This window comes from Neofelis nebulosa, chromosome 3, assembly GCF_028018385.1.
Source record: "Neofelis nebulosa isolate mNeoNeb1 chromosome 3, mNeoNeb1.pri, whole genome shotgun sequence".
Lineage (NCBI taxonomy): Eukaryota > Metazoa > Chordata > Mammalia > Carnivora > Felidae > Neofelis > Neofelis nebulosa.
Genome location: NC_080784.1, coordinates 63,963,343 through 64,211,496, shown reverse-complemented (window position 1 = coordinate 64,211,496; position 248,154 = coordinate 63,963,343). Strand labels below are relative to the sequence as shown.

Sequence of the window (248,154 nt, the reverse complement as noted above, 5' to 3'; positions counted from 1 at the left end):
GAGAATGTCGTCAGTGCTAGCAAGGAATGTCAGACTTCGGTGTTTGGGGTTCAGAAGGGAGGAGGAAGGATGCGGGAGCAAGAATACCTGGATGGGGTGCTGCAGTGGCCAGTGAGAGGGTGCCATGATGGCGGTTCGTCCCAGCAAGGAGTGAAGGGGCACGGAAGGCTTCCGTTTATAGAGCGCTTCTCTTGTGCCCAGCCCCTTGCTGGCTTTATTTCATGGAATGCTCATAGTATCCCTCGTTTTCAGATGAAGGCATTGAGCGGTTTCCAAAACAAGAAGGCCTGGGACTAGAACGCTGTCCTGTCAGATGTCAAAGCCAGTCTCTTGACTGAGTGTTCCTCCAATTTGTACTGCATCAGAATCACTGTGAGAGGGTGGGGTGGTGGGGTGGGGAGAGCTTATTCAAATGCAGATTTCCAAGCCCTGTCCCCAGAAAATTAGATTCAATTGGTTTGGAACAGGGCCATGCTTACTAGGTGATTCTGATACAGAAGTTTCATGAAAACTGAATAACGATACAATATCGCCTCTGTGGGGAACTGCGGAGGAGGGCCAGCCATAAACGGAGGGCATACTGCTAAGTGAAGAATGGAGACTAGAAGTAAGTATAGTAGTTTGTTGGAGGCAGCTTGACCCACTTGCAAGAGCCAATTGTTAAAACTTAAGACATCTTATGAGGCACTTATTAAACACAACCAGTCTTCACAAAAAATAAATTATATAAACTTGCCATTAAATAAATTATATGTAGAACAAAGGCAATAAATACTCAAAATTCATCATTTCACTTCTTAATTTAAAAACGTTTATTTATTTATTTTTGAGAAAGAGAGAGAGAGAGAAGTAGAGAGGGAGATGGAGACAGAATCCCAAGCAGGCCCCACGTTGTCAGCGCAGAGCCCGACTCAGGATGCGAACTCACAAACCCTGAGATCATGACCTGAGCTGAAATCGAGGTCAGATGCTTAACCGACTGAGTCACCTGAGTTACGCAGGTGCCCCCATCACTTCTTAATTATGTTGCTGCATTGTTACCCTCTTCTGTTCTTGAGGTTATTTGTGTCTATTGCATCTGTGTGGAGGAAATAACTATGTGTATTCGTTATTGGGTGCTGTGTAACAAATTACTCCACCAGCAGCTTAAAACAACATCTATTCTCTAACGGTTTCTGTAGGTTAGCAATTTGGTTGCTGCTGAGCTGGGTCATTTTGGTTCAGGGTGTCTTCTGAGGTTGTAGTCAGCTGTCAGAGATGCCACCATCTCAAGGTTTGGCTGGGACTGAAGGATGTACTTCCAAGCCTGTTCACATGGTTGTTGACAGGCCTCAGTAATTCACAGGCTGATGCACTTAAGGATGTCAGTCCCTCTCAGCTGTTTGACAGAGGCCTCCGTTCAGGTCCTTGCTATGTGAGCTTCTCCACAAGGTGGTCCAGGGCAAATTGTAAGAGGAAGAGTGGAGGGAGAGAGAGAAAGATTGAAACTGCGGTCTTTTTATAACTAGATTTTGGTAGATACGTCCCATCATTTCTGCTGTATTATGTTCACTAGGGGTGAGTCACTAAGTCTTGCCTACACTCACGTGTAAGGGAATTAAGCTCCACCTCTTGAAAAGGAAGAGTATAAGGAATGTGTATACACACCACGCCATCTAAAGGTGTGCTAATGCCTATCTCTGCTCAACACCTGTGCTCGGTAAGGTCACATCCTTAATTTGACATCAGCCACGGTGGGAATATCTACACCGCGGAAGTCAGCAAACATTCTAAATCAGGTCTCCTCACCCCACCCCTGGAGAGCTGAGTGGAAAACGTTTACCAGCACACCACTGGATGGATATAGAGCTATGTGCTCATGGAACTTATGTGAGGTAGATGAATTTTAGACAGGGCTTTGGAAGAGAGAATAAAAGGCTTGGAATAGAGGAAGAGATAGTTTCCAGATTTGAAAGGAGTAGAAATGATGCAGGAAATGGAGGCTTGGGGAGCTTAAATATGCCCATACCGATGTCCGAAAGTGATGTGAAAAAAGATCTCTCTTTTTTACACATGCACAATTTTAAAGTTTATTTATTTTGAGACAGAGAGTGAGAGTGAGAGAGAAAGAGAGAGCGAGAGAGAGAGCAGAGAGAGCATGAGTGGGAGAGAGGCAGAGAGAAAGGGAGAGAAAGAATCTCAAGCAGGCTCCACACTGTCAGTGCAGAGCCCAATGGGGGGCTTGAAATCACAAACTGTGAGATCATGACCTGACCTGAAATCAAGAGTTGGAAGCTTAACCTACTGAGCCAGCCAGGTACCCCACAAATGCCCAATTTGAAATGTAGGTTGCATACTAGATTTAACTGTAGGTATACAAAGTCAAACACATTAGAGACTTAGCATGCAGGATTTTCTATCTGGCAATAAGGATGTATGTGTATATATATGTGTGTGTGTGTGTGTGTGTGTGTGTGTGTGTGTGTATGTGTATACACACATATATATATGGCTTTTATATAATTGGCTATGAAACCACAAACAAGTAGTATGTGCTCCAATGAAGATGACCTATACCTAAAATAGTCCAGAAATTCAAGGACCAAGTTTTAATTCCTTTAGACTGGTTCCTTGGTGTATGTAGTATGCCCCCAAATAACGAAGGAGCTCTATCATCTATCATCTATTTTTTTTTTCTAAAAAAACTCTTCCAGAATCATAACATTTTAGATCTGAAAAAGACCTTAGGAAACATGTAGGACAGGGGCACCTGGATGGCTCAGTTGGTTAAGTGTCTGGCTCTTGATTCCAGCTCAGGTCGTGATCTCACTGTTGGTGAGTTCAAGTCCCGCATTGGGCTCTGTGCTGAGAGTGTGGAGCCTGCTTGAGATTCTTGCTCTCCCTCTCTCTCCCTGCCCCGCTCCCACTCATGCTCCCTCTCTCTCTCAAAATAAATAAACACTAGAAAAGAAAAGAAAAGAAAAGAAAAGAAAGAAAAAAAGAAAGAAAGAAAGAAAGAAAAGAAAGAAAAGAAAACATTTAGGACAGTATTTCTCAAGTGAGATGGTCAATCAAATATCAAAATCGAAAATACTTGGTGTTCTTGTCAATACTTGGAACACATGTCAGACCTGCACTGATGGGGTTCATGAAGCTGCATATTTTACAGACTCTCTAGATGATTCGCTTGTCCTCAAATGAATAATCCAATCAGAGCCTTTTGTTTTCCATACAAGGGAAATAAACTTCTAAGGTGCAAAATTTCCTCCTTAAGTGAGACCACGTAACCATTAACATTCCACTCACTTAAAAACAAGTAAAAGCAACCCATAAAAATGAGATTTGGGAAAAAATAGAAAACACGCCCTTTGTTTATGGAGACAGCTAAAGGGCAACACAGGACTTCAATGAATATTATGTTGTGCATGTGTATAGTTACTAGTTGATATGCCCCACCTAGCCACAAATTAGTGTGGTTACCTTAAATTGCTAACATGAAAATCTTAACTTCCCACTTCTGAAGGTATTGGTTTTAGCCTCTCCGTTTTCTTTTTCTAGGTTTCCAAGGTTGCTCTTTTGGGCATGATTTTAGAAATGTAATTATAACTCTGTTTTTAAACTTCTGGACTATGTAATCAAGCACAGACTGGTCCTGGTGGAAAATATACAGTTCTTAGCTCTGTGTACATTGACAAGGAACATGACTGGATTCAAATCTAATGAGTGGCATATGTCCTCACAGTGGCCGCTTCCCCCCGCCCCTAAAAAGAAATCCAAAAAAGAAGACCCATGCTGCTGTAGGAAATGTAGACAGAGGGGTGTGGAACCAGTTTCTCCAGAAACATTTTTCTGTTTTTCTTTTTTAAGTATATTTATTTATTTTGGGTGGGGGGGGGGCAGGGGCAGAAAGAGAATCCTAAGCAGCGTCTGCCCTGTTAGCATGGAACCTGAGGTGGGGCTCTATCCCACGAACTGTGAGATCCCGAGTTGAGCTGAAATGAAAGGTCCAATGCTTAAGTGACTGAGCCATCCAAGCACCCCAAAGCAATTTTTTTTAATCCAATAAAATCATTTAAATGTCTGGGTCCTTTTCCAGGAGAAAGTTTTTATTCAGTGTGATACATTGTTGGGCAGGTGGAAAAAGAGTAAGTTAAGGGAAAAAAAAAGTGTCTAACATGAAAAATGACCCACACGGTGTCCAGTTTTTCTGCTTGTTTAGAGTACTCGATGGATTATTTAATTAGATGTATACAGTTCTTACATCCAAATGGCAACCTCTTCAGAATCACATCTATGTCAGAGTTGCTCCAGGAACATAAATCTTGTCCAAAGGGTGGGCATTTAAAGCTCTAAATGATTACAGATTTTTTACAATAACTTTAGGAGGGTTCCGGAGACATTATTTCTCAGGATCAGAGTTTTCTTTCTATAACAGAATTTCATCTTTTCATTTTTAAATGTTTTCTTGGAAAAGATTCTCCAGCCCCAGTCAAGCATTCAGATGACAGCAGTCCCACCCAACATCCTGGTTACAATCTAGTAAGAAACTCTGAGCCAGAACTACCCAAATAAACTGCTCCTGAAAGATTTAATCTTAATGCCAAACTACATCCATTGTCCCCAGCGTTACACTTTGTTTTCCAGAGGGGCGTTACAGATGGATGTTGGCACAGGAACTGCCAAATGACAGCCTCTGTTTTTTCCTGAAAGAATCCAGAAATGTGTGTTTAACGCAAGTGAAGACAGTATTTGCAAGATGATAGAATGCATTTTTATTCTCTTAAGCCTCTAAATCAAAGTGCACAATGTTCTGTTCTCCAGCAAGACCTTGCAATAAATGAAAATCCAACTCTTGGGTTTGCGTTTGGACTATCAATGCAGTCATTAGAGATCCATGAGAGGGACAAGGTAACTGGCTGCCAATACTTCCTTTTCCTTTCTTTCTTTCTTTCTTTCTTTCTTTCTTTCTTTCTTTCTTTCTTTCTTTCTTTCTTTCTTTCTTTTTCTGGAATATTCTCTAATTATCGGTGCATCAAGATGGAAACCCTGGTCTTAGAACAGATGTTACTTTAAAAGCCTCCACCAGCAACCCAAGGGTACTTTTCCGGTGCCGTGGGTCTCTCAATGACATCAACGTTCCCAAACCCAGCCCTGAGCTGTCACTTCACCTGCGTCGTCCCCTGCGCCATTCCGCGTTTGACGTGGTTCCGAGCCAAGCCCGCCAGCAGCCCTCCCCGACCACTACCGAATCCTGCTCGCGGGCGCCGGCCCCCTCCTCGCAGTGGTTTCTCCTGCTGCTCCCCTGGGCGCGGCGGCCGGTAGTGCGGCCCGGAGCCGCCGCTTCGCCCTTCCCCTGTGGGTGGCCCCAGCGCGCAGCGCGCACTCGGTGGCCCCGGGAAGGTGAGGCGGGAGGAGGCTGCTGCGGAACTTGGCGCCCCCAGCAGCGCCGGCCGGCAGAGTCGCCGAGCGCAGACAAAAGAGTCCGCGGGCGCAGCGAGGCACGGGAGGCGGCGGCGGCGGCGGCGCGGGGCTATGGCCGCGAGAGGAGGCCGGGCGCTGCTGGCGCTGTGCGGGGCACTGGCCGCCTGCGGGTGGCTGCTGGGCGCCCAAGCCCAGGAGCCCGGGGCGCCCGCCGCGGGCATGAGGCGGCGCCGGCGGCTGCAGCAGGAGGACGGCATCTCCTTCGAGTACCACCGTTACCCCGAGCTGCGCGAGGCGCTGGTGTCGGTGTGGCTGCAGTGCACCGCCATCAGCAGGATCTACACGGTGGGGCGCAGCTTCGAGGGCCGGGAGCTCCTGGTCATCGAGCTGTCCGACAACCCCGGTGTCCATGAGCCTGGTAAGGGCGCTGCACCCTGCCGTCTCGGGGGGGCGTCTCGGAGGGCCGCAGAGGGGTGGACTGGTGGCGGTGGGGCAAGGTGGGGCCCGGGTGCCCTTTGGGAAAGGGCGGCTGGGGTGGAAGGTGAGGAGTGCAGGGAGGGATGGCGATGGAGATGAACCTGACCTAGAGAGTTGCGGGTCGCCGGGTCCCCCGTCTCTGCGGTCCTTCCTGCCCCCCCCCACCCCCCCCCCCCCCCGGCCCCAGCCTCGAGCCCACCCCAGCCCTTAGCTCGCCCTTTGGTGAACATGGGCCAGAGAGGCTGGCGGGGTGGAGGTGGGATCGCGGAGCAGGCGAATCTGCGCGCGAGCAAAACGCGGTGTTCACTTGGCCGAATCAACGACCCGGGAGAATAATTGAGAGTCCCCAGCGAGGACATCAGTCCTCCTTGCAGACGAGAGTAGAGAGACGAGGTGCAAAAGTCAGGGACTTAGAGGAAACGAGGAAGAGCCGTTTATCATTCGTTTCCTCATTTGCAGAGGACCAGCTTACTGGGTACTGCGGGCTCTGCATACCCATCCCTACCTGTGTGTGTGTGTGTGTGTGTGTGTGTGTGTGTGTGTGTGTGTGTTAGGTATGCGCGCCGCTGGCGTGCTCCCGGGGTGTTAAAGATAGCGGCAACACGGGGGGGGGGGGGGGTTGGGAGTGGTGGGCAGACACGCAGGTCTTCCTTCCCAGGGTGCGAAAGTGGCCTCTTGACAGACGTTTCCATTTTGAAACCGCAGAAGGCCTAAGGAAAAAAAGGAATACCCCATTTCCCCTGCTTTAGCCAGTTGACACGAATAGTTTGTGACCAGGTTTTTATTTCAGCTGATGTTCCCATAAGGAACATTCCCATAAGGCGTTCTTAAGCACCTTCTTTCTAAATATGTTAGGCACGTTTTATTTACATTAAATATGATTCATTTAGTATCAATAAAGGGATTTAAAAAATGTTCTTGGGGCCCTTTTCAATATGCTTCTGCTCTTTGGAAATGATGTAACTCTTAGAGTGATATAAGGCCTGTCTTCTGATAGTAAAGATACTGTTAAAATAATCTGGCCTACTAATATCATCATGGGATGCTTGTTTGTTTGTTTTTTTATGACAAAGAAACCTAGAAAATAGGCTAAAAATTCTCAGTGTAGGGCCAGGATAGTTTTATAATGATATTTAAGAATCAAATTGAAAAAAGATGAAAGTAAGTGACTAATAGGGACACTTGGATCTTCAAATGCAGAGTGTATGGGTTGATCCATAGTAAATCTTCAAACAGGAAACATTCTTACCTTCAGCTAATATAAGAGGAAAGGTTTGAATAAATTTGCTGTCAAAACCCTAAAATGAAATCCTAGAAAACATTTTATGTAGTAAGGTCTAGTAGGACTCAGCGTGTAGACTTAGAAAGTTTGAAGATTAGTTTCTTACTTACTATTATCTGAAAATAAAGGAAAATTTAAAATGCGATGACTCCTTTTCGGTTATTTCCAATAACCAAAGTCCAGGTACCTCAAATAGCCAAAATCTCCAATAACCAAAGCCATGATATCCCAGGCACAGATAAAGCTAATCTAAATATTTGTGTCTCCTGTTGCCTGCTTAATAAGAACCTTTTGTTATTCTGCTTTTAGAGACTGTTCCTCAGAATTTGTTACATTGTTTCTTCAAGATTATATGAAAGCTAATGTTAATGTTTTTGTTGTCTTGTTTCAAGTTTAGAAATAAAATTCTTAAAAAAAATTTTTTTTAATGTTTATTTATTTTTGAGAATAAGAGAGAGAGCACAAGTTGGGGAGGGGCAGAGAGAGGGAGACACAGAATCTGAAGCAGGCTCCAGGCTCTGAGCTGTCAGCACAGAACCCGATGCGGGGCTGGAGCCCACGGACTGTGAGACTTGAGCCGAAGTCAGATGCTTAACCGACTGAGCCACATAGGCGCCCCTAGAAATAATATTCTAAAGTGATATTACTCTTAGAATGCAATGTGCTTTTGAAGATGAAAACAGTAATTTTTTTACTTTAATACCTGGAACGTATAGACTTTCAAGATTTGCAAATTTTTCTTTTAGATTGCAAACTCTATAAGCGGAAGGGAGGGGGTTGGTGGATGAGGGGGACTATGCCTCCAACACCTAGCCTGAATCTGGCACACAACAGGCACTCAATATGTATTACGGAAAAAATGAACTCAGTCATTAGTTGAATAACACAGTGTTTTAAAATAAAATGTTTTATTCCTCATAAAGACAACAACAAAAAAACAAGCAAACCCATTTTATAAAAGTGAACTCAAATGTTTTACATTATGTGCTTTATAGTTCCTTGTTAAATGAAGGGAACTTTAAGTTCATGGTATTACTTAATAACAAAATACAAATGTCTATCCATTGTATTTTTATTTGTTTTTATTTTATTATGATTTTTAGTTAGGCTCCACACCTGATGTGGGGCTCGAACTCACCACCCCAAGATCAAGAGTCTAATGCTCCACCGATTGAGCCAGCTAGGTGCCCCATCCATTGTATTTTTAAAGGTAGAAATGACCTATTATGACCCAACACTAAAAATACCACAGGGGTAATTTCTCCCTCTACCACTTATAAGAGGAAATAAGTAGGTTAGAAATTTTCAGTGAACTAGTAAAAAACAAAATTTAACAGTAAATTTTAAAGATCTTATCGGCTTTATTCACCGATTCATGAATGGGGTAGCATCCAATCTAGCAGATAGAAAGGAGCTCCAAGGAGTTGTGCAAAATGAGCCCATTTTATGCAAAATAAGCAGTAGGGAGTGGGAAGAAAGAAGTTAGGCAAAAAAGCAGATTGATTATTGTAAGGTTACTTTCCTTTAGGGGATGGTAGGGATCTATCAGGCAGAATCCTTAACTAGTGCTGATCACTAGTTTTGATTGACTAGTGGTTCCTGATTGGCTGGTTTAAGATTTTATTTCTGGAACAGATAAAACTGTAATTAAGTTAAGTCTCGGTTTGGTGATGTGGGGCTTAGCATAAATGACTCCACTTTGGGCCTGTTGTCTTATTTTTAAAACTAGTAAACAGAGAGGTCTGATTAATACATAAGTTTGATACGGGGCACCTGGGTGGCTCAGTTGGTTAAGCGTCCGACTCTTGGTTTCAGCTCAGGTCATGATCTCACGGTTCGTGATATCGAGACCCACGTCAGGCTCTGTGCTGTCAAGCTTGGGGCCTTCTTGGGGTTCTCTCTCTCCCTCTCTCTGCCCCTCCCCTGCTCCTGCTCTCGTGCTTGCAGTCTCTCTCTCTCTCTCAAAATAAATAAATAAACTGAAGTTTGACAGTACTTGTATGAATAACTTCTTAGGAAGTTGGAGAATATCCACCTTTCTCAAATGGTTTTCAAATTCTTTTTAGAGTGAAATATTTTAAGAAATGAAAAAGAAATATGCACACTTATTCTGAGGTAGAAATGGATGCATTCAATGCTTTTTTGTTGTTGGTTTTTGTTTTTGTTTTTGTTTTTTTGAGCACCCCACACTCTAAGTGGGCCAAGTTCTTTTTTTTTTTTTAATTTAATTAATTTTTTTTTTTTACATTTTCATCCAAGTTAGTGTATAGTGCAACAGTGATTTTGGGAGTAGATTCCTTAATGCCCCTTACCGATTTAGCCCATCCCCCCTCCCGCAACCCCTCCAGTAGCCCTGTTTGTTCTCCATATTTAAGAGTCTCTTATGTTTTGTCTGCCTCCCTGTTTTTAAATTGTTTTTGCTTCCCTTCCCTTATGTTCATCTGTTTTGTATCTTAAAGTCCTCGTATGAGTGAAATCATATGATATTTGTCTTTCTCTGACTGACTAATTTTGCTTAGCATAATATCTTTTAGTTCCATCCACGTAGTTGCAAATGGCAAGATTTCATTCTTTTTGATTGCTAAGTGGGCCAAGTTCTATGGGCTCTGAAGTGATACCCAAGCTACTCGCTGTGCTCTGGAGAATTGAGAATTAGGAACTGGAAGAACAGTGTGGGAGGACTGGGTAAAGGAGATTGGGAACATTAAATTACTGAAGACTGGATGACAAGAGGGCAAGAAATGTGCAGTTGATGTATGTTTTAACAGAGTCCTGTGCATCTAAGGTCAATGTCTTAACTATTTTCATCTTGTAAGTATCCTTTTTGTTTGTTTGAAATAATATTTCTTTCCTCTTTTTTTTTTTAACTTTTTAATGTTTATTTATTTTTGAGAGAGAGAGAGAGGGAGAGAGACAGAGCATGAGTGGGGGAGGGGCAGAGTGAGAGGGAGACACAGAATCCAAAGAAAGCTCCAGGCTCTGAGCTGTCAGCACGGAGCCTGCTGCAGGCTCTAACTCACAAACTGCAAGATCATGACCTGAGCTGAGTCGGATGCTTAACTGACTGAGCCGCCCAGGCACCCCTGAAATAATATTTCTGATTAAGCTAGTAGGAGATAATATTGGGGTTAACAAATTCATTTACTTGATTAGGACTTTGATCAACTTGCCAATATTCATTTTACCTTCCAGTAAGAGAGAAGTGTCACGTTTGTTAGTTTCCTAATCAAAATTGTAGCGAATGAACTTTAAACTTAAAAAAAATGAACTTTAGAAAAATGTAGCAAATGACTAAGGATTTAGTTATTATAATAGAAGAGCTCTCCCAAAACAAAACAACATCTACAGTACACATAAAACTTTCCCTGTGGTAGAACTGGCAAGTAAGAGGTTTACTTGGTTAGATTAGCAGGTTATGGATGGAAGGTGTTGGTTGACATCATCAACTGTCTTTCTGAGCAGAAAGAAGTGACCATCATACTTGCTTGGTACTAGGCTGTGGGCTGAGCTCTAACTTCTCTACTGAAAATGATTCATTCTCTCAGATATTCTGCATTTGAATTCATCAGAAGGGATAGAAAGTTCCATTCTGAATTGATCAGCAAGGAATATCCATATTTATTCTGTCGCGGCACCGGAGGAATCAACTTGATTCTTGACTGGTTGAATGTTGGGTCTTAGTTATTATTTTGTATCACTTGGAGACCCACAAAACTGTATTGGAGGAGGGTTGTGGGTATCAGCCATCCTCAGTTAGAAGAACCACAAGTAGTCCTGGAACCAGTTTCATCTCCTCACACTTTGTGAGTCTGGACCCCAGATGCAGGACTAGAATGAGGGCTGGGTTAACAGTGAGTGCGTCCTCCAACTGGGCTCTTGGCTGATCCTAGATTCTTAGATGTGTTCCCTTCCATACGATACCTTCCAGGACTTGTCATGTTCCTTATTTTTCTTCCTGTTTGCTTATATCTTATACTTTTAAAATATTTCTACACCTAGGGACTCATGTGCTCAAACCCAAACATATTCTCTCCTAAGCATGCATATCCATCATCACAATACTCATAAAAGAAACCTATAGTATTAATTTATGTCTGTGCAATGAATCTTTATTCCCAGACCACTCCTCCCAGAGTTGAACTGGAGTTTAGATTGGTGCATTTGAAGAAATAAACTAATTTGAAGAAGAAGACGTGAATTCTTTTACATGTAGTTTAAGATGGCTCTTGGGAAGTAAATCTGATTTATAGCTAAAATGCTATCTTAGAAACATTCTTTGGAGCATAGATTTTTCTCTCTCAAAGGCTGGAATGATTATTTTGGACCTATTCCTTCCAAAATCTGTTAAAATTGAAAGTGTACGAATGCCAGTATTCATTTGCCAAATATTGTGATGGAACATTTAATGTTGGCAAAATTTCTGTCCAAATTAAAAACAAAGTGGGGATTTTGATTATTTTGTATGGCCTTTTTCATACCAAGTTAGTATGTTATATATTCATGGGAAGTGATTACAACTGAATAACACCTTATAGTTAGTGAACATAGAGGTTAGATTCTGGAGAAGGATCTAGATGTGTACCACATATGGTCAAGAGTTATTTTTAGGGCGCCTGGGTGGCGCAGTCGGTTAAGCGTCCGACTTCAGCCAGGTCACGATCTCGCGGTCCGTGAGTTCGAGCCCCGCGTCAGGCTCTGGGCTGATAGCTCGGAGCCTGGAGCCTGTTTCGGATTCTGTGTCTCCCTCTCTCTCTGCCCCTCCCCCGTTCATGCTCTGTCTCTCTCTGTCCCAAAAATAAATAAAATTTAAAAAAAATTAAAAAAAAAAAAAGAGTTATTTTTAGACCTAAGTCATTGCAGCTCTTGCCAGAAATTGTGTATTTGATTGACGTGTGATTGGCTTATGGAAGCAAGGAAATGGGACTGGCCCCTAACATTATATCCTGTGCTCAGTACCAGTTTTTTATGGAAACTGATTTGAGAGATGGCAAAGGAATCACCTCCCAGCATCCCTTATTGGCATACCCTAGGGGTGAAATCCCCACATTTGCAGTTACTTCCTTTGGGAATGATATTTGTGACAAATACAAAAATAGGCCCCATAAAGGGTTACACATAACCTAGCTTTCCCCCAAGTATATTCAATGGAACATTTGGTCAGCTTGGCTTGAGAAATATTAGGTAAACAAAAATAAATAGGCTTGTATATTGCAAGCCTTATCAGAGCCCTTAAATAAGCTAGCCTATATTTCAAATCTCCAAGCTAGATGTATACTATACAGTATTTTCCAATATTTTTTCCCCAAGGGCTCTCCTCCCCCAACCCTCCCTTTTTTTTTTTTTTTTCCAAGGAACTCATCTTGGAACTAGTATTGCACAGAAGCATTAGTACATTATCATTCATTAACATATTATGCAGGATTAGTTTGGCAATTCTGTAGCTGAGAGACTCATACAAGGAGTTCCTCAGGGATGGAGAGCATATGTTTTCCTTTTTTATTTTTGCCCATAAACATCTAGCATAGTGATTTGTGTAAAGTCTTTAGATATGCTTATTGAATTGAGAAATACGGTTCTGAGGCAATCATAGGACAGATAATTTTGATAGGAAAGGTTAAACTAACAAATGCGTTCCAATTCCTTTACTGGGAAGTAGCGTTATGCCTTTTTAAAAAAATTTTTTAGTGTTTATTTATTTTTGAGAGAGAGAGAGACAGAGTGTGAGTGGGCGAGGTGTAGAGCGAGAGGGAAACACAGAATATGAAGGAGGTTCCAGGCTCGGAGCTGTCAGCACAGAGCCTGATGAGAGGCTCGAACTCATGAGCTGTGAGATCTGAGCTGAAGTTGGACGCCCAACCGACTGAGCCACCCGGGAGCCTCAGTAGCTTTGTGCTTTCAATTTCTGTTTACCTGTTTTTCTTATCTCTAAAACAGGAATACTTAAAAACTCAGACCTTGTAGGGTTGCTGTGAGGCCGAAGCAGTAGAATACATAGCAAATAATTTAGTGAGGTCACTTGCCTCTAGTTATTGAGAAGACGGGCTAATTTGTTAAAAATCTTCTCTTTCAGTCAGTCTGGAAAATGTGCTCCATTGGCTCTGCTCATTTGGAGAAGGCCTTCTTGGCCGTGTTTCCACGTGACACCTGACGGATGCTTACCTGTTCTGATGGTACCGCACAAGGCCAGCTGACAGACCAGGGGGACTTTTCCCTGCTTGTCACTGTTTCTTGTTCACAAACGTTTGCCTTTTATCGATTTTTCAAATATGAGGCTTTTCTGCTTTTCTTCAGTTTAACATCTTCTTTTGCTTCATTCAGTAAGCACAGTGAAAGTGTTCATCGTTATTTGCGAATGTCTTTATGCTTGTTCCTTCAGGTAGCTAAATAAATCCAGGGCAATCCCAGGATTTACTTTGGCAGACTAACTTGTTTTTCCAAAAAGTTTATAATGAAACTGTTCAGGTCCTGAATACTTTATTCTTTTACAGACTCAGTGTGAGTGAAAGCTCTTTGAAACCTCCTTTCTCACCCCTCCCTCATTTTGTTACTCTCAGTGGGGTCCATTCTTTGTTTTCCATAGTTCTTTGAATAGCTGTACCATAAAGGTTTATAGTACACACATTGATGTCAGGAGGGTGTTGTTCAAATTTTGTCTCTTCCTATTTTTTTTTTTTTCTTTTCCATCTCTTCTTAGTTTTAATTAGTTGCTCTTGGGTGAATTACTTAACTTCTCTTTAAGTCTGAAATTCATCACCTATGAGATGACAATAATCTGATGTTTAAATGAAATAGTAAGTATAAATTCCTCAGTCTATTATTACCTCTATTATGGTATTTTCCAATGTTGGTCTGTGTTCTCCTAGTGGACTGTGAGCTTTTTGTGGGCAGGGATTGTATTTATCCTGAATGTTTACTACTGTGTGTAAGACATAGTGGCCACTCAGAGAATGGTTGTGGAATAAATAAAATTTCTCAAACAGACAAAAAATGGTGCATCACAAAACAAAGCTGTATTGAAGGTCAGTGTTGATTTCATGCATGCTAGCATACCAGAAGTGTGACAACAAGAAGGGGTAGAACTGGGATTTTTCTTATATATACACTGATGCTTTATTGTGATGCATCCAGTTTTGCTTAATGGAGAATCCACCACCTGTACGTTTCAGTAATGGCTTGCTGTGTTTGTTGTCTGCTATAACTAGACTCCTCCCCTTGAGACATTGTAGAAAAATTAGGTGGCTTCTTAAGCATTAAATAAAAGTTCTAGAGATAATCAGTAAAAATTTACTTAGTAAAATTTTTGACCTTTAAAAAATCTGCATGAGCCTTTGGTGTTGTGTACTCTTTAAAAAAAAAAAAGTAAGTTTATTTATTTTGAGAGAGAGAGAGAGAGAGTGTACAAGCGGGGTAGGGACAGAGAGAGAGAGGAGAGAGAGAGAATCCCAAGCAGTCTCTGCACTGTCAGTGGGGCTTGAACTCAGAACTGTGAAATCATGACCTGAGCTGAAACCAAGAGTTGGATGTTTAACTGAGGCACTCAGGCTTCCCTAAAACAGTATGCTCTTTTGAACATAGAAAGCACACTACCCAGGTTTTAATCATCCCTTCCTTCATGAGATGGCATTCAAATCATGCCTTTGAAAATGCCATAGAAAAGGAGGTTTATCTGAAAGCCAGCTGTTGGGTCGAATGAGCTCAAATTTGAAATACGTTTAAATTTGCTCTTTCCTTCCCTTGTTAATTACTGTAATTGCTGCCAGTCCATTCCTCTGTGAATGTTTCTCTTTCTTTCAAAGTTCAGGCTATGGTGTTTTGTAGGCAATCCAGCAGCCAGCTCTTTCTAATAAAATGTGGCTTCAGAAGAGATCCTGTCTGTATTACCAGAGCCTTTTATTATTTTCAAATGATTGCCTACATCTTTAACTGTCCTCAAATAGTGATCCTTAATGGATAAGGTGGCTCATGTAGAGAATTACAGAGTTGATTCTTAAAGAAGAAATGAATGAATTATAATAAAACTCAGAAATAATTTTCTACTGCCAATAAATACCTTGTGTTCTTTTTATATAGAAATCTGTTTACTCTAAAGTCACTGCTGAGCATCATAGTTCTATAATAATAATAATAATAATAATAATAATAATAAAACAATAATAATACCTCTCATTTTTAAGACATTTGCTTTCAAAGACAGATTATTTAAAAAATGGATACAGATCGCTCATTTCAAAAATGAGACTAAGTATCTTTAACTTAAATCCTGGTTCCTAAAAAAATCCCTTGTTGTGGTTTTGTGTGTTGGGTAATTGGGAAAAACAACAATGATCTCACATATTTGCATTTGCAGGCAACGACTCACATGTTCACATCCCAGAGTGATGCTGTCTGATTGGACCTACCCCATTTCTCTTATTACATGGCTTAAATTATTCAACACCAGAAAATTTTCTCTTTACCACATAGCTGCTATTCACTGCCATTGTGTAATTATTTTCTCCCAAGGAATATTTTGTTTCTAGAGCTCATTTCAACAACTTGCACAAATCATGAGCTTCACCATGAGTTCAGAGTAGGAAAACCTCGATATAAATATTGGGCTGTCACCTTCCTGACCAATATTCTGAAACTCCCCCCCCCTCCTTTTTTTTCTTTTTCTAGTCGAGGGATAGTTTTAAAAATGGCCTGTTCTCATAACCATTATAAAAAATTGCTATGTAACATCTCAAGGTAAAGGCATCTTTCCAAGATGAAAAGAAAATGTAGGCTTTTGTCAGTGTAGCTAATACCATTCATTTAATTTAGAGAACTTTTACTGAATCCCCATTGAATCCCCACAATAAAATGCTATTTTATTTTCTCTGCTAGTCACCCCTTCAGGCAATGCCTTTGCATATCATGAAATGAGTTATTTAGTTTCTTGACTTGCATTTACTCTTTAACACACATTGAGCTTAATTTACATGCTGTGTCACTAGTGGTCACATTACTTTATTCTGTAAAATGTGTGCTGCATATAAATATAAGGGTCAAAGGGTTCCCTATTCTATTCTTGCTGGATCACTCGTAAAAACAGTATCTGGAGGGGAAACTACCGGAAATGTTAGACGTTTGCAAAACAAAATGTCTTCTGTCCTTTTGGTGTTTTGAAGGTGCAGTGTTGGACATCTGTTTTAAAGCACAAACAGTCTTATTGAAATAGTTTAATTTGTCTCAAATTGTGACATTGTTCAGCACAGATCTTTATTTTATTTTATTTTTTTTTTTTTTGAAGTTTACTAGAGCAAACCAGTCTCATTCATTGTGGAAACTCAGTCAATCTTAAGCCAGATTCTTCCCATAATCAGCTTTATGGGAATTAAGTTAAGGGACTTTTGGGAACCTGTATTAACTCTACACAGTCAACAGGACCTCTAGAGTGCTCGCACAAAGAGAAACCCAATTGTTAAATGTATTTTCTCAAGAGTCAGATTCAGTCTTTGGAAGATGCTAAAGCAATACAAAATATAGATAGATAATTCTCATGTGAATATTTTATGGATGTGAATGATACTACATAGACAAATAGACTAAAATACTATATAGACATACAGGCTTTGTGTAGATGATGGCAAGATAATCATGAATGGAGAAATAATTTTAAATTATTTGAAATTTCAAATTGGTTTAAGTATTTATATTCAGAGATTCCACTTGCATCTCTAAAATAGCCTTCATTTTCCTTGTTTTCACTCCTACTCATAGCTACCATCAGGAATGAAAGACGTTTATCTTTTATCTAAGTGGCTTATTAAGAAAAAAGTCTTGGGGCGCCTGGGTGGCTCAGTCGGTTGGGCGGCCGACTTCGGCTCAGGTCATGATCTCGCGGTCCGTGAGTTCGAGCCCCGCGTCGGGCTCTGTGCTGACAGCTCAGAGCCTGGAGCCTGTTTCAGATTCTGTGTCTCCCTCTCTCTGACCCTCCCCCGTTCGTGCTCTGTCTCTCTCTGTCTCAAAAATAAATAAACGTTAAAAAAAAAAAAATTAAAAAAAAAGAAAAAAGTCTTGGGGCACCTGGCTGGCTCAGTCGGTAGAGCTTGCAACTCTTGATCTCGGGGTTGTGGGTTTGAGCCCCACGTTGGGTGTAGAGATTACTTAAAATTGAAATCATAGGGGTGCCTGGGTGGCTCAGTCGGTTGAGTGTCCAGCTTCGGCTCAGGTCGTGATCTCACAGTTCCTGAGATTGAGTCCCACATCAGGTTCTGTGCTAACAGTGCGGAGCCTGCTTGGGAATCTCTGCCTCTCCCACTCTCCCTCTGCCTCTTCCCAATTGTGTGCTGTCTCTCAAAATAAATAAATAAACTGGAAAAAAAATTTTAAAAAGTCTTCTCAGAAGCTTTTTTCTTTCAGGAAGGTTTTTTGAGTTATTGTTGCTTTCTCTAAATCTGGTCAGATATTCCACCAGGGTTTTAGATATTTGGTCAGAGTTGCCTTTATTTTCACGAGGATTCTAGCTAGATACCCTCTGAGGTAGGTTTGGAGAACCTAATGGGTTAATGTGGGCCCACATTGTGTTCCCATGCCACCTTTGGCTATTCCTTTCTTCTGTGGCTATTAGAATAGAGTCGTCATCGGAATAACGATTGGGAGGCTTTTGTCTGTTTCCTTGGGGTTGTAAACACTCAGGGATGTGTACCAGCTCTTTTACTGCCCAGCCTTTATTCAGCAGCTCTCCCTCTCTTTGTAAACAGCCTCCAGTTTGGTCCTACATGAACTGATTTTCCATACCCGTCACAGGTGAGGAATTGGAGAGTATTTATCTTTATGGGAACTTAAAGATGCAGAAAGAGTCTGCCTATTGTTGAAAAAAAAAAACCAAAACATTTGAAAGATTTCCTTGTGTGTTTTTTTTTAGGATCTTGTCACAAGTAATCTTAATTAATCCCCTGTAAAAATGCACATAACTTGCTGTTCTTTATGCATTAGAAAAGACTTCATAACCATATTAAGAATAGTTACACTATAAAAAAGACAGGTGGGGCGCCTGGGTGGCGCAGTCGGTTAAGCGTCCGACTTCAGCCAGGTCACGATCTCGCGGTCAGTGAGTTCGAGCCCCGCGTCAGGCTCTGGGCTGATGGCTCGGAGCCTGGAGCCTGTTTCCGATTCTGTGTCTCCCTCTCTCTCTGCCCCTGCCCCGTTCATGCTTTGTCTCTCTCTGTCCCAAAAATAAATTAAAAAAAACGTTGAAAAAAAAAAAAATAAAAAAGACAGGTAACTTGAGGAGGTTATTCTTTAAGACCCTGAAATCAAGAGTCAGATGCTCCACCGATGGAGCCTGCCAGGCACCCTTCAAGGCGGTTATTTCTAAGATGTGGCATGGGGCCGGGCGCCATGAGTGGCTCAGTCGGTTAAGTGTCTGACTTCACCTCAGGTCGATCTCACAGTTTGTGGGTTCGAGCCCCCCATCGGGCTCTGTACTGACAGCTCGGAACCAGGAGCCTGCTTCGGATTCTGTCTTCCTCTCTCTCTGCCCCTCCCCTGCTCACACTCTGTCTCTCTCTCTCTTTCAAAAATAAACATTAAAAAAAAAATTAAAAAAAAAAAAAAAAGAAGTGTTATAGGGCTGTAGAAAGAACAGTCTGAGTCCTCAGGCACATTTGGGTTAAGTCTATACTGCCTTTGTTTATCAAACAGGGACAGCCTATTATCAGCTACACAAAAAAGCCGAATTTCTTGGCTTCCATGTCCTGAGCATCGTCATTTCATTTATCGCAAAAATCAGAGTTGCAAAATGAAGTTTCAAAAATATGGTTGTATATTCAGGTACAAGTTAATAATGTAAATCATTGCTTGTGCTGGAGTTTTCCTTTTCTCTAGAGGACTAGGCCTTCTTGCTAATTTCTTAATTGATTTGACAAATATACTATATACTATATTTAGCATGCAATTGAATACTCTTTCAATATTTGTAAGAGTAGTGTGGCATTGTCAAACAGAGCGATAATGGAAAGAAAGAAAATAGCTTTGAAACAAGATGGAAATTTCTTGGGGCATCTGGGTGGCTCAGTCAGTTAAGTGTCCGACTCCAGCTCAGGTCATCATCTCACTGTTGGTGGGTTTGAGCCCCTCGTCCGGCTCTGTGCTGACAGCTCGGAGCCTGAAGCCTGCTTTGGATTCTGTGAGTCCCTCTCTCTGCCCCTCCCCTGCTCGTGCTCTCTCTTTCTCTCTCTCAAAAATAAACATTTAAAAAAATAAAAAAAATATTGAAAAGAAAGAAGCAAGATGGAAATTACTAAATTATTTTAAGAGCCAAGGAAGTATGAAGTCAAATTAGTGGTATAATCCCCTGGGAGGGAATTGCCAACTCCAATTTGTCTTGAAAATCAGATGAAGAGAGGACATAAACCTAGGGGGGTGGGAAGGTCACCATTGCTCTTTTAAGTTTTGCAGTTCATGAAGTAGAAATTGAGCTCAACATGGCAGTCAAGGTGGTGACAAAAATTGCCCCCAATAGCTGTCAGCTTCATTTGACCAGAACTTCAGCCAACTGAGGTGGTAACCCCGACACTGTCCACATTCCTTTGGGAAGGTAACCCCAAAACTGTGTGGCTCGACGTAGCTGTTTGCTTTTTGAGTAAGACTCTTAAACCCTAAAGAGATTTAGGAATAATTTATATATTATTGGGATTTCAAGGACTTTTAAAACTTAAAATGTTTAATACAATTTGGTAGATTCCGTTGTCGAAAGATTAATCTTGTAATTCCAATAGGAAAATGTGTTAATTATGATTTTTAAGATGAAACTTTAACAAGTTTGTAAACTGTATTAGAACATTAAGAGAACTTAAGAATCACCATGTATGGAGTAGGGTGTGGGAGAAATGGGTGAGCTGTTTTTGTTTTGTTTTGTTTTGTTTAAATAAAAGAAAGAATGCTCATGTAAATTTAATATTAAATTTACCATATTATTTAAGAAGGAATGTTTGTCAATCAGTCAAACAAAGTACTTAAAAAGGAAATTGAACGTGTTAAATTTAGCTTTACAGTTTGAAATATTTAAGATAATTTAATTCAGTGAGCAGATTTCCCTTGAAGGTAAGATTATAGAATCTGCTAGATTTGTAAATACATCCGTATGATTTATCAACTGAACTTAAATGCTTATGGAATAACTAGGATTTTGAGTTTATAATTTGTAACTCTAATAGGTTCAATCTTGAATTTTAAAAAACAAATTAATTTCTAAATTGTTTCTGTTTGCATAAATCACTCTTTCGGGTGTCAAAAAGCTTGCATTTAGCATTACTTTCTGTATGCAGTGGCTCAGAGCTCAGTAGGGAGATTAAAGTAGGGAGACATACCCCTCTGAAAGAATTTTTGCTTCCCAATTCAGGAGCTATAGGAGATTTTGGAAGCGTTGTACATTTGCAAAATATCTGATAAGATGTTTCCTTCTGTCTGCTAATGCATGGGAAGGATCCTATAAGCTTTCCTTACATCACCTTTCTCCAGGTTAGAACAACATCTGGGCCTGTGTGTTGCTTAGAAGGTCTCCCCAATATACTTACCTGGTGTTTGGTTGATTCCAGTGTTTCACTGTCCACTGTAGTGTCTGGGATTAAGAGTTTCATGTTTTCTTACAAGTGAGTGATGCACAATTTTACTGTACCTCTCAAATCCATTCCAGTAACTGATTTTTCTCTCCTCTGGTCACTGTGGACTGAACTGGAGAACCTTCATTAAAAAAGTGCAATAATTTTACTCAGGTGTCTAAATTGGTGGTGTATGTTGGGAATGACTCTAAGCCTTGCACTTGCAGTGAAAACCATGAACTATGTGTCAGTTGTTTTTAATATTTCTGAGACCTTTGTTCCATTATTTTTAGACTTCTGGGTATGCTCATTATAGTTGATTCAGATTGCTGGATAGATGGGAGTTGGGGTACTTGATACTGTTCTAAGAAACATTTCTCCTTCTCTTTTGACTGTATTTCAGTTTGCAAGACAGTATCTTAAAAAATTACATGTAGGGGCGCCTGGGTTGCTCAGTCGGTTAAGCGTCCGACTTCAGCTCGGGTCATGATCTCACGGTTTGTGGATTCGAGCCCTGCGTCGGGCTCTGGACTGACAGCTCGGAGCCTGGAGCCCGCTTTGGATCCTGTGTCTCCCTCTCTCTCTGCCCCTCCCCTGCTCATGCTCTGTCTCTCTCTGTGTCAAAAATAAGTAAACATTAAAAATAATTAAAAAAAAATTACATGTAACTTTCAGGAACATTAAGTATTTCTTCCTGAATAGTTTTATCATTGCTGCCATTGTTATTTTAATATCGAAGGTGAACCATTGATCGCTATAATTCAGTGAACTCTGTGTACAGGGAGAGGGAATGAATGAGAATGTGTTTCTTAAATGAATGTACAGAAGGGTGAGACGGGCTGGTATTTCCCCCAAAATTCATAGAATAAAGTTAATGTATTTATGGAGTCTGTAAAGACAGTAGTATAAGCAAAGCATTTATACCTCTGCCAACATTTCCAAGAGGACAAGAAGGCTCTCATTTGTAGACCATACCACATTTTCCATGATGTTCTTAGTTCCCAGACCAAGGTAATAAGAACACTGTATTATCAAAAAAGGCCCTACTTACAACTTGCAGGTATAAATCACCCTAAATGCAGAACTAAAAACATTCATTCACTAGGCATTTAGAAATGCCGGAGAGAAGTGCTTTTAACCCAGTTCACATTTGGAAATCCAACTCTGGGTAGTAGAAGTCAGTAAATGATGTGCATCTTTTATTACTGTATATTATTATATTTGTATCTCTAATGAACCTATTTAACAATAATAACAAGGTACTTATGACCGACATTCTGCAAATTGAAGAGATACTTACAAAAGGGAGCAACAAACAACAGTTTACCAAGTACTTATTATGAAAGTATTGACTCAGATTCTGTAAGGGGTTGATAGAGGAATCATGAAGGGAGGGCTTTCAGAAGGAAGGGGGACTTGAACAGGTCTTTAAGTGAATCAAATCTGGAAAGTGGAGGAGAGGAATTCATTCTATGCCAGTATAAGGTTATTGTTGTATCTTTTTCTTCACTGTCCCTGTTAGTGGTGATATGTAAGTATTCAATAAATGTTGTGATAGATAATTACTTTTCACTAACATGTGAAATTTTTACCTCGTTAAAGAGAATACAGTGTTTAGAATGTTGTCCTTTGGGACAAATTTCCCTCCTCTGGAGGGTAAAACTATTCGGGATGGAGATTATGCTAACATTATATATTATAATGTTATATATATATGTAATATGTAACATATTGTGTACATTATATATAACATTTGATAAATTAAGCATATAAATGATATGGTTATATCAGATATCATAATTATATTAAGCACATAATATATATTATATTGTAATAAGTAACAATTAATTACCAATATTTTTCCACCTCTACGTAGCTATTACTGGAAATTCGCTAAAAGTCTTGGAGTAAAAAGATGTCAAGTAATTTTGATTTTGTTGGACCAAGTTCCTGCAGTTAAATATAGCTCAATTATACTTGACTATACATTTCAAAAACTGTCCTTAACAACAAAATAAGAGCAACACCAAAGAATGATGTAGTTTGAGTTATTGAAGGAGAATTCAGCCCATAGCTCTTCTCCATGTGTTGGCAGCCATTCCAGAATGTTCATCCAGATGTATTTGTGTAACATTTGAATAATGATCATGTAGTTTGTCAGACGATTTTGGGAGAGAAATTCACTATGCAGAAATATTTAGTATTTAACTAATTTTTCAAATTATAGCTTTTTGATTAGGGTAAAATTATTTTAAATTGTTCCTAATGTTAAGCCCAGTCTTTATTAGTGCTACATAGAATTGTGAAATGGAATCATAGAATTTTTTTTTTTTTCCTATCTGGAAGGAACACTCTCATTTTATAGATGAATAAATTGAACCCCAGAGACAGATTAAACAACCTGCCAAAGCTTATGTAGCCTAGGAGGCCTAGAACCCGTTTCCTGATAGACAGTTGGGCATTCTTTTTAGAGCATTTCCCATAGTGATGTGGATACAGAGAGGGGAATAAACATGACTGTTTCTTATGTGGCCGTTGAGGGTCATAAGCTATTTGCATGGACTGAAGTCTGTGCGGGAGTTTACAGGAATGTGACTTGTCCGTGTTTTCAATTCCTTGGATTAGATTTTCCTGCCTCTTGTGCTGTAATTGGGTATGGGTGTGCTGGAGGTGGATGGACAAGGCCAGGCGCAGGGAGGTCAGACAGTGTGTTAAGTGGCCGGATCAGGAAAGGATTGAAATGAATCACTTCAGCATACTCTAAGTGTATATAGAAAATGTTATTTATTTATTTATTTCTTTTGGCTGTAGTAGCTACTCTCTAGGAAGAAATAAGCTTTTGTTGGAAGATTGCTCTGATGAACTCTTTTGAGGGCTGGACATTCAACCCTGAAGAATCCGCTAACTTGAATAATAAGGAGAGGAACATGTTCAGAGACGGTGTGGATGGTCAGAGAGGGAGAGAAAGACTTAACGGCTGATGGCTTACGAAACTTTGGGGAGGACAGAAATGCCGAATGCAGAAGTCAGCAGAATCTACTATCCTCTGTGATGCTTTGTGGAGTACATTACTTTGGGAGACAAGATGAGGTACTTTATCTTGCTTCAGGATAAACACTGACAAAACCAGAGGTTGTCCAAAGGACAGTTACACATACGCTACAATACATTTATGGGAATTTATTAACAAAGGTCAGATATGCACTATATCACAGCACTTCCTAGAAAACATACAGGCAATTTGGGGGGAATGTAATCCAGACATCTCCCATCTCACTGACCCTTTATAGTGATGTCTTAGATTCCTAAATTATGTATTCCAAATTGGAATCCTAGTCCCAGGAGAATGTAAACAGCGGGAGAAGACCTTTGTGAGGGTGTTGTGGTTTGTAAGGCCAGCTCAAGGTTTGTGTGCCCCATGCAGAATGAATCATACATTGTGTTGTTGGAAGTCAGGGGTACAGAATAGAAATAAGTAATATTGGGTGAGGTTTCTTTTTCAAAAATAATACTTGTGTTGTCCTGTTCCTATGTCTACATTAAATTTTAATGTAAATAAACTTACTTGTGCTAAAGAAGAGTACATATTTACTGAGAATTTTTTCAAACCAACAATCAGGACACAGTTTCTTAAAGAACTTTATTTCTAAGGGCACCTGGGTGGCTCAATTGGTTAAGCATCCAACTTCAGCTCAGGTCATGATCTCACAGTCCGTGAGTTTGAGCCCCGCATCGGGCTCTGTGCTCACAGCTCAGAGCCTGGAGCCTGCTTCGGATTCTGTGTCTCCCTCTCTCTCTGCCCCTCCCCTGCTTGCACTCTGTCTCTCTCTCTCAAAGATAAATAAACATTAAAAAAAAGAACTTTATTTCTATATTTGTGTATGTTTTATAAAACATAATGGTAGAAGAATTATTAATATTATACTGCATATCTAATATATAAGCTATATCTAAAGGATACGGTTTTGTAGGTACTATACCTCGGAAAAATGCCCCTTAAATTATTGTACAGAAAATAGTGGTATGCATTATTGGAAGACATTAAGAATGTATATGAAATATATATGGGTGAATCATTTTTGTTTTGTGTTTTGCCATTTGCGAGACCCTATCACGATGATTCGATGATAGATTCTGTTGGTAATTTACAGGCAGCATTGGGCAAGCAGTAAAAATGCTAGAATCTTCAGGCTGATGTTTGAGTGAGAGGGAGGGTGTGTTCTCATGAGCAGGAAATGGGTTCATACTACAATGAAAAGAGTTAGATAAGTTTAAGTTAATTCAGGATAAAATAACTTGCCTTCTGGTTATCATACTGTTTCAGGTGAAAGCATTGTGTCTGAATTATTCAGACTCTGGCTCTAATTCCCCATTTGCTCTGTGGTCATTTGGGCATCCATGAGGGTGGGAGTCCAGAGGCCAATTGGCGCGAGGTCAGGAAGAAGGGGTGGGGAGACAGTCTTCTGTGTGTTAAGGGTCAGGGAATAATACTGGTAATGATTTGCTTGGGCAGTTTCGTCAGCAGCTACTTCTTTGCCAACTTAATAAAAAAGTGACTTTTTAGGGTCGTTTTCCAAGTTCTCTTATAGCAATGGATTAGCAAGAAAAAGAGTGTGGATTACATTTCAGCTTGTTTCTTACTTTCCGTTAAGGATATACTCTGCTTAAAAGCTGAATAGACAATGCAGGATTAAACCTGAAATCACAGATGCTGCATTTTTATGTAGTTCAAAGGTTTTATGTGATATTTCACATAGAAAATTTTACAGGACTCTTGTGAAATTTCTTTTTGTTTTAAGTTTACTTATTTATTTTGAGAGAGAGAGAGGCTTGTGAGAGAGTGCACGTGAGTGGGGTGGGGACAGAGAGAGGACCCATCAGCACAGAGCCCGTCATGGGGCTTGATCTCAGGACCTACGAGATCATGACCTGAGCCGAAATCAAGAGTCAGACACTTAATAGGCTGAGCCACCCAGTCGTCCCTGGAAATTTTTTTTCAGAGAATGCTGGCTGGGCACATACAAGGCCTGTCGATGACTGAAGGACTTCAGAAGTAGAATGACCAAAAATATTTATAGTGTTTGTGACAACCCAGTCTTGCGTGTATGGGCCAAAGAGTGGTCTAATTCTAGTATGAAGAAGAGCCATCCCTTGTCGTAAGTAAATAAAAACTAGTAGACTTTTTATCCAGTCAGTTATTCTAAGACCACTGCAACTTTTTTCTCCTCAAAAAAGGACTTCTTTTTTTCCTCATAAAAAGGAGTTACCACTCAAATGTTGCATTCACCCTTTCTTTTTTCTTCCCTTAAAAGGAAAAAAGAAAGTGTGTTTGTATTGTGTGTGTTTACATATGTTGAAATTTTAAAGTTAGTTGCGTTTTCATGGAAAAAAAATAAGTTTTAGTTAATCAAATGTGTTCTTTGTGCAATGAGGTTTTTTGTTCTTGGGAGATATATTACATCCCATTTCTGAATTCGTTTCCTGAGTTATCTTTAACTGGACTCAGGAATCTATTAGGTTGTGTGCTTGTGTCAGACTCATCACGGTTTACGGCCTGGGGTCTTTCTGCTATAGCTTCTACAACCTGTCTTTGAGGTAGCTCAAAATGGTATAAATAAGATAGAGTGAAAGAGAAAACATAAGCAAAATTATTGAAACGTTGTAAAAGGAATAGGAATTGATTTTATGTCTTTGCTCATACTTATATAATGCACGGTATGTGCCAAACACTGTTCAGAGGCTTAACTCCTCTAATCCTGAACCCCTGTGGGATTGGTACTATTATTATCCCCATTCTACAGATTTGAAAACAGACGCACAGAGAGGCGACATTTAACATCACAGGCTTGTAAGTGGCAAAATCCAGATTAGAATATACATGGGTATACAGCTACATTGTTAAATCAATACACGAAATCAGTACATTAAGACACCTGTTTGCTTCATCCATCCCTTTCTTTTCTGCTCAGACCAGTTCCTCTCTTCTTGCCTCTCTCTTTTCTCTTTCGAGAAATTCTCCTTCTTATATGTGATTTGAGCAGGGGTTGCTGCTATGTTCCTAGACACCCTCTCTCCTTGCTTCCAAGGTCTCCTTGCTACCCCACCATCATATCTTGAGTTTACAGTGTATTTCCAAACACTAGGTTCTCTGCATTTTCATCAGGTAAAACGAGGTTATCTGCCCTTGGGCAAATTATCATTTCAACTTAAAAATGGAGTTGAATTAAAAATAAGATTTAACTTATGTAATGTAAGTTATGCAATTTTATTCATATTAGATAGCTTAGAGGCTGGTAATAATACCATTCTGGTCGTTTGTACATTATTTATTTCCTTGATTAATCTCTTTAATCAGATATAATATTAGCAACAGACTCCTAAGAGTATGTACCAGTGAAAATTTTCTAAGACATTAGTCATTATATTTAGGACTTAGCCTACCAGTGTATGCACACACACATACACACACCTTTAAATGGAGCGTGTTTATCTAGGAAATCAAGAGAGTTAGAAACAGTATAGATAAACATTTCAAAATGGAAGGGCCAATGACTCTTCATAGGTGGACCTGATGTGAGACGAGTGAAAAGATCTAGTCAATTACTTTAGCTAAAGTAACTTGACCATCATAGCTTGGAGCATACTGGAGTTTTAAGATGGGTGCTCATTTTCACTGGAAGATCCAATATTTTTTCTGAAGTAGGTGTTGCCATGGTGACAGAATGGCTTAGCCACTGAAGACTAATTTCATTGGTTGAGTGTCTGAAGACTTGCTTGTTGAGTAACATTAATATGTTGCCTCCTGCTGTTTTTTTTTATTGAGGAGACCATCTGGCATTAAGCCGTATTTAAAGGTACAGTTCTGTTAGACAAAGAATATCGGGTGACGTACGCTGAGGTATTAAAAATAGGTTTTGCAGGAATTAGTTGTTTTAACTAATCCGTGACTAAGAAGTTCTACTTCAGATTACTGCATATTGTAGCCAATTTTATTAATTCATCTAGGCTTTGACACTAGGAATTAAAAGCTTTATTTTTGAGCTTGCTTATGTTATACAAATTTATTTGCCTAAATATACACCTTTACATGATCATATTAATCTTGATGTGTCTAAAAATGAATCCACTTGATAAACTGTTCTCTCCCATTGTATCTCCACAAACCATATGGTTAGAGATATATTGTAAAAATAATGATTATTGAAGATGTTCAACATATTGGAACAGGAATAGTTGTCAGTTTTTCTTTTGTGTTTGAGGGTGATAAAAAGAATGGATTTTCAAGTAAGAAGTGAAAAGATGTGAAATGCATGTATTATCTAAATAAGTATCCATTCTAAATAATAAGTGTCTGTTGTGTATAAAGAGACATACCCAATTTTTAAGAAGCTTCCAATATGGTAGGAGGGGATAAGGTGCATATATATGATAATCAAAACAGAATATGGCAAGGACTTTAATAGAAATGCAAAGTGAAGTTTGAGATTAAAGAATGGAGGAAGATATATCCAATAAGGATTCCAAGAAGTCTCTGAGGAAGAAGTGGTGCCTGATTGGCCTGGATCTTAGCAAGCTTAGATGAAGAGAGGATTCTAGAAGAAGCAATAACACTCATGCAAATTATAACCCTTTCCCCCGAATTGTAACCCCAAGCTCTCTAAGAATGGGTTCCAAGGTAATTCATGTTTGGAGAATAACAACAGCATACTTTGTGTCCAGTGCTTACCGCACATGCAAAGGCAGCAGACAGGCTGCTTAACAGACAGGCTTTAGTCATATTATGATGTCCTTAAGTAGAAAACGTATGGGCTGCTAGTTTAAGAAAAAAAGGAATGTGTGCTTTTGACAGGTTTAGTGAGGTGTTGTGGACCAGCCACCAGGAGAGAGATGTATGGTCATTAGTTTGAAATGAAAACTCTCAGGAGAGAGTTTGAGGACAGAGGAAGAGTTTGGGGAATCATTGGCATGGCTGGTGCAGGTGAAAGTGGTGGTTGTGGATGAGACCGCTGAGGGAGAGAGAATAGACCAAGGAAAGGAGGTGTCTCAGGGGAGAGCCTTAGGATTATATTGACATTTTAAAGATTAGAGGTGGTAGATGGAGCAGAGAAGTAGTCAGAGAAGTGGAGACAATTGGTAAAATTCAGTGCCATAGAAATCATGGGAGGAGAAAGTTTCAAGGGCCGGGGGGCTAGGGCAATGCCAGGTGCTGTTGTGGAAGTTGATGAAACAGAGGTCTCAGTGAAGGTCACTGGCTTCCTGGACCAGCTGGAAGTCACTGTGACATGTCGGGGAGCAGGTTCAGTAGAACCGAGAGGAAAGAGCCAGACCAAGGAATAAGGAGTGAGTGGAGGGTCGTTTCCCCTCAAACACGAACCTTTTCTTATTCATCCATCAGACCAAGCTTCTTGAAAGATTAATCTCTCTCTGCCTCTTCATTGCACTCATTCCAAACTCACAGCAGTGTGATTTCCATGGCATCACGCTATTGAAACTGTTCTCATGAAGGGCACTCATGATCTCTTCCTAGGGTGACCTTGGGTCCTGGCTTTCACTGGAGCCATAATCTGTGGTCCTCGATCTGTGGTCCTTGAGTATTTGTTAACAGGGCCTCGCTTTGCTCTCGAAACTTCCTGGTTTGGGTGATAAGTTCTGAGTCACCTTGGCTCTCAACTACAACTTCCACTGCACAGTTTTCAGTCTTTGTTATACTTAACCTTATTTATTTATTTTTGCTTTATACAGTTGATCACATTCCTTTATTGTGACTTGTAGCTCCTCTTCTTTGAGTTGGGCTGGGTAAGTCCCCTGGTTCTCCTTTTATCTTCTCAATCTTTTATTTATTTTATTTTTTGAAGTTTATTTATTTATTTTGAGAGAAAGAGAGAGAGAGAGAGAGAGGCAGAGAGAGGGAGAGACAGAATCCCAAGCAGGCTCTGCACTGTCAGTGCAGAGCCTAATGCACGGCTCGATCCCATGGACCGTGAGATCGTGACCTGAGCCGAGATGAAGAGTCAGACACTTAACTGACTGAGCCACCCAGGTTCCCTTCTTCTCAGTCTTTCTGAGGTATCCTCCTCTGTCTACTCTTTCAGTAGTGGCATTGCCCAGAGTTCTGTTCTTGGTTTCTTCTCTTCTCGTTACACAGCTTCTCTTTGGACAAGCTCCTTCATAGAGATAGAGGTACAGTTAAGTACAAACCAATGCCTGCAACACATAGCTCTAGTTTCTCCCCTTTAACTTCAGGTTTGCATATTCATCTACTTCGTCGACACCTTTACTATGAGGGAAACTCAACATACAGGCAAGAATTTGAGCATTGGAATAAGACACACATAGGTTGCCAGCTCTGCCATTTAGTAGTTTAGAGACCTTGAAGAAGATACTGAATCTCTCTATGGCTCAATTTTCATTCTGTAAGGTCAGAAAACCTATCACATACGAATGGATAAAGAAGATGTGGTGTATACACACACATACACACACACACACACACACACACACACACACACAATGGAGTATTACTCAGCCATCAAAAAGAATGAAATCTTGCCATTCGCAACTCTGTGCACAGAACTAAGGGTATTATGAGGACCTTAAGACACAGAACAGATGAACACAAGGGAAGGGAAGCAAAAATAATATAAAAACAGGGAGGGGGACAAAACATAAGAGACTTAAATATGGAGAACAAAGGGTGACTGGGGGGGTTGTGGGAGGGGGGATGGGCTAAATGGTAAATCACTGTTGCACTGTATGCTAACTAACTTGGATGTAAATTAAAAACAAATAAAATAGAATAAAAAGAAAACCTATCACATAAGGTTTATGTGGGGATAAAATGAGATAGTGCCATGTGAAGTGCTTTACATAGTTCATGGCACACAATGTACATTTAATGAATAATAGGGATTGTTTTTATTCCCCAAACCTTGTTCTCCTCCCATATTTCCTGTTTTGATGAGATATGAATACCTATTTGAGTGGAGGAGGGCCCATGTTTGGGGGAACATGAAATATTTTTGAAGATTGGTGTGAGATGCTGAAAGCTGGACAGAGGAGTTTAGATATGATGGTGGGTAACAAGGGCTCTTGTGAGCTTTTAAGCATAAGGGTAAATCTATGAAAAGTGGTATGTTTGTAAAATTTGTTATTTTAATGTTAAGCTAGATGTATTAAAAGTAGGGGTGGGGTAGGGGAGGCTGGCCAGGCAACTGTTGAAGTAAGAGTCAGATAATTTGAGGAGGAAAAGATAGGTAAAGAAAGGTGATAAATCTACAGGTTATTTTTTCCATATTAGTTCTTCTTCAGCAGACTACGACTTTATTTTTATCTGCAAGATATATTTAATAAAGATTTAGTAATTTTTTATAGACCAGGATGTCATTACGTTTTGTTCCAATCTATTAGTGATAGAAAACGAGAATGTGCCAGTGATAATGATGGCAAACATTTTCAGCCTGATTTACTCACTATTTAACTTAGATGTTAACTTACCTCTTCAGGTTCAATCTTTGAATGAATTTTGTAAAAGACTGGTCCCATTTGTGGTACATTTACTATTGTCATAGTTACAGTCTGTTCGTGATATGTAATTCACTCTCGGAGGAGGTTTGTACTTCAAATGATTCTGGCCTATTGCATGGCACCATGTGAATTAAAATACAAACTTTCAAGTATATCACAGGAAGATATACTCTCCACTGAACAGGAAAGAGTCAATATTAAAAGCTCAGAAATTTGGCAAATTGAAAAATGGAAAGGAGAAAACTACCCATGTCTTTAAAAATATTTGTAAATTTCCTTCTTCCCTCCCTCCCTCCCTTCTTTCCTTCCTTCCTTCCTTCCTTCCTTCCTTCCTTCCTTCCTTCCTTCCTCTCTCTTCCTTTCTTTTTCTTTCTTTCTTTCTTTCTTTCTTTCTTTCTTTCTTTCTTTCTTTCTTTCTTTCTTTCTTTCTTTCTTTTTCTTTCTTTCTTTCTTTCTTTCTTTCTTAATAATTACTGTTTTGAAATCTGTAATGTAAAATGCAAGACTTTTCCTCCCTTTTTCAGGTTTTGAAATAACCAAACATTAGGAAATATTCGGTCCTGAAGTGAAGAGCAGACAGACCAAATTTGAGCTCAGATTTAAAAAGTCAGCTCTGGGAAACACCTAACAATAATGGTGATCATGAAGATTATTTAGGGGCTCCTGGGTGGCTCCATTGGTTAAGCATCTGACTTTGGCTCAGGTTGTGATCTCATAGTTCCCGAGTTTGAGCCCTGCGTTGGGCTCTGTGCTGACAGCACAGAGCCTGGATCTGGCTTCCAGTTCTGTGTCTCCCTCTCTTTGTCCCTTCCTGCTCGCACTCTGTCTCTCTCTCTCAAAAATAAATTAACATTAAAAAAATAAAAAAATGTATTTAGATGGCTACTTGATTCTTTCATAGCTCTGTATAAGTATCTAGACAAATTATTAAAAGGAAAAGTTTGGGGGCGCCTGGGTGGCTCAGTCGGTTAAGCATCCGACTTCGGCTCAGGTCATGATCTCACAGTCTGTGGGTTCAAGCCCCGCGTCGGGCTCTGTGCTGACAGCTCAGAGCCTGGAGCCTGCTTCCGATTCTGTGTCTCCCTCTCTCTCTGTCCCTTCCCTGCTCATGCTCTGTCTCTCTCTGTCGCAAAAATAAATAAAAACATTAAAAAAAAAAAATTTAAAAGGAAAAGTTTGAATGGTGGATGATTTATGATTTGTTTACATTACAAAGGAAACCATCACAGCAAAGGTTCAAGTCAATTAAGTGTGAAAAGAAGACAGTGTAAGAAATTTAAGATAAAAAAAATCCTCATTCTTCAGGCCATGAAACATATGTTCCAGAAGACAGTTTATTAGAATTTCATTACATAAAAACTAATGTTTGCATACTGATGGGGAAGCAGTGTGAAATGAAATGAAAAATGTTAAAGAAGTCTATTTTTTGTAAAATTAGGGGGTTGGGAATAGACCCTCACTGGAGCCCCTGCTCTCAAATCCTGCCATTACCATTAAATGTGACAGTTGATTTCATTGTTAAACAGAATTTAAGTTATGACATATGCTACTGATATTTGTTTTCTGGCTTGCTAATAACATAAAAAGAGGAAGTCAGAAACACTTTATAATTCATTTTTTTGGTCTCATTTTCTTCTTTGTATTTCTTTTGATACATTATAACAAGGAGTATATAATTGAACTGACTTCATAGTTTTTTCTTGAGATTTCAGAGTTATACCGTTCTCAATCTTTATCCTAAAACTTTCCTCTTTTATTTTAATGGCTAAAAATCCTTGCTGTTATCATTTTTATTACAGATTTATTGAGATAGACTTCACACACCAAACAAGTCACATAGTGAAGGGATAAAATTCAGTGGTTTTTAGTATATTCATGGACCTGTGCAGCCTCCATCATAACCAATTTTAGAAAATTTTCATCCCCCTGAAAAGAAACCCTATGCTGATCAGCACTCTCCATTTCCCCATTTCCTCTCCACAGTCCCCCACCAACCCTAGGCAATCTACTTCTTTTTTGTCTTTGTAGATTTGTCTATTCCGGATACTTCCTATAAATGGCACCTTATTATATGTGTTCCTTTGTGACTGGCTTCTTTCATTTAGCATAATGTTTTCAGGATTCATCCATATTATAGCATGTATTAGTACTTACTTTTTATTACCGAGTAATATTCCATTATATGGATTTTTCCACTGTTTACTTATCCATTCACCAGTTGATAGACATTTGGGTTGTTTCCATTTCTTGACTATTATGAGTAAGGCTGCTATGAACATTTGGGTACAAGTGTTTGTATGGACATATGTTTTCATTTGGGCATATACCTTGCAGTGAAATTTTTGGGTCATATTGTAACTCTTAAACATTTGAAGGAACTGCCAGACTATTTTCCAAAGTGGCTGCACCATTTTATATTTCTACCACCAGTGTACCAAGGTTCTAATTTTCCCACATCCTCTTGAACTTGTTATTTTCTGTCATTTTAATTATGGCCACCATCTAACTGAGTGTAAAGTAGTATTTAATTGTTGTTTTGATATATATGTCTCTAATGGCTAATGAAATTGAGTATCTTTTTATGTGCTTATTGGCTATATGTATATCTTCTTTGGAGAAATATCCTTTCAAATCTTTTGCCCATTTTTGGTTGGGCTATTGTCTTTATTGTTGAATTGTAAGAGTTCTTTATATATTCTGGCATCAAGTCTCTTATCAGACATATGATTTGAAAAGTTTTCTCCTATTCTGTGGATTGTCTTTGCACTTTCCTCGTGGCATTCTCTGAAGCACAAATGCCTTTAATTTTGATGTAATTCAACTTATCTATTTTTTCTTTTGTTTCTTGTGTTCTTGGTGTTATATCTAAGAAGCCATTGCCTAATTCAAGGTCACAAAGATTTACATATATGTTTTCTTCTAAGAGTTTTACAGTTTTAATGCTTATACTTAGCTCTTTGATCCATTTTGAGGTAATTTTTGTATATGGTGTGAGGTAGGGGTCCAACTTCCTACTTTTGCATCTGGATATCCAAAGTCCCAGCACCATTTATTGAAAAGAATATTCCTTTTATTTTTTTTTTAATTTTTTATTCTTTATTTTTGAGAGAGAGAGAGAGAGACAGAGTTCAAGCAGGGGAGGAACAGAGAGAGAGGGGGGGACACAGAATCCGAAGCAGGCTCCAACCTGATGCGGGGCTTGAACTCATGAACCACGAGTTCATAACCTGAGCCAAAATCAGATGCTTAACTGACTGAGCCATCCAGGTGCCCCTGAAAAGACTATTCCTTTAAAAAGTAACTCTCCCTCACAATATTTTCACCTGTCATGAATAAGCTTTATTGGTTTCCCCAGATATAAAGGATTGAGATAACTTCCTAAGACCTTCTCTAAATCCCAGAATACAATATGGGTGGATAGTTATCTATTTCTGACTGAAAGGAGTTATTTAACAAACAACTTCTATAGTATAAAGTTTATGTGGATACTGTAAGTATTTGCAGTGACTGTTTAGGGATTTGGGATATTGATGTCAAAACTTTAGTCCTTTGTGTCTAACAAAGAATGGAATTCTTATTGTGGCAAAGATATGTCAGGAGTTTGAGATAACAGGAGAGTCACTATGAGATAAAGCAGTAAGGATTATTGACCTAGAATATTCCCCATTGGCATTTCACGTGACTTTCCTCTTCACCCATTACCTGTATCTATCAGTGGTGTTGCTTGCAGACACATGATTTGGTTCCCAATGGTCGTGCCTATTTTTTTTAATTTCATTCAGTTCATTTGGTTTAGTTAGGTAAATAAATGTGAGAACAAAGTATTTTCAGTGTTGACTAGATACCTGGGTTGATGATACAAAATACAAAGACAGCAGTATAAAAATAAAGACAGACATTATTTGTCATGCATCGTTTAATGTTCTTTCCATTTCATAGATGAGGAGGGGCAACTCAGAGATGTCAAATCACTTACTTAATATCATCATGGTACAGTAGGAATTCAAACAAACAAACAAACAAAACCTTAGATTATCTGCTTCCCAAACCCATAGTTGTTTAAATATAGCGGAGGTTCTCAAACTTGAGCCTGCATCAGAATCACATCAAGGACTTGTTAAAAACGTAGGTTACTGGGACCCATCCCTAGAGTTTCTGACTCAATAGATCTGATGTGGAGCCTGAAAATTTGCATTTCTAACAAGTTTCCAGGGATGCTGATGCTGGTGGTCCAGGGACCACATTTTGAGAGTCACTGTAATATAATCTGATGATTCCCCTAGATATATGTATATGGTTTCTGATACTCAAGGAGCTATTAGTTGGAGTGGAAGGAGACTCAAGAGAAAATAATATAAAGTCAATAATAGTTACAAAGTGCAAGGAGTACATAGAGGGAAAAAAAACACATTAACTCTGATTATAGGATTAGGACAAGTTTCTGCAGGAGACATTGTGGGAATGGATTCATTTATGTATCACAAGAATTTACCTCCAACTGGTGAAATCACAGAGCAGCAACTGACATTTCTGATACTCGTTTTGTCACAAATATGTCTAGAGCAGCTAAGTGCATGACTGTATGAGCAAGCTCATCATGGAGGGCGTGGTGGTTCTGGGGAAGTACGGAAAGCAGCCAGATTATGAGACTGAATACTAGAAAGTAAGGTGAGTGAAGCTGGTTGGAATCTATTAGGCACTCTTATATCCATGGTCAGGTTCAGTGACTTGATGCCATCTGTATGAAAGACTAAAAATAAACTTAATTTGATGATTCTTTTTGCTTCTGAGTCTTTCAGCGTACAAATGAAATCTTGATAAAGAAAACATCAAAAATAGCAGTGTCGCAATGCTTTTCGAAGAAGCTGCGAAATACTGTGGTGGTCTGGTCTACTATGGTAGGCTGGTCTTTATTGAATTGTTTTATGCCATAGTTTATTTAGGGCATATGCTCACCTGGTACCCTTCATATTGCTGAGTTCTGTAAATACAGACTCAGTATTAATGGGCTATCCATAATCTCAGGACTGTGAACCTGTTGTCCCTCTTCCTGAAGTAGTTTTGTCTGTCAACTATACAAAGCTTTTAAATGAATTAATTTAAAAAAATTAGAGATCGTAATGGGTCAGTTTTGAAATGTATGAACATTTCACTCAGAAGAACAACTTCAATTTATAAAGGGTCAAAAAAATAATCATTGAAACCCAGAGCTATGAACTGATCCCTTTTTAATGCAGCCTCATTATTAAAAGCCCTATTCACAGCTGTGCCTAAAGTAGAAATCACACTGAGCTGAGTGAGTAAACGAAAGGGACCAGTGACTCTCTCAGCTGCTAAAGGTCCAGCTATTAATGGAGATTTATTTTTATTACACATTTGGAAACTTGTCATCCCAGAGGGTGCCGAAATAGAATCTCAGTACTACTTGATTTAGGAGGCAGAGGTTTTATACGTGCAGTTACTAAAAAAAACAAACCAAAAAAAAAAAAAAAAAAAGAGGGAAGGGACCATATTTGTCTTTGTATTTGTTCCTTTCCCATAATGGAAGATGGAGTAATTTATCAGAAGATATTTTAAAGGCCTCACAGAAAACCTGGGATTAGTTTAGAGAGTGGGGAAATCTTGTTCAAAATTAATTTTCTTTTCATTTATGGTGCTGTCATCTCTTGTGTGTGTGTGAGTGTGTGCACGCCCATGCAGGTGTATGTGTTGGAGTTTTTGAGGATGCCATAGGATCTGAGGCTTAAAGGACAACAATTCTGTAGAAAGCCTGGTTTCAGGGGATGTCAAAGGTAATTTCCTGGTGGCACTGGTAGATGAATCCAGGACCAGAGAGAATGGTGAATGTAGGACATTCTACAGTCTTTCCAATGTTCAAGGAAATAAGGAAATGACTATTTCAATATTATCTCATGGGATCTTGATCCCAGTATTACTTAAGATCAAAACCTAGCTCATTGTATCTAAGAGATGGTCTCTTTCTCTTCTCTAGAGGGAATATTACCCCCCCCCCTTTATTTCCTCTGAGGAGAGAAATTATTAAAATAAAAGACATTATTGGAAAGGAAGTTTTTGTTTGTTTGTTTTTCAGTAGCATAAGAGAAGTGCAATCAGTTCTCGTTTACTTAAAAATGGATTTTTTTGGTCAAGTTTTTTTCTTTCATCCTTTCCTCTTCCCTTCCTTTGTTCTTTTTCCCCCTCTCTCCCTTCCTTCCCCTTTCTCTCCTCCTCTTTTTACTCCTTGCATTCCAACTTCCCTTGATTCCTTGTTTTACTTGGTTTATCTCATTCTGTGGAACTCACAGTCCATCAGTAGACTACACTTGACGTTCTACACAGCTGATAAATCAGTGCCATATATATGGCTAAATCATTGGCCAAGAACAGCCTTGATAAATGAATGCACTTCCCCTCCTCATTCTCTGTTGAGTGAAGATGGAGACCAGTTTTCTCCTCTTTGGGCGTGGGGGTATGGCCACTTGAATTCTAATTCTTTATAATACACAATGGAAACCTTGTGATGGGCTTAGAGCGGTTTTCTCATGGGTATCTAGATTCCTGTAAGGGTGTAGGCTCCATGGCAAACACATTCTGTTTATCTGATCAAATGATTAATGAAATAGTTTTATTCAAAATGAAGAGTGTGCTCTCATAGTATGTGGTAAATTGTTCAGTGGATTCTAGTCCTGCTAGTTGAAACTCTACACCTGTTGCTGACAATTTGAGAAGCAGACCTTCCTTTACCAGAAATGGGGAGAAGAGCAGTGTGGGGAAGAGAGTGGGACCCGAGTGTCCCTTAGGTCCATGAGGATGAAACCATCTCTTTCAATATAAAAATGTGTTCTGAACACAAGGGAACCGTCTTTTTTTGTAATTACTTGTAACTTTTAGCAGGGCTCATTGGCGGAGCTAATATGGCTTTTAAAGGTGTTGAAGCTGCATCCAAGGTCTTCCAGTGGAACAGCACCTCTGCACATGCGGAGCGGGTTTAGATGATTTTAGAGGGCACTTGGGTGCTAGCCAGCCTGAAGTTAAGGTGTACCAACTCATTCAACAGAAGAAGTCTTCTCTGAAGGAGTAAAGCACATTCTGAAAAACATAAGAAAGAAGCAAAAGAGAAGAATGTAAATGAACTTTTATGTTTAAAAGAACATAATTGTGTGGTTTATGTAGAGGCTGTGGATTTTTTTTTAACGTTTATTTATTTTTGAGAGAGAGAAAGAGACAGAGCGCGAGCAGGGGAGGGGCAGAGAGAGAGGGAGACACAGAATCCGAAGCAGGTTCTAGGCTCTGAGCTGTGAGCACAGAGCCCAACATGGCGCTTGAACTCACGAACTGTGAGTTCATGACCTGAGCTGAAGTCGGATGCTTCACTGACTGAGCCACTCAGGTGCCCCGAGGCTGTGGATTTTTAAAAATATAGTTTGGTGGCAGGAAAATTTTGGGCAAGTATATTCTACAGTTACAGTGACACCTTACAATGATGTAGTCCTTTATAGTTTTCAAATAATTACTAGTATCAGTAAGCATTTTCTACTTACCAGGCAGAGTTCTAGATGCTGGAGAAGGCAATAAATAAAACAGGCATTGTTCCATTAAGTCCTCTCAAGAAACACGATGAGTCACCTTCTATTATTATCTCTATTTTGTCTATTTTATGTGTTAAGAAACTGAGTCACAGAGAGGTTTCAGAGGAAGAAACTGAGTCACAGAGAGGAAGTAGAGGAGCCAGGAAAACACCCAGACTGTCTCACTCCAGAGTCTGTGCCCTTCACCAGCACACTGTCCTATCTCATGCGATCAGCTCTGTCCCCACGCATTGAATCTTAAAAACAACCCTGTGAAGGAGGCAGTGTTTTATTCACACTTAAAAAATGTGCAACTACGAAAAAAATTTAAAAGTGACCTATTTAAAATTCTATGCCAGGAAGAAGTTATACAGTCTTCCTCATCTCTTGCCTTGATTAATGCCTGTCTCCTTGGCTTCCCAGCCTCTCAGCAGTCACATCCCTCCATTGCCCTTTCTTCCAATTGTGGCAGAGTGGTTTTTCTCAAACACAAAATCTTTGTTGCTCCTCTGCTTAAAACCGTTTGCTTGTACTCTTAGGATCGTACCCAAACTTCTCAGCATGCTTTCTTGCTCTCTCTCATTTAAAAAATTGAGATAGAGTTGACATATCACACTGAATGAGTTCAGGGAATACGATATGTTGATTTGACACATTTATCTGTTGCAGGAGAGCCGCCGCAGCATCATGAGCTGTCACATCTGGTAATTGTCATTTCCTTTTTTTGTGGTGAGAACAATTAGGATCTAGTTTCTTAGCAGCCTTGAAGTTTCTGGTGCAGTACCGTGGAGACTTCTTGACGGACTCTTGCTCCCCTCTGCTGCCTCATCACTTGCTACTCCCCTCTCCCCCTCGAGCTCTGGCCCTACTCAGTTTTGTTTATTTTAAACTTTTTTTAAAAGTTTAATTATTTTGAGAATGAGAGAGAGTGGGGGAGGGGAAGAAAGCGAGGGAGGGAGAGAGAATCCCCAGCAGGCTCCGCACCAGAGGCATGAAGCCCCACATGGGGCTCGAACTCACAAATCGCGAGATCATGACCTGAGCAGAAGTCCACTCTTAACGGGCAGAGCCACCGAGGCGCCCCTCAACTTTGCTTATTTTAACAAGACGTTCCATTTCTTGCCTCTTCCATGTTACATATGCCGTTTCCTCTGCCTCAAGCATCTTATCTTCCCTTCCTTCCTCTTACTCTGCCTTTCTTTTTAAAGTTGTTAAATCCTATTTCTTTTTCAATCTTCACCTAGATACCACTTCTCCACAACGTGTTGTATGTTCATTACTTCCTACCCTGGCCTGGAAACCCCATGACGATGGAGCTGAAGTGGAGGCTGGGGGGACAGGGGATGGCGATCTTATTCACTCTTGTTCTCTCTAACACAGAATGCGATGCAATCATACGTTTACTCAATACACGGACATCTTTTGAACAACAGCATTGGCAGGTACGATGCTAGGTATTGAGCAGAAGTGAAGTATAATGGGGAGTGAGGGACTGTGGCATCAGATAGCTCTAAATTGAATTCTAGCTTTTTCACTTACTACTTTCGAGACTTTAAACCAGTTATTTAACCTTTCTATGCTGTTTTCCCAAATAAAAAAAAACAAGGATCACTCAAATGGCTTGGAAACGTATGTGTGGGAAACTGACTTGTGCATAGGTGATTACGGCACATGCTATGTGTTGGGCATGGGCAGAGTGCTGTGGGAACATAGACTGAGGGGCAGCCAGCACAGCCCAAGAGATCAGGGAAGATACCATTGAAGCCTTTCCATCGTCTTCCTCAGAGCTTCTGGCATAGAGGTGCCTCGAGATACCTGAAAATTGGCAAGCTGCTCATCTTTATGGAAAAGGGTAGTCCAAAGTCTTTCTGAGCAAGTGATCTTCCATTCATGCATATTTATGATTCTACTCTAAGTTAAATTATTAATAACATTTGGAGAAATATTCTATTTTTAATACGGACAAGAAGAATGTTCAGTTTGAAACATTTCCTGAGCTTTCTTATGGCATACTGAGAAAAATTGTCTTAGCTTTGTTATTTTCTCAAGATAGTTATATGTTTTTCCTGCAATAAAATAACAAAATAAAATCCATGAAGGATTTAAATTACAGAAAGCTTATGTAATTCACATTTTAAGCTTTTATTGTTTTATTAGTTTTCCTAAAATAACTTAAAGGATTACTATTTGAAGAGAGTCTTAATCTATCAAATTGACCAGATGAATGTATCTTGAAAATAATTCTACATGTTTGGATAAAATTGGTTTTATTCCAAAAAAAGCTTTTTTATGATAAACAAAAGCAAAGCTGTATAATTTTAAGAATCTTATGATAAATAGGATGATCTGCTTTAAAGAAGGGTGAGTTTAAATAATCTTAGTGTATTTGTATAGAACTTAAAGCCAGATGTTCTTACTTGAAAAGCAAAATTTGTTATGCTTCTAAGAATAGTTTTTACGTAAGAAAAATGAAAACAGCGATGCAATCAGGAAGCTAAGAACATTTTCTTACATAAATTGTGTTGTGTGTGCTAATAGCTTGAATTGTGTTCCCTCATAGACTACCTGGCTCCATCAGTACAATATTTGGTGAAAATCAACTGGTTTACACAGTTTGTCCAAAGAAATGTTGAACAGAAATCACACACACACACACACACACACACACACACACACACGCAAAGTAAAGTAATCCAGAAGAAGGCATCCAGAAATAAAATGGAGCTTGAAAAGTACCACCTCGCATGAGGAAGGGATAGCTGGTTATTTGCTTAGGATAATATTTGCATTTAGAAGTGACCTGTAGTGACTGCAAAGTGCCACGTTTGGAGAGCAGGAAGCCATTTTTTTAAAAATAAAGTATAATTTCCAGTAGAAGAATGAGTTTTCCTATAACTACCTAATTATAAGTGCATTCCAAATGAATATGTTGAATGAGACATTGGTCTGGAGTCTGTATTTCACCCTTAGCCTTGAGGCTCCCAAATTGTAAGCAAGTACAATGGTGAAGATGTCCGTAGTGCCAAACCTGAAACTGTGTGTGGGTCATTGACCTGATTTGAGGAAGAGTCTTCAGAGAAAGGTTTTTACAGGTTTCCACGGCAGGGAGCTAATCTACTTCCAACATGGGGGCAGCAGACAAGTGTGTTTCTTCCTATGTTACTTTGTAGGATCCGTTGCTGTTCTCTGGGGAGCTATTGTGTAAGAACTGACTTGAATTATCTTTTAAAGCTACTGCTACCTGGAGGGTAATGTTAATAAATTCTTTTATCGTGTGGATTAAATGCAGCAAAGTGAAAGCAGCACAATCCTTACTATTTTCTCAGCATTATTTGCCCTGAAAGTATGCTTTGGGATAATTAGCAATAAACTAATACTTAAGTTTTCACCATGAGTACAAGCTCATTGGTGAACGTTTGTATTCCGTATCTCTCTCTTGTCTCTCTCCCACTCATCACTTAATTATTTTGTAACTTGAAAGTGTGTAATTTCAATGTTCATTTTATTTATATTTTGAGAGAGAGAGCAGGGGAGTGGCAGAGAGGGAGACAGAGAATCCCAAGCCCTAACACTGCAGAGCCCGATGCGAAGCTTCAGCTCATGAAACATGAGATGATGACCTGGGCCAAAGTCAAGAGTCGGACACTTAACTGACTGAGCCACCTGGGCGCGCCGAAAGTGTGTAATTTCAATTGAGTACAATGTGTAGATAAAAATTAGTACAAATACATTTAGTTAGTGACATATTACATGCTATCTTTGCCACATACAGGCCTTCATCTACTTTGTAAGTAAGAACTGGAGAGAGTAAGAACAGGAGAATGAACTAAGCATCATTATGCCATTATATACACTCTTCAAAGGAGACAGATGTTTTTGTTTGTTTAGTGTTGTTTAGGATGGAGACCCACCAGAGGTAAACACTAAATGCAAAGAAGAATTCAACCTTGGCTTTAGTTTTCCAGTTCTAGGCATGGCATTAATGTTTTTATGGAAATGTAGGTGCCAGACAAGGTCAGGGATGTTCTCATCTGTCCTCCCTTGGCAGTTCAGCCACCGTCTACACTCCTGTACCAGCTCACTCATAACTTTTGATGAGGCCAAATCAGTGCCGTCAGGTGAGGGAGGTGTAAGGAAACTCTCTGGCCTCCTCAAGAAGGCTAAGCCACATCTTCCACATCCAGCGCTGGAGGAGAACGTAAACGGGGAGGGTTTAGCCGAGCCTCTGACCCTGAATCTGCCCACCTCCATTCACCTGCCTCTCTGAGTGTCTCCTCAGCTACGCTGCCACTGTGGGGCCAGCTTTGTGGTGCTGCTCTCCTTAGCTCTGTCCCAAGTAGGGACACATAAAATACTGTTTCAAATTTCCAGTAGCATAGCTCCTGGTAGGGTGAGATACTTAAACAAAAGGGAGCTGGAGGCTTTGAGTTAACAGAAGGAACCAGCAAGGGGAGAAAACGCAGTGGACAATTTAGATCCCTCCATGTAACTTGCTTGATCTCCAGAGTCCCAAAGCTTTTTCCACGCTAAGCTTTGCACTTGCCTTTCCTCTGCTGACACTGTTCTTCTCCATCAATGTCTGGCTATCTATCCCATTCACTAGATTTCAGTGTCGCTGTGATGTCCCCCTGATTCTCCAAGCCTGGCTTGGGTTTGTTTGTTCCGTATGCTCTAGTAACCCTACACATGCCTCCTCATTGCCCCGGATATCCTATTTTGCAGTTGGATATCTTATTAGGGCCACAACTCAGTGAGGTGGGAACTTAGTTTTTTCCCTGCTGTATCCTCCTCAGCACGGTGCTTGGCACAATGTGGCACTCAACAGATATTTTTGAATGAGTCAGTGAGTAAATGTCCAGGATTCCAGAGAAAAAGAGTCCATCTAGCTTCCCTTCACTAAATGGGATGCTTCTTTTACTGTAACCTTGCAGGATCGGGGTTGGATTTTATTTAGAGAATTGGTGGGTTTCCTTACAAAAAGTGCACATCAACCAATGAATTTAAGAGGCAGAGAGAAAAGCCCATTTTTGTTATCTTTTTTTTTTAATTGAGATGCAATTGCCATATAACTTTATATTAGTTTCAGATATACAATATAATGATTTGATATCTGAGTTTATGGTAGAATGATCACTATGATAAGTCTAGTTAACATCCATCATCACACAGAGTTACCAATTTTCTTTTCTTCTGATGAGAACTTTTAAGATCTACTCTCAGCCCTTTTCAAACATTCAGTGCAGTATTATTAACCGTAGTCACCATGCTGTATGGCACATCCTGTGATTTATTTATTTTATAACTGCAAGTTTGTACCTTTGACCCCCTTCACCTGTTTTGCCCACTCCCCACCCTGCCTCTGGCAACCACCGATCTGTTCTCTGTATCTATGAGTTTGATTTGTTTGTTTCTTTTGGAGTCTATGTATGAGTGAGATTATACAGTATTTGTCTTTCTCTGACTTATCTCACTTAGCATAATAGGGCCATTTTCTCAAACTAGAAAATAATATGGAATGGAGTCGGGGGTGAGAGATCACTGCCAGGTGTGGTGTTGATGGTTATGGAAATTGGGAAACCGTCCAGTTCCTTAGTTGGGATTTTTTTTTTTTTTAAATGAATGAACTTCCTAACAGTCAGATGTAGCCTTATAAAAATATTTGGACTAAGTTAAATATGATTCCTTTGATATTATCGGATGATATCAGATGTAGAGACAGATCATTATTGAACAATATCTACGGGCCAGGACTTCATATGGACCATCTCCTTTAATACAAAAATCTGATGAAGTGGGAATTGTACTTTCATTTTACAGATATGGAAACAAGCTCAAGGAGATTCATTAACTTTAGAGTTGTAAAACAAACAGTAAAGCTGGAGCTTTCATTTATTCATTCACTCATAAACAAATATTTATTGGCAGTAAGTGTTTTTCATCACTGGTTTCGTCTTTTTTGATGGCATTTCACTTAGAACCATGATTTAATTTAAAAAATTGTAATGTTTATTTATTTTTGAGAGAGAGAGAGAGACAGAGACAGAGTGTGAGTGGGGAAGGGGCAGAGAGAATGGGAGACACAGAATCCAAAGCAGGCTCCAGGCTCTGAGCTGCCAGCACAGAGCCCGACGCGGGGCTTGGATTCACGAACCGTGAGATCATGACCTGAGCTGAAGTCGGACGCTTAACCGACTGAGCCACGCAGGTGCCCGGATAACCATGATTTTAATCCAGAGAAAGCTATATAAACAAGAGCATGAAATTATAGTACATCACACATCAGTATAACTGTGAAGCTGTGCCTGGACGTTGGTGGGAACTTAGCAAATGATGGATAGTGGAAGAGAGAAGTCAGAACTGTAAATCATTTTCTGTTCAGTATTAACAAAGTCTGACATATTTTGGTTTGGTATCTGGGTTTTGGTTTAGTTCTGTGTAAGGAGTATTTTGTCAAATGTACATTATGAAACACTTTAAGGATCAAATTCATGTGCCACTGTTACACACACGTTTGAATTGAATTCTGAGGGGAAATGAGAATTTCTCATCTTCTAAGCATTTACCTTAAGACAGATGACATCAATGTAGGAAGTCGTGAAGAATAACAGATTTAAGAACTTAATAAATGTGTTGATTTAAAACACAAATGTCATCAGCTAGCAGTGAGGCAAACAGATTCTGTGTGAATGAGAACTTAGCCCACTGGTTGACATTCAAGACCCATTGGAAAAATCAGGAAACACAAGAGTGGAAAGAGCCCAGAGTCAGATTGGAGCAGCTATCCAAAAACACAGAAGGCCAGAAGGTGGTGAGAAAAATGCCAGACAACAGACTGTGGAGAAAAATAAACAAGCCAAGAAATGTCCTATTTGGCCTTAAAAGAGGCAGATGGTGACAGGAAGTATTCAGTGAGCAGTGATTGTGCTAAAAATCACAAAGACTGTAAAATTATCCATCTGTAGTTTGCAGTTTTGGGGAAAAATGAAAACTCTTTGCTAGTATTACAGGAAAGGATGATTGGTACAGAAGCAGAATATTAAGTAAGTATGCATTTAGTCAGGATAATAGAAATGTGAGATGCATTATTCTATTAGAAGTTTTGTTTATCTAGAGATTGTGACCAGAATTATCAAAAGTATTTTGTTTTGCCTAAAAAGAGTTGGATTAGTATTGAGTCTGTTTCTTTCACATTTTTGACGTAAGAAAGAATTACCCTGAGAATATTAATAGGTTGCTAAGGTAACAATCATAATTTTCTAACTAAAGAGTGCACAAAACACTCTTTCTCAGTCTTTCTCTCTCTCTCTTGCTCTCTCCTTCCCTAGAAAGGTCTTTGGGATGGGAAATAGAAAATGAGAAATAACAGTGTTGAGGTTTGAAGTAAAGAATGTTAATTTGAAAGTTGAGACTGTAGCAGAGAAAATCGATGGTTTAAAGTAGTATTGGGAGAATTTGAAAAAAAAAATCATTGTCAGTGTTTCAGGATAGACACAGTCGAACATTTAGAATTGGGAATAGTTTTTACCTAACGGACCTAAGTTTAAATTTTGATTGAGAACTGCCTATTTCATTTTCTTACAGCAGTGTCCAACTTATGAAGTCAGATAAAGCGTGGGTTTTTACAACCCTATTCTGGACCGCTGAAGCATTTCTGCTATGTGCTGGAATATGTCTCTGATTTCACGCAGTGGAGATGTTAGGTGCTTCACTTCCTTCTTTAGAAGAAGCAGTTAATAATGTAATATATTTTATTCTTATCTATTTTCATTGTTTTGCTCTTGGTTTTTTAACTACTTAAGAGTAAGTATTGTATTTTAAGTTGGAATGAGTCAAGTAAAAGACTGGGAAGTGGATTATGTGATGATGTTTCAGCCCCTTTCCTTGAGAACCAAAGGCAAAGAATTAGATATACTTAAGAAAATTTGTTTTACTCAAAAAAACACAGTTTTCAGAGAAACAAGCTTATATATCAGTATACTTTTAAATGAGCCAGAATCATGAGATCTGGACACTTTACATAAACTATTTTATTTGATCTTAAAATAACATTTTGAAGTAGGTATTATCATCCTCATTTTATAATAGGGGAAGCAGAGGATCATCTAAACCAAGTCAGCGCCCTCAAGTCACATACCTAATAAGTAACAGAGTCAGGATTTGAACTCAGTTCTATACGTCCTCCAGCTCTTGCCATTATGTCAGTGCTTCTTAATAGGGGAAGGGGAGCTGCACATTACAGTACTTAATTCCATTGTCCATTGGACTACTTGTCTTTTACACTTATCCAAGGGTGGTACCTTGGCAGATGAAGGGTGAAAAAATTTCAGAGGATGTTCTGATTCCAGCCTTTAGTTGGCAACTGCTGAATGCAAAGTTTCAAAAACCAGCCAACCAACCAACCAACCAACCAACTAACCAGCCAGCCAACCACCCAGTTAACCAACCAACCAACCAACCGCCCCACTCATCCACCCACCCACTCAATTATATGGTGGTAGGTGAAGTGCTAAACATTATTTTCTGCAAGTTGCTAGCCAATTGATCTTGTGTTTTTTAACCTCAGATTTAGAATGCTTTTTTTTTTTTTTTTAAATCAGTGATTAGGAAATATAATAGGTTATTTCTGGGAGCCATATACAGCTAATTATTTTTCTCTTCTTGTTCTCATATGTAGATTTTTCACTTCTATGGCTTTATATGTGTGGGTATCTCTTAATATCTCAAACGATTAGTGCTATCCTCATGCTAATTCTCAGGTCTCATCTCTTTACTGATTTTCTTTGTTTTGTTATTCCCACCATTTTTATTTTCTAAGAGGTCTTAAGAATCATTTTGTCGTGTGAAACAAAAATATCTTCTTTTATTTTGACCGAAGATACATCAAAATACGAATCTGGGAAAAATGGAAATATTTTACGTCTTTTTTCCAGAAAATTTTAGCAGTTTTGTTAGTATTGGTAATCTACTTCTCATTGAAGTCATGGCCATATGAACAGTATTTTTTTGCTACTGTGGATTAATTCTCTTTCATCGTATTTGTAACTCGTTATTTCTGCAGTAAAAGAACTACTAACTTGTCATATCTATCTATCTATCTATCTATCTATCTATCTCCTGTTTTGGCCATTGCTGAGCTTTCTTTTTAAAAAAATTTTTTTTAACGTTTTTATTTATTTTTGAGACCGAGAAAGACAGAGCATGAACGGGGGAGGGGCAGAGAGAGAGGGAGACACAGAAACAGAAGCAGGCTCCAGGCTCTGAGTCATCAGCCCAGAGCCGGACGCGGGGCTCGAACTCACGGACCGCGAGATCGTGACCTGAGCTGAAGTCGGACGCTTAACCGACTGAGCCACCCAGGCGCCCCTGAGCTTTCAATTCTAATGGTTGTCTGGTTGATTCCTTTCAGTTCTTCTGAGTATACTGTGTAATCTGTATACAATGTTTGCATGATTTGTCAAAGTTTATATATCCCAGTTTATTCGCACACACTTATTAAAAGTGCAGAATTTCTAGTACGTTGTTACATGGTAACATCAATAAGCATCTTTGCCTTATGCCTTCTTGGGAATGGATGGCCCTTCTGCTCACCGTGTATAAGCGCCAGTGTGCGAACCTGAGCACGTCAATGACTGTATGTAGTTGCAGATGAGATAGGTTACACCTTTGCAATACTTAATTAGTTTTATCAAATGTCATTTTGATTTGAAATGAATTTTTATTTAAGGGATACTAGGAATAAACTGGGGCAGATTATTCTTTTAATGTATTTCTACTCTGATCTTTTATTTAGATATTAATATCTACATTCATGAAGGAGGTTGGCCTGTACTTTATGTAAACGTCCTCAGATTTGGAGTTGTAACTTATTTTGAGAAAATTATTTCATTGAGGTCTACCTATTTGTTAATGTAATAAGAAATGGCTCTATTTAGGTCTGCATCATACAGGAAAATTATAGTTCTTAGCACTCTGCCAGATGACTAGTTATTTCCCTTTGACTGCCTCAGACTGGTCAAATTAAGCATTCTCTTAAGGCAGAAACTTACTGGGAGTGCAGTAATAAAGTAGAAAATATTTTACAGTCCACCTAGGATTTGGAGACTTTTCATTACTGTGCTCTGCAGGCTAATGGTTTCTTTAGGGCAGAAAACAACAAATCTATTGAAAGGTGTACTTTTAGGGCAGGGAAGGTACTGAATCTTAATTTTGATGTACCTTGTATGGTTGGTCAGCAAATGACCTCTGCCCCCATTCCACCTCCTGGACTTGGCAGTTGATTGTGCGGGTCCTCTGCATCCTCCTGTCAGAGATAGGGTTCATTCCCAGATTGGTGGATTTCTTGTTGTTCTTTAGGTTTGCCCAAAGAACTCACATTGCCTAGAAAACCACGTTTCTTTCCTGCTTTTACAATAGGGACCCTGGACGTTTGTCTCTCCTCACATAATATAGCTTTCCACCCAGGAGAGGACAATGTGCGTTGTAGTTATAAAATGCTAACTTAAAGTTTGATATAAGCTAATATTTTCTGCTCACGTTTTCATCCATTTCATAATTTGAGTTAAAATCACATCCTAATTTAAATCCCAAGTTTTATATAACCTGGAAGGCATATCTTGACAACGAGCACTTTCTTAAATCATGTTCTCCCATTTAAATTAACGTGTAATTGTGCACAGACTTCCTTTTAACACATACTTCCATTTCATTGTTTCTAATCTAACTGTTTCTACTTTTTCTCCTTGATAGTTTTGCTAAGGGTTTTTCTGTTTCAGTATTTTGCAAAGCTCTTCTCCTCTGAATACTAAAAAATGGCAAGTGAACTTGGGAAATTCTACTAAATACCCCTCTTGAGGATTCAAAGTACATATTAACATAAGAAAAGATCAGAGAAGTTTTAAAGTAAAAAAGAAAACTTGTGAAGTCTATTTAATGTTTTAAAGAACTTAAAAATAAAGAACTTATTTGTGTAGAGGAAGACTTTTTTTTGGCATGGTTATTGGTTTTTTTTTCTTAACACCAGTTTGAGAAGTGCTAGCCCATTCCATCATTATTATCACTTCAAATGAGGAACTTTGGAATTGGTTTATTCAATTCATTGTTTTTCTTTCTTATTATTTTGTGCTTATATTTTAATTATTTTTTACTTTTTTTTTTTTTTTTTTTTAAGAGAGGTAGAGATAGCTCCCATGTGAGAGGGGGCAGAGAAAGAGGGAGGGAGAGCATCCTAAGCAGGCTGCATGCTCAGCACAAAACAAGGTCTCAGTCCCACGATCCCGAGATCATGACTTGAGCTGAAATCAAGAGTCATATGCTCAACCAGCTGAGCCACCCAGGAGCCCCTAATTTTTTTTTTTTTTTACTTCTTAAAGAAGTTTTTCCATCTTTTCACAATTTAAAACTAGTCTTGCTCATTTATTTTCATATGTAAACTTGAAAAAAAATTAAAGCTATGACAATGTCTCTGAGAACCAATCCTAAAGGTTTAAATATTTAGCAACCTCATTATTGTTCTTTTATAAATACTTTTTTATATTTAATTTTTCCTTTGCTCTCTAAGAAAAATTTCCAATTCTATGTTTCTTTTCAAACTTTTATTAATTTCTAGTTTCATTGTATGATTATTGGAGAATATGATCTAGTCTTATTGTAAAATTTTGCTTTCTAAAATATATTAAATGTTTCTCTATGACCGGTTATGTAATTAGCCATCATGTTTCATATGTACGTTAGAAAGTGAATTCCCAGGGCACCTGGGTGGCTCAGTCAGTTAAGCATCTGACTTTAGCTCAGGTCATGATCTCCCAGTTCATGAGTTCAAGCCCCGCATCGGGCTCTGTGCTGTGACGGCTCAGAACTGGAGCCTGCCTCTGATTCCGTGTCTCCCACTCTCTCTGCCCCTCTCCTGCTCATGTTTTGTCTCTCTCTCACAAATAAAAAATGAACATGAAAAAAAAATTAAAATAAAAAGAAAGTGAATTCCCCATTTCTAGATTATCCAGTTGGATATGTTTTGGTTAATTTTATCTTTCTTTTAAAAACCTCCACTATCCCTTCTTTTTGTCTACTTGACTGATTGTAAACTGGTGAAGGCGTGTTGGTCTCTTATGTAACTGAGCTTTGACTGTTTTCTGCTTGGATTTCCAAGGGTGTTTGTTGCATATGCTTTTCTTTTTTTTTTTTTTTTTAATTTTTTTTTTTTAACGTTTATTTATTTTTGAGACAGAGAGAGACAGAGCATGAACGGGGGAGGGTCAGAGAGAGGGAGACACAGAATCCAAAACAAGCTCCAGGCTCTGAGCTGTCAGCACAGAGCCCGACGCGGGGCTCGAACCCACGGACCGTGAGATCATGACCTGAGCCGAAGTCGGCCGCTCAACCGACTGAGCCACCCAGGCGCCCCTCATATGCTTTTCTTAATGCATTATCCAGAGTTACATACTCAGTAGATACTGTGACTTCAAAATACTGCTTACTTCTCTTTTAAAAAAGTTAAAGTCAACTTGGCATAACTACTTCACTTGTTTTTTAGTTTTGGGTTTGCTTAATATGATGTGCAAATTCTGGTTTTCTGTTTTTGTTTTTTTAGTCTCTCCATATAACTTTTTTAAGGTATATTTATCAGAAGTTGTAGAATCAGTTATTTTCTCATGATGTTATAAACTTCTTTTCCTCTTTTATATTTAATGTTTGTTTATTTTTGAGAGAGAGAGAGAGACAGAGACAGAGACAGAGCACAAGCAGGGCAGGGGTGGAGGAGGGCAGAGAGAGAGGGAGACAGAATCTGAAGCAGGCTCCAGGCTTTGAGCTGTCAGCACGGAGCCCGACATGGGGCTCGAACCCATGAACTCCAAGATCATGACCTGAGCTGAAGTCGAATGCTTAACCGACTGAGCCACCCAGGCGCCCCTCATTGATGTAATTATTATTATTGATCCTATCATTATTTTTATGCTTTTATTTTTTATTACTATTTGCTTTCTATTCTGCATTGTCCAATGAATGACATCTTCTTTACTTTTAGTTTCTGTAATGATTTAAAAAAGTCAAAACCTCTTTTTAAAAAAAAATTTTTTTTAATGCTTATTTATTTTTGAGGGAGGGAGAGAGAGAGCAAGCAGGAGAGGGGCAGAGAGAGAGGGAGACACAGAATCTGAAGCAGGCTCCTGGCCCCGAGCTATCAGCACAGAGCCCGATGCAGGGCTCGAACCCATGAACCGTGAGATCGTGACCTGATCTGAAGTCATACGGTTAACCAGCTGAGCCACTCAGGTGTCCATAAACCTCTTTTTTTTTTTTAAATGTTTATTTATTTTTGAGGGAGTGCATGAGCCGGGATGTGCAGAGAGAGGGGGACAGAGGATGTGAAGTGGGATCCTCACTGATAGCAGAGAGCCTGAAATGGGGCTTGAACTCACGAACAGTGAAATCACAACCTGAGCTGAAGTATGAGGCTCAACTGACTAAGCCACCCAGGTGCCTCAGAAACCTCTTTTAAATTACATTGTTTCTTACCATAAATATAGATCTGTATTTTCATAGTAATAAGGAAATTATAAATCTATATTATCTTTCAGCTTTTGTTGGTTCTTTGTATTTAACTCAGGAGTTTTTACTCTGATTTTTAAGTCTTTTTATCTTGTGAAAGAAAACACTATAGGGCCTTTTTTTACTACTTCTTCTAGTTCTTAAATTAATTTCTTGAGCCTGAGGAATTTACAGAACTCTGCTCAAGCAATATTTTGGGTAAGTATTCCCTTTATGTACCTACAGATAGAAGAGAGAGTGAAAGGTTTGCCTGCTTTTTATTTAGGAAAGTAGAAAATTCCACCTGCCTATTTCTTAGTTGGATAAAGATGAGCAAGAAGTAAAAAAAAATCTGCCAGAGTTACTAAGATGTTGATAATACAGTGAGCCCCTGCAAATATTGTTTAAGGTCAGATCCATTTGAAAACCAAATATTTCTTCTAAAAGTCACTTAATACCAATAAAGTCCAAGTGGACATTTTATTTTTTTATTTTTTATTTAAAAAAAATTTAACGTTTATTTATTTTTGAGACAGAGACAGAGCATGAATGGGGGAGGGTCAGAGAGAGGGAGACACAGAATCTGAAACAGGCTCCAGGCTCTGAGCTGTCAGCACAGAGCCCGAAACGGGGCTCGAACTCACGGACCGCGAGATCATGGTCTGAGCTGAAGACGGCCGCTTAACTGACTGAGCCACACAGGCGCCCCCCAAGTAGACATTTTAGACTAGTGGTTCTCAACCGGGGGAGATTTTGCTCCTCAGGGAACATGTGGCAATGTCTGGAGACATTTTTGGTTGTCACAAGTCATGGAGAGGTGTTACTGGCATCTGTTGGGTAGAGGCTATAGATGCTGTTAAACATCCTGTAATGCATGGAACCACCTCTCACAACAACGGGTGATCTGGTCCCAAAGGTCAATAGTGACAGTTACACCTGCTTTGGCTTAGGTGACTCCTTAAACTAAATGAATATGTACAACAGTAAAAATAGATTTTTATAATGTAGATGTGCATTGCGAGACAGAATGTCTTTTCTAAGACAGAAGCACACATCTAAATACCTATCTAAATACTTGAAAGAATTACTTGAAGACTTGAGTAATAAGCTTTTCTGTATTATTCTCTGTATTTTGGATTTCAGGGCTCTCACCAGCAACACTGTAGGGTCTTCAGCCAAATCAAAATAGCTGATAATTTTCCACACTCAAAAAAATTCTCTTGGGGAATGTCTTTCAACATTAGAATTTTAAGTCTCTGTCAGCTCTATCTTTAGTGGTTCAACCAAAACTTTATGTAAATCTGTAAATGCTGTTCCTTCAAGAGGGATGTGAAACAAGCTTCTGTTCTGTATTTTTAAAAACGTGAAATTGAAGGCCAGGTTATTGGAGCAATCCTTTTCACTGAATTATAGTTTAAAGTTAGCCTTTGGTATGTGTAGTGATTTATTCTGTTTAAACAGCTGCGGAAGACGATAAACCAGTCCAGCTATAGTGATTAAGTCATCTCAGGTGCCCCACGCCATCTGCTCCCTGTGTCTTTCCTTGTTGCTTAGTGTGGTGCCCACCCCTGTCCCTTCTATCGGTGGCATCACCAACATGTAGATCTTGCTCAAAATGCAGGCTCTTGAGTCCCAGACCTGACGCCTCGAATCAGAATCTCCATGTAAATAATCCCCAGGTGATGGATATGAACAGGAAAGTTTGAGATACAGCTCTTTTGTTGGCTTCGGTTTTATTTTCCATTTCAGTGGTCTAGTGTATGTAATATTAAATCGTGTAAAATGCCGCCAATTCATTTAGAAGTAGGAAGAAGTAAAACTTTTCATTTCTATCTGAGGGGGGCCATTTCTGTTTTATAAAAGAAACATACACACACGCGTGTTTGTGAAAATTCAAAAAAGTAGAAATAGTTTAGCTGTAGTAATCCTTCGGCATTGTTCCCTTTTTGTCCTCTGTTTATGTGTATGTATGTACATGTTATAATTTTGTTCTGCCTTTTAAAAATGTTGTGTCATAAACACTTTCTCAACCGTTTTCTACAGTTATTTGGAGGACATATTAATTGTTGTGTTAAATCTTGTTTAATGGATATGGCATAATTTAGTTACTTATTTTGTGGAGGATTATTTCTAAATTAAAGTGGAAAAAAAATAATGTGGGCATTGGTTAAGACTCTACAAGAATTTTCAATTATTTCTTTCTGAATATTAGATTCTCTAAAGGAGACCCTGTCTTCTACAGTTTGTATGGATCTCTTTGTCTTTGATGCTTTATTCCTCTAAGAACGTATCAGAAGTATCCCGTTGTACTAGTCGGATGAAATAGAAGTGGATATAATACTTCCCAATGTTTTCTATGACATGTTTCCTAGCAATAAGGTATAGTGTAGTGATTTAGAACCTACACCAGTTTTAGGGTGTAGTCCAAAGCAACTATATCTTGCACATTTGATATTTATTTTAGATGTCATTTTCTTCTTGAAAATATTCATATGAATTCATATTTCATTCTACAAATGTGAAAATTAATGTTCTTTATTACTTACTAGTTAAATGGGCACTTTCCTTACATTTTCCTTAAGATTATACAGTTTATGTTGTATTTTCTTAAACTCCTGGGCAAGATTTAAATATTCCGATGTGAAAATACCCAAACATGACCTGGTGCTCAACAAAAAAAGACTTGTCTATAATGGTGTTGCAGGATTTTTTTTTACCTCAATATCCAGGATTTGTTGTCTCGCCACTTTGAAAAATGAAGAGGTGGACCCAAAATGAGCTGCAAGCAAAAGTTTATTAGATTATAAGGTCAGAAAGGAAGACTAGTATGAAAGTTCTCTTTACAGAGAGGGGACATCTGAAAGTGAAAGCCCGCGACTATGAAACCTTGTTTTATAAGGTTCTGGTCAGCTCCCCCTTCCCTTCCCCCTTCTTTTTTCCCAGGTTCTATCTTTATTGGCTTGATAGCTCTAGGTGCTGGGTTGTCCATTCCCGATTGGCTCGTTTCCATTGTGTGAGGGGTAGTCTATGGCCGTACCTTTACTTGTGGGTCATGTGTTTTATGGTCTACCACTTATTTTTTGTCAAATTCCTGAGGGGAACCAGAGGTGGAGTAAGTGGTGTCTGTTACTTTCTTTCTTTTCTTTTTTTAAACATTTATTTATTGTTGAGAGACAGAGACAGACAGAGCATGAGCAGGGGAGGGGCAAAGAGAGAGGGAGACACAGAATTCGAAGCAGGTTCCAGGCTCTGAGCTGTCAGCACAGAGCCCGACGTGGGGCTTGAACCCACAAACCGTGAGATCATGACCTGAGCCGAAGTCAGACGCTCAACCGACTGAGCTACCCAGGTGCCCCTGTCTGTTACATTCTTTTTTTTTTTTAAATTTTTTTTTTTCAACGTTTTTTATTTATTTTTGGGACAGAGAGAGAGACAGAGCATGAACGGGGGAGGGGCAGAGAGAGAGGGAGACACAGAATCGGAAACAGGCTCCAGGCTCCGAGCCATCAGCCCAGAGCCTGACGCGGGGCTCGAACTCACGGACCGCGAGATCGTGACCTGGCTGAAGTCGGACGCTTAACCGACTGCGCCACCCAGGCGCCCCTGTCTGTTACATTCTTAAGAGGAACTTTATGCCTGAGGGTGTTTGCTGTGGTCAGACACTCCCAGAATTGTTCCAAAATATGTGTTTTTCCCCACCCAGGACCTCAGGTATGAGGTCCTAATCTTTCCCTCTCTGCCTATTTTATCCTATCTTTTCCCTATCAAAATGGGAGATAATTTTTCCCTTGGCATCACAACATAAAGACCTCCTGGTCTCCCATATACATGCATTACCCAATATATTAGTTTCCTGTGGGTTCTGTAACAAATTACCACAAACCTGGTGGTTTAGAACAACAGACGTTTGTTTATTCTTTATGATTTTGGAGGCCAGGATTTCAAAGTTAGTATTTGCTGGGGTGAAATCAAGGTGTTGGCAGGGCCACTGCTCCCTCGAGAGGCTCTAGGGGAGAATCTCTTCCTTTCCTCCTCCAGCTTCCCATTCCTTGTCTTCTCCTCTTCTGTATGGAAAACCTCCATATTATAAGGACATGTGTGATTGTGTTTAGGACCCACCCAGATAATCCAGCATAATCGCTCCATCTCGAGATTCTGAACATAATCACATGTGCAAAGAAAGACTCTTTCATTTTTGCCACATGAGACAATACTCACAGGCTCTAGGATTAGGGCATGGATATCTGTTAAAGGGCCATTTTTCAGCCTACTACCCTGTTAAAAACAAAACAGGCCCAAAATGGAGTTGCTTATGCTTAGCCCCACATCACTAAACTGAGATTTAATTAGTTTCATCTCTTCCAGAAATGGAATTTTAAGCCAGTTAGTCGGGAATCATCAGATCAGCACTAGTTAGGTAATCTTGATAGACCGCTGCCATCACCTAAAGGAAGTAACCTTGCAGTAACCAGTCCGCTTTTTTTTTTCTTTTTTGCCTAGTATAACTTCTTTGTTCCTGCTCCCTTCTGCCTTTACAAGTCATTTTGTACAGCTCCTTGGAACTCCTTTCTATCCACTAGATTGGATGCAGCCTGATTCGAATTAATTCGTGCTCAAATGAACTCCTAATTTTTACTGTGCCTGAGTTTATCTTTTAACAGCACCAATCTTTACTATTTTTCTTAACCAATCTTGTCACTCTTCTCTCCTATATTAGTTATCTATTGTTACATAACACACCACCCCCAAAATTCAGTGGCTTAAAAACAGTCATTTGGTTTTTTCGTAAATCTGTGGGTCAGCAATTTGGGCTATGCTCAGCCGGGCAATTCTTCTGCTAGCTTGCTGTAGTTCACTTAGAAACTGGCTGGTTCAGGGGTGCCTGGGTAGCTCAGTGGGTTAAGCAGCTGACTTCGGCTCAGGTCATGATCTCGCGGTCTGTGAGTTCGAGCCCCGCATTGTGCTCTGTGCTGACAGCTCAGAGCCTGGAGCTTGTTTCAGATTCTGTGTCTCCCTCTCTCTGACCCTCCCCCATTCATGCTCTGTCTCTCCCTGTCTCAAAAATAAATAAAACATTAAAAAAAAATTTAGAAACTGGCTGGTTCAATGGTTTCAATTATTCCTGTCTATGCTGGTTATATAACCAGCTGTGGATAACCAGCAGGCCAGGGGGCACTATACATGGATGCAGGCTCAGGGAGTTGTGACTCTGAAGACCATTAATTTAACAATTTCTAATTCTCTTCATCTCCTGTTTTCAATGCTTTTAAAAATTGAAGTTTGTACAATAACATTTCCAGACTAAATGTATTGGCAAGATTCTTTGTTCTTTTACACACACTTTATTTTTTTTTTAATTTTTTTAATGTTTATTTATTTTTTTGAGACAGAGCATGAACGGGGGAGGGTCAGAGAAAGAGGGAGACAAAGAATCCGAAACAGGCTCCAGGCTCCAAGCTGTCGGCACAGAGCCTGACGCCGGGCTCGAACTCACAGACCGTGAGATCTTGACCCGAGCCGAAGTCGGATGCTCAACCGACTGAGCCACCCAGGCGCCCCTACACACACTTTATTTTTATTTTTTTAAAGTTCTTATTTAAATTCCAGTTGGTTAACACATGTAATACTAGTTTCAGGTGTACAATATGGTGATTCAACGCTTCTGTACAAACACCCAGTGCTCAGCACAACAAGTGCCCCTCTAAGTCCCCATCACCTGTTTTGCCCATCCTCCCAGCACCCCCACCCCTGAGCCATCAGTTTGTTCTCTATAGTTAAGAGTCCTTTTACACATAGAAGCTCCTGCCAGGTTAACAGCACTTCAAATTTATAAGAAAAATTAAATACACATAAAAAATAAAATATAAAGGCGATGATAAACAACCAAGACAAAATAAGGAATTATTATAAGTCCTTGTTTTTACTGTGCTTGTGCTTTTGGGTTGTTTTTTTATGCTGTATATATGACTCATAGGTAAGAAAAAATTTTATGCCTGACATCTAATCCCCAGGAAAATCGTAACCTCAGCTGGCAAGAGGCCTGCCATGACTGTGTGGGAATCATTCCACAGGTAATTGTTGTGCACCTGGAGAATCTGATTGTTTGAAAGCTGAGTGGAAATATCAAAGAAAAATAGAATAATGTTATCATTATTGCTACTCTTCTTTTTAAAACGGATTGAGTCTAGTCTTTATTTTTCTACCAGTTTTTACTAGCTACAGAAATTACATAGCCTAGAGGTAGTTTTCATTAAAAAAAATTACTGCTTGCAAGTAACCATATGTGGCCAAATTGATTGCATGTGTTAACTCAATTTTTGGAAGAGGTACTCTTAGCCACACTTACTACAAGACTTTCTTGTTCTCTGAGGAAAATGTCACTTTGGGAAGTTTGCATAAAATTTTTTGAAAGCAGTGCAAAACAACATGTGACAAAAATAACATAAAAAATATTGTTTTGGGCCTGATTCCAAACTTAAGTGCTTGTGTGGGATTTCAGAATGATGTTTATAGATGTATTCTGCAGGATCCCATTTCAGTGACATTTTGAAGGTAACAGACTAAGAGTGTTGTCAATTAATATTTAAGCTTCATCATTTCTAGCACAAATATCCAAAAGAAGATAAGGACTATGATTGATAGTTGAAATTGGGTGGTAGTAAAATATATAATTGTCACTCCATGTTGAAGTTTGCAAAAAAACATAGATCTACATGAAAGTGATTTTTATTTGTATCTAATATATGGTTCACAGAAGAAATATAAAAAGCAAGTTACTTAAAAAAAAAACAAAGAAAGCTATTTTAGGGTATATACTTTCCAGGCCTACTAAGAGACAATGAAATTAAAAATTTTTTTAATGCTTATTTATTTATTTATTTATTTTAATTTTTTTTTAACGTTTATTTATTTTTGAGACAGAGAGAGACAGAGCATGAACAGGGGAGGAGCAGAGAGAGAGGGAGACACAGATTCTGAAACAGGCTCCAGGCCCTGAGCTGCCAGCACAGAGCCCGACGCGGGGCCCGAACTCATGGACCGTGAGATCATGACCTGAGCCAAAGTCGGACGCTTAACCGACCAAGCCACCCAGGCGCCCCAATGCTTATTTATTTTTGAGAGAGAGAGAGAGGGGGGAGGGAAGGGCCGGGAGAGAGGGAGACACAGAATCGGAAGCAGGCTCCAGGCTCTGAGCTCAAAGCCGTCAGCACAGAGCCCCACGTGGGGCTCAAATTCACAAACTGAGATCATGACCCGAGCTGAAGTCGGATGCTTAACCGACTGAGCCACCCAGGCGCCCTGAGAATGAAATTTAGAGTGAAGAAGTTGTAACTTAAAAGCAAAAAAAAACAATCAGAAAATGAGTTGAGTTAAATATTTGGACACCAAGGTTGAAGAATGCTGGCACGGTCCTAAGGAAACCAGGGACTGAATGGAACTATGGGTAAGGCCTGAGCCACCATCTTGTTATTACGAATGCAGCCCCCCTGCCTGACTGGAAGAAATTCTGGCTTTCACGGTTGCTCATGACTGGCTCTATCTTTTCACTTTTTCCAATAAACTTGTCTTACCTGAGTGGAGACTTTGTGATCATTCCAAAGACAGCTCTTCAGCACCTGGCACCAGCTCCCTGCTGAGAGTGCTCAGTCTGGAATGGAGCCTGAGCCCCATTTCTGGTGTTTCCAATGTGTGCCCTGCCTTTTCCCAGCCTCCTGGCTTTCTTACCTTAGATGTCCTTATGTTGAGCTATGAGTCATATTTCTACTAAGCTTCAGGAGTTATAGTGTTGAGTTTTCTCCATATCTCTCATTTTCTACTCTGGTAGGGCTTCCCTGTCCTAAGGTGGTACCTCTGTTTTCCACTGTCTTACATTATGCCACCTGGGTTAGCCTCAGCATTTGTTTTTGTATCTAAATACTAGCCTGGCTATGGTTCAGACATGTCAGTGCTACAAAATCACCCTTTCAAGAAAGGGGAAAGGACTAGCAAAGGTATCTTTCTGTATTAGAGAGGGAAAGAGAAAGGGAGAGATAGACGAAAATATGTTGAGGGCATTCGGCCAGGTGCTTTCCATATATAATCTCTGTATTTAATTCCCATAGCTTTCTGTGAAGAGGTGTTAATATCCTCATCAAGTAAGAACACGCAGTTGATAATGGGGGTAGTTTTTCTGACAAAGACCCAGCTTTTTTTCACCAAAAGATGCTGCTTTCTCACAAGTTTGAAACATCTGAAATAGAAAGATTCTGCTCTTTCCGTACAACATATATGGCAGTAGCTGAAATGAAGTAGCTAAGAATTTGGTGTTTGGAGCAGATATATGTGAAAGTTGATTAGATTTCTGTTTGAACACAAAGACATTAAAATATGGTAATGGGTGATAAAGGCCCCAGAGAATAATGAGAGTATTTTAAATATATGAGAAGAGAGCTGAAGGAAGGGAAGTACATTGAAGGCTTTATGGAATAAAGTAGTCATTCCTATCCAGTGCAGTGGCTAATAGAGAACCTCGGTAACAAAGGCACGGGAGATAAATATAATAGACAAACAAAACAAAAAGCATCCCCTTTCCTGTTTACACACCACCCCACTGAAGAAAAAAGAAACAGTCAATGTAAGACAGACAGTGTAAGACTAACAATGTAAGACTATCAGGATGATGCCAGAGAAAATGGTCCAGGAAGACATAAACACTTCTAAAACATTTCAGCTCCTTAAAAAATGAGAAGCTCATTGGTGTAGGTAGATTTATTTGTGCCTGTCTTCCATCATTCCATATTCTAGTCAGTGTGCTGGGCACAGATAATAGATTTGCCAAAGATGGATTATTCTTGTTTGTGGCTATAGTTCAAGACCATTTTGACCTGCTCCCTTAAACTCAGTTTATTCTTTGTTTCCTAATTGCATAAGTGGTACCTCCTTACCGCTTGCTGCTCCTACCAGAAACCTGGGAGTCACAGTGGATCCCTCCTTTGCCTCACCCCAGCCATCACCAAAATCTGCCAGTTCTAGTTTTTAATCTTTCTCAAATCTGTCCATGTTCTCCAAGACCCCCACCACTATCCTAATCCAATAGCATCTCCTGCTTGGACCATCACAGTGTCTCCTGACTTCTTTCCTTATTACCTTCTTGGTCTTTGCAAGTCATTATCCACACCAGAGGTCGGCAAACTCTTTCTGTAAAGGGCCAGATCATAAATACTTCTAGCTTTGTTGGCCATACAGTTTCTGTCTCAACTACTCAGTCTGCCACTGAAGGGGAAGAGGCCAGAGACTGTATACAAACCAACCCATCTGCCAAACGGATAGCAGCAGGGCTGGTGTTCTGGCCACCGCTTACTGAGGATCCTTGCTCTACAGCGTGGCTAGTAATCCTTCTGAAATGCAAATCTAACCGCTTCTGACCCTTTCGGGAAGCTATTTAATTGCTTCACTGCTCTGCAATAAATAGGCAAAGCGTGGTTTCTTTATTCTGCGTATCTTGAGCCCCTTCCTTCTTGATCATTTTGAGCCAGTCCTAGTGGCCCTATTTCATTCAGATCCATGAAAGCTTCAAGTTCCTTCCTGACTTGGGGCCTTTACACAAGCTGTTTTCCTCTCCCTGGAAAACTTCACTTTCCTGACTCCCACTCAGCCTTCTGTTCTCAGCTTAAATGGTTTCAGGGAAACCTTCCCTATCCTTCCAGACTTAGATTTTTTCTGTTATATCCATACTTATTTCATAACTTCTATCTCACTTTTAATTAAGTAAGTACTTGTGTGATTGTTTGTCTGACATTTAGTTCCTTGTTAGACTATGAAATCTGAGGGTCAGGGAACATGTCTGGTGTTTTGACTATCAGTTCTCATCATCAAATCCTGTGCTTTGTATAGTAGTCAGTTAGCAAATATTTGCTAAGTGAATACATTTCTTTTTTCTTTTTGTTTATTTTGAGAGAGTGTGTGAGAGTGGAAGCTGGGGAGGGGGAAGAGAAAGAAGGAGAGAATCCCAAGCAGGCTCCATGCTGTCAGTGCAGAACCCTACTTGGGTCTCAATCCCAACAACCGTGAGATCATGACCTGAGCCGAAATCAAGAGTCAGATGTTTAACTGTCTGAGCCACCCAGGTGCCCCAAATGAATACATTTCCATCTATAATTTGTATCTATAATGTGAAAATTGGTATTAGAGATACTTGCCAGCTGGAGAATCAAAGTGAAATGGAGATGTGGTATTGTTTGATTAGTGACCATGAAGGACACACAGGTTTTGCAAGAAAAACTTTTAGGCCGAACCTTATGAAACTGCCTATATTTGGCTATTCTTGGCCTACAGAGAGGGCAATTTCATGTGCCTCAACCTAATACTAAATATTTTGTGTGCCCTCTTTCTTCTAGCTATTTACTTCCAGCACCCGAAGAACTCGGTGGAACTGATGAACATCAACCGTGGGTCACAGTGCCCACCTGGCTTATGTTGCACTGAAATTTGTATTTCATAAGCTCTTGGTGGATGTGAGGTCCTGGAAGTACGAACAAGGGAAGCTGCCAATAGGGTATAAACAAGAAGACAGGTAGCAACAACTGGTAATTGAGTTCATGATAACGAACGATCTTCAGAGCTAGTTGGTCAAAACTATCGGAAAAAATATGAAAAAACCATAGTCTCACATAATTTACATGGACCCAGTTAAATGAAAAGGAACCATGGTTTTGCCTATATGACTTTCTGAGAGAATTCAGATGCCAGTGTGTTTCAGGCTGCAGTAGAAAAGATCCCTGGAAAATAATTCAGAGAAGCAAAAGAAGAAAGGACGAAAGCTTGAGTGTGTGCTTATAAAGGACAGATATATAGTGAATTAATTAGTGGAACATGTTATGGGTTGGTTAATAATAGGAAGGAATTATAAACATGATGTAAAATATTAACAACCCCTGAAAGTTCTGGGAGTACGAAGACTGTAACCACTCACGTGCCCTTTTAGCTTTATGATTCATGAAAGGTGTAGAGGGAAGCAAAAAAAGAATAAGTTTGAACATATTTGATATACCATATGTGATATTATGTGTGCTGACATTTGTTCAGTTTGATATCGTGTTCCTTAAAAATTTTAAGTAGCAATCTGTGCCATTTTACTGCAAAACTTTTTTCTGTCAGCCTTCACTCTCCTTGTTGTTTTGAATAAATTTCAATTAAGCTTTTGAGCCTACAGCTCCATTGAAGGTTACCATCTCTGTCACTGTCAGGATCATCGGTACCCACACTGCTAAGTACGATAGTAATTGTTTGGCAGTTGACTTTGTTGACCATGCCTTCTTTCTTAAAAAGCAAATACTTTCATGCTTGATTTCCAGGACTTGGTGGTTTCTTAATGCTCCTCTTCCCCTATTGGGTGATTCTCCTCTACCCTTTTCACAGTTTGCTCTCCACTTCCCAAACTTAAATATTTAGAATACTCTCGGACTTTGTCCTCGATCTCTTCTTTCCCTGCACACATTTCCCAGGTCAGTGACTTTCAAACTTGTTTCGATCCCTATGCAGTAAAAAACACATTTTCCAACATTGCTGAGTACACACACACACACACACACACACACACACACTGAATCAAAGTCCTCACAAAACAATGCATTTTGATATATTCTTTACTCTTTTCTATTTCATTAAAAAAGCCTCTTCACACCCACAAGCTTGATTTCACTACCCACTCAATGAGTCACAACTTACAGTTGAAAAAACATTTTTCTAAGTAGGTCTCGTATAGTCTCATGGCTTTAGATGCCACTTTTATGCAGATGATGTCAAAGTATATAAGCAGTTTTCACTTTGCATGGGAGTGTAGGATCATAGAAATGACTGTACAAACTTGAAGCATGCAAAACAATCTTCCTAATCAAGGGAACAAGTCAGTCTTTGAAACTTTTTGTTAAAACGTTAAAAACTCTTTTAGGTTCTGGTCATAAATATAGAGGGAAATGGAAAATAGTAAGCCTCATATTGTTTAGTGCACTGTAACTGAAAATTATAGAAATACTGAGAATCAGTGTTTTATTGCTTGGTAAAGAATGAATCAAGAGTAGTTTGAACAGTTCTTGCTTGCTTCTTGTATAACTTACCTTGTAGAATGAACTAAATGCCTTGGTAAGTTGTAGTGCTGCTTTCTAATTTGGATCAGCTACCAACATTTTATTCTTTGCACTTTCAGTGTTGTAAAACGTCTCCAAAAGTTCCTTTAAAGCTAAATGTTTTGCCACCGTTGCTTCCTCTAGGACCCCTTTATCTTTTTCCTCACCACCGCTTTCCTCATTTATGTAGATACGTTACCCTTCACTAAGTTCCTGTGGCTTCAGAGCTAGAGTCTCTCACATGGAAGCTGTGTCCTTGTAGCTAATATTCCCACGGTTAGCTGTCTCTTCCAGGACTCCATTGGAGTTCAGTTTGAATTTTACTTCCCGTGGTATTACCCTCCATTGCTTTGGTGCAATCTCATCTTTGTTGACCATTTTTCTCTTTTAATGATCCCATTTGTGAAAAGTCATACGTGTTTATTACTGTGAGGTAAGAAGGCAACACAACTACGTGCTTTGCTGTCTGGGCATAAACAGAATGACAGATGTCCTGTAGCCAGTCACCAAGAAACTTTAAAAGAAGGGACATGATTGGTCACTCATCATGATTCACATCCGTTATTTTAAGGAGTTTTTGTGGACAGAAGGGTTAGCAGTGACATTTGGACTTTATGCAAACACTCACACCTAATACACCATGAAATTTGAGCCATGTTGTTGGGGACTGGTGTTTTTTAGCTAAACCATGGTAGCCAATATTCATGCATATTGGATCGATGCAGAGTGAAGACTGCATGTGTAACCCCAGAGAAGTTCAGACTTCTCTCTGAACTCCAGCATAATATATCTTAACTTTAATTTCTTATAGGTAGTTTGAACTCAGTTTGTCTAAAACAGAATCTCTGAGGAGCAGAGACTGACGAGTCAGTCCTAAAGAGAGGTAGCCAATCTTTGGTTTGGGTCACTTTCATTCCTCTAATGGTCTCATTTGCCTTTTCTTCTGAAGGACCAGATAATAATTATTTTTGACTTTGTGGTCGTGCAAAAACAGCCATAGACAATACATAAGTGAATAGGTGTGGCTTTGCCCTAATAAAACTTTATTTACCAAAAACAGGTGGCCAGATCATGGACTATAGATTGCTAAGCCCTGATCTAGCCTAGTCCAAAGACTTTTTGGCAGAATCATTATTGAATCACTTTAGACATAGAAAATATGTTTTCGAATAAATCTTCGAACCAAGGAAATAGCTTTCATAATTCCTTTCAGAATATCTACCCTAATTTTACCAGCCCTACGATCATCTACATTTCTAACACATAGCCTGAAGATACACCAGAGACCCACTTCTTTTTACCCGCTTTTGGTGGACCTAGGAAAGACCCAGTTATTAACTTTTGTTTAATGTTTCCTCACATTGCAATGAGTATTATTAAGTCAGACTCCTGGCTTTCCTCCTGAAGGAAAACAACTGTGTTCTTTTATTATAGCATTCTTTTTTTCCAAACTAAACTATGCTTTGTGACTTTTTCCAATTTTAGGTTCTTGCAGTGTTCTGTAATTTTGTAATCTTGGTTATGTAACAATCGAAATGGTAATAATAACTGCATATCACGGGTGAAAGGGATGCTTTTGTATAGAGTCAGAATAAATGCTTTTTAGCTGTGTGGATAGTCGATATTTTTCAGAGCAACAGCCTGGGATGGTGAGGGTATCTACTTTTGGGATAGGAGGGTCCGAATCTGGATTCTAGTATTGCAACTTGCTGGTAAAGTGACCTTGTACAAGTCACTTTACTTGGTTTCTGTTTTCTCACCTATCAAGTGAGATTATTAATATCAGGTCTGCATCATCTCAGAGGCTTGTGGTAAGGTAAAGTGATAATCAAATATAACAATAATGTATAAAAAATACCCCATAAATTGAAGAACACTATGTGAATATAATAAGGTTTTTTTCTGCTTACTTCCTTTTATCTGTGTAGGCTTGGTGTACAATATTTGCTATCTCTTTCTACAGTTTACCAGTATTCTAACAACTGCCAACTTGCATTGTGAGTAAAACCAATTCAACTGTTTTGTTCAATGTGAACCACGTTTGGGAGGGGTGTGCCCTATGCCATTGTCTGTGTTCAGCCCTGAGCTGGATGGCATGGTCACCATATAAAGCTCTTTCTGTGTCTGAACTTTCACATGTCCCAAGGGCTCGCCTTCCACTGGGGACCTCTCTCATGCCTGCTGCCTCAATACCAGACTTGCTCCCCTTCATGTCTGTTCTCCAATCAGGGATGGCTGCCCTGGCTGCGGATGAGAACCTTAGGGTAGTTCATTTTCCTAAGCTGAAGGTGAGAAGCCCCCTCTACTTCCGGCCCAGACCCCTGCCCATCTGTGGATGGAGGTCAGAGGTGAAGGACCTTAAACCAGTGGCCTCTACAGACCCTGTGACCAAAGGTGGCGCTAGTTCTTGGCATCCTGAAAGACTTCCTTGTGTTTGGGAGTTTTGTATCATTATGTAACTTCACCTTTAAAGCTCTTCCATCAAACAGTTTTTCTTCAAGTTAGTGTATGATGCTTTTACTCTAGTTAAAATGCCCCTAGACATTTAGTCTGTTTCCTATCAAAACACATTTAAAGAATAACATTACGTTATTATTGGGCCAGAGTTTTCCAAAGCCCAGCCAATTTCTTATTTGGTCTATTTTAGAGACAGTCCAATGTAAAACAGATTTTAATAATTTATTTAATGTGTTTTAATTTTTATTTTATTTTTTTGCACCTCAACTCAAGTGTATTATAGAGGAATTCGGGGAGTAAAAAAACCCCTCAATTTTGACATACAGAAGAATTTTAACCTTCACTAGTTACTATTCTTTATTACTTTATGTATTCAAAATTGGTCTGGTTTGGGAGTTTTGATATCTCAAGTGGTTATTTAAGTTGGACACTGTATAGAAATGTTCACGGTGAGTGACAGACAGCCTAACTCCAGGGAAAAAGAGGATATATTGGTTTGCAGAAATGGCAGATCCTAGGATAGATCTTGCCAGCTTCAGGCATGGTTGGATCAGAGTGAAAGTGAGATCTCAAGGACTTGGTCAGGGAGAATGCTCTTCTCCTTGTTGTCTGCTATTTCAGACAGGCACTTCTCTTGGGAAGGGTAAGTTCCCACAGAAGTCTTTCATTGAGTCTTCTTGGTCTGACTTGTATCACATGTTCATATCTGAAACAGTTGTTGTAGTCAGAGAGATGGAGTATGCTGATTGGGTGTGGTTCATATGAATTGAGAGTGGAGGAAATCATGGTGCTATTATTACTCAACAAAGGGAATATGAATTCTGGACCAGCAAAAGCATCAGATGTCCACTTTAGATCTCGTTTAAGTTAGGGATCTTTATTGAGGGTATAGATCCTGAATGAACCAGCTCTATTCTGTCAACCTCCCTGCACCTGAGTTTATTGTTTTCTCAGGGACTGGAAGTGGGGGGGGGAGGGGAAGATTAAACTGAATACTTGTTAAATAATAAATTCAGGCAGTCTGCTAGATCTTAGATATATAAATAGAGAAGGCACTGTTGTGGCTCTTGAAGTCATTATGTCTAATAGGAGCCATATAAACATATGAATTTAAGACAATGGAAGATTTACTATGATGTCATCGTGTGCTGGGTATCATGGGAGGAAAGGTATACAGCCAGTCTGGGGGCAGCGAGTGGGGTATGGAAAGAATTCAGGCAAGGTTTTCTGGAGGAGCTAACATCTGAGCTGAATCTTGAAGTCTGAGTAAGTTCTCTTGGATGAAAAAGTGGGGAATGAAGAATCTGGGCGGACAGAACATAATGTGCACACATATGGAGATGTGATAGAACGAAGTGTAAATGGTGAGCTACGAATGATTTAATGTTGTTGAGGATGAAGTATGAGTCAGAGAGAGGCTAGAAGGGGTGGATGAGGGCCAGATATTGGACATCAACATAAGCTACCTAGAGTTTAGATTAAGTTCAAATACAAAATAATTTGAACTTTATCCTGTGAGGGCTAAGGAGATCTCAAAGGAGCTTAGTTAGGGGAAAGGTAGTCTGATGTGCATTTCAGAAGCATCACTCTGGCCATCGTGGGGAGGATGAATGAGGGGAGGGTCAGTTCTGGTAGGAAGTTACCTTAGGAGACTATTTTAATAGACTTAGTGAGAGATGATGAGGAGAGTGAAAGGAAGAATATTCAGAAAGGATATAAGAATGGATATAAGAAATATTGGCAAATTGTGGTAATTGGATCAATGTAGGGGGTTTGTTTTGCGGTACAGATCTCTTCTAGGTGCCAACGCTCAGGTTAGGGAGACCATTTTGGTCTAGCCAAAGCAACAGGTGTATTTAGAAGTACAAAAAAGCCACTGAGGAAAGAGTAGGGGAAATAATTGGGCATCTCTTCTTCTTTATTTGAGGCACAGATATGCTGCACCACGTTTCCCCCTCTATTGATCATTCCATCAACATGTATCTATTGAGCATCTCCTTTTATGATGGTCGCTGTGCTAGGGTCCTCATAATGGACCAAACAGTCACAGTCCCTGCTCCCATGTACCCTACAGCCTAGTGGAGAAGACAAATGGATAATTTGAACAGGAAATTTCAAACATTAGTGTTACAAATCCACGCAAAAAATATGGTTTTAAAAAGATAAGACAGTTTTAAAGCAGTGAAAGGGCCCATTCTGGCTTTAAGGCTAATGTGTATTAAGAACTGGATGGCTTTAAGGCTAATTAAGAACTGGAAAGATTCATGCCAGGGGCTGCTACTGGGGCAATATATGGAACTGATTTTGGATTTCTTGTAACTCATGGATGGCAGAGTTCCTAATAGAGTTTCAAGGAGTGTTTGCTCAACGGATGAGCACCAACAGCCAAAAGCAGAGGTGGAGATCCTTAGACTGACCTGTAGTGCAAAGACTTGTCCCTTTAACCTAGGGCAGACTTGGTGCAAGGCACTCCTGACTGAGATGTGTCCTGGTATTTTAAAAGAGCGTGTGTAACTTTCCAAGATGTCTGACCAGTAGTCAGGAAGAGGGCATAAGCTTTCAGAGAATCTGGCTCTTATAATTCTGACCTAGAAAAAAGGGAATAATGAGGAAAACTTCATTTGTCTGGTTCATGAAAGGTGTTTTTGGATAAAAAGCCTAGCTTTATGTTTGAAAAAACCAACCAATCAACCAACCACCCCAATATGAACAACTATAATAAAAAAAACCCCAAAAGCCCAAACCCGAAATAACAACATAAATGTGATTTGTCTCGTAATTGCCAGAAGGTAGCCTTGGGTTGAAGCAACTTTAAACTTGGGTAAGGCAACAGAATATATGAAAAGGGAAATGGGTAAGGTAAAAGAAGAGGAGATAAAGACCAAAGACTTAACTGGGGATAGTAGACCATGTCTTTGTGGTTCATCATTCTGATTTGTAAGTCAAGAGGAATTCATTTCCTAGTTAAATTGTTAGAAATAAATTATTCATGGAGGAGCCATCTGTGTTCTCTATTGCCGATTTATTCACATAGAAGGAACAATATGTTGTAGCAGAAGTCTGCTGAAACAATTTTTTATGTGACTCATAACACTTTGAAGATATACTTCAGTTTCAAACTTTTATCTTCTATCTCAATGTGACAGGAAGTTCATGCTATACTTCTCATTGTATATCAGAGAGACTACCAACAAAGGATACTGTTACTAGTGAGAATATATGTTTATTGTGGGTGTTAGAACTTTCTATATACCGTGAGATTGGGGCAGCCATCTGATTAGAAAAGGGGAGCAGCTTTCTTAAGTTGTACGCGTCAGTGTTCTAGATAAAAGAACGTTGAGGTGATGGGGAGCTGGAGGAATAATGAGAGCTAAACCATTCCCCAGATCAGCTCTAGACTGATGAATGAACACAATGTAATTTGTTTGTTTGTCGAGTTAGCTTCTCTGCTTTCTAGAATTTTTTAGATTTTAATACCTTAGCTCAAAGCTTATCATTTGCATAATACAATTATGCTGTTATATAGCTTCATGTAACACTTCCACATCAGCCTTTCTTGCTTTCTTTAGTTTTTCCTGCTAAAAACACTGTGCTGTGTGTGTTTTTCTCTTTTCACTCTCCGTGTATCCTCTCCAAATTTTCAACATGCATCTCATGCCGTGACGTATTTAACCAGAAAGGCTGTGTTTTTGTCAGTGCTGAATCACCGGGAGGGAGGAAGAAAGGTGGTTTTAAAGTTAATCTTTGTCATTATGGAACATAACCTTGTCTCTTCATGTATCCAGAAGTCAGATCAGTTTGAGCCATGTCCCTCTTATAATCCAGATGTTGGCCATTGGAAGTGTTACCAAGATAATCATTCATAGCAGAAATGAACCAAACGTTAGTTTCAGAATTCCCCCAGCTACCTGCCATACCGCTCCCAATATGGTTTCTGGAGCAGTGGTATGATTGCCAGGGCTTGAGAAAATGTCACTGGTGTCACGGTTCATAGGAACATGACGGAATAAACAAGAGTGCATTTCCATAATAATGTATGCACTTAAAGCCCTATGCACTTTATAAGATATCCTCCTCATACCCTCCCAATTGCATTCCCATATGGTGTCATGACAACCCGCAGCCCTTAGTAAACATGAGAATCAGTGCTGGGAGAATTCCAGGGAGTGCGCGAGAAACTACCACCTTTGCCCCTATTTCTCAAATTGGGAAGTATTTGCCTTGAGGGATTTTGCTCAGGGTCATTTGAGTCCTTAATAAACACTGGTGGTTATTAGTGCTTGAAAATTCCCTCTGAGATTGGGACTTCTCAGTTCCCAGAGAGGCTCTGGTGCTCCTTTATCTCATGGACAGCATCAGCAAATGGCAGCAAAAAATTTATGACAAAAATCTTAAAAATTCAGTCTTGACTATTTAATCTCAACAATAAAAGAAGGATATAAAATACTGTTATGTTAAAGGAACTGCAGGATGTCTCTGGATGGAAAATTCATGGAAGAGGAGTGAAACCTAACAGTGGCACATCTGTCCCAGAACTCAGAATCCAAGACCTAGGATACTTTCAGGTTCAGGTCTAAGTCTGTTTTGTTTTCCATTGTAACCCCAGAGTCTGGCACATAGTAGACATTCAATAAATACTTCTGTGATTGAATAAATGAAGGAGCTCAGCCAAGTTCATTTAAAGGGGCCGACTACAAAAATGTGGGCACTCGTTGGGGTTTGGATCATTCTGAAGGTTCTCAAGGAATTAGGAGGAAGAGTAAGTAAGAGTCATTGGAAAAGTCTATATAGAAGTCAACAAAGAATAGAGCATTTTCTTAGTGGTTCTTCCTTTTCCTTCTCTTCCTTTTCTTTCATCTTCCCTCACCTTCACTGCCATCATTATCAAGTAGCTAAACTTTTTGGACATTTATTACATGTAAGCCACTAATCTGTTTTTAATAGATTTTAAAAATTGAATCCTCTCAATAATCCTGTATGTAGGTATTCTTGTCATTGCTACATCTGAGTTGAGGAAACCGAGGTACAGAGAATAAATAACTTGCCCAAAGTCTCACAGCTGGTAAATGTTGGAACACAGACAGACATGTAGCCTAATTCAGGACTTCCACGTTTAACCACTGGGGAGCGGTACTGCATCTTCTTAAGTTGGCAGCCCATCTGGGTTTGAAACTAATTAGAAAAAGAAATAACTGCTGATTGAGGTGGGGTATGGAGGGTAATGACAGCCAAGTGGGGGAGACAGGGCACAGCCATTGTTGTTACTGGCTTCTGCTATTCTTTGTTATGCTTGCCAATTCTAGTTCCCGCAGACTTCCTGCTGCCCCAGCCATATCCTCTCTTCCTAGCGTCACTGTATTCCCCCCAGTTTTATTTGGTGAGTGGAGGGATTCATCTTGGGCTGTAGCAATGCTCAGTTGCACTAGCCCTGTGAACAGGATGGCTGTAGCAACTGAAGAACAAAATGCTCGTTATTGAAAACTGGATGACATTCTCCAGTTGCTTTGCTTTTTTCCTTCTATTATTATGGTAAGAACACAACGTGAGATCTATCCTTTTAACAGATTTTTAGAAGTACAGTATTGTTGGGGTGCTTGGGTGGCTCAGTGGGTTGAGAGACTGACTCTTGATTTTGGCTCAGGTCATGATCCCAGGGGCTTGGGATAGAGGCCTGCATTGGGCTCCAAGCTGGGTGTGGAAGCCTGCTTGGGATTCTTTTTCTCTCTCTCTCTCTCTGCCCTTCTGCCCCACTTGTACACACACACACACACACACACACACACACTCTCAAAATAAATAAATAAACGGTTTTTAAAAAAGTACAGAATTGTTAACTCTAGGTACAGTAGATCTCTAGAACTTACTCACTTTGCGTAACTGAAGTTTTATACACGTTGACATGGATTTCCCCTACCCCAGCCCTGGCAACCATCATTCTCTTTTTTGCTTCTATTGAGTTAGACTATTTTGGATACTTCATATAATTAGAATCATACAATATTTGTCTTTCTGAGACTGGCTTATTCCACTTAGCATAATGTCCTCAAGATTTATCCATGCTGTCACATATTGCAGGATTTCCTTCCTTTTTAAATTTTTTTTTTAATGTTTATTTAATTTTGAGAGAGAAAGAGAGAGACAGAGCACAAGCAAGGGAGGGCAGAGAGAGAGGGAGAACAGAATCCGAAGCAGGCTTCAGGCTCTGAGCTGTCAGCACAGAGTCCGATGTGGGGCTTGAACCCATGAACTGTGAGATCGTGACCTGTGCTGAAGTCAGACGCTTAACCAACTGAGCCTCTCAGGTGCCCCAGATTTCCTTGCTTTTTAAGGCCGAATAATGTGCCATTGTATTTACCCGCTTTCTTTATCCATTCATCTGTCAACGTTCATTTAGGTTGCTTCCACATCTTGGCTATTGTGAATAGTGCCACAGTGAACATGGGATTGTGATACCTCTTTCTTACAGTCCATACCATAGCTGCATCTTGTGATGTGTGGCACCTAACTGGGACAGGAAATGCCTTACTTCTGTCTGGTGAAGGGAACCATAAGAAGGAGACGCTGCTGGCTCTGACCCTGCTGGGAACTAATAAAGACTAAAGCAAAAGGCGACCTCATTTATTACTGGGTGTACTCTTATCCTTCCTACCTGACCCCTTCGTTCTACCACACCTGTAGCAGTGGGCTGCCACGCTAAGACACTTTTGATCTTTCATCCAGTGTCCAATGGATTATTGGATATCAGTACCCTAGAATTTGGATATTCAGGACAAAGCAGAATGGAATATTAAAATTTGATTAAGTGAGGCAGATAGCAAGGTAGTTAAATAATTTGCTATGGTGCTCAGTCATGGGTGTTGAATCCCAGCACTGCTCTTAGTAAGGTGTGTGATATTGAGGACACTATTTAGATTCCCAAGCCCTTGGTTTCTTCATCTGTGAAATGCAGATGAAAGTAGTGCCTACCTCATAGGATGTGTGTGCATGTGTGATTAATTAATAAATAGAAAGTCCTTGGAACAACCCCTGCCACAGGGTAAGACCTTAGCACGTGCAGGCCGTTGTTAATATCACCAAACCTAGGTCTCATACACGGTATAGTTGTGACATGATTAGTCTGTGTTTACGATGTCGTAATGATAATGCCTACATGTATACCATGAGTTGAAGAAGGATAAGATGAGATGGAGGTTAATAAACATTTGAACATTGCCGTGTGTGTTAATGGGTTCACGTGTGACACCAGAAACGTTGAGCTGCTAATTTTGCTTTCCAGAATACCAGTTTATCTAAGGAGGGATCTAATTCTTTTTGTGACTTCTGTTTGTTAATTTTCATGACTGCCCTTGTTGCTCTGTTAGGTGTGTCTTTTCATATTTACACGCTGTGGGGATAAGACATATATAGATCGGAGAAGTGAGTATGAAGACAGGAGAGTCATTGGTAAATAATGAAAGGAGAGTACCAGATATATGAAGGAAATAACTGTACTTCCTACCTTAAAGTTGAGATATGCGATGAAACTACGTAGATAAAGCTGTAAAAGTTTTTGTGCGTTTGCTTTGGTGTCGTGCAATTTCATGAAGGATTTTCTGGGTTGTTTTTTGTTATTTAATTATCTTACCAGAAAAGAAATTCTTTTCTTGCTGGGCTTGGGATACAGTTATTTATCCTTTTTTTTTTTTTTTTTTGAGCGGTTAAGCACTTAGAAATTATTTTTAAATGGCAACTTTTGATGTAGATGATTATTTTTACCATTACGCTTGAAAACCAATAGCCATTTATTTTGTGTACAAAGAAATGTTTCAATAAGAATATTTTGGACATCATATCTCACACCATCCAAATACAGAATCTTAAATAACTTTAAAAGAATCATGAACAAGAAAAATGACAAGGTTTCAATATAAAATATTATATTGATGTTTTGGGATTGTAGGTATTGTTTACTTGGGGACACATGAAATTAAAGACGATTAATTAATACTTAGTAACTGTCCTTATTTGTTTTTTTTTAAATTTTATTTAGCAGAGTATTTCCATATTATTTTTTTATATAAAAAAATAAAACGTATTATAAGATCAGAAATCTCTGGTCTTTGTTGGGGAGTGCGTGTATCTGTTTAGTTGCCAACTTGTCCTTGGATGAGATTTTGTTCCCCTCATTGTACTACCCTCTCCTTTTCATTGCAAAAAAAAAAAAAAGAAAGAAAAGAAAAGAAAAGAAAGAAAACAATAATCTCAAGTGCTTATCTTAGTCCCCAAAGAAATAAATACAAGAGTAGCAGAAGATGGGTGAGATGGAGTGGGAGATAAAATTAGGATAGGTGCAATATGTAAAAATCTTGAAAGTACTTTACTGGGAGAATTATACACAAAATATGATACTGCGCAGCCTATAAGAATCCATGACTATTCATAATTTATTCATAACTACATTAAAAATGTGGAGCCATGCATAATTATTTAATGTATTTTTAAGATTTAAATGTTGGATATAAAATTGAGAAAAGCCATATACTTTCCTATAATCTGACTAGTTCTAGAGCAGTATAGGGATGTTTCAAGAAGTCCTGTAATACTCTCCCATCCTCTTGTATCTAACATCGGGTTCAGTATACATCAGCAGATATTTTGTTGTTCATGCAGTTTAGCATTTACAGTGAATCTTAGGCCTGAGGCCGTGTAGAGGCCTCCAAAATTATACTGTGCGCCTTTGGGTGGGCGGGCACACAAGTTGGTTGCAGCAAGCCAACACTAAGAAAAAAAAACACTCAAGTTTCCAAAGAGTCTTTTTGTTATTTGAAAGGCAGTCTCTTGGGGCACCTGGGTGGCTCAGTCAGTTAAGCGGCTGACTTCGGCTCAGGTCGTGATCTCACAGCTTGTGAGTTCAAGCCCCGCATCGGGCTCTGTGCTGACAGCTCAGAGCCTGGAGCCTGCTTTGGCTTCTGTGCCTCCCTCTCTCTGCCCCTCCTCGACTCACACTCTGTCTCTCTCTCTCTCTCTCTCCGAAAATAAATAAACATTAAAAAAAATTTAAAGGAAGTCAGTCACTTGCTTTTTCTTTTTCTCTCTATCCCCCACTCTTGATTCTGGAGGTTCCGAAAGGCCCTCCTATACTCAGAGTGCTCCACAGACCAGCAGCAAGTGCCCCCCCCCCCCCACCCCAGCACACACACACAAGGGGGCTCATTAGAATTTCAGGCGGGCCCTCCTCCAGATCTGCTGAATTGGAATCTGCATGTTAACAGGATCTTCAGCTGATTGACAGCCAAGTTTGAGGAGCCTGCCCTATGGAATAGGTCAACACTAGGCTGATATTTTTATCTATACTCCTAGAAGGATTGGTTAATTTTCCAAACTCACTTAGGCTCCACAGCTCTTTGAAAGATCCCAGGACCACCTCGTATTACTGTTGGAAGCTTCTAGCTTCTATATGTTTCCAGTATGGAAGATTGTTTATATTATGTTAATAGCGTCAGTCATGAGCAACCATTTATTGGTTACCTACTGGTTGTGGGCATGGCACAAAATGTCTCAAGCTGTATATTTTCTCACTTCTCAACAACTCAGCAAAATAAGTTTTAGTAAGCCAATTTACAGAAAAGAATCCTGAGGCTTGGGGAAGAGGTTATTTGCAAAAGCTTAGATATACCATGTTAGAGCTGAAATTCAAACCCAAGTCTGTCTTCTTTAAGTCCATGCTCCCCAATCCCCTAACTTTCTTTTAAACGGTGCTTTGTTGCTGCCATATTGCTGTGTTCCATTTGCAGTAAGGAAGGGCATGAAACAGTCTATTTATCTGGATCAGGAAACAAGCTTATGTAAGAAATGTATGTTGATATTTATCTGGGCTGCGATTTCTCTCTTTCCAGATTCTGACTTCTAAATGTCTAGTACAAATTCCTTAAGTCTGTAAGATCTTTGTATAGTTTTGCGAACTTTTTTTTGCAAATGTGAGGGAAGAGAACTCATACTTTTGTTTAAATCAAATTTTAACAAAAGCTCCAATGACTCATAAATTAAGAGCTATCATCCTACTCAGTCTGTATCCCACTGACCCTCACCATTGGAATCCCCAATTTTCGGCTGGCATCATTGAACTCCTCTCCATTACTAGACTTTCCCTGAACCTACTCCCAAATCATTCTTTCTTAATCCCAGAAGGGCATCAGGATCTTCTCAAGATCTTTAAAAAAAATACAGTTGCTCAGACCTCTTCTCAGACCTCTTGAAGTATGATCTTTGGGACTGGCACTCATAAATCTGTATTTGTAAGAAGCCCACAACTGATTCTTACCTAGAGAGCAGTTAGTCAGCAGTGTTTTCTTTAACAACTTTGAATAAAAGGGGATACTTCACGCATGCCCTGGTATGGAATAATCTCCTGGTGGGAGACCTAGAGGAGACCCAGCCCTCCCACAAGGGAATCATCACCACCTAGTACAGGCTTTCTAAGGTGCTGAGGCATGCAGAGAGATCTGGAGGGCCCTGTTTTGCTCCTTACTCTCTAAAGTATACTCTCTTATATTGCCCACTGCTTCTGATACTAGTGTGTGTTTAGCGTTGCCAGCCTTTAGTTATGATTGAGAAAATAACAACCTGAAGATGTTTTGATAAGTCCGTTTGACCTTTGAGTTATCTTCTTCCTGAGAAGAAGGAAAAGAAAGTTCCAAGGAGTTTCTGGGAGGAGACTGTTCAATGAAGTTTTTGTGCTGCTGATACTGTTTTAGGTAGTTGGTATTGCTACCACTCACCTGCTTATTAGCAAACTGAAGTTCTTCTCCATTCATCCGTGTCTGCTAGAAATGCTTGACATTTTCCACCCACATAGGTTCTGATGACATCACTTTCACTATCACCTTTGGAGTAAGATGGGCTGCTTTTTCATACACAGCAGAGTGGTGATTGCTGGATACGGACTTGTGTTTTTCCATTACTTTTTTGTAATCTTGTTTTAGTTCACGATGATGATCTACCATTTTCTCTTTGTTCCAGAGAACTGTACAAGCTGTCAGGTAACATTTATTGAGAACTACAATTTGTGTAGGGCAAGTTTAGAAGCTCAAACACCAATAGTTTGTCAAAGAAAAGCTATTAGGCTCTGTTTCTGTGGAATCCTAGGATCTGAGGTCATCCAGTCCAGCTTCTGCAGCATGGCTTCGAGATGGCTCTGTGCCTTCTAGGGGAGTTGATGACTTCACAACAGCCGTTCTGGCTTTCAACAGCTTGAGCTGAAAGAAAGTCTGTTCTTTAGCTGTGCTAAATACTCTCTCTTTAGACTTTCTAGTCACGATTCCAGTTTTGTCTTCTGGAGCTTTGCAGAATTGTCCAAACCTTTCCCCTCACAACAGCCTTTGGGAACCCGATGCTGCACCTAAACTTCTCTTCCCAAGCTACAACATGACTCCTCATGGACATTATTTTCTAAAACAGACACATTAATCACAACCACATATGTTAGTGAGAGAGCCAGCAAAGACTGAATTGTCATCATTTGCTAGAAACCAGGTCCATTTATGTTTTCTTTCCCTGTCTTCTGGTGCCAGTTCATTGAACTCTTCTGTTCTTGGCCCCTTAAATATGTTAATCTTCACATTTTATTTTATATAATAAAAATACTGGTGAAAGACAAGAGAGCCTTTAAGAGTTATGTAAAATACAAAAAAATTGTAAAATACAAAAAAATGTAAAAAAATTATTTTTATTTTTTATTTTTTTGATTAACAATTTTTTAATGTCTACTTATTTTTGAGAGAGAGAGGAGAGAGGAGAGAGAGAGAGAGAGAGAGAGAGAGAGAGAGAGAGAGAGAATGGGGGAGAGGAAGACACAGAATCCAAAACAGGCTCCAGGCTCTGAGCTGTCAGCACAGAACCCGATGTGGGGCTTGAACCCACGAACCATGAGATCATGACCTGAGCCAAAGTCAGATGCTTAACTGACTGAGCCACCCAGGTGCCCCAAAATAAAATTACTAAAAGATGCTTTAAGGTCCAGAATCCATTTTCTGTAAATACTTGCACAAAGGCATTCTGATAAACATTTGATGTTATAGATATAACTATTATAGTACCTTGAAAATAATTCTGTCTTTCCTGGTGATTAATATCTGCAGAAAGATTTCATGATACTACATCATTAAAATAATCTCTGCCTTATCTGATTTCTACATTAAAATTTGTTCTATGTTCATGTCACGATGCTCTTAGACAAATCAAAGATTGTTTTGAATCTAAGACTTTTCTAGTTAGCCTTTCTTTAGATAGTAACTCTAAAAAGTTTCATATTACTAATTTTAAATAATCAATTTCTGTGATTTTTAAACTATGGATTTCTGTGAGTGGGCACGGGAATTATACTGCCTTTTTCATTGTGAAGATAGACTTGAAGATCAAGACAATAGGAAGAACAGAAGAAATTTTGAATACCTGGAATGATAAATTTTTAGAAAAACTACTTCATAGATTAAAGTAAATTTTTTTCATTGATTTATTATAATTAGCGTTACACCAAAGAGTGATATAATCCAGTCAATCAGTAACTGCTAGAATAAATCACTCAGCCCCCCCCCCCCCAAAAAAAAATTTCTCTACTCTTCTCTTCCTTTCCTTCTCCCTAGAATGAATGGATAATGGTGCAGTGCTTTAGTAAAAAGCTCTATCTCAATAGAAAAAAAACTCAAACCTCTTTTAATTCTTACTGCATAAAATGAAACATAATGAAAGTATGGTAGATGCTAGCCTAAAAAAATATATATAAATATAAATAAGCAAAAACACACATATTTAAACAAATCTCTGTGTGTGTTTGTTTTTGTTTTTGTTTTTTTTTTTTGAGAGAGAGAGAGAGTGTGTGCACGTGCCTGCATGCGAGCTGGGGAGGGAGACAATCTTAGGCAGGTTCCTCTTCCAACTCGGGGCTCCATCTCATAACCCCAGGATCACAATCCCGCAAAAATCAAGAGTCGGAAGCTTAACCGACTGAGCCAATCAGGTGCCCCATGGTTTTATTTCTTATAATGTGTTTGAAAATCCTTCAGATTTCTTAGACCTCAGATTCTGCTCCTGGAGAACTGGTGAAGAAACTGTAAACCATATATTCCAAATGATTGCTCTCCATATGCAGTGGTGTGTGTAGGCTTCAACTGGTTTATGAGACCTATTTTTAATTTTCAGGAAATTTGTGAGCTGACTGACCTCACATTGATAGCTTCAGATTGGCCATGATGGGTGTATTTATACCATGGAAATTGGCAAAGAGCTCAGAGCTGGTTATTAAACATTTACTTGCTCATCATTGAATATGGGTATTTGTAAAAAGTTTCTAGGATACTTGTATAAAAACAAATGTTTTAATTTAAAAAATTAAAGGTATATGTTAATATTGGGAACTCTGACATTGTTTTTATAGACTTGTAAGGCTAGGAGTATCTTCTGCTCTTTTGTTTATCCGTCTTTCCTCAGGATCTTACTAGACACACGCTAGATGTCATTTGTAAGAGAACTTTAAAATTACATGTTATGGCTAATGCATAACTAATATTTTCAAAAATAATTCTGGAATGCATCTCTGCAGAAAAATTCTGTAATGCATTCTCTTTTGGCTGCCCATTAAAAATCAGATGAAGTAAGATTTTACTTTCAAGATGTCATGTAAATTTAGTTATTTTAAAATAGGACTATGAAGGAGGAGGCAAGGGGAGGTAATATAATCTTCCATACTCTGTGTTGTCTTCTGCAACTGATTTGTTCTTCTTTTGCCCTTCTTTGGTTTATTTTCTCGCCTTCCTTCTTTATTCTCTCTTCATCTTTTCCGTGGAAGAAGAATCTATTTTTATGTCTATACCCACCCTCTTCCGTTACTTATTTGACCCTTGGAGATTTTTTTAGGAATATGCTCAGCATTTTTGGCTGCTAAAATGTGCTAAAACGTGAGCCAATTAATGACATATTTATTGACAAGTTTTAGGAAACTTGCAGGGTTCATTCTGTGAGAATGATTTGCAAGCTATAATATGTTAGAATGTCAAGCAAGTGGAAACAATTAGTAGCACTAATGTCTTAACCCCAGGTTTACCACTGAGAGAGGGAGATCATTGATGAAAAGGCCCATCTGTTCCATAGATGGTTCCAACTTGCTTGCATAGCCATTTGTAAAGCAAATCAGTTCAGAGATTATACTGCCTGTATAGCTATTTATAGATCTATTTCTCAAAATCGTTGGTTTTGTGCACATTTTACCATGTTTTTGAGATATAAGACTTTATTTTTGGATACTATAGTTATTCAGCAATGTGTTTAGTATATTACACACACCAGGAACATGCATTTTGAAATTGTTGCCAGCTCTAAGAATTGTGAAATCAGTGAGTTAAGTATACCTTTCAGATGAGTTAGTGGACCTAACATTTTGGCAATAATTTGATGTTGGAGGAATAGATTCATCTCAGGATGAGTTTCATTTCTATTTACAGAATGAAAGATGGTAGAGTTCTGTTACTAGAATCAAGTTCTTTCTTAAAATACCCTTAACCTACTTATCTTTTTCTAAATAATGATGCTACACTTCTTACATAGAGTTTCACGGTTTACCACCTGTTTTCACATTTATCTCATTTTCCCATTAGGTATCTGTCCTCTGCTCTTTTCTTCCCATGTGGAAGTCATTGAATTATTGACTCTAAGATTTGAAAGGGCCTTACAAGTCATCTGATCAAGTCCTCTACCCAAGTGATCAGCCTGTCAGCTGTTTCCAAGAGGAGAAAATATTAGAGACAGACAGGGTGACCCTTGGGTCAAATAAGGTAGTGAAAGTAGAATTTCTTTTTTTGTGAGAAAGGCAGACAGTATGATTTCTTTACTTTTACCCCTTTATTTGATGATGATGATGATGATTAATTATTTTGGCTCAGCCTACTGAGCCTGTGAACTTCTGCTTTAGAGGCTCTCCGGTCACTTTAAGGCCATCAATTCCTACCATCCGGGGCCTTTGTCAGTCTGTCAGCTTCAACCTTTACCCATGGGCCAAGCCTAAGGCGTGTGACTTTCTGGGATTGTAAAATACTTGTGTTTTATTCCTGCAGCGATTGATATTTCTTCAAGTTCTTTTCTTTCTTTCTTTCTTTCTTTCTTTCTTTCTTTCTTTCTTTTTTTTTTGTGATTTAGTTATTTCAAATCACATTAATAAACAATTGGAACAAATGAAGAGTTAAAAGTACGGAACGTAAAAATCGTTTGCCTGCTCCAGTTTGAAATTTATTTATTTCTGACTTCAGTAAATCTTTGGCTCTTATTTTAAAATACTTGTCAGTTATTCTTCTCTTGTTGTGATGAGGATACAAATCCAGGCAGGTACATTGATTGTTCTGTGATGCAGATGGAAAAGACGGAAACCCAGGCAGGCTGGGGCTTGGTTTGTCAGGTGATTATCTTTTAATCGTGGCTTGATCGATGACTGTATGCCATGTGCAGTCACTGGAAAACTGATGGTTACGTGAAATTGTGGAAAGATTGATGCAACAGGGGGAACTGTGCTTCCTGAGTCAATGCAATTGGCAATTTGGCAAATTGCGCAAATATGATTCCTCAGCTGCAGGATCAGGAACTCAGGGTAATCACTGTGTAAAAAGGAAAATGAATTTGCTAGTGAGTGCAGAAGGTAAGACGAATGTAAAATCAACCATCTCCAAGTGCACTAAGAGTAGTTCCTGCCGCCTTGGCTTCCCGTTGCCAGGAGAGGGATGAGCTAACACCTGGGTGTGTGTGCGTTACCAACTGTGTCCACAGGAGATGATACACCTGCTAAACCCGGGATTCGTTCTGTATGGACACCGTAAACAGGCATGCACACGTCCTCCATTTCACAGCCCATTGTTAACTACGGCTTTAGAGCCACAGAAAAGAAAATGAAGTGTTGATGAAAAGCCGTCAGTCCTCCTGTAAACAAATGTAAGGTAAACGGACTTAGAGGGGCTTATTGTAAGTTCAGAGTCTTCAATTTTATCTCTGTTTCCAAATGAAGGATTCTGAAGGCAAAGCCTCTCCAGGACTCTTTGTTTAGACTTTACAACAAAAATAGTCTTAGGGAGTTCTTGCCTAGAGGTTTTGTGGTTCTCTTGTGACCATGGAGATTAATCTTCTTCCTGGGAAATCAGCTGTTCACAACACTGCTGCTTTCATTCCCAGAGAATTTCCATTCCTGCCTGGGAATGTCGGATACAGCAACAGGCATTGAGGTCTCTAAATATTGCCCCCAGGTCACGAACTCCCTGACCCTGTCTCAAGTCCCCTTCAGTTATTCATTTTCCTCCTCACTGTGCCAGAAAGTTTTCAGGTGGCCACAGCCCAGCTGCATCTCAAGGGCACTTTCTGCTGTCGGTGATACTGCTGGGAGGTTGGGAGTGAAAAGCAAGACCATTCATTTATTCATTTACTCATGGATTTATTTAGTCAGTATTTATTGTGCTCTTCTTGTGTTTCAGGCTCTCCGTTGGGTAGGAGTAGTGCACTAGTGAGCTAAAAGAGACACCATCCCAAGACTGACATACCGTGTAGTCTGGGGGTGCAAGATCGAACAATCACACTGATTAATGTATATTTTCACACTGAGGTATTAAACATAACAGAAGAACTGGAGTTAGACTAGAGATACTCTGAGGAGACCATAGTTTTCCATGACTGGAAGAATGTGAAGGCAGAATGGGTGGGAGAGAAGTAAAGAGGCCAGAGCCCCAGTGAAGGCGGTGCCTATGGAGACTAGGGAGGTGCAGTAGGCCGAACTGCAAGGAGATTAAAGCCCTTGTAGAGAATTTTGGTCTTTATGGTGAAAGCAAATGGGAAGCTAGTTTGCTGACGGGTTTTAGATGGAGGAAACCCAATGGGGGTTGTGTCATGAAAAGATAATTTTGGCAGTGGGAGGGAGGAGGGCCATATAGGTGGCAGGGATATTCCTTCCACTTTAGAACCTTGAAGCTGGTTGGTTATGTATCCAACATTTCTTCATCGTTGCCTCACTGACGAATACTGTGTGTGTGCACTTCTGTGTCCTCCTCCAGACCCTACATTCTTTGAAGTTTGGGACGCTCTTCTGTTGGCTTTCGGGTCTCCTGTAGTGTCAGACACCAGTTTTGCATGTGCATCCAACAGATGCTTTATTTAAATATTTATTTATTTTTGAAAGAGAGAGACAGTGTGAGTGGGGGAGGGGCAGAGAGAGAGGGAGACACAGAATCCGAAGCAGGCTCCAGGCTCCGAGCCGTCAGCACAGAGCCCGACGCGGGGCTCGAGCCCGCAAACCGTGAGATCATGACCTGAGCCAAAGTCAGCACTTAACCGACTGAGCCACCCAGGCGCCCCCAACAGATGCTATATTTAAAAAGTGTGGCTCTTCTTCATCTCACAAGACACGTCAGTAGGCTTAACACAGCTCTTCTGTATTCTGGGGATGGCATTATCTAGCAATCTAATTTGTTCCAGAAGACAGTGGAAGATAAAAATACACTTGCCTTTTTCTTTTGCTAAGTCACATGTGCCTTGAATTCCATTTCCATACATTAATGTCTTCTAGAAAATGACCTTTACAGTTCTCTCTTCACGTCAAACTAAAGCATTGCTATTGTCATTATTATTACTATCTCCTCATAAATATAAGAGACATTTTAGGGGAGATTTGCTTCTCAGAGAAATTTCCTACAGAGTTGAAGAAACAAAATCACATCGGAAATTTTCTGACTTTGAAAACCAGGCGTTTTTGAGGCCATAAGGGTAGTAATGCCTGTGTCAGAGCCTAGAGAGCAAGTTCTTTGCAGAAGCATTCAGATTCAAATATAAAATATACTGTGATGACCAAACACACACTGGGGGGCTAAGCGAGTATGAGTTTGCTATTTCTCTTTTAAATGAGTAAATGTGTATATATATATGTGTATGTGTGTGTGTATGTACATATATATATATATATATATACACATTTTTTTTAACCAGAGAAGTAATACAAAATTTCAGTGAGTTAATCTATCTTATCTATATCTTATCTATATCTTATATATCTTATATATATCATATATATATATACACATTTTTTTTTAAACCAGAGAAGTAATACAAAATTTCAGTGAGTTAATCTACTATTTTGGGTTGTGGGCCAAGCTCCTCTGAGTGACTGAAGCCTCCAGCAAAGCTGTGCTTAGGTGAGGGGCAGGACCAGACTGCCTCCCACAGTGCAGTCTTCTCAATAACTTTGTCAAAGAGGCTTGTAATCTTCCCCTGGCTGTTTGATCTCTATTTTCTTTTGTAGCGGACTGCTACAGTTTCTTTTGTGCCTCAATCAGATTAATATCCAGTAGGGGAAGGTATAAAGCACATGAGTTTGACAGAAAGGAAGAAGGTTATTATGACATTTGAAATCAGAAGCAAAGAAAAGATCTCTTCTCATATACCTTGTGGGCAAGTCCCTGGGGGTAGTTTTATTAGCGACTTTCACTGAAAGTAAAAAAATGAGGGGCATATAAATAGCACTGATCCTGCTCCTGCCTAGATTAAGATTAGCTTAAGTGCGGGCTGAAAGGTCACACAAGGGCATGGTTCTCTGTAATAGGTAATCATTTAAATCACACACTCAGGAATCTCATGCAAAGGATGTTCAGATAACATATTTCCAGAAGAAAAATATTTCCAGCTTTTCTTTTACCAGTGGTGAGAAGTTCTAGTTGATTTTGTAAGTGGGAAAATTCTTTCCACTGCAGAAATTGGGCCTGGGGGAAGGATAAAGCAGAAGGGAACAGAACAACAGGATTAATTAAGATCATTTGCTGCTCTGCTCCACAATTTTATTACTCCTCCTAAAATGCAATGGAGAGCAGCAGAAACGGGCCAGAGTGATTTGTGTTTGAATTCTGAGCCCTTCAGCAAAATGTATCCTCTATGGGCTGCATTTGTGCAAGAGGAATGGCAATAAAAATATCTGTCTTTCCCATTTTAGTGGGCTTTTGTAAAGAAAAAATTAGATTATGTAAGGAAAACACCACACTTGTTATTTGCCGGGCACCGTTCTAAGCATTTATACTCATTCTTTCACTTGGTTCTTAAAATAATCTTGTAGGTAGACTCTATTCTCTCCTTTTATAGGGAAAACAGAGCCACGGAGAGCCAAAGTAACTTGCTCGAGGCTGGCCAGTAAGTCTTGGTGCTAGGATTTGAACCCATGCGCTTGGGTTCCAGAAGTTCATGCTTTTAATCACTCGGATTAAAAAGAGGAAAAACAACAACAACAACAACAACGACTCTAAACTAAATGAGAAGACCAGTTTTTGAATCCTGGCTTCATGGGCTGTGTTACTGTGGTCAGGCCTCTTAAGCACTCTGAACTTCAGTTTGCTCATCATAAAATAACACCTACTTTTAGATGTTTGGTGAGGACTAAGTAAGAAAAAAATGCAAAGTTCAGTTTTCAACCAATAGGAGGCATGCAGTATATTATTATTTATTGAGGGTGGGATGGTATATTTGTCTGCTCGGGTTGCCCTAATAAAATACCGGTGACTGGGTGAACAGTCAGAACAACAGAAATCGATTTTCTTACAGTCCTGAAAGCTGGAAGTTCAAGGTTAAGGGACAAGCAGGGTTGATTTCTGAGACCTCTCCCTGGTTTTCAGGTAGTCTTCTCGCTGTGTCCTCAAATGGCCTTTCTCCATGCACCTGGGGAGAGAGAAGAGGGATTGCTGGTGTCTCTTCTTGTTGAAAGGATTAGGGTCTGACCCTTATGATCTCATTTAACCTTAATTATTTCCTTAAAGGTCCTGTCTCCAAATATAGTCACATTGGAGATTAGGGCTTCAACAAATGAATTTGGAGGAGACACAGTTCAGTCCTTATCAAGCTGGTAAGCTGGGGAGAGAGAATTGGAAGGAAAGAAGCATTTAGAGTATTTTTGATATTTAAAGTAGATTTCTTAGGTAGCAATTCGGGAGGCAGAAGAAACTGTCAGCTATGTGTAGTAAATTAGGAGATATACAATATACTCATAACTGTATGCCATTTGTATTCCATTTGGAGCTATAGAAAGTGTCTCCATACTATCGATTTTTGCTCTTTTAGGTGAGCCTGAATTTAAATACATTGGGAATATGCATGGTAATGAGGCCGTTGGACGGGAACTGCTCATTTTCCTGGCCCAATACCTGTGCAACGAATACCAAAAGGGGAACGAGACCATCGTCAAGCTGATCCACAACACTCGTATCCACATCATGCCTTCCCTCAACCCCGATGGCTTTGAGAAGGCTGCATCTCAGGTGAGTTCTGGCCAGCTCAGAGCAGGGCACGCTTTCTTCATTTCATATGTTTGTACCTATGTGCTTATGTGTAAGTAATATACTCATATGAAGTTTACATAGAGGGCAGAGGAGGATATAAGGGACATGCCATTCAACTTGCTGGCAAGAAAAAAATTTAGAAGGAAAGAGATGGGGGGTGAGTTTCTTCAGCAGAGATTGACAATGAGAAATTTTGTTAATAAGTCAATATTCAATTAATGTTTTGTTGTTAAATAAATCATATTTATTCACCCACGTTTGTGACTAGATAAATTTCCTTTCTTCTAAAAATCTAAAAATAGGACTATTGTCAAGTGTTGAAGAGTAATGCCATGGCTGTCTCTGAATGAGGTGATGTCATAGCGCCCTCTACTGACAACGAGGAAGGAATATTTTGGCCAGATGAATGTTTAATTCTTGTCTATGTATGATGAGTAAAGTAAAAAACAACAACAACAAGAACTCTTCCTACATCAAACATGAAATTAATTTAATACATTGTAACTGTTAGAGAACCTGGGAAGTAATGACAAAATTGTAAGAGAAAATATATGGTATGCGTTCATTTTTTGTTTGCACAGGTATGGAGAGCCTTAGCTGCAGTTTTCTTATTTTATAGGAAGGTACTAAAGTATATAATAGGATGCTTATCTCCAGGTAGAAAGTTGATTTGTACTCTAAAAATGAAAGATCCAGTGATCTGTCGGTTTGACATTGTAAGAAACCCAGACAGTGAATTTCTGTAAATAACATCGATACAATTTCTAAAGTGATAAAAGGAAAATTCTAATAATAGAGAATTAAATTATTTACTATCTTAAGAACTGTAATATTATTTATTATAATTAATAATTATAAATATAATTATTTATATTCAGAATTGTAAGACAGAAGGACAAAAAGATTATCATTTTTATTTTCTGTTTTAGATTTTTATTCCTTAGAGTCTAAGTCATCTGGGCTTATATAATCTCAAGAATATGGGAATTAGCTCTATATCATAGATTATGTATAATTTAATAGTAAAACAAGAAATATGCATTATGGAATATAGCTAAATGTCTTGGAAATTCATTAAATTTCCAGATTATGCCATTACTGGAATAAAGGGCTTAAAATTGAACAGAAATTTTTGAACTTAGAAGAGCTCTATGAAATTGTTCATGAAGACTGTAAGAGGGAGGTATATTACTAATATGTAAATAATTTATGTTAAACTCATTTAAAACCTCCGATCTTTAGTAATTTCTTTTGAATACTAAAAAGATTGATTGCTGTGATTTACAAAGCCAATGAATATTTTACTTAAACCAAAATCTAGACTGGCATGATTCGTTTAATAAAATTTTTTTTAAGTGTTTTTTACTTTTGAGAGAGAGACAGAGACAGAGAGAGAGAGACAGAGCATGAGCGGGGGAGGAGCAAAGAGAGAGGGAGACACAGAATCCAAAGCAGGCTCCAGGCCCTGAGCTGTCAGCCCGATGTGGGGCTTGAACCCTGGAATCTTTTTTTTAAAATTTTTTTTTTCAACGTTTTTTATTTATTTTTGGGACAGAGAGAGACAGAGCATGAACGGGGGAGGGGCAGAGAGAGAGAGGGAGACACAGAATCGGAAACAGGCTACAGGCTCCGAGCCGTCAGCCCAGAGCCTGACGCGGGGCTCGAACTCACGGACCGCAAGATCGTGACCTGGCTGAAGTCGGACGCTTAACCGACTGCGCCACCCAGGCGCCCCAAACCCTGGAATCTTGAGATCATGACCTGAGCTGAAGTCAGATGCTTAACCGACTGAGCCACCCAGGTGCCCCTAGATTGGCATGCTGTGAAAGGTATCATCTATTACTAATATACACAGATATTTTTTGCAGTTTGATGATACATATCTTTTAAATGTAATTATTATTACATTTAAAATACTATTATTTAAAATATTATTCATTGAAAATATTTTTGAAATGAGCATAACAAATACTTTAAACCTGATACCTTCATGTGTTTGTCAGTAAGAGAGTGAAAATGCAGCTTTGAGAGGATATTGCTGAAATAATTAATCTTAATAAATTATTTTAAAAATCATTAATGAAAACCTTAATTAGATAGTAACAGTGGTACTAAATAACTTACTATTTTCCCCCTTGATCTTTTTCAGCCTGGTGAGCTCAAGGACTGGTTTGTGGGTCGAAGCAATGCCCAGGGAATAGATCTGAACCGGAACTTTCCAGACCTGGATAGGATAGTTTATGTGAATGAGAAAGAAGGTGGTCCAAATAATCATCTGTTGAAAAATCTGAAGAAGATTGTGGATCAAAACACGAAGGTAGAGAATATGTGTAGTTTTCCTGGGTTCTGTCCTCTAGCCTAAGGAAACGTGTTCTAATATCTTCAACATAATGGAGGACTTAAGAGTAATACTAAAGCTTGTATGGGATAATTAGCCAGTGCCTGGAAAGTCAAGGCTGGAGACCATGGAATTGGGCAGGGGGTCAGGGGAATAAGAAGTGGGGTGGGGACATGAAGGAAGAACCCAGTTGGGGGTGTCTTAAAAAGTCTTCACGGCCTTTCAGAGGTGCTTTATCAGCACATCAGAGCATTTCACACTGTTGATCTTTTTCTTTTTTTCCAGAACTTTCTCCTTCTTTGCTTTGCACAACTCCACTCTCTCATGCCCCTTCTACTGCCTTTCCAATTACTGCTCAGCTTCTTTCCCTGCTTCCTCTACCTTGGCTAAGTGCTGGCCTTCAGGGTGCAATCTGCTACCCTTATCTCTTTCCCTGCAGACCCATCTCTGCAACTCCCGATCTCCTGGGGAGTTCTCTTTCTCTATTTTACTTACTCACTGAGTCCCTTTATCTGGCGACACCCAGGGCCTCAAAAAGAAACATTTTCCATAAGAAAACAGTGTTTTCTCATTTACCCTATCATCAAAGCCTTGATTTTCTCATCACTGTTACCACCCACCAGCAATCAGTTGGATCCCAGTGATTTGAGGGCCATAACACTTCTTCAGTTTCCTCTACTCTGCAAATTCATTCCACTTTTTGGTTCAGGCCCCCACTGTCTCCTGCTCTGATGAATACAGTAGTCCCCTATTCTTGCTTTGGGTTTCAGCCTCTCCCAATTCTGTTCAATCTTCTCAAATTCCTCCAGAGTGATCTTCATACACAGATTACTGCCCCATTGCTTATAAAGCCTTGCCAGCTGTCCACTGTCCAGAGGATAAAGTAAAAACTCAGTATGTCAGAATTGTGTGATGGCTTGGCATGGAGACTCTGGAAGCAGCCACCTTGGCCGCCCTGGCTCCATATTTGCTGCATGAGTTTTGGAAAGTTATTTAACCACTATATGCTTCTGCTTCTTCATCTGACATGGAGATGATAATGTCTACCCCATAGGATGGTTATAAGCATTGAACGAGTTAATAGAGATAAAGTACTTGAAGTCAGGACCCAGAACTACTGTTACTATTTCAGCATACTTTCTCAGTGCTCTGTGTCATGTACGTCAGAGTGAGATGGATGCATTGACATCTCCACTAAACTTCGATGCTCCTTCAAACCAATATTGTTTGAACGTTGTTTTCAGTTACCTGGAGAGAGATAGAGCCCATAGTGGAGGAAAGGTGGAGAACCGCTGTTGGCAGCTTTCAGTTCCTCTTCGATTTTTCTAGGCCATTCTGCTTTGGCTCACCAACTACTTCTTGTACCTTTCCTAAGTGAGAATGTGGAAAGTATGATTTCTCCATTTTATTATCATGCCAAGGCTGCTCAAGTGTCCCTTGGGGTCCGGCAGCTGCTGGCCGACCGTTCCTTAATTGGGCTCTCATAGTCCATATACCTAGTCCACCGACTCCTTTTTTGCTCCCTAAGCACACCATTTTCTAATGATTTTTTTAACGTTTATATATTTGTGAGAGAGCGAGTGAGTGGAGGAGGGGCAGAGAGAGAGAGAGGGGGACAGAGGATCTGGCTGCTCTGCACTGACAGCAGCCAGCCCAACGCAGGGCTCAAACACACAAACTGTGAGATCATGACCTGAGCCGAAGTCAGACACTCAACTGACTGAGCCACCCAGGCATCCCCCTTTTCTTATTATTTTATGCCTATTTATGTGTTGTTCCAACTGTCTGGCATGCTCTTTCCTTTGTTTTCCATGTCATCTCCTCTGTGAAGCCTTCTTCAGCTCTTCCAGACAGATCCTGTTAAGCTTCCTCGATGTTCTTTATAAATACTTCAGTGTGGTGCTTACAATTATATAGAGCTTTGTGTTTGTTATAATTACTTCTATAACTATTTTGCCTTTTAATTCTAGATTTCAGTCTTTTGGTTGCAAGAATTATAGTTTATATTTGAGTCTGACATAGCAGGCTGGAAATCTGTTATGAATGAATGCAATCGAGCTTGGCAAGCAAATCACAATATCTGAAAATCCACAGCTGGGGTTTCAGACAAGCATTCATCATGTGGTTGGGGCACCAGAGAGAGGATCCAGGAGATAAGGAGGGTCCTGGATTCTTGGTGTAAAGTTCTTAAAACTCTCCTGCCTATATTTAGGATTCATTCCAGAAACTTGGGCTATGCCTACAAGTGGAAACTGGTCTCAGAAAAGGACTGGCAGGGGCTGAGGATTCTAGTAGAACCTGGTGAGTGGGTGACTTAAACATTCCTGCTTCTGATTCACAGATACAGTTGCATTTTCTCAGTCCCCATGCATCTTTCCTGGAAGAAGGGAGAGCTGGAAAGGCAGGGGAGTGGGTGGGGTCAGCAGAGGTGAAAAGAGGGCAGTCCTGTGTGATAAGCTGTGAGGGAGCAGGAAATGAAAAATTGTTGTGGGAGCCCAATGCTGATATTAGCCTACAGACTTTACCCACTGCTTGCATTAACCTGCCTGTGCTGTCTTCACCAAATCTGAGAAATGAGAAAAGCAATTCCTGTCACCTCGCAAAGAAGAATCTATGAAATAAGTTCATGTTGACAGGACATTTGATTGGCAGCCTTTGTGCAATGCCATTATTTTCTGTCAGCACTACCTTCCTCTTCCCCAATAGAGCTTGTGTAATATTTGCATAATCTCTGTATTGGATATTTTCTTATTTCTAGCTTAAGCAATACTTACTTAAAAGGTGTATCTTCATGATACTTAAAAAAAATTAGAGCTTTCATTGAAACAATCTCAATGCCAATACTTTTTCTGGGTAAAGGTAAATTAAAGAGAAATACGTAAAAATTAAAAAATTGGTCTCTTTTCTGGAACAGAAGCAAGGTGTGTTTACATTAGACTAAATCTTCAGTAAACCTGCCTAATAATCCTGGGATGATATTGCTCATGTCTGGCTCATCCTGTCTTGTTTCCATCTCTGTCATTAAGACTGAGACAGTGTTTAGACTGTGCCTGGTAGGAGACATATAGTAGGCATTTACTTAATATTATTACACATTTCCCCTTTTCTGACTTCTCCTTCTCGGCTTCTATATCCCTATAGCAGTTTCTATGTTTATTTATTTATTTTTATGGAGATACAGTTGACATATAACAGAACATTAGTTTCAAATGTGCTGCATAATGATTTGGTGTTTGCATATATTGTGAAATAACCACAATAAATCAGTTAACCATTAGTCACCATACATACAGTTTTTTCTTGTGCTAGAACATTTAAGATCTACTCTCTTAGAAACCTCAAATATAGAGTACAGTGTTATTAATATAGTCACCCTGTTGTACATTATATCTCCATGACTTATTTTATAATTGGAAGTTTATACCTTTTGACCACCTTCACCCATTTCCCTCCCCATCCCCCAACACCGCCTCTGGCAACCGCCCATCTGTCCTTATAATGGTTTTTAAATGTCCAGATTTGTAGGAATTAGGGGTTAAAAATGCAGATTAAAAAAAAAGTTTTTATTTGTTTATTTTGAGAGAGAAAGAGACAGAGAGCAGGGGAAGGGCAGAGAGAGAGAGAGAGAGAGAGAGAGAGAGAGAATTCCAAGCAGGCTCTCAGTGTGGAGCCCAACACCGCTGGAAACCACGAACCGTGAGATCTTGACCAGAGAGCTGAAATCAAAAGTCGATGCTTAGCCTATTGAGCCACCCAAGTGCCCCCCCCCTCACAACATGCAGATTAAAAAAAAAAAAAATTTTTTTAATGTTTATTTTATTTTTGAGACAGGGAGAGACAGCATGAACAGGGGAGGGTCAGAGAGAGAGGGAGACACAGAATCCGAAACAGGCTCCAGGCTCTGAGCTGTCAGCACAGAGCCCGACGCGGGGCTCGACCTCGCAGACCACGAGATCATGACCTGAGCCGAAGTCAGATGCTTAACCGACTGAGCCACCCAGGTGCCCCAACAACATGCAGATTTTTATGAATGCTGATTCAGGAAGTCTGGTGTGTGTGTCCTGGGGAAATGGGTGATGAAGAGGAATCTACATTTTTACCAAGTGCTCCAGCTGTTTCCTTGTTCTTCTGAGCCTCTGAATAAAAGTTCTCTCTTGCTCCTGTCTTTTCTCATCTGTTCTTGAGCTCTTTGGCCTGGTCACCACCACTGTTATCTGGGTTTAGTACATGAGCCTTGGCCTGGATTGTTTGAAAGCAGAGTGGATTAAATCAAACAATTTTATTAAATTTATACTTGTCTTTAGTGGCTAGAGTTGTGAAGAAAAGGAAATAAATACAGCTTTAATATATTTTAAAAGCCAAAGCCATCTAATTATAGAACATAACATTTGAGCTCTATTTACAGTTCTTAAATGGAAATTTTAAAGATGGGTCATAATTGATTCTAGCTTCTGTTGGGGCTTAATCTTGAAGGTGTTCCAGAAGTTTCTCTATGGATTACTTAAAGACATAATTACAGTTCAAAGAGGATCTCATCATTTAGACAGCCTAAAGCATTCTATTAATAGCCAAAGACAAACTGAGTTTAATTTGTCAAATTGTGGAATTTACTCACTTAATTTACTCAATTTACTCACGTGTTACTGGTAACACGTCTATTAGCAACAGTGTATATATAAGAATTAGCAGTAGGTCAAACCTAATGGCCGAATATGACTTTGTGTATTCAGGACTGTAAAATTTATTCCAAAAGTGATTCTTAAAAATGTTTTTTATTACAAAATTAATATGTTATTATGAACAAAAAGATAAAGTAAATATAAATGAGGAGAAAAATAACCCTTTACCCTATAGTCTTACATGACCGCCATTCACATTTTGGCATGTATCCTTCAGGATTATTATTATCTTTTAATTTTTTTAATGTTTATTTTTGAGAGAGGGAGAGAGAGAGAGAGAGAGAGAGAGAGAGAGAGAGAGAGAGAATGAACACAAGGGGGGTAAGGGCAGAGAGAGAGGGAGGCACAGAATCCAAGGCAGGCTCCAGGCTCTGAGCTGTCAGCACAGAGCCCAACGCAGGGCTAGAACTCACCAACCACGAGATCTCATGACCTGTCTGAGCCGAAGTCCGACGCTTAACCGACTGAGCCACCCAAGCACCCCAGAATTATTTTGTATGCATGTATCAATCTGTGAATGTATGGAAGCATACATGCACACTGTTTTGAACCCTCTCAGGTGAATAATAAATACAACAGTAGAGTCTGTCACTGTATGGCTTTGCCTCCTGACCTCCCACTCAAACCAGTCCTTTGCCCCAGGGGGTGCTTGCCTACTTCCTCCAAGTGTGCTCTCCTCCTTTCTTATTTTTACCACTCCCCTTTCCCCCCGTCCAAACCCTGCCTTATTTTCCCCCCGAGGCATAGTGGAGTTACACCCTCTTCCTAAAGTCTTCAGAGATTTCTGTCTCTTCTCAACTCATTGAAACAATTGTCAGTACCAATCACTGGGTTTGAGTGAATAGGAGGAATGAAAAAGTTGAACACGGAAGGGGATTGACAAGAAATTCAATAGTACAATGAAACTTTAAGCAGAACATCCTAAAAGAATGTGTTACACTCATATCATATGACACTATTGCCATTTTTTGAACAGTCGAGACTAATAAACCATAAATTCATCGCAAAGAAAAGCATATGCATTTTTTGGATTAAAGATTTTTTTGATTAAGTGATCCATATATGTTCTTTTAAGGTTGATTTAAATCAAAATTTAAACTGGATTTAACAAATTAATTTGAATTCCAGAAACAAATTTAAGTATGTGTAAGAATTTAGTATATGGTAAGGGAATGTTTCAGATCATTGTGGAAAGAAAGGATAAATTCTATATATGAAATTGAGACAAATCCATCTCACAAATATCAGCATAAATCAACATAAAATGTATCTATCTATCATCTATCTATCTATCTATCTAAACATGAACCTCATAAAGGAAAACTTTGGTAAATATATAATTTTTAGACGGGGATAGAGCTTCTAAATGCCTTATATAGAAAAACTGGCACATGATGACCACTTAATAGCTTTTGAGTGAATGAATAAAATAAAAAAACAAAGGAAGAGACCATAAAGAAAAGATCAGTAGATTTGACAACATAAATACCTTAATATTTTGTATTTTAATTATTATCATTATTAAATTTGAAAGAAATAAACTTGAAAGACAAATGACAAACTTAGAAAATGTCTATAATATAGATGGTCATGTTTTTACTGAGTAAAAAACTCTTACAAATTAATAAAAAAAGATCAACATTTCAATAGAAAAATCAGTTAAACCATGTATAAAAGTGTCACCAAAGAATAAACATGAATGGTGACTAACATATAAAAATGGTTCTAGTGTTGTTAATTAAAGAGGCATATTTAAAAAAAATTCTAATTTGTCGTGTATCAAAGTGACAGATTAAAACACACACACATATCCTATGTTGGTAAGAGTGATGAGAAATAGCAGGTTTAATATACTATTGCTGTATTTTACAGACAAGCAATTTAGAATGCGTGTTTAAAATTTAAAAAATGTGCTTAGCTTTCGGTTTGATCATTCAATTTTTAGGGAAATTTCCTTAAGCAAAGTATAGATCTGCACAAAGAGTAACTACAAGCATGTTCATAGAATTTTCTTTTATAGTGAACAACTCAATACCCAATAATTAGAGATCCTATCCCTTAGCTTTGTTGAAATGTAATTGACAAAAATTGTATAGATGTAAGGTGTACAACGTGATGATTTGATATATGTATACATTGTGAAATGATTATCACAATCAAGGTAATTAACATATCCATCCCCTCACATAGATGCCTTAGTTTTCTTTTGTGGTGAGAACAGCTTATAATCTACTCTTTCAGCAAATTTCAAGTATACGATACAGTATTATTAAGTCACCATGCTATGCATTAGATCCCCAGAACTTATCTTATAACTGAAAGTTTGTACCCTCAGACCAAAATGCTCCCTTTCTCCCCAAAACCTCCCACCAATTGGAGATTGTCAGTGCTGGTGCATTGGTCTGGAGCCAGACTGACTGGGCTTGAGTCCAGGCCCTGCCACTTACAACTGACTGGCCTCATGCTATATTGCCTAACTTCTCTGTGTCTCTGTAAAATGGGAGTACATATAGTCCCTATTTCATAGGATGGATGCGAGACTTCAATGTGTCACACAGAAAGTATTTAGTAAGTATTAGCCATTATTTTATTCATGTTTAAGAACGATACATCTAGGGGCGCCTGGGTGGCTCAGTCGGTTGAGCGTCCGACTTCGGCTCAGGTCATGATCTCACGGTCCGTGAGTTTGAGCCCCGCTTCGGGCTCTGTGCTGACAGCTCAGAGCCTGGAGCCTGCTTCCGATTCTGTGTCTCCCTCTCTCTCTGACCCTCCCCCGTTCATGCTCTGTCTCTCTCTGTCTCAAAAATAAATAAACATTAAAAAAAAATTAAAAAAAAAAGAATGATACATCTATACATTATATACTACTCAGACATTACCACAATAATTTAGAAGGCTATTCAATGACATGAAAAAGTATTTGTTACCTGTTGTCAAACAAAAAAGGTCACATATGAAATGATACATAAATTATCACGTTTAGAAAATATATAAGTGTTTGGAAAAAGACTGAGAAAGATATATGTAAATGTTAGCAATGGTTATCCTTAGAAGGTAAAATTATGAGTAAAATAATCTTCTTTCTTTGTGTTTGTCTCCTTTACATTTTCTATAATAAACATTTTTTAAAGGTTATTTTATTTTGAGAGAGAGAGAGAGAGAGAGAGAGAGAGAGAGAAAGGGAGAGAAAGGATCCCACACAGGCTCCGCACTGAGTGCAGAGCTCGACATGGGGCTCCATGTCAAGAACTGTGAGGTCATGACCTGAGCCGAAAGGCCGAGTCAGACGTTTAATCTACTAAGCCACCCAGGTGCCACTACAATAAACAGTTTTTATAGGGAGAATGAGATAAGCCATTAAACAAATAATAAAAACATCACCCTATTCTAAATCACACTTTTTCACAAATTGTAAGTTGCCTACATGGAAAATAAGATATTTTTGATACATTAAAAAAGTTGACATACTGACAATAACATGGGCTTTATAGTTTCATAGACTGAATCCCCAGCTGTGTGAACTTGGATGTATTATTGACACACTCAACCCCTAGATTCTTCCCTGTGAAAGGGGGATGAATATCTGTGTATCCAATGGGGATGTGTGATGCTCATTCATAAATTGAACAGAGCTATAGAAATACAAGATCTTACTGTAACCATCAAACCCTAATGATGCTGTTAGATTTTCTGTCCCAAGGAACAGTACAGATCACATCTCCAGGAAAATATTTCTCTTTTTTTAAATCAATGAGGTACTTGGGAGTTTGAGAGTCTTCCTAGTTAGTATTGAAAACTCATCACATGAAAGATCAAGCTTCTGGCTCCAGATTAATTCTTTGCTATAAATTTCTTCCGTCTTTTATTACCAAGATATGAAGGGCTGTGAGTCGTTAAAAGACAACATGAATTTCTGAAACTTTTGCCTTTGGTTAAGATGGTTTTCTTAAAGTAAAGTGGTGTTTTACAGTGAGTTTTGAAAGAGACCCAGGTTAATATTTTTTACAGGGACAGTGTTAGAAGTAGAGGGAATTGGAAAAATAGTAAGCAATAAAAGAAAACAATAAATAATAATTATTAATAAAAGAAATAAAATCTCCCATATATTTCTAGAGTTTAATCACCATAGGGAAAGAACCTAGTTCTTCAGTCCAACTATTTTCTTTTTTCATTTTCTTACTCTTAGCTATTATTAACAAAGATCAGATGGAGACGCCCCAGAATTTGAAAGTGATTTGCACAATGGTTTTCAAGTTTCAAAGAGAAAAAAGCTGGCAGCTCACAAAAGTAAAACTTCTAATGAAACTTAAACACTATTGCAATATATTTTTTTATTATAAGTGAGAATATAGAGATGGAAATACTGTTCTTACTGGAATCTTTTTTATTTTTATGAAAACAGCCGCAAAGTGCTTGAAATATGGCCTATGCCCAGCTTTCAGTGATTGTTGTTCTTGTTGTTTTTCTTTTCTGTGCCTTTCCTGTCAAGCGATCCCCCCAATGATAATCAAATTTATAATCCTTTTAATCTCTAATCTTGAATACAGCTTGCTCCTGAGACCAAGGCAGTCATTCATTGGATTATGGATATTCCTTTCGTGCTCTCTGCCAATCTCCACGGAGGAGACCTCGTGGCCAATTACCCATATGATGAGACTCGGAGTGGTAAGTGTTTTTCTTGTTTCTTTAATGGTTCAAGGTTTACACTTACCTTATGAGGATTTATAGAATGATTTCTATAATATCCTTTTAAGGAACTGGTCCGTAAGTGATTTTACCTATAGAAATACATACGTTTAATAGGAACATCCCTTATTTCATGTGGCACGGGTATGTATGTATATTTCATGTGGCACGGGTATGCAGCAAAGGACTGTAAGTTTTTCATAAGCTTAGTTGAAGAGGAATGTGATCTTGACAGAATGCAGGAGAAAGAGAGAAAACAGACATTATGAACTTGGGTCATTCTTGAACCCTGGAAGAATGGAGAGATAATGGGAGGTATATAGGTGTGTGGACAAGATGGCTTAAAAGTGGAAGCAGTCTTTTCAGAAGTTGATGAGGGCCCATGTGGATCTCTACGTGTTTTAACATACACTCACACTTTCACATTTGGAATGATGGTGTCAGGCGCGGGGGTGGGGAGTGGTACTTTGACTTTCTCTAACTAGTTTTAGTTAAATTTCAGGCACAGCAAGCTTTAGCCAGAGAGTTATTTTCAACTTATTTTTTTTTTTTTTTTTTGCTCCAAGAAATTTCCTGCTTTGGATGGATTCTGAGGGTGTTTGGAGAATTGCTTTTTGTAAGCACAGGATAATAATTTTATTTTTTTATTTTTTATTTTTTATTTTTTAAATTTTTTTAACGTTTATTTATTTTTGAGACAGAGAGAGACAGAGCATGAACGGGAGAGGGTCAGAGAGAGAGGGAGACACAGAATCTGAAACAGGCTCCAGGCTCTGAGCAGTCAGCACAGAGCCCGACGCGGGGCTCGAACTCACGGACCGTGAGATCATGACCTGAGCCGAAGTCGGACGCTTAACCGACTGAGCCACCCAGGCGCCCCACGGATAATAATTTTAGATATTGGAAACTCTGAGCTTTGAGGAAAAGTCTCTGCTGAAACATCATTAAAATTTAGAGATTTCTTAGTTTGTCAATAGCTGGGAAATTTAAAAGCTTAGCATATTTTATAACATATGAAGAAGAATATAGTGTATCAAAATATATATTATTTATTTACATATTACACATAGGAGATTTTTTAAAACATTTAAACTCAAATACTAAAAATATGTGTGAGAGTGGCTCACGGTGGCTGTGAGGTTGGTACAGGTACATTTTTAAAATTAAAAATTTTAGCAATGGAAATCTTACTGTTTTCTCAGGTCTAGTTCACCACAAGTTTATCGCCTTTTCTCCTGAAGCTTTCAATTCATAAATAGAATGTGCATTCTACCCAATTTCTACATTGTTGCATGGAACGGAATGTTATAGAATTTAAAAGCTAAGTGTAGCTTTTGAGCACTTAAACCTTCACTCCTTTCCCATAGTGATGTAGCTAAAGAAATACATCAGCAAGAAACAACACTGAATCACTCTTCAGAAAACAAGGAGTGCTCCTTGGTCTGTGTTAATTTCTTTAATCTGTGGGTTTATTTACTAGGTAGTGCTCACGAATATAGCTCCTGCCCAGATGATGCCATTTTCCAAAGCTTGGCTCGAGCGTATTCTGCTTTTAACCCACCCATGTCTGACCCCAATCGGCCACCATGTCGCAAGAATGATGATGACAGCAGCTTCATAGATGGAACAACCAATGGTGCTGCTTGGTATAGTGTACCTGGTGGTGAGTTTCCGTTTTGCTTTTTGATCATGTGATAGTGAATTCTTTATAATTACCATTTCACTTTAGAGATTTTTCAGTCCTCCTCAAACATTAAGAAATAGGCTAACCCTATAGTTCATTAAAATTAGCTTTCTGCATGAATGGTTGTTGTGTACAGGTTTGTTTTTGTTGATTTTTAAAGATCAAGATGCTAATTGAAGACATAGAAGAAATGAACTAAAGACACATATTGGGAAAATATAAACTGAATATTATTAACTACCCTACTTTTGAAATTCTGGCCCTAGGGAATAAGATAGCTTCCTTATTACATGTTAGTTAAGCTTTTACTGTAGGCAAATGTATTTTTTGGAGGGCAGGCTTTGGCTTTTAGCATATCTTGGTCTAGATACCTTTTTTTTTTCTTTTAGATGATGGGATAATGGGGACTGTTTGATGTGTAATATTAGTTTTATCTTCACTGCTATAATAAGCACTATTATGTCATGAAACTCTTCACCTTTTATGGGGTCTGTAAAGGGAAAAGCCCACATGCAGCTCGGATGCTGGAGAAAGCATCTTCTAGACAACCAGGGGAGCACTCCTGAGTCCCTTTGCCCCACATGGACTTTAGAGCTGTGGTTTTCCTTCCTTCCTTCCTTCCTTCCTTCCTTCCTTCCTTCCTTCCTTCCTTCCTTCCTTCCTTCCTTTTTAAAGTTTATTTATTTTCAGAGAGAGAGAGAGAGAGAGAGAGAGAGAGACAGACAGACAGAGAGAGAACAAGGAGGGGAGGGGCAGAGAGAGGGGGATCCCAAGCAGGCTCTGTGCTGTCAGCACAGAGCCCAATGCAGGTTTTGAACTCATGAACCATGAGATCATGACCTAATCCAAAACCAAGAGTCTGTCACTTAACCGAGCCCCTACAGAGCTCTTATTTTCATGGCTACCCAGACCACCACAGTTGTGTAAGAGTCACTCTACTGAAGATGAAGAATGAAATGTAAAGCTACTGATGTGGTCTTTTCCCCCTCTTTGCCCAAGAAGGATTGTCTATGACCCACCTGAAAATGCAGGAGAATTAGGGCAGTAGCAGCACTAGCTAATTATAGGGTTTTGTTTGTTTATTTCTTTTATTGAATTATGCCCTGAGGAAAATATTATTCCTGATTTTGTTTCTGATATATGTCTATTCTGTTTCAACTTATATTTTGCATCATGCCAGATCAGATTTAGCACTTTTCTCCTCTATACCTTGAGGAATAAAGTCAGATTTAGAATTTAGACTATGTTGAATACATCATATGGGAAGAAATTTTATAATTCAGTTTTTATAAAAGCTTTAATGATGCTTTTGGTCTTCCCTTTATGGACAAACAGTGTATTGTCTACAGAATACCAAGAAATCCCTATCTGTAAAATAATGACTATGATATTAATAGTATTAATCTTAGAGATTATAAACCACAGTAATCAGTCAAAGAAAGCCTTGACTTTCTTTAACTCTCTAGTGAATGAAATCAGTGCCCCTTATGTCCATGTTTTCTAGAAGCAGAGCCTGAGATAGGGATTTGGATGCTTGTAATTTATTGAGGAAGTGCTTTTTAGGAAAAACCCTGTATGGAAGTGAGGGAAGCAGAGTAAGGAAGGGGATAGAGCTGAACAAGGAAGTGATCCCAGGGACAGTGTAGCCTTGGCTTGGGCTTTTGGGAGAAAGTATAAATCACAGGCAAGGTTGTCCTGCCTTGATGATTGCTGTGGAGGGTTTTGGAATGGGACATAGGAGATAGAACCCTGAAGCCAAGTGGGGTTTCCAAGTCTCCTGGAAAACAGGGGCAGCTCTGAGCTCTTAATAGCCAACACTTCAACAGCAGTTTGGGGTGGACACTCCAGCTCAGGAAAAGCAAGGTCACTTTGGTGGCTCAGTCGGTTAAGCATCCAGCTTCGGCTCAGATCATGATCTTGCGGTTTTTAAGTTTGAACCCCACATGGGGCTCACTGCTGTCAGCACAGAGCCTGCTTTGATTCTCTGTCCCCCTATCTGTGCCTCCCCTGCTCACACTCTCTCTCTCAAAAATAAATAAAAAACAACAAAATAAATAAACAAAAAGCAATCTGGTGGCACCAACAGCATTCACTATTAACTTGAATCAGGTTCAGAGTAAAATTGTTCTGGTTATAGAATCTTCTCTCTTGGTGCAGTTTGAATTGTTATTATTGTGCCTCAAATGTAGGAGATATTCAGTGATTGTTAAATTAATATGTACTATATATTTTTTTAAATTTTTAATGTTTACTTTTCCTTGAGAGAGAGACAGAGTGTGAGTGGGGTAGGGTAGAGAGAGAGGGAGACACAGAATCTGAAGTCGGCTTCAGGCTCCGAGCTGTCTGCACAGAGCCTGATGTGATGCAGGGCTCGAACCCACAAACCGTGAGATCATAACCTGAGTCAAAGTTGGACACTTAACTGACTGAGCCACCCAGGTGCCCCAATATGTAGTATATTATTAAGACTCTCAATCCCTCAGGATAATACTGGGATATTGGTTAGACTTAAAGAATAAAATAGTATGTTAGATCATCTTACATGACTGTTCAAGCTCTTCCCTGATAGAAAAGTAGGTTTAGAGGGATGCATGTTTCTTCTGCAGGCCAGTAAGGGTTGAGTATTTGTCTTTTTTTTTTTTTAAAATATTATTATTTAAGAAATTAATTTTTTCCCCAGCTTCATTAACATATAATTGTATATAACATCATGTAAGTTTAAGGTGTATGATGTGATTTATTTCATGTATGCATTGTATAAATGATTACCTAATAAGGTTAGTTAACACATCCATCACTTGACATAATTACCATTTTTCTTTTTTTTGTGTGTGATCAGAACATTTAATATCTACTCTCTCAACAGCTTTCAAGTATATAACATAGTATCATTAACTGTAGTCACCTTGCTGTATATTACATGCCCAGGACTTACTCATAATTGACAGTGAGTACCCTTTGACCAACATCTCCTTATTTCCCTGTCCCCCTCTAGGCAACCACTGCTCTACTCTGTTTCTATGAGTTTGGCTTTTTAAAATTTCACTTATAAGTGAGATCATTTAGTATTTGTCTTTCTTTGTCTGACTTCTTTCACTTAGCATAATGCCTTCAGGGTCCATCCATGTTGTCACAAATGGGAGAATTTTCTTATTTTTATGGCCAAATAATATTCCATTGTTTATATATCCCACATTTTCTTTATCCATTCATCTGTTCATGGACACACAAGTTGTTTCCATGTCTTGGCTACTGTGAATAATGCCTCAGTGAACATGGGAGTGCAGATATCTTCCCTGGATAATTATTTCTTTTTCTTTGGATGTATATTCAGAATTGAGATTGCTAGATCATATGGTAGTTCTATTTTTAATTTTTTGGGGAAGCCTCTGAACCTACCATTTTCCATAGTGAATGTAGCAATTTACATTCTTGCCAACAGTGCACAAGGGTTCTCTTTTCTTTGCATTTTTGCCAGCAATTATCTCTTATCTTTTTGATAATCACCATTCTAACAATGAGTGGCATCTCATTGTGGTTTTGATTTGCATTTCCCTGATGATGAGTGATGTTGAGCATCTTTTCATGTCTGTTGGCCATCTCTAGGTCTTCTTTGGAAAAAATGTTTAGTCAGGTTGTCTGTCCATTTTTAATTGGACTATTTGTTTTTTTGTTTTTTGAGTTGTATGAGTTCCTTATATACTTTTTATATTAACCCCTTATCAGATAGTTTGCAAATATTTTTTCCCATTCTGTGTATTGATTGCCTTTTCATTTTTTGGCTGTTTCCTTTTCTGTGCAGAAGTTTTCAGTTTGATGTAGTCCTGCTTGTTTATTTTTGCCCTTTTTGCTTGTGTTTTGTGTTATAGCCAAAAAAACTATGGCCAAGACCAATTTCAAAGGGCTTTTTCCCTATGCTTTCTTCTAGGAGCTTTATGATTTCAGTTCTTACATTTACTTTTTCAATCCATTTTGAGTTAGTTTTTGTGTATGGTGTAAGATAAAATTCCAATGTCTTTCATTTGCATGTGGATATCCAGTTTTCCCAACACCTTTGATTAAAGAGACTATCTTTCCCCATTGAGTATTCTTGGTTTCCTTGTCAAAAATTAGTTGATTGTATGTGCAGGATTTATTTCTGGGCTCTTGATTCTGTACCTTTGATTTGTGTGTCTGTTTTTATGCCAGTATCACACCATTTTGATTACTATAGCTTTGTAGTATAGATCGAAATAGGAAAATGTAATGTCTCCAGGTTTATTCTTATTTCTCAAAATCGCTTCTGTTATTTGGTATCTTTTATGGTTCCACATAAATTTTGGGATTTTTTTTCTGTCTGTAAAAAAATGCCATTGGAATTTTGATAGGGATTGCATTGAATCTGTAGATGTTTTTGAGTCATATGGATGTTTTAATCATATTAATTCTGATCTATGAACACAAGATATCTTTCCATTTATTTGTGTCTTCTTCAGTTTCTTTCATCAGTGTCTTACAGTGTTTAGTTTATAGATCTTTCACCTCCTTGGTTAAATGTATTTCTGAGTATTTTATTGTTTTTGATACTATTGTAACTGAGATTGTTTACTTTCTTTGTTTTTTAGATAGCTCATTGTTGGTGTATAGAAGTGTAATTAATTTTTATAGGTTTATTTTGTAGCTTGCAACTTTAATGAATTTGGTTATTAGTTCCAACAGTTTTTGGTGGGATTTTTAGGACTTTCTATGCATAAGACCATATCATATGCAAACAATAACAGTTCTACTTCATTTTTTTTTTTTTTTTCCAATTTGGATGTCTTTTTTCTTTTTCTTGCCTGATTACTTTGGCTAGGATTTCTAATACTATGTTGCAAGGAGTGTTGAGAGTGGGCACCTTTTTCTTGTTCCTGATTTTAGAGGAAGCTTTCAGCCTTTCACCACTGAGTATGATGTTAGCTGTGGGCTTGTCAGATTGCCCATTATTATATTGAGGTACATTCCTTTTATATCTAATTTGCTGAGAGTTTTTATCATGAAAAGATGTTGAATTTTGTCAAAATCTTTTTATGTAGTTTTTGAGATGATTATGATTTTTATCTTTTATTCTATCAGTGTGGTACCACATTTGTTGATTTGCCTATGTTGAACCAACTTTGCATCCCAAGTATGAATTCTATGTGATAATTCTTTATGATCCTTTTAATGAACTGTGGAAATCAGTTTGCTAGTATTTTATTGAGAATTTTTGCAACTGTATTCATCGGGGATATTGACCTGTAGTTTTCTTTTCTTGTAATGTCCTTATCTGGCTTTGGTATCAGGGTAATGCTGACCTGTAAAATGAGCTTGGGAGTGTTTCCTCCTCTTCAATTTTTTTGGGAAGAGTTTTAGAAAGATTGGTGTTAATTCTTCTTTAAATGTTTGGTAGAATTCACCAGTAAATCATCTTGTCCTGGGATTTTCTTTGTTGGGAAATTTTTGATTACTGGCTCAATCTCCTTACTAGTAATAGGTCTATTTCACATTTTCTGTTTCTTCATAATTCAGTCTTGGTAGGTAGGCTATATTCCTCTAGGAATTTATCTGTTTTTTCAGGTTATCCAATTGTTGGCCTCATTCACAGTAGTCTCTCTCCCTCTCTCTCTCTCTCTCTCTCTGTCTCTTGAAAGGTAAAGTTTTGTTGGTGCCTGTCTCTAAAAGGGTTGGGATCATTTTAATAAAAAAGTAAATAAATAAAATAGTTCCACTATCTCTGTTCTGTAACAGCAAGTTATTATAGCAAAAAAGAGAGAGTGTAGGTTTCAGATTCATCATGGGGGCTGATGCCCAGATACACCACTTTCTAGTTGTATTCACCCCAACTGTGACACATCAAACATACGATATAAGGATGACTTTTAGCATCTATATAAACAACACTGCCCTGAAAATTTTTAGCCAGTGCAATAGAATAGACAAGAAAAAACAAAGATGGAGAAAAAACATGGAAACGTGAAGCATCATGTTGCATTGAAACAGTCATTGTGCAGAAGACAGAATTGCCTACTTTCTTGATTAGAAGTCCCAATAGATTTTACTGGCTAAATATGGTATATACTTACAATAGAATATCATTCAATCTTCAAAAGGAAGAAGATCCTGGCATTACGACAACATGGTTGAACCTGAAGGACATTATGCCAAAGGAAATAAATCAATCTCACAAAAACAAATACTGCATGATTGACTTATATGAGGTGTCTAAAATAGTCAAGCTCATAGAAACCCAGAATATAGTAGGCTGAGAGTAGAGGGGAATGGGGAGTTCAATGGGTATCAAGTTTCAGCTATGCCAGATAAGTAAGTTCTAGAGGTCTGCTGTATGACAAACTGCCTATAGAGAATGATACAGTATTAGGCACATGACAACTTGTTAAGAGGGTAGATCTTATGTTAAATATTCTTAGCACAAAAGAAAAAAGAAGCATGTATTTCTGTCATATCAGTTGTACTGTCTTCTCTTCAATTTCTGATTTTTTTTTGAGTCATCGCTCTCTTAATTCTTTTTTTTTTTAATTTTTTTTTCAACGTTTTTTATTTATTTTTGGGACAGAGAGAGACAGAGCATGAACGGGGGAGGGGCAGAGAGAGAGGGAGACACAGAATCGGAAACAGGCTCCAGGCTCCGAGCCATCAGCCCAGAGCCTGACGCCGGGCTCGAACTCACGCACCGCGAGATCGTGACCTGGCTGAAGTCGGACGCTTAACCAACTGCGCCACCCAGACGCCCCTCTTAATTCTTAAGTCTAGTTAAATGTTTGTCAGTTTTGTTTATCTTTAAAGAAAACCCAGCTGTTAGGCTTGTTGATCTTTCCTTTTGTTTTACTTGTCTCTATTTCATTTGTTTCTGCTCTGATCTTTGTTATTTCCTTCCTTCTGCTAACTTTGGGCTTAGTTTGTTCTTCTTTTTCTAGTTTCTTGATGTATCAAGTTAGACTGTTATTTGAGATTTTTCTTTTTAATTAATGCAGGCATTTATTGCAATCAACTTTCCCCTTAGAACTGCTTTTGCTGCATCCCATAAATTTTGGTGTGCTGTGTTTCTATTTTTGTTTTACGATATTTTGGTTTCCCTTTTTATTGCTTTTTTGACTCATTAGTTTTTCAGAAATGTGTAGTTTTAATTTTCTACATAATTGCGACTCTATACTGGACAATATTCCATGTGGGCTTGAGAAGGCATGTGTAATTCCATGTGTAATTCTGCTGTTGGATGGAATGTTCCATATATGTGTGTTAGGTACATTTGGTCTAACATATGGTTCAAGGGCAGCTGTTTCCTTACTGATTTCTGACTAGATGATCTATCCATTATTAAAAGTGGGATGTTGAAATCTCCCCTATTATTGTATTGCTGTCTATTTTTCCCTTCGGGTCTTAAGTATTTGCTTAATATATTTATTTATTTATTAAAAACTTTTTTTAGTGTTTATTTATTTTTGAGAGAGAGAGAGAGCCTGAACAAGAGAGGAGCAGAGAGAGAGAGAGAGACACAGAGAGAGAGAGACAGAGAGAGAGAGACAGAATCTGAAGCAGGTTCCAGGCTCTAGCTGTCAGCACAGAGCCCGATGCGGGGCATGAACCCACAAACTGTGAGCTCATGACCTGAGCTGAAGTCAGACACTTAACTTACTGAGCCACCCAGGCACCCCTTGCTTAATATATTTAGATGCTTTAGTGTTGAGTGCATATATAATTTTCAAGAGTTATGTCCTTTGATGAACTTACCCTTTCATCATTTTTTAATGACCTTCTTTGTCTTTTGTTATAGTTTTTTGGCTCAAAGTGTATTTTGTCTGATAAAAGTATAGCTACCCCTGATTTTTTTAGGTTTCTGTTTGCATGGAATATCTTTTTCCATTCCTTCATTCTGAGCTTTCATTGTCCTTAAAGATGACGTGAGGCTCTGGTAGGCACCATATAGCTGAGTCTTGTTTTATTTTGTTTTGTTTTCTTTTTTAATCCACTCTGATGCTCTATGTCTTTATGGAGAATTCAAACTATTAATATTTAAAGTAATTATTAATAGGTAAGAACACAATACCATCTTATTGGTTCCTGGCTGTTTTGTAGTTCCCTAGTTCTTTTCTTCCCCTCTTTCTGCCCTTCTTTGTGAATTGATGATTTTCCTTAGTGATATACTTTGATTCTTATACCTTTATCTTTTGTGAATTTACTATGTTTTTGCTTTGTTGTTAGCATGAGGTTTACATATAATAGACATAACAGTCCATTTTAAGGTGATAACAACTTAATTTTGATCACTTACAAAAACTCTTTGTACTCCTTTTCCCACCAAACATTTTATGTTTTTGATGTCACAGTTCACATTTGTTCCTGTTGTGTATCCATTAACAAATTACTGTTGCTATAGTGGTTTTTAATACTTTTGTCCTTTAATCTTCATACTAGAGTTCAGTGATTAACACACTACTATATTATAGTGTTAGAGTATTTTGAATTTGACTATATATTTATCTTTACCAGTCAGTATGTTGCATATTTTTATGTTTCCATGTTACAGATTAGTATCCCTTCATTTCAGCTTGAAGAACTCCTTTCAGCATTTCTTGTAAGACATTTCTAATGGTGATGAACTCCCTCAGCTTTTGTTTGGGAATGCCTTTATCTCTTCTTCATTTCTGAAGGATAGCTTTGCTGAGTAAAGTATTCTTGGTTGGCAGTTTTTTCTTTTAGCACTTTGAACATATCATTCCACTCTCTCCTGGCCTATAAGGTTTTTGCTGAGAAATCTGTTGATAGCCTTACTTGGGGGTGGGGAGGTATTCTTTTGTAAGTTACAGGCTGTCCCCCCCCCCCTCCCAGCTGCTTTTAAGATTATCTCTTTGTCTTTGATTTTTTGGCTGTTTTATTATAATATGTCTTGGAGAAGATCTTTTTGAACTGAAATTTTGGGGGGACCTATGAGCTTCCTGAACTTGGATGTCCAAATTTCTCCCTGGATTTGGGAAGTTCTAAACCATTATTTCTTGATATTACCTTTCTGCCTTTTCTGTCTCTCTTCTCCTTCTGGGACTCTAGTGATGTGTAGATTGTTTTCTTCATGGTATTCTGTACTCTTGTAGGCTTTCTTCACTCTTTTTCATTCTTTTTTCTTTGTTTTCCTATGACTGGATAATTTCAAATGACCTGTTTCTGCCCACTGATTCTTCTGTTTGATCCAGTCTTCTGTTAATGCTCTCTATTGCATTATACCCACTCCTCCCCTGCCATTTAATTCTTTATACTTTTTAGCTCTCAGACTTCTGTTTGGTTCTTATGATTTCTGTCTTCTGTTAAAATTCTTATTTTGTCCACATATTATTTTCCTGATTTCATTGAATTGTGTTTCTATTATTGAATTGTGTTTTCTTATAGCTCACTGAGCTTCCTTAAAGCAACTATTTTAAATTTTTTATTGGGAAAATCACAAATCTCCATTTCTTTGCAGTTGGCTACCAGAAAATTATTGTGTTCCTTTGATAGTATCATGTTTCCTTTGTTTTTTTAATGTTCCTTGAAGTCTTGTGTTGCTGCCTTCACATTTGAAGTAGTTACCTCCTTCTGTCTTTACTGACTGGCTTTGGTAGAGTAATAACTTGTTAGCCCTGCTAGAGATTCTGAGGCTTTCCCAGACCTTTTCTGTGACATACCTGCTCCCAACTTCTTAGGGGGAGAATACTTAAAATTGCATGCCTTCTTTTGATCCTACAAGGTCCAGATCAATTGCTGATAGACTCTTGTTTGTTTTCCCCAGGGCAGTGCTAAATGCTCAAATTTGTGTCCTTTCTCTCAGGCCTGCAGATCTGGGCCAGCTTCATGCATGCTGTATGACTCATGAGGCATCTTCAAATGCTTGCTGTTGCTATTGTCAGTGGCATACACAGAGAGCTGGCTATAGGGTGAGAGGTGTGTGGATGGTGTATACAGAATGTTAGGAGTGCCTGTGGGCCATTGGGGGGGGGATATTCAGGAAAGGTGACCCCAGCAGCTAATGGGCAGGCTTCCTGATGGGATCTGTGACATGGTTAGTAAGATTCACATCCCTTTGATGCACTCTGAAAGTCTTGGCTACTGTTTGCTCAGACAAGCCATGTAGAATACTTTAGTTTTCTGGATGGGATGAGAAAGAAGCTGTGACCAGCACAGCTCATTCACAGGATCCTACTTTTCCTTGTGGGAGGAATCGTGGATGAAAAAGTTTTCTCTTGGCACTGAGCTATGCCACTGTGGGGAAGGGGTGATACAAGTAAAGCAAAACCATTACTGTCACTTTCTTCAATGCATCCAATCTTCGACTTTTTCCACCAATGGTGTACTGGAACTTCTACACTGGACTCTCAGCCTTCCACAAAGGCACTCTGTTCCATGGGTGATTGCCCAAATCGGTGTTCTTTTTTGAGGAAGATGGTAAGAAAACCCCTATTTTGTCATTTGGATGTCATTGTTCCCACTTTTCTTCTTTGAAGTCAATGCCAACAATACGGAACACGGTTGATGCCTGCTTTGGCACCCTACAACAGCAATGCACTAAGTAAATGCTTAAGAACCTGAGAGATTTTGTGCTCTAAGGCAGTAACAGTCTCCCAATTATGTTGTTCTGTCCCTTACAGGAGGTGATTTTCCTTGTGGTTTCCCATAGGCTACTCAAAATGTACTGGTTGGTGTATCTTTTACTTGGCTCTCCATTCAGCAGAACGGCTTGTGTAGAGTTTTAGTCTCCACATGTGTATTTTGACTTTCCATTTGGTGCTTTGGCAGGAATGCAAGACTTCAATTACCTCAGCAGCAACTGTTTCGAGATCACCGTGGAGCTTAGCTGTGAAAAGTTTCCACCTGAAGAGACTCTGAAGAGCTACTGGGAGGATAACAAAAACTCCCTTATTAGCTACCTCGAGCAGGTAAACACCACCTCCAGCATAAAATGGGAGATCTAAGAGCATTTAAATCTGGCATACAATGATTTCCTCAGAGGAGTCTGGTCCAGAGGAGTCCATCTGACTCATAATGAGGACTCTACATTTGGAAAACATGTCAGTAGTGGTCCAAACAGGCTTTCATTTGTCAGAGATTTTGTGGTTCATAAATATTCCCTGAGAACTGATTAAACTGAGATTTGTGGGAAGTGAGGTGATACCCTGTTTTCATTCATATTGCTCTAAGCCTGGCAGTCCTAGAACCCTCCTCCATCCTGCTCATCTTGGGCCAGTCAGCCATCCCTGGCAGGACTAGGACAAGAGTGAGGTAAGTGAGGCACTGAGGGCCCAAAATTTAAGGAGGCACTTTTTCTTGGAGGCGTGTGGGTATAGGATTAGCACCTGAGTGTGAGTGCTTCCTTAAATTCTGTGCCTCACATGCTCCACTTGTCTCAGCCTCGACTTAGATCTCAGGTAATCATAATAATTACCTTTATGGGGTGTTTACTGTTTCCCATGCATTGTTCTGAATGCCTTACATGTAATCGTTAATGCATTTAATTTTCACAACAAACCTGTGGGGGAAGTGGTATCATCATCATCATCATCATCATCGTCATCTTCATCATCTTCATCGTCATCCCTGAATTAAAAGTGAGGAATCAGAGACCAGACAAGTTAAACAGCCTGCCTGAAGTCAATCAGGCAGAATTTTATTTTATTTTATTTTATTTTATTTTATTTTATTTTTTTAAATATTTTATTTATTTTTGAGACAGAGACAGAGCATGAACAGGGGAGGGGCAGAGAGAGAGGGAGACACAGAATCTGAAACGGGCTCCAAGCTCCGAGCTGTCAGCACAGAACCCGACGCGGGGCTCGAACTCACAAACCGCGAGATGATGACCTGAGCTGAAGTCGGACGCTTAACTGACTGAACCACCCAGGGGCCCCAATCAGGCAGAATTTTAAACCAGGCTGTCTAGTTCCAGAATCACCATGCCATATTGCCTCTGATGACAGAAACTTAGATCTTCACTAGACAGACACTTATATAACCATTCCTGTGGAGTCTGTACAGAATTTGGCGGGGGGAGGGGAAATCATCATCTACCAGAGTTAGATACCTTACCTACTGAGACTCAATAGAGGCCACACCCTGCCAACCCCACATCTCTATACTATGTAGACATTGGCACCAGCGGCCATGGGGGCGAAACAGACCTAAAGACTCTGTTCCTTGCCTGCAGTGCCGTGACAGTCTTCAAATTGCATTCTGTATATGTCTGTTTACACTCAAAGCCAGATAGGGTGATATCAGTTTCACATGCCAGCAGATAGTCCAGATTAATTTAAAAACTAATTTGATACAAACAAATGCTATGAAATAAACGTGAATCTATTTGCATATATGTTGACATACAAACATGCATATGAGACTGATGCATTTAAAAAGCTGTAAAATCAGCTCAAGTATTCTTTTACATGTGTCAGATATCCATTTAGTACCTTACCAAAAGAGATTCTCATGGAATAAATCCACTGTTACTCACAATGATTAAAAATTACTTATTACACAGGATTTTTTCAATCAGTGGAATCCCGCTTCATGTTAATATAAAAAGGCATTTTCAGCAACAAAGGCTAAGGATAATTAGCCATGTCGACCCTAGATAGGAACCCCTCTAATAGTGTCTCCTTCAAGGAGAGCTCTAAATGTATTTTCTGAGTAGAGGAAGTAAGACTGGGCTATTTGGTGTGTGTTCTCCATTTAGATATCAGATAATGTCTCTTTAATACAGTGCTTTTTGTTTTATTTACATATTTTTTCAACACAAATGTATTCAGCTACTCTAGTGTCCTAGGCACACTGTGAGGCACTGGGGATAGTGACTGACTTCATATTAGTGGAGTTCAGAGACATCAATACCTAATCACAAGAGAGGATGATAAATGCTAAAATAAAAGCCCATTACAAAATCGGTGGCAGTACACTGGGTCCCTAATCCAGTCCTGGTGGTTCAGCAAAGGCTTCTTGGGACTACTGTAAGATTTACTACAGTTGAAACACCAGTAAGATGATTACTCTGATCATCAATTGAAAAAACAGATTCAGCTGCTACTTAAGTCTTGTTCTTAAGAAAAAAACTCAATATAAAACAAAACCCACAAAGGTATACCATCAGGAAAGAGGAGAATATTTGTTATATTTATGGTGGCAGTTAGGCATGTATTAATTCATCTAAGAGCTATATCAATTTATATAGAAATAAACTGAAAAGAAGAGGGTTGTACAGACCTGTTTTATGCCACTTGGAATAAGAATGTGATCTGTCCACAGATCAAGTGGTCCACCCTATAGGACATCAGTATTACGGTGCAAGTTGTGTAGAAGCAAGAAGAGTGATATTTACAATGAGCTCATCCAACTTGCTTCATAGAACACTCTAATTTAGGGACTCAAAGGCTGATGACATATGAGTGAAGACTGCCAGAAGTTCTGTGTTGAAATTATTTCATTGACAATGAGACACAGTATGGTGGCAATTAGTAATTGAACACCTGGACCTAAAGCCTAACCATGGATTAGTTTACGACTCATGGAAAATAGGTGATTAGGGGGTCTAATTCTATAATTGGTTGAGAGGAAATCTCTTGCAGAGTTTTAAAGGGATGTTTGTAGGAATTGGAATTGTAAAGTTAATTAGTACAGTTTGCTGTGGTGGAATGCCTCTCTCTCAATAGCTTTGGAACAGTCTAATTCTCAAAATTCCTCACAAAATTCACAAAGAATGGTTCATGGGTGCCTGCACCAGAATCACCTAGATTCTTGTTAAAAATGAGTTTCCTGTTCCATCACTGAATCCCACTCCCTGCATGGTAGGACCCCCAAGTCTCCATTTCAGCAAGCTCTCTGGGTAACACTTAAGTATAGGAGGGCTTAAGGGTTACTGCTATGCACAGTTTTAGTAACAATGGAGAATCTTCTGGATGTTCTTTGTTTCTCCAGCTTTAGTTGATTGATGTCCTGGAATCTGAGGAGAGAACATTACAGGAGGGACAAGTGTAGCAAATAGTTTCTTCAGGCATGAGTGAAATTTGAATTTCTCTGTGATTTCCTTTGCAAAAGCCATAAAGTGACAGCTGCATTCATGTAGAGTTGTGAGAGCCCATAACATTTCCATTGAGATTTATTACTACAGTGGAAGTTTTCCAACAGAGAAGTTTGCTCCAAAAACTGGCTTATCAGGGACAGATACTTATTTCACTATTTGTTAAGCTACAGACCATAAGTCTTGGGTTGCAGAGGCTGAAAAAAGTAATGAATATTAACTGGGTGTATTTGTGCCTAATGCAGGTGAACTATATGTTTTTGGAGTGATTGTTTGGCTTATTTTCCAATGATAAGGAAATTTAAAAATTTATTTCTCTAAGGTTTATAATATTGATAATACCGGGATTTTGGTGCCTCAAGATGAATAAAGTACATGTAGGTAAATAATTGCTTGTTTGCAAGCTTTCTGAATTTCTTTGATGAGCCCTCATCTTAAGAAATGTAAAGTTTGTATTTTTTTCCCTGATTTTCTTCTCTATGTATATCTCTCTTCCTTTTCTGTAAAATTTTTCAGATCCCCAAATTGCCTTTAGAGGAAAGAAGTACATGTGATTTTTGTAGAGTTTCAGAGGTTTTGCTTTAAAAAAAAAAAAAGCAAATGCAAAAAGGATTTGCTGATAATCAGGGGCATCCCCTTGCTAAAACATTGTACCACTGCCAGATTTATTCTCTGATGACAAAAGCATACTAGACACTTATTGTGCCTTCTGTAGGAAGGATTCCAGTATCATCGGTAGCAAAAGAATATTCACTCTCTAGGGTTAAATTGAGTGAGGAGGAACCTGAGCCAACCTGAGCCTTTGAGAGTTCGGGAATCTTCTGTTAAGTAATTAAGCTTAATGAATTACCATTTGGTTTTCCAGAAGCACTTTCCAAGAGACCTGAAGTGACTCTCTGTCACTTCAAACACATATTGATTTGGCTGAACCATTGTTTCAAAATGAGGGGAAAAAAATCTGCTTTTATAGTTTGTATTGCTTTAGTTGTTGACTGCAACTTAATCTGGGGGGCATTATTCTCGACAGCATCTCCTTCATTTTCTTTCTGAATCGAATCTTCAGTTTTGAAGTTCACAGATCTTTCATGTCACTTATTTTCAAGCAAATAATATTGTTCGATTGCAAGAGCAGTCACAGTATGTGTTTTCATTCAACATGAACAAATATTAAAGGGCTGTAATGTAATATTATTCTTAACTGGCAGTGGCCATACAACCTATATATAGGTGACCCAATAAAAGAGGGACAAAGTCATGAAATATGCTAAGACCAGAACTACTTTACAGATGTGATAGACAATTTTGTTTTTGTTTTTGTTTTTCATTCTGGTGGTTCGGAAGGTACTTTAATGCCTTTCTTTCACTCAGAACGAGATTTCAGTTTTCAGGGTTTTTTTTTTTCTCATTTGTCTACTTGAGGAAAAGCAGTGTAAAGAGTGTTCAACAAAATTCAGCAGCCTCTTGAGCATATTTTGATCCTTAAACAATGAGCATCTACAGTATTTTGCTAGCAAATAAGGAGATTCTTGACAGAGATGTGTCGTCAGATCATTTCTAGTATGATTTTTGTGGTTGTTCTTGACCTTTACAGATACACCGAGGAGTTAAAGGCTTCGTCCGGGACCTTCAAGGTAACCCAATTGCCAATGCAACCATCTCCGTGGAAGGAATAGACCATGACGTTACATCTGGTGGGTGTTCTCTGCCGTGATCTGGAGGCTCTAGTGTTATACACAGAGCACGATTACTTATTATAGTTAACAATTTTTATGCTATTCTAAGCAAAACAATTGAATGCCTCCTGTCTCTTTACCTCCCTCTCCCCCAGCTTTGACCTAGTTAAATTTCCTTTGTGGGAGCGAGTCAGGCACTCTGGATGGCTGCTGGCTTAGAAATTGGGGTGCAGCAGGTGGCGCCCTTTCCTCAGCTGTCTCAGCCTGGAGCTGCCGGGTGGTGCCACCCACTGGAGATTCTGTGGAATTCCTGAGGCAAAGGCACATGAACTAGCTGGAGTTGAGTTATCAGTGTCTTTCCCTTCTGTCTTAAGCGCTAATAAGTTGTTAATGGGACGACCTCAGGAGGGAGTGAAAAGAGGAGGAAAGAAAAATGCCAGTGTCTAGGATTCCTCACACATTTCTTATTTCATCTGTATGAAAAATCCAGACTCATTCAGGGTTAAACAGGATGTTAACAGAATTGAGGTGGATGTTAGCTATTTCTGAGTTCCAAATGCCGTTTCCATTTTCCCTATTTGGAGACAAGGATGTATTTTCCTGGAAAGCCTACATAGTCCCATTCCATTTATCCAGCAACAATATGTTTTTATGTATAATCTACTCATTTATTTCTAGACCTTGTAATTAATGAACCTTTACCATATTTTCCAAACCACTCTATACCATTACTTCTTTCTTAACCTCCTCATTTATAACTTGTATATTTTAAAAATCCTTAACGTTTCCCCTTTAAAGCTCCATTTATTTATCTATTTAACAAATATTTATTAAAACCCCAGAAGATGTGGCCAGCACATCTTGCCAACCAATATACCAGAATCTGTGCCAAGACATTGCTCCCTTAGCCCTCGGGGAGCCCAGACCTTGATCCCCTCTGCCACATGAAGTCTCTTCTGTCTGTGAACCCTGGTGCCATAGAGATATGATTTCCTCTGCATTCCATGGTATGAGAATTTTAGGAGAATGCAACGGGGGAAAAAACATAGATAAGAGTGAAATCTGAGGAGTAAGAGTGAAACATAGGTAAGAGTGAAACTGTGGAACACTCCACCCCTTTGAGGGCAAAGTAGTAAGGAGGAATGGAGTCTGAGGTAGAGAGAGAACCAAGTACATTTTCCTGGGAGCCCGGAAGTATTTCAAGATGGAGGGACTGATCCGGAGTGCCAGGTAAGCTAAACTTTTCGCATGAACCAGTGTGAAGAATCCCGACAGAATCTGTTTCCACGGACCAGTGGGAGCCTGATCGGAGGGTCTAAGAGAGACTAGGAGAGACATTAGAAAAAAGAGAGTATTGACAAATCTCTTCAGACATTTTGCTGTAAAGTGAAAGAGATAAATGATGGCGCCTGTTGAAAGGAGATGTGGGGGTCAGAGGAAGACCAGAAGAGGTGGCCATGAGGGTTTTCTTTATTCTGATTTCATTTTCATAGTGAAATAAGATGTAAAGCATCTACTGGGAGTGAGGATGAAGAAGATGTGTCGGCGGTGTTAGGAAAAAGGAAAAAGTGTGAAATGTCCACTAGGACCTTGCTACTCAAAGCTCAGCCCCCACCAGCAGGTGAATTCAGCACTGCCCTGGAGCTGGTTAGGAATGCAGAATTTCAGGCCTCGCCCCAGGGCTAGTGAATTAGAATTCGCACAGTACCAAGTTTCCCAGGTGATTGATATGCACTGGTCTAGGAAGATGGGAGTGTGAAAGCACCAGGAAGGAAGAGACCAGAAGGAAAGCAGGGCGGTTCCATGCCCTCGGTTAGGTTGGTGTTTATGTGTCGGAGACTGATGAGCGTGACGGTGTGTTTCTTCTGGCTGCATGCAGCTGGTGACAGGCGGAGGGCCGAAAATTATCCAGGATTGGTGGCTTGCCAGGCATGTATAACCAAGAGGGAAAAGCAAATGAGTTGAAGGCACGTGCTTTCAGTGATTATAGGGTGGCCAGGGAACCTAACCTAGGTTAGGAGGGAGCTGTGGACATGTGGGGTGAGAAAGAGTGTGAAACTTACTTCTGCTTAAGAATTCTCCGGAGAACTTACTGAAAATGCAGTCCCTCCAAGACCAGCACTCCAGAACAACGTATTCTGAATCTTCAGAAAGAGATTTCTCACAAGTTTCTCAGGGTTCTTTATCCCTGATGGATAAAGAAGATGTGGTATATACATACAATGGAATGTTACTCGGTGATCCAAAAGAATGAAATCTTGCAATTTGCAACAACGTGGATAGAACTAGAGGGTATTATGCTAAGTGAAATAAGTCAAAGAAAGATCAATATCATGATTTCACTCATATGTGGAATTTAAGAAACAAAACAGATGGGGAAAGGAAGGAAAATAAGATAAAAAGAGAGAGGGAGACAAACCATAAGAAACTCCAATACAGAGAACAAACTGAGGGCTGTTGGAAGGGTGTTGGTAGGGGATGGGCTAAATGGATGATGGGTATTAAGGAGGGCAATGTTGGGCTGAGCTCTGGGTGATGAGTCACTAAATTCTACTCCTGAAATCATTATTACACTATATATTAACTAACTTGGATTTAAATAAAACTCGAAAATTATAAAATAAATAAATAAAATCTAAAAAACAAAACAAAAAACAAGAACAAGTACCTCAGGTTTCTGATGAGGCTTTCTTGGACCACACTTTGTGAAGCACTGATCTAGACTTACACCATTGGGTCTTCATGTCAAGATACTTGGCCAGAATCAAAACACAGCATCAGATGCCCTGACTCCATGTTTGGGGGCTTTCTATATCTTTTTACCTGTGGCACACCTGACATGATTATGAAGATCCATTATCTTATAAGATTTATTGACAATTTGACATTAGTATTTGTAAAATTGCTATTAGAAATTACTTCTTCTAAGAGAATGTAACACTGATTTCAATGGAATGTTATCAAATTCCATAAACATTTACTTTCAAAATAGGGAATCAAAGAAATTAAACGGAGGTATACTGGGTATTCCTAAAATGGCATAATTATGTGATTTGATATTTTGTTTCCTTATAGCAAAGGATGGCGATTACTGGAGATTGCTTGTACCTGGAAACTATAAACTCACAGCTTCAGCTCCAGGGTATCTGGCAATAACAAAGAAAGTAGCAGTCCCTTATAGCCCTGCTGTTGGGGTAAGAAATCATAATTGCTAAGATTTATTAAGCAATTAATATGTGTCAGGCATATTTAAGTGATTTATATTTAGTCTTCGTAATAACCCTATGAGGTAGGTACCACTAATACCCCCATTTAACAGATGAGAAAACTGAAGCTGGCAAAGTTAAGTGACTTGACCCAAGGGCTCCTTGGTTGATTTTATACCATTCAATGTGAAGCTCCCTTATTGCTTCTCAGTTTTTTGAAGACATACCCAAGAACATCAAAGACAACTTAAAAAAATTAAACTTTTATTTGCCACAGTGATTTCAGTTTAAATGAGATTTCTGTTCCATTTATCTTTTTATTTCCAGCATCCAATATAATACTTTACTGAATGAGTATTTGGAAAAATTGATCATGCCTGCAAGGTGATTTTAGGCATTAACCAAACTTTTATTAAGCACATATTATGAGAAAGACCCTCTGCTAAGCAGTATCAAAAAGTGCATCTCATTTAAGGAGGTACCACCTATTTTGCTAGGAAGGTGAGGATTCTACTGCTATCTTTGCATTACATTTTTGGAACCAGGAAATGGCCTGCAGACTTTCCAGTCGAAAGACTTACTTGTAAAGAATTTATTGCATTTTTGTTCATGCCCCTGAGTTGGAGTATAAGGGCTTGGTTTTGCAAACAGAATACCTTGAGTTTTTTAACTGATGCTTTGGTTTTCTTTGTGTGTATGTGTACATTAGGCTGTATATGTATTAAAATCAGGAGATAAATTTGGGCAAATGAAACCTGGAAAAGAGTAGCCCCAGAAATAGGTTGTAAAACATTTAATTATTTGGATCTTAGCCTTTCTGGCCTGCGTTACTTCAAGGAGGTAGTGAGTATAGTCATATTCCTAAATATCTAGGGGCTTAAGTGGCCAGATGAAGGAACTCTTGGCTCCTTTTTTTTTAAATATCATTTTTATTTCTGATTCATTTTTCTGTTTATTTATTTGCTTAGTTTTTTGAGACAGAGATAGAGTGACAGAGAGAGGAAGCACGCTCGTGCATGCGAGCAGGGGAGGTGCAGAGGGAGAGGGAGAGAGAATCTTAAGCGGGCTCCACGCCCAGCAGGGAGCCCCACAGGCAGAGCTTGATCTCATGACCATGAGATCCCGATCAGAGCTGAAATCTGAAGTCAGAAGCTTAACCAACTGAGTCACCCAGGTGCCCCAAGGAACTCTTAGTTCTGTTTGCAATGGGGACAGAAGTATCTAGAGGTCCTGAGAAGGGTTGGGGTTGGGGAGTACAGATTTTGAATAGCCTTTTGTGTAGATGTAGGGATTGTCCACAGACCTGATGAAAACTCCCAGTTCACACTGAGAGTTGAGTTCCTGGGCCCCTGGCCTTTGTGGTTGTTTGGAGATGTATGTGCCTCCATCAGTTTCTTTAACAGATTCAAGATTCTAGAAAGCAGAACTTATGGTTTGGGACACCAGGACACTGAACTACATTCTTCCATATTTTCCCAGCTATTAGGAGAAAACTCAAGGTTTATAGGAGAAGCTCAGTGAAGAGTCAAAGTTAGAAAATTCATTCTAAATTACATCTTCTTTTTTTTTTTTTTAATTTTTTTCAACGTTTTAAATTTATTTTTGGACAGAGAGAGACAGAGCATGAACGGGGGAGGGGCAGAGAGAGAGGGAGACACAGAATCGGAAACAGGCTCCAGGCTCCGAGCCATCAGCCCAGAGCCTGACGCGGGGCTCGAACTCACGGACCGCGAGATCGTGACCTGGCTGAAGTCGGACGCTTAACCGACTGCGCCACCCAGGCGCCCCCTAAATTACATCTTCTTATTGGAGGGAAAATTGACTTAAAAAAATCTGCTTTTAAATAATCCTACAAGGCTATTAGATCAAAGCATATTTCAAACATAATGGCTTTTGATTTTTTTTTTTTCCTCTGAAAGTGTCTTTTGTTTATCACAAGAGATTTTTAGGATATACTATATATAGCTCAGGTGGCTATACTGAGCTTATCCTATAAGATCTAAAACTGCACTAATTTTTTTACTTAATTTCAGCTTTTAAAAGTACACATGCAGTTAGTAACAAAATATTCTTGTTTTTCTCCTTTAGGTTGATTTTGAACTGGAGTCATTTTCTGAAAGGAAAGAAGTGGAAAAGGAAGAATTGATGGAATGGTGGAAAATGATGTCAGAAACTTTAAATTTTTAAAAAGCTTCTAATTAGCCGCTTTTAATCAATCTATCTATACAATGTAGTATGATGTAATGTGGCCATTTTCTTTTAGATCTTGTGCAATATTTAACATTGATTTATTTTTAATCATTTAAATATTAATAGATATCACTTAAAATAAACAACTAGACTTTTAGGTAAAAGTATAAGAACTTGGTCTGTTTCTTCTCATATAACATTCATTTTCCTACATATATTACATGGAGAACTATAGGAAAGGTTTGAGTGATCTGCCATTTTAGACTTAAATGAAATATTCCACGTGTTATTTACGATCCAGAAGTTTTTGAGTAATTCTGGCTTTTAAAAACTAATGAAGTCCTTTTAGTGTAATGGTAACAGTGCCACATAGTGAATGCCACTGAAAAGGTCAACAGCTACATTTTGGTGTTGTGAGCATTATACCGCGAGACTTACATAGTTCAGTATAAATTGTCATTTGTCTTGTGCTGACTAGCTATATAAGCATGATCTTGTTAATGCATTTTTTGGATGGGAAGGAAAAATAAATGTTTAGAAAGGGATTTTATGATGAGAGCTGACTTCCTGCTTGCACATATGGGGGTGATACTGTTATATTGTTCAGCCTGCTAACACTACTTAAAAGCTTAGGGTTTTCTCTTGGCTGTAGATTGGTCTAGAATTGTATTCTGAATGAATAAAGGTAAAAAAAAATATCTCCATGGTCTTTATTTTAATTCTCTGTGATTTTTGGTCTAGAGCGGTAGTCTTGTCATTAAAAAGTGTATTTCCTTGATAATGGGCTCTCACTTGTTAATCCTCGCCGTTTTAAAATTTGGCTGTGATGGCTGTTTGCCAAGCACAGTGCAAACTCCGTGTATATTACTGTGGTGGACAAAAGGTTTTGAATCCATGGATCTTATGGATCAGTTTTGGACATAGGCTTTAAATATATGTACACAGAAATGAGTATGTAATTATCCATTGTGATAAGTAAAATGGCAGGAAGAACAGGATGTGCAGGAAGAGAGCATGATAGAGAAACTTAAAATGAGACCAGCTGAGGGGACTCAGAAATAACCTCTTGATGTATGTAAGCCCGGGTCCAAAATATGAGCAGGTGTGAGCAATGCAGTGACTGAGTGTATGGGTGTGTGTGTGTGTGTGTGTGTGTGTGTGTGTGGTGGTGGTGGTATGGTTGATCAACATCCAGGTATGGGTTTTTGTTAAAGTAGTGTTAACTGTTGTAATACTAGAACCACAAATATGTAATGGCTTAAGCACAATCAAAGCGTAGTTTTGACTCAGACACATGTAAGAGATACCTGAAGTCATTTACACCCATGGCTTATTGCCCAGAGCTAGTCACACAGCCCCGTTGGATGACAATCTTTAGTGAGCAACACTGTCACTAGTGTAGCTCTGCCTTCTGGTTGCCAACATAGGTTTGCTCTCCTTTCTTCCAAATATAGAAGTCACTTAACCCCGTAACAAGTGAGGCAACTTAAATCAAGGCTTTGAGCTTCAAGTTTGGGATTTCTGAGTGATCCCACAATAACCTCTATATCAGATCAGCATGTGGCCCCTCTTGCTCCACAAATCTACAAACAAAAAAGACAGGTTATTGCATCCTTCACTCCCAACATACAACAGAATAGGGTCAAGATAATGTCATAAACCCTCCAACTTGAAATGGTGAGGAATGAGAGGTGCATAGTATCCACTGGTCTACAGCAATTCTGAAATCTTGCCAAGTGGGTATTCTAGGCCTCCTCTTCTGGGGATGGAGAATGGTCCTGGTTTCAGAATTGATTCTGGACTCTGGAAGGTGCTTTTCTGCTTTTATTCTGCAAGACCGTGATGTGACACTCTTGAACTCCTTCTCTGTCTTTCATTTAAGACCTAGGTTAATGGAGGTGCACCACCTGGTATGTGGGACCTCCCCAAGTCACTGAAGCAGATGGAAAGAGAGACTGAAGAATCAAGAATGGACCTTTTATTGACTTAGCCTGGGGAAGACACATGTCAGCTCTTTTTGCAATCTGTTGGCCAGGGCTAGTCATATGCGTTTGCCTAACTGAGCAGGGTGAAGGAAATATGGAGGAACAAGTAGAATATCCATCTCTGCCACCAGACCAAGTCAGCTACGCATTCAGCTATTGGAAGGAAGGTGTTCACTCCATGTAGTCTTGCCCTTGAATCTATTTGTTATGAAACAGGGTTTCAAAGGTCTCCACTTTCCTGGCCACGCTCTCAACATGCTCTGATTTATCAAATGAAGGGTTTAGAATCGAGTGCTGTTGGGAGGGAAATTCCTCTTGGTCAGTGTTTCTCTGTTGAAGGACCTCCACTGGGATAAAACTGGCCTCTGTTCCCATGTCTCACTCACTCTTCCTATAGTGAAGTCAATCACTTAATTGTTAGGTGATGGCAGGTAAGCTAACCTAATCGGGTGAACAAATCTATCAAAGGACTGTAAGCTTCCTCTTTCCCTTTCTTCTCTGACCTGGACAGAGGCAGTTCCAGACTCTCCCTTAGGTGCTGCGGTAGGCTTTGGGTGTGTGTGCAGGGACAGGAAGGGCTTGTGGGCATAGAAAATTAATAGGCTCTTTGTACCACAGATCTAATGTCACTTTTTCCAATTAGTTTATCAATAACAAAGCTGTTTAACCTGTCTGTTGGTTTCCTGTGTCTTACTTTTCAACTGGTTCTGAACTCAGGAATGGAAGAAATGGGTACTATATGTTGGATCCCTAAAATTTTAAGAGGTATAATACTTTAATACATGAGGGGTTTCTGTTTTTGTTTTTGTTTCTTTCCAAAAGTCAAGAGGGACCAGCTGCTATCTCATTTTGGTTACCATACTTCTCTTAATACACTCTAAAATGGACAGACATTTTTTGGAGGTTTTATGTCACATTCCTGCCTCATATAAATTTAGCATAAATGAAAACTCTGCGTTAAAGCTTTGATTTAGTTTGAAAGTAACTGTTAGAGCAGGTAAGAATCTGGAGGCTATGAGGGCTGAGGATTAACCAGATCTGAATTATGAACAACGGAGCTAAATTGTTGTAGATAACAAAAATCAGAAAGGGAGGGGGCTGGGGAATTGATTTTCATGAAACAATGAACACATTTTAAACTGCTTTTTTCCCCTTCATAGACAGAGAAAATCAGACATGTTATGGAAGAAATAGCTAATCTCCACTCACATTTTGATTTTCAATTCTTTGCATAAACAAAGATAAACATTACTTGCAGAAAGGGAACCATGAACTTTGATATTCATATTTTATTTATACAACCTCTGAAATCTTTCCATGATTTGGTATTGCGGGAGGCTAAAAAATCATCACTTGTTCCAACATATGACTCAACTTCTCTTTTCTAAATCCTCATGAGGATTTCTTCTGTGGATAGAACTGGACAGCCTTTGGAGTTTCTGCCTCAGAAATGTCAAGATAGAATGTACTTGGACCTTTAGTTCAAAAATAAATACACTACATCCTGGTCTTGCTGTTCTTAGGTAAATATCATTTCTGGTGCTTACAAATGTTCTGATTCTCTACCCTTTGCTTCTTTTTACTAGACAGCCAGTGAATCAATTCAATTATAACAGGGGTTTCCAGGGTAGTGTATAACTTTAGTTTCGTGCGATTAACTTAAATCATTGGAACATTTCCTGAGGATCAGTAGTTTTTTTGTAACTTTTTTTTTAAAGTTTATTTTTATTTATTTTGAGAGGAAGCTAGAGAGAAAGCAGGGGAGGGCAGAGAGAGAGATAGAATCCTAAGCAGGCTCCGCGGTGTCAGCTGGGAGCTGTCCACGCTTTGTGTTGGGCATTTGAAATATAGGATTTTGAAACCCCACCACAAAGCTGTAAGCTAGGAACTATTGCAACATTGCTGTTGAACAGATGAAGAAATAGGCTCAGTATTTAAGCTAAATTTTTTTACCTCACAGAACTGGTAAGTGGTCAGACCAAGATTAAAACTCATGTCTGTCTGATTCCAAGTGTGTTTTTACCCTACTTTGTTTCTTTAAAAAAATTTTTTTTAATGCTTATTTATTTATTTTGAGAGAGAGAGAGAGAGTGCGCGAGCATGAGCAGAGGAGGAGCAGAGGGAAAGGGAGAGAGAATCCCAAGCAGGCTCTGCACTCCCAGCACAGAGCTAGGTGCGGAGCTCAAACTCATGAACCAGGAGATCATGTCCTGAGCTGAAGTCAGACGCTTAACCGACTGAGCCACCCAGGCGCCCCTACCCTACCTCATCTCTTTAGCATGACCTGGAAAGGACTGAATTCTTGATGAAACATATCTTTGTTTTATATTCCATTGACTACTTCACATGTGCTGATCACTACACTCTGGGTTCTGAGCACGATTTATGACCTACCCTTTAAAGATAATTTGAAAACATTTTGCAAATAAATACAAGTTCCTGTTTTATGGCTTCTTGCTATGTAGAATTACTAGGAATCCAGTTAGTTTGGTCCTGTTCCCTGTGGACATGGTGATGTTTGGCCCAGATATTATGCTTGACCCCAACATTAATGCTGTGAAGAGACACATTTCAGGATACCAGGGCACGGCCAGTAACTTAACAGCAGAACAGGGCATGTGAGGATAGAATGATGTGGCATCATAATTTCCTCCTTGCCTCTCACTTGCCCCATGGGGGCAGGGACTTCTGGGAGCCTGACCAGCTGCAGGTTCTGGTTGCAGAGGTCGTGTCTCTCTTGAAGTTGTAGTCAGGGCAAACTACAGCAAGGTAGAGTAGGAGGGTAGAAAATTAAGTATTACGGTTCCTGAAATCAGGCAGAAAATTGATGAAGACAGTGCTTTGATAAAGATACAAGCTAAGGGACACAGTCCCTTAGTTTCAAGGTGGCTATCCGTGGATAGTGAGGCTTTTGCTCCTGGACATTCATTCCTGGTCAGTCTGTCATCCTAGAAGGAAGGCTGGCAAGGAGGACCCGTGTTGCACATATTAAATTAATTAATATATGTAAAGCACTTAGAAAACTGTCTGATATACAGCAAGTGATAAAAATGGAATTGCCTTCATTATTACTCAACAATACATGACTATTATTCAAAAAAGTGTGGTTATTTCTATTCCTACTACCTTCATTGCCAGGTTAAGTTATGAGATTTGCTACTCAGAAGCTGGGACCACAGAAGAAACCCAGGTAAAAGACCCACAAGTGGGACCAGCACTTGGGGATGAGGTGAAAGCCTAGCTATTATAAGAGTGATGGTGTAATATTGGGGTAGAGATAGGATATAAATATGCCTATGTTAGACCAAGATCAGTTAGGCAAGCGCAGTTCACCTGAGTCTGCTGATGGTACTCAGTGGAGAGCAGAAATAAAGAGGCATAAAACTGGCCGGACCTCATGTAAAAAGGTATTCTTTAGCAATAATGTTAGCACCAACTATAGTCGTATTTAGATACCTTAAAATTATTTAAATAATTATTTGTATTGTTTCCACTTGCTGTTGTGTTTAATCAGCAATATGAAGGTCATCTGATAAAATGAAAAAGAGAGACAAAACCATAATGAATTTATACCTCAAGATTTGTGAGGTCAGTGTCCAACTTGCATTGTGAAAGCTTAGTGCTTCTGAAATGTTTTCGGCTAAGTGTCCATCCGGTGATGACAATGACCGAAGATGGAGCGATTGCCCAGAAGTTCTGGGTGATTGTGCATGTCTATCTGCAGGAATGAATGCATGTTCAGAGAGGAGAGAGCACAGTGACAGGTGAGCGGCATACACTTGAACTAAAGTGCTCCAACATCAACCTATAAATAAAATCAGAGCCTCATTGGCAGCATGCAATCTGACACAGAAATGTAGTGGGAAGAAAACACTTCCCGTTGCCATCGGTGCAGATAACCATGCACTTCTACTTCGTAAACTCCCTCAACACACATTTACCTACTGCAGTTGCTACAAAACAGGAAGAAATAGTCTTTTTGTCATAATTATTTTCTACGTAATTTTTGAGAATTAAACTTAATGGCTTGGTGTCTTCAAATTGATCTGGTTGAAATCGTATTCATAGACTTAAGACTGACACATGAATAGGGTATTTAATGAGTTACTAAGACATCACAGGTGATTATTAGAACATAACGCATATGTAAAATATGTAAACCAGAAAATGATATAATGACTTTTTTGAGTAGCTGAATCAGCGGTTGATTAGCCAAATTTTATGACTTTGAATATCATAATAATACGCTCTACCTGGGGCGCCTGGGTGGCTCAGTAGGTTGAGTCCGACTTCGGCTCAGGTCATGATATCTTGGTTTGTGAGTTTCAGCCCCACGTCTGGCTCTGTGCTGACAGCTCAGAGCCTGGAGTCTGCTTGGATTCTGTGTCTCTCTCTCTCTCTTCCCCTCCCTGCTCGTGCTCTGTCTCTCAAAAATAAATGTTAAAATAAAATAATATTATGTTCTTCCTATTGTCCTGATTATGTGACTTACAGTTTTTCAGTGAACTCTCTGACTAAAACTGCTATTTCCTCTTACCTACATTTACACTAATATTTATTCTAAAAATTCCTTAAAAAATCAGCCCTGATACTACCAGGCACATTCCCATTCCCTGCCCTTGCAATGAAACAATCTCAAAGCAGCTGGCCATAGTCATTGGTCTACTGCTGTCCTTTGCTCCAGAAACTTCATTGCAGCTTCTCCTCTGTGTTTATTTTAAATCTTACATTTGAAGAGCAAGGTGGTGAGAAAACAGCATTGAGTCTAACCAGAGCTTTGTAGATTTGTTGCTGTGGCTTATCTGGTTACATGAACCACTGTTATGGGATTTGGGGTCTCGTGAGGGGAGATGAAAACGGTGGGTGGTGTAGCATTCTTTGCTTTAAACCTAAAATACACTTTCTTATGCATTAAATACACGGAGGTATTTCAAAGCCAAGTATGGGTGTAATTAAAGTGAGAAAACGCCAGCTTAACGTGCACACCTCCAGGTCCCAACCACCACATGTGCTCTTTGTCAATCCACGGGAGGCACCAACAGATATGCAGAGCTGACAGGCAGACATAAAAAGGAGGATTAGATGCTGGATTTTTGGTTGAGTGCTTTGCCAAGTGGAACAGGCCTGCAGGCTCCTGCCCGCACAGACGTGGTCATAGTATCTCCTCTTCCTCTTATTCACCCGTGCAGAAGTGAGAAAACGCCCCCCCGGCTATCACAGCACCAGACTCTAATTGTGTAGCTGAGGCAGCCGTGAACCACCCATCCACGTGAGCTGTATGTGGCCTTCTTAGGTGCTTGGAGAACGTGCTCATTACAGACAGATGCTTTGGGATTGCAGCTCAACAAACAAACAAATGGAAAAGCTGAAAGTAATTTTTTTTCCCCACTTAGGAATCATTTTCAAATCCAATATCGTCTTGAGTTTTTGCAACCTGAAATATGGTGCCCATTTCTCTTGCATTTCTACTTTTCTGTTTTCCTGATCTCCTGTTTCCCAGATACATTTTGTCTGTCACAGGTTTCCGTAACTTCCCTTTGCCTGGTGTCTGTCCTTCTCTTCTGCCTCCTCTATTTTTCTTCCTTTGCTCTCTCTCCCTTTGCCTTTCTGGACCTCTCTGGGTCATGGCCACATTTAGGCAGAAAAGAGGCTGAGAGCAAGCTGTGCAGACTGTCTTCTTCCTCCTCCTTTCCTTGGGAAGGGGCCTTCCTCAGAAGGAGTCTTCCTAGCCTCAGCCATTCCCAGGGTGGGTTGCCTTCTAGAGAACCCCCTTGACCTTCTCCACAGCCATGTAACTCCCCCAACCCTGGCCCTGACCCCAAAGAGCACAGATCCTCATTTTGGAATCTGTCCTGGCTTATCTGAAACCAGGTCCCCTGGGCGAAACAAATTTCATGAACAGTTAGGTTGCTTCCTTCACTATTGACAAATATGAGAAACTGCAACCATATACATTAAATACTGGGAAGGATCGGGGCACCTGAGTGGCTCAGTCAGTTAAGCTTCCGACTTTGGCTCAGGTCATGATCTCATGGTTTGTGAGTTCAAACCCCGCATCAGGCTGTGCACTGGCACTGAGAAGACTGCTTGGGATTCTCTCTCTCTCTCTCTCTCTCTCTCTCTCTCTCTCTCTCTCTCCCTATCTCTCTGCCCCTCCCTCACTCGAGCTTTCTCTGTCTCAAAATAAAATAAATAAAAACTTAAAAAAAAAAAAAAAACACTGGGAAGGATGAACTCAGAAGAGCAGGAAGTGTGGTGGAAAAGAAAGAGCCCTGGACGTGGCTCAAACACCCAAGCAGCAACCTCAACTTGTTGAGTGACAGGCTCGGTGAATGGGCGGGCACCTTTCAGAACTTCCATGTTCCCGTACTTAACTAGAAGACAGTTGTTATTAAGATATTATTAAAGGTCATTTCCTAATAATCTCCTAAATCTACGAATAGGAAATTTCCTGTAGAACGTAAGGGAAAGTCAAAATGGAAAGCACAGGAAAATCTTGAGGTTGTGATTAAAATGTGCCATGGCTCAGAAATCGCTTTCTACTGGCCATGCTATGTGGCCATAGAACGTGCTGACTCATAACTGTTGATCATGTTGCCTCTCTGAGCACAACACACGCTCAAGTCTTTAGACATACTCCCTCCACCACCACACCCTCACAGAGTGACTCCTAAGAATGTAAAGAAGCCTCTGAGTCAGACGAAGCAACCTTAGGGGGAGAGGAGTCAGTGAAAACTGGCCCTGATGATGGCGTACAGGTGCTGGGGCAAGAGGGAGCAGGGCAGTGGGGCAGGAATGCTCAGCAGGTGTCAAATCTGAACTATACGGGGATGCTCTGAGTCCAACCATGCCCTGCTGATATGGGACATATCTTATCCTTTCCCCCTCTCTCCCTTGCCCTCCCCCTCATCCTCTTCTCTCCATCCCCGTCTCTACATCTATAGCTAGCTATGCCCAGGAGCTATCAGCACCTCATTCAGTATCAGCCGCATCCAAGGTGGTTGGGGGGTAGGTAGCAGAACTCTGAGGAGATCCCGTCCCAGAACCAGGGATGTGGGAGAAAAGACAGGTAGGTAGAGGGTGCCACTACTGACTTCATCTACTTTCTGTATTCAAAACAGACCTGCTTCTTTTTCATTTTTAAGAACCTCGTGTGAAAATGCCCACCTCTTAGAGTAAGCCTAAATAAGCTGTCTTTAAACTCCTCTCCATGGCTCAGATGGCACTTTGAAGTAGTTTTTCTGCTTAGTTATCCGAATAGTGTAGAAAACCAATGGGATTGTATGGCAAAACTATCGTGCTGTGGACTTGTATGCAACTATGAGGATGTCTGTTTCCATGTTAAGTGTGTGTGCCAAATAATAGCAAGGCAGTTAAGATGCCTCTGTGGGAACATTGTGCATAATTTCTTGGGGGAAAAATCATTTCTGAATTTTAAAAGGGATATTACTTTTTTCTTGCAGGAGGTTGTTTTGCTAAAAGACAGAAGCAAGTATGAAACACGGTCCAAGTGAGAAAAAGATGCTCCGCCTGAAGCTGCTTTGCGGTAACATGTAGCCACAAAGGTTCCTCAAGTATAAACATTCTTTGTAGAGTTCAGACCACACAAACTCTTAGTTTTAAAATATTGCAATTTATGTGAACTTCTGATAGTTATTGAATGTCAAATTTTGTCCTGGTCTTCCATTCTTTTTCTCCTTCTCCTTCCCCTTCTCTTCCCCCCTTCTCCCCTCTCCCCACTCCCCCTTCCTACATCCTCTTCTCCTTCCCTTCATTTTTTATATTAAAAAATTTGTTAATGTTTAATTATTTTTGAGAGAGAGAGAGAGACAGAGCACAAGTGGGGAAGGGGCAGAAGGAGAGAGGGAGACACAGAATCCGAAACAGACTCCAGGCTCTGAGCTGTCAGCACAGAGCTTGAACTCATGAACCGTAAGATCATGACCTGAGCTGAAGCCGGATGCTTAACCAACTGAGCCACCCAGGCGCTCCTTCCCTTTAAAGATAATCATTTGGGGTATAAGAACAGGCAAGGGCATGCTGGCTAGCTAGTGACTAAATAATTCAGGATGCAAATATTAACCTAAACTGAGAGTAGGTCTTTGCTGCTAGGAGGGAACAGTTGGTACTTCCCATTTGCTAGAAGTCACATTTAAGAGGAGCTCCTTTTATTTTTTTTCTTTTCCCTCCATATGTACATACCATTGAAGAACCACTTAGCACAGTGCCTGGGTCATCATAAGTGCTCAACAAATACTATTATTAAGTCTGCTCTGGTTAATTTTGGCATCCTTTACCAGTGAGCTATAGGTGTGTGAGAGAGGGTATCACAGAATCTGTCAGGAAAATGAACTTTGGCTGTGTATCTAAGGTCTAGAAGAAATTACAACAGGACAGGATAAGCTCAAGAGGGAAACAAATGAACATTTTGAGAACACGAGGGAAAGAAAATGAACATTCCTGTGCTCTTTCTGTGTCCCCATTTGGGTTCGGGTTGGCATGGTTTTCTCTGGAATCTCCTTTTGGAGAACCACAGTCCATTTGCTCCGACAAGCATTTATGCTCTCTGAGTTCCAAACAGCAGCTGGACTGAAGGGTGGGTGCAAGAAACAAATGGGGTGTGAAATAAAGGGGCAAAAAAGTTATAGATTTGGTAGCCTGGCAAGGGCTGGAATGTTTCAAAATTGGTTTTAATGTTTTTTAATGTTCATTTATTTTTGAGGGAGAGGGAGAGAGAGAGAGAGGTAGAAAAAGGGCGACACAAAATCCAAAGCAGGCTCCAGGCTTTGAGCTGTCAACACAGAGCCCAATGCGGGGCTTGAACTCTTGAACCATGAGATCATGACCTGAGCCTCAGTCGGACATTTAGTCAACAGAGCCACCAGGCGCCCTGCGATGTTCTACTTTTTTAAAAGAACCATGATAAGCAAAAACGAACTTAAGTATGTTTACAGAACTTGTAACCAGCTTAATTTTACATAAAATAATCGAAATATTTCTTTTTTTAAAATTTTTTTTAAATTTTTTAATATATGAAATTTACTGTCAAATTGGTTTCCATACAACACCCAGTGCTCATCCCAAAAGGTGCCCTCCTCAATACCCATCACCCACCCTGCCCTCCCTCCCACCCCCCATCAGCCCTCAGTTTGTTCTCAGTTTTTAACAGTCTCTTATGCTTTGGCTCTCTCCCACTCTAACCTCTTTTTTTTTTTTTTTCCTTCCCCTCCCCCATGGGTTTCTGTTAAGTTTCTCAGGATCCATACAAAAGTGAAACCATATGGTATCTGTCTTTCTCTGTATGGCTTATTTCACTTAGCATCACACTCTCCAGTTCCATCCACGTTGCTACAAAAGGCCATATTTCATTTTTTCTCATTGCCACGTAGTATTCCATTGTGTATATAAACCACAATTTCTTAATCCATTCATCAGTTGATGGACATTTAGGCTCTTTCCATAATTTGGCTATTGTTGAGAGTGCTGCTATAAACATTGGGGTGCAAGTGCCCCTATGCATCAGTACTCCTGTATCCCTTGGATAAATTCCTAGCAGTGCTATTGCTGGGTCATAGGGTAGGTCTATTTTTAATTTTCTGAGGAACCTCCACACTGCTTTCCAGAGCGGCTGCACCAATTTGCATTCCCACCAACAGTGCAAGAGGGTTCCCGTTTCTCCACATCCTCTCCAGCATCTATAAGTCTCCTGATTTCTTCATTTTGGCCACTCTGACTGGCGTGAGGTGGTATCTGAGTGTGGTTTTGATTCGTATTTCCCTGATGAGGAGCGACGTTGAACATCTTTTCATGTGCCTGTTGGCCATCCGGATGTCTTCTTTAGAGAAGTGTCTATTCATGTTTTCTGCCCATTTCTTCACTGGGTTATTTGTTTTTCGGGTGTGGAGTTTGATGAGCTCTTTATAGATTTTGGATACTAGCCCTTTGTCCGATGTGTCATTTGCAAATATCTTTTCCCATTCCGTTGGTTGCCTTTTAGTTTTGTTGGTTGTTTCCTTTGCTGTGCAGAAGCTTTTTATCTTCATAAGGTCCCAGTAATTCACTTTTGCTTTTAATTCCCTTGCCTTTGGGGATGTGCCGAGTAAGAGATTGCTACGGCTGAGGTCAGAGAGGTCTTTTCCTGCTTTCTCCTCTAAGGTTTTGATGGTTTCCTGTCTCACATTCAGGTCCTTTATCCATTTTGAGTTTATTTTTGTGAATGGTGTGAGAAAGTGGTCTAGTTTCAACCTTCTGCATGTTGCTGTCCAGTTCTCCCAGCACCATTTGTTAAAGAGACTGTCTTTTTTCCAAAAATAATCGAAATATTTCTTAGACACATAACTGAATAGTGAAAAATCCAGAATTGTTCTGACTAAACCATTAAAGAAATGAATATAGAGTGGGGATTTTTTTTCTTTTTATTTACAAAATAAGGAAATGGCGAACAGAAACTTGAGTCTGTCATGGTAAGGATATGGAGTAATTCAAAGGAAAATGGGATTTCCATTTAGCATTTAGTGGCAGTTTGATACGTTTCTGTGGAATTGGATTTGGGTTTTATTTTAGAATTTTTGTCTAAGATCAGCAATTCGTTTTTCAGGAGATCTCATGGAGTCAGGTCATGTCAAAACAGAGACAACTCAGAAGTGAGATGGGACAAAGTGGTGGTGGACCATGGTCCCCGGGACTCAGGTGGTAGTGATGGTGATGATAATCATGATGATACTCGCGATGATAATAATAATAGTTGGCATTGTTGGAGGAGTTACTGTGCAAAAGCACATTTCCTACTGGGTTTCCTTTCCTCTCCCTAGAAAATCTCGGGAGAGGCCCATCTCACAGATGGGATCTGTGGGAATTTAGGGAGATGGAATTTAGGGAGATGGGTCTAGGGATCTAGGGAGATGAGATCCGTGGGAATCTAGGGAGATCCCCATTTCACAGATGAGGAAACCAAAGAACAGTTAAAAATGCTGTTGATTAAGGGGTGAGTGGTAAATCATGAAACCTATGCTTGCAGTGGCCAGTGACCAGTAGTCATTTAGCATCTCTGGGATGTGCCCTTGTAAGCCTTCTACTAATAATCTTCATTAGGATTAATGTGCATTCGCTCATTGTTTCTGTAGTTACCAATCATTTTCCCACTTTATGATCCTGGAATATTCCTTTAGATGGGGGTTTCCCAGCCTCAACACTACTGACGCTGCAGGGGAAAATTCTTTGTTGTCCTGGGCTGGCCAGTGCATTGTAGGATGGTTGGTAGCATCACTGGCCTCTATGCATTTAGATACAAGTAGCATTCCCCAACTGTGATAACAACCAAAAAATGTCTCCAGATGTGCCAATGACCCCCAGGGCGGGGGCAAAAGAGGCTCTAGCTGAGAAGCTATGCTTTAGAGTGTTTAGAAAAACTTCTGAGATCATCACAAAAATGTCCCATTCAAGGTAGTTATAGGAACATCTTATATCACCTAGGTACTGGTCACCTAAAAAATTCAGTTTTTATGAGTACTAGTGAATGGTAGTGACACTGCCCCCTCTCATTTTAAAAAGATAAAGATAGGGGCACCTGGGTGGCTCAGTTGGTTGAGCTTCCGACTTCAACTCAGGTCATGATCTCGCGGTTCATGAGTTGGAACCCCGCGTCGGGCTCTGTGCTGACAGCTCAGAGCCTGGAGCCTGTTTTCCATTGTGTGTCTTCCTCTCTCTGCCCCTCACCCACTTGCCCTGCCTTTCTCTCTCAAAAATAAATAACCACAAAAAATAAGAGAAAGATAACTCATCCCTCCTGAAACGATTACTTCTGGGAACAGTTTTTCATTTGACATATTTTCACTGAAGCACAGTAACACCAGCGCATTGATGCTGATATGGGGTCTATCATCTACGGTATACATGGTCGTCTAGTTTTCTAAGGTTGCTATATAATAAACCACCACCAATTTGGATAGCTTAAAATGATAGCTATTTACTAAGTCACAGTTCTGGGACTAGAAGTCCAAAATCAAGGGAGAGGTGGGGCTGTGATGTCTTCAGAGCCTCTAGGGGAGGATCCCTCCTTGCCTCTTCCTAGCGTCTGGTGGTTGCTGGCAATCCTTGGCATTTCTTGGTTTGCAGATGCATCGCTTCAATCTCTGCCTTTGCAGTCTTATAGTGTTTTCCCTGGGCCTGTGTCCAAATTCTCCTCCTCTTATGAGGACACCAGTCATTGGATTAGGACCCACTCTAATCCTGTAGGACCTCATTGTAACTTGATTACATGTGCAAAGGTCCTACTTTTAGATAAGGCCATGTAAACAGGAACAAGGGATTAGGACTTGAACATATATTTTTGGAGGATCCAGTTCAATACACAACGCGTCGTCTATTCCCACATAAGACAAAACGTATAAAGGATCCTTGTCGAACTATTTTTTGTTTCTCCTTCCAGCTCCATCTCTACTTTTCATGCTCTGTCCTGGACTACATCCAGGCACTCCTCTGCCTTTGGACTTGTGATTGGGTGACACCAAAGGAAGATGTCAAGGTTGGAGGTCAGGAGGAATGTGTGCCTTCTTCCCCAGGGTACCTCCATTCCCTGGCACTGAGTGTTGGCTCCGTTCTTCCACCAAATCCCACCAATCTTGTCAGGTGGCCCTTGCTGTATGGCTTCTCTCTCTCAGGTCTGTCCCCTCGCCCCAGGCTTAGGGTGGCAATAAGTGGCTCCTCTGTTTCTGGCTCTAGGGCTGCCCCGTGCCTGTCGGTTTCCCTGGTTTCCCTCAAGTCTATCTTCTACTGTCGTTAACTCTCCCCCTGAGCTAAGAGGGAGTGTGCCCTCTGGTCTCTGCCAGAGTCTGACTGCTTGCAGTAGTAAACACAGCAATAATTTGTTTAGAAATAATGTCTGTGCCTGCCTCTTTAAGTTACAGACCCGAACTATGTTCCAAATTCATATTTTTCCTACCTGTTACATAAACAGATGAAGTCTCCGACAGGTTGGCTCTGGGCCACATCAGATGAAGACATACAGTCTCTTCTGTTTAGTCTTCTGGAACAACTGTAGTAAAGAGGCACCGGCCTTTGCAGGGCAACAGTCTTCCCTCTTAAGAGCAATTCACTGTTTTCATCCGTCCCCTCTTTTTTTTTTTTTTTTTTTTTTTGCTCATGACATCTCATTTGCCTTTGGCTGCAGCAGAGCACAGGTGAGGAAAATTGGTCTCCTTGTATTTTGGAACCAAACCAATCAAAGCTTATAAATCATTCATCAAAATGGAAAGAAACTGAATTTCTTCTTTGGCCCATAGCAGCCCAAGCCAAGTCAGGTGCCATTAAGCAGCTCTCCACAGAGGGTAATGTAATGTCAGGGCAGGGCTCTGTGGCTCCCTCTCTCCCCCTGTGAATGGACATTGCTCCTTGGGGACCAGGTCTGGGCTACATCTGACCCCACTCACTGGAGACTTGCAAAAGTACTGGTGAGTAGGAAAGAATGTCACCTTGTTGATGGTAAAGGCAGCACATAATAAATATTCACTTTCTCTTTATTTGCTTCTTTTCTCATTTTCCCTACTTTTAAAAGGCAAGTGGGAGAGGGGAGCTGAGGCAGAGCGGGAGGGGAGGACTTTGGAAGGAGGAGAGAAAACATCGTAGGTCTTGGAGATGGAAGAGGGACTGGTGGGGTTGTGGAGCTTTGATGAAACTTTGTTGGCTTTGGAATGTTTGCTCATAGACTTTTGGTTTGACAGTGTCTGGGGGGCCCTGGAGTGTACCCTCCCTCCTCTTCTGCTGTCTTTTTGGCTCTGTGGAGGTATGCGGTGCTGGAAGCACCCGTCAATTCTGATTGGCAATTCTGAAGCATTGGTAGAAAAACCTCGTTCGAACTTGGCACATCAGCCACTTTGTTCAGCACTTTAGGTCCCATCTCCTGGGGGACACAAGTTCTAGCACCTGAGGGCTTGACTTCACCATTACCTTCAATAAAGTTAGCTTAACAAGCTTTTTCATGTATGCAAATTGGTTTTATTTTGAGATGGAGCAGCCGGGTATGGCATCTCCATTTTTAGATGAGGACATTGAGGTTTGGAGAAGTTAAATGGCTTGCCCTAGATCATGCAGCTCAGGCGTGTTTCTACCAGTGCTTCAGAATTGCCAAAGATCTTTTTGGAAAGTAGGGTTTAAACGCAGGAGTTATTTGACGATATTTGAGCCAGACGTAGAAAAATCACTCCAGTTGAGAAGAACACTCAAAGGTTTTTCTTTTAAGGTAGGGTGTTTGATTCTAGAGAATAGTTGCATTTTTTAAATGAATTAGAGCTTAAAAATCATGAGGCCAACACGAGTATTCTCGTTTTATAGATGACTATCTCTGACTCTCAGAGATGTTAAGTAATGTGTAGTAAAGAATTTGGCCTTGCCCAAAGAGAGGTCTGGCCTCTGCCCTTGATTTCTGGGAGGTGATCTATATCACACCTGATAGAATGTCTTTGTTTACAGTGGAGGCTGACCATGCCTGACAGTCTCAGGGTGGTGGCCATGCCAAAGAGATCAACCATGTGATTTAGGGTGGGGGTCATAGGTTTTCAAAGTATCAGTTGGCCTGAAGGCTGAGTTCAACCAAGAAGCCAAACAGTGAATCCTGTCTATGTAATGGAGCCTCAATAAAAACTCTGAATGTGGAAACTTGAGTGAGTACTCCATATATATTGTCACACATTGATGCTGAGAGGGTAACAGGTCTCCAGGAAAATGGTAACTTCACATTTGGAATCTTTCTGGACTCTGCCCTATGCATAAATTGCTTTGCTAATTTTAATTTGTATCCTTGCCCTATAATAAACTACAAGCATGACTATAGCAGCTTTCAGTGAATTCTGAGTCCTCCTCATGAACTGTCATACTTGAGGTAGTTTTGGGAAACTCCCAAACTTGCAGTTGATGTCAGAAGCAAGGACCGTCTTTTGTGGACCTTCCCAAGATTGTAGTTGGACTCTAACTTCTTGCAGGTGGTTCCAGAAGTCTTGAGCAGACTTGGAAGCCTGTAGGACTGTGCCCTTGAACTTTGCAGTTTGGCTTACTCCAGGTGAGTAAGCTGTCCACAGTCACAAGAACCAGGTCCAGAAATGGAACTCAACTGCTTATAACACAAATACATATACTACTACATATGAAACCCCAAATGCTGTTATTCACTTACTGTGGTGTGTCCTACAGGAATGTCTCAACTAGTGCAGAAACTGCCAAATCATTTTGCAGCAACAGCAGTGGCAAACAGGGCATCTAGAAAGTGGGAGAAGATATGGAGGAGTCAGTGCACCAGCTAGATGAGGCTAGCGGCAAGGGGGGGAGGAACTGGGAGATCTTGGAATCGGATCAGTTGGCATATGGCAGGAAGCAAGGTGGTGGCTCCTAACACCTGACTTTATATACTTATGGGCAGTGCCTCAGGTGTGCTGAGATAGTGCTTCCATCCATCAAAAGCGGAAGTGGCTAAGCCCTCTCTAGCCTGTCATGCAAAGAGCTCTTAGGGCAAGATAGGGAAGTCAGCTTTGGATTTGAATACCCATTTCTTTTTAAAAAAAAAAAAACAAAACATTTTTTTAACGTTTATTTATTTTTGAGACAGAGAGGGACAGAGCATGAACGGGGGAGGGTCAGAGAGAGGGAGACACAGAATCTGAAACAGGCTCCAGGCTCCAAGCTGTCAGCACAGAGCCCGACGCGGGGCTCGAACTCACGGACCGCAAGATCGTGACCTGAGCCGAAGTCGGACGCCCTACCGACTGAGCCACCCAGGCGCCCCTGAATACCCATTTCAATAGACTTCTGGCCTACGCTAAACCAGAGGGATAGGTTATGAGATTAAAGTATCACATATACCTTTTCTTTATAGATCACAAATTGTGACTGCTTTCTTCCTGAAACTTCAATATGCCAGGAAAGGAGTACAGCTGCAAGAATAACAGCGTTTCCCACCTTGAAGCTAGTGTAAGATGTATTATAGTACAGCGAAGTAATCACCTTCAACAAGTTTCTGTTCACTGTGCCCAGAAGCCCCGGGAGGCTTTGTGTTCAGTCAGGCCATCTTTTCTCTTCAAAGAAAATAACAGAAACCATCGTAATCCTCCATAAAATCTGCTATAATGTTCTGCTTAACTTTGGGGCTTTTTGATAAAGCTATCAGTTTACTTGTTTTGACCAATTCCAAGAGATAATTTTGTTCAGCAGTCTGGCTGTATTAAAAGCAAACATTTGAATGAGTTATTTGACTATATTTTTAGGTAAAGAGCATTTTAAAATGATCAAGGTGAATGGGTATGTAGTCATGGGGATTAGGGAAACAATGGAGTAAAATGGGTCACTGGGTACCCCCTTTGTACCAGCCACTTTTCCTACCTTATTTATTCTCACACCAACCTGCTAAATATGTGTTAATGTCTCTGCTTTACAGATGATAAACTGAGGCTCAGGGAATTTAACCAACTTGCCAAAGATTATAAAAAATGGCAGAGACAACACTGAAACCCAGACCGTTTTGCTACCATCTGTTGACCTCTCATTATTCTCTGCTCTCTGCCCGTTAGAAATATAATCAGAAATATATTACACCACCAGATCATCCCAGGGGAATATTAATTTAGGAGTGTAAGTAAGAAATTCTGAGGTAGGCTCTAAATTTATCTCTGGTTTATGGTATATGTGTGTGTATATCTTTTCCTCTGATCTTGTTCAAATGTGTAGAATTCAAATAACTTCAACATCTATTCACTAAATATAGTTTGTCCAACCATTCCTCCTCCTTTTCCTAGGAAAGATTGATTCCAATTTAGAACCTGCTATCGATATAAATACATTCACTTATATTTCCTTTGTATGTTATATAGTTTACACCCAGAAGTGCGTTGCACTCTTTTGAGTATAGACATAATATACTAAGTGCTTCACTTTGGAGTGGTTGCTGCTTTGTGGGATTTGCAATTATATGTATTAATTGGCAATCTAGAGTGGCATGCGAGATTTGGCATAATTCTGAATAATTCTACCACCCAGATCTTAAGAGTGGTAGGTTTCACCCTTCAGTCTCCATTCCTGAACCTCACCTAACCCCTTCTCTTGCCTCATAGTCACCTAATGCACCTCATCCTGTCCTTTTGGCTGCAAAAGGATGTCTTTCTCTCAAATGATGGAGGCTTTAGTCACACAAGTATTTACTGTATGTTTCAGGACTGCTCCCCATGTAAGGGCACAACGCCGAACCCAGTGGACCCAAATCCTGCCCTTAAGGAGTTTCTGTTCTTGTGGGACATGTCCACATCAAAACTTCTATTGATGAGTATTTTAGCTGTGTTTGAGGCAGTTTGATTATCTTATTATCTTTGGATGCCAAGGTAGGACACGAAGGACTTACAGGGAGTCTTTTCTTGGGGGGGGGAAAAAAAAAACCAAAACACTGGTAATTTAAATATCCGTCTGATGAATAATATATAAGAGATATGTATCTACCTTTCCCCCTTGCCCCTCCTCTGAGATTGATTCTTTTTCTTCTTCTTCTTCTTCTCCTCCTCCTTCTTCTTCTTCATTTTGAGAGAGAGAGAGAGAGAGAGAGCGCACGAGTCGGGTAAGGACAAAGAAAAAGAGAGGGAGAGAGAATCCCAAGCAGGCTCTGCACTGTCAGTATAGAGCCAGATGCAGGGCCTGAACTCACAAACTGCAAGATCATGCCCTGAACTGAAGTCGGTCACTCAACCCTACTGAGCCACCTTGGTACTCCAAGATGGGTTCTTTTAACTCGCGAATAATGAATTATAGAAAGAATGTCTTACAGGGATATTTAAAATTAAACTATTTGTAAGTTCTAACATTAAAGGCTATTTTCAAATGTTTCTCATTTTTCCTTTATATATGTACGTTATGTGTTTCCTGTGGGTGGCACTGGGGATAACAGTTGTTGCTGTTTACGCAGCCAGCAAGTGAGAGAGTGGAAACTCAAACCTAACCCAATTCCATTCTAAGACTGGTGTTCAAATCTCTAAATTCTGGCTGCCTTTCTATACGTAGTTTTAACACAGCCATTACGATTGACATAAAACTTTGGAACCAGTGCTGTCTTATTTTGAAACTTGCAATGTCAAGGAAGAAGATTACAGAACAGACATTTCAATGTCACTGTCAACCTAAAGTGGAGACAACCTGATGGGGGTTTATACACATTTAAAATATATTTCTGTGGTTCACCTTAAAACTTTTTGTACTTGTAGCTAGCTGGATATCCGCAGTTCACAAGTCAAACAATACGTCAAGTAGGCCTGATGTTGCTGCTTAGAATAGCGTTCTCTTTGGAAACAACTCTTATGTTACGCTATGTTAGCATTTGGCATTACAAAAACAAACAGACGAAAAACCCAAAAACTCTGTTGCTTTAATTTTGTACTGAATTAGACATCCAGAGGCAGTTGCATGCAGACCCACTAATGCCAAATCCAAATCTTTGCATAGCTGTAAATTTCAAAGAGAGAAAGCTAAAGCCTTAGGGACAACTTAATAAATTACTATCAATTTGTTTTGTATATATCTGTGCTCTTCTAAAATCTTATTAAGAAACAAAACAATCTCTTTAAAATTGCTGTTGGCAAATTTAAAAATAATCAACAGAGGAGATTAAGTGAGGATAGGTACATTTTCTCATATTGAGGTAGTGTTAGAACTTCTCACTGTCCTTTTATTGAGTTTGGATATTGTTAGCAGACCATTATCAACTTTATCATACCATCTGTTTCTAAATGGTTTAATTGGGGCGCCTGGGTGGCTCAGTTGATTGAGTGTCCGACTTAGGCTCAGGTCATGATCTCACGGTCTGTGAGTTCGAGCCCCGCGTCATGCTCTGTGCTGACAGCTCGGAGCCTGGAGCCTGTTTCAGATTCTGTGTCTCCCTCTCTCTGACCCTCCCCCGTTCATGCTCTGTCTCTCTCTGTCTCAAAAATAAACAAACGTTTAAAAAAAATAAATGGTTTAATTAAAGAAACACTCTGTCTTAACTTGCCTAAAAAAGTTGCAGATTGAAAAAGGAATGGGGGCAACATATCCCACTTTTTTTTCTGGTGAAGATTACCCACACAGATGTTCAGGTAAAGGAAATTTGGCATGGCTATCAAATGCCAGTGGGTGAAACAAACCAGAATGTCCACTGTCACCTGGAATTTGCAGCAGACAGTATTGCTTTTCCATGGATTAGCGTGTGGATTGACAACATGCTCCTCTACTTTTTGCTAGCATTATACGCTGACGGTTTTATTGGACAAACCCAGACTATGAGGTGTGAGTGTACTTGTATAGTTTAATATTCTGGTCGAATGAAATGCATGATAAAAATGATATGATAATCATGCATAACTAAACTGTGTAATAATTAGGCAGCTGGTAACCAATTTCCATAAGTAAGATCATTTGTGTTAATTTACTGAGACAAACTCCATTTCTACTTTTTAAAAATCATTTTAAAAGATTGATTCTATTAATAATTATTCTCCTATTTCTTATAATATATGTAATATTTTAGCAGTATTATCTTTACAAAAAAATTTTTTTTAATGTTTATTTATTTTTGAGAGAGAAAGAGAGACAGAGTGAGCGTAAGGGAGGGGCAGAGAGAAAGGGAAACAGAATCGGAAGCAGGCTCCAGGCTCTGAGCTATCAGCAAGGATCCCAATGCGGGGCTTGAACACACAAACCGTGAGATCATGACCTGAGTGGAAGTCGGATGCTTAACTGACTGAGCCACCCAGGTGACCCTCAGCATTATTATCTTAATCAGAATGTTCACCAACAGCGAAACACATAACTGATACACATGAAAAGAGAGAGATTCTGGACTTTCTGTCTGGGAAGGCAGGGGAAATTGATTGGTTTTATAGGGAGGGGGACAGAGATGACACTTTCTGGAACAAGGAAGACTCTCTGGGGTGCTTCTTGGTATTTTCACATTCATTTGTAAAAGTTAATGGAAAACTACAAAAGTGGAAGCAGGCAACTGGGGATTCAGACCCATCCATCACACATGAAGGTTTGGTCACCCTATCAGTTAAGAACCCCAAGTAACTGAGGTCCTGGGGGAGGGCAAAAAAAAATCATGGAATTAGAAATAAAAGAAGGAAATTGTAAACATCAACGGGCCCCTCCCCCAAGTCTCTTGTATGTATGTATGTATTATGTATGTATGTAAGTTTATTTGTTTAATATTTATTTATTTATTTACTTTTGAGACAGAGAGAGCATGAGGGGATGGGGCAGAGAGAGAGAATCCTGATGTGGGGCTCAAACTCACCAACTATGAGATCATGACCTGAGCCAAAACCAAGAGTTGAGTGCTTAACTGACTGAGCCACCCAGGTGCCCCAAGTCTTTAACATTTAATCATTTCAAGCTCTTCCCTTCATTTCCTTAGTCCTACAGATGGCAATTGCTTCCTGCAGTTACTACCTGCATTATGTCTCTTTTTACCCTTTAAGTTACATTGTTAACAATTTTTCATCTACTAAACTATTCTGGAAATCAAATTCTCTCTGTTCAAACATGGGATGGAGTTTCCGCCTTCTTTAGGCTGGACCCTAACTGATAAAGTTCTCTTATCCCATACTTTATAAGTGCAACTCTATGGGCTTCAATCTTATAGTTCTATCCTTTTTCTTAAAATTTGAGGGAGCCTAAGCTGGTGAATTCCATCTTCCTAGTTATCTCAATAGGCCTCACAGCACTGTTCATTGATGAGGCTGTCTTATTTTGTGCCTTAAATATCAGAATGTAGGACTTGGGGAGCTACTGAGGAAACTCACAGAGTGTGGGGTGAGAAACTGAGAAAATGGGAGCAGGAAAGGGCAGGAATCACATCAGGCAGACTTGTTAGGAGCTGGTTGTGAGTTATGTACAGTGTGGTCACCCTCTGTCCAGGGATGACAGCAGTGGGAATGAAAATAAAGATACTGAAACAAGTGTGAAGGAAGTGAAGAAAAAAATCTCTGTGACAGAGGACTTTAGCAAAGGGACCTGGGTCCTACTTGCCAAGCAGCTGCAGCAGGATTGAGAGTCAGCATCTAGTGTGGGCCCAAACACAAGCCGACCTCTGTGTTTGCACATAGATACTTCCTGAACAGTGTGCAAAATAGACCATCAGTAAAGCCAGAACTCAAGAGCCTAATTAATTTATGATATTTTATGATGTAGACTGTAGCACAGGGAACACACCTGAAAGCACGATTAGAAATCGGCAGAGGTAAGTTAGTTTGGAAGATTAAAGATAAGATATGAGGAGGCAGGAGTGAGAAAAGTCCCAGAGTACAGGCACAGAGATCATGACAAACAGGCTTGTAAAGGCATTTCATTAATATGGCATCAGGCATTTCGGAGCATTCACGAATGCTTAAAGCACTTGATAGTGTTTCCTTCCCCTTCTGTACCTAAGAAAGTCATAGGTCAAGGGAAGCCCTTCAGTGTATATTTTATATGACAGCTTGGTAATAAATCCTCTCCAAAGGTGTGCCGGCCTTCAACCACCAGCTGCCTGTATGTCTCTGCCCTATAAGCTTCATTATTGCATTATTGATAAATAAAGGAAAAGGGGAGATAAAGATGACCTTTAACTGCATCCTTTGTGGTAACCATTTGATGCAGAATCCTTTAGTTACATAAATTCTGGTCATGAGGTGTGTTGGGGGCAGGAAACAGGAAACATGCACAAGTAGCTGATGGGTCTGTCAAGTCCCCATCATTCATGACCCTAATAAGTCAAGCATTTGAGTCACTCAAAGTTGGAAGAGTGCTTAGCTTATCCCTCTTGCCACTGACTAGGTTTTGGCAGCAAAGTAGTGGTTTTAGACGTGCAGTGAGGAGGCCAGGGCTCTGAAGATCAGCCATCCAGTTTAGGAACGCTCAAACGCATGAGGAACATGGAAGGATTCTGGAAAATATAAAGCTCTACAAAAGCTGGGAACTATCCCAGGAAGTGGAGAGAGGCTAGTGAGTCAGGAAGCTCTGAACTGAAGTTCCCGTTCTGCTCAATGCCTTGTTTCATTCCACAAAGCACTGGTGGACTGCCTGATGATCAGGCCTCATTTTTACTCATTCTTCCCCTGGCTTGGAGCACTGCAGCCACTCCATGGTCAGTTCCTGGAATGAGCCAGGCTGCTTCCTGTCTGAGGACATTTGAGACTGCTGATTCTTCTGGATAGAAGCAGGCTCCCCCTTCCCTCACTAGTCACTTTTGCCTTTGTACAGGGTTTTACCTCATCCTCTGGCTTTACATTTTATGCTATTTTCTCAGAGATGCCAGGCCTGGAGGAAAATGTATGCATTTGATAAGTATTTATAGAATGAATGAATGCTTTGTAGTGGCTGAAAGAGGTAAGGTGTATGAAGAATATAATGGAATGTTTGACAAACAGTAGGGGCTCCTGAATTACTGGTTTCTTTACTCTAAAGTTTAGGGGTTTTGAAACAGTCTTAACTACAGAGGAAGAGTTATCTTTAGTTGTAATCCCAATACCCATTAACCATTGAAAAGTTTTGCAATATGTATACACATATTATTATGATTCAAAACAATCCCATGAGAGACAGAAAGAGAACAGTTGTTTGCTGTCTCTTTTGATGGAGATTTTCTTTGTATTATCTTGCTTGGAGTCCACTGAGCTTCTTCTGTGGCCTGTTTGCCTTTTATTAATTTTAGAAAATTGCTGTCCATTATCATTTCAAATAGTCCTTCCTCTCTTCCTTTTTCTGAGACTCCGACTACCTGTTTCTTTTAGGCTATTTAATATTGTTTCACAAATATTAGATGCTCTTTTCCATTTTGACCTTCTTTTTTTCTTCATTGTGTTTCAGTTTGGATCATTTTTATTGACCTATCTTCAGATGCATTTTCTTTTCTTATGTTATGTCCAACCTAGTGAAGGAATTCTTCATCTTTGGAACAGTATTTTTCACTCATTGCATTTCCATTGGGCTCTTCTTCTCCTCCTCCTTTCTCCTTCTCCTTCTCCTTCTCCTCCTCCTCCTCTTCCTCCTCCTCCTTCTTCTTCTTCTTCTTCTTCTTCTTCTTCTTCTTCTTCTTCTTCTTCTTCTTCTTCGTCTTCTTCTTCTTCTTTGTCTTCTTCTTCTTCTTCTTCTTCTTCTTCTTCTTCCTCTTTCTCTTCTTTTTCTTCGAGTTTCCATCTCTCTGCTGAAATTTCTCATCTGTTTACAAAGATTGTCCACCTTTTCTACTAGATCATTCAAAAATTTAATGCTAGTTATTTTAAAGTCTCAGTCTGATAATGCCAACAACTTAGGCCATTTATGTGTCTGATTCTATTGACTCTTTTATCTCTTGACAATGTCGCTATTTTATATTTTGACAATGAGTCATTTTTTCCCTTCTTTTGAATGTTGTATAATTTTGTTTTTGAGTGCTGGGAATTATGTGTAAAAGAGCAATAGAGATGGAGGTATACAATTTTTATGCTCAGTAATGGCATGCCTCTTCTATAAAGTCATCAGTGTGTGTGTATGGGGGGGAAAGCAAGTCAATATAGACTAGAGCTGAGTTGGGTTTTATTTGTGCGTTAGTGCATCAAAGTCTGTGAATTCCTTTTGCAGGGTACTGCTGCTGCCTTGTTCTTAGGGTGAGACCTGGAGCACCAAAGTTTCTCTCAGTATCTCTGTTCTATTCTCAGATTTCAGAAGCTCTGGCATGACTGTACCCTGGTGCAGAAGGTCTCTCTCCATGCCTTCTGCTAATAGTAGGTGATTATTCTTTGGTATTTGATGTAAGACTTGGAATCACGAGAAGAAGATTTCTTGGTTTTCCTGTACCAGTCTCAGTCTTAGGGAGGCCTATATGGCTGATCTTAGGGATAAGGCTTTTTCAAAATTCCTGATCCTCCCTAGTGGCAAACAATCCCTGCCTTCTTACTTGAAACAGGGTCTGGAGTACAGTTGTTTATTCTCAGGGACCTGGTATCAGTGCAAGGTTTTTTTTTTTTTTAATTTAATGTTTATTTATTATTTTTGAAAGAGAGAGTGCGAGTGGGGAGGGGCAAAGAGGAGAGGGAGACACAGAATCTGAAGCAGGCTCCAGGCTCTGAGGTGTCAGCACAAAGTCAGATGCAGGGCTCCAACTCATGAACTTAGAGATCATGACCTGAGCCAAAGTCGGATGCTTAACCGAATAAGCCACCCACATGCCCCAGTGCAAGGTTTTTGATAACTGGTTTTCTTGCCTATATCCCTCCCTTCAACAGCAGCAGATGGCTTCTGTCTGCTGTCATTAAAGGATCTGGGATAGGCGGGTTTCCTGTTCTTCTTTCACTGGCAGACAGTTTTTATAAGGGCACTTTGTAGTTTCAAATTATTGCTTTTTCCAGATATATGTGTTACACCCCAAGAGTTCCCCAAAGAAAACACTAAGATTTGGGTGCTGACTTTAAACTTATGGAAAGCAGATAGTTCATCTAAATCTTCCCCACAGTCCTTGACAACTTGACAACTTCTCCTTGTAGATTAATTACAATTTATGTCATCTTTAGTTCTTACAGATCTGGTTTATTTTCTTGCCCCATTCTACCTTGTAGATGAGTAAAGGAGTCTTAAAAAAATTTTTTTAACGTTAATTTATTTTTGAGAGACAGATTGAGACAGAACAAGAGTGGGGGAGGATCAGAGAGGGAGGGAGACACAGAATCTGAAGCAGGCTCCAGACTCTGAGCTGTCAGCACAGAGCCTGATGTGGGGCTTGAACTCACGAACCATGAGATCATGACCTGAGCTGAAGTTGGATGCTTAACCGACTGAGCCACCCAGGCACCCTGAGTAAAGGAGTCTTAATCAACTTTTAAATTAATTAATATAGTGCTTAGTAATTCTGAGAAAGTCAGGTGCATGAGGATAAAAAAAAATGTGTGCTCCTTAGAAGGGCAATGGCAGTCCTTTTAGTTACTAGGGATGCCATATGGAGGCTGCTTTAGCACATGCTCAACTGCATATGATGCAGACAAATTCCCATCTGCAGATTTCTGGGGCTTCCAAGGTTAAGATTTTAAGATCACTTAAGATGTTAACTAATCTCTTAGAATGTTGACTTCTGGTCTGTGCTTTATCTCCTACATTATATATATACATTAATGGTCTTCAGGTGTGTTCTCTGCTTTTCCTTTGAGACACTTGCTCTTATAGCCTGGATCACACTTCTAGATCACAGACTTGTGAAAGCCTGATGCACAATCTCAGAATTAAGGAAGGAAAACGTTTCATATGTCTTTTACAGCTATGTGTGTAAAACTTTTGTAATAAACAGAATTGTGAGAAATAAGAATATATCATTCTGAAAAAAATAATAAATAGCGAGCGTCTTTCGCCTATTTCTAAAGTAGAGATATCTTCATAACTCATTATCCCGGTTCCTATTAGTCCTATGCTTACTTTATTCGAGGAAATCCATTGTTCTGTACATACTGTAAGTTCACATTATTTTTTAAGTCGTATTCATTTACTTTTTCTTTCTTCACTTCGCATGATAAGCGATTCAAAAAGAGAGGGCATACTTTTTTTTTTTTTAACGTTTATTTATTTTTGAGACAGAGAGAGACAGAGCATGAACAGGGGAGGGGCAGAGAGAGAGGGAGACACAGAATCTGAAACAGGCTCCAGGCTCTGAGATGTCAGCACAGAGCCCAACGCGGGGCTTGAACTCACGGACAGTGAGATCATGACCTGAGCCGAAGTCGGACGCTTAACCCACCGAGCCACCCAGGCGCCCCAAGAGGGCCTACTTTTTAAAAGCAAATGAATGTGTTCTGAAAACTTTCAAGATTCATATACATGCAGCTATGGTCACTTGATTTCCACCGCTTTGGGCTTCGCTCTGGCATTCCCCGGGCTTCCAAAAGAACTGCTGTCCAATGTGGCCCTTGGGTTGCTGTCAAGAGATCCCAAGAGTTCTCTCTGAAAGGCAAACAGAATACTACAGCACAGATGAATTTTGTTGTTGCTTCTTTCTTGAACATGTGTGGGTATGAGGATATGTATTCCCCATGTATGTGCACATGCAGGAATACTCCGTAGCCATGGCATGCTACGAGGCCATTCTGTTCCCTTCCTTTTCCTAAATGACTCAAAATGTTTGTGTTCTCATAACATTGTAACTCTGTCATTGTGTGTGTCGCCGTTCATATGTATCACTTACATTCTCATTTGGGATGTCCCAGGCCACTCCCTGCTTTACTTGTGCCCTTCTAATCTTGAAGTCATTAGAAAAGCTTGACGTTGGGTGAGTTCTGAGTCACGTGAATCTGATTCAATAATTTCAAGAATCATGGAATTCTTGTGAGGATTAAATGATTTAACACATGTCAGGTATTCAGTATAACACCTGGCACGTATTAAGTACTTAAGAGGTCTACTAGGAGGGAAAAAAAAAGAGGTTTACTATTGTTATTATCAGTAATTATTAAAAGTAGTAGTAAGAGTAGAGGTAGTAGGAGTTGCAGTGGTAACAGGTGTGGGCTGAAATGACCAATGGTTCCTTACACTGGTTATACATATAAGTCTGTTTTATTATCTACAAAACTAGCTTTTGGATATAACTTTGTTTCTGACAGCTCAAATCTATAATAAAACATCCTTTTGCAATTCAATTATTATTTACTAAATGCTTGTGCTATGTCAGATACTTTTCTAAGCTTTAGAGACCACACGACGGAGGGGACAGAATGAAAATTTAAAAAGGAACATATATCATTTGAGGCAGTGATAGGTGATGGGAAGAAAATAAGACAAAGTAAGGATGTAGAAGGTAACAAGGGGAGAGTTTGGAATGAGAGGGTGTGTGATCTGAGGGATGGGTTGAAAAGATTGTTCTGATTCTATTTACCATTTTATTCTTAATGGTATTATATTTCAAAGTGTCCTGATTATCTTGAATCCTTACCACATCGCACCATTTAGCAGTCAGTGAAGGATCCCAAAGTTACCTACTCCTTTTCATTTTCAGCTTTATTAAAATATAATTGACAAATGAAATGGTAAGATATTTAATGTGTACATCATTGATGGTTTGATATACATATACATTGTGAGAGAATTCCCCCATCTAGTTAATTAACGCATCTATTGCCTCACTTATTTATCTTTGTTGTTGTTTTTGTCCCATGCTTTTACTGCATCTATTGAGATGATCATGATTTTTATGTTTCATTTTGTTAATGTGGTGTATCACATCAATTGATTTGTGGATGTCCAGCCACTGCAGCATCCCTGGAATAAATCCCACTTGATCATGGTGTATGATCCTTTTAATGTATTGCTGAATTTGGTTTGCTAATACTTTGTTGTTGAGGATTTTTGAATCTATGTTTGTCAGGGATATTGGCCCATAATTTAATTTTCTTTTTTTGTAGTGTCCTTGTCCGGCATCAGGGTAATGTCGGCCTTGACAATGAGTTTTTAAGCGTTCCATCCTCTCCTATTTTTTCGAAGAGTTTGAGAAGGAGTGGCATTAATTCTTTAAATGTTTGGTGGAATTCATCTGTGAAGCCATCTGTTCATGGACTTTTGCTTGTTAGGAGGTTTCTGATTATTGATTCAGTCTCCTTATTAGCCATTGGTCTGCCCATATTTTCTATTTCTTCATGATTCAGTCTTGGTAGGTTGTGCATTTCTAGGAATTTATCCATTTCTTCTAGGTTGTCCAATTTTTTGTAAAATTGTTCCCAAACTTATTTGATTTTGTACCCATTTTTCACACTAATGCCTGTTAACATCCATAGCACTATTTGGAGAATGCTAATATGGAATAATGAATTGGTTTTTTTTGGCGGGGGGATTAGTGCTCTTCCTTCTATGCATGTCTGTGTGTAGTGAAATATACATGCTTGGCATAGAATTGGGAGAAAGGGCTCCTGTAGTTAATGCCATTTGCTTGGGATGGTCTTTTAGAGGTGGTCCATGATTAGAGGACACACCATGGATGGAGAGAAGATGCTCTGAAGTGAGAACATAAATTGCAGGCACGTAGAAGAGATCTCCCTACCGCTTTAGTCATAGCAAGAGGCAACAAATTTTTAAAAACCTATGTTCTCCTCAAACACTATGAAAAAGGGTATGAAAGCTAATCATTTTATGATGATATGCTTAGTAAATACTTAAGATCAATTTTATTTTAAAACTTTCTATCAAGAAAAGGCAAAATAAAATCAGTTAATTACTTCTTATTTATTAATGAGTTATTTCTTTAAGTAGAAAGATTTAGTCTCTGCTTTTGGAATTTATATAAACATTTTGCTCACTGTCCCTTCTTATGAAAATATCTTGTACAGTGGATCTTGGTCCCCAGAATTTATATGTTAAATCCTAATGCCCACTGTGATGGTACCACTAAGTGGGCTTTTGAGAGGTGATTAAGTCACAGGGGTGGAGGCTTCATGAATGGGATTAGAGCCCTCATAAAAGAGGCCCCAGAGAAGTCCCTTGTCCCTTCTGCCATGTGAGGACACAGTGAGAAGACAGACACCCAACCAGGAAGTGGGCTCCCACCAGACACCCAATCTCCTGGTATCTTGATCTTGTGCTTCCCCGCCTCTAGAACTGTGAAAAAAAATGAGAGTCTGTTGTTTATAAGTCACTCAGTGTATGGAATTTTGTTACAGCAGCCTGAATGGAATGCAGTATCTCTAATTCTGATGATCCTTTTCACGAGAAACATGCATTTCATTCCCTTGTGTAAACATGAGAAGTCCTTGCTTCTTTGATGGCAATAGATTGCTAGATTATAAGGCTCGCACCACCATTCTCTGTTCCACCTTGTAAAATGTGCTTCCATTTTTCTGGAGAGTTTTTCCTTGGAGGATTAAAGTTGGATGCCTCCTTATTTTCTAGATATATTCATGCCAGATGTTCGCCAGACAAGATGATCTCACAAGTACACACCAATCCCTTTTTGCTTATATGAAAATCAAGTAAGTCAATGCATCCCAGTTGGATTACATTGTGTCACATGTTTTTTTTCTCTGATACCTTTAGAAATGAATGTGGAAAAACTATTGAGAAAAAGATGAAGCCGATCAAACAATTCACCTTTATTATACAAAGTAAGTGTGGTGAGGAATGAAAAGCAATTAAACCAGCAGCTTGGGCTTATTTGGCAGATAGAGAATAGTTCTCTATAAAATTTATAATAATCTACGAACCATGAGATCATGCTCTGATCCGAAACCAAGAGTTGGCTGCTTAACTGATTGAGCCACCCAGGCACCCTGAGAAGATAAATAGTTTTATATAGTTTAGGCATTCTATGGTTACAGTCACTGCCAGAATAGATGCAGAAATATTTGTGTTCACATACATCTAGATGCATTGGCTGCCGTATGCCTGTCTCTTACCACAATGGTCTCCTAGTTTCTCCATATTGAAATGGTTAGGCAAATGTTTGAGGTCCACCTGATCCGAAACACTTCCTGATTGCTATGAAGGAGAAGTGAAAGAGACATTAATAGATGCAATAGGGCATTTCCTTCATGAGTCCAATTAAAGTGATTTATTCAGCATGTAAATGTTGCCTATTTGATACACAGAAGAGAATAAACATAAAAAAATCATTTTCATGCTGGGACATGTCAGCAGCAAGCATCAGTCTGGAGGGGCACTTTGATACAGTGAGTTGTCCGGGAAGTGACATCTAATGGAAGGGGACTTTGACAAGCTGCATCAGCTACTTGCTGATTTGCCTTGGACAGCCGTTACTGGCCTTTCAGTTGCACAGATGAGTCATAAATTTTGTGGTCACTAGATGGCAGTATAATACCAATGAAAAAACTAGTAACAATCCTTTCTTCTAACTTCAAGTTTAATGTGTTTTCAGGCTATGATAGTTTATAGAAAATTTTCAAGAGAGGTAATTGTGCAAAAGAAGTGAAAAAGAAAACATACATATGGGTTATTTTTTTTTAAATAAAACTGAAAAAGCAGGTTACCCTTAAGAGTGAAAAATTGTTTTCTTTCTCTTCTTTTAGCCCTCAGACAGTTCAGGTATGTAACTTGGTTTTTCTATTTGGAATAGCCTGAAATAATCTTGTAACATTCCTCTTTTTCTATTAACTTTTTTTATTTTTTATTTTTATTTTATTTTATTTTATTTTATTTTTTATTTTTTAAAATTTACATCCAAATTAGTTAGAATATAGTGCAACAATGATTTCAGGAGTAGATTCCTTAGTGCCCCTTACCCATTTAGCCCATACCCCCTCCCACAACCCCTCCAGTAAGCCTCAGGTTGTTTTCCGTATTTATGAGTCTCATCTGTTTTGTCACCCTCCCTGTTTTTAAATTAGTTTTGTTTCCCTTTCTTTATGTTCATCTGTTTTGTCTCTTAAAGTCCTCATATGAAGTCATATGATTTTTGTCTTTCTCTGACTAATTTTACTTAGCATAATACCCTCCAGTTCCATCCACGTAGTTGCAAATGGCAAGATTTCATTCTTTTTGATTGCCGAGTAATACTCCATTGTATATATGTACCACATTTTCTTTATCCATTCATCCATCAGTGGACATTTGGGCTTTTTCCATACTTTGGCTGTTGTTGATAGTGCTGCTATAAACATTGGGGTGCATGTGCCCCTTCGAAACAGCACACTTGTATCCCGTGGAAAAATGCCTAGGAGTGCAATTGCTGGGTTGTAGGGTAGTTCTATTTTTAGTTTTTTGAGGGACCTCCATAGTGTTTTCCAGAGTGGCTGCACCAGGTTGCATTCCCACCAGCAGCACAAAAGAGATCCTCTCTCTCCGCATCCTCGCCAACATCTGTTGTTGCCTGAGTTGTTAATGTGAGCCATTCTGACAGGTGTAAGGTGGTATCTCATTATGGTTTTCATTTGTATTTCCCTGATGATGAGTGATGTTGAGCATTTTTTCATGCATCGGTTGGCCATGTGGATGTCTTCTTTGGAGAAGTGTCTATTCATGTCTTTTGCCCATTTCTTCACTGGATTATTTGTTTTTTGGGTGTTGAGTTTGATAAGTTCTTTATAGATTTTGGATACTAACCCTTATCTGATATGTCTTTTGCAAATATCTTCTCCCATTCTGTCGGTTGCCTTTTAGTTTTGCTGATTGTTTCCTTTGCTGTGCAGAAGATTTTTATTTTGATGAGGTCCCAGTAGTTCATTTTTGCTTTTGTTTCCCTTGCCAGAGACGTGCTAAGAAGTTGCTGTGGCCAAGATCAAAGAGGTTTTTGCCTGCTTTCTCCTCAAGGATTTTGATGGCTTCCTGTTTAACATCGAGGTCTTTTATCCATTTTGAGTTTATTTTTGTGTATGGTGGAAGAAAGTGGTCCAGGTTCATTCTTCTGCATGTCGCTGTCCAGTTTTCCCAGCACCACTTGCTGAAGAGACTGTCTTTATTCCATTGGATATTCTCTCCTGCTTTGTCAAAGATTAGTTGGCCATACGTTTGTGGGTCCATTTCTGGGTTCTCTATTCTATTCCATTGATCTATGTGTCTGCTCTTGTGCCAGCACCATGTCTTGATGATTGCAGCTTTGTAGTATAGCTTGAAGTCTGGGAATGTGATGCCTCTTGCTTTGGTTTTCTTTTTCAAGATCTCTTTGGCTATTCGGGGGCTTTTCTGGTATCATACAAATTTTAGGATTATTTGTTCTAGCTCTGTGAAGAATGCTGGTGTTATTTTGATAGGGATTGCATTGAATATGTAGATTGATTTGGGTAGTATTGACATGTTAACAATATTTGTTCTTCCTATCCAGGAGCATGGAATCTTTTTCCATTTTTTGGTGTCTTCTTTAATTTCTTTCATAAGCTTTCTATAGTTTTCAGCGTATAGATTTTTCACCTCTTCGATTAGATTTATTCCTAGGTATTTTATGTTTTTTTTTGTGCAACTATAAATGGGATCAATTCCTTGATTTCTCTTTCTTTCTCTTCATTGTTGGTGTATAGGAATGCAACCGATTTCTGTGAGTTGATTTTATATACTGTAACTTTGCTGAATTAAAAAATCAATTCTAGCAGTGTTTTGGTGGAATCTTCAGGGTTTTCCTTATAGAGTATTATGTCATCTGGGAAGAGTGAAAATTTCACCTCCTCCTGGCTGATTTGGATGCCTTTTATTTCTTTGTGTTGTCTGATTGCAGACACTAAGGCTTCCAATACTGTGTTGAAGAAAAGTGGCGAGAGTGAACATCCTTGTCTTGTTCCTGACCTTAGGGGGAAAGCTCTCAGTTTTTCCCCATTGAGGATGATATTAGCATTGGTTTGTTCATATATGGCTTTTATGATCTCGAGGTATGCTCCTTCTATCCTTACTTTCTTGAGGGTTTTTATCAAGAAAGGATGCTGTATTTTGTCAAATGCTTTCTCTACATCTATTGAGAGGATCATATGGTTCTTGTCTTTTCTTTTATTGATGTGATGAATCATGTTAATTGTTTGTGGATATTGAACCAGCCCTGCATCCCAGGTATAAATCCCACTTGGTCGTGGTGAATAAATTTTTTAATGTATTGTTGGATCCAGTTGGCTAATATCTTGTTGAGGATTTTTGCATCCATGTTCATCTGGGAAATTGGTCTATAGTTCTCCTTCTTAGTGGGGTCTCTGTCTGGTTTTGGAATGAAGGTAATGCTGGCTTCATAGAAAGAGTTTGGAAGTTTTCCTTCCATTTCTATTTTTTGGAACAGCTTCAAGAGAATAGGTGTTCACTCTTCCTTAAATGTTAGGTAGAATTCCCCTGGAAAGCCATCTGGCCCTGGACTCTTGTTTTTTGGTAGATTTTTGAGTACTACTTCGATTTCCTTACTGGTCATGGGTCTGTTCAAATTTTCTGTTTCTTCCTGTTTCAGTTTTGGTAGTGTATATGTTTCTAGGAATTTGTCCATTTCTTCCAGATTGCCCATTTTATTGGCATATAGTTGCTCATAATATTCTCTAATTGTTTTTATTTCTGCTGTCTTGGCTGTGATCTCTCCTCTTTCATTCTTGATTTTATTTATTTGAGTTCTTTCCTTTTTCTTTTTGATCAAACTGGCTAGTGATTTATCAATTTTGTTAATTCTTTCAAAGAACCAGCTTCTGGTTTCATTGATCTGTTCTACTGTGTTTTTGGTTTTGACAGCATTAATTTTTGCTCTACTTTTTATTATTTCCTGTCTTCTCTTGGTTTGGGTTTTTATTTGCTGTTATTTTTCCAGCTCCTTAAGGCATAAGGTTAGGTTGTGTATATGAGATCTCTCTTCCTTCTTTAGGAAGGCCTGGATTGCTATATACTTTCCTCTTATGACTGCCTTTGCTGCGTCCCAGAGGTTTTGGGTTTTGGTGTTATAATTTTCATTGACTTCCATATACTTTTAAATTTCCTCTTAAACTGCTTGGTTAGCGCATTCATTCTTTAGTAGGATGTACTTTAGTCTCCAAGTATTTGTTACCTTTCCAAATTTTTTCTTGTGGTTGATTTTGAATTTCATAGCATTGTGGTCTGAAAATATGCACAGTATGATCTCGATCTTTTTGTACTTACTTAGGGCTAATTTGTGTCCCAGCATATGGTCTGTTCTGGAGAATGTTCCATGTGCACTGGAGAAGAATGTATATTCTGCTTCTTTAGGATGAAATGTTCTGAATATATCTGTTAAGTCCATCTGGTCCAGTGTGTCATTGAAAGCCATTGTTTCCTTGTTGATTTTTTGATTAGATGATCTGTCCATTGCTGTGAGTGGGGTATTGGAATCTCCTACTGTTATGGTATTACTATCGATGAGTTTCTTTGTTTGTGATTCACTGATTTATATATTTGGGTGCTCTCACATTTGGCACATAAATGTTTACAATTGTTAGGTCTTGGTGGATAGACACTTTGACTATGATATAATGCCCTTCTGCATCTCATGATACAGTCTTTATTTTAAAGTCTAGATTGTCTGATATAAGTATGGCTACTCTGGCTTTCTTTTGTTGACCATTAGCATGATAGACGGATCTATATCCCCTTATTTTCAATCTGAAGGTGTCTTTAGGTCTAAAGTGGGTCTCTTGTAAACAGCATATAGATGGATCTTGTTTTCTTATCCATTCTGTTACCCTATATCTTTTGATTGGAGCATTGAGTCCATTGACATTTAGAGTGAGTACTGAAAGATATAAATTTATTGCCATTACGATGCTTGTAGAGTTGGAATTTCTGGTGGTGTTCTCTGGTCCTTTCTAATCTTTGTTGCTTTTGATATATATATTCATCTTTTCTCCCCTCAGAGAGTCCCCCTTAAAATTTCTTGCAGGGCTGGTTTAGTGGTCACAAACTCCTTTAATTTTTGTTTGGGAAAATATGTATCTCTCCTTCTATTTTGAATGACAGCCTTGCTGGATAAAGAATTCTTGGCTGCATATTTTCCTGGTTCAGTACATTGAATATGTCCTTCTACTCCTTTCTGGCATGCCAAGTTTCTGTGGACAGGTCTGCTGCAAACCTGATCTGTCTTCCCTTGTAGGTTAGGGACTTTTTTTCCCTTGCTGCTTTCATGATTCTCTCCTTGCCTGAGTATTTTGTGAACTTGACAATGATATGCCTTGTTGATGGTCGGTTTTTGTTGAGACTAATGGGGGTCCTCTGTGCTTCCTGAATTTTGGTGTCTGTGTCTTTCCCCAGGTTAGGAAAGTTTTCTGCTATGATTTGCTCACATAACCCTTCTACCCCTATTTCTCTCTCTTTCTCTTCTGGGACCCCTATAATTCTGATGTTGTTCCTTTTTAATGAGTCACTGATTCTCTAATTCTTAAATCGTGCTCTTTTGCCTTCATCTCCCTCTTTTTTTCTGCCTCATTATTCTCTATAAGTTTGTCCTCTATATCACTGATTCTCTGTTCTGCCTCATCCATCCTTGCCGCCGCTGCATCCATCCATGATTGCAGGTCAGTTATAGCATTTTTAATTTCATTCTATTTTTTACTTCTTTTATCTCTGCAGAAAGGGATTCTAATCTATTTTCGACTCCAGCTAGTATTCTTATCGTGATTCTAAATTCTGGTTCAGACATCTTGCTTGTATCTGTGTTGGTTAAATCCCTGACTGTTGTTTCTTCATGCTTTTTCCTTTGGGGTGAATTCCTTCATTTTGTGATTTTGAAGGGAAAAAAGGAATTAGTGAGGTAGAAAAATTAAAATTAAAAAAACCTAATTAAAAAAATAAAATAAAAAATTAAACACATACACACACACACACAAATCTAATAAATGATGCTAGATCCTAGGTGTCTTTTGGTTTGGGTGTTGAAAGTGGTTTGACAGATTAGAGAAAAAAGGGGGGGGGGAGAAAAAAGGAAATTGTTTAAGAATTTGAAAAAAATGAATACACTGAAGTAGGCTAAAATGAGATGATGGGAGTAAAATAGAATTTGAAAAACCTTATACAAAAGTAAAAAATATAGTAGGAAAAAATAAATAAAAATATTTTTAATAAAAATTAAAGATAAAAATGACTTTTTTCTCTTTCTGTATTCAAGAAAAAGAAAAGAAATGAAAAAGAGAAAAAAGAAAAAAGAAATCATTTGAAAATTTGAAAAAATGAATACACTGTTGTAGGCTAAAATAAAATGATGGAAGTAAAACAGAATTTGAAAAAAATTTACATAAAGCAAAAAATATAGTAAAAAATTTAAAGAAAAATATTTTTAATAGAAATTGAAAGTAAAAATGAAGTTTTTCACTTTGTGCATTCAAGAAAAAGAAAAGAAACGAAAAAAAGAAAAAAGAAAAAGAAAAAAGAAAACAAGAAAATCATTTGAAAATTTGAAAAGGTGAATACACTGATGTAGACTAAAATAGAATAATGGAAGTAAGATAGGATCTGAAAAAATTTACACAAAAGTAAAAAATATAGTAAAAAATTAAAGAAAATATTTTTAATAAAAATTGGCCATAAAAATGATTTTTTTCTCTTTCTGTATTTAAGAAAAAGAATAGTGTAAAAGAGAAAAAAAAAGAAACAAAATTGAATAGATGGACCTGCTAACAGATTGAGATAGGACTGAAATTACTTCGTTTTCCTCTAGAAGTCAGACTATGAAGCGCTTTATAGTCCATAAACTAAGTATGCGATGAGACTTGTATTCTTGAAGAGCCAGGTTGGCCCAGTTGGGCGGGGCTCAGTGTAATGTCTCTGTTCTCCACTAGATGGCGCTGTTAGCCTACTGGGGTGGATTGTTGTAGCCCTCATTGGTGTGTATGCGCACGCGCGGAAGTGGGAAAAATGGCGTCACCCAGGTACGCAGTCTAGTATGGGAACTGTTCTCTTGGATCAGCAATTGCTCACCTGTCCTCTGTCTTTAGCTTTTGTCCGCTCCCCACTTCTTCACTGTTCGTGCCCAAGCCCCAGGCAGTACTCTCCCCCGAGTTTTGTCTCAGATGCGACTGTTTTCCCCAGCCCCTTACTTCTGAGGGACTGTGGCTTTGACCCGTTCAACCCCTCTGTGGGAGGGTCTCGTGGAGCAATGGCTGAATGAGCAATGGCCGAATGTCAGCTGCACCCAGGAATGCTTGCTGGACCCTGCTGCTGTCGGTGCCCCGAGACTGCGGCCAGGTGCCAGACCCCTCCAGAAAAATTTTGCGAGATAGTGTAGCAGCAGCTTTTCAGGGATTATGGAAAATCATAACACACATCTGGCACCAGGCTTCACCCTTAAAGACCCTGTTCCAGCACCAGCGAATGTGGCCGCCTTCTGGGATCTGCTGGGACCAGGTGGCCTCAACAGTCTCCACCAAATGTCCTTCCAGCAGTGGAACCGCTTTTCTCCGTGTGGTCCGAGGACCTCCCAGACCCCACTCTGTTCCTGAGGATTCGCCCTTCCCACCAGAGCACCGTCAGGTATCGAGCTGCAGAGTTGCAGCCTTTGTGCTCCCTTTGTTTACAGTCTTAATGGAATTTCAACCCTCTCCTTTCTCCTTTGTCCCTTTTTAGTTTAGTCCCTGCGGCTGTTTCCAATTTTCCACTTTCTCTCCAGCTGCTTTTGGGGAAGGGTGCTTTTCCTGTATGCTCCCCCCTCCTCAGTCTCCGCCCTCTCTCCACCTGCAAAAGCGGTTCCCTACTTTTCACGGCTTCTAACTCTCCAAGTTCAGCTCTTCGTGTCACGTACCTGCTGAATTCTGTGGTTCAGGTTGTGCAGATTGTTGTGTTAATCCCCCAATCAGTTTTCTAGGTGTGTAGGATGGTTCAATGTTGGTCTGGCTGTATTTCATGGATGTGAGACACACAAAAAACTTCCATGCTGTTCCACCATCTTGGCTCCTCCTCTCTTTTTTTTTTTTAGACTTTTTAAAATCTTTATTTATTTTTGAGAGAGAGAGACACAGCTTCAGTGGGGGTGGGACAGAGAGAGGGAGACACAGAATCCAAAGCAGGCTCAGGCTCTGAGCTGTCAGCACAGAGCCCAATGTGGGACTCGAACTCACGAACTGCGACCTGAGCTGAAGTTGGACACTTAAATGACTGAGCCACCCAGGTGCCCCCAAGGGTAACATTTTTTTTTCTTATTGTCAGGAGAAGTTTTGATAACTACCAGAGATAAGCCTTTGAGAAAGATGAAACTGTTTTTGTCATTACAAAACAAAAAAGAAAAAAAAACCCCACACTGAACCCAACATGTAAGCAACACTGCTCAGCTGTACTTAGGTGTATCCATCAGCATACTTGTCTTAGGTACCTTGGCACCTACTGGGTTCTCATCTAAGTGTTTGGTCTCTTCCTAACATACATAGAAACCCTCTATTGTCTCATCAGGGCACTTCTTTGAGCCAGTGATCTGTTTGTAATACTGTCAGGAATGTGGAGCCTGCACAGAACCTAATGCTAACTGTTGCCTAGTCCAATCCATTAATTCAACAAATATTAGCATCTACTAAGTAATGGGAAGCCTCTTAATTGTTGGGGATGAAAAGACAGTCTCAGACCTCATGTTACTCAAAATCTAGAAGAGAGATACGTTAAGTAAATAAGCTCACAATTAACAAAAGCAATTACAATTATAAAAAAAGTTTACAAAAATGCAATGCTATGTGATCATATAATGGGTGGTCTGATTTTATTCATTCAACAAATAATGTGTTGACTGCTTACTCTGTGCCTGGCACTGTTCTATGTGCTAGGGATTCATTAGTGAACTAAACAGAAAAAGATTCCTGTCCATTTGGCAAATGGTTTTTGTTGTTGTTGAGGAACATAGAAAACAAACAAAATAATTTTATATATGCTGGAAGGTAAGTGGTATTGAGAGATACACAGCCGGGAAGTGAAAGAAACAGCACTGAGAAGGAATCTGCACTTTTGTGGATACTACAGTCATAGAGACCCTTACTAGGAGGGCAATATATGCTGAAAGATTAAAAGAAAGTGAGAGAAAGAGCTGTAGGCAGAGAGTGGCAAGTGCAAAGGCCCTGGGGCAGGAAGATATCTGGTGAATTCAAGGAACTGCACTGAGGCTAACATGGCTGGAAGGGAATGTATAGTGGTTTAGAGGACTTGGTCAGAGGTAAGGAACAGAAGATCATATATGGTCCTGTAGGCCATTGTAACATTGACTTAGACTGAGCCAGGGAGAAATGGAAGATTTTTAGCAAAGATTAGACACCATCTTATTTATAAGAAGATCATTCTGCCTGTTGTGTTAAAAAAAAAAAAAAAAGGCAGGAGACCAACCGTCTAGGAGAAGATAATAGTAGCTTGGACCTGATTGGTAGTAGTAAGGGTATTAAGAAGTGGTTGCATTCAGGCTAGATTTTGAAGGTAGAGCCAACAAGATTTCCTGATAGATTGAATGGGACTTAAAGAGACAAAGACAGGAGTCATGGATGACTGTCAGGCATTTCGCCACACCAACTGAAGGGGTGAGGAGCTATCAGTTGAGATGGAGAAAGCTGAGAGTGTAGCAGGTTTCGGGACAGAGACCAGGAGTTCAGTTTAGGGTGTGTCAAGCTAGAGTGTCTGGGAGTCATCCGGAGGTGAATATTTGGTTTCATTTGCTCTGGGTTGGAGGTACACATTCGGGAATTGACTTTTGATGATATTGACAGCTACAAGATCTGTTCAACGAATGAGTGGCTTAGGTGGGGGTGTGTGAAGTCTTCTCTGAAGAAGTGCCTTTCCATCAGGGATCTGAAGGATGAGCAAGTAAGCTGGTTGGAGAGTGGGAGGAAGAACTCACTCGCCTCAGTGGTGCCACTGATCCACTAATTTGTTGATGCAGTGAAAAATGGAGGAACAGTCCTATTAATCATGGAGATTCTTTATTAAATGCCAGACAAGATTCTTGGGCTAAGAAGGTAGCTTTCTTTTAATAGTTCTATGAACTTTCTAAAAAAATATTTTTAACATTTATTCACTTTTGAGAGACAGAGAGAGACAGAGCATGAGTGGGGGAGTGGCAGAGAGAGAGAGAGGGAGACACAGAATCCAAAGCAGGCTCCAAGCTCTGAGCTGTCAGCACAGAGCCCGATGCAGGGCTTGAACCCAGGGACTATGAGATCATGACCTGAGCTGAAGTCGGACACTTAACCGACCGAGCCACCCAGGTGCCCCTTATGAACTTTCTTTTTTTGTTTTTGTTTTCTTTTTGTTTGTTTTTAACGCTTATTTATTTTTGAGACAGAGAGAGACAGAGCATGAACGGGGGAGGGTCAGAGAGAGGGAGACACAGAATCCGAAACAGGCTCCAGGCTCTGAGCCGTCAGCCCAGAGCCCGACGCGGGGCTCGAACTCACAGACCGCGAGATCGTGACCTGAGTTGAAGTCGGACGCTTAACCGACTGAGCCACCCAGGCGCCCCCCTTATGAACTTTCAAATGTGGTATTAAAGTAGGTGGAAGCCTAGAAGATTTCCTGATAGTTTGTAAAACATCTCATCTAAAAATGTGGTATGATCTTTATCATTGAAATTGACTTTGGGATGCCTGTTGTTGAAGTACTCGAGTCCTCACAGCGGTTGTTACCAAGTGGTGACAGCATACATTGTCTCTCTCATTGGGAACAAGAGCATTCTGGGAACGTAGTGTGTGGCCGTCACAGCAGGTAGCCAGGGAGGCAACAGTTGCTGAGAGCATGGGCCCTTGTGCCAGCCGGCTTCGGTTGAGACCAGGGCTGCCCCTTGACAATCTGCAACTTTAAGCAGGTTGTTTCAACTTTTTGTGCTTTAGTTTCTGTCTTAGTAGAACACACATAAAGCTAGCTTTGCCCTGAGGATCAAATGAGAACATGGTAAGTTACTCAAAGTGCTTGGATCATAGCAAGACTTCAATAATAGTAGGTAATTACAGTTTTTAACCCTGTGAATCACCATGCAATTTGTTTTTAAGATGGAGAATACAGAAGCAGTCAGTTATATTTCTGGTTGAGAAAAATAGACTATATTGGATAGTAAAATCGCTATTTATCATGGTTTAACCTAGACTCTCAAATAGACTAAAAAATAATGGCAGACATTTATTAGACACTTATCATTACAGTGAGGTATGTGTATTATCTTACTTTATCTTTACCATCCTGGGCAGGAGTAGAACTTACCCTGTTTTACAGATCAGGAAACTGAGGCTTGGAGTCTTTACTAAGGGTGCAAAGCTAGTGAGCAGCGAATCCAGGATGTGAAAGAAGTTGTCATCTTTTGAGTTCTTCAAACCGCTCTCCCAGCTTCTCCCCATACAGAGGCTATTGCTTTGGGCAGATCACACCTGAGGTCTATTGCTCAGAATTCAAGGCTTTAACACAACAATTCACCTTTGAGAAGCAGGAAGAAGAAAACCACATGAAGAACAGGACTGTTATTTCAAATGCTGTTATAGACAGATGCACTGCTTTTTTTTTTTTTTCCATTACTTTGTTGTTGTTGTTGTTGTTGTTGTTGTTGTTGTTGCTGCAGAAAACAAGGTAATTATGTTTTCATATTTGTTTCCATACAGATTTTGAAGCCTGGGCAATTCTGTCATATCCACCAATTTATAAACACAGCCAAACCTCTCAGATCTCCAAGATCTGAGAAGTTGGCTGACGAGACACTATTTGGCCAGAACCATTGAGATGAGCTCAGCAATGGCTGGCAAAGTTGAGCTAGATCCTTCCTTCTGTACCTCTCTCATAGACCCAGTCCGGTTATTTGCATACCGTGGTGGTACTGAATAAGGACAAGAGGACCTTTTTTCATATTACTATTTTTTGGAAAGATTGGCTTGGGATGCAATCTACATAGCTCCATTGGAATTGTATATTATTATTTTCTACAAATGCTATTAGCTCCTTTCTGACACTAGCCAAAAGCCACCTTTTTGAGCCCTCCCAGGCATTGCTGGAAACTGACTTAAAGTAGGCTATGCTGATGTTCCTACCACGTGGGAGTGAAATGTCTGTACACTATTTAGCTGTTTTCTTGGTTTCAGCTGCCCTCCCACTGCTGAAAGGCTACAGAACTTACAGAGGCACTGTTTCTTTTGGTAGAGTATCTTGGTTCTAATGTAAAGCTAAAATGTCAAATGGTTTATTGCTTGTGAGATGAGAAATTCTGGGTAGATACATGGCGGTTAACTCTGTGCGTTCTCCGGACAGGTTTCTAGGCAACAGTTCTAGGGCAAAGGGGAACAGTGCTCACATTTTTCTTCTAGACACACAGCTTTTGGGGTCCAAAAAGGCCACATTTTGGAGTACGTCCAAAGCACTGTGCGCATGTTCCTTTCTTGACCACAGTCTCTCCAACACAAATCAAATTTAGAAGCTTCCTATAGTTCCAGATGGTCGGAATCTGAACATATCTCGTTACCATTTCCCACTGGAATTCATGCCAACCAGGGGCTGAGCTCCTGCCCAAATGACATCGACTCTTTCCCTGGTAAGTTCTGACTCCTGCGTCTTGCCTATTGCCAATTACTAAAATGAAATAACAACGTTCAGTTTACCAAACTCTTGTCTTCATTTAGTTTGTGGTACTGAAAAGGAGAAGTAGAAAAGGCTCTCAGAATTTAAATTGTTCAAGATGAAGGATCTTCAAATAGAACACAATTAAGTCTTCAATATATCTATTACTTTTTTTTTTTTTTACAGTTTTTTTAATGTTTATTTATTTTTGAGACAGAGACAGAGCATGAACGGGGGAGGGTCAGAGAGAGGGAGACACAGAATCCGAAGCAGGCTACAGGCCCTGAGCTGTCAGCACAGAGCCTGATGCGGGGCTTGAACTCACGGACCGTGAGATCGTGACCTGAGCTGAAGTCGGAGGCTTAACTGACTGAGCCACCCAGGTGCCCCAATATATCTATTACTTCTGAAGCTACCTCACCCTTCTCTTTTCTCCCTTGTTCTGAATTAAGTCAAATCAAATTCTGAATCTGTGTCATGAGACGGATTCATGTACAGTGAATAACTCCCCACAGATTTATTTAGCGTGTACTACGTTTACTGAACTTTGTTAGCTACTGTGAGAGATAGAAAAATGGACAAGATGTAATTGTACTCTCTAGGCATTTATAATTTTGTACAAAGGCAGGCGTGTTCACCACATAATGTGATACTGCTGGTCTGTGTCACAAGGAATGAAACAGTGCTTTTAGGGAAGCACTGATTTTACAACTTGAATGTTGTAAAATGTTTTCTTCTTATGTTATTACAAATAACCCAAATAAATTATTTCAGAAAGAAAAAAGCAAAAATCCCCATGACATAAGGCAAAATGTCATGTATTTTCATAAAATTTTGAACAAAATACTCAAGGGGAGGGGGCAAGAGTAGGAAAATTAATTCTACCTGGGAGCATCTTGGTGGTTTTTGTAGAGGTGGAACCATCTGAACTGGTTTCACGGGTGGAGATGGGGGGAAATCCCTGCAGGCAGAAAGCAAATTGCTTGTGGGGGTATGAAGGGTATGTGGGGAAGCAGCAAGGTTTAAAGTTTGGCCAAGAGCAGAGTGTGTGAAAGCAGGAGAATGAGAATTTGACAGGTGAGCAGGGTGTTGTTATGAAAGCCCTTTAAAATGGAGTGAAGGAGATTAGATTTTATTCTCTAGGTCAGCAGTTTCCCCTGTCAGATCTGTGAAGTATCAGTCCCATGAGATGCACTGAGTGGGAAGATTCACTGTGGACATTAGAATATTCAATAATCGAGTGAGGTTCCTGCTTGTTTCACTTCATCTGGCATTTTCTAAAGGCTTTTGACCAGAGAATCCTTTCTTTTTACTTTTTTAATCTTTTTTTTAAGTTTATTTTTTAATTTTGAGAGAGAGAGAGAGCATGCACAGGGGAGGGGCAGAGAGAGGAGAAAGAGAGAATCCCAAGCAGGCTCTGCACTGTCAGCCCCATGCAGGGCTTGAACTCACAAACTTTGAGATCATGACCTAAGCTGAAATCAAGAGTCAGATGTTTAAAAGACTGAACCATCCAGGTGCCCTGAGATTCCCTTAAAAAATATGGAAAGAAGTACCCTGGGTTTACAGAGTTAACACAGATACAGTGTAGCATCTGCTAGCACTGATTTATGTGTGCTGCATATGTTGGCTCATTTCATCTTTATAACACTTTGTGAGGTTGGCACAATTATTGTCCTCATTTCATATACCTGGACATGGAGGCACAAGGAGATTAAGATACATGTTACAAGCTAGTAAGTAGTAATTCCAGGACTTGAACCCAAGTGGTCTGGATGCAGGTCTGTTTTTAATTAGTGTAAGCATAGCACCTCCAGGTCAGTGAGGTGAATGGGAGCTTTTGAAAGTTTTGAGCAGGGGACCGACATGCTCACCATTAGGTTCAAAGAAGACACCAAAAGGAATATGGTCAATGATATTGTAATAGGGTTGTATGGTGAGAGATCTGTAGTTGTGGGCAACACAGCAGAAAGTTGCATCACAATGTCCCTTGTCCATCTGAAACTAATGTAACATTGTGTGTCAGCTATAGTCCAATCAGAAAAATAAAGAAGACAGTGCTGATGGCCTTGCAAAGACTTAGAGTATGAAAAGGTTAAATCCATCATGGAGTCATTTGTTCTAATTTACTGTGAAAATTTCCAAACACAGGATAGTTGAGAGACTAGTACAGTGAAAACCTGTACACCCAGCCCCTAGAATGAATTTTTAACACTTTGCCATATTTGTTTTATGTATTTTTACCCCTAAACCATTTGAAGGAGAGTTTCAGGCATCATGACTCCTCTCTTCCAAATATTTCAACGTGTGAATCCTAAAAATAGGGACATTCCAGGAGGTATGTTAAAGTCCAAATGAGAGGTAGTGAGCAGCTAAGTTAGGGTAGTAGCAATACAAATACAGGTGAAGCAAAAGAGAAGTGGATTACTCATTTGAAAATTACCTTCAGAATATATTCAACTTGAGGGGTCCCTGTGTGGCTCAGTTGGTTAAGTGTCTGACTTTGGATCAGGTCATGATCTCATGGTTTGTGAGTTCGGGCCCCACATCAGGCTCTATACTGACAGTTCAGCACCTGGAGCCTGCTTCAGATTCTGTGTCTCCCTCTTTCTCTGCTCCTCCCTGGCTCGCTCTCTCTCTCTCCCTCTCTCAAAAATAAAAATAAACACTAAAAATTAAAAAAAAAAAAAGAAGATACTCAACTTGAGGTGGTTGTCCTTATATCTTGATAAGGTTCTGGAACATTTGGCTTCATATTGGTCACTGTGAACTCCAAAAAGGCAAGTTAACTTTATAATGGGCTTGAGGAAAATATAGCTTGGATGATAAAGTTACTGTCAAGATACAATCTATGTAATTGGCATCAGTATCTGATATAACTTCATGGATTCATATTATTGACGCTTCTTTTTATTAACAAGAATAATTTTCAGTTATTGGGCACCTACAGTCTTAAACATTGGGCACATTAAACATGTTAGGAGTGAAAATTCATTGTTAATTTTGTTTCTTCAGAAATTTGGGCCAGAATCATTACCTTTTTCCAAATTTGAAATTGCTTGACATCCTAGCAGAATTCTATCTCTTGTGCTCTCAGTTCGGACTGGACACCTTCTCAGCGTGAGCACATCTAGTGCCCATTATCCAGCGAAATGAATGAGGGTTCCTTGGAGAAATGGCCAGTTCCAGGCCTGGGATAGGAAAAGTCTGAGTCTAACCTGGAATATCTTATTGGCCAGAAAGCATGAAAATGATCATAAAATGATGGAGACATGTCAACAAATCCATGAGCTGACTGGAAAGGAATTTATTAACCAAATTTGGAGTAATATGAGTTTAAAAAACAACAATAGCGACAATGAAGCCTAACAAAAATATCAAAATTCCTTGATTCCAAAATATTAGAAAGAGAAAAAAAATCTCTTCTTTTTGTTTTTAAATGTTTATTTACTTTTGGGAGAGAGAGAGAGAGAGAGAGAGAATGAGAATCCCAGGCAAGCTCCATGTTGACAGCACAGAGCCCAACATGGGGCTCAACATGGTACTTGATATCATGAACCACAAGATCATGACCTGAGTTGAAATCAGGAGTCAAATGCTTAACTGACTTGACTGGCCACCCAGGCGCCCCTAACATCTCTTCTTCAAAGCAGAGTGCCAGCTAAAAAAGTGCAGAAAGAATGACAATCTCTGTTTTCCCAGGGTAGTAATTGATTTCAGAGAGGAACATCACTGAATACCAAAATCACTGAGTGCCTGGTTATTGAGGGGTAGAGTATTCACATGGTGCAAACACCACACACACACTGCTTACTAATTACAGTGGAAAAAAATAGGTCTTTACAAAGGAGAGGTCTGGCAGTGACCACTGTATCAGATAGTTGAGCTCGGCATTGCAACAGTGGCCAGCCTGACATTAGCTGCCTCCAAACATGATACAGTGGGAGATATCCAGCATCACTTACATGGGGTTCTTGCCGGACATGTTTGTCTAAATCTAATCATGAGGAAACTGTCAAACACAGATGGAAACAACACAACACGATCACAAACAGAAGGTGGGATGTTCTGTGGAGCAACTGGTCTGTACTCACTAACGGACCATGAACAACAGAGGGCACTCATGGGAGACTACAAAGATAGGAGATCCAAAATGTAATGTCGGTTTGATTAGATTCTGAATTTTTTTAAAAAGGCTATAAAAGACATTTTTAGAGACAATCTGAGTCTGGCTTAGACATCGGATTATCTTATTAAATTCAGTTTTTTGAAGGCCTGGTAACAATGTCAGGTTTGTGGGATAATACCTTGCTTGTGGGAGATATGCACTAAAGTATTCGGGGGTGAAGTGTCTTGTTCACAACCTACTCTTGGATGGCTTGGGAGTAACAAATATTTGTATATACCTGTATGGAAAGACAAAGCAGGTGCAACAAGACGATTAATGGTTGGTGTATATGGGTAAGGGGTATACCAATGTTCATTGTGCTATTCTTTAATTTTTGTGTGGACTTGGATTTTTTTCACAGTGAAAACGATATTATATGTGGGAGTTATTGGGAGAAAATATTTTTTTCCATCCACTTTTCAGTCCTCTTGTCCTCCTACATTGAGTCATCATTTCAGGAAGTAAGAATTCTGCTTTGATTTGTTAGTTTTGTCCCTTGTGTAGAATTTAGCTCTGAGGAATTAGATTCACCTTATTTCCCAGCAGTGATGAGGATGTTGCAGAGGCAGCAAATTTAGATTTCTAGGATACATTTTCTTTAGGGACTCTTCTTTGATTAATATATGAAATGACAGCAAGGGACCTTGAGAAGGCCTTGGTTCTTGTTATTCTCTGCAGCTGCAAGAGTGGGTTCCGAAAGGCCAGTGAAGAAATGCGATAAAATACATGGCACATTCCTTATGGTTCAGGGGAAGACTTGAAAGATCTCTGGAACGGGCAAGAGAGAAATACCTTGAGACTTTTTACAGGCACGTCTGCTAAAGCCATCATGTTAAGTGCCTTTTACAACAGTTTGTCTCCTTTCGTCGACAGATTTTGGCAGCCTTGCAGAGGTAGTCATGCATTTTGAACTTGCTTGGGATACTTGCAAGGGATGTTCTTGGGTGCCTTTCATATAAGATGGTAGACAGAAGAAGGGGGGGTTATTTTCTCAAAATTTTATTTCTCCAAAGATAAGATGGAACTCAAGTTACAGCTTTGCAGTTGTCATAGATATTTTTTTAAAAAACTGACTGATTGGTAAGTTACAAACTTGATCACACAATTGCTGGATGAAGGAGGAGCATGGGATCCTTTGTTAAATGGAGTTTTTGAATTAGAATAGTAGATACAAATAATGAGTGACCTTAACTGAACACCTGCTATGTGCTTCCCTTTAATACTAGAATTTGACATTACTTTACTACCTTTTCCTCAGAAACTCAGGAGTACTTAATTGACTCTTATTGGCCTTTTAAATGTTTCTTCAAAGGGAGAAGTATCTGACTTTTATGTTATTACAGGGTTTAGGAAGTGTTTGGGGGATTGCAATTTTGATAAGGGTCTTTGGCTTTCAGTTTTTTTTCTCACTAAGAGCAATGAATGACACAGCAGACTGAAGAATAACTATGGTTCAGAGGGTGCTGGGACACGCAGATTATGTTTAATGTCATTGAGAAAATACATCTATTGAGTATTCACCATGTACCAGGCACTCTGCCGGTGCAGGTGAAAACACAAGAGATGGCACTACAGGGCGTCTACTTTGTGACTGTCAGTGACACAAGAATATGTTTTGGGAGGAGGTTGGCTGTTTCCTGCTCTGATGTTCTTCATGGGCTGATATTACTACCCTCTTTTTATAATAGATTAACTCCATGGACAAAAGAGCTCTAACCAATCTCTTCCTAGACTATTCAATTTTTGTTTCACACTGTTTATTGGGGAAATTAATTCCATATGTTTAGTAAAGTTGTTCCAGAACTACCTCCTTTCTGGCACATTTTTAGTATTTTGGGATTTGGTGGTTTGTGTTTATGGTCAACAAATGCATGCTCTTCATGACTTTAATGTCTTTTTAAATACACACCACCTCTTCAAGAATTCTGTCTTTCAGAAGTGAAAATCTTTGCCTTCTTAGTCTATGATAATTTTCTTTTTACACTTGTGTGAGAGGGGTTGACAATCCTGAATACTGTTGGCTTTCCATCCCAACCCTGTTTTCTATGGAAAAGAATGTGCAAACTTCCATGAGGGAGTAAGTGAGAGAAACTTTTTTTTCCTTTGAATAAAATGCATAAATATTTAGAATTACCCTAAGCAAAGTTCTAGATCAATCGCCCAGGACTAATGCATCACTTACGGAGATTAGCTAGTGGCATTCTCATGAATGATCATCTGATTACAGAGCTATGGCCATCCCAGGATTCTGCTCACCCTTTGGGATTCAGCATCATTGATCATTTGATCATTTCAGTCTTTTACATCAGCCATGCTCAGAAGGTCTCAAGGGGATAGTATGCAAACTACATTCTCATTAAATTTCTCTTTCAATTATCAATGACCCAAGGTTATTTGAATATTATTAATCATTTATTACTCACTTGTATTCATTTTATGGGAACATGATTTACCTTTCATTAAGAAATTGTTTTGGAAAAAGAAGTTAGACTTTATTTTGAGCCATTCAACTAAGACTGGACTTAGGCATTTGGTGAGGCTTTCAGTTTTCTTTGTCAACCATATTTCAAATCTCATTTCCTGCTTGCTTCATTTCTTTGAACCTTTATTTTAAGCCCACTTTCTGACAATAGTCTTGTTTGTATGAATTTAAAAAAATATTTATTTTTCCATTTAGCATATTTTAATTTTGGGTGTTACTTTCTATTTTTTACTATCATTTAAAAGAGCTGTGCCTGAGTGGCTTAGTTGGTTAAGCATCTGACTCTTAATTTTGGCTCAGGTCATGATCTTGCAGTTGGTGGGTTTGGGTCGCTGTATTGGGCTCTGCACTGACAGTGGAGAGCCTGCCTGGGATTCTCTCTGTGTCCCTCTTTCTCTGCCAGTTCCCCACTCGCTTTCTCGCTCTCTTTCTCAAAATAAATAAATAAACTTAAAAGAATTAGAAGAGTATCATTCCACTTAATAAATGTGCCACCACTTAATCCCATGTAGCAGGATATTTCCACTACATTGTCCCATTGTCCACTATTATAATAGCATTGAAACAAATACTTTTGTAGCTAAAACTTTCAACATATTCATGATAACTTCCTTAAGGCATATTCTTGAATATGAAATTATTAAACCAAAAGTAGACATATCATTAAGGCTTCCTATACTTGTTGTCCAGCATTATTATGTGAGAAGGCACATTTCCTCTTACTATTTACAAAATCGGGTGTTACATAAAAAAAAAAAATCTCTGCTTGAATGAGATGTATTAAAACGAAATGTTTATATTTGTATTTTTTGGTTATCATAAGATTGAAAATTTTCATAGATTCTTGGTTCTATTATTTTATCTTGAAAAATACCCAATACAGTGATAAATCAGGGCCTGAAATATCATAATTTATAAACTTGCTTGTTGGTGTCCAAGGAATACCTCTTTCCAGTGTCTAGAGTTTTAGGGAAATAAGATGTTCAAATACATGTTTGCTAGGAACACAGTAATTTCTATCTCCCTCCCAGTGTGAGATTGATTTATTTGCTGAAGGTGATGTCAATATAAACATCTACGAAAATCCATTCCTTGATTTCTTTGAATTTTCTTTTTGCATATATGCCAAATAAATATGTTCTTAAAGTATAAATGAATGGAGACTATGATGGCTAATGACAGTTAATGTAGAAATTGATCATTTTTAGTATTTATTGTAGACCACTGGATTATTGGATTCTACCAGACCACTCTTAGTAGGCAATATCAGTTGATCTTTTACAAGGGCCTAGAGACTAAAAGTGGATTCCTTTCAGCTTCTCATATGTAAACCATGAAATTCATTCACAGAAACACTGGCTGATCTTCCCTTTCTCTTTCTTTCCTTTTCCTTTCTTCTATAACATTTTATCTCCATCTCTTTCACTTCTACTCTTTTCCTCCTACATTATCTATTTTTTTCTCTTCTGTCACATTTTCTTTGTCTGTGATAATATAATTGTTCAAAAATAGTAACTAATAATCCTTCCATATTTTATTCTTTTTGTTTCTTCTCCATCTCCATTTATGGACAAGGTAATTCTGATTCATTTTAGTATTAAAGGGATGTGATAAGAAAGGATTATCCTCCTGGCTTTGAATTTCAGACAGGTGCTAAGGAAAAACTTTGCTTAAATCTGAGATAAAAGTAGATGAGTATTAGGAAAGCATACCCAACCATAGCACGGAAGGTGCCCATGTGCGTGCGCGCACACACACACACATATGTGTGTGTATACACATAATATATATAGGTATAAAGAATTACAATAAAGTGAACAACCATATACCCATCACTCAATTTAAGAAATGAAAGAATTCTAGTAATTTTGAAATCATCAAAATATCCCTGCTTCTACTGAAATGTGAATCATTCCTATGTATTTCCCCACGTAATAGACATACATATGTGTATCCCCAAATACAGTGCTTAGTAATGTCAATTTTTGAGCATACCTAACTACATTCAATGAACTGTATTCATATTCTCTAAGCTTGAAATCCTGCTTCACCACCTCACTGGGTAGCTTGGTCAACTTGGGCAAGTTACTTCATCCCTCTGATTGCAATTTCCTCAACTATAAAATGAGAACAATAATTGTAAGTAGCTCACAGCATTCTTGGGGTTAAATTATACAGGTATACCTTGTTTTATTTTTTTATTTTTTATTTTTTATTATTTTTTAATATGAAATTTATTGTCAAATTGGTTTCCATACAACACCCAGTGCTCATTCCAACAGGTGCTCTCCTCAATGCCCATCATCCACTTTCCCCTCCCTCCCACCCCCCATCAACCCTCAGTTTATTCTCAGTTTTTAAGAGTCTCTAATGGTTTACCTTGTTTTAATGTGCTTCACATTATTGTGCTTCACAGATACTGCATTTTGTATAAGTTGAAGGTTTGGGGCAACCCTGTATTGAGCAACTCTTTTGTCACCATTTTTCCAATGACATTTGCTCACTTTGTGTCTCCTGTGTCACATTTTGGTAATTCTAGCAATATTTCAAATTTTGTCATTATTATTATATTTGGTATGGTGATCCATGATCAATGATCTTTGATGTTACCATTATAATAGTTTTGGAGTGCCAAGAACTGTGCCCAAATAAAGTGGCAAACTTAATTGATAAATGTTGTATGTATTTTGACTGCTCCACTGACTGGCTATTCCCTATTCTCTGTCCTTTTCCTCAGGCCTCCCTATACCCTGAGACACAACAATATTGAAATTAGGCCAGTTAGGTATCCTATAATGGCCTCTAAGAGTTCAAGTGAAAGGAAGAGTCACACATTAAAGTCACACATCTGGCTTTAAATCAAAAGCCAGAAATGATTAAGCTTAGTCAGGAAGGCATGTTGAAAGTTGAGATAGGCTGGAAGCTAGGCCTCTTGGACCAGTTAACCAAGTTAGAAAAGTTGGAACATAGCAGAAGTTGGTTCATGAGGTTTAAGGAAAGAAGCTGTCTCCATAACACAAAAGTGCAGGGTGATGCAGCAGGTGCAAAAAGCACCAGCAAGCCATCCAGAAGATCTAGCATAGACCATTAATGTAGGTGGCTCCCCTAAATAACAGATTTTCAATGTAGACAAAACAACCTTTTATTGGAGGAAGATGCCATCTAGGACTTTCATAGCTGGAGAGAAAGTCAATCCCTGGTTTCAAAGCTTTAAACTTTTTTTTTTTTTAACGTTTATTAATTTTTTGAGACAGAGAGAGACAGAGCATGAACGGGGGAGGGTCAGAGAGAGAGGGAGACACAGAATCGGAAACAGGCTCCAGGCTCTGAGCTCTCAGCACAGAGCCCGACGCGGGGCTCGAACTCACGGACCGCGAGATGGTGACCTGAGCCAAAGTCGGACGCTTAACCGACAGAGCCACCCAGGCGCCCCTCAAAGCTTTAAAAGACAAGTTGACTCTCTTGTCATGGGTAATAACAGTCACTAATGCAGGTAGTGACTTTAAGTTGAAGCCAATACTCATTTACCATTCCCCAAATCCTAGAGCCCTTAGGAAGTATGCTATATCCTCTGCCTGTGTTCTATCAGTGGAATAGCAAAGCTTGGATGATAAGCACATCTGTTCACAGCATGTTTACTGAATATTTTAAGCCCACTGTTGAGACCTACTGCTCAGAAAAAAAAAGATTCCTTTCACAATATTACTGGTCATTGACAATGCACTTGGTAAACCCAAGATGTTGTTTCATGCCTGTTAAGACAATATCCATTCTGCTGCCCATGGATCAAGAAGTTACTTTTATTTTCAAATATTATTTCAGATATACATTTCATAAGGCTGTGGCTGCCATAGATAGTTGATTCCTCTGATGGATCTTGACAAAGGAAATTGAAAAATTTCTGGAAAGGATGCATGATTCTGAATGTCATTAAGAACGTTCATGATTCATGAAAGAGGTCAAAATATCAACATGAGCCGGAATTTGGAAGAAGTGGATTCCAACCTTCACAGATGACTTACAGGGATTGCAAACTTCAGAGGAGGAAGTAACTGTAGATGTGGTGGAAATAGCAAGAGAACTAGAATTAGAAGTGGAGCCTGAAGATGAGACTAAATTGCTCTGATCTCATGATCAAGCTTGATTGGATTAGGAGTTGCTTCTTATGGATGGGCAAAGAACGTGTTTTCTTGACATGGAATCTATTCCTGGTGAAGATGCTGTGAAGATTGTTGAAGTGACAGCAAAGGATTTAGAGTATTACATAAACTTAGTTGATAAAACACAACAGGGATTGAGAGGATTAACCCCAAATTGGAAAGAAGTTCTAATGCGGGTAAAATGTTATCAAACAGCATCGCATGCTACAGAGAAATTATTTGTGAAAAGAAGAGTCAATCAATGTGGCAAACTCCATTGTTGTCTAATTTTAATAAGTTGCCACAGCCACCTCAGCCTTCAGCAACCACTACCCTGATCAGTCAGTCATAATCAACATGGAAGCAAGACCCTCCATCAGCAAAAACATTACAAGTCACCGAAACTTCAGATGATTATCAGCATTTTTTAATAAAGTATTTAAAAAAATTTATTAAAAAGGTTTTTTTTTGAGAGAGAGAGAGAGTAAGGGAGTAAGGGAGGGGCAGAGGAAGGAAGAAAGAGAGAGAGAGAGAGGGAAAGAGAATCTTAGGCAGACTCCATGCCCAGCACAGACCCTGACTTGGGGCTTGATCTCACAACCATGAGATCATAACCTGAGCCAAAATCAAGAGTCAGATGGTTAACCAACTGAGCCACTCAGGTGCCCTGCAGTAAAACATATATTTTTTAAGTTGATTTGTTTTGAGAGAGAGAGCGAGAGAGAGTGTGAGCATATCCATACCTGAGTTGGGGAGGGGCACAGAGAGAGAGAGAGAGAGAGAGAGAGAATCCCAAGCAGGCTCTGTGCTGTCGGGGCAGAGCTCAGTGAGGGGCTCAATCCCACAAACCATGAGATTATGACTTAAGTGGAAACCAAGAGTTGGATGCTTAACTGACTGAGCCACCTAGACACCCCTAATGAAGGTATGTACATTGTTTTTTAGACATAAGACTACTGCATACTTAATAGACTGCTGTCGAGTGTAAATATCACTTTTATACACACTGGAAACCAAAAAATTAATTTGACTCACTTTCTTGCAATATTTGCTTTATTGCAGTGGTCTGTAAAGAAGCCCATGATACCTCTGAGGTATGCCTGTATATATGACAGTTAGAGAAAAATTTGGTAATAATAACTTAATATTAGCTATTATCATTATTATTACTATTGTTACTATATTCTTCAGTGACTCAATGCCCCATGTAATGGCATTGCATGTAGCTATAGTTTATTGTTGCTGACATATAGTATTCCACTAAATATACACACCATAATTGGTGTGTCCATTTTAATGCTCATGGGCATTTGGGCTGTTTCCAGATTTTAGCTGTTATAAATATTATTTGTCGGAATATTTCTGTACAGGTCTTATTGCACAAAAGCAAGAGTTGCTCTAAGATTTTAGGATGTATTCCTAAGAGAATTGCTAGGTCATAGGATATCGCATATTCAGCTTTACTAGATAATGTGAAACACTTTTCTAAAGTGATTATAGCAATTTACTATCCCATTAGAGTATGTAAGAGTTGCTTCATATCTTTACCAATTCTTGGTATTGTTTTACCAATCCCTTGTGTGAAATGCTATCTCTTTTTGGTTTTCCTTTCATTTCTTTGATTATAAGTGAGATTGATTCATAGGAGTTGTTTACATATTCTGGACAGTTATCCTTATGTGTCACTTATGTTGCAATCATCCTTTCTTAATTTCTGGTTTGTTTTTCAAATTGTTTATGGTATCTTTTCATGAGCAGAAGTTCTTAATTTTAATGTGGTTGAATTTATCAAGCTTTTGCTTTACGGTTATGTGATGGTTAATTTTATATGTCAACTTGACTGGGCCTTGGGGTATCCTGACTAATTCAGACTTTGGTACCAAGAGTGGTTCTAGAGGAATAGAATTTTAAGGATGAATTTCCTGAGTTGGTTCTGGTAAACATTCAAGTTTTCTTGAATTGGTTTCTGGAGTTGGCTCACTAATCTGTCTAGATTTAAAGATGCTAATGGCTCTATTGCCAGCAGTAAAGAAGGTACTAATGGTCCATGACATACTCTGGAAATATAGATACTCAACATATCAACATTGGATGCTCCTAATCAGACACATAAAAGGCAGGGAGCTGAGTGACTGTGTCTATAATGCTTTCAAATATTTTTGCCAAACTGATGAATATAATGAGATTGGCTCATTGTTCCTGATGTCACTGGGTAAAGTAGTGAAAGAAAATGAGATGAGGTCAGAGATTTGAAGTCTCAACTCAAGAACCATGTAAATGACTTGAAGACTTCTATGTGTGCCTTGAAAGAGACCCTTATTTTCTGTAGCCACAGGAATGAGACTGCTGAAAATCAAACTTACAATCTCATCTTGCAGCTGGCTGAATTACGGCACAGGATGAAATCCCCACTCTGTAGAGGATTTACTGTCAGAGTGGGGGCAATGTTCTCCAGATATGCTTTGAATCAGCACCCAACACGTGGCATTTTTCTTTTGTAGCCAGGATTCACAGGTCCAGGAATAGTGAAAATCAGAGTGGCCCTGCTTATTAGTACCCCTAGTGACCTTTTTTTTTAAAAGTTTATTTGTTTTGAGAGAGTCAATGTTCCCATGACCCTATGCTCTGTTGGCCTATAAGAAGAGGATGTCTGGAATACAGAGATTCCCTAGAGTATCTCTTTGTGTTACCTTGCCCTGTGATTAAGGTCAATGGAAAAGCACAATGACCCAATCCAGGTAGGACTGCTTACATCTCAGACCCTTCAGGAATGAAGGTTTGAGTCACTCACCAGGTAAAGAACCATAAGCAGCTGAGATGCTTGCATGAGGTCAAAGGGAATATGGGATGGACAGTGGAAGAAAGTAGTTATAAATACCAGCTACAACCGTATGTCCATTTACAGAAACAAAGACTATACGAATATTTCCTCCTTATTTTCTTATGAATATGTTTATATATGTGTGTACTACATATGATACATTAATATGTAAACACACATGTAATATCTTTGTTTTGTTCCCTCTTTTATTCTCTCATCATGTAACATAAGATGTATTGACTCTATATCATAGTACTTAAACGCTGTTGATTTTATATCATAGTATTTAAGTCACAGAGTAGCAAAAAGAGTAAACATCACTCAAGGACTTTACCTCCTCTTCTGGGGAAGGAGTTAGTGTATTTTGGTTGTAGGCAGAACTGTTGTATTATGTTAAATTAAATTATAACCTTATTATTGTCTTTATTTGGAGATTAAGTATGGTTTAAGGAGATGTGTATGAGTGCCAGGTTAACTTGTAATGGTTAAGATTATGTATCAACTTGACTGGCAACAGGGCTCCCAGACATTTGGTCAAACAGTATTCTGGGTTTGTGTATGGAGTGTTTTTGGATGGCATGAATGTTTGAATCAGTAGACTGAGTAAGTAGATTTCTCTCCCTAATGTTAGTGGGCCTCATCTAATTAGTTGAAGGCTTGAATAGAACAAAAAGGTTGATGCTCCCATAAGTAAGAAGGAACTCCTGCCTGATTGATTGCCTTGAGGTGGCACATTGATTCTTTCCTGCCTATCAATCTGAAGTGAAACATTAGCTCTTTCTTGGTCTCAAGCCTACTAACGTTCAGACTGGAACTTACATGATCAGCTCTCCTGGGTATACAGTTTGTTGATTGCAGAGCTTGGGATTTGTTGGCCTCCTTAACTGGGTGAGCCAATTCCTCATAATAAATCTCCTTCTCTCTCTCACTCTATATATACATCCTATTGGTCTGTTTCTCTGGAGAGCACAGACTAATGCAGTTAGCCTTTGTTTTCTTCTAAGAAATCATTTGTTCTGTGAAGCTCCTGCAGATAGTTTCCTATATTCCCTTCTAAAAATTTTGTAGTTTTTCCTTTTAAGCAAAAGATTTTAATCTACCTCAAATAAATTTTTTGTGTATTTTGAGAAGTATAGATCAAATTGCATTCGTTTCCATGTTAAAACCAATTAATCTAGAATCTTTGTTGAAATGTCTATCCTTTCTGCACTAATCTTCAATGATGCTCTTCCATAAATTAAATTTACTTCTAGTTGTGAGACTGTTTCTACATTCTATAATGCTTTGATTGGGTCACGTTGCCTATCTCAATTACTACAGTTTTATAAATGCTTTGCTTTTCTTCATTTTATTTATTTCATTGTGTACAATACATATTTTATTATTTATTTAATTGTCCATCTCTTCTCATTAAAACTTAAGCTCAATGAAAACAAATATTTCCTATGCTTTCTTAAGTTTTATATGCCCATAGTATAGAAGAGCATCTAAAATATAATAGGTACTCAGCAAATGTTTGTTGACTTATGTCAGAATTGTGCTAAAGGTTTGACATACATTTTATCATTTAATTTTCTGAATAGTGTTTTGTTTATTCAACTAATATTGATTAAGTATTTATTGTTATACCCATCTTTCAGATGGGAAAATTGAGGATTAAAGATGTTAAATAATTTATCTACAACCATGAAGCTAGTAAGCAATAAAAGCCCTATTTAATTATAAGTATATCTTACATTGGAGTGCTATTAATAAATATTTGACTTTTATTGTAATCTCATGGAAGTAATCAAGTATTATATGATTAATTTATAAGACTGTCCCTTAACTTCACCAGAATTTATCAGAATGATCTGATCTCTAAAAGTTATGCATAATATGTACTTAGAAACTATCAAATTATTTGAAGAGAGCAGCTTACCAGAGCACAGCCTGAAGTATGACCAGAGAAACATAAATATAAGTGCTGGAAGAAGTCTAAGGGATCTTCTAGTCTAACAGCCATTGATCAATTTCTAAATTTGTCTTAACATAAGAAGAGGTTACTTGTACAGCATAAATTCTGCCTTGCAGATTTATATCTACAGAAAGTGTAGGAAAGAGTAAAGAGTATGAAGAGTAAGCCATTAGTGAAAAATAAGAGACCATAATAATGACTAAAAGAAACAGAGAAATGTTCACATAACCAATGGTGGACTAGGAACCAAGAATGGTGAATGGCAAATACTAATAAAGTATTATTGAGGCTGAGAGGAGCATATTAAATCTGGTTGAAGGGGATAGAAAAGGCACAATGACTGTCAATTCACGAAAGAAGTGAACATGCCAAACACACATATGGAAAATTTTTTGATTATCAATGAGTTAAAATGAGATGCCATTTTCCATCTATCAAAGTCTATCAAACCATCTATCAAATTATTTTACCAGATGAAGAAAGTAACGGGTCAGTATGAACATGGCGGAACAAACATTCTCATTCATGGTTGATAGAATTTAAATTATTATAACCTTTCAGAAAGAGAATTTGGTATCAAAAGCTTTAAAAATGCTTTTACCCTTCAGTCTCATAGTTTCACTTCAAAGGATTCATACTAAGGAATAAGGTCACATATGGGCAAGCATTTACATCTATGGGTGTTTATTATGGGATTATATGTAATGGCAAAATGTGTGAAATAGCCTAATTAGGATAGAGAACTGGATGAATAAATTATTATACATACCTATGATAGAAGAACCTTAGTCATTAAAAATGTAGAAGATTACAAAGAATTTTACTATAACCCAATATCTACATCTCTGAAAAATCTGTATTTTATAATATCTCCCACAAAGGAGGATTTAGAAAAAGCAGCACTAGAGCAGACTATTTGAAACCTATTGTATCAGTTGGGGTCAAATACAGAAACCACATCAGCTGTTTTACAGAAAAAGTTTATTATGAGCAAGTACTTAAGTATTGCAGAACTAAAAAAATAAAGGGAAATTGAGGTGATACAAAAAAATGTAACAGAAGGACACTGCTCTGACCCCAGGTTTGGGGGGAAAAGAAAAGAAAATGGGTTCAGGAGAAACCATAAGAGACTAAGTGAGGCTGGCACTAAAACCTTGGAGCTTGGGTGACGATCCCACCCCTCATGATGGAGTCTTGGGAGCTCAGAGGAGGTGTGCCATGGAACAAGCTTTCAGATCTCTGAAGAGGTATCATGAGGTTTTTGCCGAAAAACTGAGGACTGATCCCAACTGCTGCCCCAGAGAAGAAGGCTGTTGCTGAGGCAGTGCTGATAGGAACAGTGAGCAAACAAAGAAGGATAAGACCTTTCTCTTTGTCAGCCTTTCTGTCTCCCTTCATTCCCATCCCTTCATGCCTATCACTGGCAGAAACTAATGGAGCCAGATGGCAAAGGCAGAAATGTGGTTTGCAGAGTTTCAGCTTCTACATCACAAAAAAGAGTACTCCGACAATGTGATCGGCAGAATTCCAAGATGGGCTCCAAGATTCTCACTCACTGGTGTATGTGATCTGTATACAACAACTACCCTAGAGTGTGGGCAGGATCTATGAGTATGATGGGATAGTGGCTCCTTTGATTAGGTTATGTTACACGGCCAACAGTGATGGGATATTTACCCCTCTGGGTGCATTACAACTATATAAGACTTTGTCATAGCCAGTGGAGATGGACTAGAAGTCAGAGAGGGTGTTCCCCTGCAGGCCCGGAAGAAAGCAAGCATCCATGTTGTCAACAGGATCAAGGGGCCACATAGCAAGGGCCTGGGGACAGCCTGCAGGAGCTGAGAGCATTCCCTGGCCAACAGTCAGAAAAGGACAGCGACCTTAGACCTTCAATGACAACATGCCATACCCCTGAATGAGCTTAGAAGACTGAGTTCCCAATGAGAACCACGGTACTGCTGACATCTTGATAACAAACAGTCTTGTGAGACCCTGAGCAGAAGGTCTAGTTTTGCCCCGGCACCTGACACGTGGAAAATGTGACTTGATAAATGAGTGATATTTTAAGACACTGAGCTTGTGGTTATTTGTTACACTGCATTAGGAAACAAAGGCAGATGGACTTGGTGTGGAAAGGCAATAGCGTAACAACCTGCACAACTATTGCAGGTTAGTTCAAAGAGCTAATGAGAACCACAAAAAATTGGTATCTCGGATGATAACCTGGACAGAGCTGGCTGGTTCAGTGTGACTGGAAGCTGCTTTGGGGTTATTCAGAAGCAAAACCTGGTGAAATGTAAACCACTTACTTGTGGTGCCAAGATACTAGAGATGTAAGTGGAGTTCCATGGAGCTGAGCCGCTGTGAAGGTGCACCCAGGAAGAGCAGTAAATCTCCCACAAGTGTGGGGTGCAAAGATGGGGTAAGGCCCCCCTCGAAGGCAGTTCAGGGTGCAATTACACACTTTAAATTTTCTTTCTTTTTTTAAAAACTTTTTTCTATTTTAAAATTTTGAGATACAGAGCACAAGCTGGGGAGGGGCAGAGAGAGAGGGAGACACAGAATCCAAAGCAGGCTCCAGGCTCTGAGCTGTGAGCACAGAGCCCGACCTGGGACTCAAACCCACAAACCATGAGATCATGATCTGTGTGGAAGTCAGATGCTCAACTGACTGAACCACCCAGGTGCTCCCAGATTTTAAATTTTCTTAAAGTAAAACTGGAAATTCAGACTTTAAACACTAGCAGAGTGATGGCTCCTTCTTCTCCAATAAAAGTTTATCCAATCTCTCACGAAAAATTGCATATAAATCATCACAATGTCCAAGTAATACTAACATCATTGCCCAATTTACCAAATGCTTCTGAGCTCATTGGTGTTGTAGGATGAAGGGGAGAAGAAGCAGAAGGAATAGGAGAGGAAGCCTTGGGACCTCCATGCTGATATGATACCTGTGACAAAAGGAAGGAAAGAAGAAAGTTTGGGTAGGTGGAGTTTCAGACTGCAGTGTGGCTCTCAGAGTCTTAGCTGGGCTGATGGGCAGTGCCCAGAGCAAAGACTGTCTGCCAGGGGACTCCTGAGTTGAGTAGGAAAGCCCCAGCTCTATGTGCAATCACTGGCTGGTAGCAGCCTGAGGAGGAGGTGGCTTCAGGTGAAAATTCCAGCTGATTGGAGGACGTGGCAGCTGGAGGTTGTCTGCCCAACTACTTCCATCCCAGCAGATTCTCTCAGAGGGAGGTCAGAGCAGAGGATTTCCACAGCTAACACAAATATCATTAGTATCTTTGTGAAAATAATGTAACACCCAGTTTCTCACAGGAGGAGTGTGATAGCTGGCAACGGAGTTCCTAATGGAACCAATGCCCATGATTTGGGACAAAAGATCATGTAGAAGAAAACCACACTGCTGACTTTGACTGGTGGAATTTTCTGGAAAGAAGGGCATGTTAGGTTCCATATTGATGATTCAAAACACACAGTGGGAGGCGACAGAGCAAGTCTTAATCCATCTGGTAAAAACTGAATTAAAAATTAGAGCCAAGAGCAAATGCCTATTTTTAGTTCAGTCAAATAAATAGAGTTGCTCTTGATATTGCTTGGGTTTCTAACAAGCTGAAGCAGAAAAGCCTGCTGATGCAATGAATTTTTGCCACCAAGCTAAAATGCAGCTGTCCGAAAACCAGATTGATCACCGTCCTTTCTGACCTTAAGAAAAGAAGTAAGACATAATCCTGTTCTTAGACTGGTGAACTAATCCCGATGAAAATTAAGCAATCCTTGATAATAGTTGTGGCTTAAATGAGGCATTGCAAGCTTTGAAAATTATAAAAATTACCTTTACCAAAAAATCATTTCCCATGGATTCTATAGTTATGCAGAGTGCTTAAAAATAATCTTTTCTTTCTGATTCTTTCAAATAGGTGTTTTTCCTTAATTGTTCCACACTGCACTGTTTACTACATAAGGTACTTTAATTTGTGTGTGTGTGCATGTGTGTATCGGTGTGTGTGCAGGTAGAGCTTATCAAATTCAATACCACAGTACTGAAGCTTTTCTTTAATATTATAACCTCACACAATATAGAGGTATACAGCTAAGATGTTCAGGCCTCCTTTCCACTCCCAACACCTAGTACTTTTCAAGGCATGTGGAGTTTAAAACTTAAATAAAATCAAAACTCTTAAAGAAAATCTATGTATATTTTTACAGCTTTAAATATGGTTCTATGTTTAGTTTGTGAAACAAAGGTAAACATTTTATAAGTAAATAAAGCATTCAATTTTCATAAAATAAATGGTTGGGGCCTCTGTCTGGCTCAGTTGGTGGAGCATGCAACTCTTGATCTTGGGGTTGTGAGTTTGAGCCCCACATTGGGCATCGAGTTTGCTTTAAAAAAATAAAGTAATGGTTATCTCCATGTGTGCTTATTCTCATGCATTATTGTTATTCCCACATGATTGAACACCAGTCTTGGAATCAACTATAAACTGAGGCACCATAATTTATGTAGTAAAAGCTATTGAATGAGCTTATATATTCTATTCAAGAAACAGTGAAGAGGCCAGTGAGGTTGGATGGGGTGAGCAGAAAGGAGAGTGGAAGGAGACAACATCAGAGAGGTGATGTGGCTTTAATCTTTACAGGAATTTGCAGGTCATGGTAAGATTTTAGTTTTTACTCTGATTGAGTGGGAAGCCATGAAAGGTTTTGAGCAGAAGAGTGATGTGGATCTAATTCATTTTTACAGGGATCTTTATGGGTTTTCTTTTTTCAGGGAGTCAAGGGCAGAAGCAAGGAGACCATTTAGATACTGCAATAATCTAGGTGAAAGTGACAGGGACTTGGGTCATGGTAGTAGCAGTGAAGTGGTGAGAAGTGGTTGGATCCCAGCTTTGTCAACGTCTTTTCCTTCACTTCCTCAAAAGGCACTGATTTTGTTCTTAATATGAGTATGGCACGGGGTTGGGCATTGTAAACTACAAAATTCTCTCTCCTGCCTTCATTGTTTTCTCCTAACAGGCCAACAATCTGAGTGAACGATAAATGAAATACATATGATTCTAGTCTGAATCTAACCTGACAACTAGTTTTGGAGTCTTGAAATCAATATTTGCAATTTTTATAGATCTTTTACATTAAGATTTTTTTCCTATATTATTATTATTATTTTTATTACTATTCATCTTTCTACTGCTCTAGAAACTCAAAGCAGAGAATGATCACTATTGTACTTTCCCAAGAACATCTTTTACTTATTTTCCCATCTTGGACACTTAATTTCTCAGTGCTTCAGACTCTTTTTGCATGAAAAATCTCTCTTTTTGAAAAATTGTGGTAAAATACACAAAACAAAACTTACCAACTTAACCATTTTTACGTGTGCAGTTCAGTAGGGTTAAGTATATTCATACTGTTGTGTAATCAGTCTCTGGAAGATGTTTTTGTCTTGCAAAATTGAAACAATACCCATTAAACAACTCCTTGTTTCCCCCATCTCCAGTTCCTGGCAACCGTAAACCATAATTTTACTTTTTGTTTCTGAATTTGACCACTCTAGATATCTCATCTAAGTGGAGTCTTGCAGTATTTATCTTTTTGTGATAGACTTACTGTACTTAGCATAATGTCCTCAAGTTTCATCCATGTTGTAGCATGTGATAGGATTTCCTTCCTTTTTAAGGTTGAATAATACATGCTCTTTTAAAAATGAAACTCTTTGTAGTAAACTCCCAAACTGTAAAGGAGAACTGACTTAAATGATGTAGAAAGACACCCAGAATTGAGGCAACTATTTAATAACTTTACCACTGACCTACATCTTGGGAATGTGTGAAAGAAGTTGTTGAATGCTGTGTGGAAAGATGGGCTAGAGAGATTGGAGAAGATTGTTTCATATAAAGAAAAGTGTATTCTAATTTATCTTTTCCTTTTGAATTTAGAAAATGTCATACTTACTACATACATACTTATTTTTAAATGGTTCTGTAAAATTGGCCTGGATACTCAAAGAACAAGTAATCAAATAGCATTCTAAATTAGCTTTGTGAGCTCAGATTTCCCATCGCCCCTGCTTTGAAGAGTTCCACTGATATTCAGGTATCTGGAAGATAGTTTTACAAACACACCCTGGGGAGGCCTATCATTTTGATATATCAAGTATCCAAGTGAAAAGAATACATTTCAACTCAGACTTTAATAGACATTTGTTGCTTTTTTGCTGTTCAATATTCCTCTTCCTACTAGTATTTTGAATTTCCTTTGGGAGAACCACCATCCCTATTGTCAGTTGTGTGGTTTGTATGACTCTAGCCCACCATTTTCAGCTCAAGCAGGTTGTTACCAGCTTTAGTCAATCATCATCTCCCAAAATCCTTGACCACAGTATTTGATTGGTTCAGGGATGGGCTTGTAACCCAGACAGAGCTCAAGAGAGGCAAGGAGATGTTTGCTGAAAAGATCAATACTGTCTTGGAAAGTCTGATTTCAGAATCTGAGCTCTGGAATGGGAAGCCATTGTGTGTCACAAGAGCTAGTCCAGGTGTGGATGTAGAGAGAAGCCTTGCATAAAATCTCTGATGATGCTAATATGGTAGAAAAACAGTGGAGAGATCAAGGAAAATTGTGTCGTCACTGACATAATTTGAACCACTGGGTCAGGATTCTCCTAAAGACAGAACTACCTCTGGAGCATTTAGTTACTTGTTATTTGAACACTGTGGCTCTAACACTAGGATTTATTCCTCTGCTTCATAGAAAAGACAACTATGGGACCAAAGAGAGACATAATAGAGATGTAAGAAGGGAATTTTGGTTAATTATAAAAGAATGTATAAATTATTAAAGTATTTTGGGGCGCCTGGGTGGCGCAGTCGGTTAAGCGTCCGACTTCAGCCAGGTCACGATCTCGCGGTCCGTGAGTTCGAGCCCCGCGTCAGGCTCTGGGCTGATGGCTCGGAGCCTGGAGCCTGTTTCCGATTCTGTGTCTCCCTCTCTCTCTGCCCCTCCCCCGTTCATGCTCTGTCTCTCTCTGTCCCAAAAATAAATAAAAAAACGTTGAAAAAAAAATTTAAAGTATTTAGAAGGACTATGCAAAATGCTACCATGACATTTAATCTAAACTAAAGAGGGCAGTACTACACAAACCTGAGGAAAGCAAACTCTTATGCCTTTATTCATTTTGTAAAAACAACAAACATTGGCTTTCATATTTTGGGACAGTAGCAATTAAAAGGGGCTACTGATAAATCTTCGTAATCCTTATGTTCTTTGAGTTGCTGAACCTAACCATCATTCCTAATAGGGTTTGTGAAATTTGTATCTTAAAAAGCTTGGGTTGGAATAACTCATGTGATGACTCAATGTCATAAATCATCTTTGCCTAAGAAAAACAGGGTACATTTTCTTTTTCCCGAAATGAGGACTAAAGTTTCGCATGTGAATCTTCCAGTTAAACATGGTGGGTCGTATGTATTTGGTTGCTTCCATTCTCTTCTTAGGCAAAGATTTAGAGAAACAGTACAGAGACACTAGCCAACCCTTGACCCTACCCCTACCCCTCAGGCAGGAGATTAGATCATTTCCCTGGAGAATTCAATTGGCCTAAGAGAGGGATTTTAGCCTGAAAACCCTTGAGTGACATCTACATGTGGACAAGCGAGAAAGCTTCTATTTGAGTTTTAGCATCTTACTCGTTTACTTTTATGTGACTACATTGTCAGTGGTACTGGGGATCTGAGTAAGGCTCTCATAGAAAGACAGGAATCAAAGCAATCAGGAAAAAAACAAAACAAAACCAAAAAAAAAAAAAACAAAAAAAACCCCCAAAACAGGCCTTACAGAAAAGGGAGATAATGCAAGTAGCAGAAGGGAACTAAAACTGAGAAAAAGAACACAAAACAAAAAAGCTATTTTCAGAAAGAGAAAAGCATGTAGCATTCATGAATGAGAACAGAACAATAAATAGAAAATTTAGAAGCAGAACTTGAGGAAATCTTCTATGATATAGGCAAAGAATTGAAAAACAGGAGGGAAAATACAAGAATATTCGAGAATCAGTCCATGAGGTTATACATATAAAATGGAGCCAAAATGAAAGGGAGAAAATGGAAAGAAGAAAACCATCAAAGAAATAACATAAGAAAATTTCCTGGGACTGAATAATACGTTTTTCCAGTTTGAAATGGTGTGTAGAGTGCCATTTCAAAGAAAGCCCGCATAAAGTGACAATGTTATAAAATTTTAGAAACCTGGGGGAAAAAATGTCCTAAAAGCTTCCAGAGAGAGAGAGAGAGAGAGAGAGAGAGAGAGAGAGAGAGAGAGATCGCTCAGATATGAAGGACCAGGAGTAAGAATGAGATTGGACTTCTCAACAGCAATACTGGGTGCTCACCAACCATGAAGACATACACCACAACAGTAGAAAGTCAGTCACTAAGGTCAAGAATAGAAAATAGTAGTAATAGTCATATAGCATTAGGAACACAGAAGTAAACAATGTAAAAGTAGATTTGCCAGCCATTGCCTGAGACAGTACATTCAGAGACAGGAAAAAGAGAAGGCAGGTCTGAGAACTGTCTAGTTACAACATTGGTCAAACTATAGATATGTGTTCCTGTGCTAAATATTAAACTATAAAAAGGCACAGTATGAGAGGTTTCTTCCTAAATTGGTTCCTTTCTAATAAACATTTTATTTCATTAAATTTAAACTTTTGGACCCATTTAAAATATTTTCTTCCATTATCCCTTCCTTTGGCAAACATCCCATCATCCATCTGGCCATCTCTTTGAATGTTGAACTACATAATAGTTTGGATAAAGAGGTTAGTTTCCTTTCTCAAAATTCCTGTCTTTCTTTTTTAGAATATTTTAGTGTGGTCATTAAGCGGGAGGTGGAGATTAGATTCTCTAATGTTAGATTCTCTCCATGCCACATATTAGCTGTGTGACTTGGGAAAGTCACCCGATCTCCTGTGCTTCCGGTTCTTCATCTATAAAGTGAAGGTTTGAATGGCACCTGACTTATAGGGTTGTTGTAATACATTGAGTTAATATATGTAACGTATTAGAATAGTTCCTGGCAGGTAGTGCACACTTTATAAATGCTAATTTGGATTGTTACTATCAGGCTGTTGTTTAATTCAAACTTAATAGCGATTTCTGTATCTACATGAAACATAGGTATACATTGAAAAGTAGGAATACTAATTTCACACATGCACACAGGCTCTGGGGTGTATCTATTAGGATCATAATGCAGTATTTTTTGGCACAAGCGAGTCTTTGCTTAGGTAATATGAATGTCCAAAGTTTTCACTTTTATGATCTGATTTTAATAGTGTTTGTAACACAAGCAACATTCTTCATGCTTCATTACAAATCCTTTTAGTTTTGCTTTGATGTCTAGTGTTGAAATATTTGAAATAGTTCTGGTTATCAGTTTGGTTTAAGAACTATTTAATTTTTCTGCTGAGATACACAATGAAGGTGTGAAGTTATCTGTTATTCTCAAGGCTTTTCTGTCCTTTTTGGTTGGAAAGCTTATTTCCAACTTTGGGCTCTGAATAAAACTCATTATAGTTATATCATATGTCTTTTCAGTCAACAACATTCATTTGTTACTTGTTATTTTTAAGAAATTTTATTATTCCCATGAGGAATGCAAAGAAGTTTAAGAGAAGTGCTTAAGTCTTACTGAGTTGATGGTCAAAGAGAAGAAAAACAAATGTGTCAAATTGAAAGCAATTATAGATATGCCACTGGAAAGAATATGCTTAATTTCCAGTTGAGAAGGTAGCCAGTAATGAGACAGTCATTCCATTTTGTAATGCAGATTTCTAATTATGTCAGAGGAAACAGCACTCAGTGTAGGAGGTCGTATCTTAAGTCGGAGGATTAAAAAAAAAAGTTTTTTTTTTTTTAATTTTTAAGAAATTAAAAAGTTAATTAAAAAGAAGAAAAAAGTATTTTCCTTAACTTTAGAATGGCTGGATTTTGGTTCGAGGTTAACAATTTTCTAAAAATCTGGAAAGCGAATGTGTGAGTGGGGACGTTTGGGTAAGGGAAAGTGTTATACTGAAGCTTGTTGCTAATGTGTTGCTTTAGAGACAGGAATTCAGTCTAACCAAGGTCTCCTTGTTGTCCAATGCAATGTAACCAACTGAGACTCAGACACATTTCTCCAACAGAGCCCCAATATATTTGGTCAGTATCGTCAGTGGACTCTTTTTGGACCCCGTTTGAGAAACTTAGAGCTCACCAAGCTCAAAACACAATCTTTCTGGCTTCTAGGAATTGCATGGACTGCCTCTTTTCTGTGAAATTTTCACCTTAGTAGTCCTCTTGATCTTCTGGTCTTGAGTTAGACATCATTTCCTTTAAAAAGACTTTACTAACCTCGTCCCTTCCCCAGCCATAATCCTTGTAGCAACGGAAACTTGGCTGTATTAGGACATTTTAGTTGCTCTTTTTAAATTGTCTCTTGACTTAGCCTGTATGTCCCCTCCAAACACATCTACTCAGGTATCATGTTTTGTTGAGACATTCTGATACGTTTAAGAAACTTTATCCAAATAACAAAGGGCTGGTCTTTCATGCAGTGATTCCCCTAATAGGTTCTATAACAATTCTTAAGCTTTATATATGCATTCTAAATTTACGGAGTATGTTAGTCTGATAAATATTCAGAATTTTTCCATTTTCTTTTCTTCATTATCTCTTTACACATAGCACAGTGGAGACATTGAACTTGTGGTATGTTAGTCATGTCTGTGTGGGAGATATATTATTACCTTGACTCAAAGTTTTTAGAAGATAGAAAATCAACTGGCAATCCTTGCAAGTTGGAGACGTGCTTAGTAAGAAAAAATTATTTGTCAGCAACCTTTAGATGTTCGGACTTCTAGTCTCCAAGTTGGTTATGTTTAGTACTCTTAAAACCTAAACAGTTATGTTGGAAAGGCTGAATTAACGTAATGGGTTGGTTGCGAGTCCAGGCACAAACCTCTAGGGACCACATGTCTGGTTGACCATGGCCGCTCTCCTCTTTCCTGGCTCACAACCAGCACAATGCAATCATGCTGTCATCAGGTAAAACGACCTTGCAACTGATTTCCCCCAATCCTTACAGCTTGTTTAGAGACATTGGTTTAAAAAAAAAAAAAAAAAAAGGAGTCTCAATGTCTCAGTGGTCCTTGGTAAGTTGTCTACGAATGTGCCTGCAGGACATTTGCAGCCTCTGAGTCATGTCTGAGGACCCAGAAATGTCTGACTGTATCGTCCACCAAACAAGAAGTAAACTCAGCAATTTACCAGTTGAGCTTTATTAGCTGGCTGACTAACCTACTGTTTTTCCTCGAACAGTCTGGCATGCCTGTTGTAACAGGGCCCTGATTAAAATATGATTAATTAAGTTTTGGTGGAAAATGCTCACGATGTTCTGTTCAAAAAGTGAAATGACTCAAAGATGACTTTTTAGTGTGGATAAAATCAGTGACATTGCCCTAGTAATGTACTAAACCAGTGGTAGACTCACAGCCATAGCTTTATCAAGCTGTTAAGAGTTGAAGCCTGGAATCAGTGACAGCGGCGGGAACTGTGATTAGCCTGGAGGTGACGTGTTTCAGAGGCTGTGTTCCAAGACAGGGTGACATTATTTATAGGTATTTGTAATAGTGAAATTTTAAGAGCACAGGAAAAATGATCAACAGCTATTGTCCAAGTTAATTGAATGTAAACGCATTGCACATAAAACTGGCTTTGGCACACATGTAGGGCTCACATAAAATAAAGACAATGATAGTTGCAGCTGCTGAAGGGAATGGTCAATTTTTCCCAATCAAGAGTCACTAAAGGCAATAAACAGTTCTGAAATGAACTGTCAGAAACACAATTAGTGACTTTCCTTTGAATGCCCTGTTATCAATACATGTAATTCTTCACATTGTTTTTACTGCATCAAAATGCATTGAAGAATTATTATTAATATTTGTTATATGAATAATAAGGAAAAACCATTGAAAGAACTGGTCTGTATCACTTAATTTTGTTCTTCAAAGTATATTGTAAGCTTCTTTGTTTAATTTCCTTTTTAAAATGTAATTTCTTTTCTTAATTGACATCCAAGTTAGTTAGCATATAGTGCAACAATGATTTCAGGATAAGATTCCTTAATGCCTCTTACCCATTTAGCCCATCCCCCCTCCCATAACCCCTCCAGAACCCTCTGTTTGTTCTTCATAGTTAAGAGTCTCTTCTGTTTTGTCCCCCTCCCTGTTTTTATATTATTTTTGCTTCCTTTCCCTTATGTTCATTTGCTTTGTATCTTAAAGTCCTCATATGAGTGAAGTTGAATGATATTTGTCTTTCTCTAATTTCACTTAGCATAATACCCTCCAGTTCCATCCACGTAGTTGCAAATGGCTATATTTTATTCTTTTTGATTGCCAAGTAATACTCCATTGTATATATATACCACATCTTCTTTATCCATTCCTCCATCGATGGACATTTGGGCTCTTTCCATACTTTGGCTATTGTTGATAGTGCTGCTATAAACATTGGGATGAATATATTGCAAGCTCCTTAAAATCAGTATCATACTTTTTACTTTGTTTTGTGTCCTTCTACTGCATTCTTCTATCTCCTTTATTCACCATAATGTCTGGTATAATGTAAGTACTTTATTCATTATTCTATTTAATAAGCTGATATTGAACACATGCTATGTGCAAACATGATAAGTGCTGGTGACTCACTGGTCAACAAGTTATTGACAAGTTAAAATAAAGAGGCAATTTCAACAGCATCCATTTAGGGTCCTAATAGAGCCAATAATGGGTGCTGTGAAGATTATGGTTGGAGGATGGTAGGGACAAGGAAAGACTCCATGAAGGGAGTGATATCTAATGTGAGGTTGGAAGATTAAGAGGACAATGAAAGTGAAGAAGATTTCAGGGAAAGGTGGCAGCCATATAATGCCTAGAGGCCTGGGAGACCATGTTTTGAGCCTGGGGAGCTTCATGTTGAGGACAGTGTGACATGGGACTTGAAAGTAATTTGTTGGATTTCTTTCCACTTGCAACAGAGAAGTTAAAATTGGTGTGACATAAAGGAAAGCATCTTTCAACCCTTAAGATAACTTTTTTTTTTTTTTTAACATAGAGTGCAATATTGGTTTCAGAGGTAGAATTCAGTGATTCATCACTTACATACAGCACCCAGGGCTCATCATAACAAGTGCCCTCTTTAATACCCATCACCCATCTAGCCCATTTCACACTCACCTCCCTCCATCAACCCTCAGTTTGTTCTCTATCGCTAAGAGTCTCTTGTGGTTTGTTTCTCTCTCTCTCTTTTTTTTCCCTCCTTCCCATATTTTCATCTGTCTTGTTTCTTAAATTCCACATATGAGTGACATTGTATGGAAGATACCATAATTTGAATGCATTTTTGAGGTACTCAAAGGTCTTTAGGTGAGGTAAAATTTTTAGTGATGGTAAAATTAATTTTATCTTGATCACATTTATTGTTTTTCTACTTAAACTTCCAAATAAGGTGTGTGAATAACTCACAGTATTCTTGAAAGGGTAGAGTATGGCCAAGACATAGGGCATATCAGATTAGTTTCCTAGAGGAGATAGTCACGAGGAGTCCGGCTGGAGGGTCAAGACAAGGTTCAAATAATGGAAGCTGTTACCCCAAGGAGTTCAGGCTTTACCTACCTAGGAAAGATGTTACATTGATTTTGTTATTGTTTTTTAATTTTTTTTAATGTTTATTTATTTTTGAGACAGAGACAGAGCCTGAACGGGGGAGGGGCAGAGAGAGAGGGAGACACAGAATCAGAAGCAGGCTCTAGGCTCTGAGCCATCAGCCCAGAACCGACGCGGGGCTCGAACTCACGGACCGCAAGATCGTGACCTGAGTTGAAGTCGGACACTTAACTGACTGAGCCACCCAGGCGCCCCTGTTATTATTTTTTTATGTTTGCTTGTTTGTTTATTTTTTAGCAAGATCACTCTTATAGCAGTTGATAAAGGGAGAGGAGGGCAAAAGATTGGTAGTGGTGTGAAAGAGTAGGAGATTATTATGTATGCAAAATGAGGAGAGTCCAAATGAAGGACATGGAAGGGCAAATGAGGAGAGGAAGAAAATGGGAGATAGAATTGAATGTGCGAGGTGAACAAAAGAGAGTGAAAACACCAGGGATTTTGGCTTGGGAGACACCGTGAACGATAGAGACATTAATGTTGGGAATAGGAGATCATGGCCAGGGCAAAGAGGTGAATTCTGTTTTGGACAGTGTTTGAAGTGCTATGACAGATCTGTCCAGAAGTAGATGTGCAACCGTGTCATTAGAAGAGACATTTTGCCGTAGTGGATTGAGAATGCGGGGGAAAGGGCAGAATTTGAGTGCATGCTTGTGCTGAGGCTTTAGCAGATCAACATCTAACATTGCTTTTCCCCTGCAGAGTTTGAAACCAATATGGAACGAGACATAAGAGTCAGACAGTTAGAGATAGAAACATTGTCTCGATTTCTGATAAAGTTGATTAGAAAACATGGTTCTATTTCTGAGGTCAAAAGCATTTGTAAGAATTTCACCCAGTAGGTAGATATACTTACTCACCCCTGGCTTTGGAAAGAGACAAAATCAGAACATAGGCTATCCTGCATGCAGGTAGATTAAATAAAAGGAGGGTCTCTCTCTCTCTCTCCCAAATGTGCCATCAAATAAGCCACTCTTCTTTCCCTCCATGGGGAAGAATGCAGAAGGCCTGGAAAGAACTGGAAATGTTGCTCTAGGTGAAGTTCCTGGATACTTAAGGTCAGGATAAATGGCCTACATTTGAGAGTAGGGCATGGTATGATGATGATGGTGATGATGATGATGATGAAGATGATGATGCTATATGAAAACTGCTAACATATATTGAGTATTTACATGTGCCAGGCACGGTTCCAAGTTCTTTATAACCATTGATTTCTTAAATCCTTACGACAAGCATGAGATACAGGTAAGGAAATGGAAACAAGTACATGGCAGATCCAGGGTTGGAATCCAGGCAGCATGGTTAAGAAATTGGTCTCTTGAGAAATAATATTCAGAAAAGGTGGAGGGGGAGAATAACAAATAGAAGAACGAGGTAGCATGGACCAAGACGGGAGGGGGCCACGTGGTCAGCTTAACTACAGAGCTTTAGCTCCATGCCGTGACTTGTGTATTCTTGACATGACGAACTTCAAAGTATAAAGAAGCAAAGCCAAACAAAAAACAGTTGTTTATGCCAAGATTTAAACATGGAGAAACAGTTAACAGGAGCGTTAAGGTAAGCAGACACCTTAAGATCTTGAATCAACCAATTTCTTATATTTTAGATTTGTTTTGATTATTTAAGTCTAAGTACAGTGGTTTCTTCAGTGTAGACAGCCTTTAACACTCAATTTGACCTGGGTGGTATTAAATGGACATTCAAGTAAAAAAAAAAAAAAAAAGTCTAATTTGGTTGCCTACAAAGATCAAATGAATTGTATAATCCTGTTTTCCATTGCACTTCGTACAACCAGTGTGAGAATGTGAGTTGATACTTAGATATCAAGACGTTGGGATTTAGCTCCTGCCTTCGCCTTAAAGAATTAAATAGCATTTCTAACCCTAGTTCTTCTATAATGGGGAAATTAATGTATACGTCCCATATGGTACCCTGCAGTGCTATTAGAAGGATGCTATGCATCATGAAGTTTTGAACTAGGTTTGGAGGCTCTCTGGGTTTCATTTTTGCTGTCATTGTCAGTTGGGGATGTCAGTAAAAACACCATCTCATGAACTAGATGTCTTGGATCTTTCTGCAGTGAAAAATTGGGAAATCAGTCAGTCGTCCCTATTACTTTTGTGAACTGTTATGAAGAACCCCACAGCTTAAATTAAAGGGCTTCAGTGTAAGATCTAGACATCTACACACTGAACTGTGTGCGAAGTCAAACATGTTGAAATCTTCTGACTTATTAAAAACACAATTCTAAATTATAGTCAGTGAGGTAATAGTTTCCTTTATTGCGATGCAGCGTGTGCTGCTCTTCTGGGCGCTGCACCTGGACCATCTGTCTGCAGTTTCTTCTGCTAGCCTCACTTGGAGATTTCAAGATGGTATATATCTCCTTAATTGTTTCTTGACAGACAAGAATACCATAGCAGGCTCTGGTCTCCCAGAACAAGCAAAAATGGTCTTGTAGGCATTTGTAATGCATAGCATCTTGTACCTTTGAAGGTCTTTGATACCAACATCTATGAATTTTGAAATTTCTGTAATTTCTTTTACCTGCCAGATTAAAAAAAAAGTTGTATTTATTTTAAGAGAGGCGGGGAGGAGCAGAGAGAGAGAGAGAGAGAGAGAGAGAGAGAGAAAGACACTGTCAGTGCAGAGCCTGATGCGGGGCTCAAATTTACAAACTGTGAGATCATGACCTAAGCCAAAATCATGAGTCGGATGCTCAACCGACTGAGCCACCCAGGCGCCCCTTGCCTATCAGTTTTTTTTTATTCACAGACAGTAGGTGCTTCTGACCATATAGAAAATTAACAACAGCCTACCATCTAGGTTTTCAAGAATATGCTTGAAAAACTACTGAAGGCTGTGGTAATGAAATCAGAGTGAAAACTGTTTACTCATCCATTTTATGTGCCCTCTACTACTCTGTGCTCCCAGGTAAACACAACAGAACACTTGGCTTTTATTGGAGAGCCTTTGGTTTGTCATGAAATATATAGTACCATTAAGCATTCATTCACCAGTAACACAATCCAAATGCATAGGAATAGTGCTCAACCACATGTATGTTTACAAAGCAGGTGGTTTCTGAATCTGAAGACCCCTTAAAAAAGAACAATATCAAATTTTAAGTGACCCAATGTAAGAAAAATGATAACTATCATCGTGATAATCATGAGCCTGCTTCTGGCTCCTGAGTCCTGGAAGATATTTTTATGTACGTATATATCCCCACCTCACACTCCCGTGAGATGCACCACCAAGGCCACTCAAGTTGGCCAAGAGGCAGGATTTCTGAGTAGAAAATCCAGAGGTCACAGAGCTTTGTCCCTCTCCCAGGCTCAGCAATAAAATAGTCCATCCTTTTTCTCCTGGGGAAGATTGAGGAGGGGCTTGGAGAGACACTGAAATTGTTGCTCTAAGTGAATTCTTTCACATGGAATCTTGAAGACTGATTAACTGTGCCCTCCAATGACCACTATTTAAGAGCAAGGCAGAGAAAGAAAAAGAACAGTAATATGATGATGATGTGATCTGAAGGTAGCATGTCCAAAGTGATGAACAATCAAGATTTTTCCCCAGTTTCTTTGTCCTCTCCCTTCTGAGCCTCCCTCTACCTTGGAGCAGTTGGTGATGGAGGGAGGAGTCTCCTCTCATAGTTTCTGGCATGAGAATCTTAAACCTATCTTGGTGGTTCTGTTGTCTTTTGGAAAGTTCAAACCAAAACCGGAAGAAGGGAACAGGCCCTATACTAATGTCTCAACCCTCTCTAGCTCCTTTCCAGAATCTTTCCCTAATCCAAGAAGGGCTTTTTTTCCTCCAAGTGGGGTGGTAAAATGCTATTTTGTATTATCCAGCATTTTCCCCTGTGGTCTGGTTAACTTTTTAAACCTCTATGTTCTAGCCTTTTACCTTGGTTCCTTGGGTTACACAAATTTGTTCTTTTTGGCACAAAGCTTAACTTTTCCAAGTGAAAACCTTGTCTCTAAATTGGGCTTTGAGAGCTTATTTTGTAAATCCAAAAGATGGACATTTCTCCTTTGGTTCTGGGTTCTGCCTTTCCCTAAGTGATGGATACCTCAGTCCTATTGAGTGGAAGAGTCTTCATTAGTAAGAGTTACCAAGTATGAAACCTTCACATGCTATTTCACAGTGTATGGCTGATAGGGCTATGTGGAAAACAATATTCCCTCCCTCTCACTCCCTATACAGAAGGTGTTAAGTCTGTTGCCTACTAGATCACATCATTGCATCATTACTTCCTTCCTGATCTAATTCCCACTTCAGCTCCTATCAAGTAGCCTTGATGATATGAGATATATATATATATATATATATATATATATATATATATATATATGTCTCAGAGCTAAGCAGCCCCAGTGAGAAAGGACTTCCTTTCTACATACTAAACTAGATACTAAACTACATACTAAACTATGTCCTACATACTAAACTAGAAGTTCAGGACCTCAAAGCCTAGTGGTAATTTCAGTTCTGTCTCCTCTATCTCAACTGTATCATGAATCCACGACTCTGGACACACCTTTAGAAGGATAAAGAAATATTCTTTCTTTATTTAGGCCCATCTTCAGTGTCCAATAGGACTAAACAGAGTAGGCCCAAGACGAGGCCACTAAGCAAGACCCAAATGCTAGTAGTAAAATTATTGAAGATGAAGCTCTTTAATTCAGGGAGGGCTTTAGAGAACATCTTTTTCAGAAGCTTCTGAGATCACATCCTGGCTATGTGATCAGCATTCACTAGTATAATTAATTCTTCTGGCAAGGAGTTAGTGGAAGTGGTGATTTTACATCTGAAATCTGTATTAAGGAAAGAGTTTTAGGAGTGAAGCATGTAAAATATCACGCAGAACAGGCTTTCCTTTTGCCCTTCTGGACACACACCTGTCAGCTGTAAAGCTGGGCTCTGTGCCAGTTTAAAATGCTGGATCACAGATCCACTGGGTCCAGACAGGGACATTCCAGATCCAAAAGCCACTCCCCCTTCTTCTGCTCAACCTCTCTGGAGAGCTGAAGAGACAAAAGCTATTTCTGTTTCGTTGTAGGCTAGGATTTGATCTTTATGGGTGGCATTTCTATTACTAACATACTTATTTGCTTTTGAGTCACACATTTCTTTACAATCACCCTCTAAACCCTCAGAATAGGTGGCCCAGCTGGGTGCGATAATATCATCATGTGTATGTCTTCAAAGCTTGTGGTTATTTTTTTTTTTTTTTTTTTTTTTAACGTTTATTTATTTTTGAGACAGAGAGAGACACAGCATGAACGGGGGAGGGGCAGAGAGAGAGGGAGACACAGAATTGGAAGCAAGCTCCAGGCTCTGAGCCATCAGCCCAGAGCCCGACGCGGGGCTCGAACTCGCGGACCGCGAGATCGTGACCTGAGCTGAAGTCGGACGCTCAACCGACTGAGCCACCCAGGCGCCCCAAAGCTTGTGGTTATTTTTAAGTGCTTGCCTCATGCTTGTCTTCCCTTTGGGGTCATGAACTTCACGAGGAGTCAACTTAATATCTCCAGTCCTTAGCCCAGAGCTTGGTACCATGTGCAGATGGGGCTGAGAAAATCATGGGATTTTCTTTCATTTACTCTCCATAACACTCTTGGAAATAGTCCCTATCATCACTCATAAAAATTGGATATTAAAATTTCATCTATCTAACTGACTAGATATGACCTTGCGTTGTCATTTAGCCTTTGTTTCTTAACCCATAAGAATGTTTAAGGTACCTTCTGGCTTAGAAGGCTAATAGTCTAAATGTCTAACATGTCCTTCCGTATACTCCAATACTGGTCAATTAGAACTTGTTCTCCAGTGAGTTTAATAGGATAAAAACACACTTCTCTTCACATTCCTTGAGAAGGAAATAAATGAACATCCATCCCCTGTAGTACTTATACCCTTAGGAAACAAAAGAAGTAATGATTTTATACTCCATGGGCTCAGCAGTTTATAATTATCAATAATGTTAATGATTACAACAAGAACATTCTCCAAAGTCCTTTAGTAAAAGATTTTCTTCTAGGTTCTCTTAATTGGTATCTCAGAAAATTATCCTTTCAACCACAGAGTGTGGATCTTATTTTGCTGAATTTCTTCCTAGATAGTTATTATCTCTACTAGCCTTCATCTTTTCTTTCTCCTCTTTTCCCTTTGCCTTCTCTTTTCCCTTCTTCCTCTCTTCTCCTATTATCGTTAAGTCTGAGAGCCCTTATTCCCTTTACTCATTGTAAATTCACACTGTTGTTACTTTTTGGCACACCTGTGCACCACACTCCTGAGCTACTTTCAGTCTTGCTAATGTTTCTAGTTTTTCCTTTGTAAGCATAAATATCCCTTGTCCTTTACAGAGGGCTTCATTGCCTGCAGAAACCTCATCCCTGTAATTCTAGGAGCCTTTTACTTCCCTGGGTATTTCTGACCTGAATTTTGGCCAACTGTGTCTTACAAAGTCAGCAGGTTTTCCCCAAATATTATCATTAAGTGTTTCCTATGTGAAATCCTGTCCTTTTCAATGTACTTGTGAGAAGGAAATAGAAAAAAACAACATGGGTGTTTATATAGGATCTTTTCTCCTTACAGCCAACTGCTTGTGAATCCTTAGACAATTTCAATGAGCACAAAGTAAACTGCTGATAGGGGCTGGACAAATAGAGGTTAAGATGGTTGAAGTCTTTTCTAATGTTCCATAGGGAGTGATCGGGCTTGTGTGACCTCCACATGGCTGTTTGAGGTAATTCCCTTGATGGCAGTGAATAAATTTCTAGAATTCAAGGCATTACTATGCTCTTAGCACAGAGGAGAAGTACAAAGCATGCAGATTACCCCCCCCCCCCATCTTTAGGCAAGAATCCAGTGAGTTCTGTAGAGTAGCATAGTCCTGGGAAAGGTTGTGGTTCAATGGAAATTGACAAGTGACACCTACTTTACAGACCCTAGGTTATCTGAAATGGTGGGGGTGGGGTGGGATGGGGGACAGGTCAGTTCTTGGAGGTAGGACAATAATTCTTCAGGTTCCATGGTGGGTAAGGAAAGGGTCAGGAAAATTTTGAAAAGAAACTTAGAATAAAGTTGAAAGTTTAAATAATTGAGCTATGATCAGAGAAAAGAAATGTTGAGTTTGGGATAATAAAAGTAATATAAAACTTTCTTGTTGAAACTTAACTCTTAGAAGACTAAAGAAAAAAATCTTTGAGTTCATTGTATTTCCATGAAAATATTGGATATTAAGTTTTTAAGTTTTTAAACTTAATTTGTCTTAAGTATTTAACTTAAGTTTAACTTAATTTCTTAAGTTTTTAACTTAATTTGTCAAGAGGGTACATTTATTAAAGTATATTTATTAGGTAATTTTTTGCCTTCTCTTTGAAATTCTGTTCATATTTGAAATAATTTTGAAAATTATTAACGAGCTTGACTTTTTTTCTATTCTGAGTGCTGATTTTTGCCCTAATTGTCTTCAGATACCTATTCACCTAAGGGGATTTGTGATGGTAGAAATGTAAATAGAATGAATGCGAAATCATTAAGCTTTTGACATGCAAAGTAACATCATGCTGTGAGATAATATCCTTTACAATCAGATCATTTTCTTGAATTTTTTTGAACTCCTTTATTTTCCCATTTAGAATATCAACATCTAGTCCTTGAAGAATTATCTCAGAGTTCTCCAACTGCCTAGAGAAAATATCCCTATAGACCAAAGGCTGGATTCAATAAGAGGAGAATATAACAGAGGGGAAAGTCCATTCCTTCTAGGCCTGGATATGTGAAAATAGGGAGAAAAGGAAAGAATATATAGTTTTTAGGTTTGTGTGTCCTGATTTTTCTACCCATGTTTAGCGTGTTATGAGATTCCAAGGGGATGGAGCCACTGTGGTCATCTTACCTTAGGACTGTGGAAAAGAGGCTGCTTCTTGTGGGACATCCACCTACAACTTGCTTCTTGGGTAACATAATGGGTCTTAGAAGTAGCTGAGGGGTGGATGGGGAGGTTTCTAGGCACATTGCTCTTTCTGGGTGAAGTAGCTGTAAAGTAGGGCTGCAGAGCAGACTGCCTTGGCCTGGTCTGGCTTAGCCTTTAGAGCAGCTTAATGAATCAGTGGGAGCGAAGATGTGTCTTAGTTCAGGAGCTCTTCAGGAGCATTTCATGAACAAAAAGAGTGGATCATGTGATCCCATGACTGGAGGCCAGCATGGTATCTGGCAACATTGCTATAAAGACCACAGAAGCAAGAAGATACTAATGCCTGAAGACTCCAATCCTTTCTATCCCACCATGAAGTCATGTGAACTATACCCCTACTGTTTGCACACTTAGACACTGGCTACTTGGGAGTGTGTGTGTGTCTGTTTTCATGTGTTTTCTCAAGAGATAGTGAGCACTACCAAGGGATCTATTAAAATTACTAGGTTGGGGAGCCTGGGTGGTTTTGTTGGGTGAGTGTCAGACTCTTGATCTGGGCTCAGGTCATGATCTCATGGTTCAAGAGTTGGAAGCCCATCTCGGCCTCTGCACTGAAGGCTCAGAGCCTGCTTGGGATTGATTCTCTCTCCTTCTCTCTGCCTCTCCTAGCTCGTGCGTGCTTCACATGCTCTCTCTCCCTTTCTCTCTCTCTCAAAATAAATAAATAAACATTAAAAAAATTTCTAGGTTGGGCTAAGCTGAAATTATATAGGATTTCCTTCCTTCCTTCCTTCCTTCCTTCCTTCCTTCCTTCCTTCCTTCCTTCCTTCCTTCCTTTCTTCCTCCAATTAACAGTAGTGGGAGCTTTGCAGGACAACAAAATTTATTTTTTGCATTCCTGATTTCCCTTTTCTGGGCTAGCACGTCCACCTTTTTAAAGATATAAATCTCTCTCTTAAGGTGTCCTAATGCCACCTTTATGCCTTCTGTCTATATTATAAGCACATCTGATAAACTAGTTAGCAGTAAAGTGATACAAACAAAATTTTACTTCCTTCAGAAATATTTACATTTAAAATAAGTCCATGAAAGGTTCAATGGTAAAATCAAAGAAAGAGAGGCAATAGCAAACTTTTGGGCTCCGTGGGTCAATTCAGCAAAGAATTTAGGCAATGGTTTTTCTCTGAAAGCTCAACGCATACGCATATGCTGAGATGGGGGATGAAGTACCTACAAAATGACTGTTACCTATTCCAGACCACAGGAATCCCTACTATTGCAAAAGTTTTCTTTTTCCATAAAATAGAAGGTGTTTATTTAGGCAATTGTACTCACGAGTAGCTCAGTGTTAGCCAACTGTCCGGGAACAGGTGCCAAGTGTGAAGCAGGGAAGGAGAAGACCTGATCAGAAGAGACAGAGCTGGCCCTGGCCTTCACCACAGGGGTTTGCAGTGCATCTCATATGAGGTGTCAGCAACATTGTCTATTGTTACCTCCCTGCTGAGAAGCAAAAATCAATGTCATCAATCTGGGGGTGGGTGAAGGGAGGTGAGGGGGTTGGAATATTTTTGGGACCTATCTTTAGATATCTTTAACTGTTTCCAAAATAAAATCTGGAGAAATTTATGATGGTGTGAATCACAGTTCACTGTCACAAAGTGCAAATCTGTGTATGCTGTTGGCCTTGATTGACTGTGAAAGATGAATCTCAGCCTCAATTATTAGAATGGCAATTATGAGCATCATAAGCAGAGTAGAAAGAGTAAAGCCGGTTGTTAAGGTAAATCAAAATTTGTTGTGCTGAAGGTATAAACAGTTCTGTCTAGAACGGATGAAATTTTCAGGTTATAATTACAAAGGATTGCATATTATGGAAAAAGGACAGAGGCTGCATTACAGAGCATGTATGAAAGCAGTTATAGGCAAAATAACCCTTATGCAAGTAGTACATTGCCTTTCCATGGATTTACATGTTACATAATTAACATAGTTTTAGGACACTATGGCCTAGAAAAGTGATTTTTGCCTGTGAGCTTTGGGGTCAGAAAGTCTTGGGTTTAAATTATGGCTCAACCTCCTTTACTGGCTGAATGACCTTAGGCAAGTCATTTAAAGTTTCTGTGAGACAGTCTCATCTGCAAGAATAGTGGGAACAATTATTATTATAAACTATTTCTTAGACTTCCAGATTTGGATTTATGTCATTGACTAAGGAATCATGAGAGGTCCAGAAGTAAATCTCTCACTGTATTCCACTTGCATTCAGATTAGAGGACTGGATCCAGTGTGGTCTGTTCCCTTCTCACACACATGTGTGCACATGCACACATCCCATGCATACACATACACACACATGCACAGATATGAAAGAGTTGAAGACATTCCAGAGAAGTTAATTCAGAAATGATTAGAGTTGGTAAGTACTATGGAGAAAAATAGTGCAGAAAAGAGGAGTAGGGAGTATTGTGGGGCAAGAAGGAAGAGGTTATAATTTTAAATAGCATTTAAAAAAAATCCTGAAGAATATAAAGGACTGAGTCATGTGAACAGCTGGGGAAAGAGTGAGGTAGGAGGAGGAATCGCATGTACAAAGGTCTTGTGGTGCTTGGCTTATTCTAGAAACAACAAGGAGACCCATGTGTTGAAATGGAGTGAACAAGGCAGACTTTGAACTGCACATAGCAGGATATGAGATCAGAGCACTAAAAGGGCCACATCACTTAAGACCTTACAGGCCATTCTTTTGATTTTGGTATCCCCTATTACTGAAATGGCATACTATTAGAGAGTTTGATGCGACCACTTATGTTTTAACAGGATCATGTGGGCTGCTGCATTGAGAAAAGACTGTAAAGGGGCAAAGATAAGGACAAAACACCCCACTGGGATGCTGTTACAATAATGTGTACAGGAGAAGGTAGTAGGTTGTAGAGAAAGAGGAAGTCAAGCAGTTTGTACTCAGGTGGTAGCAGCATGACCTGCTGAGATTGAATGTGTGATATAAGAGAAAGAAGATTTCAGCCCAGGCTCCCTGAAGGATGGAGTTGATATGTACTGAAATGCGGAAGTCTTTAGGAGGAGAAGGTTTGAGAGGGAAGAACAAGAGCTCAGGTTTGGACGTGTTAAGTTTTAAATGCCTATCAGACATCTAAGTGAAGGTATCTAGTGGGTATGTTTGGGTATGTGAATCTGGAGATCAGAGAAGATGTCCCTGCCTAAGGTTATAAATCTGAGAATTACCAGCATATAGATGATATGTAAAGCCATAAAACCAGATGAGATCATCGAAGAAACAAATGTAAAAGAAGAGAAATGGTCTGAGGACTCAATACCAGAGAACATCAATATTAAGAGATTGTAGAGAAGAGGAGGAACTGGTAAGGGAGACTGAGAAAGAGGGCAAGAGAGATAAGAGAAGCAAGTGTGTATGGTTAGCAGGGCATTAAGCGAATCAAATGTTAATGAAGGATGGAGTAAAGAACTGTCTCAAATACTGCTGAAGTCAGGTGAAAGACGGCTGAGAACTGAGCGTGGGTTTCCACAACTTGGAGGTAACTTATACATGAGGTAAGAGCAGTTTTGTGATGATGGTAGTTGTGAAATAACAGAAAAAATAGAAATAATGAAATAATAGAAATAATAGTTGTGAAATATATATGGGTCTCTGCCTTTGGCTTTTGGCATAGAGCTTCTAACCCTTTGTAATGTCCTAAGTTATAAGAGCACGAGGGGCATCGTTTGTTTTAATTTGGTCTTCAACCCTGGTTCCTGACACAGCACCCATAAATCGCTTGGAATTTGCTGGGTGATGGGAGTGGCTTTTGTTCTAATGAGGAGACTCTGGGTGGCCTCCTGAATAGCTCCTGTATGGAGGCTGGTCACCAGAAAGACGAGGTCATGGTTAGAAGGTTGGAAATTTCAGCCATCCCCCACCCCTGCCCCATTTCCTTTAAGAAGGGGAGAGGGGCTCAAAGTGGACTTAATGATCAATCACGCCTATATGAGGAAGCCTCCATCAAAATCCCGAAAACATGAGCTTCAGAGGGTTTCTGGGTTGGTGAAAACATTTAAATGCTGGGTGGATGGCACATCTCAACTCCATGAGAACAGAAGGTGCCACATCTGGGAATCTTCCAGAACTTGCTCTATGTATCTCTTCACTTGGCTATTCATCTGTATCCTTTATCATATCCTTTAATAAACTGGTTAATATAAGGAAGTATTTCCTTGAGTTTTGTGGGCTGTTCTAGCAAGTAACTCCTCCTGGAAACTAAGGAGAGGGTTATGGGAACCCCAATTTATAGGTGGTTGTCAGAACCACCTGGTGACAGCCTGGGGACTTGCGATTGGTATCTGAAGAGGTGGAGGGCAGTCTTGTGGGACTGAGTCCCTAACCTGTGGGCTCTAATGTTACTTCCAGGTAGATAGTGTCAGAAATGATTTAAATTTTAAGACCCTCAGCTGGTGTTGGGATATTGCTTGAGAATAAAACCCCACACATTTGATGTCAGAAGAGTTGTGCATGTGCTGGTCGTGTGAGAGTGAGAGATGAGTGTGTTTTCCCTACACAGTAGTTACAAAGGTTGATCAGAGTGGGGTCAAAAGAGGAGTGTTGAAAACAGTAAATTCTTTTGAGGCATTTTGTCGTAAAAAAAAAAAGAAGACAACAAAAGAGCAGTAACTAGAGGAGTATGTGAGATCAAACAAAATTTTTTGTTTAAGATGGGGGAAATAATTACATGTTTCTGTGCTTTTGGAAAAGATCCAGTACAGAAGGAGAATCTGATGGTGCTGGAAAGAAGTGGGAGAGCCATGAGGCAATGCGTTCGAGTAGATCAGAGGAAATGGGATCTAATGTATAAATGGAATGTTTGCCTTGCTGAAATAATGGACAGTTTATCCAAAGTTATAAGAAAAGGGAGAACATACAGGCACAGATACAGGTGGCTTGGTAGATATAATGATGGAAGTTTATCCATCCAGATTGCTTCTATTTTCTCAGAGAAATAGGATACCTGGGTCATATTTGAGAGATTGGAGTGAGAAAGGAAATGGGCCAGAGAAACACAGCAGGGTTGTCAGGCAGTGCTAACAGTCTTCTTGATGCTAGAGCAATCATCCATTTGGGCATGTGCTTTTCTCCAGTCCCGTTCGTTTATGTGGATGCAGACATGGTATACAGTTGAGTCAGTTTTAACCAAGAGTAGAGTTCGCCAAGTAAATATCAGGTAGGAAGAGAAGAGAAGGGATTTGAAAGTATATACAAAAGGCTGTAATTATTGATCATAGATTTCAAACTGTCCAAAGAAGTGAATGAGGAGATGATGGATGGGAAGGATTGTGAAAGATGGTAGGGTCTGTGGTGGGTTAAAAATTAGCAAAGCTGGGAACTAGAGGGAGTTGGCTAGAAACAGAGGATAGTAGTTAGTGGTGACTTAATGCTTGCTGTGGAGATCAGGATAAGGATTTTAGACTTCATTATTAAACGGAAAGCAGAGGAATAGCAGGATATGCTTTTTTCTCCTCCTCTCCTCTCCTCTCCTCTCCTCTCCTCTCCTCTCCTCTCCTCTCCTCTCCTCTCCTCTCCTCTCCTCTCCTCTTCTCTCCCCTTTCCTTTCCTTTCCTTTCCTTTCCTTTCCTTTCCTTTCCTTTCCTTTCCTTTCCTTTCCTTTTGCTTTCTGCTTTTCTTTTGCCTTGCTTTATCTTCCCTGCCCTGCCCCTTTTCTCTTCTTTCTTTTCTCTTCTTTCTTTTCTCTTCTTTTCTTGTCTTGTCTTGTCTTGTCTTGTCTTGTCTCATCTCGTCTTGTCTTGTCTTGTCTTTTTAACTCACTCTAGCTTTCCTTTCTTTTTCTTCTTTCCTTTCCTTTCCTTTCCTTTCCTTTCCTTTCCTTTCCTTTCCTTTCCTTTCCTTTCCTTTCCTTTCCTTTCCTTTCCTTTCCTTTCCTTTCCTTTCCTTTCCTTTTGCTTTCTGCTTTTCTTTTGCCTTGCCTTATCTTCCCTGCCCTGCCCCTTTTCTCTTCTTTCTTTTCTCTTCTTTCTTTTCTTGTCTTGTCTTGTCTTGTCTTGTCTTGTCTTGTCTAGTCTCATCTCATCTCATCTCATATCATCTCATCTCATCTCATCTCATCTTGTCTTGTCTTTTTAACTCACCCTAGCTGCTCTGTGTAGAATGGGTTACAGTTGTAGCTGGAAAACATGAGCAACAGTACAAGGTGATAAGAACCGGAGAGATCTGGGTTATCTAATAGAATGAAGTTAACAGAACTTTCTAATAAATTGGGTGTGGAGGTGAGCAAAAAGAATCAGATATTATTCCTAAACTTTTTGTCTGAGCCACTGGGTGACAGTGGTACTGTAATAGAGGGGTTTAAAAAGAAGTATTTCCTTCCAGAAGGATGCAAGTGCTCTCTTTTGAAGATATTCATTTTGAGATGCTTATTAGATACCCAGGAATTATCAAATAGTTAGTGTGCCTATAATTCTAAAGCTTAAGAGAGAGGTCAGGGCTGCAGTGTGAGGGTGAATGAGAAGATGGTATTTAAATTAGTGTGTGTGCATGAACTCACTCAGGGAGTGAGTCTAGGAAGAGGAGAAAAAGTACTGTGTTTTTATCAGTGAGCACAGGACTAAGCATAAAGAATAAATATCTTTAAACAAATAAAAAGCAAGGTTAATAAGCAATGAATCTGACTTATAAAAAAAGACAATCTGTTCTTTAATTCCCTTGGGAAGAGAAAACAAAACCACGTTCTGGGATGTTGGGCAGCTGGAAAAAACTATCTTTCTGCCTCTATAAGTTCCTCTAGTCCTCTGTATGACACCTGCTGTGCCCAGGTCAGACCATTATCAGAATCACTAAACTATTGCCTCCCTGCAACAATAGTTTTGGCAATAGAACAGTTACTGAATGTTCTCAACATATTCTGGTGTTTGATGAATCAATTGACATTTTTTTTTTCATATTGGTGTGTTTAATATTTTGACCAACCATTTAGAACCATGAAAACAAAGGTCAAAGTTATGTGTCAATTAAAGAAAGAAAGTGAGTCACTAAATGCTTAAAGCCATACTTAAGCAGAGGAGATTCTACAAAGCTATGAACACTGGGAGGTGGGGATTGTTGGGGCTGCCCACCACAAACTTATGACATATGTATACACCATGAAGCCATCTCCACAATCAAAATAATTGCCATTCCCTCACCCCCACATATCCCTTTTTCTTATGTCCCTTTATAATTTATTCTGCCTCCAATCTCTGGAAAGTCCTGTTCTACTTTTTTTCTGTCACTATAGATTAGTTTGAATTTTCTTGAATTTCATTAAACAGAATTATAGAGTGTGCATGCTTTTTTTGTTTGGCTTTTCATTCAGCATAGTGATTCTGAGATTCATCCATGCTGCTTGTATCAATTTGTCCTTGTTATTACCAAGCAGTATTTCATTGTATAAATACACCACAACCTGTCAATTTACCTGCTGACGGACATTTTTTTTTTTTCCCAGTGTGGAATTCTTATGAATAAAGCTGATATGAATGATATGAACACTTGTGTACAAGTTTTTGTGTGGAGGTGTTGGTTAATTTTGTGTGTTCCTTTGGCTAGGCTAAGATACCAAGAGGTTTGGTCAAACAGCAGTTCTAGATGTCTCTGTGAAGGTACTTTTTAGATGTGATTAACATTTAAGTCAGTAGACTTTAAGCAAAGCAAATTACATTCCATAATGTGTGTGGGCTTCATCCAATCAGTTGAAGGACTTAAGAGAAAAGACAGGTCTCTGAAGATGAAATAATTTGTCTCAAAACTGCAACATAAGAAAAATATCATGATTTCACTCATATGTGGAATTTAAGAAACAAAACAGATGAACATGGGGGAAGGGAAACAAAAATAAGATAAAAACAGAGAGGGAGGCAAACCATAAGAGATTCTTCCATACAGAGAACAAATTGAGGGTTGCTGGAAGGATACTGGATGGGCGGGGGGTGGACTAAATGGATGATGAGCATTAGAGAAGGCACTTGGGATGAGCACTGGGTATTGTATGTAAGTGATAGATCACTGAATTCTACTCCTGAAATCATTATTACACTATATGTTAACTAACTTGGATTTAAATTAACAAACAAGAAAACAAAAAAACAATAAAAACCAACCCAAAAAACAAAACTACAACATAGAAATCTTGCCTGAGTTTCCAGCCCTTTGCCTTATGGAATTCAGACTGAAGACTGCAACATCAACTCTTGCCTGAATTTCCAGCCTTCCATACAGATTTCTGACCTTCTGGTTCCCACAATTGTATGAGACAGTTCCTTAAAATAAACCTCTCTCTCTTTCTCTTAATTTTGGTACTGAGAATGGTTCTAGAGAAGCAGAGCCTTAAGGATGTATTTCTGAATTGGTTCTTAGGTTTCTGGAATTGATTCACTAATTTTATTAGAATTACAGGCATTAATGACTCTACTTCCAGTAGTAAAGAGAGCACTGATAGTCCCTGGCATGATCTGGCAATAGAAATATGCCAAAATCGCCACTGGACACTGTTAATCAAATATTTATACCAGGTGAAGTTCTGGGTGACCACTATTTGAAACTTTTCTTAATCAGATAAGGCTGCCATAACAAAATATCATAGAATGGTGGCTTAAACAACAGAAATTTATGTCTCACAGTTCTGGAGACTGAAGTCCCAAGATCAAACTGCCAGCAGGTTTGGTGTCTAGTGAGAAGTCTCTCCTCGGGTTGCAGATGACTGCCCTCTTGCTGTGTCCTCACATGGCCTTTCCTTGGTGCATGTAGGTAGAGATAGAGAGAACAAGCTTGCTGGTGTTTCCTCCTATAAGAGCACTAATGCCATCAGACCAAAGTCCTGTCCTCATGACCTCAACTAACCCTAATTACTTCCGAGAGGCCCCATCTCCAAACACCATTACATTAAGGGTTAGGGGTTCAACATATGGATTTTGAGGAGGACACAAACATTCAATCCATAACAATACTTTAGAACACTTGTGTCAAACTAATGAGTATAATAAGATTGTATGATTGCTCTGGGGCACCTGGGTGGCTCAGTGGGTTGAGCGTCCGACTTCAGCTCATGTCTGATCTTGTAGTTTGTGATTTGAGCCCCGTGTCGGGCTCTGTGCTGACAGCTCAGAGCCTGGAGCCTGTCTCAGATTCTGTGTCTCTCTCTCTCTCTCTGCCCCTCTCCTGCTTACACTCTCTCTCCAAAGTAAACATTAAAAAAATAAAAGACTGTATGATTGCTCTTAATTTTGCTGCCTGCACAAAGTCTTAAGGGTCTTAAAATATTATTAGAAATCTTTCCTTTTTATTATCTTTCTTTTTATTTTATTTTATTTTGTATTTTTGGTTGAGTCCATTATCAGGCAGTCTCTACTCTTGTGCTGGTAAAGAGAACCACTGTGGCCACGGCTTGCTTGGTACTGGCATATGTCATTTTTTTTTAAGTTTATTTATTTTTGAGAGTGACAGAGAGAGAGAGAGAGAGAGAGAGCAGGGGAGGGACAGAGTGTCTGCCAGTTCAGAGCCCAATGCAGGGCTCAGACTCCCAAGTTGTGAGATCATGACCTGAGCCGAAACCAAGAGTTGGACGCTCAACGGACTGAGCCTCCCAGGTGCTCCACCGACTAGCATATGTCATTTTGAAAAGAGAAAGTGTCTCTTCTTGATACTCATAGTTAAACAATATTCTGAGGAGGAGCTTGATTGGCTTGGACTGAGTCACATGCCCATCCCCATATTAACAACTGGGGATGTATTATTCTGTTTGGCTGGCTCAGGTTCCTATGCCTGTCTTGGAGCTGGAGTTCTTGGTCAATCTTATCAAACCACGTGGACTTGGTGGATTGGGGTGATTTCTGCAAAAGCATTATAAGAGTTCAACTCACACAAAAAAGAGATGGATCCATGGCACCTTCTATAACTCCCCTAGGCACTCTTTGTTTCCTTCTCTGCTCTTACTATAATTGGTACATGCCTTAATTAAAGTCATTATTGCATTGTAATTGTGTGTTAGTCCTATCTGATTTTCCCTGTGATTATAAATTCTGTGGGGGCAGAAACTGTTTATTTTCCTCTTCATATCTCCATTGCTTAGCATAGTTTTCAGTTCATAATGGTGCCTGACAAATATTCATTACTGGATTATATCTATTTAATTTTATCTAGTTAATTGCTCTCTTGCTGGAGCTTTCATTGTCCCTGAACACTAGGTTTTCTCCCATCAAGTAAATCCTTCTCAGGTGTCCTTTTTGAGAGACAAAGCCTTTTAAGAAAAAAAATTCATTATTTACCTCTTACCAAAGAGTATTTCTTTTTCCTTTTTCTTTCAAGTTTCTTGAAATAGGAGTAAAGGATTTTCTGCCTCCCCTCTCCCTGCTACCCAGTGATTAAACACTCACTTTTTTTTTTATTGTTACCAGTTACCTTCTTGTTGTAAAATCCATTGGCCATTTTCCAGCTGTGGTCCTTCTTTACCATGCCACAGCACCTGGCATTGGCTGCCCTTTGGCTCTCATTGCTCTGTTGGTGTTCCTGATTGTTTTCCCAAATCTTTGCTTATTAGGAAAACATTTGATATCTTTATATAATGTGGTAGGTACCAGGGATCTACAGAGTACTGATCTTGCCATCAGAAGCTTTTAAACTAGGAGTTCCCTTCTCATTTCCAATAAAATTTATACCTAGATGGCTATAATATTCTGCTAACTGAATTTTGTGGCTGCAGATGTGTGCTAGTCCATTCAGACCACTGTTAAAAATTTATCATACTGAAGTCACGCCTAACTATTGGAGATCCACTGGGGAGGATGTGGTCTCTTCTGTTAGGCCCCACCCACTTGGACAGTGTTTTCCCACAGTGTCCAGCCTTCTAGGCAACCTTAAATAGCTCCTGCCTAAACACTTGCTTTCCATACATGGCACTTCTGGTCATTAGGGTCATTCTACATGTAATATACAGGTATTAGTTTCTTTCACATGTCTGCCTTTTGAGGTACTTTCAACTAATTCCAAATAGAGTTCCTCCATGATGCTTTCCTGGACTTCCCATTCCTGAAGTGATTACTCCGCCCTGTAAAGGTCAATAGGATTTAGATTATGTTGACCTTTAGTTTTAGGAATCCAGAGGAGCTGTGCTTAGAATTTAACCCAGATCCCAGGTGGGCAGGGAAAACTGCTCAGTATCTGCCAGATCATAGGTTTTTACTCAATAAATAGGGGATGAGTGAATGAACACATAACTGCTGTAAAACTAGCCCTGCAGGGGTATAGGATATTTGCCCAAGAATGCTTCCATTGGCTCTGCAGAGCCCAGCATGGAACTTTTCCATGTTGTTCTCAGTGTCATGCCAGAAATAATATACAGCCTGTCAGCTACCAGTGAGCAATTCTTGATTGACTCTAACAGACAAGATAAGGGAGATCTGGAACAGGGTGAAGCAGAAAGAAGCAGACCAACTCCATCTCTGAATGCGTGAGAATTCATTACCTTCCACAGAAGGGAGGTTATCAAGTGCAAAAAATAGACTGCCGGGTAACTATCCATTTTGGCGTGCTGGTTATTTAACCATCTGTCCTTTTATCTCTAATAACTGGGTAAGTGTGTAAACAGAATTAATCAAAGGAGCATGGTTACATACTGGCATCATTTCTATCAACAGGTCCACCCGAGGACTTCTACTTTACATGCCAAATCGAAGAGAGATTTTAAACAATACTTTAATTAAAGGGGATAATTTGACAACAAACTGACTATGAATTTTATTTAAATATAAGAATAAATCAGAAGCATTTTATAGAAGTGTCAGTTTAGTTTTAAATCATTGATCCATCTCATCAGGGAATTTATAGCAGTTGTCTAGCTCCTATTATTAATAGAATAAACCCCATGGGCTATGCCAATATTTCAAAGTTGCTTTTGTGACTTGTGTATCTTTATCTATTGTTGCCTTCTCTGTGTTGGAGGGTGCTTTCCGGCTCCTTTTGAGGTTCCTTCAATCTCTTTTCAACCTCAGTTCTTTAACACAGCTTTGCTGTCTTTGCTGTGACTCCTCATACATTCATGGTCCCTTTGTTCTGTACTTTTTATTTCTGGTTGACGTTTTTTCTTTGGAACGCTCCCTTTCTTATAGTCCCTTCATGCTCTGTGTCCTGCACCACAATAAAATCTCTGCACATTTCTTTCCCCCTGCAGGCTGCCCTCTCCAAGCTTTGCCCTACACTGTTTTGTCTTTTTATTTTCTCATCTTTTCAGTTCTAAGCCTGCAAATAACTCTGTCTTTCTGGTACTACTGTTGTTTGTCTACTAGGAGCCACACTTAATTTATGCTGACAGCATTCATCTTGAAACTATGCACTCCACACATCCCTGTCATCCTTCCGTTTGCTTGCCACTCTGCTGGTGAGAAGGTTTACTTCCTTCCCTCCCCCTCTCCCCCCTAGAGGAACCCTGTTTTTTGGAATCAAGACTGGTTTTGACAGAAGACCTCATGGAGCTCATGTTCTCAGGAGACGCGCAAACAAGCAAACAAGTAAACAAACAGACACATGCAAACTTTTCTCGGTGGCGTTTTGAGTTTCTTCTTTTCCTTTATTTACAGCATTCCGGGGTTGCAACAAAACCATTATCAACATATACATCAAAAAAATATTTGGGCCTCCTCCTTCTGGGGCTTACAAAATTCCCTTCAAGCTCTTCACATGGCTTATAAAAGAATTCTTCCAGTGGTATGATATTCAAGCAAAAATGTGACACAAGGCTGTAATATCTTACATTTATATAGTTTTGTTGTGCATAATGTAGGTAATGCTTGTCCCCCAATTATGTTCTTAAATGCACACAACTTCTTTTGTTCTTAATGAACCATTCACCTGTGAAGTTTTGTATTTCAACCTGTCAATTCAGAGTTATTGCGAAGCAGGTCAATGGCTTTAAAACATTTATGTGGAAAAAAATAGTTCCCTTTCATTAACCGCGTGAACTGTTCAGACAGATTCCTCCTAGTCAAAAACCACAGGAAACTGTTTGAAGGTATAGTGAATAAATGAATAAGTGAATAAATGCTAATATGCATGGAGTAAAGCTGCCCATGCATTTCATTCTGATCTTTGGGGTAATTTCGAACCTGCTCTTTTTTTCTTTTTAAGAAAAACTGTCCATCAGGTTCAAATAGACAATGGTTAATGTGGATAAAAGAACATCAGGCATTTATATGAAACTACAAGACATCTTTTCACTAGCCATTTCAATTTGGGATTTAAATCCAAACTCATCAAAGGCAAAAACAAAAAAACCAAAAAAAAAAAAAAAAGCCAAAAAAACAGACCTATTAACACATTACACATTCTTTAAAGAAGAAAATCAGTATTTTATTTTTTTGACAGTTGAATGAAAGGATTTAGACATATTTCAAGCAGGAAAAAAAAGGCTTTAGTCCCTTTGTGGAATAGGAAGACAGATGTACTAAACTGGGAAGATTGCACAGAAAAACGGGAGAGAAATCCCAGAATGTGTGGCCTCAGTCCCATCAGATCAGAGCATAGCAGCAGCTTGTCAATTTCTCTTCTCTCAGTCCAAGTCACGTCCCACAGTCTCTACAAGAACAGGGCATCTGAAAACAGCTTCAGAAGAGTTGCTTCCTTCAGACATACGCTAATGTATTAGAGATGGTTTCGAAGTTATAACGTGGAGGGGATGATCTATACTTTAACCAGATTGCAAAACTGAAACACAACAGTGAACTTCACATCAAATAAGCCAAGTGGCGATAAGCAGACAGGGGTGTGGCCCTTGGAGAAGAGTCACTTTTTGTCATGTATGAGGTGCCACATTGTGCTCACTGTTCATGATACTAAATGAATGTATATTTTAACGTCTTTTTTTAAAAAAATATTTTTAATGTTTATTTATTTTTGAGAGAGAGAGGGTGAGGGAGGGGCAGAGAGAGGGGGACAGAGGCTCCAAAGCAGGCTCTGTACTGACAACAGAGAGCCTGATGTGGGGCTCAAACTTATGAACAATGAGATCATGACCTGAGCTGAAGTCAGACGCTCAACCGACTGAGCCACCCAGGTGCCCCCAACATATGCCCTTTTATGTGCATGGGGAATATAGTAGGCCTTCAAATGTTCTTTGAATGAAAATACGATATATTATGTACATATTACATATTACTGTACAAAAAATATATTATGTATAAAGAAAAATTTGGTTTAATATCATCAGAAACATTTTAGCAACCAGTGCTTTGGCCATTCTGGGCCAAATGAATCTTTGTTGTTGGGGTTGGGCCATGTAATGCAGGGTGTTGAGCAGCATCCTTGGCCTCTAGACCCATTAGATGCCAGTAGCAATATCTCTTGTGACAACCAAAAATGTCTCCAGATGTTGGCAAACGTCCCCTGGTTGAGAACCACTGATGAGAAGGGAGGCTGTAATTAGCACAACTGAGTTTCATCTATGTAGCTTTCTCTGCTTCCTCTCTTTAAGGCTACTTTGTGGTTGAGTAGGAAGGACGGTTTCATTTTACCTATTAGTAAATTAATGTGTTTATATTAGCTTCGTAGGGCTGCTGTAATAAAGTTTGACAAATTGAGTGGCTTCCACACCAGAAATTTGTTGTTTCACAGCTCTGGAAGCTGGAAGACTGAGATCAAGGTGTGGGCAGTGTTGGTTTCTTCTGAGAGCTGTGACATAGAGTCTGTAGTAAGCTTCTCTCCCAACTTCTGGCAGCCTCAGGCACCCATGATGCAGAGAAATGTACTTCTCCAGGGTCTTTGCATTGTCTTCTTTTGTATGTATTTCCATTGTCTCTGTGTACGTATTTCCTCTTTCTATTGGGATGGTAGTCATGTGGGACAAGGCCCAACCTAATGACCTCATTTTAACTTGCTTACTCTGTAAAGACCCTATCTCCAAATGAGGTCACATTGTGCCATACTGGGGGTTAGGACCGCAATATATCTTTTATGGGGGGGCATGCAGTGCAACTCATTGTGATTGCAACTATGGTGCATTTAGTGCCAGAAACAACTCTCTGGCATTTAACCATTAAGTGCTTTAACTTCTACTCTTTGGTTCACACGTCTGTCACATGTCTGCTTCCTGGGGGACAGGTGGTATGGTGTATTTTGTGTGAATTTTTATAGCATCCAGAAGAGTGCTTGGCAAGGTTCTGTTTGAATGAAGAAGAAACGCTCCTTTCTGCAGAAGGGGAGGTGGTTTGTCACTTTAGCTCTAATTGATGTTGATTCACATCAATTAATTGTCTATTCTCTCTCTCTCTTTTTTTTATTTTTATTTTTGAAGAGCCTGAGTGGAGGAGGAGCAGAGAGAGAGGGAGACACAGAATCTGAAGCAGGCTCCAGGCTCTGAGCTCTCAGCACGGAGCCTGACATGGGGCTCGAACTCATGAACCGTGAGATCATGACCTGAGCTGACCTCAGTCAGATGCTTAACTGAATGAGCCACCCAAGTGCCCCTTGTCTATTCTCTTTTTAAATCAAACAGGCAAAGATCTCCCTTTGAGTATTCATTATTTTTTTTACTTACATTTTCATTTTTAATTGACAAAATTAAATGCACTAACATTAATAAAATGAATGAATAGAACACATTGAAATAGAACAAAAGCCTTTATAATCAACTATCTCTTCAATTCTCTGGTCTTCTCCAAAGGTAACAATTACTAACAGTTTCTTATATATTCTGCAATATTCTTATGTATAGAAAAAATGCTTATATTATTTTCTGTGTCCTCTGATTTATCCCTCTTCAATTCTACTTTATTTATTATTATTTTTTAATGTTTATTTATTTTTGAGAGAGACAGAGACAGAATGTGAGTGGGTTAGGGGCAGAGAGAGAGGGAGACACAGAAGCAGAAGCAGGCTCCAGGCTCTGAGCTGTCAGCACAGAGCCCGATGCAGGGCTCAAGCTCACGAGCTGTGAGATCATGACCTGAGGCGAAGTGGGACGCTCAACTGACTGAGCCACCCAGGCGCCCCACTTCAATTCTACTTAAAAAAATGTTTATTTATTTTTGAAAGAGAGAGAGAGAGAAAGCATGAGCAGGGGAGGGGCAGAGAGAGGGGGACAGAAAATCCAAAGCTGACTTTGTGCTGAAAGCAGAGAGCCTGAGTAAGGCTCAAACTCATGAACCCATGAGATCATGACCTGAGCCGTCAGATGCTTAACCAACTGAGCCACCCAGGATCCTCCATCACTCTTCAATTCTAAACATGAACTACAAACTTCCCCCTCTAATTCCCTCCACCTCCCACACACACTAGAAGAATATCAAGAAACTGGATACAGATAGCACATTGTCAAAGACAAAGATTCAGACCTGTGATTTGTATAGGTATGAAATAAAAGCTATATACTGAGGATTAGCATAGAACCAAACATTTGCTAAAAGCAATCTAAAGGCATTTTTTGGATCTGCCATAAGCCAGAGCCACAGACGTTACAGAATGCTGAGAACACAGTGGGGGCAGTGAGACTGGCTACATAGAACCTCAGGAGGCCCGGATGTAATTAGATGCTGCTAGAGAATGCTGGACACTGTTGAGAAGTTCCTGAAGAGCCAAGAGCAATGCCAGCAAGTCAGTCTCTTCTTAGAGCCAGCATCAGCTCATGCATCACCATAGAACTCTCTGGAATGAGGTACTTTACAGTGATAGATCCCATGGTGCAAAAAGAGCGTCCAAAATCCAAGCAGAGTAGGAGAAAAACTGCCAGAATTCTTAGTTCTAACTGAATTGGCACAAATTGCACACACTAGAAAATGCTAATGGAAAGAAATCTGCAGCATCTGATTTAAAGTTTAAACATGAATGTGGTGTTTTTATTTTCAAAGATGAAGAAACTGCTCCAGTATCTATTGAATAGATGCATTGAGCTATTTCTTGGTAGTCCATGGTGGATTTGTGCTTTTTTAAAAAAATTTTTTCTTGCTCTTTTTTTTTTTTTTATTTTAGAGAAAGAGAGAGAGCCTGACCAGGGAAGAGGGGCAGAGGGAGAAAGAGAGAATTTCAAGCAGGCTCCATGCTCAGTGTGGAGCCCAACACAGGGCTCGATCCTACATCCCTGGGAACATGACCCAAGCCAAAATAAAGAGTCTGGAGCTCAACTGACTTAGCCACCCCATCTCCCCTCGGCCTCTTCTTACCAAGTTCTTGTGCATGTAGTGGTAGGCATGGGTTGGAAATTGGCAGATAGAGAATTAGGGTCTGTATCCTGGGGAAGGCTGATTACAATTGACAGTATACAACCTCACATCCTAGGGAGACAACATTAGCTTGCTGTTTTAACTGATTTAGCTGACACTATCAAAACCATACATATTTAAAGCTCAAAACACAAACTCTGTGGGAAAAATGTCTTTTAATCTAGTAAAGTTTGTGGAAAGTTTTATCTAATTAAAAAAGTTAAACAGGAGCAATGCTACATTTTACATAATGTGAAGGTAAGCATTGCAAGCAGGATACGTGTTCCTGGCACATTTGTACTGATCTCTGTTCATGTATGCAATAATAGATTGAGTAATTATGAGCTTCACTAGCCTGCATTTTTAGAATACTAATGAGGAATACTATTAATATTTTGCTTTCTTTCAAATGTCATAATTTCTCAGGCTAAGCTTAAAATTTTTATGGGGGAGGGTTTATGGTAGGCTATTGATAATTCATGCCCCAAATAGCCTTAAAAGCACTAGACTATTTGAAAGTTAACCTTCTGAATTTCTCCCTGAAGCTTAATAGAATTACCAGCAAAAAAAATCCCCCATGCTTAAATGCTTTAAAATGAAAGTACTTAGCACCCATTCATAAGTTATTAAATTTTCTGTATCTTGTAGACTTCCAGAATGGTGTTAGGTTTGTGAACAACAGTTTCTTAGGCCTCTCACAGCCAACTGAGCATCCTACTTGGGCCACAGTGTTGGGAAAATGCCCACAGACAACAGAAAGTGCTACATTTGTGACTTGCCTAACTCAATTATTTCTCCTCTTTGATAACCTCAGGAAAAAAAAAAAGGATGACTCATGTCTCTTTAGGAAGCAATTCCTGTCTGAACCATTTTGGTAGGCAGAATTCTAAAGTGGGCTCTGAGACACATCCTCCCTTCTCCCCTCCCCCCTCCCCCCCCAACAGGTATACATACCCTATCAATCTCCTCTGCTTGATTTTGGGCAGGACTGTAAATATGATGGGCTAGTCACTTCCATGATTATATTATGTTATGTCTTAGCAATCTGGAGGGAGAGATTCAAAGCAAGAAATCTCTGTCCTAATGGCCTTGAAGATGAAACCTACCATAAGAGAAGGCCACATGGCAGTAAACCATGGGTAGTCTTCGGAAGCTGAGAATGGGCCTCAGGTAGAAACCAGAAATTTTCAGTTCAGAGATACCAATACCACAGGGAGCTGACTTCTGCCAACAACCAAGAAACCTAGAACACCCTAGGCCTCAGATGAAGTCCCACTCTGGTTGACAGTTTGCAGCTTTGTGAGACCATAAGTAGAGGACCCTACAGAAATGTACTGGAGTCCTGGCCCTGAAAAACTGTGAGGTAATAAAATTGTCTTCTTTGAAGCTGCTCAGTTTGTGATAATTTGTTATGCAGTAAGGGAAAACTAATACAAAGGATTCTTATCTAGAAATCCAAGTTCTATCATGTATTCTGAAAGGTTACACCTTGTGAGACACTGTCAGATTAGACTACCTAAGATTAAATCTTGTTTAAGCAAAATGTTATTGGATGCCATTCATCATTTTATCCAAGGAAATATCAAGTTGAATACCAAATGCATGGATCCTCATTTTGTAAAGCAGGGCACCAAAAATTTCCATTATTTGAGAGATCTCTAAGTGAAATACTACTTTATTTTTGACTTTGTTACAAGTTATTTTTAATGGAAAAGAGAGAAGTAGAGATTAAGAAGGGGAACACTTCCTTATGTTGAGGTCAAAATAATTGGAAAGATGTACCTGTCAAGCAACTCTAAGGAATATGATTATTCTCATTCACTAAGACCTGGGGACAGGTTGGATGCTTGAGTTCTGGAGAGGGAGGCTTGGCAAATGTGTCCTTAGGTTATTATCATTCTTTGGCTTGGGCTCTTTGGGATGGGGTTAGAGCTATATTAATATCTGTGTTCAGATGGGGAGGATACCAGTGGCAAATCAGGCAGGTGTTCACCTAAATTCTTGGTAGATTACATTTGGAAGATGTTATCCAACAGTTTCTGTTTTGAACACATCAATGTTACTTTCATGAGTGTGCTGAGTCACCACCACTGAGGGTATATGTATGTTTATTGAGTCTACCATTTTAGGTAATTGACTATCTATTCAAGGCCTTAGTTTTCCTAACTGTAAAGTGTGGGATGATCATGCTTACTTGGGTTACTCACAGAGATACTAGAGAAGATAGTGAAGGAATGGGTGGAGAGTAGGTGGGAAAAGAGTTGATCTGATTGATGGCCAGTGAGAAATTGAAGGAAGCACCCATGATTCAGAAGTTGAACTTTTATTTTGGCCGAGGAACCATAAAGAGCTGAATGAGGAGACACACTCTTTGTAGGATATGGTGCAAAAAAAAAAAAAAAAAAAAGTTGGATGATTATATCAGAGTAATGGCAAGATGTGACTCAGCAAATTGCAGACAGGAAACTGGTTTCCTCCAGGTAACAATGTCTTTATCTGGTGGAAGAGTGTTGGCAAAGGGGAAGAAAGCTCACCGGGAACATGAGGAAGGAATTGCTGCAATCAGTAAATATTTTGGTGACAAGGTCCTTATGTGGATATTTGTAAGGAAGGAAAGGTGAAGAAGCCTGGGCCACAGCCTAGTCATTAGAGAAGTGCTCATTGTTTTGGAAAAAGGAAAGTGATGATGATAAATGGAGACCAGCAAAGAGGACTAGAAACATGGAAAAAATATGCTGTGATAATACAGGTTGGAGATCCCAGTGCTGGACCTATTTTCCAAAGAGAAGATGAAGGCAATCTAAGGAGAAAAGTAGCAAGGTGAATGAAAAGGATTTGGTTAACATGTGGAAGGTTGCTTAATATCGATAGCTGACTTTCTGAAGGACAAAGAGGGTGCAGCTTTTATAGAGAGTAAGAAGGCAGGGCACAGGTTAACCCCGGGGGACCCTTGTGCTGAAGATGGGCGATGTGGCCACCTCTGCACACTTTGCCTTCCTCTACTCATGACTGCTTGCCTTTTTAGTGAGCAGATGATACTGAAAGCCGAATAATTTTTTGAGTGATAGAACTTATATAAAAGGCTTGTTGAAGAGGAAATTAAAATGATTGTCTAAAAATGAGGTCTGTGGATAGAATTTATCCATGTTAGTAGCGTCCTCCATCATCATCATCATTGGGAATTAGTTGTACTCCCTTATTAAGAAAGATACGTAGAAAACCTCAAATCACACTGAGGTATACATATCAGTTATATAGGATAATACACAATACCTAGTTTTAGTCATTCTGATAATATTTTCTTGACACTTGTATAGGGAATAAAGAGAATTTTCCAAATACAGAATCATTAAAAAGTAGAATAAAAAGTTATGAAACCCCAAAGAATAGTGAGATTTTAGAAATAATTTTAGTCTAGTGCAAGTATTTAAGGTACCAGTAAAACCTTGGTTTGCGAGCATAATTCATTCCAGAAACATGCTTGTAATCCAAAGCACTTGTATATCAAAGTGAATTTCAAGAACCATTGGCTCAGTTGTGATCATGTGACATTTGGCATCATGTACTACTCATATCGCAAGATATCATTTGTTTATCAAGTTAAAAATTATTAGAAATGTTTTCTCATCTTGTGGAACACTCGCAGAACAAGTTGCTCACAATCCAAGATTTTACTGTACTTTGAAAGCCAGGACTGATAAGGACGAGGTGAGGAAAGGAATAAAGAATACACATTATGTATATCCATGAATGTAAATAGTTATGGGGCATATTTCAACTTTCCATAATGTATTGTGCTATTGAACAAACTTATTCATTTACTCTGTTTTATTTCTTTCAGCTTGACCAAGGGTTAATCCTTATCTGGCTGTGCTTACTTCTCTCCCAGCACATACACCCATGATGAGAATACCAACCTTGTGACTACATTAAAATGTTATGGCCCTCACTCTGACCAGCCTCAGACCTGGGCCACTCACACAATATGCTTTCCCTTCTCCATAGAACCTTAGTAGAGAAAGACCCCAATCTGTGAGATGCTGGCTGACTCTAATTCCGTATCCCTAAATGGATTCTTCATGGGTACACGATGTCCTCTTTTTTATGATCTTTAAAGTTTCCTAGCTCAGTCTGAGAAAGGATTATTCAAAAATTCTCCATGTTGTTCAGGTCCTCATCCCCACCTCTGCATCTCCAACCTCAGCAGAAGACCTGTGTTCCTTGCAGGTGTTACTTATTAATTAGATGGAAGTTGGTTGTGAGGACAATGTCAATGCTATCAGAAAGTTTGAAGATCATGTCTATGTCCTCAATTTACAGATAAAGATACTATGGGTTAATTCCCCAGGAAACATGGAAAACTTTGGTTAAAAAAGAATTAATACTGTGGCCATTCCTACAACTCGTTAGAATTTATAGTATACCATCAAAAAAAGCTGTTGTATTGACTGAGTAATTCATTTTCTGTACCAGCCCTTAAAGAGAGAAAATAGCAATAATCTATATTTCTTCCTTGTTCCCCAATTCCACCTAATCCAAAATCACAGTCTTACCTCTAATATCTTAAGTCCCAAGTCTTCATCCCCAAATTGACTTTGCACTTTGTTTGCCTTGAGATGATAAAATTGCCTTTTAAAATCATACTCTTGAAAATGCTTTCTACTGCCATGTACTATGGTTCTGTAAAGAAAGAGTTTCAAAAGTGTTAGTAAATACCCAAATGTTGGCTGTTCAGTAGAAGAATGTTTGCTCTCATTTTATTCCCAAAAGCAGAGCTTGGATCAGTGGGTGAAAGATACAGGGATGCCCATTTAAGCTCAATAATCAATCAATCAGCAACTATTTCTGGCATCTACTATAGGCCAGGCATTATTCTAGAAACAGGGGACACAGTGGTAAAGAAAAAAAAAATACAGTCCCTGCTTTCTTGGGACTAATTTTCTGTGCTGCATCAGATAATCAACTGAAAACCAAGTAGATCTATAGTTTAATGGTGGGTGACAATAAGTATTATGAAGAAAAATAAAGATGGATAAGAGAGTAAAGAGTGACTGGCAAGCTTCTCTGAGGTGACATTCAAGCGGACACCGGAATGTGGCTAGGGAGCAAGTCCTGCAAAAGCCTGCAGGGATTTTGTTCTCATCAGGCATTGGGAAGGGCAAGTAGTCTTAATTTGGAAACACAAGAAATTGGCTTCTTTGTGATTTCGTTGGTTCACCCTCCTAGAACTGTTTAGAGTCTGGATTACCTTCCAGAGAATTTAAGATGATATTCCTGCATTATTCAATGATTGAAACTAGTCAACCTTGAGATTTCTTTCCAGCTTTAAAATTCTGTATATTTACCTGACAAAACCATATAGCTTAGAACTTAGAATAAGAAAAAAAAAATAGAAGAAGAAAAGAGGCAAAAATGTCTTTGGGGAAGCTAACAGTAAAGCTATAGGTTGGAGACTATTGATGCGAGACCTTGGTCCTTGTTGACATTCACGTTTGGGAGCAAATACAGCTAAATATTAAATAGGATGGGGGCATGATGAATCAGAAGTTAAAGTAATTTAAGTCATTCTGTTATGCACAAATGCGTAACTACTCACCAAATGATTCAGAAATCATAGGAAATGACTTATAAGAGCTGATACTAAACTTTGTATGGGAAGTAATTTTATAAGAAACAATTGTTTATAACTCTTACATGATGCAATCGTTTTAAATTAGAATGGTTGAAGTAGTATTTATAAATTTCTTTGTGCTTTTCTGAAGAAAAGCATTGCCACACATTTTCATTTTTGTTGCTATTAAGATTTTAACTTTAATTTTTTAAAAGTCTGCCAGCACATAAAGATAATTAGAATTTATTTACTGTTAGAACGTTAAAAAATGGGCTGATCTGTTTTTGCGTTTCAGCCTTAGAAAAGGAGATACATTTTAAAAATTAAATTGAAGGATTTCTTAGTAAACTTGTATAATTATAGCATAATATTTTATCTTTTGGAGTAGGAAGTAAATGCCATAAGTGACAGGCAAAAATGTGAGCATAGTTAGCATTACAACTTGGCATTAAAAGTAGACTTACAGGAACAATATTTGTACCTCACATCTCGACTTTAATCAAGTAGTTTTGAAAACCGGAAAGACCTCTTTTTTTTCATGCATGTATATCTCCTTTCTCCCTCTTAACTGATCACCTATCAAAATCAGTGAAAAGTATACACAGAAATTAGGAGGCACACACAGTGGGAAGGAGAATAGAGGCCAGTAGACATTACAGAGGAAGAAAATTGAGTACCAAAAGGGTCAAATATTTGTGAAGCATCATATTATCAGTCAAAAGAAAGTGCCAGGAATTGGACACACAAGAGTTTCTAGTCTCTGGGACAACTCCAAGCTAATTCTCCCCCTTAACTGACATTTATGGAGAACAGATGTGGTGCCACTGTGGTGTATGTGAAATTAGGTCTGCCGACTTCTTTTCTGAACACATATGTGTATTACACATGTACATTTAGCTAAAGAAGGACCATATTTTGCCAAGTTCTCATCCAACATATTTTTCTAGTAGCTTGGGGGATGACTAGAAGAACTTGGGAATGAGGCAAAGGCATGATAAATGAGAGGGTCAGGCCAAAATGGAGGTGGGCAGATTCATGTTTTTAGCATGCCTGGTTAATAGCATTGTTCTTGCTTTGCTTTTGTGTTTTCAAATAAGGATATTGTCACAGAGACCAATGAACCTGAATTGTATGAAATATAAAAGATTACAGAAGAGAAACAGTTGCTGAAAGCCAAGTTGGCTTTCAGGACATGTCTTTCATGGAGACCACAGACCTTCAATCTAATGAAGAGTGAGAACTTGAACAGTGAGTGAAATAAAACAAATAACAGAGCCACATGGGGCCAGGCATTATAGGTTAGGGAAGAATAACTGTACTTACTATACTTATACTTAGGGAGGGAAGTTCACAAAATGATACATATATCATCCCACTCTTAATTTGTGCAGACTTATTTTTATTTCCTATAATTGGTTTGGGCCCAGGAAACTTGTACAATTTAGGAGAACCGGGTGGGGGGGAGGGAACTCATGTTGAGAACTCATCTCAAATTCACCTACATTAACAGCCACTTGGACACCACTGACAATTGAAACTATGGATAAGCTAAAGAATGTTTGTCATGTTTGCAAGGAATTCCTTACCTCCAAGCATGTGCACCGGCTGTTTCCTCTGTAAAGAGTATTTATACATGCAACCTTAATTTCCCAACCCAGATGCTGCTCTGGACGTTTTTCCTAGAAAGCCTTTTCTGACCCTAAGACTGGGTCAGGTGCTTGTATACATGTAGATCTTACTGTACTTACTATAGTTCTTGTTGGTTTCATGACAGAAATGACTGTAACCTTATATCCAGCATAGTGCCTCCAAACATGGAAGTCTTCAGATTTGCTGGAGCTCAGGGTCAAGGGGAGGAGTAGAAGAAGGAATGAAAGCTGTTTGAAAGGATTGAATTAAGAAGGATCTTAAAAACTCACTGAAGGAGTTTGGGTCTAGTCCAAACTCAGTGTAAAAAGAGTTCATAAACATCCTAAAGCATAGTAGTAATTTACATTGCTAACAAGCCAAAGCAGAAAAAAATCAACAGATTAAAAATATATTTTATAGCAGATATCAGGAACCCAAGGGGCACCATTTAGTTCCACAGGCACTTTATCTTTCTGGGCATATACTTTGACATTTTATGGGATAGGAACAAGCTGTTGTTCCTACTCTTAAGATGGATCCTTAGATGCTTGAGAGATGGAGATTGTAGTGCTGAGGTATGTACTTGTTCTGTCGTGTCATTTTGTCCTGCTCTGCAGGGTTCCTGGAACAGGGTCTCCAAGGCAGGGGATACTATTTACCTTAAGGGTCCCTTGGCCTTGCCCCTGTCAACACGTTCATATGAACCCAGCCACCTGCACTCAGAGGCTCACTGGTAAAACACCCACTTCCCTGAGTGATGACAACTCTCCCTGTTCTCATGTGATCTAAAAAATTGCAACCAAAAAGTTGTTCTTCTCTGCTTTAAGCTCCTATATGAGACTAACCATATGATCACCTTCTGAAAACTTTGTCATGTTTCTGTTTTAAAGAACAAAGACATTTCTCTGATGTCCAGTGTTCTAGGCCATGTGTATCTCTTTGGTTCATATCAATCTCAACTGCTAAGCTGTATTATTTTGGTTTTGACTTCTAATTTGGTCTGGTAGGTTTTGTAGGCAGCAAATCATGGTCAGCTCTATAATTTCCTTAAAAGGGTATGATTGTCTCTAAAAGGGTTCTTGCTACTGTGGTTTAGGACCATTGAATTGGCCATAAATATTACAAGCCCTTTAGATGACAACCTAAAACAACAATACAGTTGGTAGGAACAATAGCCCATAAAGGCTAAGTAATACTGGAACCCTGCTGGCCTTGACATTCTGACAGAACAGGATACCCTGAGGAAGCCCAGGTGGTGCCAACCTCTACTGGTCTGTGGGCAGGAAAAGAATGCAGAAATGGCAAAGTCTGAAAGAGCCATTTCATACGTGACAAGCAATTTTAGGAAAAAATAAATAAAGTCACTCTTGGGTCCAACTTGTGAAATGACAGTTGAGATCACCTCATCTATGGCAAGGGTAGGGTTGAATTTACACTTTATTTTTTCATGATTTTTAAAAGAAGGTAAAATACCATATATATGTAAATTAAAAAAAAAGAAATTTGATTATCACATCTTGTAAGATGTGAAGGCTAAATTGAGACTAGCACCCATAGTATTTTGAAAAAAGTAATTTTATAGAATTTGCAATTTAACTTTGAACTTTAAGATAACTTTTAAATTAATATTAACTTCAAAAATATTTAAATGGGAGAACATATGATAAAATAGAGGTGGATAAAGATGTCTGTTATGCATCTTGTTATTGAACTAACTTTTTCCCAAATTAAGAACCGTAGGAGAATTAATTTTTTAGCACCAATGTCACATGCTATTTCCAACTGATTCAAGTAATGTGTTCAATTGAGATCCAGTAGTAAAGGGAATGCTTTTGTCTGCTTACAGGTTAAACTTCCATCAGTGGATTTAGGAACTGGACTGGATCTTGTCCCTTGTATCAGTTTCTTGTGACTGCTGTAACAAATTGTCACAAATGTAACAGGAATTTATTCTCATGGTTCTGGAGCCCAGAAATCTGAAATCAAGATATTGACAGAGCCACACTCCCTTTGAAGGCTCTACGGAAGAATCCTTCCTTCTCTCTCAAGCTCTTGTTGGCTCCAGGCATTCCTTAGCTTGCAGCGGCATAGCTACTCTCTGCCTCTGTCTTCACAGGACCTTTTCCTTCTGTCTATCTGTGTCCTTTACTGACTCTTACAAGAACACTTTCATTGGATTTAGAGTTAACTCTAATCCAGTATGATTTCATCTTGATCCTTAACTAATTATGTCTGTAGAGATCCCATTTCCTAATAAGGTCACAGTGCGAGGTTCTGGATGGACAAGAATTTTGGGGGTGGGGGGATTTGGAGGACACTATGCAACCCACCATAATAATTATAAATTAAATGTTAAAAGGTAAATTAGAAACTTTTGGAGTGCTCTAGATTTTCAGGACGCCAGGTCACTGCTTCATAAATGTTTATCCTATCATAATTTAGGGGCTCTAAGGATCAGAAAAAAAATCAATTTTGAAGTGCAAGTATTAAAAACATTAGAAACAAACATTCTTTAAAGTAATAGAAGCCCCAAATTTCTAAAATTAGACTAAAACTTATTATAAAGAGATCAACATATACATATTTCCTTTTTATTGACTCTTTGCTGGATCTTCATGTGTATTTTTAATTAAAAAAAATAATTATTTATTTTGAGAGATAGAGCACATACAGATGTGTGGGAGAGGGGCAGAGAGAGAGAGGAGAGAGAGAATCACTGGGCTCGATCTCACAAACCATGACATCATGACCTGAGCTGAAATCAGAGTCGGATGCTTAACCAACTGAGCCACCCAGATACCCCATGAATTTTTAATTTTGATTTTAGGGAGAATTTGGAGCAGATGTTAGTAGTCTTTTTCTGTACTTAAGTAGAAGAAATAGAAAAATGACCCAGTGCAGATTTTAGCTTCTTTTCTTTAAAATTTTTTTTAAAGTTTATTTATTTTTGAGACAGAGAGAGCATGAACAGGGGAGGGTCAGAGAGAGAGGGAGACACAGAATCCGAAGCAGGCTCCAGGCTCTGAGCTGTCAGCGCAGAGCCCGATGCAGGGCTTGAACTCACGGACCATGAGATCATGACCTGAGCCAAAGTCGGGTGCTTAACCGACTGAGCCACCCAGCCAGGCGCCCCCAGATTTTAGCTTCTTATACCTATATCTAACTATCTGTTTTTCAACACAGTTATCAAAGAAGATATGACTACTTACACAGTTGTTAAATACTATATTTTATTCATCAATACAGTTTGAATAGCACACTTGTGTTTTCTAATGTTGATATTTGAAAAATATTTTCTACTTCTTTATTATAAGTGTAATACACAGTGTACAAAGCCATGAGTATATTTTTCTTTTTTTTTAATTGTTTTTAACTTTTATTCCTTTTTAAGAGACAGAGAGAGACAGAGCATGAGTGGGGGGAGGGGCAGAGAGAGAGGGAGACACAGAATCCGAAGCAGGTTGTCAGCACAGAGCCTGATGTGGGGCTTGAACCCATGAACTGTGAGAACATGACTTGAGCTGAAGTTGATGCTTAACCAACTGAGCCACCCAGGTGCCCCAGGCCATGAGTATATTTTTCAAAGAGGAATGTTGGTAATTTCAGTCCTGTAGTTGATCAGTGAAGTCTGTTTATGTCATCTAGACCTTTATGGGGTCAAGAATGTCTGATCTGAGACTTTTCTTTCTTACTCATTTTCATCTTTTCACTTACCTGTTGCTCTCACTCAGTTCCATTGAACTAGTACTAACTCACGTGGATGGTCTTAGGGAATTGATAATTGTGCGTTAACAAAACAGGAAATTATTTACAAGTTCTACTCGTGAATTCTAATATACTGTTTGTGGTAGAATGTGTATAAGGATGGGCCATTCTCACACTGTTTTCCTCAGATTGTCAGAATATTTCTCAGACATCAGAATTGAATACATTAATTATTCCTAAATATTGAATTCCTTAGGTCTGTATCTAAAATAAATCTTTGTATTTCTATTAAATTTTCAAACTGCTTTGCTACCTATCCATGAATAGAAGGAAATGGTGAGCTCCGTGTACCTCATATATTCTGGTATCCTATATAGTGGTGAGTATAAGAGTTTAATGGCAAATGTGCATTCTTTTAATACTTGATGACTGAAAATCAGAAACATTTTAGATAGTGAAGCACGCAGACATCAACGGATAGTGATGACTTTGAAATCTCTGAGAAAGGAAACCTCTCATTCAATCTCCTAAATTTAAGCTCTGAAGGAAAAAGCCAACAGTCTGCTCAGAGCCCTGCTTAGGAATATGATGATCAGGACGTACATCCAGCTAGACTCCCAGAAAAAGCACCAATACTCTGAAGCGGGCGAGTTCTGGTCATGGATGAATTTTCTCTTGATATTTTCTTTGGGAAGAAAGACCACTTCGGAGCCTAGAAGCCCTCTCCTGCTACTGAGCCTTGGAGGGCAGCCCTCTTGCACTAAGAACTTGAACATCACACACACAATCCCTGTGGTAGGCTGTGTCCTTCTTGGTGCAGCTAGACCTGTTTACACTTGGTGCAGAAAGCTCTGATGAGTCTTAGATGCTAGCTGTATTATTCCTTCCTCCCTTCCTTCCTTCCTTCCTTCCTTCCTTCCTTCCTTCCTCCCTCCCTCCCTCCCTCCCTCCCTCCCTCCCTTCCACCTCCCTCCCTCTCTCTCCCTTTTTCTTTCTTTTCTTTTCTTTTCTTTTCTTTTCTTTTCTTTTCTTTTCTTTTCTTTTCTTTTCTTCTTTCTTTCTTTCTTTCTTTCTTTCTTTCTTTCTTTCTTTCTTTCTTTCTTTCTTTCTTTCTTTCTTTCTTTCTTTCTTTCTTTCTTTCTTTCTTTCTTTCTCTTTTGAACATAAGCAGGGGAGGAGCAGAGAGAGAGAGAGGGAGAATCCCAAGCAGGCTCCAAGCTGTCAGCATGGAGCCCATCATGGGGCTCAATCTCATGAACTGTGAGATCATGAACTGAGCTAAAATCAAGAGTCGGATGCTCAACTGACTGAGCCACCCAAGCATCCCTAGCTATTATTCTTTACAAACTGATACAATCTTTGTGTTTTAGGGGTTGGGTTCTTGATTTTCAGGGTGTGTCCAAAGGTTAGAGGAATACTTGTGGGTGTGGCATAGAGGGGGCCAGAATCCAGGCAACTTATCTCACAGCCATTACCAGTGAGGTTTAGGGAAGACACGATGTTTTATGGTGAAGTGTGGTATTAAAAGCCCTGGGCAGGGAGTTAGAACACCTATGATATGACTGCCCTCATCCTGCTATTTAGTAGCTGTGATTTTTAACAAACCATATGTGAATGTTCTGAGCTTCAAGGTTCTGTTCTGTAAGTCAAATCTTGGAGCATTAAGTTTCTTCCAGTGCTAAAGAGATAGACTCTGCATTTCTGAGATGTTGCATTTAGAATATTAAAAGCCCTATGTTGCCTCACAAGCAGTGGATTAACCACCTGGCAAGGAAGAGCTAGTTTTTATTTTTTTATTTTAGAGAGAGAGCATGAGTGAACAGGGGAGGGGGCAAAGGGAGAGAGAGAGAGAGAGAGAGAGAGAGAGAGAGAGAGAGAGAGAGAGAGAGAGAGAGAGAGAATCCCAAGCAGGCTCCATGCTCACAATGGGAGGCTTGATCCCACAACCCTGGGATCATGATCCGGGCCAAAATCAAGAGTCAGACACTCAACTGACTTAGCCACCCAGGCGCCCTATAGCTAATTATTTCTTAATGACAGACTGTCTTGTGTAGCAGAAATAGGCGCAAGCCTCATTCAAATTGCATTCTCCATGAAGTAGGTTTGCTTGCCTAATCTGACACTGGAATGTAGACTACATCATCAGTGACAGTTCAACACCAGAAGGAGATCTGTATCAGCCACCCCTTTTGCACCACTTGGCATTCTTTGACCTCCTCTGTCTCTGGATCCTGTGGCTGCTACTGTTGTTCCAACTACCACTGTGGCATCCAGCTCTGCACAGACTTGTTGGACTCTCAGAGCTCAGTTAATGTCGTTCTCTTGCTGCCTGCTGTTTTGGCTGTTTCAGATCCATAGATGTATGAGACTTGTTTATGTCCTTTCAAGCACACTATTCTTTCCTGTTTCAGTATATCATAGGATCATAACTAGTAATGATCACCTAACAAAGCTAAATTCCCTACACATCATGATGTTAAGCCATGAAGAGACAAGCAGGTTCTAACGTCACCATTTCTGAAGAGTTTATTTATTTTGAGAGAAAGAGAGAGAGAGAGAGAGAGAGAATCCCAAGCGAATTCCGCACTGTCAGCAAAGAGCCCTGAGTGGGCTGGAACTCATGAACAGTAAGATCACGACCTGAGCCAAAATCAGGAGTCCCACGCTCAGCCAACTGGGCTACCCAGGCACCCCTCACCACTTCTAATAGTATAGTAGCTTGGCTTTATTTAGTAATATGTCCCATTAATTCCAACATTTATTTTTATGTACAGATATCCATCATTTTTCAAAAGATCACGTTAGGCCACTTTGCTTTTTTTTTTTTTCAACGTTTTTTTTTTTTTTATTTATTTTTGGGACAGAGAGAGACAGAGCATGAACGGGGGAGGGGCAGAGAGAGAGGGAGACACAGAATCGGAAACAGGCTCCAGGCTCCGAGCCATCAGCCCAGAGCCTGATGCGGGGCTCGAACTCACGGACCGTGAGATCGTGACCTGGCTGAAGTCGGACGCTTAACCGACTGCGCCACCCAGGCGCCCCAGGCCACTTTGCTTTTATGATAGACCTATGTTAGTGCCCGTTTTCACCAACTGAAAGAAATCTGAAGAGGATTTTCACTTTTATGAAAAAGGCAAAGAGTGAAGTTGGCGGCCAGCATTTGTTTCCCAGTGAATCATTACAGAGGCGGTGGGAACCCTGTGCAGCGAGAGTGCCTAGCTCCTTCCCTGGGAACTGCACTCAGCGACAAGCTGCCAGAGTTTTGAACTGTGTGAGCATCCGTGCTTCATCTCAATTTATTTTGTGCATCCATTAGCAAGGTGTCTCCTAACGTATTAGAAAAGCTTGAGAGAGGTTGTGTTTTTTAAAATCTGGTGACACTCAAAAAAATTTTCTCTATAAAATTAATGATAATTGCTTCTTTGCTTTATGTCATTTAAGTTTATGGAAGTTTTCATAAGAATGCTCTACTTTTGGATGGGGAACTGTACTTAGAATAATGCAGGGTAAGCAACTTGATTTCATTTTGTGCATTGGATGTTAATACTATCATGTTATTAAAAATAATATAATAATTGTATTTAACATAGTTGTGTGTGTAAATTGCTCCTTGAGGCTTTGTACTGGTTTAGGGTGAGGTGGAATTGCTGAAAACAAGGCCTGGCAGTGACCCGGAAGCGGGTGGGTGGATAGAGCTGTCACAGCCAAGATAGATAACACCAATGTGTGGACAAAGGGCAAATGCAAATCCAGAGAGAGAGAGAGAAAATCAATCAGAGGAGGGATGAAATATTTATGCAGAAATAATTAGAAATCAGAGGGCTATATTATATTGAAACAAAGTTGTGTATAACATCAAGAAAATGAAAAATATTGTGGCAATTTTCCCTGCGATCTGTAGACAGTCACAGGACCCAAACCATTACTTAATAAACTCATATGACAGAGTAAAGCAAAAATACCCAAAGACTTGGAGAAGACAATCTAATCTAAGGCTGTCTGAGGTAAACTCCTTGACCGCTCATGATTCAGCATAATTCAAGCAATACTGATTGAACCCCTACCACATACAACACAGTAAGCTACACAAAAAGGTTGCTGCAGAGAGGTGCCTGGGTGGCGGAGTTGGCTGAGCATCTGGCTTTTGATTTTGGCTCAGATCATGATCCCAGGGTTATGGGATTGAGCTCCGCACTTGGTATGGAGCCTGCTTAAGCTTCTCTCTGTCTCTCTCTGTCTCTCTGCCACCCTTTCCCCTCTTATGCTCTCCTTCTCTCTCATAGATAGATAGATAGATAGATAGATAGATAGATAGATAAATAAAAGGAGACTGCAGAGTAAATAATTCCAGACCTCAAAAGATTTACACTTGGAAGAGACTATGAACAAAAATTATTTTGTTTTAGACTAAGTAAATTCTGATAAGCACAACAGAGACACCAATATAATTTTATTTAACTTTTAAGTAAGATTAAATCAATTTTGGTTGGGGGTCAGATAGGACTTTGTGATAGACAAAACCCCCCCACCCCCCCCCACCCCCTGCCACATTCACACACATATAATTATCGCCAATAAATGTATGGAAACATATTTAGCCTCACTAAAATAATTGGAGGAATATGAATTAAAAGAAGTGTAGTGGGAAGGATTTATCTTAAACTCTTACATTTATCTCTCCCTATATCAGGCTTGTGTCTCAGGAAGGCCTACCTTGACCATAAGGTATATAAGATAGGAGCCCACATCGCTCTCTTACCCTGAATTCCTTCCTTCATCCTCCTAACACCAAAGGGAATTGTATATATACATACTATATATATATACTACATTACATGTATACTATACACATGCTATACATATAGTATTGTACATAATTTATATTAAATACAAAATATATAAAATATAATTTTGCTTGTTTAATCCACAGATAAAATAAACTATAAAGAAGGAAATAATGAACAACATTTATCTCATCTGTGAAATGTGAGTTCAACAAGGGAGGGGCTTCATGTATTGTATTCACTGCTGTATCCTTAGCTCCTAAAGCAAACTTAGCAGAAGGTAGATGTTTAATAAATTTCTAGAATGAATGAAAAAATGAATGACTGAAAGCAAGTCTTCAATTTTTTTTCCTCCACACGGAGAGCCAAAAGATCGTAAGATCTCAAGATTAGAAATCCAATTAGGGGGAAAGTATTCTTGCTTAGATCTTTGGCCTGAACTGCATTTTCTAAGCCCTAATTATCAGAACAGAGCACTGAGGATTCTTGGGCAGTGGCCTATGAAGTAATAAAGTGAAACTTTGCTTCCCACCCAGTATTATTCCTTGAACACATTTGCCTCAGAAACCGTATAGGGAGAAGGGGAGGTGCAGCCAGCAGAAAAGGATTCGGGTTATCTAAGATACCATCTTAATGATTAAAGCCTCTAACATGCAACCCTAACAACAATAGGATATATTTTGTCACTGTCAAAATGGCTACAGTTATTTTAACAATGCCCAAACATGAGCAAGTAGAGGGCTAGTAAGAGTACAACTTGGTATAGAGTTTTAAAAGTATCGTTTTGTAACATTTATCAAGTGTCGATACTTTTCATTGTAGAAATTCCTGTTTCAGGAACGTGTGTTTGTCAGTAATCTGAGAAGGCAGAATGGTGAAATGGTTATGAGCACAGACTTTGTAGGTCAGAGGAACTAGGTCCAAATTCTGTCTTCTCCACTTACCAGTTGATATTAGGCAAGTTACTTAATCTCACTAGCCTGTTCTTGCCTCATGTATAGATTGGGACTCATGATAATAAGGGTTTAAATAAGATAATGCATGTATTTAGCACAGTGACTGACAAAAAGTAAGTAGTAAATAAGTGTTGGCAATTATGGCTGTTAGATCTGTGGAAAGATATTTATTTCAGTATTATTTATAGTTGTGGAAAATTAGAAACAAAGTAAATTTCAAGTAGTAGGGAACAGGGTAAATAACCTTTTATCATTCATGCTACAGAAAACTATAGAGCAATTGAAAGTCATATTTTGAAAAATATTTAATGACATAAAAATGTCCAATTGGGGAAAAATAAGACTACATATATTCCATGCTTACTATATGAAGACCTGTGTTGGTTTTAATATTTAAAAAAAATCTATACAAGAAATCTACAATATAGGTACAATTTTCTCTATTTATGATTAAAGAAACAGACTCTATCGAGGTTGAGTAAACTGAGAGTACATAGTTGATAATTGGCAGAATTTGTTGCTGTATGACACTTATAGAGAAAACAGATTGGTATTTCATATCTACATTTACCTATATATGTATAGATATATATGTCTATATAGGTATATGTATAGATATGTATGTATCTATGTATATGTATGTATGTTTATATATACATATATATATATATATGAGCAAGCAATATAAATATATATGTTATATATATATGTATATGTGTGTATATATATATGTATATGTGTGTGTGTGTATATATGTGTGTGTGTGTGTGTGTGTGTGTGTGTGTGTAAGTCCTGGATGCTAAGGTTTAATTATTTTAATTATTTTTTAAAATGTTTATTATTTATTTTGAGAGAGAGAGAGAGAAAGCATGAGCTAGGGAGGGGCAGAGAGAGAAGGAGAGGAAGAATCCCACGCAGGCTCTTTGTTGTCAGTGCAAAGCCCAATGTAGGACTCGATCTCAGGGACCATGAGATCATGACCTGAGCTGAAATCAAGATGGATGTTTAGCTGACTGAGCCACCATGGTGCCCCAAGTTTAATTATATTTTAAATGTTTTATATTTTCCAAATTTTATGCAATAGGTATATATTAGTTTTGATAAAAGAAAAAATATTAATAGGTCAAAGTAATAGAAAAGCCTTTAAAGGAGGTAGTATGGAGAGATTGACAGGAGTGAACATGGAAATACAAGAAAGTAGGGAATCCCACGTATGTCTGGTTAATCAGAGAAGTCTTGTGTTACTCAGTCAGGGTGTGAATAGAGGCAAATGGCCTTGAGTTTCTTGATCAAATTTATGCACACACGATTCAGTTAGCAAATATTTTCAAAGAGAAGAGTCATTTTTTTCTGAAGTTAATTGGACATAGATTAAAGAGAAACGACTTTAATTTTGCCTGTTTGGGTTTGAGGTTTCAGGGTGTCATATGTAGTATTTACAAGGAAAGTGGAAATATGGGGACAGTAGCTTTTGATGAAGAGGAACAACCGAAGTTCTTGTTGATGTATAGTGATTGAGTGCAATCTCTCTGAGTGCCAGAGAAAGTGATCTTGGTGGAAACATTAGCATTTAGGGGAAACGAAAAGGAAAATGAGCCAGAGAGGCAAACCCAAAACTATCTTTCACAGCAGTGAGAAAGATACTGTGTTCCAGAAAATAAGGAAAGTTTAATATGTCGTTGAGAGCTGAAGTAGGATGAAGAGTGAGAAAAAGTAATTGGATTTGGTGCTTAGGAGTTATCCACAATTTCAGTAAATTGGTGATAGCAGAAGCGAGGTTGTAAACTGTATGGATGTGAATCAAGGTTAAGAGGAGACTACAATTCAAGAGGTGTGATGATTGGTAAGGGCTATTTCTATGGTGAATGGATAAGGGTGTGAAGTACAGGGAAATAAATCAGTAGCAAAGTAGTTGTATGACAGAGAATGGGGGAAAGGGCTAGAAAAAATCCCAAAGGATGTTGTAGAGAGTGAGACTAAAAGTGAGTAGAGTGAGTGAACTTTGGCAAAGAGAAGAGTATCTTGTTCCCTTCCGATAGCAAGAAGAACAAGAAAAGGCTTGCAAATACCTAGTGAGGTTTTATAGGTATAGTGAGAAACAGGAAAAATGAGGGAGCTTATTTCATAAGGTCTCATTTTCTTGGTCAAATAGGAAACGAGGCCATCTGCCTAGAATAAAAGATAATGGGTGGGAGTGGTTCCTCAAGGATTGCGAAAAAGATTTGTGAAAATCAGCGTAGGAAGACAACATAGATCATCACCCCAGGATAGATGAAACGATGTCCAGGTAGCAATGTGCCCATGTGATTTTGTAGAGCATGATTTTCCAGTTCAGGTTTGTCAGCGTCTCTGGCAGTGTTCAGGAGCATGTCAGCATGATCAAGAAATAATATTAATAGGTAGCATTAATGTAGTAATCCGCAGTTTATAAAACACATTTATACATGTTCCCTCACATAGAGTAAACTGGTAGTTGGAATTGATCAGGACTGGCAATGGGTAAGGTGGAAATTTTCCTGTACCATCAGGGTGGGCTGCCTTGAAATTGTTGCCCCCAAATGCACAGAGAGTGTAATGAAACCATGCCAGTGTGTGGGATGAGGAAGCTAGAGATCATAATGAGGTTAAAGGGCATAGTCTGTAGCAATAGCAGGAAGTGTGGGAAATTAGGATTTTGTGGTCAGAGTGATTTGCATTTTGTTTTGACATACATAATGGGAAAAAAAAAAAATCCCCCGAACTTCTATCTAGTTACCTCAATTAGTGGGAAAAAAAAGACTTCTTCCATTGATTTCTGCAGATATTTTATCATATAATAAATTATTATATTTAGTCAGATTTATTTGAAATATTTGCAATATTATTAAACTATATTTTAATTTTTCTTTAAAATATATTTAAAATATATAACTTGATATTTCTGACTTCTCTTTGATCAACTAAATTATATGTACAGTTATATCTTTATCTGAATATGTCTATGTATAATGTCTGTGTCTATATTTCCATCTACATATCCATTTTTGATTGATTGGTCTTATGTTAACCTATACATTAGCTTAAGTTAGTTGATATTTCATTGCATATAACATTCATATCCAGAAATATAGTATGTATTCTTTATTTCTCTAAATAAAAAAGAAAAATTCCTTAATATTTCAGGTCATGTTAATCATGTTTGATATGTATATATTTTTTATTCTGGAAACCTTATTAAATTCTTAAAATAATTCTAATAATTTGTTTTAGTACATTTTGGGGATTTTATAGATAAAATTATAATAAAAATGATTGCTTTTCTCTCCATATTTACCGTATATTGACTCATTTTCTTTGTTTTATAACCAGAGCTTTCATTTTTCCATTTATTGCAAAACCAGAATTTTAAGCACAATATTAATAAATTGGAGCATATATTTTTATTTAAAGGAAATGCCTTTAAAATGCTACTTCAGTATTTAACATAGGTATTCTTTTTTTTTTTTTTAATTTTTTTTTTCAACGTTTTTTATTTATTTTTGGGACAGAGAGAGACAGAGCATGAACGGGGAGGGCAGAGAGAGAGGGAGACACAGAATCGGAAACAGGCTCCAGGCTCCGAGCTATCAGCCCAGAGCCTGACGCGGGGCTCGAACTCACGGACCGCGAGATCGTGACCTGGCTGAAGTCGGACGCTTAACCGACTGCGCCACCCAGGAGCCCCTAACGTAGGTATTCTTTTTTTTTTTTTTTTTTTTTTTTTTAAATTTTTTTTTTCAACGTTTTTTATTTATTTTTGGGACAGAGAGAGACATAGCATGAACGGGGGAGGGGCAGAGAGAGGGAGACACAGAATCGGAAACAGGCTCCAGGCTCTGAGCCATCAGCCCAGAGCCTGACGCGGGGCTCGAACTCACGGACCGCGAGATCGTGACCTGGCTGAAGTCGGACGCTTAACCGACTGCGCCACCCAGGTGCCCCAAACGTAGGTATTCTTTACTATGTTACTGAATACTGGGAATGATGCATCAGAATTTATCAGATAACTTTTCTGGTGTCGTTCAATAATTTTAGGAAGCCACTTCTAGCCAGGTAAAGCCCACAAGACTGCATGAGAGGAAAAACCTGAGTGACCTAGGCCTGTGTTTGTAAATCTGGTTCCTGTCAGTCTGCTCATCTTTCCTTTTTTCCATTCCATCCATCTCATAAATAGTAATTCTTAGGTTCTGCTTCCTCTTGATACCAAGTTCCTTTAGCACAATCTGCTATTGGCCATTATCCCAGCTCTAATTAGCTGCCTTTATTCATAGACTCTGCAATGGTTTCTTCTTGGTTTCCTGCACTCAGAAACAAACACGTGTTGGGGCACCTGGGTGGCTCAGTCGGTTAAATGTCCGACTTGGGCTCAGGTTATGATCTCATGGTTTATGGGTTAGAGCCCAGTGTCCCAGTGTCCAGCTCTGGGCTGACAGTTTGGAGCCTGCTTTAGATCCTGTGTCTCCCTCTCTCTCTGCCCTCCCCCCTGTTCACACTTGCGTGCTCTCTCTCTCTCAAAAATAAATAAACATTAAAAAAATTAAAAAAAAAAAGAAACAAACACATGTCAGCAACCTCTTCTTCAGGACCCTGGGAACCCTCCTATCACTGTCTTGCTCTCCAGGGTTCTTGATGAGGCACAGGCAAGTCTCAGTCTGTTCCTAAATCTTTTCAGCTTCTACTAAATTTATTATATATTTTTCTTGTTGAACTAAAATGCTGCTTAAAATGACTTCTTCATATTGGGAAATTCTTGCCTTTCTTAGTTATCACAAATTGTTTCTTATAGTATAACTAAATTCTATATGTTAGTCCATCATTTAAAAAATAGATTTTTCACACCTATGCTCATAAGTGAGATAGAGTGTTTTGTCATCAAACAGATTTGAGTGGGAAAGACCACATTTGTTTTATAAAATAAATCAGTAATTTCAGAAATTTTTTAGCCTTTTAAATGTGAATTACAAGGAAATCATCAATTTGAAAGCTTGGAAGATTTCTCTAAAGGCTTGTCAGGTTTAACTGACCTCCTTCCGCAACTGTGGTTGAGAATAGTTCTTGGATGACTTTTCCAATTTGCTACTGAAATAGTTCTCTGTAAGGCTTCCAGCTTAAATCTGGAGATTTCATATTGAAATTTACTAGAAACTTATCATTCTCATTTTGATTTTTAGATTTATTACATTTTTAATATTCTTTAAATTTTATCCACATTTTTATAACTTTAGCCGCATTGTCTATTAAATAATAAGAGAATATAAATTAAAAATTATTTTTTAATAAAAACATTTTAACTGAATTTATTATATTTATATTCATTATTTTCATCTTTTTCTAAATATTCTAGACTTTTCTTCAATTCAATTACTTTATTAGGAAATATTTTTAAACTTTTACAAGTATTTTACTTTTAATTTATAAATTGATACATTGTAGTCAATGCGTTAAAAATAAGAATTAATGTAGTCATCTATTTAGTTAGACTTTTTTGTGGCTTAGTAAATTGTTATATCATAAATATTGATGTACACTTGAAAATAAGATGTATATTGTATATATATTATAATATAAACAAACTGATGAAGTATTCTTTTATAAGTATATAGAGTATATATATTTAATAAAGTATAAAATAAAGTGGTATTCATAAAAACACCATGTTTTCATTTTCTTTGATGCGAATTGTCTAAAAATTGTGTTAAATATATCAGACTTCCTGTGTTGTGGGGCAAAAACCTATAGCTCTACTACAAATAGTGAATATGTCAATGTGTGAAGGCTTGTGTTTTCTGTATTCTATCACTAATAAGATAACTAATATCCACTGACCACACTGAAAGAAAGACTGAAATATCTTTCTCTTCTATGGAAACAGTAATAATAATAATAATAATAATAATAATAATAAACAACAACATTGCTATACCAGAAGAGTTCTTCTATATTTATCAAAGAAGTTGAATTCATAAACACCTCCAGCAAAGAAAGCTTCAGGCTTAGATGGCTTCAATGGCAAATTTTACCAAACACTTGAAGAAGAAATAATATCATTCATATACAATCCCTTCTAGAAAATACAAGAGAATCAACTGATTTTATGTACTCAGCCTAACCCTGATTCTAAAACCAAAGACATTTCAGGAAAAACAACAACAACAACAACTAAAGACCATTGTCTATTGTGATCATAGATGCAAACATCTTTAGCAAAATACTAGCAAATCAAATTCAATAGTATAAAATATGATAATACAGCATGAGAATCTTGAGAATGCAGGACCACTGAAACATAAAAGAAATCAATCAATACAATTTATATCAACAAACTAAAGAAGAGAAACCATAAATCATTTAAAAAATGCAAAAGAGCACTTGGCGAAATTTGACATCCATTCATGAAAAAACTCTCAGCAAACTAGGAATAGCAAGGAACTTCCTTAATCTGATGAGGGACCTTGTTATAGGAAGAGGAAATTTGGACAGACAGAGAAAAAGTTGTGAGAGGACCCAGTGACAAGGCAGCTATGTGCAAGCCAAGGAAAGAGGGCTCAGATGAAATCAAACGTTCCAACACCGTGACCTTGGACTTCAACGCTTCAAAGCTGTGAGAAATATATTTTTGTGGCTTCTGTATCTAGTCTGTGGTACTTTGTTATGGCAGCCTTAGCAAACGAATACAGGTATCCACAAAGAAACAACAGCTAACATCATACTTAATGGTGAAACATTGAATTCTTTCCTACTAAGACTGAGAACAAAGCAATGATGCCCCCTTTTAACATTACTATGCAAAATCATAGTGAAAGCCCTAGGCAATGCATTAATATAAGAAAAAGAAATAAGTAGTATACAGATTAGAAAGGGAGAAATGATACTATCCCTTTTAATGCACTACAGAATTATGTACATAATCCTTAGGGATCTATAAAAAGGCTCTTATAACTAACAAGTGAGTTTACGAAGGTCACAGATACCTGGTCAATATACAAAAATAAATTTCTTTTTATTATTATTATTTTTTATTAAAAATTTTTTAATGTGTATTTATTTTTGAGAGACAGAGAGAGAGAGAGAGAGAGAGAGAGAGACAGCGAGAGAGAGAAAGAGAGAGACAGAGAATGAGTGGGTGAGGGGCAGAGAGAGAGGGAGACAGAATCTGAAGCAGGCTCCAGGCTCTGAGCTGTCAGCACAGAGCCCAACGCGGAGCTCGAACTCACAAACCATGAGATCAGGACCTGAGCCGAAGTCAGATGCTCAACTGACTGAGCCACCCAGGCACCACTAAAAATAAATTATCTTTCTATACATTAACAATAACAATTGAAAATTGAATAAAAATGGTACCAAAAAATCTCCAAAAAAGAATACAAAAAAATAAATAAAATAGGAAGGATCTATCAAAATATATACAGAACCTGTATATATATATATATGTGTGTGTGTGTATATATATGTATATATATATATATGTGTGTGTGTGTGTGTGTGTGTATATATATATATATATATACACACACACATATATATATACACATATATCTTTCTATCTATATATACACAAAATCTATACAGAACCTGGATTGAAGATTCAATATTGTTAACATGTCAAAATACTCAAGTGATCTATAGACTTAATGCACTCCTGATCAAAATCTGAATGTTTTTTTGCAGATAGTAACAAAGTACGAAATTTATATGGAAAGGAAAAAGAACTAGAAAAGCCAAAACAGCTTTGAATGTGAACAAAAGTGCTAGGAGAACTCAGCCAATTTTAAGACTTACTATAAAGCTATAGAAATCAAGAAGACTGTGTGGTACTAGGGTAGACACACAGACACATAGATCAACAGATCAGAATAGAGAGACCAAAAATAGACCGACACGGATAATGGTCAAATGGCTTTTAACAAAAGTGCAAAAGCAATTCAACGGAGAGGAGAGTCTTTTCAACAAATGGTGATAAAATAATTAAACATCCATGGCCAAAGCAAACACACATTCCCTCCCCCCACAAAAAAACCCTCCGATAGACCCTAGCCTTGCACTCAAAAATTAACCCCAAGTCATAGATCATAGATCATAGACTTGAATGTGAAAAATAATACTGCTAAATTTCTAGGAGAAAGTCTTTGTGATCTTGGATTATGCAAAGAGTTCTTAGAATTGATTATTTGGTATCTGTGTGATGACAAAAGCACAATTAAAAAAAATGGATAGGTTAAACTTCATCAAAATTAAAAATTTCTTTACCGGGGCGCCTGGGTGGCGCAGTCGGTTAAGCGTCCGACTTCAGCCAGGTCACGATCTCACGGTCCGTGAGTTCGAGCCCCGCGTCAGGCTCTGGGCTGATGGCTCGGAGCCTGGAGCCTGTCTCCGATTCTGTGTCTCCCTCTCTCTCTGCCCCTCCCCCGTTCATGCTCTGTCTCTCTCTGTCCCAAAAATAAATAAAAAACGTTGAAAAAAATTAAAAAAAAAAAATTTCTTTACCAAAGTCACTTTCACTTTTCATGAAAAGACAAACCAAAAACAGGCTGAAAATATTTTAAATCACACATCTGATAAAGACGTACTAAATATATATGAAACTCTCAAAAGTAACATTAAGAAAGCAAACACTCAGTTAAAAATGGGCAAAAGATCAGATTAGACACTTCACCAAAGAACACACATAGCAGGCAACAAATGCATAAAAAGGTTATTAGAAAGAAGCAGATTAAAATGATAAGGTATCACTATATACATATTAGGATGGGAAAAACAAACAGATGAACAACAACAAAAAACTCAGACAAGTGCTGGTGAAAATATACAAGTGGAGCTCCCATATATTGCTAGTGGGAATGCAAAATTAGAGACAGACACTTCAGAAAATAGTCTAGAAGTTCCTCATAAAGGTCAGTATACACCTATACTACCTAGAAATGATTCCGTAGTGACACTCAAAAGAAATAACTTCTGTTCCCACAAAAAACTTTGCAGGTATTTTATTCATAATTTTCCCAACCGGAAATAACCCGAATGTTTTTCAATGGGAGAATTCATAAACATTTATGGAACTTCCATGCACTGGAATGCTATTGAGCAAGACAAAGGAAAAAATTACCGCCGAATGTAACAACATGGGTGAACTTCAAAAGCATTAGGCTGAATGACAGCAGCAAGACCAAGAAGACAACATACTCTGTGATTCTGATTTCTGGACAAGGTAAAACTAATGGGAAGAGAAAAATGGGACAGTGGTTTTGAGGAGCTGGTCACAGAGGACATTATTGGGGGTAATGGAACTCCTCTGTACTTTGCTTATAATAGTGTCAAAATTGTAGAACTGTACATCAAAAAGAGTGCATTTTACTGTATGTAAATTAAAAAGTGAATAAAGCAAAACAAAAAAAATCATGAAGACATAATCAGGAATATCAGACATAGGGTCACCTGAGTGGTTCAGTCAATTGAGCATCTGACTTTGGCTCTGGTCAAGATCTCATAGTTCGTGGGTTCCAGCCCCACAGGGGGCTCTGTGATGACAGCTCAGAGCCTGGAGCTTGCTTCGGATTTTCTGTCTCTCTCTCTGCCCTTCCCCTGCTTATGCTCGCTTTCTCCCTAAAATAAGTAAATAAACATTAAAAAAAAAGAATATCAGATATAAAGTAGGAGAAAGTATTGTAGAGGTGTATTAAGTAATTAATAGAATTTTACCTTTTATGTTTTTTTGGTATTTTTAAAATGTTTTTAGCGTTAATTTTTAAAATTTGTTATGTTACGGTTTCCTTTCTTCCACAAAAGAAAACTTGGATCAGCCTGTTGGCATTCAATATATTTTTGTCTAAAAAAAAAATAAAGATAGGGGCACTTGGGTGGCTCAGTCGGTTAATCGTCCCACTCGATTTTGATTCAGGTCATGATCTTACAGTTGTTGGTTTCAAGCCCAAGTCAGACTCTGTGCTGACAGCACTAAGCTTGCTTGGGAGTCTCCCTCTCTCTTTCTCTCTCTGCCCCCCCCCCCCCCACTTATGCTTGTTCTAGCTCTCTCTCAAAATAAATAAACATTAAAAAATAAAGATAGTGGGGGCGCCTGGGTGGCTCAGTCGGTTAAGCGTCCGACTTCAGCTCAGGTCACGATCTCACGGTCCGTGAGTTCGAGCCCTGGGACTGGCTCTGGGCTGATGGCTCAGAGCCTGGAGCCTGCTTCCGATTCTGTGTCTCCCTCTCTCTCTGCCCCTCCCCCGTTCATGCTCTGTCTCTCTCTGTCTCAAAAATAAATAAACGTTAAAAAAAAATTAAAAAAAAATAAAGATAATGATTTGTAATGTAATACTTAATATTAACTTGTGATACATTAAAAAAAAAATTAATGTTTATTTTTGAGAGAGAGAGATAGTGAGAAGGGGAGGGGTAGAGAGAGAGGGAGGCACAGAATCCAAAGCAGGCTCCAGGCTCTGAGCTGTTGGCACAGAGCCTGCCATGGGGCTCAAACCCGTGAACTGCTAGATCATGACCTGAGCCAATCATGACCTGAGCGGAAGGCTGACGCTTGACTGACTGAGCCACCCAGGTGCCCCTAACTTGTGATACTTAAAAAAACAAAACAAAACAAAACAAAAAATATGTCAGGGCTCCTGGTGGATCAGTTGGTTGAGTGTCTGACTCTTGATTTCTGCTCAGGTTGTGATCTCATGGTGGTGGGATTGATCCCAGAGTTGGACTCTGTGCTAAACATGGAGCCTGCTTGCCATCCTCTCTCTCTCCCTGTCCTTCCACTGCTCTCTCTCTCTCTCTCAAAAAAAAAAAAAAAAAAAAAAAGTCAAACATTTTGAATTCTCTGAATATCCCAGTTTAATTTTAATTTGTAACTTTAATTTTTTACACATTAAAACACTCATAATTGAAGTATACTTATTTTATGTACAGTGAGTTAGCATGAAGGTATGTATCTTGAATATCTGCAATTAAGGTAGGCAGATATTAGAGTAGAGTAGAGTAGATCAGATATGATCCACTCAAGGAGGTTCATTTCATCCAACTTAATAGAACCTCTATCTTTCGCACACTGACGAAAACACTGGTGGCACATTTCGAGGCCATATTTATGGATCAGAAGGCACCATTTTGAGCAGACGTCTCAAGAACCGGGGCCAGATTTCCTGGGATGGCTCCAGTAGAGCTGCTGGTGACCCATCTCACTCTCTCGGATGCAATGAGTCAAAGGCCCAATTTAATTTCTAAATTGAAGACAATTTGCCGCTAACAGGGGTTCTGTAAATGGAAACAAGGAAAATAAGAAATCATGTACAAACTTAATTTTGCCTTTCCTTTTTATTTGTCTCTGACTCTCCTTCCCCTTTGTAAATCTAACATTAT

The 248,154-nt window shown here is 39.1% G+C and overlaps 1 protein-coding gene and 1 pseudogene across 1 annotated transcript; one reads left to right on the top strand and one right to left on the bottom strand.

The window, feature by feature from the left end:
* Nucleotides 1–5,185: 5,185 nt before the first annotated feature.
* On the top strand, nt 5,186–122,417 carry CPE (carboxypeptidase E). Its single transcript, XM_058720953.1, has 9 exons — nt 5,186–5,818; nt 86,996–87,192; nt 89,363–89,530; nt 98,778–98,895; nt 100,397–100,579; nt 111,383–111,522; nt 116,242–116,341; nt 119,399–119,517; nt 121,618–122,417. Exons 1-9 carry the CDS (start codon nt 5,512–5,514, stop codon nt 121,714–121,716), a joined length of 1,431 nt encoding a protein of 476 aa, XP_058576936.1. The 5' UTR covers nt 5,186–5,511; the 3' UTR covers nt 121,717–122,417.
* Nucleotides 122,418–247,708: 125,291 nt separating this feature from the next.
* LOC131507984 (small ribosomal subunit protein uS14-like) lies at nt 247,709–247,972 on the bottom strand (annotated as a pseudogene).
* Nucleotides 247,973–248,154: the final 182 nt, after the last annotated feature.

Bases quoted from the DNA above. Each gene is read 5' to 3' on its own strand.
- CPE (XM_058720953.1), top strand. From the start codon at position 5,512: ATGGCCGCGAGAGGAGGCCGGGCGCTGCTGGCGCTGTGCGGGGCACTG. The intron at 87,193-89,362 runs GTGAGTTCTGGC...GATCTTTTTCAG, and splicing joins TTGAGAAGGCTGCATCTCAG to CCTGGTGAGCTCAAGGACTG. The intron at 116,342-119,398 runs GTGGGTGTTCTC...GTTTCCTTATAG, and splicing joins AGACCATGACGTTACATCTG to CAAAGGATGGCGATTACTGG.